Here is a 227,257-nt window from a genome sequence, read left to right on the forward strand (position 1 = left end):
GATCCGTCGGATTTCATATTAACTCACAAATTTTTCAAACATCCTAATTATGTATTGAAGCCCAACATCTCATTGTATTGCATAACAAAAGACGAGGCGTTGTTTGTTGAAGTGGCAGAGGATGTCAATCTATATAAGCAATTTGACAGCAAAGCGTTCTATATGAAACAGTTTGAAAGAGCCCACAGTGTTATAAGCATGCCTTTGGCATCATTTCATAAAATAGCTCAGGATATCGGCCGTCCAAAAGTCCCTATCATCTGGATGTCTTCCACCGGAAGCTGTGGTGCTACACTGCTTAGTCGAGTGTTTGGACAACTTCCGGGCATGGCAGTCATTAGTGACCCAGATGCCTTAACTAGCCTTGCATTTTTGAAAAAATCGAATAAATTCGGTAAAGGCGAATACGAACAACTACTCCCAAGTGCACTACGACTATTATGCAAACACGACGACCGCGCTGGGATATTCTTTGTGAAAACGAGGCCATGCAGTACGTGTCAAATGGCCGATGTGTACAAATGCTTCCCACAGATTTATCATCTATACATTTATCGCAATAGCTTTAAAACTGTCACTTCTCATCTCAATATATTTGCTAAGGAACCAATATCCATAGTAGGCAAGTACGTGATAGATAGTCAAGTCTTGTCGGCCATTTTGCCCTGCTTTCGAAAATCTCTGTACCACAATTATTGTTATGTGCTGGAAAGAACAGACGGCAATGACAATGGAAAGAACCTCACAACTGTGGGTATTTTTGCTACATCTTGGGCGGCCAATATAGTCCAGTGTCTAGATCACGTGGACGCTGGGGTTCCCGTCATTGCGATCATGTTCGAGGAAATGATGAAAAATCCCCAAAAAATTCTCTCTATTCTGTTTGACGTTTTGGAATTGAGACAGGAGTATTTATCTGATGCTATGGAGGGCTTCCGGATCGATCCGTGCAACAACAACGTGGCTAGTGGACTCGGCTTGAACGAAACCAGACGACCCATTTCCCACCAGGCCCGCGTTGAGGCTGACGCCATATTGAAGAAACATGGACTGCCAAAATTGGGAGAGAGATTTGAAATCCCTGGTCTTCTAGATTTCGATACAACAAAATTCAGAGGAATTAATACCGGCACCAAAGATAGATATTATTAACGATCACAGATATAGATTTTGAAATGCATCGAAATTTTGTTTGTTAACACTTGTACAATGCACTTAGAAGAAATTGCAATATTTTCCTTGAATCCCTGCTGTCACTTTTTACACATGTACTATTTATTCTCTGAATGGCTAGATACTGAATGTTTACTCCGTTTACCTGATCAAGATTTAAGGCTCACGGCGGTTGTGACTGGTCGACAGGGGATGATTACTCCTCCTAGGCACCTGATCCCACCTCTGGTATCTCCAGGGGTCCGTGTTTGCCCTACTCTTAATTTTGTATTCTTTAAAGGAATTATGAGATTGATCACTGTTCGTTATCTTCATCTTTTCATTTAAAATGTGTATTATGCACGTGTAATACATGTCCATACATGTTTGCAGTAACTTGTACCTTTTCATACCTTTGTTGCATCAATAAATCATAATTAAAGTAAAATATGACATAATATTATATATTCTTTTGAAAAAAAAGTGATAATATTTTGTTCTTTTGAAAACAAATGATAATCTTTCTCGAAAACAATATGTTTAAGCGATTTTGATTGTTTGATTGATTGATTGTATATTGTTTAATCCTTCTCGAGGGACGTTATACAAATTTTATAGAATTTTTCACTATAATGGAGACGTCACTTTTGCCGGTGAAGGGCTACAACATTTAGGCCTATGCTCGGCGCTTACGTCCTTTGAGCAGGGACGGATCTTTATCGTGCCACACCTGTTGTGACACGGGGCCTTGGTTTTTGTGGTCTCATCCGAAGGACCGCCCCATTTAGTAGCCTCTTACGACAAGCAAGGTGGGGGGGGGGGGGGGGGGTACTGAGGACCTCCCAAAGGGATAAAATGTTTCATGTGTTGCTGAAATCTTGTAATTTATGATTTTAGGCGTACGGTTGCAACGGGGATGTCCGGATTCGATTTGATCTCGGTGCCGCGTCAAACAAAACGTTTAACCTTTTTTTATTTCAAAGACTCCATGCAAAGCTGTATTTGAGACATCTAAAGTGTTCATTTTCAAAATGAGACACATTTACAAGTCACGTGACTTGATTTTCAAAGTGGTGCCAAAGTTGACTTATTCGGTGAAAAAGGTTTTACATCGAAAATTTCTGCTCTTTCTTATTTGTGCATGCTCCCAAAATTGATTTATCATTAGCTTATATTGCTTTACACATCCTTATTAGAAATCTTCGTGTTCTCACCTGCGCGCGTGGTTTCTTGTCAATGACAAGCGTGTTGACAAATTGGAAGCATATATATGTAAACACAGGGACTAAGCTCGTTTTGGGCCCGAACTCTGTGATACCATAAATATAGATATATTTATGATATCGCAGAGTTCGGGCCCAAAACGGGCTTAACCCCTGTGTATGTAAATACAAAGTATATTCCGTGTGTAATCCTCCTATTTATAAAAGATATAAATTTCAATTACAAAAATTAAATCAATGGAGGTCATGGTAATTGTACAGGCGTTAAAACCCTTACTTCTACTGTCCTGCGCACCAAGCAAAGATCAAAAATTGTGGCACTTCACCTAAAACTGGTGATATCTCTTCACAAGTTGAACATTTTCAAAAGTGATGTAAAACAATTAGATTAATCACGTTCGTTATCAATCTAATTAAAATCAGATCTTCTCTAACTGTTACATATATCTCTGCTGGTGATGTAGGTATGTTTACCTATTGAAATAATAGTCATTTCCTCATTAATGTATATTATATGATATATATATGATGTGTATAAATGATATATTTATGATGTGTATAAATGATATATATATGATGTGTATATATGATATATATATGATGTGTATATATGATATATATATGATGTGTATATATGATATATATATGTGTATATATGATATATATATGATGTGTATATGATATCACAAAATGTTCAACTCCTTTAATTTCTCCTGTAATGAACTAGTAAATGATTGTATGATTTGGAAAAATGTCTCCTTATAATACATATTTTATCCACTGTCCAACGAACTATATTTCCGAACAACTGCTCAAAATTGCCCCTGTGGATATGAATATAAACCCCGTACTAGATCTGTTGCAAAATTACAAATAATATAAACACGATCGACTTGTTTACTATTAATTATTCATGAGAACGAGCGAGTAGGAATGAATGGACCCACGGGTGATGGAGAGAGGAACGAAGCGTAATCAACCGTGGTTTTCCGACGATGACGTTGTCTACGCTGTTGAGTGTAACCTATGTGGTTTAAAATTAAAATTTATGTGGGGGAGAACTAAAAGTTCACTTATTAAAATAAAAGAATATCCGGACTTAAATTTCAAATAAATAATGGTGGTAACCAACTTCGCTATACACATTTTGATTCCCCTGACCACTCCATAGAGTCCATAAGGGTCAGGATTCTAGAGAAAAAAATTACCATCATACAAACAATCCAAATTTAAGTAACCCTTTTCGTAGACAACGAGAAGATCAATGGACAAGGACTCTAGATACCGCATAGCGGGTTTTTCCCCGCGGGTATAAAATTTGGCGATTTGTTGGATCAAAGGTAGGCTAATAATTTTAGTGGAATAAATTTTGGCAGACAAGGAAGAGTTATCTCTCTTGCAAATACCGAAGTCACAGTTGGGTGCATATTTGGCGAGTGAAATTTTGGTGGAAAGCTATCTAACCACTAAAATAAGCCACATTTATCACCCCGCGAAAAAAACCGCTATACGGTAGTATATTTCGAAGGGGTTTCAGCAGTCTCGTTTTAAAGTAAGCATTTCACAAATTCTATGGTCGTTATAATGATCTAGTTTGTCGAAACCTATCTTTGGGTAAAACGGTGTCCGACATGTTTCATAGTGATTGTTATTTCGTTCTTGGCACACATATATTGACTACGGATTACCCCGTTTACATGACAAGTTATACGGCTCACAGCGGGTGTGAATGGTCAACAGGGAATCCTTACTCCTCCTAGGCACCTGATCTTACCTCTAGTATATCCAGGGGTTCGTGTTTGCCCAACTCTCTATTTTGTATTGCTTAAGGAGGTATGCTACACCAGAAAAATTTGATGTAGATGAAAAGTGGAGGATATATACAACAATATCTTGAAGTTGAAAATTTTCAAATTTACTTTATTTTGTCAAAAAATAGTTTTAGTAGAAGGTAATCTAAAAAAAAAAAAAATTAAACCCCTGCTGGACTGGAACGGTCAGCAATCGGTATGCTAACCTACTGAGCTACTAGGGTAGGTATTTAAATTGAAAAGGAAAAGTCAAATATTGATGATATTGATTTTTTCATCCATGTTTTTAAAGGAAGTCAGCCATTATGACGATGTAGAGTTCGTCATCTTCACCTTTCATACAAATAAATAAATTACACGTGACCAACGGGAACCAGTTATTAATCACATGTGAATTCGGATCTTGTACTGCAAAATTTTCAAACTCATAACTTATTACATTGTATATGTAAGTGGATTTCAATATGAACTGTACTGTACCTAAAAGACTATAGTCGGCAAAATTTTCCCTACAGGCGGTTAATATTGTTGGTTTTCTGGTTCTCATTGTAAACATTTGTTGCATCCATGATAACATCAAACAATAAAGAAATGTTTACAAAATATGTTGATTAATAACTATAACACGGTTCAGTGAGTTGATCTGTTATTCTAGTAACACACAGCTCCAGCGTCTTCACTGTGTTGACAGTTATGATAGCCATAGGCACTCTGAGGACAAGAAAACAGTGAGTGTTCCGATCCATTGCACCCCACATTGTCCATCCAGATTTGACCAACGCCCTGTCCGAAAGCAGCATTCGATGGAGCCGATGACGCTCTAAAAATGAAAATGTCATTCAGGCAGTATTCTCATTAATCACAATGAATAATTATAAGATTACATTTCTTCAAAATTGTTGCTTTTAACAAAATATCTCTATGTCTGTTTTCCGAACTCGGAAAAAAAAAGACCCACAGGCACCAGAAGTGTTTATAACGTGTATTATGTAAATATCCCCTCTACCCAGTGAACAAATAAATATAGAACCTATAATTCATCCAAAATATGCGAGTTTCCAGCCGATCACTTTCATAAGTCGTTCTGAATATCATTTTCAACTCCCTATAAGCTTTTGAGATGACCACTTGTGAGATACTTTAGATATATGTACATACACATTTGTAGTATCTCACAAGTGGTCATCTCAAAAGCTTACAGAAAGTAGAATCTTGCTATACAGAGCGACTCATGAGGGTGATCGGTGGAGAAATCACACATGAATAAATTACTGGTTCTACTTTTATTGTACTCGGCTACACTTGTCATGTATATCTTGAAATCATTTTACACATCTTTACACATGTATTACCACTTCAAGTATGGTATATTTCCATTCGTTAAGAAAGTTAACCGGACCTATAAAACGAAACTATCCCTTTGCTTCCCAAGATCTAAACACGTTATCCAAACGTGTGATGCTTGGGGGATGGGGGTGGGGTGGGGGTGGGGGCTACCAGCACGCGGATCTAAAACCGGATATAAAAATTGTTACTCTGTCTATTACTGTGAATTCCCTATTTTACGCGAGTTTTTTTTTTTTTTTTTTATCGCGAAATGACTCATAAACGTCAAATCGCGAGAAAATAAATTCGCGAGTGCATTTAATCTTGTGATAGTTTTTAGAAAAAATCAAGTTTCCAACAAGACCCATTTACATGTTACTCTCTCCCATCGACTTCAATGAATGATAGTTTTATGTTGTTATTCTGAAATATATGAAGATTTTAACATGAAACATTCTACATATTCCGTTAGATTATACTCTATCATCGTTACTTGGACCGGATATTTATCAACTTTCGACATACTCCCGCTAAAACTACAAGGTTTCTGATCTTTTATTGGCTATAAAGCACTGTATGTATGGCTATGTTGCATTGGACTATGATTTTTCGTCTTTGTCCTCCAGATGTTTGTGTTTACTCACAATGTCTTGACTCTTTGTTCAGTATTTCATCTGAACTTAAAGTAGGGTTAACACCTTTTAAAAGAACAGCAACTTGTTTCTGTTATAGTTGTAAACCAGCATCACATTCTAGGCACTGTATCAACGAGTTCATTGGAGATTGGTATGAAGCACCAAATTGATATAAACTCAAATAATTGAAGACATCTTTGATTATTGAGGATGCCATCAATTAATTTGATGCGAGCAACGATTCAAATAAATATTTCTTCAATTAATTAAAGATATCTTCAAATATGAATTATTGCGCTCATCAATTGAAATGTTAATAGCATTAATTATTCTGCTGAATTGATACGCGCAATAATTAAATTGTGTCTCTCTTAAAATGAATTGATAATATCAACAATTGAATTGATGCACGCAATGATTTCATTGAAGAGAGCAATAATTCAATTACAGTGTACATAGAGTCAACTGATGCGCACATTGATTCAATTGATGCGCGCAATAATCAAATTACTGTTCTCTTCAATTAAAGTATTGCGCGCATCAATTCAATTAATGCGCGCAATAATTCTTTTAGAGAGAGAGAGAGAGAGAGAGAGAGAGAGAGAGAGAGAGAGAGAGAGCAATTATCTAGTAAGAGATATCTTCAATTCAACATATCCACAATTGAATCAATGATCTCTTTGATTAAATTTTTGCCAGCTTTAAAAGAATTTGTAAATAATTCAATTGAAAAGATCATCAAATTATTTATACAGAGCCCCAAATTAGATTTTACGGGCAATAATTTCACCAAATTGATGCATGCACTTTAACTGATGAGAACAATGATTAAATTTTGTGCATCAATTCTATTGATGGAAGCTAATAATCAATGGAGGTACCGCGCGCGATATTTGGAATCGATGCGCACATCAATTCAATTACTGGCCGTAATAATTCAATGGATGCGCACATCGATTTAATTGATGAAAACAATAATTGATTTTATTGGCGCATCAACTGAATTATTCCACGCAATAATTGAATTCATTATATTTTCTATATATGATATGCGGTTATGTTAATTTGACGCTCCACAGATTTGAGGGGTTAAAAATTAACATACACCATATAAAACGCCAAAGTCTCTGCATATATAAACAATATGTAATATTATAACAAACATATAATTAATAATATATATGTAATAAATAATATATAGAATGAATAATAAAATTTTTTTAAAAAAACTCTGAACACTTTCTACCAATATTTCGACCGTGTTACCGGTCTTCTTCAGTCGTGTTAATGAATAGTATGATTTACATCATAATAATGAATATTTGAATTCATTAAACCAATGTTGACTGCGCAATTTTAGAGAAAATCAATACTAAATTTTAAAAAACAAAAGTTTTAAAAATAGATTTGCTTTGATATATACAGTAATTATTTTTTTTTTAAATATTAATGTCTGATAAAGTTCAACTCCCATGAGCATATTCTGTACTTTGATGTTGAACACGCAATAAATGTTACTCTATAATCATCCAGTTAGAGCGACATCTCTGTCAGAGAGGGAAATTAGGTTCGTCATCGTTAAATGGGAATGAAATTCATAATTTAGGAGATTCTGTCATTTTCAAGAAGAGCCTGGTATCTATATAGACTGAAAATATATCAAATGAATGAGTATTTTGGTGGGGGGTTTTTTTTTTGGCCTTAAACGGCATGTTTTAGGTGTTTACCCGAAGTACCCCAGGGATCGGCAGGCCACGCGTGCGTCGTCCATGTCCCAATTGTCGTCACAGACCGTCCCCCACTGTCCCTCTATCAGAACCTCCAATCGCCCCTCCAACGGATTACTGCCATCAACAAGTCTAACATTGTTTCGATCTGAAATAACAAAAATGTAATGCAAAAAAGCTGCTATTAGAGACTCTTATATCGAGTGCACGTGTACTCATGTGTATCAAGTAATGATCGCAAAACTATTCTCAAATCAACAACATCAAAACATATTACTTTTCAACACTTTACACGACCATTACTCACTATAAATTAAAGACGAGACTTTTTGAAATCATAGACAGTTGTTTCTTCAACAAAAATGGAAAACGAAAATATTCATACATGTATCTAGTGATCAGTCATCCTAAAAATTACTTTGTTAAACACCACTTTGATTCCACGCACAAGCATTCTGAAGTTGAGAGAAAAAATATGCTAGAGTTTCTCATTGACAATATCTTTGTGGTCTTTGGTGATCAGGTCTTCCAACAGTCTGTCGGAATTCCCATGGGCACGAATTGTGCTCCTTTCTTAGCTGACCTGTTTTTATATTCATACGAAGCAGAATTTATTCAGAAACGTCTATGTGACAAGATAAAATCTCTGCTGTGGCCTTCAATTCGACATTTAGATATATCGACGACGTTTTATCTATTAACAATAATAACTTTCATTCATATGTCGATTCGATAAATCCCTGCGAGCTCGATAAAAAAAGACACCAGAGAGTCGTCCACATCTGCTTTATACTTAGATATTTATTGAAAGTAGATATCAACGGCAAACTAACAACTCAACTTTATGACAAACGGTATGATTTCAGTTTCTTCATAGTCAACTTATTTATGTAGCAATATTCCATTATCACCCATGGAGTTTATATCTCTCAACTGATTCGATACGCAAGAGCTTGTTCTACGTATGGTCAGTTTTTGAATCGAGGCTAGTTACTGACAAATAAGTTGATGGTACAGAGGTTTTAATAGTCTCGTTTAAAGTTAGCATTTCGCAACTTCTGTGGTCGTTATAACGACCTAGTTTGCCAAGACAACCTATCATTGGGTCAAATGCTGTCTGACGTGTTTCATATTGATTGTTAGACCGTTCGTGGCACACTGATTTTGACTACGGATAACTCCATTTACCTGATCAAGATATAGGGCTCACGGCGGGTGTAACCGGTCGACAAGGGATGCTTACTCCTCCTAGGCATCTGATCCCACCTCTGGTGTATCCAGGGGTCCGTGTTTGCCCAACTATCTAATTTGTATTGCTTATAGGAGTTATTAGATTGATCACTGTTCGTTGTCTTAATCTTTCACAACAATGCATGTAAGTACCCGTACAGTAATCCGGATTGACAACAATACGTACCCGTGCAGTAATCCGGATCGAGAACATTACGTACATGTATCCGTGCATTGATCCGGATTAGCATCAATACGTGCCCGTGCAGTAATCCGGATTGACAACAATGTGTATATGTGCAGTAATCCGGAATGACAACAAATACGTACCCTTGCAGTAATCCGGATTGCAAGAAAACTCCTCAAGAGGATTCCCATCGCAGCCATATCCATGTAGGTCAATATGAGGTGTGAGATTGTTACACTGACGTATGCGATTCTGGGTTCCGCCTTCACACACCTTTGTACAGTCTGTCCAGTCACTCCATTCAGTCCACACCCAGTGCACTACGTCACAGTGAATAAGGAACACAAAACACATCACACGTTAGATAAGAAACTCTCAGCAATTTTTCTCCAGAACTTACTGAAAGTTACGAGGTAATTGAATAAATCAAATGTTTTGTTTGACCTAACCACTTTTTTGTCGCGTTATATACGTCTAGATGTTCCATATGATCGTAAATTGTAGCCAAAAAATGATATGAAAATTTTGAATGAATTTGAATTTCAAAACTTCCAGATTTTGTTCTTGGTGAGAGAAATGAAAATTGATTTGATATACATGTAATTTATTTTCAGACTTTTCTTACCGCAAAGAGATGGATCGGAAACATCTTGACCTTACCTATTTTGATGCAAATTCTATTGTTGAGTTTTGTACGAACACATTTTGTACCGTGGCCACATGAAGCATCCCCGCACCTCTTTTCCGCATAGTTGTCCTTCGAAAAGATTTAAACTAAAGATTTTTACAACCGTTTCTGAGTTAATGCATGATCAGGATCGACGTATGCACATCAATTGACAGCACATTTTACCAGGTTTTATTCAGATAAGAAGTTTGAGAAGCAATTAACTTCTACAGAATCAATCTTTCTGGTAGTCTTCATCCAAAAACTGTGCTCAACAATGCCATTTTCTTTTACTACACTGTGCTCCCAAGCACAAATTGTAGGAAATTTGACCTTAATGTTAATATCATCGACACATATCTAGCTTGGGCTTGGCCTTTCAGTTCAACAAGTAGTAAGTGTCTGTATTGGTATGGTCAAACCTTTCGAGTAATATTAAAATTTGGGGATAAGACAGATAAAACTAACAAGAGGCCCATGGGTCACAACGCTCACCTGAGTCACCTTGGTCCTGAAGAAAACTTTTTGAATATTTCTTCCTCTCTTTATTACGACGGATTTTCAAAAAGAATTCTAAAGACCTTTTAAATTTTTTAAAACTTTTCTTAAATCAACATCAAAACGTAGTACTTTCTAACACTTTACACAGCCATTTCTCACGATGAATTAAAGACTAGACTTTTTGACATTATAGACAGTTGCTTCTTCAACAAAACGGAAACATTCATATCTAGTGATCACTCATTCAAAAGCTTACTTTGTTAAACACCACTCTGATTCTACGCATACGTACTCTGAAGTTGATATTTTAAAGATAATGGAGTTCCTCATCGACAATATTTTCATAGTTGTTGGTGATCTTCCCAAGAAACAAAAATTATCTAAAAGCCATTAGTTGAGAAGAAAAGAAATCTCGTGCTGCGGCCTTCAACTCGACATATAGATATATCGACGACGTTTTATATATAAAAATAACCATTTTCATTCATATGTTGATTAGATAAATCCCAGTGAACTAAAAATAAAAGGCACCACAGAGTCTTCCACATCTGCTTCTTGCTACATATTTCATTGAACATACATGCAAATGTTAAAAGGGACTGGTTCACGATTTTTGATATACATATTTTTCTTTTTTTTTTTATGGTAAACATTAAAAATATAACTCATTTAATGTTGACAACCAAAATTTTTACCTTCTGAATGCAAGAATAAAAGCAATATTTTAGCCTTAAATATGCGTTATGTAAACAAAGACTCGAGTCTTTTTATGCATTCCAAAAAACAAGTGAAATATTGATTTTGTAATATAAAGCATCTTATTTTTGCGTACTCACAAATTCTAACTTTTAGATGACACATTTTACCCCAAAAATACTTGAAATGTGAAAGATATAATAAACTTTGTTCGATATCCATTTCTGTTGAAAATTTCGTAAACAATAACATACCGCAATCTTTGTTTACAAAACAAATAATTAACTCTCTAAAATGAGCTTCTGTGATAATGTATAACCTTAATTTTTATGTGAACCCTTGTAAGCACATTAGACAGTAGATTTTGATCATTAAAAGTGATGAAGAAAAATTTGGGGAAAATCGTGAATCAGTCCCCAAACTAACAACTTTATAACAAACGGGATGACTTGAGCTTACATGTATATATTCATATGTGAAACTTTGATCCCCTTTTGTGGTCCCTACCTATCCCCTGGGGTCATCAACTGAATAATTTAGAATTGAAACCATGCTACAAAGGTTTTATCTTTTCTAGCTTGTTACCTTTCTAGTTCTTGAGAAAAAGAATTAAGAAATAATGACCTCGTTTTCGTGTATTTTGCAGGATGACCTCTTTGATCTCGAAACGTTGTTTTGAAATATAAAAGCCATGCGTTATCCGAGACTTTCATATTTCAAACATTTCGAGACCAAGGAGATCACCCTGCAACATACACGAACACCAGAACTTTAAAAACGACAGTGAATATAGATGTAAAAACAACAGTGAATATAGGTGCAAAAAAAACGACAGTGAATATAGATGTAAAAAAAAACAACGAAAATGGTTATAGGTGTAAAAACAACAGTGAATATAGGTGTAGAAAAAACGACAGTGAATATAAGTGTAAAAACGACAGTGGTTATAGATGTAAAAAAAAAAAAAAAAACCCGACAGTGGTTATAGGTGTAAAAACGACACTGACTATAGGTGTAAAAAACGACAGTGAATATAGGTGTAAAAACGACAGTGGTTATAGGTGTAAAAAACGACACTGACTATAGGTGTAAAAACGACACTGATTTTAGGTGTAATCAAAGTACTTAAAGTACTCGTGGGAGTTGAACATTGTGGAAATTCAGTTAGAAAAGATAGTACTGGAAGGGTAGGGGGATAAATGACTGAATATTATCATGATTTTAGATACAAATCAACTGTTGTTGTTTTTCAAAGCGTTACAACAGCAAACATGGATAATGGAAGGCCCATGGGCCACAACGCTCCTCGAGTAACTGAAGTCGTGTTGTTGTTTTCTAGAATTTCACCCCTTTATATTCTCATGAAAAATGTGACCACATATTATGGCCCAAACTTTCAAATCAATATGGTTATCAATGCCTTGCAGTTATGAAGAAGTTTTTCCCCTGTATATATACATTCAAGTTTAATCCTAGTTATAGTTAATTCTAAGGATTCATTACTTGAAAAGGTAGTCCAATATGCTAAACTGTCACCTGAGTATACTACAGTCCTGTAGAGGATCAATGGAATGGTAAATAATTGTATAATAACTCAAAATAAATGAAATGCAAAAAAATTAAAAATTGTCGGGCATCGGAAATGCACAAGCCGAGTTGCGCAAGGAATGGGCATAGAGGGAACCGGCAGAAAAGTTTTCAAGAATTATCAAGCAGGGAGCAAAATTTTGCGTACATAAATTTCAGCCGACTTAAATCCTTTGTGACCTTGACCTTTAACCCTTGACCAAAATCAATAGGCTTCTTTGTCTCATCAAGGGCGATAATCCATCTAAGTTTAATTGAGATCCTATAATTTGTTAAAAAATTATAGTGCAGAAAACAAAATTTTCTCCAAATTTCAGTCTATTTATAGCCACTGTGACTTTGACCTTGTGACCCCGGAATCGATAGGCTTCTTGTCTTACTTAATCGATCTAAGTTTGATTGAGATCCTATAATTCGTTCAAGAGCTATGGTGCGGAAAACAAAATTTTCTCCAAATTTCAGTCTATTTATAGCCAGTGACCTTGACCTTTGACCTAGTGACCCCAGAATTGATAGGCTTTCTCATCTTACTGAGGGTGACAATCCATCTAAGTTTGAATGAGATCCTATAATTTGCTCAAGAGCTATGGTGCGGAAATGAAATGTTGATGCGTGCCCGCCTGCCCGCCCAATGGCACTTCATCAGATCATAAGCCGAGTTCGACTTCTCGCAACTCCGCTAAAAATGAAACACTAGTCAAATAATGTTATTTATTGCCAAGGTATTTGGGATATTATACTGTGGCTCAAACAGGGGGTGAATGAACCTGACAGTATGGAAACCATATAGGGGAATCAGACTTGTGATGCTGGAAATCTATAGTGATTAATAAACTATACATGTACAAGATCCATAACTATTTTTTTTCTTCAGTTTGTGAGGGAGAATCCTCATGTCTCTTTCATCTGTAGACAAATAAACAATGTGTTTTGACCAGAACAATTTCCAATCCTTTTTGCAGCATAAATTCAACATTGTGGCAACTGGGTTAAACTTTGATAGTGAAGTAATACATGGCAGCACCTTATCCCATGCTCTTAAAATTTCTGTTTGACACACACTCATGACATCCACTCAAACATTACAGAGTGCACCAAAATCCCATTGTAATAGGGGATTCAAAATGGATAACTGGTACAAAATATGGTACATACTATTCAAAAAGGATAATGAATTTGACATATTGATGTCTTGGAAAAGGAAATTCTGACATCGGGGCTCTAAGCGTTTTCAAACATTGTCATTTGATAAAAGTGTTCTACATTTTTAAAAATAGAGATTAATATGTCTTTACATACATAGGTGAGAAAGTTTCCATTATTGCTAGCCGAGACATACCATGTATGCGCGAAAAATTCATAAACAAATATCACACTACTCACGTAGAAAATGTGGACCTTACCGTCATCAAGCGCAGCGAAACACGCCATTTCGAGATTATAGTCGACGAAAGCTCGGTAACAGTAATGAATAAGGTGCACTCATTTTGTATCTATTTTGTGACTTTCTTTATTAAAAGGAACAGTTCTCTAATGTGTAACGTGCAATTACTACGTAATTCAATAACTTGAAGCATGAAGCAGTTTCACTTTGCCACCGGATATAAGAAATTTTATTTCGTATTCCGATCCCAATCGAAAGTTGTTGACTGGGAATGACGTGTTTTAATGCAATCTACATGTAACATCAAGCATTTTTTATATCACATTAAAAAAAACAACAAATATATACACATACACAATGTTGTAGAGTTATTTCTTGTAAATTTTCTGAGGTTTCGCACCATATTCGATATTTCGCGCCACGGTGTCAATAGGGCTTGTGTGCAGTTGTCGTTCGTTTCCCTATCAATGTTTATAGGTGACGCTGCGCTGCAAAGGACAATTTTCAACCTTATCTTTTATTTTTCTATGTCTATCAGTATCAATTTGATCGAAATCTTGTATTCAAATTGATTTGAATACAATATCATTGCATTTATTTACATGTCAATTATCAAAATTAGATTAATTCAGAAAAGTTACATGGATTATTTAATGGCGGATGTTTATAAAAGTTTATGTTGATTTACCTAGGAGTAAATCAGCTGACACAGAACCCCCACTGACGACCACTATACAAATCAATACAAATTACTGCGCAGAAAAGTGCGTGATGACCCAGGGAGATTGAACATAGTTCAACTCCCAAAAACGACAGTGGTTATAGGTGTAAAAAAACAACACTGACTATAGGTGTAAAAAACGACAGTGAATATAGGTGTAAAAACGACACTGATTATAGATGTAAAAACGACAATGGTTATAGATGTAAAAACGACAGTGATTATAGGTGTAAAAAACGACACTGACTATAGGTGTAAAAACGACACTGATTTTAGGTGTAAAAAGCAACAGTGATTATAGGTGTAAAAACAACAGTGGTTATAGATGTAAAAACGACAGTGGTTATAGGTGTAATAACAACACTGACTATAGGTGTAAAAACGACAGTGATGATAGGTGTAAAAAACGACACTGACTATAGGTGTAAAAACGACACTGATTTTAGGTGTAAAAACGACAGTGGTTATAGGTGTAAAAAAACAACACTGACTATAGGTGTAAAAAACGACAGTGAATATAGGTGTAAAAACGGCAGTGATTATAGGTGTAAAAACGACAGTGATTATAGGTGTAATCAAAGTACTTAAAGTACTCGTGGGAGTTGAACATTGTGGAAATTCAGTTAGAAAAGATAGTACTGGAAGGGTAGGGGGATAAATGACTGAATATTATCATGATTTTAGATACAAATCAACTGTTGTTGTTTTTCAAAGCGTTACAACAGCAAACATGGATAATGGAAGGCCCATGGGCCACAACGCTCCTCGAGTAACTGAAGTCGTGTTGTTGTTTTCTAGAATTTCACCCCTTTATATTCTCATGAAAAATGTGACCACATATTATGGCCCAAACTTTCAAATCAATATGGTTATCAATGCCTTGCAGTTATGAAGAAGTTTTTCCCCTGTATATATACATTCAAGTTTAATCCTAGTTATAGTTAATTCTAAGGATTCATTATTTGAAAAGGTAGTCCAATATGCTAAACTGTCACCTGAGTATACTACAGTCCTGTAGAGGATCAATGGAATGGTAAATAATTGTATAATAACTCAAAATAAATGAAATGCAAAAAAATTAAAAATTGTCGGGCATCGGAAATGCACAAGCCGAGTTGCGCAAGGAATGGGCATAGAGGGAACCGGCAGAAAAGTTTTCAAGAATTATCAAGCAGGGAGCAAAATTTTGCGTACATAAATTTCAGCCGACTTAAATCCTTTGTGACCTTGACCTTTAACCCTTGACCAAAATCAATAGGCTTCTTTGTCTCATCAAGGGCGATAATCCATCTAAGTTTAATTGAGATCCTATAATTTGTTAAAAAATTATAGTGCAGAAAACAAAATTTTCTCCAAATTTCAGTCTATTTATAGCCACTGTGACTTTGACCTTGTGACCCCGGAATCGATAGGCTTCTTGTCTTACTTAATCGATCTAAGTTTGATTGAGATCCTATAATTCGTTCAAGAGCTATGGTGCGGAAAACAAAATTTTCTCCAAATTTCAGTCTATTTATAGCCAGTGACCTTGACCTTTGACCTAGTGACCCCAGAATTGATAGGCTTCCTCATCTTACTGAGGGTGACAATCCATCTAAGTTTGAATGAGATCCTATAATTTGCTCAAGAGCTATGGTGCGGAAATGAAATGTTGATGCGTGCCCGCCTGCCCGCCCAATGGCACTTCATCAGATCATAAGCCGAGTTCGACTTCTCGCAACTCCGCTAAAAATGAAACACTAGTCAAATAATGTTATTTATTGCCAAGGTATTTGGGATATTATACTGTGGCTCAAACAGGGGGTGAATGAACCTGACAGTATGGAAACCATATAGGGGAATCAGACTTGTGATGCTGGAAATCTATAGTGATTAATAAACTATACATGTACAAGATCCATAACTATTTTTTTTCTTCAGTTTGTGAGGGAGAATCCTCATGTCTCTTTCATCTGTAGACAAATAAACAATGTGTTTTGACCAGAACAATTTCCAATCCTTTTTGCAGCATAAATTCAACATTGTGGCAACTGGGTTAAACTTTGATAGTGAAGTAATACATGGCAGCACCTTATCCCATGCTCTTAAAATTTCTGTTTGACACACACTCATGACATCCACTCAAACATTACAGAGTGCACCAAAATCCCATTGTAATAGGGGATTCAAAATGGATAACTGGTACAAAATATGGTACATACTATTCAAAAAGGATAATGAATTTGACATATTGATGTCTTGGAAAAGGAAATTCTGACATCGGGGCTCTAAGCGTTTTCAAACATTGTCATTTGATAAAAGTGTTCTACATTTTTAAAAATAGAGATTAATATGTCTTTACATACATAGGTGAGAAAGTTTCCATTATTGCTAGCCGAGACATACCATGTATGCGCGAAAAATTCATAAACAAATATCACACTACTCACGTAGAAAATGTGGACCTTACCGTCATCAAGCGCAGCGAAACACGCCATTTCGAGATTATAGTCGACGAAAGCTCGGTAACAGTAATGAATAAGGTGCACTCATTTTGTATCTATTTTGTGACTTTCTTTATTAAAAGGAACAGTTCTCTAATGTGTAACGTGCAATTACTACGTAATTCAATAACTTGAAGCATGAAGCAGTTTCACTTTGCCACCGGATATAAGAAATTTTATTTCGTATTCCGATCCCAATCGAAAGTTGTTGACTGGGAATGACGTGTTTTAATGCAATCTACATGTAACATCAAGCATTTTTTATATCACATTAAAAAAAACAACAAATATATACACATACACAATGTTGTAGAGTTATTTCTTGTAAATTTTCTGAGGTTTCGCACCATATTCGATATTTCGCGCCACGGTGTCAATAGGGCTTGTGTGCAGTTGTCGTTCGTTTCCCTATCAATGTTTATAGGTGACGCTGCGCTGCAAAGGACAATTTTCAACCTTATCTTTTATTTTTCTATGTCTATCAGTATCAATTTGATCGAAATCTTGTATTCAAATTGATTTGAATACAATATCATTGCATTTATTTACATGTCAATTATCAAAATTAGATTAATTCAGAAAAGTTACATGGATTATTTAATGGCGGATGTTTATAAAAGTTTATGTTGATTTACCTAGGAGTAAATCAGCTGACACAGAACCCCCACTGACGACCACTATACAAATCAATACAAATTACTGCGCAGAAAAGTGCGTGATGACCCAGGGAGATTGAACATAGTTCAACTCCCAAAAACGACAGTGGTTATAGGTGTAAAAAAACAACACTGACTATAGGTGTAAAAAACGACAGTGAATATAGGTGTAAAAACGACACTGATTATAGATGTAAAAACGACAATGGTTATAGATGTAAAAACGACAGTGATTATAGGTGTAAAAAACGACACTGACTATAGGTGTAAAAACGACACTGATTTTAGGTGTAAAAAGCAACAGTGATTATAGGTGTAAAAACAACAGTGGTTATAGATGTAAAAACGACAGTGGTTATAGGTGTAATAACAACACTGACTATAGGTGTAAAAACGACAGTGATGATAGGTGTAAAAAACGACACTGACTATAGGTGTAAAAACGACACTGATTTTAGGTGTAAAAACGACAGTGGTTATAGGTGTAAAAAAACAACACTGACTATAGGTGTAAAAAACGACAGTGAATATAGGTGTAAAAACGGCAGTGATTATAGGTGTAAAAACGACAGTGATTATAGGTGTAATCAAAGTACTTAAAGTACTCGTGGGAGTTGAACATTGTGGAAATTCAGTTAGAAAAGATAGTACTGGAAGGGTAGGGGGATAAATGACTGAATATTATCATGATTTTAGATACAAATCAACTGTTGTTGTTTTTCAAAGCGTTACAACAGCAAACATGGATAATGGAAGGCCCATGGGCCACAACGCTCCTCGAGTAACTGAAGTCGTGTTGTTGTTTTCTAGAATTTCACCCCTTTATATTCTCATGAAAAATGTGACCACATATTATGGCCCAAACTTTCAAATCAATATGGTTATCAATGCCTTGCAGTTATGAAGAAGTTTTTCCCCTGTATATATACATTCAAGTTTAATCCTAGTTATAGTTAATTCTAAGGATTCATTACTTGAAAAGGTAGTCCAATATGCTAAACTGTCACCTGAGTATACTACAGTCCTGTAGAGGATCAATGGAATGGTAAATAATTGTATAATAACTCAAAATAAATGAAATGCAAAAAAATTAAAAATTGTCGGGCATCGGAAATGCACAAGCCGAGTTGCGCAAGGAATGGGCATAGAGGGAACCGGCAGAAAAGTTTTCAAGAATTATCAAGCAGGGAGCAAAATTTTGCGTACATAAATTTCAGCCGACTTAAATCCTTTGTGACCTTGACCTTTAACCCTTGACCAAAATCAATAGGCTTCTTTGTCTCATCAAGGGCGATAATCCATCTAAGTTTAATTGAGATCCTATAATTTGTTAAAAAATTATAGTGCAGAAAACAAAATTTTCTCCAAATTTCAGTCTATTTATAGCCACTGTGACTTTGACCTTGTGACCCCGGAATCGATAGGCTTCTTGTCTTACTTAATCGATCTAAGTTTGATTGAGATCCTATAATTCGTTCAAGAGCTATGGTCCGAAAAAAAAAATTCTCCAAATTTCAGTCTATTTATAGCCCTTGACCTTTGACCTAGTGATCCCAGAATCGATAGGCTTCCTCATCTTACTGAGGGTGACAATTCATCTAAGTTTGAATGAGATCCTATAATTTGCTCAAGAGCTATGGTGCGGAAATGAAATGTTGATGCGTGCCCGCCTGCCCGCCCAATGGCACTTCATCAGATCATAAGCCGAGTTCGACTTCATTGCAACTCCGCTAAAAATGAAACACTAGTCAAATAATGTTATTTATTGCCAAGGTATTTGGGATATTATACTGTGGCTCAAACAGGGGGTGAATGAACCTGACAGTATGGAAACCATATAGGGGAATCAGACTTGTGATGCTGGAAATCTATAGTGATTAATAAACTATACATGTACAAGATCCATAACTATTTTTTTTCCAGTTTGTGAGGGAGAATCCTCATGTCTCTTTCATCTGTAGACAAATAAACAATGTGTTTTGGCCAGAGCAATTTCCAATCCTTTTTGCAGCATAAATTCAACATTGTGGCAACTGGGTTAAACTTTGATAGTGAAGTAATACATGGCAGCACCTTATCCCATGCTCTTAAAATTTCTGTTTGACACACTCTCATGACATCCACTCAAACATTACAGAGTGCACCAAAATCCCATTGTAATAGGGGATTCAAAATGGATAACTGGTACAAAATATGGTACATACTATTCAAAAAGGATAATGAATTTGACATATTGATGTCTTGGAAAAGGAAATTCTGACATCGGGGCTCTAAGCGTTTTCAAACATTGTCATTTGATAAAAGTGTTCTACATTTTTAAAAATAGAGATTAATATGTCTTTACATACATAGGTGAGAAAGTTTCCATTATTCCTAGCCGAGATATACCATGTATGCGCAAAAAATTCATAAACAAATATCACACTACTCACGTAGAAAATGTGGACCTTACCGTCATCAAGCGCAGCGAAACACGCCATTTCGAGATTATAGTCGACGAAAGCTCGTTAACAGTAATGAATAAGGTGCACTCATTTTGTATCTATTTTGTGACTTTCTTTATTAAAAGGAACAGTTCTCTAATGTGTAACGTGCAATTACTACGTAATTCAATAACTTGAAGCATGAAGCAGTTTCACTTTGCCACCGGATATAAGAAATTTTATTTCGTATTCCGATCCTAATCGAAAGTTGTTGACTGGGAATGACGTGTTTTAATTCAATCTACATGTAACATGTAAGCATTTTTTATATCACATTAAAAAAAAACCAAATATATACACATACACAATGTTGTAGAGTTATTTCTTGTAAATTTTCTGAGGTTTCGCACCATATTCGATATTTCGCGCCACGGTGTCAATAGGGCTTGTGTGCAGTTGTCGTTCGTTTCCCTATCAATGTTTATAGGTGACGCTGCGCTACAAACGACAATTTTCAACCTTATCTTTTATTTTTCTATGTCTATCAGTATCAATTTGATCGAAATCTTGTATTCAAATTGATTTGAATACAATATCATTGCATTTATTTACATATCAATTATCAAAATTAGATTAATTCAGAAAAGTTACATGGATTATTTAATGGCGGATGTTTATAAAAGTTTATGTTGATTTACCTAGGAGTAAATCAACTGACACAGAACCCCCGCTGACGACCACTATACAAATCAATACAAATTACTGCGCAGAAAAGTGCGTGATGACCCAGGGAGATTGAACATAGTTCAACTCCCAAAAAGCAACAGTGATTATAGGTGTAAAAACAACAGTGGTTATAGATGTAAAAAACTAATCTATTCATTCGCCATCTTTAATTTGCATGATTTATAGCTTCCAATATCATTCGTAAGTTTCCTTCCGGTTGGTGAGTAAAAAGTTTTACTTATATGTATAACTAAGGTTTTATCGTGCATGTTTACAAATATGTAAACAGTTTCGTATGTTTATAAGTATGAAAACCACTAAGCTTCATTATTCTAATGTTAAATTTTTATATGTTTACTAATATAGAAACAACTACATGTGTTATACTTATATAAACATCTAAGCATATAATTCGGGTTTTCTATCGTGTATAACTATATGTTTATTAGTATGTAAACAATTACATATATAAGTATCGTAGCATATTAATATTAGGAATATAAACTTTGCGTTTTTATCGTTTTAGTTTATATAAACATGTAGTTAAAATATAGATGCAGCTATACATCAAATCCCGGTATATTATATGTATATGTATATGCAAATATACATAAAATCCAGGTATGTTATTATACGTATGTATTTTGTAAACTTCTTTTTATGACGAACATTTAGATGCAATGTCGCAGTTTGTATGTATGCAGGCCTGCTGCATACTATTATATTTAATATATGTAAGCTTGTTGGATGTGTGCGATTTGTGATTTTACATCTATTCTGTATTTTCATTATTTAATCAAATCTATATGTTATGTAATTAAGTATACCACTTCTTATGGTTGGTATTTTATCTATCATACAATTTTATCATAAGTACTAACTCACCACTTACTACATTATACATCTTCAGTTTTATACACATAATACATACTATCGAATAAGAATTATGGAGCCATGTCGTGCTACGAGCTGGATCCAGTTACAGAAACATGGTACAGGGTCTGAGGTGTAGCACCTGACGACGACCTCAAAATTCTTGCCTGATGACGATCTCAAAATTGTTGTCTGGCATAATTTTATAATTTATGATTAACAAAGTAATAACTAGTGGCACTCTATTATCAAAATTTTCTTTGGCGACCCTACCCTAATTCTTTTCTGTATATATTTTAGTTATTTCACATGTATATACATACCTACATCCATATTACTATCACCTGTTACTAATATTAATAATGATGTAATAGTTATGGTATATTTATTTCGATGTATCTTGAATTGGACGAAGGACGGAGACTCGTGCGATTACTAATTATTATTAACTTCTATTAGAATCCAAATAAATAACAAATATTTTAAATATTTAATTTTATATTTACTTATTATATTTTTTAAATTTTAATATACTTAAGAAATAAATTAAATAAAAATCATTATTAAAATTATTATATAAATAAAAATTATAATTTATTTCATTAATTTTTACTTTTTATTTAGTTTTTATAAATATAAGTTACTTCTTTATTTCATTATAATTTATGACATACGACCATCACATGTATGTGTCCGGCCATCAAAAGACAGTACCGCAGTCATCAGACGTGTTGGTACACGATGGTCCTTATTTATTTATATTTATTTATTTTTAAACCATGGGACAACCCATACGTCCCATACGGAACATATGGAATGTTACTACAACACACTTCAACTTCACTATGTTGGTGCATTTGGGAGGTGTTGGAGGGTGAGGCTGGATCGCAATGAGATGGATAGTATTATGGCAGATAATACAGTCACCAATCGGTTAACGATATATAGTTAACCAATCCTACGAATATCAAACAAACAACAGTGGTTATAGATGTAAAAACGACAGTGAATATAAATGTAAAAAAAACGAAAATGGTTATTGGTGTAAAAACAACATTGAATATAGGTGTAAAGAAAACCCAGTGAATATAGGTGTGAAAAAAACGACAGTGAATATAGATGTAAAAAAAACGACAGTGGTTATAGGTGTAAAAACAACCAACAACAGTGGTTATAGGTGTAAAAACAACCAACAACAGTGGTTATAGGTGTAAAAAACAACACTGACTATAGGTGTAAAAAACGACAGTGAATATAAATGTAGAAACAACAGTGAATATAGGTGTAAAAAACAACACTGAATATAGGTGTAAAAAACGACAGTGAATATAAATGTAGAAACAACAGTGAATATAGGTGTAAAAAACAACAATGACTATAGGTGTAAAAAACGACACAGTGACTGATTATAGGTGTAAAAAACAACAGTGGTTATAGGTGTAAAAAACGACACTGACTATAGGTGTAAAAAACGACAGTGATTATAGGTGTAAAAACCACAGTGAATATAGATGTAAAACGACAGTGGTTATAGGTGTAAAAAACGACAGTGATTATAGGTGTAAAAACGACAGTGATTATAGGTGTAAAATCGACAGTGATTATAGGTGTAAAAACAACACTGACTATAGGTGTAAAAACGACAGTGAATATAGGTGTAAAAACGACAGTGATTATAGATGTAAAAAAAAAAAAAAAAAAGACAGTGAATATAGATGTAAAAAAAAAATGACATTGATTATAGGTGTAAAAAGCAACAGTGATTATAGGTGTAAAAAAGACAGTGATTATAGGTGTAAAAACAACACTGACTACAGGTGTAAAAATGACAGTGGTTATAGGTGTAAAAAACAACAGTGATTATAGGTGTAAAAAACGACACTAACTATAGGTGTAAAAACGACAGTGATTATAGGTGTAAATATAGGTAAAAAAAACGACAGTTATTATAGGTGTTAAAAAAATCGACAGTCACAGTGATTTCAATTTTCAGATCATTTCAGTTTTTAAAATTTGAAAATAGATTATGCAGTCCTGGACTTACCAAATCCGGAATCTCCCTATAAATGATGTCACCGGCATCTACTAGGGCATGAAGCTCACTTTCCTTGAATTCATTAAGTCCGCATGTATAGTGTATACGATTGAAATTGACAGACAGGCAATTGGCATAAGCTTCACATTCCTTAAAGCATGACTGAAATCCAATTTTGTTCAAAACGAGAAAAGTTGATATGGGTAATTTTTTCCCAATTTGAATATCAGGATCTTTGATTGGTGCGACACATGTGATGTTGCTTGTGGAAATTTTTTGACAGAGAGCTAAGAATATTATACACTTTACAAGGCAGTGCAGCTGATTGGCAGCGAAAAACGAAATCATGATGTGACTATTATCAAACTCTAGTGCACGAACGCAATTCTCCAGAAAAATGGTGACATGTGTATGTGTCATGGTGTCTCTATCGCCAGTATGGTATATTTATTTAATGAGAATGTACACAGAGGATTCAAGATTTAATTATTTATTCTGTTTTACGCTGTTAAGGCTTCTGTGGTCTATTTGCAGCATGATAGAACAAAGCAAAGCAACATCACAAAGTACATTCAGTATTACGTATCTAGAAAACACCGTGCCGAACGTTCGACGAAGGATATCGTATACTTTGATTTCGCTTTGATATACGTTCTGACTGTCCTTGATTAATACATAAAATAACATGGAATTATTGCAATATTTAGTGAATATAAGCAAACGGATGAAAGACTAAGTTACCAATGTATGTTCCTCGATCAAGTCTCGTGATTTTTTTTATTTGTACCTTGATTATCTATAATTGATAGAATCATTTCCACACCTGAGGTATCTTAGGAGGCCTTTAAAAGGACACACATAGTGATAATGGTGATGTTTTATTCTCTCAAACTGTTGCAAAACTACTGGATACAGAGCACTATAGATTTCTGAGTCTACGCGAGGACTTTATTATGGCGCAATTTATCGAGAAACAACATTCGCGAAATAATATTCCTTTGTTAAACATAATATAATTACATATTGATTAATTGCAAAAAAAACCCACCGAAAGCATGATGTTACTCGTATGACCGCCACACTCACTCCCTCACACGTAGAAGAAAACCTTTATACAGGTAACAGGAAGGGAGAAAATGCAATTAAGCAGACCTGGATTTCAACCCGGGCCCCATGAATCTTTAGTCAGGTGCTCCACCAACTGGGTTATCTGGCCATCCTTTGGACAAGACCGCAAAAACCGATCCACCGTGTCACGGCAAATAAAAGCAGGTATGACACGATAAAGATCCCTCCATGCTCAAAGAAGGCCGTAAGTACTGAGCATAGGCCTAAATTTTGCAGCCCTTCACTGGCAATGCATGGTGACGTCTCCATATGAGTGAAAAATTCAATATACAACCAATCCTTGCCTCCAAATAATTAGATGATGTGCAGTGTTGTGGTGTGGCGGATCCTTAAACATACTGAATTCTTTGCATGTGTTTTTGTTCAGGTTTAATGACTTATGAATTTTTTTTAAAAGGGGGGGGGGGGTGGGGTGGGGTGGAAGCAGTCATAATCATTAATCTTTGCTCAAATTTTTAAGCGGTTAATCAGTCAAAACAAATACCATTATTAATGTAAATGTAATTACTAAATTTTGACCGATTCGGATTGTCATTTCTAAAATATACGCTGCTGTATTCTAAACCTCTATCTACATGTAGATGACATGGAATTCAGGTTATTGATTAATTGCTTTTAAGACTTAATTAAGCATAAATGTATATCTCCTCATAAGTTTAGTAAAGGAAATCGAAAATGTACCGATTTCTTATTAAAAGTATAGTAATGTGCAGGTGATTAACTCTTTTTAAGCTTAATAATCATTATCTATCAGAATTACAGTAAGACGATGCCTGGGGCATCGTGAAGCGAGGAATTCTGAAGACGATTGTTTCACTTACACTTAGGAAAGTCTTCGGACATACCTAAAGTACGTCCGTAGAGTTGTCTAAGGACATGTGTAAAGAAACTAAACTCACCAGTGTAACTGTGAGATGCATTCTAATCTCTTCGTTCAGAGTTAACTTTCAAGTTAAATGTTATCGTGTTGAAATAGAAAAGTCAGGGCCGTAAATCCTCCTCCAACTTTTGAGCCAAAAAAAAATTAAAATTTAAAGTTCATTAGAATTTATGTTGTTTCCAATAACTAAGAACATGATACCTCCCTTAAAAAGCATTCCAAATCTTTCTTTTAGAATGAGTTAGTCAAGTAACATCTTAGAAGGCCCTAGAATCAAGGATTTTGCACGAAACGTGTTCAGTGTGCACAAAATGTGCTCAGCGTCTGGGGGCCTGGGCGGCCCCCAGACCCCCGCCTAATTTCCTGCCTCCTCCAAATTGAAGGTTAATTTACGGCCCTGAAAGTGGGCGAGGGTCAGTAAAGGTGATAGCATGGTCAAGAAGCGGCCGCGACGTCAACCGCCACTTATTTAAAAATATCAATGTACAACATTTATGAAAAAGTCACTTAATTGAAAATATCAATTTACAACATTTATTGAAAATATATTAATGCGACAGTCACGTGTAACAAACTTGGTAGAAACAGTATTTTATGATTGTCTATCAAACTCCAATTCGAAATTATTCCAGTTAATCCTTTTCGCACATGTCTTTATCCTTTATAAATTTTCATTAAAATGGATGCAGTATTTTTAATTTCAAAAACGTTAATGAGGCCAGGAATTTTTATTATTAGGTTCTCACACAATACTAATGAAGTGAAGTTCCTCAGAAGAGAAAATTAGAATGATATTTTTCCCATTCAGGTCATGTCTCTCATTGAAAAGAAGAAAGGTCTAAAAATCTTAAATTTTGAATTTCACTTCTTCTGAAAATCAAATATTCTGTTAGGGAGTTTTGAACCAAAAAATAAAAATTAGCTGACCTTGGTGAGCAGGTTGACGAATTAAAGCTACATTGAAAAACAAGAATATCAGTAAAACTGATGGCTGCTCCCCGAACTGCATCTAAACTACATCATATGACGAATGCCTCATACAATGATCAATAATTGTTGAAACATTGTTGAAATGAAGTCATCGCCCGAAACCACATCGGTCGCACTTCTTTTACCTCCCGTGTGACACAACGCCGATATTTTTAAATAACTCATTAAAATTCATGACCTTACGTGACCTATCGAGGACCAATGGTCGCCATAAGTATTCCCAAAAACTCTAAGCGTCAATGATAATGGCAAAGTACTATCAAAGAACTGCATTTAACCAATGGAATACTTTATATGACGAATGACTCGTACACTGATAAAAACTAGAAATATTTTTAAAATGAAGTGGGTTTTTTTCATCTATAAAGTATATGTTTTCAGTGATCGCGACCTTTATAAAATGACCTTGAGTTACTTATATCTGAAAGTCATTCGCAAAATGAATAATTGTTGAGTTCAGGGTTTTTTCCCGTATATAAGGTATATCTGCACACAACATCGTCTATGTGTTCCACTTAAAGATTTCGGGGAGAGAAAAAAATGGATTCGAAGCTTCATGATCAAGTAAGAAATTCTATACGGATTATCATCAGGGCTGACATATATGAAGATGTCTGAAATTTTCTGAACTACACAAAAATTTATCACCAGCATCATGTTTTTTAATTTGTGTTTCATTTCTGTGTCTTCGTTCAGAGACGGATTCTTGGCTGCATTTGATATGAACTATGGCTGTATCGAGTACGATGTCTGTGCTTTGATCATGTGGTCCTTCCAGATACAGAGGCGACTTCATGAGAACTTCCATTTGGTTAAAAAAAAACCTGATGATTTTGCAGTAAGTCATATTTGTCGTCTTTCCATTGGATAATTGAATATACATGTATTAGAATGCATAGTAGAATTTTTTACCATTTGATATATACAGTTTTTACATCGGCAAACTTGGCTACCCTATACTCAGAGTTCTATACCTTTACTTTTTAATAGAAATTTTAACCCAAGCGATATAATTGCCTGTGGGTTTAATGGATCTATCTCCATATGGATCTAGTTTACCGAATCCACAAAAACAAACAACAACAAACAAAAAAAGCAAAATAACATTTAAACAAAGTACAATTCAATCAAGTCGATTTGAGTTTTTCTTAAAGGAGTATCCATTTATCAAAAATGTCCACAGCCGATACATGGGAATTTACAAGAGGAAATACAAACAGTGACTATGGATGACGGTCCCCCAAAACCTGAAATTGTTTTCTAGAGTATGATCAGAGGTCCATGTGAATTTGTACGTATAGATTCTATGTATAACAATTTTACTGCTTGATTTTGGTATTGAAATGAAATTTCTTCAGGATTCCTAGTGGTTTATTTTGGTTAGCTTGGCTTTAACGCAAGTCACCCAGGCCATATTTGACCCATTTACCCTAGTAACCAAAGTTAAATTACCCTGATTCCATAAACATGGTTTTATCGTATTGAAAAGAGATAAATCTTATGAAGATTTACAAATTTGAAACACATATCCTTGGAATCACCAGAAGTAGAATCAGGTGCCTAGAAGGAGTATGCATGCCCGATTACACCCACCGTGAGTCATGTCTTTGTCAGGTAAATAGAGTTATCCGTAGTCAACATTGGCGTGTAAAGAGCGGCCTTACAATACGCAAGTTCCGAGTTACCCAAAAGTTATTTCCCTTTGTCGAACTCTTTCGCATTTTATGACGTATGGTGGGTACACAATGTATACATTATATCGTAGACTGGCATTGTACATAACAATTACGTACGATTAATGTAATAAAAGCGTAACTTTTGTTTATATCAATCACTGGTATGCATATTCTGGCCATATCAAGCATAATTTGTTTGAATAAGACCATCAAATTGGCTATTGAATCATTATTCGTTTCCTTTTCTACATGAGTGACGCTTTTATCAAAGAAAGATGGCAATTAACGATATTTGTTTGAGCCATTTTATTATCCAATACTCATAAAATCACTAAAGTTGCCTTTTCCCTGAGATAGGATGGTCTCAGAAACTCTGGATATCATCTTTTAAGAAATAATACAACGATAGTAATTAGCAAATGTACCCACTGTCATCATATTTTACGTCATAATTTACGGAAGAGTTCGACAAAGGGAAATAACTCTTGGGGAACTCGGAACTTCCGTATTGGTATGAAACACGCCAGACAGCATTTAACAAAATGATAAGCTAAATCTACAAATCAACAGGTTACGTGAAGTTTGGTCTCATTTGTTCTTAATTCAATGCGGGGAGGGCAGCTATGAGTGATCCCGATCTATGAATGCCAATACATATCATGGTAATATATTACTATTTAATAGCTGTCATAGTAACATATAAATAACAAAATTCATTATAATCATCTCCACAAGCTGGATGAAGGCTTAAATTTGATAACCAAATCGCCTTATTCCAGCTTTTGGATTCGTTGCTAAGGTAACCAATATGCTAATTAATCAAAGTTTTGTCACTATTTGTTTCTTGGGTATTACGGGTACTAGCTAAAATATCAATTTAATCGGAAAGAATGAGATTTTTTATTACATAAGCTGAAATTGATCAATTTCGGATTAATTTATTTATTTAATGGTTGAGGATGTGTTTCATTTTCAAAAACAAAGTTTTAGAAATAAATGGGATCTAGTGACCTTTCGCTCATGAAGAATTATCAGTGGTTATAATGTTTTTATCAATAATACAATCACATTAGATAAAGATTAGATATATTAATTGTTTAAATTGAAAGAAAATGTTTCAAATATAATTATGTAAATTGTTTTGTCTCTTATGAGCTTTGTCATTATTCTTCAATTTGTTAATATGAATCGAAAAGGTGAAGATAACGAACATTGATCAATCTCATAATTCTCACAAGGAATACAGAATTAAGAGTTGGGCAAACACGGATCTCTAGACATACAATTCGACATTTAGATATATCGACGACGTTTTATCTATTAACAATAATAACTTTCATTCATATGTCGATTCGATATATCCCTGTGAACTCGAAATAAAAGACACCACAGAGTCGTCCACTTCTGCTTCATACTTAGATATTTTATTGAAAGTAGATATTAACCGCAAACTGACAACTCAACTATAGGACAAACGGGATGATTTCAGTTTCTCCATCGTCAACTTCCCATATTTATGTAGCAATATTCCATTATCACCTACATAAGGTGTTTATATCTCTCAACTGATTTGACACACAAGAGCTTGTTCTGCGTACGGTCAGTTTTTAATACGAGGCAGGCTACTGACAAACAAGTTGATGGTACACGGGTTTCAACAGTCTCGAGTGAAGTCAGCATTTTGCAAAAATTCTATGGTCGTTATAATGATCTAGTTCGTCAATACAACCTATCATTGGGTCAAATGCTGTCTGGTCAACGTGTTTCATACCGATTGTTAGACCGTTCTTAGCACACTGATTTTGAGTACGAATAACTCCGTTTACCTGATCAGGATATAGGGCTAGCTCACGATGGGTTTGACCGGTCGACAGGGGATGCTTACTCCTTCTAGGCACCTGATCCCACCTCTGGTGTGTCAAGGGGTCCGTGTTTGCCCACCTATCGTAAGTATCCCTTGTCAACTGGTAACACCCGTCGTAAGTCCTATATCTTGATCAAGTAAACGGAGTAATTCGCAGTCAAAATCAGTGTGTAAAGAACGACCTAACAATTGGTGATATGAAGCACGTCAGACATCATTTTACCGAAGGACATGGCTGTAGTCTTAACTAGAACGTTATAACAACCATCTGTGAAACAAGACAAAACATTTTGTATATACAATATACGATGCTGAAAAAATATCTTTATGTGAAAAATGGTCCAGAAGAACAATGCCAGTTTAACTTTTTCGGAATTCTATGTTCAAATTAGTATCAATTTAGGTTCTTCACTGAGAGTTCATTGCACCTCATACTGAATTTAGACGACTGTATTTAAGGTCACTCCATACTCAAAGTTTTATCTGATACAAGTTTGAAAAGTGTATTTATTTCCATTCATTAAAGTTAAAACTAACAAATTATCAAATAAAATGCATAGGTCATCACACTTTTTAAGATGCGAGAATTACATAAACATGATCATATATCACAGTCAAATTTCATAAAAATTGGTTATGCCGATATAGTAGCATTCATAACAGTTTCATGAACCTGTATCTTAACAACAAAAAAATATACAAAATGTCTGTAAAAAAAATAAAGGAAGTCTATTGCATGATAGACTTGATAAAGAAATCAATAGAAACAGAGTTATTGTCCTTAGATTCAATATGTTGAAACGTATCATTGATTATTCATCTATAACGTAGATTTTTCACATAGTTTATTTTTAACAAGATTTTTTACAATAACTATCGGAAAATACTCCAACAAAATATATGTTCCTATCATGCATGAATCTAAATAAATAATTGATTTTGCAACATCTGATGACATCACAGGAGGGTGGAATTACTTTAAACTAGGACGATTCTCTTAAAACCAATCATAACACATCTTAGTTCTAGGATTACTTCAACTTTTCTTTATTCATGATTTACTGTTTTATCAGTGGGAAAATATCTAATCATTATTATTAGTAAGAATCATTCCAACTACTGATAATGCTTCATTAGTGTAAGGTCGCAAGATCTCATTTATTGAAACACATTCTCAATCACTGCATACTGAGTAGATAATACAAAATTGATCAACCTTATGTATTCGTAATCTCATGAAAGGCGAAGATAACGAGCAGTGATCAATCTCATAACTCCTATAAGCAATACAAAATAGAGAGTTGGGCAAATACGGACCCCTGGATATACCAGAGGTGGGATCAGGTGCCTAGGAGGAATAAGCAATGCTGCATCCTCTGTCGACCGGTCACACCCACCGTGAGTCCTATATCTTGATCAAGTAAACGGAGTTATCCGTAGTAAAAATCAGTGTGCCAAGAACGGCCTAACAATCGACATGAAACACGTCTGACAGCATTTGACCCAATGATAGGTTGTATTGGCAAACTAGGTCGTTATAACGACCATAGAATTTGCGAAATTCTGATTTTAAATGAGACTGTTGGTTTGTCAGTAGCCTGCTTCCATTTAAAAACTGATCATACGCAGAACAAGCTCTTGCGTGTCGAATCAGTCGAGAATGTAAACACCATGTGATTATGCAAAGCAAACACAAAAGCACATTACACCTGAAATAGTTGAACTCTTGGAATCATGACAAAATTTCATTTCAATACCAAAATCAAGCAGTAAAATTTTTATACATAGAATCTATACGTACAAATTCACATGGACCTCTGATCATACTCTAGAAAACAATTTCAGATTTTGGGGGACCGTCATCCATAGTCACTGTTTGTATTTCCTCTTGTAAATTCCCATGTATCGGCTGTGGACATTTTTGATAAATGGACTCTTTTAAGAAAAACTCAAATCGACTTGATCGAAGTGTACTTTGTTTAAATGTAATTTATCGTACACTTTCCAATCTTCGGTGAATTGCATTATGAGATGCTTTTGGTTTATTTTGAAGGAATCGCCAAACTAGATCCCTATGGTGATAGATCCATTAAACCTACACATTTAATTAATTACTTGTAGAGTTAAAATTACCTAGACATAATTATATTTAGTTGTAAGCTACTTTTGAGTAAGTTTATTTATCAAAACGGAATTATTTCCCGTTATGTTTCTCCATTTTATTTGCATGGATTCCGTTTTGCTAAAACGAAAAACTCATACATACTTTCCCTTAAGAATATAAAAGCAAGTTCAGTTTGTTGAAGAGGGCTTTAGGGCTTTTGTTTTCCAGTTGGAGACGAAGGTAAAATTTGCTATTTTATATATAAAAGATAACTCTTTGGATTTTAAAGTTACATGTACTATCATTAAGTTACATTTATCCTAGGTGAATTTAACGATCTTAATTACTTGGGGGAATTCAAACTACTCTAGATTTTTAAATAGGAAATATTCATAGACAACTACATTCCATTAATTTACTTGAGTTTACTAATTTACTAGAGTTAACTCATTTCTTTTACTTACGTCACGTCAGAGAATTTCTGATACTTTTTAGGTTCTTTAAATTTCGGGTTATTTGGATCGTTCTTTGTTATCATTGACCGGATATCACTTCATTGCTTCATTCAAAGTACCAAATAATTACGAGTGACTGTTGACAAAAAGAAGTCACACACTTGTTGGATGTATAGAAATGAACCCAAACCCTTTCTCTATCGACACTTTTTAGTGCTTTTGAAAGAGTAAATGGCATTTTGAAAAATTTACTTAAATCTATATGTGCCTGATTTGGGGTAGGCATATGACATATAATTTGACAGGGAACTTTTTTTTCTACAAATTTCCTTATGGTATCCTATGACTTCTAAGAGATCTACGGAGTCAAATGTCATATAAGTGCAGATTTTTAAAATCTTTTTTCTCTCTGAAGTAAATATGTTATAACCTCTCCCACTCCTTTCACTAAATCAGAGTCAAAATAGGAAATTCTAAATCGATATTTCAGCCGATGTGTCTCTCTTAAAATACTACAAAAACATCACACCTTATTGACAAAAATATATTTTATTGAAAGTAACAACACTCACAGTACAATTTTGACCATAATTTGCCTTTATGCATCCATTCGACACATTTTACACATAAATACATGGCATGGTGATTAGTAAATGTCCCATTATTTTAAAAATATAATCTTTGGACAGATCTTCATCATTTTAAAAGGGTTTTAACAAAATTATGATAGAGAGAATGAAGAGAATTAAGGTCAAATGTCATCAAGTGCAAAATTCGTACTTTATTTACATTTCCATCAGTTTTAACAATATGATGTTTTGTCGATATTAGTATATGTTCTACTGAATATGATAAACATTGCAACATCAAACAAATATCACTTACTATCCTGATAATATTATATATATATATATATATATATATATATATATATATATCAATCATATATTTATATATCAAAAACCATTTAGTTGCTGAGCAACAACACCAAAGCAATTTAAAAAAAAAAAAAGTACTACCCGTTTTTCTTCTCTTTGAATAATGTACGCGAACATTCAATCACTAAATCTAAATGTACTTGCATCATATTTAATAAAAATGTGCTTTTCATATTCAGCATCTTAAAACCTCTTGTGCTTGATTAGAGGGGCTGTTTATCATATTAATACAAAAATTTACACCCAATAAAATATAATTCAAGATATTGAAAATCATTTTTAAAAGAACTCCGGAGTTCGAGCATCCCAGGTTATAATTTTTGTGCAAGCACTTGGACGAAATAATCAGGTACCCTCCAATTAACATCTGCTAAAGCAAAATCACAAAAAGCACGGTATATTGAAGAGCTTGTCTAATTCGTGAAAAAGTAAAATAAGCACAATTTCACTGTTTTCATTTGTACATTATCAAATGAATAGAATTCAAATTCTACAGGAAAGAATTCACTGGCAATTTAAGCACTTTATCAAGATTGTGCTGTTTATGCATTTTCCTGCATTTTGAACTGATCTATAATGACAAATTACATATACATGTATATATATACATGTAAGTTACATCACATTTACGTGTCTTATTTATATAAATTATTATTCGGACGCAAATAATGCAAATCTTCAATTTATTATTCGGTAACAAATAATACAAAACTTCAATATCTGACAACCGAGCCCCCGTGGTCGTAAAATCTTTTCTAGCTTATAAACGAAGACTTATAAGCCATTACAATAATATATGACGTCACTACCAAACGTCATGTAAGATTATTGGATAAAACTAATCTTTACATTACATGGGGTGGTATAAAAATGTTCACTATTTCCTAAGTATTTACTTCACATTACATCTACATATAAGCCTTTGAAAAATCGTCCTAACCCACGTTCTAAACACCGTACTTAAACTAGCATAAATCAAAAGATCTATGGGTCTCCCTATCATGTATGATACTGACAACAGTACAATGAACATGCCTTGAGAGGAATCATGGTTAGAATTGAAAATCTGTAGATCATATCTCCCCCAAAATGGCAGCACAATGGATGCCAGTTCCTGTACAATGAAGGAGATTCCCAGAAATATGTTGACTTTCATGAGAATGATGAACTTGAGTTTTTTCGTCTTGTTAGGTCTTATATTTGATGTCAATATGGCCAATTTTTTAGTACTCTTTCTGTAAAGATACTGCAAAACGAAAATTTCACCAATCTGTGTCAAAAGTGGCAATATTTGAAAATAGGACAAGAAAAAATAATGTATCGGCAGAGAATATTCGTGGTTAGAATCCAGTGGAGAACAGCCGATGATTCGTTTCAGTGGACGTCCCGGTCTGTATTCCTGAATAATGGGAACCATTTCATAGCTCGGTATTCCATAATCCACCTGATTTAAAGCCACCATGATTAGATGTAGCACAGCGCAACCAAACCAGATTCTTTTGAAATTTATTTGTCTAATTTTGAACGGAAACGCGACAAGAATGACTTGATGCAAAATCATCAGGGTTTTTAACCAAATGGAAGTTCCATGAAGTAGCCTTTGTATCTGGAAGGACCACATGATCAAAGCACAGACATCGTACTCGATACAGCCATAGTTCATATCAAATGCAGCCAAGAGCCCGTCTCTGAACGAAGACACAGAAATGAAACACAAATTAAACAACAGGATGCTGATGATAAATTTCTGTGTCGTTCCAAATAGTTTACCCTGTTTGAAACTAATTAACATGACAATGGTCACTAAAGACGGGATCAGGAACGCTACTGGACTCACATAAGAGGTATATACAGCTTCCCAAGTTCCAAAGAGATCGGAGAATTTCAGACATCTTTGAGCATTTATGTCAGCCTTGATGATACTCCACACAAAATTTCTTGCTAGATCATGAAGTTTCGAATCCATTTTTTCCTCTCAGTGTAGATGGAATATTTCCATTTGGTGAAAATATCTGTTGCAGAGTCGGCGAATTGTGTTTACTTGTTTCCAGTGATTGTATTTATAAATAAATTTAATCAGACCAAGGCCAAGTTATTTTTATGTTTATAACCCCCGAACAGAATTTTTGATTTTCAGAGGAACAAAAATTTGAGATTTTAGCCCCCCTCCCTTCCCGATTTCAATGAGAGAGCGGACCATTACTATTTCTGAAAAATATATTTGATTTCCTCTTCCTGAGGAATTTAATTTCAATAGTATTGTGTGTGAACCTAATAATAAGAATTGCTGGCCTCATTGACGGTTTTTAAAAATTAATAATATTGTATTAGTTTTTATGAAAATAATAAAGAATAAGACGTGTGAAAAGGATTAAAGCATTCTTAAAATACTGTTTCTACAAAGTTTGTTACATGCGACTGTCGTATTACGGTAATATATTTTCAATAAATGCTGTAAATTGATATTTTCAATTAAGTAGCTTTTTCATAAATGTTGGAAATTAATATTTTCAATTAAGTGGCTATTGACGTCGCGGCCGCTCCTTGACCAAGCTATCGCATTTCCTTTTCATAGTGTCGAAGTTAATTCCGAATGAAGAGATTATTGTACATTCGTCTGTCAGTAAACTTTTCATATTTTCTATTTCTTTTACAAACCCACTTGGCCAATTTCAACCAAACTTGACAAAAAGCATCCCTGGGTAAAGGGGATTCAATTATGTTCAATTTAAGGGCAATATTCCTCTCAAAGGGGAGATAATAGCAAAAATAAACTGAGAATTTTTCAAAATCTTCTCCAGAACCAGCGTGCCATTTTCAACCAAACTTTGCACAATGCATCGCTAGGTAATGGGCACGACATGTCAAGCGTTGCAATATTGTATACATGTATTTTCCAATTGTGTTGTATAATTTCCATTTGTATTGTAAAAAATTCCATTTGTATTGTATATTTTCTATTCTTATTGTATAATTTTTTCATTTATATTCTATATTTTACTTTCTCGTGGGGATCTGGGCTAGAATAGATCCTCAGTACCCCTTGCTTGTCGTAAGAGGCGACTAATGGGGCGGTCTTTCGGATGAAACTGCAAAAACCGAGGTCCCGTGTCACAGCAGGTGTGGAACGATAAAGAACCCTCCTTGCTCAAAGGCCGTAGCGCTGAGCATAGGCCTAGATTTTGCAGCCCTTCACCGGTAATGGTGACGTCTCCATGTGAGTGAAAATATCTCGAGCGGGACGATCAATGAATCTATGAAATGGATAAAATAAATCGATGGGAATCATATATATTTGCCAAGTCTTTCCAAAGCCGCAAGAGAAGGTTGGAATTCACTGAAATAAGAGAGGTATCGCTAACACATGTTCTTCCGGTAACTAACATGGAATTAAGCAATTGATCGCCATCTGTTAGGAAAGATAAAAAGCGCAGGTTACTGGTGTCAAATGACGAATCACATCACAATCTTACACCAATATTAAGGTTATCAGGGATAAGGACTGGATTTTCTCGGTCGATTTCTAATACAAAGCAGACATGTCGAATGTCGAGTTCGTTGTATTGTCGAATAAGCGGTGAACATTTACAGTCATCTCCGCCAAGATACGTGGTATCTTTTGCATTACAGTGGAGTTAATCATATGTACTTATACTACCTTTACTATTATTACATGTAGAGTTGTTATGTACATGTATATATATATATATATATATATATATATATATATATATATATATTCCTGTGTGTATTTCTGACTGTTTTGCATTAGGATACACGGTGGTACTTACATATAATACAAATAAGTCTTATCATGTTCAAAATGTCTCATGTATGAACATTGCTCATACTAATAGTGCATATTTTACTCTTGTTTTGTTCTTTTCTTTTTATCGTCATTGCACATTGAAATGTTAACAATCATGTATGCTGTATGCCCGAGAGGGCCCTAATTTGGAAATAAATCATATTCTATTCTATTCATACATGTACATCTACATGTCGTTCATTCGGAGATATTTGCAGTATGTTCTTGAAATGTCCGTTTCTGACAAAGCTAGGGTGTCAGATGACCTGACGAAATCTCTGCAGAATATATTATGATTGATGAAAGATGGCTACTATTCGCCATTGCTCCATATCTAGTGTGCATTTGCAAGTCTTGAATCGATCAATTGTCACATTTCCATCATTACAAAATGTGACAATAAACAGGGATAATTATGTATAATCGGACATTACGCCCTCTTCCTCAACCTTCACTACAAAGTCATCCTATGTTGATAATGACTTGTGAGTATAAATTTGATCAACGAAAGACCAAACCATGTCGTATCTTGTCATGAGAAAGACGATTCTTCTCAAGAGTCCGCCTCAGAAAGTCCACCCTTGAAAAACGGATGATTTTCCTGCTTAGGATTGCCATTCCAAATCCAAACAATGTCGACATAGATGAGAAAGACGAACCCTTGCCAGAGGAATCGACTAGTAACAAACAGCCCCAGTCTCGGGATTGGACTTTGATGAAGTTGTCACTGGCAAAATGTCTCTTTCCTCTTTATCATCATCAGAAAAGGTAAAATTAGCAGAAACTACACTTGAAACAATAACATTGCAAAATTTCCCATCCAGATCTTTAGCTAAACAGCACATTGCGACAGTTAAAGATATGCGCACAAAAAATGGACGTTGAGTTTGAAAGTTGGTTTACGAACAGCAAAAAGATGGCTGATGAGTTGAAGATCGATGTAAAGGTCCCAAGATTGTGTAAGAGGCAAACACACATGCAGAGGCAATGCTGGCTCACTGATCCTTCTGATCATTTTAAGGCCGATATTGCAATCCCCTTTCTTTATTATTCATATCAAGAATTAAATTGTAGGTTCCAGAAAGGTGATGGTCCCTGTTATTCAGTATTACCACTGGTCCTAATCACGGCTGAGATTCGGCTTGGCTGAATATTTGGCAGCCGAGCCGAATCTCAACCGAGATTACACTGGTCCCTGATCGAATGGCTAAACTCGGCGATTGTGACGTTAGTCGCTTATAGCAAATGACCTGAGGGTACCTGTAAAGTGCGAAACGAAATCGAAACGAAATCTACCGAAACGAAACGAAACCCACCGAAACGAAACGAAACCCAACGAAACGAAACCTACCGAAACGAAACAGATTGTACAACCGAACTATTTTAATTATAGTAATTAAAAATGGTATTTTAGGCCCCTGTGAAAGTTACCACATACAAATAAAATTCGCCTCCCTTTTGATGTAGGCTTTGGGCTTGACTGATATAAAGTTTTAAAAATTGGAAGGGGGGGGGGGGTTGAGTAAGCAAAACGTACATATCCGAAGTTGATTAAACACCATGTGCAATTAGTTTCAGATCCATAAATTTCAGAACGGAGGGTTACAGTCTCACAGGTCAGAGGTCTTAACGAGGGGTGGGGTCGCCAGCGCTGGATCCGCGTTTGGGCATAAATACGTATTTCAGTGTTTTTTTGCTCTAAAGACAAATCTATGTATACATGTGGATATTGTGTATTTGTATGTAGTATATCAAACGGTGGATTCTGAGTATGTCCTCCCGTTCTCTTTGTAATATATGCTTCCCTTGTTCATAAGCCTTTTGATTTTACAAAATGCTGACCTCCTCCTGATATTATTGCATAAAACAATTTCCGTTTCCCGTCCCGTTTTCAATTCCCCGTCTTAGCAATACCCCAAATGTATAGAGTTATCTTTAGACTCACTACATATCAATAATAATTTTTAATAATACATGTATATATATCTTACCGAACTGCATTCATATAATATGGTATACTATTTAATTTATTTCATTATTGAAAGTACTCGCACCTCAGCAGTTAGAGATAAAATAAGAGGTTAAGAGCTCTTCCTGCTCTCAACTTTCTCAGACACCAGCTTCTTCAAACAATGTATCTATACCCAAAGGCGGATCCAACGCCGGTGACCCCCACCCCTCGTTTAGTGTGTTTCCCCAGACCTTTGAGACTGTAACCCTCCGTTCTGATCCGAAACTAATTTCATATGGTATTTAATCAACTTGGGATATGTAGTTTGTCCTTACTCACCCCCTTCCAACTTTTAAAACTTTGTATCAGTCAAGCCCAAAGCCTACATCAAAGGGGAGGCGAATTTTATTTATCTGTAGTAACTTTCACAGGGGCCTAAGATACCATTTTTAATTATTTTAATTTAAAAAGTTCGGTTATACAATCTGTTTCGTTTCGTTTCGGTAGGTTTCGTTTCGTTGGGTTTCGTTTCGTTCTGGTAGATTTCATTTCGTTTCGGTAGATTTCGTTTCGTTTCGATTTCGTTTACATGCAGGTACCCATGACCTGATGACTCGGAAAGTGTACATCCTGATGTTAGAGTGGAGATTGAATGGGTTGTGCAAATATGAAAGAAATGGACAGACCTGACAGTTTGCTGGCAACGTTTAGATTGATTGATTGTATCTTGCTCAACGTCTCGCTCGAGAATGTTTCACTCATATGGAGACGTCACCAAGACCGGTGAAGGGCTTCAAATTTAGGCCTATGCTCGGCGCTTACTAGCCTGGTTCCAGCCTACCCATAATGCTCCGCACAGTACTGTGCGGAGCATTATGGGTAGGCCGGAACCAGGCTAGGCGCCATTGAGCAGTGAGGGTTCTTTAGCCACACCTACTGTGACACGGGTCATCCGTTTTTAAGGCCATCTCCGAGGACCCGTGACATTCACACCTGATGCTGGAACTGTCACTACCTGTTTAAACGACTTAGGTCTGTCGCGGCCGGGATTCGAACCCCGGCCTTCCGCATGCGGGGCGAACGCTCTGACCTCTCGACCACCGCGGCGGTGGCAACGTTTTGAATTACAGACGAACATTAAAACACTTTAGGTTTAAGGCTGCACCTAACCAGTTACGTATGAATGAAGATCGGTTATGGACCCTGGCTCTTATGCGTATTAACCATTCCATGACGAGTGTAGCGGTCAGTCGAGTTCGATCTCCGGTGGCCAGATAGTTCAGTTCAGGTAGAGCACCTGAGTAGAGATTCAGGGGGTCCAGGTTCGAACGCCAGTCTGATCCGCTGCATTTTCTCACTTCCTGCTACATGAGCAATATGCGAAGAGTTCGCCAGGCAAATTAAGGGAATGTTGTTCATGTCTTGCTTAATTAAATTTAAAAATAAGAGAATCTCACTTAAAATAAAACCACACACGACAAAACAAAAACGGTTCTAAATGTTTTATAAAGTCCTCCTCGTGGCTGGAACGGGTAGTAAAAAAATTTTTTTTTTTAAAATCTGGATCCGCCCCTTACAAGTATTTTTATAGATTGATTTATTAAAGGTCTAATATCAGTGGCGGATTTAGGGAGGGGGGGGGGCAGCCGCCCCCCCCCCCTCCCGATCTAAAATTTTAAAATTCAAGGTAAATCGTGGTATCTTGTTTAGAAAAATGTACTAAACGATAAAAGAAGCAGTAATTTCTTCCACTCCCGGAGAAATAAATGACAAAATCTGTCGATTTCTTGAATTACTTTATTGGGAGAACTTAATTTTTTCAAAAACCCTTAAAATTTGCGTCATTTTACTAATTTCACCTTATTAAAAATGATAGAAAATAGTACAAACGACTTAGATAGGAGACACATTTCAAACCCTGTGAAATCTGTAAAATCCAGAAGCTTGCGGGGGCTTCGCCCCCTGGGCTTCGCCCTGTCAGACCTACTGGGCGGCCCCCAGAACCCCTGCCTCATTAAAGCGGCGCCACTGAATCTACTTTTGATCACGTACAATCTAATAAAATCAGACGTTAAATCTGCCCGCATACTCGCATACATGCTAGTATGCAAACAGATCTAATATAGTATATATTTAATTAGATGGAATTCGAACCCTGCAGGATATATCCCTTCATCAACAGAATTATAACCAATGGGCTAACTGTATTGGCAATTTGTAATTATACATAATTGATTATAATCATCGTTTCAGGTCATTGATTAAAATTTGTTAAAAAAAAAAAAAATCATATTGATGTGATATAAGTAATTATACAATGTATGGTAGTTTTGATATGCAAATATTTATAATGTGTGATTACAAATTAGGCCTAGTATATTTTATTTTATAAAAGTTTTTAGTACAAATTTAGAAGTTCATGTTTGCTTTAAACAGTCATGCGATATGTCAACAAAAATATAAACTTTACTCTACATAACAATATATAATCGCAGAAATGAGTCCACATGAAATTGTCCTCCAATCGGAACATCACTCTGGAATAGGCCGAGTGAGTTCCGATTGATAGTTCTCATGAAGTATATACTAAAGTAAAAAAAAAAAAAAAAAAAAAAAAGGGGGGGGGGGGGGGGGGGGGCGAAAGTGACGAGAAACACTTGCGAGATTACTCGAGAGTTAACGAAAGTGACCAATCAAAATTTCGCTTTTATTTGTACATCGTCGTCGACACCAACAGGTTGTAGAAACAATGAATTAGACACTTTAACAAAAATGCAGGTAAAGTTCTTTAGATGTATGTAATTACAAAACTGAGACTTGTATCGAGGTTAAACAAATATTGTCGGTATGTTTAAAAGGAATGCCACAGCCGAAGAAAGGTTGTTTTCACAACGCAACACCCCGTAACCGAGGACGCTCACCGACATGGTAGGCAGTTTATTATTAGCTGTAGCCGGGGATGTTTTATTCAGTGATAATCTATGAACAGCGGGGATACATAGAATGGAAAATAAAGTTATAGCATGTTTTATCATGTGTGCGGTTTTCTTTGAGTGTAATATGGAATTTCCCCATGTTTGATCCAGGAGAGGTAAGCTTGATTATAAAGTTATATCTCGTACACGTGTGTGTATAGCCGTGTTAGGTAATATCAGATTAAATCAAACAATGTGTCAACAAGATAATATTTCTGTTTGTCAACTCTTTTTTAAAATTTTCACCGTGAACTTAATACTCGTATTACAAAATTTTCAATTTATACATAATCTGTAGTTTAGTTCTTGCCTATATGATACAGTATGGATTAATTGCAAGCATAATCTAATTTGAGGTCTCACTAGATCAATATATATATATTTTATCTTTACAAGCAAAATCTATAATTTACACATTCATTATAGTATAACCAGACATCAGTGATGCAGAACTGAGGTTTTTACCCGAGTTAATATTCACGTGGGTGCAATATAATAGATTATATATATGTGGCGGTCAGAGAAATAGGTTCTTGAAATCGCTGGTGATACAGTTCAGATGGCTCAGTTGGAAGAGCACCTGGCTAGATATACAGTGGGCCCTGAGGTTCATATCCAAATCTGGTCCATTGTACTTTCTCCTTACTTGTTATATTTATAATTTAAGTGTGCAGTGTGATATCATATAATGGACTGTAATGATCATTATCTTAATTAAGAATGCATACATGTGTAGTGATACTGCAGACCAAAAACAGAAAAAATATAGATGCTTCAGTTTGCCATATACTAATTGGCATGGTAAGACAAATTATTTTGTTTCTATGAAAACTTCACCAATTAAAGCTCTGATTAACAGTATGTCTGGTACTTACAGAAAAATTAACAGCTTTTTCATGAACATTGCAAACATTTATGAATATAGCATATGGTAAAAATTTAAAGAAAAACCAAACTCTAACCTGTTAAGATTGTAAAACTCAGGTGTGTATATGGAATTTTCTCTCCTCCGTCACCATAGTTGATCTTCGCAAATGGACCAGTGGCTATAAACTGAATTGAGTAGAATAACAGAGAAAGTACTATATGTCTGTACATGTATTTTCAGGTACTATAGATAGTGTCATGTCAATCATGAGTACTATATATATGTATATACGTGTATTTTTAGGTGCTATAGATAGGTGCCATGTCGATCATGAACGCTGGGACCCCCCAGCCGGGGGAACAGACGGATGAAGCCCAGCTTCAGGCCAAAATGGAACGCATGGCTAGCACGTACTTTGAGAAATTCTCCACCCCTGCGTTCAGAATTCAGGAGTTGATTGGCTACCACAAAAATCACTGGTTGCTCTCAGATGACTTCAAAATGGCTTACGATCAACCAGTAGGCCTCATTAAAGGCAAGTCATACTATATGTCATTGTGGTCAAATAAATTTTCATGCCTTTGTGTAAAATGAAGACAATTGCTTTTTAAATGACTGATGCAATCATACATACAATGTACATGTATGTATAATTTTTGTAATGAATATCAAGAAATTTCACGTTTTGTATATATGAGATTTTTATTTGAATTTTATGATCATCCTTTTAAAATGTAGGTTTGAATCCCTTAAACTCCAACGCTTGTGTTCTTATGATACCAGAGGATCCAATTTTGGATGAAAATGATATGCACTTGGATTATCGTGAGGTGCACCAAGTAATCCGAGAGCTGACATATGGGATTTATGTGCTGAATCAGACCCCTAGTATATCGCTAGAGGCTCTGTACGACCAGGGCACGAGTTGCAATCTCCCCCCGGCATTCATGGATACACATATTGGTACGTATGTTCAGAATGTATGCAGTAGTAGTAATCGAGGTTGGATTAGGTTGTCTACAAAATATAAGAAGTTCTGATTTATATGTGGCCACTAGAATGTGTGTGTCCCTTGCCGTATGTGCCCACGGGCGCAACAAGGACTAGGAAGGAAGAAGAAGAATGTGTGTGTTAATGTGTTCATGCTTTAGGTCTTTGTCATTTTCATTCGCTTTTATCAGATGGATGATAGAATGTGATGTCTAATTAACCTCCAAATAAATAACAACAGGAATGCCAATTTGGAAAATGATTCGGATATTGACAATCATTAGATTATTTTATATAAATATTGCACGTAGTTTAGGGTAACATTGACAATTTTCACCCTGAGAAAACCTTTGTCAACCAAGGCCTATCTGAGTTGACAATGGTTTACCGAGGGGGGAAAATTTTCAATGTTTACCGTCAACTATATGCAATATTTGTTTTATTATACTGAATGTTGTGTAAACAACAAAGCAGAAAAACTCATGTCTGTTGACATTTGATCATCATCAATCACTGTTATGGGATATTTTGTATATCAATGCAGGTATTAGCGCTGATTACAAACTCATAAACGACGTCGTCTAACAATCTACGGCAAACCATACTCACATAAATTTGACACAATTAATATGGGACAATTGTTATATGACCCGTTGTCAAGTTTTGTTACCCTTTGCTAGATACTATCACCCTGGAGTGCGTGCTTTCTGTTCTCAGAGGGAAATATGTTGATGTTTTTCAAATGCTTCTCAACCAATCAGATTTGAGTATTATACACTAAAATATAATATCTCCAATGATATTTCCTCAGCTGTGAACCCTTTCTCTTTGTGTGCAGGTCAGCTGTTAATCAGCGTAGATTACATGATGAAATCCCTGTGGCACGGGGCGTACTTTCCCAAGGAAAAACGGACAAAATTCAACGACAAATGGAGGGAACACTTTCAAGTCTCAAAACAGAATGGAAAACCTGAAAAAGAAAAGTCATTTCTGTCGGACTTCACCAGTCACGGTATGCATGGTACACTTATCAAACACTAGTTATTAATTGATCAATTTATTTCCAAGATTATTTTGTGAACTTATACCGTTATTTACTGTTGCAGTAAATAAATTTCTACCATAGATTTGTGAAAGTGCATTGTGAGTTGTCATATGTTGTTTTTATGATGACAGAGAGTGCTTGCCTGATTGAAAAAGCAGGTATCCATCACAGAATTGTGCATAACCATGTTGATACTGTGTTTTCTAGGTATGATAGACATAGGAAAGGACCCCGACTACTGTGATGCCTATAACGACCTACAATTCGATAATGACGACGATCCAGATATGATCAAGGAGAGGATTCACTTCATGAAACACGTGGAAGACATCTGTATGCAAATGACTCTATTTCAAAAGAAAGTGATGCACGAGAAAGATATTTACATGATGGAGTCTGATATGACGATTTCTAGCATAGTTCGACTTCTAGACGATCGAATAAACCATGATGATTATGAACGTGTCAATACAAGACTTCAGATGCATGAAAATATGCTACGTGATAATATAACCAAGAAATTAGAAATTCGACGACAACTTTTTGTTCTGAAACTAGTGAGTTTTTTAACACCTTTCTTGATTGGAATGAGGAAGAGGATGAAAATCCCAGACCTGACCAGATTCCTTCCAGATCTCTCAGGTAATGGTGTTGATAAAGCAAGAAGTACCTTTCCTCTAAATGTCATCAAGAGTTTTGAAAGTAATTTTGTTATCATAAGATAGGCAGTATATGTGGGGTAGGGGTGGGAGATAGGCAGTGTGAGTGGGGTAGGGGTGGGAGATAGGTAGTGTGAGTGGGGTAGGGGTGGGAGATAGGTAGTGTGAGTGGGGTAGGGGTGGGAGATAGGTAGTGTGAGTGGGGTAGGGGTGGGAGATGGGTAGTGTGAGTGGGGTAGGGGTGGGAGATAAGCAGTATGAGTGGGGTAGGGGTGGGAGGTGGATGAACAACTGGTGGAAAGAAATGTACCAATAAAGGGCCCATAAGTACTGGATAATGGGAGAAAAGTGGAGGTGAGGAGTAAGGGAATGATGAGACACCCTCTGTTTCTATGGAGTGTGATAAAGCACCAGCTGTTTCTCTGTGGAGTGTTATGTATTTCTATTTAGAGTATGATTGAGTGTCATGTAAATGTTTGTCTGGCATTGTTTCGTGCCGGTTATTGGGCCGTTCTTGGTGCAATAATTTTGACTACTGATAACTCCATTTACCTGATCAAGATATAGGGCTCACAGCAGGTGTGACCGGTCAACGGGATGCTTACTCCTTCTAGGCACCTGATCTCACCTCTAGTATATCCAGGGGTCCGTGTTTGCCTAACTCTCTATTTTGTATTGCTTATAGGAGTTATGAGATTGATCAATGTTCGTTATCTTTGCCTTTCATGTGTGTATATAGGTGTATATTACATGTTTCTTACAAATTATATTAAGTGTTGAATATTGCTAAGTGAATAAATAAAACGTGGGAGAATCCATATTAAATTTGACTGGTCAAAAGGAGATCGATGTTTGTAAACTCCTTCTAGACACCTGATCCCACGTCTGCTGTGTGCATGGGACTGATTTATGAGATTATTCTGAATCATTGTTTGTTATCTTACTTTTTCATCGATTATATTAATTATCAATTAAGTTTATAATAACATTTTAGTTTAAGTCCCTTACAGTGTGAAAATTTTGTAATTCAAGTTTGAATAAAGTGAATATTAAGGTATAACATTTTATTGAATGGGGATAAAAACATCATACCTCTTGTCAGACACACTTAGCTTGGAATATAGTGTTACAAGCCCAGTAAACAAATATGTATTTAATGAAGGGTAAATACATTATATTTGTTGACAATACCAAATGCTCTTTAAAGAGACATATATCCCTTTGTCATATTGTTGATAGTTTAAACCACTAATCCACAAAGGTGCTGACAGATATACTTTGATTTGGATCTGCTAAGGGGGGATTTAAACAATTCGGTCACTAGTTAGCAAACATGTTAGATGCATGAAATGGTGTCAGATTTTTAGCTTGCCTTATCTTTATATGCATTGATTTATTTGGTATGTTAAAGATACTGAGTACCTGACATTTCCATTCAGGAAGTCGGCAGGTTGCTTGATATTTTTTCTTTGGGCTTTAATCATGTTGATTGTTGTTGATATATAGATATGAACAGGTTTTTGAAACATAAGAAATTTCAATGATAAAACTAAAAACTTTTAAAAGCTAGGAATCAATAGACACATATTGTATTAGCTGCAATAATGTAACCCTCTCCAATTTTTTTATTTTGACTTTTTCAAAAAATCCCCCCCCCCCCCCCCCAAAAAAAATTTGGGAGAGGTCTACATTATTGAAGCTAGTATTGTATGAAAGGTCCCATATATTATTCCATAGAACAGAAAACTGTTATTTCTAATGAGATACATTATGAATACTATTAGATAAAAACTTGAAGACAAGAGTGAAAATAGCAATTTCTCTGATTTATAAGTAATGCTGCGACTGATCAAGCATTGGCAGTGGTTGATGCTGGCCTATATATATCTAGAGACTATGCACCAAAAAGAAAGCATATAAGATCTGGAAATTATGTCAATGAACATAAGAATGTTTGATTAAATATGGCTGCAAGAGCTGGTATTATTTTAATCAACTTCATTCAGAAGCAATGTGACGTTAATGACGACGTATTACACAGCCTCAGCACTCAGAAATTGAATTGTTCGTTGACATCAAATGTTCTAAACAAAACCAGAACAAACTGACCCAATTTATTTTTAAAATGTAAAAAGAGAAAATTTATTAATACATGCAGTGCGTGTAGATGTTTTTTTTTAAATTTTGAAATGTGTATGATTCTGTTTATCACAGTTTTTGGCTTATAATCTCAAACTCGGGATGTATATTGAACATTTTTACGAGGTCCCCAGACATTCAATATGTGAAGAGTAAACTGTATAAATTCAGCAATGTAAACTTGTTAACAATTGTTTTAGAAATAGAATCAGGTAAGCAAAATAATAAAGATAGCATAGAGTATTCTTTATTGTATATTCATAGCTGCAAAAACAACTCTATTTCCTAAGGATGGGTACTCCTGGTGTGTAGATTTTTGAGGTGTAAATTATTCATAATTGGTGATTTGATTTAGAGGAATTGTTAATTACAAGAATTTCTATACAATATTGATATGTATATACAAATTTATCAGTAGAGAACTTACCAAACTTGTAAGATTAACATTCAATTATTATAATTACTAGTATACATTGTACACATATACATGTATGTACAATCATGTCTTTTCAGAAATTCTTTAATTTCAAAATTAATTATTACAGGTATCTTTATTTCATATTCAAAATTATTTTAATGTTTATATACTTATGTCTACTATTGCCATTTACAATGTGCACAATTTTATAATAAATGCAATCAATGATGCTATATGGTACACTAAATCAATGATTAAATTAATTAAGAAATAGATTTCATTATTGAAAATACACGCGGGTATACAAACTGCCATGTTTCATGCTGGCATACTTCAAGAAGCGCATTTATGCTGGCATGAAGCATTGCACTTCATACCCTCATGTATTTTCAAAAATGAAGTTCAACCTTCTACTTTTATTTCTGCCAGAATTCCCAGCCATTAAAATAGAGGCGCTATAATCATCAAGAATCAAGCACACATTGTTCACAACTGCAGTGCATTCATGAGGAAATAACTATCATTACAATTTGTATATATCAAAAGCAAAAACATTGGAAATGTAAATATATATTAGAAATAACTTGATAACAATGATATTACTTGCCACAAAATTGAAGATTCTGAGGCCATGCACTTACTAGTCATATATATATATATAACATATGTAGTTTTTGGCCTGCACAACTGTCTGTGGCAAAATAAAAATTTTTTTTCTTAATTAAGTGAATGGACTTCGATTTCTGCACAAAAGTTTTCAGGTTTGGTGTCCTTGTGATCTTGATCTTGATTTTTGACCTTTAAGCAAAAACATGAGGGTCACAACTTTTGAGCTAAAAATGAGACAGCTTTGAAATATATCCAATATAGACTTACATGTAGTCTAATGGATGTTAAAATCCTTGTGACATTAGGCATGCCCAACTGACTGGGTGGGTGGGGGGTAGGCATTCATGGTTTATTTTTCATTATTCCTTTTATTCCTTATTCATTTTGTTATATCCATCATTTGTATTTTCAGTTGTAAGACTGTCATTATTCAGAATTTAAATCAGAAGTTTGAAATTTTTATTTATTGATGTTTGCCAAACAAACAAACAAACAAAAAAATATATATATAATTTACCATTTGTAAAGATACTAGAATGTTTGATAATGAATTGCTTTACTAAGATAAAAGCTAATTATTTACAGAGGACCAGTGTAAAACAGAAGAGGAACTACCGCCCTTGATGTTGGGGGAGGACTTCAAATGCAAGAATTTTTACCCCGACAAAAACAAATACTTCCATCTGCATGGAGGTATGATTGCATTTGTACATTGCAAATTCTTTTTCTAAACAAAGGTTTATATCTTTGTTAACTTAAATAAAGTAAACAATAATTATACCCCACGTAACGAAGTTGTGGAGGGTATAATGTTTTCGACCCGTTCTTCAGTCTGTCAGTCCCTTTTTTGTCGGCGCAACTCCTCTGAGACCGCTCAACAGAATTTCATGAAATTTTGTAGTTGATAAGGACACACTGTGTAAATGTGCATATCCCCAAGAAATCCTGTTTTAATAATTTTTCTGAGAGTTATGCCCCTTTTGAACTTGAAATTTTGAGTCAGTTTGTCCTGTTCTTGTCAGCGCAACTCCTCTGAGACTGCTCAACAGAATTTTGTGAAACTTTGTAGTTAATAAGGACACACTGTGTAAATGTGCACATCTTTTAATAAGGACACACTGTGTAAATGTGCATATCTTCAAGAAATTCTGATTCAATAATTTTTCTGGGAGTTATGGCCCTTTTGAACTTAGAATTTCGAGCCCATCTGTCCTGTCCTTGTAGCAATGCATAGCATTACCATTCATTATGGTAATGACATTTCGGAAGGTCGGTGGTCTCTTCCCAGGTACATTGTATCTGCATGGATTCTCTCTAAATCCACCAATAAAAACTGGGCGCCACCAGATAACTGAAAAATTGTTGAGTGTGGTAGAAAACAGCAAAAAATTCAATCAACATGTATTTCACATGATGTTGATGATTTCAAATTCAGAATGCATAATGATTATATTGTAAATCTAAATCATATAACACAAAGGCAGAGATATTTTTCCCAAGTATTACTCTCTCTCTCTCTCTCTCTCTCTCTCTCTCTCTCTCTCTCTCTCTCTCTCTCTCTCTTAGCAAATGATGTGTACTACGTACTTGCGTTTAGGCAGCCAGCTACGCGTCTGCTGATATCTAGTATTTATCGTGACTTTATGGTACTCTGTAGATATCATTCTACAGTAAAAAATGTGATAAGGTGTGTTGATGTGATTTTTTGTTTATGACGCTGTGCTGTGTATGATATACATACGTGTATATATGTGTAGCTTGTATGTGAACACAAGAAATAGTATTTTCATTTACTGCACTAAATTTTTGACAGGCATCAACATAGATTTCGAAACAGATGACCCAGAATGTCCACCAAAAGAAGTTCTTCTCAAATACTCAGAGATCTTGACAATGGCAGAGAAAGGTTTTCTCAAGGTCATTTCCATGGAAACCATTAAAGAGCATTATGATGTGCCAAAGGTCGAAATCGGTGGAAAAGAGTAAGTCAGGGTTGTAAAGGAAAATCTGGCAGTTTTAAAAGAATCGGAACATTAAACCCTGAAGAAGTACATAGGTACAGCTATATAATCGCATTTCAGCCCAAAAACATCCAGGTGATGGTAGAAATTTCTAAAGGTGCTGTTTCAAAGTTAGTGCCATTAGGCTCATTTATGTTTTAATTATGATGACACTGATATCTCAATTGATATGCCATGATTTCATCAAACTTGGTATGTATGGTAGCTTCTTTCAATAGAAAAATATACAAAAAGACTTTTTTAAGTTATCAGTTTGGTGTTGTTTGCTGCATATATATTAAGGATTCTTTCTTAAAGCAAATTTGCTTTAAAATTGTTCTTTTCATTGGTTTATTTATTTTTTTTCGTATGGGGGGGGGGGGGGGGGGGGGGGGTGCTGAGTTATGACATCATGCACACATATGTATGTATTCATCGTTTTGGGATATTGTTCTATTGCACACTTTGCAATCTTTGTTCTTTAGTATGATGAGAAAAATATTAATTTTACTCCTTGCTAAATCTACTGGTATAGTTAATTTTACTGTTTGTGAGATGATTGAGAGACAGATATTAATTAGTATTATTTATCAATTTACTTTAACATGTAGAATTACTAAGATATTTATCTTGATTTTGATCCTTTTCTCTCTCTCTCTTTTACTCTGAGACTCTCCCTCTCTCTCTCTCTCATTCTCTTACTCTCTCTCTCTCTCTCACTTTCTCCACACATCTTAATGTTAAATCTTCAATTTCTTAAGCAGTTCTTCAGATTCCTTTTCCATTCGCAATTCTTTTCTCCCCCCCCCTCCCCCCCCACTTATTAACTTGTCAAAAATGTAAATAGGAAACTGTGCATCTTCGTGACATGTAAATATAAGGAAACATAACGCGCCCGCTGACTTCATCCTTTACTGTTACAGATACTACATGATCTTCATGGAGTTTGAGACGTTCTTTAATCCACAACAACCCCTCTGGATAAAATCCTTCAACCACAAGTTGACAGTGGACCTGGAAAGAAAGTACCTCCCCCTGCAGGACACGCCCATGTGGGATGTGTTTATAAAAAATTTTGGCAAGAAAAAGACAGGGAAATTAAAGGTATCAGTATATTAAGCATCCGGAACACCTTGGGCCTTTCATCGAAAAACACTGTTTTGAGGTGTTTCGGATGTATATTAAGCCCAGGTGATGCATTCAAAAAAAAAAATCAAATTCTTCAAATGTCAAGGATGCGTACAGTAGCGAAAGTGCAAATATATATTATCAACAATTACAACTTTGTATACAAAAGCCACCTGCACTAAATGATTTCCACGATATTAAAAATTGTCTATTGTTGGTGAATTATAAGTAATTTTCGTACAGTTTTGGATGGCTGAGTGAAATGTAAACAATGAATTCGTACCTAAGATCGTATCCGTTGTTCTGCATTTTATTTGTAGCTGTCAGTTCAATTCAGAGATGTTCAGTGTTGTTGAAGCAATAGTCTGCTGCAGCAGCATTTAAGGCATTTCAAAAGCAATCAAAATGGATAAGTTAATTTTTGTATCGATGCAGACAAATGAATTAATTAGATATGATCTACCTGATTGGACCCTCAGTTTTCAGGATTTTGATACGATCTACCTGATTGAACCCTCAGTTTTCAGGATTTTGATACGATCTACCTGATTGGACCCTCAGTTTTCAGGATTTTGATACGATCTACCTGATTGGACCCTCAGTTTTCAGGATTTTGATACGATCTACCTGATTGGACCCTCAGTTTTCAGGATTTTGAAGCTCAGTTTCGCTGATTCTTTTCAGAAATTTATCACATTGTATGCATTCATGTACTTCATTTTAAAAATATGGCTGGTTTTTTGAAAACATATCTATATATATATTTATTGCACACGTCTGAAGCCCATGAATTTGGTACTTATAGTACTGTAACATCAAATGACATCACTACAAGAATGACAGTATTGTTTGGGTATTTCAGGCTCAAATGACAGGTCCACGTGCTGCAGCCATTAGAGGTTTGGTCATCGTATTTGTCCACATGTGTCGTAAGACTCTGGGCCAGCAGATGTCACGGTTGACCAAACAGGATGAACATGGTCTGTCACTTCTTCATCATGCGGCCATGAACAATCGGCCCCAGATAATCGTCAGTTTATTACGACAGACAGTCGACATTAACTCGAGACGTAACAACATCCTTTCTACAGGTAAAATCTGAACTTATTTCATATAATTCTATTTGTTTTTTAAACTACTACATGTGTATAGATATAAATTATATTTCAGTATTTATCTCAATTATCTCGAGCTTTTAATTTTCTTTTTTGTTATTATTGCTTTTTTAAGAAGGAAAATAAATCTGTTTTCTTATAATGGTTGATGGGAACTTATATGCATATGATTTCTTTGATATTTAGAATGGGTTTCAGCATGCAATTATAGAATACATATTTACATAAGATTTTAACTTCAGTATCAACAAGTGGTTAATTTCCACAACAGCATTTGATTGCGGTGCACAATTGTCTCTTACCGCTTCAGGTTCTTGTGGACAATTAAAGCCAATTAAGATATGTAGAGTTATCCAAAAATTTTGTGAGATAAATTTCATCATTGATAATAAATCCCAAATTTGATGACATATTTCACACAAATTGATGATCTTTTTCCTAAACAGGAGTCCAAAGTTCAGGAAGCAGGAAGGGAGAGCCTAAACGCCCGGTTCTCCTTGATATTTGTAAAGTTTAATGTTTCTCCATCCAACCGACACTTAGAACATTTCTTTGATATATATTTTTGTTTCATCTCCAACTTTCCATTTATGTTACGTTTTTTTCATCTCTAACTTTTTTTCTCTTTTTTTTTCAATGTATACCAAGACTTTTGAGTCCACTGGCTGAAAGGGAACCAGTTTATTAACATTAAACTAATATCAAATTAATACACTATTTATAGGTTACTATATGATCATTTAAATGTTTAAATAGGAAAAGAAAAGTTATACTGTTTATACAGAAAATTTAATTTAATGCTGAAATGTCAGTTGTAATTGAGAAGGTTTACCTTTCTAGATGTGCTTACTGTATAGGGGAATAATTTCACAGGTTGTAATTTTCGCGTTTTTTTTTTCATTTTAGACACACTCGCGGGCTCATAAATTCATGGATTCGAATCACTATAAGCCCTCTTCCCTTTTTTTTAAAAACACATTGTGTATCAAAGAATGATAAAAATATTCACAGTTCCTAAATTCACGGATTTGTTTAGACCGTGAATATAGTGAAAATTTTTACCGCGATTTATTTCCCCTCTATACAGTAATTCATATTTATGTTGATTTATTCCAAGATTTCAATGCCATGATCATATGGTAACTGTGGGAACATGCATATTCTAAAAATATGCTAACTGATAAAGCAGCTAGATTCAAGCTTTTCTCTTCTGTTACAGAAGTTTCTTGGTATTTACTTTGTTGTACTGTACGAACATTCTATTCCAGTTTCTCCACTTTTCTACTTCTAGTGCTTCATCCCAAAGAAAATGTCTGTCCTTCCATTGATGGGCTTAATGTTGTCTTGAGAAACTCAAGCTTATAGTGCACAAGTGTGTCTGCAAATCCCAGCTTAGATATTAGTGTATCAGTATAAAACATAACCATCAAAGCTTTAAGCCAAATCATTTACCTGCAGTACATGAACATTACAATTCTCAATGGTGTGTGATTTTGAATTTTTCAAATATATCAAACATCCCTGGTCCCCTCATTTTGAATTGTGAAGACTCAACTTGAATACTTGATTTGAACTTAAATAGAAAATATCTAAAAACAAATCGACATTCAATCACAGCTTCTTTGACAATCAGCTACCCACCTGTATTAGTTCCTGAAGCAGAACATGACAATGGTTTCTTCATCATGCATAATTGTTTCCTTGATTTTTACTCAGTGGTAAAGAAAGGCAGCATGTACCAAGGTAACAGCAGTTGATTTGCGTTCTTGTCATTTTGTCCACTCTTGACCATTGGTCTTGCAGTCCACAAACAGATATCCCACAGGACTTCAGTGTTTTTACTCCACTTTTTTAGTCCACAAATGATCAGTTTTATTGATGTTTTTGATAGAGTTTGTGGAGTGAACTCACTATAAACTGTCTTTATCAGAATGAGTGTATTTGCTGAAAGGGGTAGGTGTATTTGACATCCCAAAATCTACCAATGAAGTTCCATCTAGCTTTTAGCTAATCCGAGTCATGTAGGCTCCAATGAAGTTCCATCTAGCTTTTAGCTAATCCGAGTCGTGTAGGCTCCAATGAAGTTCCATCTAGCTTTTAGCTAATCCGAGTCATGTAGGCTCCAATGAAGTTCCATCTAGCTTTTAGCTAATCCGAGTCATGTAGGCTCCAATGAAGTTCCATCTCGCTTTTAGCTAATCTGAGTCATGTAGGCTGGGGTTACTATATTCTCCTTACACATCAAAATTTGTCAGTCATCCGTATTTATGCACTGTGTTTATGTCATTTTTTAAAAACTTTTTTTTATTTTATCCAGTATACAATCACACCAGCCACAAACTATATATCCCCAGATGACCTTCGAATCATGTCTCCGTCCAAGAAGGCATATAATTAAGAAATATAGTGAAAAATAGGGTAGGGTGTACAAAAAATTGTATTTTCAAGAACCACTGTAGCAGAAAAGCTAAAATTTGCTTAAAAGTTTCCTTTTATACTGCAGATTTAAGTTTGTTCAAACCCCTTTTCCCATTACGGGGAAATTATAAGGGCAATGTCTCAATAGGGATTCAGATTTCTACATACATTGTAGGGCCCTGCATGTTAAGAAAATTCTTTAAAAATCTTCCTCTCATTAAAACTGCAAGGTTATTGTCAAAAAATCTTTGGGTACTTTAAATTCAATTTTGATCACACATACATTATGACCCTTACAGCTAGATGAGGGCCCAGATAGAGGTTTAATATTTTATATATAGAAATATGAAAAAAAAAAAAAAAAATTCTCAAGAACTACAATTTTGGCACAGTCTGTGAAAGTGAAATGCTAACTTCCTGATACAGAGTATATTAAGGTTATATACTAGCTCCCACCTTGTACTACTGTGGTGAGGACAGGGCCCTGAAAGACACTTTAAACTTTTATGTAGGCTAGTACCTCACAGTACATGATACACATCCTGATATAAATATGCGATATACAGCACTCGGAATCATTCCAGGTTTTGAAAAATTTAACTTACAACTGTATCACGGTATCGTACTGACGACACGATACTCGTATCATGCAGACTTGGAATGTATGTAAGGATCGATATATTGCGTATTGTTACACCTTTAAATCAGTAATTATTTCTCATTCTAATCAGGGGAGAGGGAAAGTAGCAGAAAAGCCACAGGTATTATCATGTTCTTTGGTGTAAAATCCGGGCATGCTCAGTCACATTTCCCAGCATGCATTTCTTCAATTCAGCATGAATATATCACAAATCTAAGATGGATATACATGCAGTAATTACATTTTATGACTTTAAATACCATGTGCATCAGCATGAATATCTGACCAGTATTTATGATGATCCACCATTTTTTATTTCAATTGTGCATGTTACAAAATGGATATATGTGAATAAAGACATAAACCCCTCTGTCCAACAAATGTTTATATATACATTAATTGATATGCATGAGATTCAGGTCTCCCTTACATTATTATATAATATATAGCATGACTTCATTTTGGTGACCGATAAAACTATTGTACATGTACTGACTTTTTTTTTTTTTTTTTTACATACTGTTACATGTAATTGAATATTTCATTGCATGCCATATACGACCTGTGTTAATTAACTATATACTTTTAGATTTTGCTGGAAAAGGATCTTTAATTAATGATGGAGATTATTGATAATGTTCCTTTAAATGTCCTTTAGCTAAGGACTATATGGTTTTTACAAATTGATTTCAGACTCAGACCCTAGCTGAACATTTGATTCATGCAATTGAAATTTCATTTGAAAAACTGAATTGAGGATTTATATTTTTCTAATTCCTAGCTAATCCAGAATATGATGTACTTCATATAATTGTGATATTTTACCCTTTCTTTGAAAATCTGAGAATCTAAAATATTTTGAATAGAAATCATAGGCCACAGGCTTTGACCAAAGCTATTTTCTTGTATTTTGTACAATAGTATTTATAAAGGACATAAAAAATAACATTTTAAAATTGAATTGTGGTTAATATATGTGGTCCACTGAGTTCGATCCTTATGCGGTTAACAGTTTATAGAGAAATAGTGATTTTGGACCATTGTGGGCAATGGATGCAGTACTCAATGTGATGTTATATACAGCAAATTCTTGATTACTACAGAATTATATTTAGTTTTGTATATATCTCACCTGTTAAACAACTGTTTTATGTAAACACTTTTGTTATTGATGTAATTATAAATTTCATCAGACTTAGGACCATATTAGACTCTTTACAACAAACAGTGAGTATTTATTCCTGATATGTAAGAGGACTGAGATGATGTCAGTGATGATGTGATGGTCTGACATTACAGCATTTAGTTCCATATCTGAAGGCTACAGGGATCCAGACATGGACTTGTTTAGGGCAGAGGAAAAAACCGTGGAGATTTATCTTCCCGTGAAACTGGGACCAGGTCTGTCATGTATATCTAGCACAGGATCTAGTACAGTTGTGTATTTGGTACAGGATCTGGTGCAGTTGTGTATTTGGTACAGGGTTTGGTACAGTTGTGTATTTGGTACAGGGTTTGATACAGTTGTGTATTTGGTACAGGATCTAGTACAGTTGTGTATTTGGTACAGGGTTTGGTACAGTTGTGTATTTGGTACAGGGTTTGATACAGTTGTGTATTTGGTACAGGATCTGGTACAGCTGTGTATTTGGTACAGTTGTGTATTTGGTACAGGGTTTGGTACAGTTGTGTATTTGGTACAGGGTTTGGTACAGTTATGTGTCTGGTACAGGATCTGGTACAGTTGTGTATTTGGTACAGTTGTGTATTTGGTACAGGGTTTGGTACAGTTGTGTATTTGGTACAGGGTTTGGTACAGTTGTGTATTTGGTACAGGGTTTGGTACAGTTGTGTGTCTGGTACAGTTGTGTATTTGGTACAGGGTTTGGTACAGTTGTGTATTTGGTACAGGGTCTGGTACAGTTGTGTATCTGGTACAGGGTTTGGTGTAGTCTCGTGTAACCAGACGCTCTGCTTTCTCTGTAAATATCCGACGAGCAGAGAGTCTGGTAAAGACACGCGATAACGTTTGTAACGTCAGAACGAGGTTTACCAAAATATCGGTATTTAATTTGATTGGTTGATTCAACACACCTCCAAAATAACGACTACCGAAGAAATTTGTCATAGATTGAATGTGCCGTTTAAGCTTAAGGATTTACAACTAGAGTGTTTATAAAAACTTCTGTGAAAGGAAAGGTTTTATTTGCTGTTCTACCCACGGGAAATGGTAAAACCGTTTTTTCAAAATTACTTTAGGAGGCAAAAATGAAAGTGCAATTTCCAGCTGTCAAAGACCGTATTTTTTCTTTCTATTGTATTTGTAGTAATGATTTTCCAATTAGTATCTGATGAAGGATCAACTAATTAACATCAAATCTCGGAATGGACTGTTTATGTCAGAGAGAATCCAACGGAAACTAAATTAGTGCTCCCCAGCGGTAACAGTTATTATCGCGTGTCTTTACCAGACTATCTGCTCGTCGGAGATTTGTGGAGACAGCCGAGTGTCTGGTTGAACGAGACTAGGTTTGGTGCTGTTGTGTATACCTGGTGCAGGGTTCGGTACAGTTGTGTATCTGGTACAGGATCTGGTACAGTTGTGTATCTGGTACAGGATCTGGTACAGTTGTGTATCTGGTACAGGGTTTGGTACAGTTGTGTATTTGGTACAGGGTTTGGTACAGTTGTGTATCTGGTACAGGATCTGTTACAGTTGTGTATCTGGTACAGTTGTGTATTTGGTACAGGATCTGGTACAGTTGTGTTTCTGGTACAGTTGTGTATCTGGTTCAGGGTTTGGTACAGTTGTGTATCTGGTACAGTTGTGTATCTGGTACAATTGTGTATCTGGTACAGGGTTAGGTACAGTTGTGTATCTGATACAGGATTTGGTACAGTTGTGTATCTGATACAGTTGTGTATCTGGTACAGGGTTTGGTGAAGTTGTGTATCTGGTACAGGGTTTGGTGCAGTTGTGTATCTGATACAGGATCTGGTACAGTTGTGTATCTGGTACAACATCTGGTACAGTTGTGTATCAGGTACAGTTGTGTATCTGGTACAGTTGTGTGTCTGGTACAGGGTTTGGTGCAGTTGTGTATCTGGTACAGGGTTTGGTGCAGTTGTGTATCTGATACAGGATCTGGTACAGTTGTGTATCTGGTACAGTTGTGTATCTGGTAAGGGTTTGGTGCAGTTGTATATCTGGTACAGTTGTGTATTTGGTACAGGGTTTGGTGCTGTTGTGTATCTGATACAGGATCTGGTACAGTTGTGTATTTGGTACAGGGTTTGGTGCGGTTGTGTATCTGGTGCAGGGTTTAGTACAGTTGTGTATCTGGTACAGGGTTTAGTAAAGTTGTGTATCTGGTACAGGGTTTAGTACAGTTGTGTATCTGGTACAGGATCTAGTGCAGTTGTGTATCTGGTACAGGGTTTGGTGCAGTTGTGTATCTGGTACAGGGTTTGGTGCAGTTGTATATCTGGTACAGGATCTAGTGAAGTTGTGTATCTGGTATAGGATCTGGTGCAGTTGTGTATTTGGTACAAGATCTGGTACTGTAACAGTTGTGTATTTGGTACAGGGTTTGGTGCAGTTGTGTATTTGGTACAGTTGAATATATGTCAAGCACAGAATCTTGTTCAAAATTTAACCTTTATTTTACAAAGATGAAAAAACCAGTTCTGCAACTTTTTAAAACATCTCTCATTGGTTCGGATATCGGCAATAGGGGTCATTTGGCAAGAGAGGAAACTGGATTACTTGGAGGACACTCACGTATCAGAGTGGCCAAACACCATACTCTCACATACATCCATTCCCGATCACAAGATCTGGTTGTAGGTGGCACTGTGACAGTGAGTGTGTGTGGTACAGTTGGTTAATCTAGCATAAATTCTGGTGCAGTTGTGATTCCGGTGCAGGGTTGTTATGTAGTAATTTAAGGTTTGTTAGGATTTGATGGTTAAAGGTCGTGCAGTATTTGGATATTATCGAAGGAATAGAAAGCATGTGTGCTTTTTATCAAGCGCTATATAAATTATACACTTTATACAAATTATGGAATTTAATTCGATTGGATTAAAACATAATCAAGCTAATTAATTCCCTGTTTAGTTATTTCTTCTCCAAGTCAGAGTTTTAGAAATATTCATGATCATGACAATGTGATGTCACAAGCTGAATTTAGAAATTACATGGTGACGGGAAGGCGCAGATGGTCTGTAGGCTGTTAGCAGGACACAAATAGCGATAAAAGACTAACGGGAAACAGGGTAGAGAAAACCACCTATTTGGGCAATGAAGGGGACTTTTAATTTTGTTTAGCATAAAATTATTCTTATGTGACCACATACTGTTAACAAAAATACTTATCCTGTGCATCCGTTATATACATCACCCCTTCATAGATATGTATTAGAAAACCAGAATTGTTTTAAATAGCAAAAATTATGTCTCTTTTGCAAAATCAATATTTTTCTTTTTATTAGATAAAGATTTGTGACATTGGAGTTACAGCATTCATGCTTTAATTAAGTACTCATGAATTGACTCTGAATGGAAATATTTTACCAAATTCAGTATTTCTTATTTCTGAGTAATACAAGGACATCTATTGTATTTAACATTTTAAAGTCAAGGTCATATATTAAGTTCAAAGGTAAGATTTGTAATCTTATTGAACCTGCCCATACATTTTCTGGTAAACTATATAATAATGCTCTAAAAGCTTATTATCTTGTTATACTTTTAACCTTATAGTTATAGATATCCCATTGAGGAAAGTAGCTGCAGAACTGTAGCTCTCCGAAAAAAATTATGTTGACAGACCGGTCTGTCAACATATTTTTTTTCGGAGAGCTACAGTTCTGCAGCTATGAAGAAAGTAGTCAAAATACTGGAAAAAAATTGGTCGTCAATGCAGAAAAATTACACTTGTTATGTACTGTCTTGCACATTGACAGGCGGTAGACTTTGACCTTCATTGAATGTTATTTGATCACTGTGCATGCAGATGGTTTGTCAACACAAGGGAATCATGGGAAATGCACAAGGGAATCATGGGAAAATACTTTGAACTATGTGTGTGTGTTAGTAGCACTAACATGTCTAACCTGGCTGTATATTGTAGTAAAAAGAAATAACAGATTGAAGTTCGAAGTATGCATTTTTAAAAGAGACTTGCTTATGGTTTAACATTCTAATTAAAACAATTTAACATCAAATGAACTTGGTATGTCTATGCAAATCAGCATCATGATTAATGAATGTTACTAATTCTAAGATTATTTGATGCAGTCACAAGAGCAGAAAGTATATTCACCCCAAAATATGTAGAAATATAATAGTAGTACTTGTGAGCTTTAGCTTGCATACAAAATTTAGATATAAAGTGCATGTTAACTATAGCCAAAAATACTCTTGTTTCTGCAATATGCTATGCTTTTATAGACTTGCCATATTTGTTACAAGGAAAATTTTTCATGTTGTATTGACAAAGAGTTACTCCCCATTTTTAAGGTCCCACCGGCCTGCACATTGCTGCCCGCTGTGGAGCATTGGATGCTGCAGCATGCTTGCTGGCATGCTGCGCTGGACAGACATTGTACGATCAGGATGGCTGGGCTCCAATTCACCATGCTGCGTTCTTTGATCATGAGTCTATCATCAAGCTGATGGCGAGAAGGAACAACCCCGTGATCGAGCTCCTGACCAGGAACGAGTAAGAAAACATTCTAAATACAGGGCTCGAAATTAACATATGCCCGTCAGTCTGTGACTGGTTAAAAGTCTGACGGACTGACATACATTTGTTTTAGTCAGTCCGATGGAACTGGTTAATTTTCTAACGCATCATTTGGAAAATATACTTATGAAATTTTATACACACATTTGGCATGCTTCGATCTGTAAATATTAGACGAGTCTGGTTCGTAAATATAAATATAAATCCCACATTTAAGTTTTACAATATTGTCTGAGGCATATTGAGTTAAATTTCATTTTAATAACATTAACGAAATATGTTTAATTATTTCTGGAAAACTGTTGGACTGGTAAATTTTTCCGCGGACGGGTTGAAATTATACCCTATCAGTCCGGCTGGACTGGTGACATAAAAAGTTAGCTTCAAGCCCTGAAATATCGGGCTCTCTATGTACCAGCTGATTGTTGCCCCAGTTCATTTGTAGCCCATTTTGCCAATATATTTCATGGTCAAACTTTAAAACTGTGCAAATTTCAAATGAGAATTAATTGTACAGGGGGAAAATAAATCGCAGTGGAAATTTTCGCTATATTAGCGGTCTAGACAAATTTAAGAAACCGTGAATATTTTCATTTTTATTATTCTTTAAAGGACACATCTCATGTTTTTAAAGTTTTTAATTTTTTCAGCAAAATTAATTCATTCCATGCCTAAAACTACTTTACATGTGTTTTAAATGAAACAGTTTGCGTAGTTTTCGAATTTGAAAGCGATGAAATTCAAATCTTGCGATATGCATATTTTCTTCGATATTTTACGCGCTATTATCTGTGACGTCATATGCGACCTCGAGCGAGAAGATTTGAAAACAGTTGATAGCCATTTCATAAACAGATTAGATTTAATTGACAAACAAACAATTATCACATTAACAGCTTGTAAATAACACTGCATTAGGGTGTTTTGTGCCGTTTAAGCGTGTACTTGCTGTCAGTAGAGAGGATTTGGACTGTGTTTTTTTAAATTTTCGAAGGAAGGTATGAGGGACAAGCCGTGAATATTTTTTGTCGGCACAACGACTTTGCCATAAAAACTCCCAGTAGAATTTGTCCCTGTACTTTTCCAAACAAGCACTTGGACAAAGACGTAGATAAACTGCAAGAAAATTGTTCTATCGAAGCTACGCACTGTTACATATAGGCCTACGGCATATGCTTTCCGTTCTGCTCGATCTCGAATTCAATACACACTCGCACCAACTGACCTTCACCTTGTAACAACATATAGGCAGAACGTCTACCAACTGGTAGTTTTAAAAAAGAAATTTAAAGATAAAAGATAATTGAACTTTCAATTATAAATTAAAAAAAAAAAAATATTTCCCGACTTTTGAATTGAATTATAATTAATGCTTTCATTTTGTTTTTAAAGAAACGCGTACGTGTTTACAACAACAGCACGCCGCGCTCCCACTTCGTAAGTAACAACGTGTTGATAATAAAAAATAATTATTAGGCCTAATAAAATTGCTTTAATAAAATAATTTAAAAGTATTGTGATTTTCACAATAAGTTTGATCATTATTATTTTCCCCCCCGAAATGCACCCGTGACAGTAGGCCTAGTTGTCAATGATACATAATCGTATCATAATTTAGGCCTATCTAACTTCTCCAAAAATAAATTTAATAATTATTGCACTGTTTATTTTAGAAAAGCAACAACGCTAATTACAGTTGTTTACAGAAATGGCATTACCAAATTGTGTTTAGACAGTGATCCCATGTAAACATTATTTACTCGCAAATTTATGCAGATTTCATACTCGCTTTTCTCGCACTGGTGGCTAAAAGATATAAGACTCGGGAAATTTGTCAACATCGAAATAAATGTTGTCCATGGTAAATAAATTAGGCCCCTAAAACCCGAGTTTTTAAAAATATCTAACACTACTTTTACAACAAGTTGATCGACGAAGGTCGCATATGACGTCACTGTACCACGTGACTACCTATCTAATTAACTAGGCTTTTTGAAATCGGGGCTTAGATTTAAGTCCGTATTGTGGCTAATTATCGCAATACTTCAGCGAACGAACTATTACAATTAATTTCTATAAGCATAAGGAAGACAAAATGCATATAATTCTGTATACTTTGAAAACACGAGATGTGTCCTTTAATACTCAATGTGTTTTAAAAAAAGGGAGGGGGGGTATAGTGATTCGAATCTGCGAATGTACATGTATGAGCCCGCGAATGTGTCTAAAATGAAAAAACTGCAAAAATTACAACTCTTGAAATTATTCCCCTGTACAGTAATTATTCTACAGTGACAACAGCTATTAACAATACAAAATAAGAAAACAACACCCCAAAAATGACTTATACATGAATTCATTATAGGGTGATATATTTTTTCTGAGTTTGGAAAAAAAAATAATGGGGAGAGGGGGGAGGGACTTGTCAATACTTGTGTAAAATAACATAGAGTGAACATTTCCCTGTCAATGATGTATAAAAACATTGGGGGGGGGGGGGGGGGGGGGGGCATTAAAAACATTGGGGGAGGACATTTCCCTGTTTACAGTGTAAGATAACGGAATGATAGGTTTTTCTTGTAATCATTAAGTGTTACACTGCATGAAAGGGAAAATATTATCATACACGTAAAAAATGTCAGAAATTAAATTGCTGTTCATTCAGGAAATTTGTTAACAATCATAGAAAATGGTCAAAAGAGGAAAATGGAGCTGTTCTCCCCATGCCCTTTACTACATCATAGGGATCAAAGATTCATGTATTTGTCTTTCAGCATACTGTAAATGTAGTATGTTTACTGTGCATAACATTGGCAGCAATTAAGTTTTAAATTAATTAGCATGGATTTGATTTAGCGCATACAGCAACTAGACTTTACATTTACATTGTAAGGATTTAGCGATGTACTTGATTAAGCAGACGACCTCTGCCACCAAAGGCGTTAAAAAGAATACACCACCAAATGTATTATGTTTACAGTAACCCCAGACTCGAATCATCCAATTTCATTTTCTAGAATTCTCCTTGAAAGTTGTCATTGATACGTGTATGTATAAAATAGATAAAGGTACAAATAATGATCGGTAGATTTGTTTTGATGATTATTTAATGGTGAGAGCTTTATTGGTATTTTGTTGAATGTATTTTCAGTACGAGATCCACCCCTCTGTTGAATGTATTATTTTTCAGTAAGAGATCCACCCCTCTGTTGAATGTATTTTCAGTACGAGATCCACCCCTCTGTTGAATGTATTTTCAGTACGAGATCCACACCTCTGTTGAATGTATTTTCAGTACGAGATCCACACCTCTGTTGAATGTATTTTCAGTACGAGATCCACCCCTCTGTTGCTAGCTGCAAGTTCTGGAGGTCTCTCCGCAGTGAAGTGCTTGATCAATCTAGGAGCAGACATTTCTCGTGTGGATGCAGAGGGAAATGGAATGGTGAATTTAGCTGCCATGAGATTCCACACCAATGTCTTGGAGCATCTGATTGAATGGAGTCATGAAAAGGCTCCTGTCTGGAAAATTCTTGTCAGTAAGTATTTTGATCTTGAGCAGGATATCTGTGAAGTATATATTCATTTGAAAGATTTTGTAAATGGGGGGGGGGGGGGGGGGGGGGCCTCCGTGGCCGAGTGGTTAGAGCATCACGCTCAAAATTACACGGCCACCATATAAGTGAAATATTGTTGAGTGTGGCGGAAAACATCAATCAATCATAATGAAGTGGCAGGATATCCCCTGTTTTGTGAGGGTTGGTAGAACATAATTATGATTTCCTTTCACAAGGAATAGCAATTCCACAAATTATTCCAGATGTAAATTATTGCTACGATACATAATTAATGTATAATAAACTCTATACATGTATTAAGCTTATGGCAAAGAACCCTTTAGATTCCTTTTTACACCTATAAAAAAAACCTTGCTTTCCATTAAATCCATTAATTGATTCAGCCATATTCTGACCTCTATGAAGTTAAACTCACTGGACTAAATTACTTTTAACCTTGTAGAAAAAAGGAGACCATGTTTCATATTGATAAAAGATACATTCATGTATTGCACTAGATTGAAAATTCCTTTTGTAACATCTACTGAACTCGTGATTTTTCCTTTTGTAACATCTACTGAACTCGTGATTTTTCCTTTTGTAACATCTACTGAACTCGTGATTTTTCCTTTTGTATCATCTACTGAACTCGTGATTTTTGACAGAGATGCTGGCTGATCCGGATCGGGACAAAAGAGACAGCGCTGTTAAATGCCTGGAGGTTCTCTCTACATCTAAACCAGAGCACTGGAAATCCATACTGGAAGCAGGTATTGTATCAAGGATTCAAATTGTGAGCGAAAGTCTCGGTTCATGTGTTTGTGGTACGTTGCATTGTTGTTACCATGGCTGCTTAGCATCATCAGGAAGGGGGGGGGGGGGGGGGGGGCGTGTGTGACTCACAACATTGGTTTGCGATGATGGGTTGCAGCCTGGTACCATTCAGAAAAACACTAGAGACTGATTCAGTGGAGTTTAATCATAATGCGATTAAGAATTGTCTAAAATATGCAGAGAATTTTCTACATGAGCGATAATGCAGATTATAAAATTATCATATGGACCTCTCGCTTAATTTGTGTTTGCATGATTTGCATAATATCATTCTTGAGGAGATAGTGCCCTTTCTTTTCATCACAACAAAAATGAATTTGAATAGAATTGTCTGCAAATAACCCTAAGGCTTTTGATCAAAATTGTCTACAAATAAACATAAATTAACCCTTTTTTATACCCCCCGCAACAAGTTGTGGGGGGGTATACTGGAATCGGGTTGTCCGTCTGTCTGTCCGTCCGTCCGTCCGTCTGTAGACGCAATGGTTTCCGGGCTCTAAAGCATTATCCTTTCCACCTACCATCACCATATCATATATATGGACTACCCATGGGATGGAGATGTTCCCTATCGATTTTGGGGTCAAAAGGTCAAAGGTCAAGTGCACTGGACATCGAAGTAGCAATATGGTTTCCATTTAAATTCTTTAATGGCTTTTTTCATCGCATGGAGATGCTGTGTTCCTAAATACCTTTTGGATCATAATACTGAAGTTTTACCTATTACCAACACCCTTTGGGAGATTGGGGTAAGCGGGGGGTATTCTTAGTGAGCATTGCTCACAGTACCTCTTGTTTTGTAGATGGAATCCCCGCGTTGGTAAAGTTACTGAGCTCAGAGAATGAAGTACTGCAGTCTGTGGCTGCCTCCGTTGTCGTGAATATCTCAGAGCACCAGGAGATTCGCAAAGCCTTGACCAAGGCCAAAGCAGCTCCAATCCTCATCCAGCTGTTGAACTCTCCTGACGACAACATTCAGTCACGCGTGGCTATCATTTTGTCAGACATTGCCAGCATCCAAGGGAACCAGTCGTTGATTGCTGATGAGGGGGGAATTCCCCCGCTGATCAATCTGATGGACTCCGAGTTGGAGGAAGTGCTGATAAACACAGTAAATGCAGTCAGGGTGCTATGTGCAGGAAATCCATTGAATCAGGACGCTGTGGCGGAAAATGGAGGAATCACGTTTCTTCGAGAGTTCCTCACTCTTGATTCAGGTAAACTACCACAATTTTATCAATATATCTTAAACCAAGTTCTTGTGGAAATGACAAACAATCAATCTGGGATGTTTTCCTTTCCAATTATTTTTGCCTTTCTGCCCACCTTTTCTCCTCTCAAATATTAGAATGGGGGTTAATATCAAACGATAAATGCAAATTTAAAATTCCTGAAAACAGAATTGGGAGATTTCAAAACTAGATAAAAGTGTATTTCAGAAGAAGTGCAAGTTTTTAGCACTTGGTATGTTTGTCTGAATTACGGCAATTGCCAATTTATTACTTTTTTTTCCCAGAGAAGCTGAAGGCGGCCACTGCGGCTTGTACGGCAGCAGTTTCCGCGGGAAATAAAAACAACCAGGATGCTCTGCTAGAGGCGGGAGCATTAGAGTAAGAATTCATTGCACATCATAGTTACATGTAGTAAATTAATTGTCCTTAGCAGTGGCAAGGATTTGTATTTTAACACATACTGCGAAAGGCAGTACTAGAGTGCTGATTTTAGAACTGAGAGGCTATTTAGAAGTACAACATTGATTCTAGTAAATGTCCCCACAAATACAAATGATGAATTTTAAACAAGAACTGTGGAGCCTCAAAAATCTTACGAGAGTGTTCATTGGAAAATATCTACGAAAACAATCTTAAATCTGCTTCCATATACTTCAGAGGAAAACTAGTATTTTATGATGTCTTGATATTTATAGGCCTCTTGTTGACATAATTAATGGCACTACGAACGAGACAGTGCGTGTGAAGTGTGCTAATGCGATCGAAGCTTTAGCCCAGGATAACCCAGCCTGTCAGCAGACATTCCTAAGGATCAAAGCCCCCACTGCTCTCAAAAAGCTGCTCAAGGTAAGAGCCCCACTGCTCTCAAAAAGCTGCTCAAGGTAAGAGCCCCACTGCTCTCAAAAAGCTGCTCAAGGTAAGAGCCCCACTGCTCTCAAAAAGCTGCTCAACGTATGAGCCCCACTGCTCTTAAAACGCTGCTCAAGGTAAGGGCCCCACTGTTCTCAAAAAGCTGCTCAAGGTAAGAGCCCCTCTGCTCTCAAAAAGCTTCTCAAGGTAAGAGCCCCAATGCTCTCAAAAAGCTGCTCAAGGCAAGAGCCCCACTTCTCTCAAAACGCTGCTCAAGGTAAGAGCCCCACTGCTCTCAAAAAGCTGCTCAAGGTAAGAGCCCCACTGCTCTCAAAAAGCTGCTCAAAGTAAGAGCCCCATTGCTTTCAAAAAGCTGCTCAAGGTAAGAGGCATTCCAATGAGGATATTTCTGTCTAGCCCTGGGAATCATTTTCACTGTTTGTCAGATGCTTATTGAAAAAAAAAAATCACTGTGTAAATCCATTAATCTGGTGATATGATTTGGAAAACTCTATTCTATCTTTGGCTGTTTGTCCACTATCTGTACATATTTCGATGGCTTGTGATATTGGGTTTTTTATATTTATGATATTTATTGACCTACCTTAGGTTTGGAAAGTAAAAATTAAAGAATAAACACATTTTTGTTCTGCTTGACAGCTACATAGAGAACATTAACTACAAATGTAAAGCTTATTAATATGTTACAATAATTCCAAGTCCGAAATGTAAACCTTATACTATGTTACAATTATTCAAAGTCTGAAATGTAGACCTTATACTATGTTACAATAATTCCAAGTCTGAAATGTAGAACTTAATAATATGTTACCATAATTCCAAGTCTGAAATGCACTTAATTTTTGATTGCACTGAGTTATTTTCATGTTTATAAGTATCTATATATTTGCTTAAAATGATGATTTAAAAAAATCACCACAAGGCTTTCACATTGTGGATATAAGTTTTACAGTAGGATGATATTAGTTCCCCTCTTGTATGTGCCAAAGATTTGTTGTTGTAATTTAATGAAGCAGTATTGAAATATTTCAAATCCACAGAATTTCAATGTATCAGTAAAAGAACATGGAGCCAAAGCATTGTGGGCATTGGCCGGGAGCACCACCACCCAACAGAAGTACATAGCTGAGAAAACTAGCATACCAGATATCTGTAGCATGCTGCTGGAAGACACAGAGAAACTGCTGCAAGTCGGTTAGTTAGTGTGACAAGTCACGGGCTGTAAGTCAATAAGATAAGTTAGTGTGACAAGTCACGGGCTGTAAGTCAATAAGATAGGTTAGTGTGACAGGCTGTAAGTCAATAAGATAGGTTAGTGTGACAAGTCACGGGCTGTAAGTCAATAAGATAGGTTAGTGTAACAGGCTGTAAGTCAGTAAGATAGGTTAGTGTGACAAGTCACAGACTGTAAGTCAATAAGGTAGGTTAGTGTGACAAGTCACGGGCTGTAAGTCAATAAGATAGGTTAGTGTGACAAGTCACAGGCTGTAAGTCAGTAAAATAGATAGAACTAGTCAGAATGTAAGTAAGACAAGTTTCAGATTGTAGGTCATGCATAGAAAACATTCATAACCCACAACTCAGTGAAGAATCATTTCAAATTGTGTGATGGGGCAATTCACATCTCACAGATGTAACAGTATCTGAAAGAATGGAAAATTAAGCATATGTTCGATTTTATATTCTTTAACGTCCCTCTCGAGAATTTTCCACTCCTATGGAGACATCACCATTGCCAGTGAAGGGCTGCAAAATTTAGGCCATAATGCTCGGTGCTCATGGCCTTTGAGCAGGGAGGGATCTTTATCGTGCCATACCTGCTTTGACATGGGACCTCAGTTTTTTATGGCCTCATCTAAAGGACCGCCCCATTTAGTCACCTCTTATGACAAGTGAGGGGTACTGAGGACCTGTTGTAGCCCGGGTTGCCATGGGATTGATATATTTGATGAGGTCCTCCTCATTTCACTGATCTTCATGAAGAATTTGTTCAGTGTCATGTATTTCTTGTAGGGTGTATGATGTCAATAGCACTTGGCAGAGAAAACATAGAAAACCAGATTAAACTGGCTCATACTGAGGCATTTAATCAGCTGGTCCGTTTGCTGAGAACACACAAAGATTCACCACAAGTCATACTCATGGTCATTCAGGTGCTTGGAATTCTCTGTGTCGGTGAGTACATTTCTTCACTTGCTACATGATGTGCAAGCTCAGAATATTTTTTGAATTATTAGTATATTTAATTTTTAAAAAAGAATAATTATGTATAATTGTAATGCCAGTAAGATAGTTATTTTTCCCCAAATTATGTGTTTTATATATTATGTTCTGTATAATTATGGAAAATTTAAACCTGTCATGTCATATATCAATTGATTTTTAGAAACAATATTAGAAGAAAATGTACGTATTATTATATGTCTGTATGAATTGGTAGTAACCACCTTAATGAAATCAGCATGTTCAACTGCTTTGGTACATTCATATTCTCATGAAATTTACCCTAAATATATTTCTAGGTGTTGCCTACTGCAACAACAAAGTGACACAAAGAAAAATAGCTGAAGAAGGGGCGATCCCTACTCTAGTCACATACCTCAACCAGCCTCCGTCTGAGGAGGTCCAAGTGGAGGTTGCCATAGCTCTGGGCTGCATCGTCCTTAGCAATACACGTAACCAGGAATTACTGCAGGAGGAACCTGGCTTTAATTTTGATGTTCTCCTCGATTTGTTGAAATCTAAGAGTGAGGTGAGTTAAGGAGGAATAACACACTCGTCCAGAGAAAATGGACGAAAGGTGGAGAATATGTACAATAATAATTTGAAATTGAAAACTTTCAAATTTACGTTAATTTAGTCAAAAATGCAGTTTTTGTAGAAAGTAATGGGGAAAAAAAATCTAAAACCCCTGTTGGACTTAAACACACGATCTACAGATCAGCAGTCGACAGGTTAACTGACTGAGCTACTCAGCTTGGCGATCAAAAACAGGAATATACAAATATTGCTGATATTTATATTTTCTTTCATGTCTTAAAAGGAAGTCAGCCATTATGATGATGTAGTATATACCTCCTTAAAAGGAATGACAAATTCTATTCTTTAAGCACTGACAGTGTTGACCTTTAAGCACTGACAGTCAGTCTGTTGACCTTTAAGCACTGGCAGTCATTCGGTTAACCTGACAGTCTGTTGACCTTTCTGTGTTGATGTAGTTCTTGATTTCTTCTTTTAATGGATTATGAACTCTGCAGTTTGTTTTTTGGGTTAATGACTTTGATCCAGATTATCGGGTAACCAAGATATATCCATTGTACAGATATGAAGTAGTTATCTATCAAAGACAGAAAAATACTCAGGGTGTAATGTTGAACCAATATATCCAGACATATGGAGCACCAATTAACATAAATTCAAATAACTGATCAGATTAAGATATCATGAATTATTTGAAGATATATTGTGTGCAATAATTCAATTCATGCATGCATTAAATCAATTGTTGCATTTTAATTGATGTGTGCATCAATTGAATCATTGAAACATGCATTAATTACATACATTAATTGAATTATTGCACTCAATTTTTGAATTGATGCACACATCAAATTGATTATTGCTCTCATCAATTGAATTGATGCCCGCATCAATGTGGTGGAATTGTTGCTCACAAAATATAATTTGGAGGTCAGTATAAATGATTTGATTCTCTCTTTAATTCAATTAAAGATATCTTTAATTATTTATATGATTTGGTATAAGGAATTAATACATGCATCAGTTTTATTTTAGAGAGAGCAACAATTCAATTAAAGAAATCATTAATTCAATATTATAGGGTTATTGAACTTATATTGGTGAATATTGGCACGAGTTGGCTGTCAAAATGCACGAGCTTGCGAGTGCATTTTGACAGCCAACGATTGCCAATATTGACCTATATAAGTTCAATAACCCTTTTATTATATAGCTAAAGTATTAGTTGTTAAATTATATCCCTTTTCACTCAAACTACTCCAAAATAGACGAGAATTCATCAATATTGGCAGTGTGCAATAACAGCATGCATTTCTTAACTGTTCAATATTTAACCCGTCATTAATGCATGAAGCAAACTGATTTTGTAAATGGGGACATCATAATTTATGTACAGTAAAACATTTTGCTTAAGTAAATATCAAATACCGGCTCTGTCAGATTCGGAGGACCGTCGTTTGACATTTTGGCTTGTTTACATTGTTACGGTAACGTCAATATTGAATGCTCATACTTGGAATGTTTCGGGCGCACACAATTTACGCAATGCAAAGTTAGCGTTCAATAAATTCTCAGGATATTGAACGCTAACATTCTCTAGATTTTACACAGATTTTATATTAGACTATTTATAAGCTTTATAATAATGTGGATACATGTATATTGAATTGAAGATATCTCTTAATAATAATAATTGCTCTTTCTAAAAGAATTATTGTTAACATCAATTTAATTAATGATCATAAATTCAATTGAAGGGGTCTGGAATTCAATTATTGCACATTAATTGAATTGTTGCATGCATGAGTCTAATTTATTTGTGCAATAATGTAATTGAAGAGAATAATGATTCAATTATTGTGCACAATAATTGAATTTTTGCTCTCTTCAATTGATTGATAGTAAATGTGTTCTACATTAATTCAATTCTTGATATCATTCTTTTGAAGAGAGCAACAGTTGAATCAAAGTGTGCATTAATTTAGCAGAAAGATTAATGCTATCAACAATTCAATTAATGTGTGTCATAATTTAGATTTGAAGTTGTAATTATCAGAAGAGATCTTTAATTGAAATGTAGCACACATCAAACAAATTTATGTGATCTTCAAACAATTAGAGATATATTGAATTCAATTACTTGAGTTTATGTTGATTTGGTGCTCCATACAAATCATAAACACATAAAATGCATATACCATTTTGATTTTGTGTATGTATAATCTTGTGCTGGGGGATCTTTTGAATACAAAATTGAATTAAGTACCGAGTACTATAAATGATGTTAATACATGACACCACACATTTTATTTTAAGCAGTGGGAATTCCAAAAACTTAATTTGTGTGTCAATTTCATTCTGTTATATATGTTACTTTCTATTTTGACAGGCAATAAGATTACGGGCAGGAATGGCTCTGACAATTTTTGCCTTCAATAACACCCCTCAACAGTACGCCATCAGGGAGGCAGGGGGCATCAAATACTCTGTGTTCGAACCTTTCCTCAATTCGATCGGGGAATATGATATCTGCTATGCAGCTTTTCAGGTACAAATTGATTTCTGATAAGCCTAAGATTGAACGAAACTGTTGGGTGTTTTTGTATAGATACTGTATACAGGGCTATTTTCGCCTTGTGTTATTTTTGCGTCTTGTTATTTTCGCCCTCGTGTTATTTTCGCCTTTCTACACTTGCAGAGTTTCGCCCAGTATTAAATTTGCCCAGACATAATTGTGTTAAGAGAGATATGAGAGAAAACAGTTTCACCCATTCTTAAATTCGCCCAGTGACGATCGAGGGCAAAAGGAACGAAAATAAAACAGGGGCGAATTTTCCCTGTATACAGTTACCGTACATACGTATTTGGGGTTTATATCTTAATTTCTGATAACTCTAAGATTGAACTGCATTGTTGGAAGTAATAGTAAAGTTATTTTGATATTGATTTCAGATCGTGGTACTTGCACGAGTGATTGTTGATCAAGATCAGGTGATGTTAACAGCTCGAGGTGTTACACTCCTTGTTGAGCGGCTTCAATCTAAAGAAGACAATGTTATTGTTTTAGCTGCTAGTCTCCTATCCAGCCTCGCCCACACGCGTGCCGGCATCCCTGATGCCATGGTTACCTCAGGAGCCATTGATATACTAGTTGATAAACTCTCCTCCCCTAATGACCAAGTTCGAGGAGCTTGTGCTGTTGCCCTTGGTTACCTGACGTTTAACAGGACCGCAGCAAGGATTTTGTTTAGTGCTTGTAGAAATACACCAGGCTTGTACAAGAAACTTGAGGAGAACATTGGGAAAAATGCCAAAATTAGTCAGGAATTTGTGCAGGATTTCAAACGTGCAAAGATTGTGGGATTACCTTCACAATGGTATGTACAGTGCTAGCATACTGTGGCAATATCACAGTAAAGATGCAGAGGTTTCTTTTCTAGAAAACTTCGATGAAGTAATTTTTTTCATGCACAGAACCTCAGGGAGTTTAAGATATATTTGGACTAGCTTGCACAAAAAATGTGCTTTGAACGTTCTTATTGACTGCAACATAAAAGGCAAGGAATTAATTAATAACCATGATAATATTTACCTATATGTAACCTGAGAGTGATGACTGGAGCTACTGTTATCAGAATTTTTCAAAGAACTATCTGTCAATCCCATTTTTAAATGCTTTACAATTAAATTCAACACAGCTAGGGTATAACATGCTCGATATATATGAGAAATTTTTGCCCATGTAATGTCCTATATATATTATTACCACAGTAACTTGATCCGAAGAGTCGGATCGATCACGTCGAGCTGACAGGCGCGGATCATCAGATCATACGAGACGTGAAGCATCAAGTTTGATTTGATGATCCGCATCCGTCAATGAGACGTACGTGATCCAACTCTTTGAATGAAGTTACTGTAGTAATGATAAATTTATTATGTATCCCTTTATGTATTTTTAAATCTACATTTATAAGATAATAAATGTAACCCAAATTATCAAAAACACAGACATACAGTGAAATTATATTTTGTGTACGCAGTTTTGTTTTTGACACAGTCAATATTTTCCACAAAAAAACGTTACATTGATGCATTGTGACGTCATCAGTTTCAGAGGATACTGATACGGAATCAGAAAACCATAGTGTAGTGATCCAGAAAACCGGATCACAGGCTGTGAAATCCACAGTACCAAAGAACAATACATTGATGGGTATATAACAAAATATTTTGTTTTACCCTTGTAAAATTTACCATGCAGAGCTCTTTCTTTGCTATATGGTCAAATTGTACATCAAAATCGCCCAGTTTTTAAATTCACCAACAATCTAAGATGTGGGTGAGAATATTAAGATGTGGGTGAGAATAAAACTGTCAAAATTTTTTCAGTGTACAATATTGAAATACATCACATAAAGAATATTAGTATATTGTACTAAGTCTTGCACTCAGGGTAGATTCTTTGCTGCACTATTTAATAGTTTAATGCTAATTACCCAGAACACTTAATTGTCGATCATTCCCAATGCATATCTTGGCAGAAATAACATTCTATAGCAAATTAATGATAATTAACGATTTTGCTCGACCTTTTATACCACAAAGTGGTTAAGTTTATAAAAGAGTGTAAACTGTCCCCACTTACTTTATTTCATATATATAATGAAAAATTACATTCATTCCTTAGAATTTGATTTAGAAAAATGAGTTTTATGTAATTTGATAAATATAATTACAAATACAAATAAAAAAAAATGCGTATTTTTATGATGCAGTGCAATAATGTCATAGCAACAAAATGGAAACAGAGGAGCCAATGAAAAATCATAGTGTGATCATGTTCCACGTACGACACAACGACAACTCTGTTTCTATACATGCTGTTGATTTAAAGAAGGTTGATCAGATACCAAGTAAAACGAACCAATCAAATTGCGTTTTACTTGTAAAATTTTGGTAAATTATACAGTTTGATTTTCAAAATGGGAGAAAAATGTCATTTGATTACCATATAATGCGTATTTTCTACGATCGTCCATGTTTTAGAGAATTTTGCAGATTAGAAAAATCTTCAAAAATTAAAATCGATGTATATGTGCGTGTGTACTGTATTTAGGTAATTATATAATAATGTAGCGGTCAGCCGGGTTCGATCGCCGGTGGCCAGATAGCTCAGTTGGTAGAGCACCTGACTAGAGATTCAGGGGGCCCGGGTTCGAATCCCGGTCTGGTCAGTTGCATTTTCTCCCTTCCTGTTACAATGCTACTGCAGAAATGTGAAATAAAATGAAATTGTTATCTTTCAGAGATGAAATCGAAAAAAATGTCCTCCCATTATACAGTATTTACCTACTTTACCTGATGACTTGTTTGATATGATGAAGACATGTATAATTCGTGTAATCTCTCGCTATAATCCTCATTATATGAACGTGTGTGCTGAGTATATTGTAATCCCTTCCTCTATTTGCTCATTTGTCCTTTGTCGTTGAGATCATTGTTTGATTAACATGTGATGTGTTTGACCTCTGAACTCTGTTGTAGTCTTGAGATTAATGGTGGACCTCCTGTAATCCCACCCAGTAGAAGCAGTAAGTAACTCACTTTTTTTTAATATTCGCATATAACATTACAGCTATTCATATATATATAGAGAGAGATCCACTCTCCTTATAAAATATCTTAAACACTGAATGACACAGCGACTGTGTGAGATTGCATCAGTGTGTATAAGTAGCGCTTTAGGAGCATAACAAAACTTCCTTTATTAGGGAAGTCGTTGTGGCCGAGTGGACTTACGCACTGGTTTGACAATCTTGCTAGGCGGTGGGTGCCGTACGTCGCTGGTTCGACCCCGGGCTGGGGCGAAAATTTTCAGTACCTACATGTAGTTGTGATTATTTAGTGCTTTATATGTATATATATATATATATATATATATATATATGTGTATGTATATATATATATATATATATATATATATATATGGTACAGTCAAACATATATTATTTGGAGAATTGAAAAAAGTCGCATATGACAGTTGGTCTCTTAAGACAGGTTGCTCATTTTCTGCAGTGAAGACTGACATTTAATTAGCAAATAATTACACAATTGAGAAAAAAACTGCACATGTATTTGGAATTCAATTTAAGATATCAAGTATGGTTTATCAGTTGTACAATAAAATTAATAATACATGTAATTACATATGTATGGAACATATTTTTTTTAGTGTGAATTCTTATTATTCTTCTTCCTCTGCTTCTTATATACAAATTTTGTCCGGGCCATAACATTTTTTGACATAGGCCTTTGATATATATGTCATAATGTGGTACATCAATCTGACTAAAGTACAGACCTATATTATTTTATAATCAATCTGACTAAAGTACAGACCTATAGGTACATGCATGTGGGTATATCATAAGACGATGTGTCGTGTACCATTTTTAATGACCTTTGATGTTTTATGTAAATGCCAAATAATATAATTTTTTGGGCATTTTTTTGTCTTGACCATACCTTTTTAGCTTACCTGAGCTGAAAGCTCAAGTGAGCTTTTCTGATCACCCGTTGTCCGTCCGTCTGTCTGTAAACTTCTCATCCATTCGACTTCTTCTCCAGAACCACAGGGCCAATTTGAATAAAACTTGGTACATATCAGCCTTAGGTGAAGATGATTCAAGTTTGTTCACCTGAAGGATGCCTCCCCTTCAAAGGGGAGATAATTACAAAAATGCAAGAATAGGGTGGAGTCATTTAAAAATCTTCTTCTCAAGAACCACTGAGCCAGAAAAGGTGAAATTTACATGAAAGCTTCTTGACATAGTGAAGATTCAAGTTTACTAAAATCATGACCCCCGGGGTAGGGTGAGGCCACAATAGGGGATCATTTTTTTTTTTTACATGCAAATATTTATGTCTTCTTCTCAAGAACTACTGGGCCATAAGACTGGAGATTTACCTGAAAGCTCCTGGTATTTATAAAGTAGATTAAAGTTTGTTAAGAATATGGGATCAAAGTTTTACATGCTGATAAATAGGAAAATCATCTTCTCCAGAACTAATAGGCCAATTTCAACCAAACGTGGTACAAATCATCCTTGGGTGAAGGGGATTCAAATTTGTTCAAATGAAGGGCCATTCCACCTTCAAAGGGGAGATAATCACAAAAATGCAAAAATATAATAATCTTCTTCCCAAGAACGATGGGCTAGAAAAGCTAAAATTTACATGAAAGCTTCTTAACATAGTGGAGATTCAAGTTTGTAAAAATCATGACCCCCCAGGGGTTGGGTGGGGCCAAAATAGGGGATGAAAGTTTTACATGCGACTGTATAGGGAAAATCTTTAAAGTCTTCTCAAGAACCTCTGGGCCATAAGAGTGGAGATTTACCTGAAAGCTTCCTGGTATAAAGTAGAGTCAAGCTTGTTCAGATCATTGCCCCTGGGTAGGATGGGGCCACAATGGGGGATCAAAGTTTTACATAGAAATATATAGGGGAAAATCTTTAAAAATCTTCTTCTCAAGAAGCACCAAGCCAGAAAAGTTTACATGTACATGAAAGCTTCCTGACATAGTGCAGATTCAAGTTTGTTAAAATCATGACCCCCCAGGGGTATATATAGGGAAAATCTTTAAAAACCTTCTCAAGAACCATTGGGGCAGAGAAGTTTATATTTACATAAAATCTTCCTGACATAATGCAGATTCAAGTTTGTAAAAATCATATCTCCCGGGGGTAGGTTGGGGCCACAATAAGGATCAAAGTTTTACATGCGAATTAGTAGGCGAAATCTTTAAATATGGGCCAAGGTCAGGTGACTCAGGTGAGTGATGTGGCCCATGGGCCTCATGTTTGTCTTTTGACATAAGCCTTAAGTTTGATATTTGGTATGTTGGTAAGTTTAATTTACTATGATAATCGTATGTTCACAACACTGTTCCTTGGTTGAAGCACATTATACGTATAATTATGCGACTTTGATGTACCGTAACTTATAATTTTGCTCTTTATAGATGATCCCTTAAAAATGTTTTTAAAAACTAAGGAAAATGGAAGGGGGTTAAATGTTTATATTTCTCAGAATAGTTTTCTGGGTTTTTTTATTATTCAAACTGAATGTCCCTAATTTTCGGTGGGGGGGGGGGGGGGGGGGGGGGGGGGTTCTATAAACCAACAAAGTAAAAATCTATTGCCTCATTTAAATGCAATTGGTAAACTTGGGAATATATATATGGTATCATATGGCATTCATAGTCCTTTGATCACTTCTACAGTTTTATATAATTCAGGAGATATTCATGATAGTACACTTGTATATATTGTAAATCAGTTTATAAAGATTACAATGGCAAATTTCCCTTTATCTTGAAAACAATTTTGAATATTTTAATTTTTTCTTGACACATGTATTCTTATTCCTTTAGGTACCAGACCAATGACGGGGTCGATGAGCCGAGCTACGACTGCCCAAGCTACCAATCGGGTCAAATCCGCCCCGGGACAGCGGGGGAAAAGGTCTCCTCACCCTAGTGTAGTTGTAAGTACCCCCAACAACAGCCGCCCATCTACTGCCACCACTGTTCGGATCCACCCCACTTCTCTGCTCAGACCATCTAGTGCTACCACCCCCAACAGGAAGGGGGCTCGCTCCCCGGACTCCACATTTAAAACTCGGTTATCTTCATGGAAGGAGGAAATTTAAAAGTTTCAGATATTAATACATGCATCCGAGCTCATGTTAACTGTCTCATAATTATTTTGTGATTATTTTGAATCATGATAACCTTTGACATCTCAGTTTTATATATACCTTTGGGTGCAGTATCATACTGAATATAGAGTCATTTTTTTTTATATTGTTGATTTAAACATAACAATATTTTCATAGGAAATAATATTGATTTGTTCACAAAATGTACGTAGGCTAATGTACAATCATTAAATCTCGTTATGGAAGATAATTGTGCTGTAAGCGTTCAGGGTTTGCTTGATTCATGAATTTTATCTTTTCTTCTTTTTTCATCATGTTATTTTCTGTTCTATTTTCAGAGTTTTAATGTTCAAGAGAAAAGCTTGAAATTATAAGTAAGCAATCAACAATGGCATAAAGTTTGATAGTTAAATAGCTTTCACTTCTCTTTGAAAGCATTTTCTAAGGTTATATTTTAGCCAAAAATAAAAAAAACTTGGGAGTTTTACGTTACTCCATGTCGATGTAAGAAATTTTATGCCATACCAAAATATTTTATATGCATCATTTTTAAGCCAGACACTTAAGTTTGATATAATTTATGCATTCTTGCATGCACAATTACTAGAGTTTTTGATACTTTTCATATTTCAGAATAATTTCTTTCAAAGGAGGATTTTGAAATATTCAAAGATTTTAAACAATTTTCTTAAGAGCATAATCACAGCTTATCAATCACAATTTCAGCTTGAATCTAGCTAATATTCACTGTCTGGAGCAAAAGAAAAGAAAAATAAATAAAACTGTAATAAGTCAATTTGAAATTCATTCACTTTTTTTTTTTTTTTTGCTGAACTGAGTATATTGCTAGCATTTATGTTAGCTTGCAATTGCAGCCTTTCACGTATAATGCTAAATGACTTTGTCGCACATTGTGAAAAATATTTGAATTCATGTATAGAGCATATTTAATTCACCTCATACAGAAAGCATGCTAATGCAGGACTGCCTATATTGGGATGCTGTGAATGGATTTTCGTTGCACAATTAAAGAGTGTTAATTAATGCCAAGATTCATAAACATTAAGTTAATGAATTTTGTTCTATAAATTGTATGGGCAGAATGCCCCGTTAATCAAGTTTTAAAAATCTTTCTTATTTTATTTAATTTTTAATTAAATTTTGTATCATTGCAAGAGGTCATTTAAAAAATGGTAACTTTAGATACTAAGTGATAAATGTAGCGACAGGAACTGTGCTAATCTCAGAGAGTTTATGTGACACGATAAAATATCTGACTTGTCACAGGTTGTGGTCAGAGTTAGGGCTGAAACGATACACCCTCTTCTCGATACAATACATATTGCAATACTTATGTCACAATGCAATACTTTCAATACGATACAATTTACAGAAGAAAACCAATAATAACATTGAAGAAAAATTTAATTACCAAGATTCACAATCATAATTTAAAAGCAAAATGTTTCCAAATTGTAAGATGCCTGTTGGCTCTGTAGTTTAAACTGATAAAGTCCACTATTATTTTCGTAAGACTCGAGGCAAACAACAGTCTGAACATTATTTGACGCTATTTTGCCTCTTGTGCAGGTAAAAGTAATAAGTACTGGCCGAGCCTGATGTGTTTTACTGAACTAGATTGTAATAAACGCATCAAACCGAAAATCGAGGCAATGAATCGAACAATGATTCATGGTTTTATATTGAACAGTATTGATATTTCGGTGAATCATTTCAGCCCTAGTTAAAGTACAAGTACATGTTAACTCGCAGAATGAATTTACCAAACTGATTCTACGATCTCACAGAATACCGATTACAAGAAATTAACAGTATAATTTGATCAGAGTTTTATGATGGCCAGAACATATATCTGGAAAATTGACAATTGCAGTGTGTTAGGAAATCATTTCTGTATCAAATAAATTAATTCTACATAGGTGTGTGTAATATATATATGTGGGTATTATATATATGTGTGTGTGCGTAGTTTACCATATTGAAATTATACCAGTACATGTAATGAATGAATGCAGTTTGTTTTTGAGATCATAATGTACTATCAATTTAAGTAATCAGAGGACTATAAATGATAAGAGCCCACCAAAACATTGAAATGTTTTTGTTTGAAAAATAGGTGTGTTATGTTCAGAAATATTGTTGTAACTCCGTTGTTGATCTGAAGTTTATCAAAATGACTTAAAACTAAAATTATGACATCATAAAGGTGACATTTTTCAACAAATTTTGACACGAAATGGCTATTCTTCAAATATAGAAACCATGGAGCACAGGTTTGGACAAATTTATTCGGTACGTAACAATTTATGATTCATCTTTCTGATGAGTACACAGACATAGCACGTCATCGAAAAAAAAATTGTTCATCTAAAGTTATATGCTCTATATTTTCTAAAAAGAATGTTGAAATAAATTAGTCCTTCAATTGATTGAGAGAGTGTGCAAGGTTTGATGTTATGGACTTTACCAGGGAAAAAATGTGAAACTTTCTTGCACATCACAATTACTTTTATGAAAAAGAAGAAATAAAAAGATTTTACAGTATCTGTAAGGCTTTAAAATTTGGAGTTTTATAACGGCTGTTATCGTATATAGTCCTCTTCCTATTAAATTGTCCCGAAGGGTTTTAATTTATGTGGCGTCTAGTGCATGGTATGTCCGTAGAATTATGGTGTACCTAAAATTGCACAAATTAAGATGTTGAAAGTTCAATGTAAATATTTGTACATTGCACAAATAATTTCTGCTCTTGCAGGTTTTTATTTTAAGAAGTATATGAAATTCATTTTGTTCTTTAAAAAAATACAGAGAAAGTTACATATGAAAGATTTGACTGTAAGATTTGATTATAATTAAAGACTACACATCTGAGTGTTTATCGTTATACTGTAGTACTGTTTGTCGATCTACTTTAATTTTTAAGTTGCATGTGTGAGTAAAATTCCTATGTTTTGTAAAACTTTGTTAAAGCATATTGAGCTAGTCTATACGATTGTTTTATCATTCCCAAGATCATCAGTTTCTGGGATCTCTTGCATTCTGTGGCTTTATTTGCATGTATACATTTAAACAATTTAATCTTAGTACAATATTTATGTATATTTATTGAGTTCGACTGTGATACTATGAAGTACTGTTATATACATGTACCTTTATATTAATTTTCATTTTGAAATTTCATCGGTTTTTAATATTGTGCACATTATGTTTTCATCGCTGTTATTTTCTAAGTATTCAAGCTTATGATTAAATAAACTATGTGGTTTATCTGTCCAGAATGTAAAGAAATTGAAGACCGTATTTCATAATAAATGTAGAATGCAGACTAGTGCTAGTGTTAGATTTATTTACTGATTGGTCGATACAGAATTTTGGAACACGTGTGGTCAGGCATGGTGATAACAGAATGGAGAAACATACATGCATGAAAATTAATATACACGTACGTGTATCATGTACTGTATAAGAAATAAATTCCTTTTTGAAAATACACGAGGGTATGAACTCGGTGATGCATGACGTTAGCACAAAAGTATGTCAACATACATGAAGCATTGCAGTTGACATACCCTCAAGTATTTTCAACAAGAGGCCCACAGGCTTTATCGGTCACCTGAATACTAGTGAAAAAATATCACTACTCCCACGGGCTATGAAATCTAGAAAAAAAATATCTAAGCTAAATTCTAATGTTCAGCAACAGTATAAAACAAGAATGTGTTCTTAAAACTTCACTGCCCTCAAAAGTGCATACACTGATGAAAGGCTTTAAATAATAGGTGTATTAACATTAAAACATCTAAAGATATGACTAATTTGGACCCGTCCCAAAGTCATAACCCAGGGTTGTGAAATTCACCATTTTTTGTACATCCTTTTCTGCTTAATTAATAAGTATGCATTTTAATTTTATACAGTATCAGCAAACTTGCACATAAATACAATATACTAAGTTTGGCCCCACCCTGGGGTCAGAACCCCTACTCTGGGGATCATCAAATTGACAATTTTGGTAAAAGACTACCTGCTCTATCCATTTAAATTCAATTTAGTATCAATAGCACTAAAGAAGATGTTATTTAAGTGTTTTACACTTAAACACTATATACCCAGTTTGGCCCCGCCCTGGGGTCAGAACTCCTACCTCGGGGATCATGAAATTTACAATTTTGGTAGAGGCTTTCCTGTTCTACATCACTATGCATTTAGTTTTTCTTACACGTGTTTGGTTCTTGATTTTTGAAAATTGGTCAATTTTGGGCAGTTTTGGCCCCATCTTAATTCACAAGTCAAGGGTATGATTGACTCGTTACCTCACACTAACCCTTGACATCAGTCGCTAAATAAAAGTTGGGCTCATTAAACCATTACGCAATCCACTATAAATAAAACATCCAATGAAATCACTGCATCTTGTTATGGTGTACATGGATACAAATGACGCGATCTCGTACTGCTGTATTGATAAACACGCACAATTGTAATATTTACACCACTAATTACATTTATTGATCATAGTAGATTAAGTTGGGAAACAATATTGCTTAAACGATTGAAATAGCCATAACTGTAGGTATCAATACGCGTGTTTTTATTTGAATCTCTGGCTTTGCGTTGTTGTTATAAATAGAACTGCATTCTCATTGGTTACCACTCTGTTGTGGAAACAATCAGAACGAGCCCAACTTTTTGATAGTCACTGATGTCAAGGGTTAGTGCGAGGTAACGAATCAATAACCCTTGACTTGTGAAGATGCTAGGGCTCATGGGGTGCTGGGCACTTATTCACAAAATATCTTACGACCAAGATGAAAAAAAGAATTCTGTCTGATAATGAAATGCTGATCACAAGGTCACCAGTATGTATTCAACTTTTATAAACCATGAATGTACTTTACATATTAATTAAGAATGTCTACAAGAAATGTAAAATAAGGAAATTACAGTGTTTGTAAATTTTGATCTTAGTCGTAAGATATTTTGTGAATAGGTGCCCTGGAGTCCTGAAATTTACAATTTATCTCCCCCTTGTCCCAATGTTGCTTCATACCAAATTTGAAAAGAATTGGAATTATCAAGAAGAATTGAAATGGTCTATAATAAGTTATTAAGAAGAAGATAAAAATGTTCAATTGTTAACGGACGACAACCAATTGCAATAGGTCACCGGAATTTAATCTGAGCAAACTGGTATATAGTACATGTATACTAATAACATAACTATATATACTCAGTTTGCTCAGATTGTGTCAAAACCCTGTGGTCCTACATGCATCTAATAAATAAATTTTTAGAATTAATTAAGCCAGATTATATATATAATTACAAAACATTCAGTATATAGCTGTAAAAATTAAATAATTTACATCAATAATAATAATTCAGAAATAATTAACATGCATGTATAAGTTTTTGATAAAAATTAATTAAAAATTCTATATCTAGAAATCAAGGTGGATATTTATATATACATAAATTTGGTGAAAACTCTGACATTCACCTGAAATATGACTTTTACAAACTTGATATTAAAAAGTAGAAAAAAATAATTAAAAAATCATGTAAATTCATTAAACATTGCAAAAATTTGCCCTAGATGATACAGGTGAAAACCTCAAATCTACAAGGTCATCTTCATATCTCCTGAGAATGGTTTTATTACCACAGTCAACACTTGATGACTTTAGACCGGAATCACCTGTTAATCGACTGATGCCAATTAATAAGTCCACTGTCATTTGCTTTCAGTATTTAAAAATGAATAATGAGTAAATTGTCTGATACATGTTGACAGATTCCAGTCCACATTCCTGCATCCGCAGGAATATCAGAAAATATGAGTAATATGTCTGTTTCATTTCCCTAATGTACAAGAATCCACGGAACAAAGATTATCCTGCAGATCTGCATTGCGCAGATTTGGGAAAAACTCCACACCGGTTCTTCTTTGAACTTCCTTGAGTGACACTTGAAATTCGTGAAGAGAGTACTTGTTTTCTATTGGTTTGTTTGGCACAATGAAACATCCAATGGCTGAAGGGCTTCCATTGGACTCCACAAGGATGACCTTGTATAAATGAGTAGGCACAGAAACCTGATTTTTTCCAATCACCTACAAAACAAATAGTCACAAAAAACTGGGAAAACTATTTGACCTATTTTTACCCTTAAAGTAGGTCATGGTGCACCAATCCAGCTGAATTGCAAACTGAACTTATATTCCTCTGAGAGGATTGATTGATTGATTGAATATTGTTTAACGTCCCCCTTGAGAATATTTCACTCAGACATATGGAGACGTTCCTCTGAGAGGAAGCTAGTGACTAAAAATTTCAGGGCAATATCTATTCATAACGAAAACGAGTTCTTTCTATTAAGTGATCTATGACCTTTGACCTTGAGAAACAATTGGCATCCTCACCTTGTCATAAGGTGTATGTGTACTAAGTTTGACGGTCCTAAGCCCCCATGGTTCAATCTGTATCCTGCCTACAAAGTTTTCCTATTAAGTGATACTATGACCTTAATCTTTTAAAAACAAAATGTGTCCTCCACTTGGCATGAGGAGTATGTGTACCAAGTTTGATGGTCCTAGTCCCAATAGTTCAGTCTGTATACTGCCTACAAGGTTTTTCTACTAAGTGATACTATGACTTTGACCTTGAGAAACAATAGGCATCTTCCTCTCATCATGGTGATCAAATGCATCAAGTTGTAAGATCCTGGAGCTTACAGGTCATTTTTTATTTTGCCTACAAGGTTTGGACAAACTGTTGATGATAATCATAATACGTCCCTTATTTGACAGGCGTATAAAAACTAGATATTCATTTGTTTTCATGAAAAACAAATGTCTCCCCAGCTCCCCAAATTGGAAGGGCTCCAAATGACCCCCTCCCCCCCCCCCCCCTCAATGTACTGCATGGTATGGAGGAGAAAGCTTGAGCAGGAACATACTATTAGACATTATGAACGCCATATAGAAGTGTTCACAAACTATTTTAGCCCTCCACCCCTCAGATCCACTATAACTTTAAGGAAAACAATTGGATCCGTCCTGTCCCTACAATATGCACATTTGCAAATGGCATTGAAGTATTTTGAAAAAAAAAATTCAGTCTATTGGATACGCCAAATAGGTGAAGCATTCACAAGCTATTTTAACTTCCTCCACCTCTCTTAGATCTACTATAACTTTTAGGAAAATAATTGAATCCTTCTCCCGACAATATGCACATCTACAAATGGCATTTACGGCAATGAGGCATTGTAGTAAGTTTCAAATCTATCAAATAAGCCACAACTATAGAAGAAGTGATCACAAGCTATTTTACATCCTCCACCTCTCTTAGATCCACTATAACTTTTCAAAAAATATTTGGATCCTTTTGTCCCAACAAAAAGCCATATAGGAGGAGAAGCATTCACAAGATTTTGTGACAGATGGACGGACAGAAAGTACAAAAACAATATGTCTCCCCTTGGAAGAGGGGAGACATAATGATAGCATGTGACAGTCAAAAACTGGAATGATGTTTTATGCAAATGATTGCTTCTATAATAATTTTGGTTAAATAATCTTAATATCTTAATAAGGGGAGACAAGCAACTCCCTCTTCGGCTGTGGTAATGCTACAATTGCATGCATAAATTCCTAAATACCTTGCACAGGTTTCTAATTTATACAGAAATGCTAAACCTACAACATACAATACACGACATACAAACTATAATAAAAGATTTACAGGACACAACACCAGGATTACAGGATACAACACCAGACTTACTGGATATGATAATAGAATTACAGGATACAACACCAGAATTACAAAATACAACACCAGAATTACAGGATACAATGACAGAATTACAGGACACAACACCAGAATTACAGGATACAATGACAGAATTACAGGATACAAGGACAGAATTACAGGATACAATGACAGAATTACAGGACACAACACCAGAATTACAGGATACAATGACAGAATTACAGGACACAACACCAGAATTACAAAATACAACACCAGAATTACAGGATACAATGACAGAATTACAGGACACAACACCAGAATTACAGGATACAATGACAGAATTACAGAATACAATGACAGAATTACATGATACAACAACAATTACAGGATACAACACCAGAATTACAAAATACAACACCAGAATTACAGGATACAATGACAGAATTACAGGATACAATGACAGAATTACAGGATACAATGACAGAATTACAGGATACCAGAATTACAAAATACAACACCAGAATTACAGGATACAATGACAGAATTCCAGGATACAACACCAGAATTACAGGACACAACACCAGAATTACAGGATACAATCACAGAATTATAGGATATAATACCAGAATTACAGGATACAATGACAGAATTACAGGATACAATGGCAGAATTACAGGATACAATGCCAGAATTACAGGATACAATGACAGTATTACAGGACACAACACCAGAATTACAGGATACAATGACAGAATTACAGGATACAATGACAGTATTACAGGATACAATGACAGAATTACAGGATACAATGACAGAATTGCAGGATACAACACCATAATTACTGGATACAAGGACAGAATTACAGGATACAAGGACAGAATTACAGGATACAAGGACAGAATTACAGGATACAATGACAGAATTACAGGATAAATTACATGATACAAGGAGAAAATTACAGGATACAACAACAATTACAGGATACAATGACAGAATTACAGGATACAACACCAGAATTACAGGATACAATGACAGAATTACAGGAAAAACACCAGAATTACAGGATACCAGAATTACAGGATACAACACCAGAATTACAGGATACAATAACAAAATTACAGAGTACAACACCAGAATTACTGGATATGATAATAGACTTACAGGATACACAACAAGCTCTTGACCTTTCTCATCAGTTTCTGTTGGAAGAGTCAGTGGTCCACTGATGATTTGAACGCCGTCAAACTTTTTGGTCAACTCCCGACAGTACATCTCAAACCGGTTCCAAAAACCAGCATTATTCTTAATATCTTGTGGAACAATGTTGGAAAGGTAAAATGTATCATCCATAGCTCTCTGAAAAGAAATTTTCAGGATATTCACACTATCCCTTGTTCAGGATATTCACACTATCCCTTGTCCAGGATAGTCACACTATCCCTTGTCCAGGATATTCACACTATCCCTTGTTCAGGATATTCACACTATCCATTGTTCAGGATATTCGCACTATCCCTTGTTCAGGATATTCGCACTATCCCTTGTTCAGGATATTCACACTATCCCCTGTAAACATTCTTCCTAATTGTTGAATGAAACACATGATATGTTCTAAAGAGAACAGAACACTAGTGGAGATCTTCTGATTATCATTGTCCCATAGTATGTAAAATATCTGTGACTGGGCGGAATCTTTAAATTACTGCAAATGGTACATCATACAACTGTCAGACAGTGATGACAAACTTTCAGTGTAATATCTGTATCCATATTGAGAAAAAGTCCAGGAAATTATTTCACATACTTTTAGCCCTTAACTTGTATTCCTCCGAAAGGAATCTTGTGACTAAATTTCAGGGCAATATTTGTATCTGTAATGAAAAAAAGTATGGAAAACTGTTTGATCTACATTTAGCCCTAAAGTAGGTCATGGTGCATGCACCAATACAGTTGAAATGCAAACTGGTCTTGTTTTCCTCTGAGAGGAAACTTGTGACTAAATTTGAGGGCAATATCTGAATACATAACAAAAAAAGTCCGGAAAACTGCATGTAGTGCTGAAACAATACACCTCTTCACGATACGATACATATTGCAATGCTAAGCCTTATGCAGTGATTCAATACTTTCAATACGATACAATGTACAGAAGAATCCGATAATAACATTGAAGAAAAATTAATTACCAACATTCACTATGATCATTATTTTAAAAGCAAGATGTTTCCAAACTGCCAAACGGTAAGATGCCTGTTGGCTCACGATCTGTACTCTGTAGTTTAAACCGATAAAGTTCATTATCGTTTTCATCAGACTCAAGGCAAACAACAATCTGAACGTTATTGGACTCCATTTTGTCCCTCATGGTATGTTAGATAAAATTAAAGTACAGGTCAAGCCTGATTTATTTTACTGACTTCGTTTTTTGTAAACGTATTGAATCAAATATCAAGGCAATGAATCAAACATTGAATCGAGCGTTTATATTGAACAGTATCGATAATTCCGTGAATCGTTTCAGCCCAAGAAAACTGTTTGACCTACTTTTGGCAATAAAGTAAGTCATGGTGCACCAATCCAGTTGACATGCAAACTCTCTCTAGCTTGAACGCTTTTTGAGGGAGAAATTGTGGCCAAGTTTCAACTCTGTACATGTATCCGTTACCTAAAAAAGTCCGGGAAACATGACCCCAAATGGGCAAACGAACGGACGGACGGACAGACAGCGCCATAACATGATACGTCCCGTGTGGCGACTCGTGTAAAAAATATTACGTACTTTATGAAGTCTTATTTTCACTGCTGCGCAATGTTTTGCTAATGGTTCCATCTCTTTTTACAACTTGTTTGGACTTGACAATGGGACAGTAATGTTAAGAATATTAATTCAGAGACATGCCTAAGAAGTGTCGCTATTTGTTAGAATGTATGCTATGTGTAAAGCGATTGGAAATTGTGATGATTGTGCTTGGTATATAGTTAGGGACTGAGAAACTTTGTAATGTACAAGGCCTTGTAAATATGTACAATATGTACATGTACTTCAATCTTAACATGAGAAAACAAAAAATAAATACATAAACTTTAAAAGATCTTTTTATGTATGCAGGATAAAAATGTGTGTTGTTGAAATCAAGTCAATTACCTAAAAATGTGACTGACATGTCAAAACAATGCCATTCACTCCAGTTACTATAAAATCTGAACCATAATAGTCAGACCCTTGATTTACAGATTGGACTTGACTTTCGATCTCCCAATCACTCAAAGTATGAATTGAGGTCCCTTGAACTTCGACCTCTCAAAAGTACACTTCTTCGATAGGACTGAATGGGGACAATAAGTGTCAGAAATACCTGGTCATGCTTGTTATTGCCGGCAGGAGCCATGTGACCTCTGGACCATCCACTACCCAGGAAGTCTGCATTCTCAGTGCTGAATAAGGACTGGATCTGGGGGTCAGGCATAAATCTAGAATACTTTCTACTGGCACTCCCTGACAAATTTATAAAAGAACCTTATTAATTTATAAATTTGATTGAATGAAAAATATATAAATTCTGGAATTTTCTTTTATTAAAAATAAAAGTCAATCAGTCATCAGGTACCTTATTCTATACACATCTCACAACAGCAATACCATGGTAGAGGATATAGTTAGTATGTGCATGTCTGATGTCAGATATATATGAGGTTAGTTAGCCAGAAAGGCCCAAGGATCGAGTTGCAACGAATTAAAAAATTACTTTCAAACTTGACCCTTCTTATATACCAGCATCTTCGCAAGCCAAGCATTTTCGGTCCACTTCGCCCTGTGGGGAGCGAAGCGGACCGAAAACGCTTGGCTTGCGAAGATGATATACCAGTGAGTTTTCAAGGTCAACTCAAAATTATTCAAGCTACAATGTTTAACTTACTCCTGTAGTTCTCTGCAGATGACGGTAATATTTATTAACTATAATCTAGGCATTACTGTAACAGTGTACGTGATTATTAAGCAATTAACAAAATTAAGGCATGATCCTCGTTTTGATACAAAGTATAAATTTCCACTTTAAATAATCCTCAATTGATCAATTTCTGAATCAGATGAAGATCTACAATAACTATCTCCCCCTCCGGTTCTATAACAATATTAATTCATTGTGGATATATAAAGTAAAATCGTTCAAAAGGTTTAGTAAAATAAGTAAATACAGCATATAAAACTACATGTTCACCAAACTCAAAGTGAGCATATATCCCCTCTATGAATGCAAGCATTGTTCGTAAGATTCAACATGCATTTATAACATGTTTGCTTTATGTTCGCTTATTGCTGATATTGATTTTTTCCTCCATGTTTTTAAAGGAAGTCAGCCATTATGACGATGTAGAGTACCTCCTTAATGTTCGCTTTTATAAATGACCCACAATGGAATATTATTGACATACCCTGTATCTGTTCCTTGGTGATGCGCTCAGCGACCCAGACAGGTGTCTTTTTACTCTGATCATACGACAGCACGTGATTTGTGAACACCTTTGGTTCCTCTCCTTTGCTTGGTACCCCATACTTTAAAATCTTCCTCTTAACTTGCTCTACAATAGTGTGTTCAAATGAAGACATTTTTTGGATTTTGTGAGTTCTAGCATAACTGTATCTCCAGTTCAATTTGTAAAAAAAAGATACACCAAAGTGTGTAAGATATATTAGTCATGGATTTAGCTGCTTTATTATACCCCCCGCAACAAGTTGTGGGGGGGGGGGGGTATACTGGAATCGGGTTGTCCGTCTGTCTGTCCGTCCGTCTGTAGACGCAATGGTTTCCGGGCTCTAAAGCATTATCCTTTCCGCCTACCGTCACCATATCATATATATGGACTACCCATGGGATGAAGATGTTCCCTATCGATTTTGGGGTCAAAAGGTCAAAGGTCAAGCACACTGGACATCGAAGTAGCAATATGGTTTCCGGGCTCTAAAGCATTATCCTTTCCACCTACAGTCACCATATCATATATATGGACTACCCATGGGATGAAGATGTTCCCTATCGATTTTGGGGTCAAAAAGTCAAAGGTCGCGCGCACTGGACATCAAAGTAGCAATATGGTTTCCATTTAAATTCTTTAACGGCTTTTTTCATCGCATGGAGATGCTGTGTTACTAGATACCTTTTGGATCATAATACTGAAGTTTTACCTATTACCAACACCCTTTGGGAGATTGGGGTAAGCGGGGGGTATTCTTAGTGAGCATTGCTCACAGTACCTCTTGTTCCAACTATTATAATCCTATTATTCCAGATTTACCCTTTTTAAAATCCTGAGGATTCCTCTATTCTCTAGATATCATATATTATATATTGACGCACATTTACCCTCTAATCCTCTATTCTATAGTCCCATACTGTACTTCCTTAACCTACATTTATTCTCTAATCCTCTATTCTCTAGTCTCATGCTGTACTTCCTTCATTGACCTACATTCACCCTCTAATCCTCTATTCTCTAGTCTCATGCTGTACTTCCTTGACCTACATTTACTCTCTAATCCTCTATTCTCTAGTCTCATACTGTACTTCCTTCGTTGACCTACATTTACTCTCTAATCCTCTATTCTCTAGTCTCATGCTGTACTTCCTTCGTTGACCTACATTCACCCTCTAATCCTCTATTCTCTAGTCTCATGCTGTACTTCCTTGACCTACATTTACTCTCTAATCCTCTATTCTCTAGTCTCATGCTGTACTTCCTTCGTTGACCTACATTTACTCTCTAATCCTCTATTCTCTAGTCTCATACTGTTCTTTCTTGACCTACATTTACTCTCTAATCCTCTATTCTCTAGTCCCATAATGTACGTACTTCCTTCGTTGACCTACATTTAAGTTGGCAATTAAACAGAGTTTAAAATTGAACACATGTACATCATCATTTGGTACCCATAATTTGACACTGCTAATTCTGAAACAAACACATTAGCAAAGGTGTGCAACAGTTTCTTTTGATGCACTTAATGTTGTCGGTTCCTTTTTATTTCCATGCAGTATCACGGGTAGTGTCCACACTAGTGGGCTCCCTTCCAGGTATCTGGTTGGCTGCACGCATGGCAGATCTCACCTCAGATCTTCATTCTTTCCGGTCTTGAGGGTCGGCAGTTGAGAGCTTCCATTCTCTACAATCTTTCTCCGTCAGCTCTCTCCAAGATAGCATTGGCCGACCAACTCTACGTCTCCCAGGAACTTGTATATTTAGAGCGCACTTGACTGCACTGCTGGATCTGACAACGTGGCCATACCACATGTCCACATGGAAGATCATTCTATTCATGAAGGTCCAACACACTTCATGAAGCAAACTGGTCTGAAACATCGCAGCTCATACCCTCATGTATTTTCAAAACTGAATATTTATTACTTATGTAGCAGTCTGTGTCCAGACAGCTCAGTTGGTAGAGATTCAGGGGGTCCGGGTTCGAATCCCAGTTTGGTCGGTTGCATTTTTTCCCTTCCTGTTACACTTAATTAAGACGTAAAAAGACACTTCATACCCTACACCGGGTACACCCTAGGAACAACCTATCTTTAAAGAGTGAAGCCCTCTCAGATCCCTTAATCGGGCTGTGAGAGCAGAGCTCTCCCTATAGGTAACGCGTATATATAAATGTTTCAAAGGAAATTCAGAAATCTGATGAAAATTTAAAACAGTTGGGCAAAGAGGTGTTAGGATGCTTTGATAGAGCTCTGACACATGTTAAGTGCTAAACCTCGGGATATTTTTTGTCCTGTTTAATAGAGGGCGAAGCCCTCTCACGGCCCAAAGAGCGGAGCTTTCCCTATAGGTAACACGTATATACATGTTTAAAAGGGAAATATAGGAAAATAATGAAAAAATAAACCATACCTATGGAACTTGAAAAGTTTGGTACCAATGGCGTCGATTCGAATATTAGCGCATGGACATGTATTCCTCCATTTTGAATCTCGTCTACCCTAGTTCACGTCGTTCTGAGATGTTACATAAAATCCGTAAAGCATGTAAATATTATTTTCTTAATCATATATAATCACTCCACGATTAAAGCCATGTTTTTTGTTGTGGTTCAAACGCTATGTTTGTAAATTTGCTAAATAACGACACTGAACATGACGTCACAATTATGTACTGTTTACATCAATTGCGTTATATTTCCTGCCTTCAATATATAGGCGGATCAAATGTCCAAAATTAGGATGCTTTGATACAGTTCCGTCCACGTGCTAACTTCGGGTTGTTTTTGTCCTGTTTTGGATATAGATACTAATGCCAAAACTTTTTTGCTTCGCCCTCAAACACGGTCACGCCGTAAAACATATTATGGATATACATGTAGATACTAATGCCAATACTTAATATTGTTTCGCCCTCAAGCACGGTCATGACCTAAGACATATTATGATTATTCAGTTAAATGGGTACGACAGGTTGGGAACACTTCCACTATAGCAAGATATTTTTGCTAAAATGTAATTATCCCTCTTTAGCGAGAAAGTAAACATGACCATAAACAGATGTTTTGGTGTCTTCATTGAAAATAATGGCAAATTCCGTGCAATGCTGAATAAGTGTGACACACAATCAACATGATTCAATTTGTCTCTTAAAAAATTGACAACAGAGTCAAGAAATTTTATATCAATGTTGCTGCGTAAGAGGGAAGGGGGCTGAAATCCAAAGCACACCGTGAGTGTTTTTGTTTTGATTAATATATTTGCAGAAGTATCAGACATTTTAGCACTTTCTTCTTTTCACGTGAAGCATGAAGAGATGTACTCCATCAGTTGTATGGGATATATTTACTCTCGCTAGAGAGGGATAATCGCGTTTTTGCGATAAGATCTCACTATGGGGGAAGTGTTCCCAACCTGTACGAGGTCACTCTCCAAACTACGGTAGAGTGCAGTGGCTTCGTTAATATATAGTTTACTGCGAAACCTTTCAAATCCCCTGATAGCTGGCTCTCATGATGGTGTTGTATATGACGTTGAGAAATATTTACATATTGGTAAATCCCGACAGCAAATAATGTAGTGACAGTTCCTGCAAAATATCCACGTGTAAAAGACATTGTTTACATTGAAATGAAACCGAAAGTTAGCGGCTTTACCGGAAGTGACGGAATGGAAATTTTTTGATAAAATAATGCTACCTTTGAAAATTATTGATAAATGAGATAATAAAGTGATATTACATTCAATAATTTTTTAAAGAGTATAGATTTATAAATAAAGTAAGATTCTATATTATTTATATATTCTTTAAATAATTTTAACCAATGAAATGGTGAAGAAAGCGATTGTCGGTGACGTCATATCCACATGTGCGTTTCTCCCGCTTCCGTCACTTTGGACATTGTTGGAAGGAAATCTGTTGGTATAATATAAGAGAAAAGGTGATTGAAAGAAACAAGGTAAATTAGAAGTTATTGGTCATGTCGTTTTTTGACGTATTTTCGATTCAATGACTTCTGTTTCATTCATCGATCTTCTTGTACACATTCGATATTTGGTAACTATCGGGAATGTATGAATGTACATGTGCAACGAAGTTGATGAGACTTGTTAAGAATAGACTTATTAAATTATTGTTGTAATATAGCTCTTAGTATGTAAGCTTTTGTGTGTTTTCGAAAACTGTAAAAATAATAAATCAGGAATATCTTTATCTTTATGGATACGTCGGAGTTACCAATTCTGGCTTTTCTACGACGCGACTGTGATAGAGCTTGTGTCGTTCTTATTGACGCAGGCTGTCAATGGCGGTCTTGAATGCCTCGACAGTTTTTGCGCACACTATATGGTCTTCAAGCAGGTTCCATTTGATTATGGTGTCCACAATCAAATTTGTTTTGTGTTGGCTGTAGTTGTTTTTAAGCACTTGCTGTTGTTTTTAACTTGATTTGAAAGGATGTTGTGTTTACACAGCCTCCGAAAATTTTTAATTTAATTTGTTTTCTTGGTTTTGCTTTGTTTACAAAGTTTTGTGGTGGTATCCCCGGTACCAACCCCTCAACCACTTTATATAACATGACGAGTCGTGAGCTGCTTCTTCTGGTCTGGAGAGGTTGTAATTCCAGCTCCTTGGCCATTTTGTTTATGTATCCCTCTTCTCTAGGTCTGTAGTCAGATGGCTTTGTGTTGGACTCTTTCCAGTTTATCAATGTCTTGTTTCTGAGAAGGGTCCCAAATGATGGATCCGTATTCCAGAGTTGATCGAACTATGGAGATATATGAATGCTGTTTTTCTGCAGTTTTCTGTGCTATGTGCTAAGTTCTGTCTGAGGAAACCTAGCTTCGATTGAGCTTTTTTTATTATTTTAATTTATGTGGGTTGTCCACTTAAGATCGGATGATATTTATAGGCCTAAGTAGGGGTTGTCCTGAACTTGTTCTGGTTTCCAAGTGAGTAGAACTTGGTGGATTTTGGCCGGATAATAATATGTCTTATGGCGTCAGGTTTTTTTATGGTCTTGATTTCTGGGCCTGGGTCTTTCAAATTGGGAAAAATAGCGACATTTGCTTGAAATTGGGGAAAATGTTTCATACAAAGAAGTAGGGAGAAAACCAGTCCAGAGTGCACTTAGGTGTAATTGGACTCCTTCTGACGTTCAATTTGGTCAAAGCTTAATCATTCAACTAAGCAGAGGCCAAAAAATAAGGTTATTTAACAATTTTGAAGCAAAAATTGTAATCTGTGGGCCTGTGAAGAAGATTTATGAACAATTAGGTTACCCTGCTTGATTTGTTTTCATTGTTTGAAAATTTCAAAGCAAAAATTGGGGAAAATACCTGCTTTTTAGCATTTGGAATGGGACCTTATTTCGGCCCCCTACAGATCCTAAACATATCCCTGGGCGTGACCGTGTTTGAGGGGAAGCAAAAAGTATTGGCATTAGTATCTAGATCCAAAGTTAGCGCCTAATGTGTGAGGACATCTCAATCAAAGTATTCTAACTGGACATTTTTTATCCGCCTATTCATTTAAACTCTATGCAACTGATGTAAATAGTGCATTTTGACGTCATATTCATTATCGGTGTTTAGCCAATTCACAAAGGTACAATTGCGTAATCGAGGAGTGATTATATATGACTTGAAATTTATCAAATTCTGATTTGATTCCATACTAATTATCAAAGAACAGTAAAGTGAAACAACAAGAAATATAACTGTGTAGAAACGTAAGCTGTCATGTCAGAGAGTTAATTATATTAGATTTGATTAAATTAGGTTTTAACTTAATCATTAAGGTAGAAATGCTACCGAAGGTTTCCAAATTACAAATGTGTGACAAAATCGTGGAATAAAGAATAAGATTTGAAATTGTTTGTAAAATATGTATATATCAGGGGTGTGAGGTTTTCTCTGATTTCTTGCTTTGCATCGATCAGTATTGTCGTGCCCATGTAACACCAGCTTCAGAAGTACTATTACAGTAAATATGTTGTACTTTTGATTGATAAAAATCCGAAATTATTTTGCTTGCAGAGCTGCTGTTAAGATGCCATCTGATGCAAAGAAAAAACGTGAGCAAAAGAAGAAAGAAGCTGCCAAGAATAAAGGAAAGAAAAGGCCAGAAGATGCCCAGCAGAACGGACAAAACGGTGACACAGAAAATGGTGTCAGCAACGGCGTTGACATAAAAAAAGGTTTGACATAGATACATATTAAAACAGTGTCAAGTAAAAATGATGTGATGTTGTACAAGTTGTTATTTTTCTAGTCATAAGTTATGAGTCATTTGATTATTATTTGATCTGATATCTTTTTTGTTATTTGTTTTATTACAGTTACATATACAAAATAAAAGTTTAAAATGAATTGGCCATTTTTGCACATAAACACCAAAGCAGTAATGAAAATGACAACGAATTTGTGAAAAAATTTCATGACATTACGATACTAAATTTTTGGTGATACCCATCCCTACATGTAGGTGTAATGTATATAAAAGGATATGAAAAAAAGAACGATGTTGACTACACATACTGTACCCAGGGCAAGTAAAATCTTTTTACCTTTTTGCAGAGCTCAATGATATGGCCAAAGAACTAGAGGACATAGATATCAAGGCTCAGTATCGCTCTGTAACGGGAGTACTCCAGTCACATCCAGACAGCAGGGATGTTCATCTTGGCAATGTCACCTTGACCTTCCATGGAGCCGAACTTCTCACTGACACCAAAATTGAGCTAAACGTTGGACGCAGATACGGGCTCATTGGTTTCAATGGCTGTGGTAAGTGGACATTGGTACACACTCACAAGTTTGTTTCTTCTCTTGAGAGACATTTAACTTTAATGTGTTTACAATATGTAGCCAAATGGCTGTAGTAGTGGTATATGTATAATCATGATTGCTAGCCACGCTTACTGAGTCTGGGAGTACTTAACCTAAACTGGTTCCCCGCTGATTGGTGCTACACACAAACAACCGGTAAGCGGTACTTTGGTTAGCTCAAATGAGCCGATTTCATTGGTCAGTTGATTTTTATGTCTCACTAGAGAGATTCTGAATGGTAGAGTCATTGTAGCCTAGTTATGACGTCAAAGTCTACTGTACTACGTAAAGAAGTTTCGCGCTGCATAGGCCTACTTCACTGTATTTGTAACGTAGTGTAGTCGACTGTGACGTCAAAGTTAGCGTGGTTGTTTTGAAAGGAAATCTCATTATACGCGTGAGATACCGATACAGCCCAAATCCTGGCTGTCAAAAATTGTACATGAGAGAAGTGAGGTTAACAGGGTACCAGTTTATACTTAATCTACCTAAAAACGAAGGCTGTGTGATCAGTAAAACCTGTAAATTCTAATATTTATGAAATGATGCAATCATTTATTGACCAATCTCAGTCATGATGACACATTTTGATATTTTAAGGGCTGCACACACAGGTAAAAGTGTAGTGTTTGTTTACGAACAGTAACCAAAAGGATCACTCTTTTAGAAGCAAGTCGAGTATATAACTGTATATAGCCTTAACAAAAGAGGCTATGCTTGCAAATTCTGTATCAATAAACTTATTTTGATTGGCTAATGTGTCGGTTTTTCCATATCAGCAGTCTTTGGATTATTCTGCTATGAGCCACAAGGTGATCCAGTGGGTTCTTTTCAATCCCCAAAAAAAACTTAATGGAGTTCCCTGATTGGTTGATATATGAACATGGATATGCATCAAGTCAAGGGTTTCCACAGCTAAGACATACTGTGAACAAGACAATATGCATGGATTGAGACGATGTTTGACGTCCTTTTCTCGTTGTCTTAGGAATTCATTCACTTACATTAAACCATTGATTACATTGAATTATGATATTAGACTAATTACATTTGTGTCTTGATTGTAAACATTAGACTGTTAATTTCATTAGACTGATTACATTAGACCGTGATATTAGACTGATTACATTAGACTGTGATATTAGACTGATTACATTAGACTGTTTGTAGGTAAATCCTCGCTGTTGTGTGCTCTGGAGTGTAGAGAACTTCCTATACCAAACCACATTGACATTTACCACCTGCGGCGAGAGATCGAACCCAGCGATAAGACAGCGTTACAATGTGTGATAGAAGTAGACAAGGAAAAGCTGATACTGGAGAGAGAGGCAGAAATTCTGGCCACCAAAGAGGATCACGGTAAGTCTTACATGCTAGAGCAATGGAGATCAAACAAACCCATGGGTTGTGTTGGGATAGAATGAATGGGTGGGTTGTGTTGGGATAGAATGAATGGGTGGGTTGTGTTGGGATAGAATGAATGGGTGGGTTGTGTTGGGATAGAATGAATGGGTGGGTTGTGTTGGGATAGAATGAATCAGTGGGTTGTGTTGGGATAGAATAAACTGGTGGGTTGTGTTGGGATAGAATAAATCGGTGGGTTGTGTTGGGATAAAATAAACTGGTGGGTTGTGTTGGGATAAAATAAACCAGTGGGTTGAGTTGGGATTGAATAAATCGGTGAGTTGAGTTGGGATTGAATAAATCGGTGGGTTGAGTTGGGATTGAATAAATTGGTGGGTTGAGTTGGGATTGAATAAATCGGTGGGTTAATAACAATAATAATAGCTTTTATTTATCCAGGATAACACAAATTAGCATACAACTAGTTTCCATTGTGGTCCTGCATTAAAACATACACAAACATAAAATTAACATCTAAAATTAGTATCTAAACATGAATACGATATAAAAGGAAAAGGGGAAAGGGGTTGAGTTGGGACCGGTGGGTTGAATTGGGATTGAATAAATGGGTGGGTTGAGTTGCGATTGAATAAACCGGTGGGTTGATAATTTAGCTCTTTGATAATCCATATTTACTTAGCACCTCTGTTATGTAATATGTAGAGTTCTTAAACTCTAGTGAATTTAACTCTTTTATAATCCGTATTTTATATCAACAGAATCTCAGGAGCGGCTGATGGATATATATGACCGTCTAGACGACATGGATGCTGACCAGGCCGAGGCCCGGGCGGGCTATCTTCTTCACGGTCTGGGTTTCACCAAGGAAATGCAGAACACAGCGGCCAAACACTTCTCCGGTGGATGGAGGATGAGGATATCGTTGGCCCGGGCACTGTACATCAAGCCCTCCCTCTTGTTGCTGGATGAGCCGACAAATCACCTTGATCTCGATGCCTGTGTCTGGCTGGAAGAAGAACTCAAAACGTAAGTAGTGAGAAGGGGATGGACAGGGAATAAAGATTCAGTGATAGTTCGACACGGAGAATCAGCGTAGATGAGGTTAGCATTCAGAAACCATACCTAAAGTTTTGTTTTGCCTCAAACTAGAATGATGCTTTGTCATTAAATAAAACTTGTTGTGTGGTTGCCAAATTTAGCAAATTTTAGACAGCAATTTGGCATCTGGAAGGTATTTCTTAATGTATTTCTTTCTTATACATATTTACATGTACAAGACATCTTGATCCTCAACAAAACACATAATGGGTTTGCTACTGACCACCATGCGAATGATGGGATTTAACTTTGTTTATATGAATTATTTTACAGATACAAAAGGATATTAATGATGATCTCTCATTCACAAGATTTCATGAATGGAGTGTGTACAAACATCATCCACATGATGAACAGAAAGTTGAAGTACTATGGTGTAAGTAATTTAATGAGCTTGTGTGTCATCGTAATCAGTAGAGTGAGTGACCATGTTAACGTATTACGACTAAAACACAATCAGGGTGGGACTATTTTGTGTCACAATAAGTTGTCAAGTTTTACACTTATTTTCTTAAGGGGATACGATTGTGACGTTTTTGAAGTCACTGCGCAACTCGAAGTAACATGCATAGGTCATGATTGTCGTGACATATATTGATTATGACTTTGACTAAAGTCATATTTTCAAAATACAAAAGCATAAATCATGACAGCTGGGGCCTTATTTTGATTGAATAATTTTGTATGAATGCCGTTATGACGTGTTTTTAGGAAATATGAGGTAACGACATAAGCGCGTGAATTTTGACGCCATGTTTACGTTGTTTACGTTGACAACAGACAGAGTTTGACAGATGTCACGGTATCGCATGTTATTATATATTTCTAGACCTGTGTATTCTTTTCAAAATAGAATCAAAATAGAAATGAAAGACGGAGTCGCAACACGTCAAACAGAATATCTGCACAATTTTAAAAGCACATATACCCAAATTGAACGACAGTAAACTTAGGGCTGAAAAAATTCTACAAAATTTTTATCATGCTAGAGTAATAATAAATATTTCGTATTATATTCCGAGATTTCGTAAATAATAAAAATAATTGAAAAATATATTTACCCTAGGACTAAACATTTTGTCGGCACAAAGGTACATGTGGTACCGCTCACGTATATACCTCTACCAGTGTCTACCGGTACACGTATATACTGTGTCTGCGTCTTGTGAATTATTTAATGCAATTCATTGGTTCATCTATGATACATGTAACCTCATTTACCATAATAAGTAGAGATATACAAAGCAGGCTACAAATTATTTAGCACTGATTTCTGCATATGCATGGCGGAATTTAATTACCGATGGATTTATTCATCAGAGAAAATGAAGTGTGCATGCATGCATTTTTTGCAAACATAATTGAAATGTACGTAAGTTTAATTGCTCATTTGAATCAAAATTATATTGTTACTGTCTTGTCCAAACGATGTCTGTTGACCCACTAAGCTCATTAATGATTGGGAAAATAATTGATTTTAAAAAAGCATGAAAAAGAGCACTGCTTCATTATTTTTATTTTAGCTTGTAGGTTTTCATTTTAGCCTGTGGATTTTTTACCCACAGGCTAAAATTAGCCTGTGGTAGAAAAAGTTCATTTCGACCCCTGGTATATGTACTTGAAATCAAAATCACTGTTCCCTGTATTAGCACTGATTAAAGCCTCTATAGCAAATGAAACTGAGATTGTCAGTGTGTATATCAAAATATTTATTTTTTAACAAAGTTATGAAACAAAACAAACTAAAAAGATTTAAATTGCTCAAATTTGCATAAAAATTCTTGCATATTGTACAGTACAACTGCTTTAGAAATTAACCAGGATAAAGACCTGAGAATATTGTAATAGTTTTGCCAAAAATTATATCATAAAATACATAGAGTTTGATGGAAAAGATTAATAATTGTTATTCAAATTTGAGCAATTGTAAGGGAAAAAAATATTCTGAAGGAATAGGATAGTTTTAGAACAGATGTGTTGAAAAAAACAAAAACTTTAAGTTTACCTGATACAGACGGGTAATTTTAAGCAACATAATATGTAATGAAATGTTACTATCCTATTCCTTCTTAAGATTAGCAAAGTTCTCAAATGCCACTGATAATACAAACAAAAATGGTTGCATTGGAATCACTGATTGTCAATTAAAATTATCCCAAAACACAAGCAATCAAAACAAAATACGGCGAGTTTTTCTGTTTGTATGCAAAAATGAAAACATTGCTGTAAATGAAGTAACCATAGAAATGCTTTGTATTAGTTGCTTTAAAAAAGTAATGTGTCAATTTCATGAATTGCATTTTTCTTTTGTTCGTTTTGTCGATTTTTTTAAGATTGAAAATCTTGAAAAATTGTTAAGTCGTACGAAAATTAGAACACCAGAAAATGATCTTCCTTGCCTTGAAGAGCATTTCAACCAATGAAAGAATTGAAAATTTTCACTTCATGCACTTTCTACCAATGAAAAAAGAGAGGAAGTGCAAAGTCCGAAGACTGTAAAACACTTCAACTCTGTATACCGTCTTCCAAGGAAGACAGTAATAAAAAAAAATACCGACGTCGGCGATTTTCGATATTGAAAATGACAATCGATTATTCACCTCATTTCAGTTATAGCGACCGACAATCGAAAGTCAGCGACAATCGGTACATCACTAAGAGTAATTCTGTTATTGTAGGGTAATTCTGTTATTGTAGGGTAATTATGACACATATATACAAACAAGGATGGAACTGGAAGAAAACCAAATGAAGAGGTACAAGTGGGAACAGGATCAAATCTCACATATGAAGGTGAGGCTATGCCGATTTATATATACATGTAGAATAGGATCAAATCTCACATATGAAGGTGAGGCTATGCCGATTTATATATACATGTAGAATAGGATCAAATCTCACATATGAAGGTGAGGCTATGCCGATTTATATATACATGTAGAATAGGATCAAATCTCACATATGAAGGTGAGGCTATGCCGATTTATATATACATGTAGAATAGGATCAAATCTCACATATGAAGGTGAGGCTATGCCGATTTATATATACATGTAGAATAGGATCAAATCTCACATATGAAGGTGAGGCTATGCCGATTTATATATACATGTAGAATAGGATCAAATCTCACATATGAAGGTGAGGCTATGCCGATTTATATATACATGTAGAATAGGATCAAATCGCACATATGAAGGTGAGGCTATGCCGATTTATATATACATGTAGAATAGGATCAAATCGCGCATGTGAAGGTGAGGCTATGCCGATTTATATATACATGTAGAATAGGATCAAATCGCGCATGTGAAGGTGAGGCTATGCCGATTTATATATACATGTAGAATAGGATCAAATCTCACATATGAAGGTGAGGCTATGCCGATTTATATATACATGTAGAATAGGATCAAATCTCACATATGAAGGTGAGGCTATGCCGATTTATATATACATGTAGAATAGGATCAAATCGCGCATGTGAAGGTGAGGCTATGCCGATTTATATATACATGTAGAATAGGATCAAATCGCGCATGTGAAGGTGAGGCTATGCCGATTTATATATACATGTAGAATAGGATCAAATCTCACATATGAAGGTGAGGCTATGCCGATTTATATATACATGTAGAATAGGATCAAATCGCGCATGTGAAGGTGAGGCTATGCCGATTTATATATACATGTAGAATAGGATCAAATCGCGCATGTGAAGGTGAGGCTATGCCGATTTATATATACATGTAGAATAGGATCAAATCTCACATATGAAGGTGAGGCTATGCCGATTTATATATACATGTAGAATAGGATCAAATCTCACATATGAAGGTGAGGCTATGCCGATTTATATATACATGTAGAATAGGATCAAATCGCGCATGTGAAGGTGAGGCTATGCCGATTTATATATACATGTAGAATAGGATCAAATCTCACATATGAAGGTGAGGCTATGCCGATTTATATATACATGTAGAATAGGATCAAATCTCACATATGAAGGTGAGGCTATGCCGATTTATATATACATGTAGAATAGGATCAAATCGCGCATGTGAAGGTGAGGCTATGCCGATTTATATATACATGTAGAATAGGATCAAATCGCGCATGTGAAGGTGAGGCTATGCCGATTTATATATACATGTAGAATAGGATCAAATCTCACATATGAAGGTGAGGCTATGCCGATTTATATATACATGTAGAATAGGATCAAATCGCGCATGTGAAGGTGAGGCTATGCCGATTTATATATACATGTAGAATAGGATCAAATCTCACATATGAAGGTGAGGCTATGCCGATTTATATATACATGTAGAATAGGATCAAATCGCGCATGTGAAGGTGAGGCTATGCCGATTTATATATACATGTAGAATAGGATCAAATCGCGCATGTGAAGGTGAGGCTATGCCGATTTATATATACATGTAGAATAGGATCAAATCGCGCATGTGAAGGTGAGGCTATGCCGATTTATATATACATGTAGAATAGGATCAAATCGCGCATGTGAAGGTGAGGCTATGCCGATTTATATATACATGTAGAATAGGATCAAATCTCACATATGAAGGTGAGGCTATGCCGATTTATATATACATGTAGAATAGGATCAAATCGCGCATGTGAAGGTGAGGCTATGCCGATTTATATATACATGTAGAATAGGATCAAATCGCGCATGTGAAGGTGAGGCTATGCCGATTTATATATACATGTAGAATAGGATCAAATCTCACATATGAAGGTGAGGCTATGCCGATTTATATATACATGTAGAATAGGATCAAATCTCACATATGAAGGTGAGGCTATGCCGATTTATATATACATGTAGAATAGGATCAAATCTCACATATGAAGGTGAGGCTATGCCGATTTATATATACATGTAGAATAGGATCAAATCTCACATATGAAGGTGAGGCTATGCCGATTTATATATACATGTAGAATAGGATCAAATCGCGCATGTGAAGGTGAGGCTATGCCGATTTATATATACATGTAGAATAGGATCAAATCGCGCATGTGAAGGTGAGGCTATGCCGATTTATATATACATGTAGAATAGGATCAAATCTCACATATGAAGGTGAGGCTATGCCGATTTATATATACATGTAGAATAGGATCAAATCTCACATATGAAGGTGAGGCTATGCCGATTTATATATACATGTAGAATAGGATCAAATCGCGCATGTGAAGGTGAGGCTATGCCGATTTATATATACATGTAGAACAGGATCAAATCTCACATATGAAGGTGAGGCTATGCCGATTTATATATACATGTAGAATAGGATCAAATCTCACATGTGAAGGTGAGGCTATGCCGATTTATATATACATGTAGAATAGGATCAAATCTCACATATGAAGGTGAGGCTATGCCGATTTATATATACATATAGAATAGGATCAAATCTCACATATGAAGGTGAGGCTATGCCGATTTATATATACATGTAGAATAGGATCAAATCTCACATATGAAGGTGAGGCTATGCCGATTTATATATACATGTAGAATAGGATCAAATCGCGCATGTGAAGGTGAGGATCTGATATTTCTGTAAACTCTGACATCGGACTCCAGCCTTTCAGAAATACACTGCATTGCTACTGTTCAGACATGATGAAATGAAAGGCCGAGTTTTAGTGTTAGAACTCTTCTCTGTGAGAATTGTAGTTCAGCACGATGTTCAAAATCACCTGAAGCGAACATATTATCTGACTGAATTAACAGGAGCAATTTTCTTTTCTTTCACATGGTAACCGTAAACAGTTGTGAATTCTGCAAAAAAAAATTATATGCATTGAGTTTATATTACTAGATTCCTTGTGAAAATTATATTTTACCAAGAGTTATATTTGATACTGTACATATTTGTGTTCCTTGCATCAACGCCTCGCAATTCATTGTGAGCAGGGATGTAGTAATGGAACTGTTTGTGTGTAGGTGAGTGTGAGAGTGTGTGTATCACTGAGTTTGTGTGTAGGTGAGTGTGTAACACTGAGTTTGTGTGTAGGTGAGTGTGAGAGTGTGTGTAGGTGAGAGTGTGTAACACTGAGTTTGTGTGTAGGTGAGTGTGTAACACTGAGTTTGTGTGTAGGTGAGTGTGAGAGTGTGTGTAACACTGAGTTTGTGTGTAGGTGAGTGTGAGAGTGTGTGTAACACTGAGTTTGTGTGTAGGTGAGTGTGTAACACTGAGTTTGTGTGTAGGTGAGTGTGAGAGTGTGTGTAACACTTAGTTTGTGTGTAGGTGAGTGTGAGAGTGTGTGTAACACTGAGTTTGTGTGTAGGTGAGTGTGAGAGTGTGTGTAACACTGAGTTTGTGTGTAGGTGAGTTTGTAACACTGAGTTTGTGTGTAGGTGGGTGTATCACTGAGTTTGTGTGTAGGTGAGAGTGTGTAACACTGAGTTTGTGTGTAGGTGAGAGTGTGTAACAATGAGTTTGTGTGTAGGTGAGTGTGAGAGTGTGTGTAACACTGAGTTTGTGTGTAGGTGAGTGTGAGAGTGTGTGTAACACTGAGTTTGTGTGTAGGTGAGTGTGAGAGTGTGTGTAACACTGAGTTTGTGTGTAGGTGAGTTTGTAACACTGAGTTTGTGTGTAGGTGGGTGTATCACTGAGTTTGTGTGTAGGTGAGAGTGTGTAACAATGAGTTTGTGTGTAGGTGAGTGTGAGAGTGTGTAACACTGAGTTTGTGTGTAGGTGAGTGTGAGAGTGTGTGTAACACTGAGTTTGTGTGTAGGTGAGTGTGAGAGTGTGTAACACTGAGTTTGTGTGTAGGTGAGAGTGTGTAACAATGAGTTTGTGTGTAGGTGAGTGTGAGAGTGTGTGTAACACTGAGTTTGTGTGTAGGTGAGTTTGTAACACTGAGTTTGTGTGTAGGTGAGTGTGAGAGTGTGTAACACTGAGTTTGTGTGTAGGTGAGTGTGTAACACTGAGTTTGTGTGTAGGTGAGTGTGAGAGTGTGTGTAACACTGAGTTTGTGTGTAGGTGAGTTTGTAACACTGAGTTTGTGTGTAGGTGAGTGTGAGAGTGTGTGTAACACTGAGTTTGTGTGTAGGTGAGTGTGTAACACTGAGTTTGTGTGTAGGTGAGAGTGTGTGTAACACTGAGTTTGTGTGTAGGTGAGTGTATCACTGAGTTTGTGTGTAGGTGAGTGTGAGAGTGTGTGTAACACTGAGTTTGTGTGTAGGTGAGTGTGAGAGTGTGTGTAACACTGAGTTTGTGTGTAGGTGAGTGTGTAACACTGAGTTTGTGTGTAGGTGAGTGTGAGAGTGTGTATCACTGAGTTTGTGTGTAGGTGAGAGTGTGTAACACTGAGTTTGTGTGTAGGTGAGTGTGTGAGTGTGTAACAATGAGTTTGTGTGTAGGTGAGTGTGAGAGTGTGTAACACTGAGTTTGTGTGTAGGTGAGTGTGAGAGTGTGTGTAACACTGAGTTTGTGTGTAGGTGAGTGTGTAACAATGAGTTTGTGTGTAGGTGAGTGTGAGAGTGTGTGTAACACTGAGTTTGTGTGTAGGTGAGTGTGAGAGTGTGTGTAACACTGAGTTTGTGTGTAGGTGGGTGTATCACTGAGTTTGTGTGTAGGTGAGTGTGAGAGTGTGTAACACTGAGTTTGTGTGTAGGTGAGTGTGAGAGTGTGTAACACTGAGTTTGTGGACATTCTACAGGCCTCATTTATTTGCTCGACTGATTTGATACTTCACTGGTAGCTTTGTTATCAATAAAGGAAGAATTTTGATTTTGGAGTGTAAAGGTCATAGTTCAAGGTCACCATGGAACTTCACAGAAAAAGCTTGTAGACACACATGGTGAGGGGTTACACCCCCACCGTGTGGAGCTTTTGTTGTGTATAAAAAATAAAGTATGGTTTCATTTTACATGAAAGTTTCATTTTCCGTGCATGTTTTATAGAATTACATCGCTCGTTTTGGACATGGTAGTGCAAAGTTGGCTCGACAGGCTCAGAGTAAGGAAAAGACATTGAAGAAAATGGTGGACGGCGGCCTCACCGAGAGAGTTGGCAGTGATAAGGTATTCATCTACAGATCAAAACATGTAGAACAAAGCCACTTATGTAGATGGAATATTAACTTATTTAACTTACATTACGACTATACCCAGAGGCTTTATCATTACAACTATCATTCTTCAGTCTTCAAAAAAAAAAGTGGGGTTTGGTTTTAGGCCACAATAGGGGACTAAAGTTTTACATGGGGGTGTATAGGTAAAGTGTTTTCAAGAACAATAGGGTCATGATTAATTGTGTGAATGTGCAAGCAGCCTAAGTTCGTACAGATTCGAGTTTGTTCAAAATATGGCCCTCCAGAGGTAGGGTTGGCTGAAATTGGGGATCAAATGTTATTGGGAAATATTTTTTAAATCTTCTCAAGTCCAGCAGGGCCAAGATTAGGAAATTTTTGACCAAAATAATTTAGGAGTAGCAGGGCCACATGAAATCATATCCATGTGTAAATGTTCTGATTTCAGGTTATTTTTAATGGACTGTGGGGTGAGGCTGGGGCTAAAATTTGAGATAAGACTTTGCATAATTGACTCTGAACAGATGCTCTTGATTTGAATGTAGTCCTGTACAGCTATTAAGTTTTGTGAGGTTTCCTGTGTTTATTATACACTATATATGTCTTCTGATATTTTTGCAGACATTAACCTTTTACTTCCCGGATTGTGGCAAGTTACCTCCCCCTGTCATTATGGTACAACATGTCAGTTTCCAGTATGATGAGTCTAAGGTATGTTTGTAACCAGAATTATCGATTGTGGGAAGAAAAAAAGAAATCTGCAAATTCTTTAAATCTTGTTTGTAAAGTAATTAGTCTTTGAAAATTTCAGGATCACTAATAATAGAAATGTGGGTACACTGTCTCTATGTTTTAGGGGTGAATATTTCTATAAAAATGTCTATTTTCCTCAGCCCTTGATCTACAAGAATCTGGATTTTGGTATGGATTTAGATACTAGAGTGGCGTTAGTGGGTCCCAATGGAGCTGGCAAATCAACGCTGCTCAAGTTAATCGCCGGCGAGGTAAGCACAAGGCTGGGCACAGGAAGCACCTGGTTGTCCTGTTGAATGTTGTGAAATGTCGTATTTTGCTGGTCACGACAAGACTTGTAATTGTGCAAAATAAAGTACTCTGTGATACATTTCTAATGTGATGGAAGTTCACTTCTCGTAGATTTCATGCGGAATGTTTCTACCAAATTCCAATAGCCTTTTATTTTTGTTAAACAGAAACTGACGTAAACTAAATGACACCTTTGAAAATACAAGGTTTGAATGAAAAGATTTAACCATTTATTCCTATGTGAAAACAAACATGTTGAAATTATATAATGGTGTGCTGTTATTTTAGTTGATTCCATCAGATGGACTAATTAGGAGGCATTCCCATTTGAAGATTGGAAGATACCATCAGGTAGGACACACCCACATGTCTGTTAGGACACACCCACATGTCTGTTAGGGCACTCCCACATATCTGTTAGGACACTCCCACATATCTGGGTTCATTTAGAACTTTATATAGTTACTCAAGGACATTATTATAGCTTGTGTTCGGGTCATTTAGAACTAAATGTAGCCTCTTACACTCTGGGGGAATATTTAAGTTTGGGTGGGTCTTTTAGAACTAGTCTCTTACTCTGGGCTGGGGGGGGGGGGGGGGGGTTAAAGCTTGTGTCATTTAGAACTAGTCTCTTACATTATGGGGGAATATTTAATTTTGTGTTTGTCAATTCTCTTATACTCCATGGGGAATATTAATGCATGTGTTTGTCATTTAGATCAAGTCTCTTGCATTCTTGGGGGGGGGGGGGGGGGGGATTATACATGTAGCCCGTGTCTTTGTCGTGGTATCAGGGGTGGGAGATTATTATACATGTAGCCTGTGCTGTTGTCATGGCATCAGGGGGGGGGGGGTATTATACATGTAGTCGTTGTCATGATATCTGGAGGGGATATTATACATGTAGCCTGTGCCGTTGTCATGGTATCTGTTTTGAGAGTTTTTTAAACGGGATCATCTTTTTGTAGCATTTACAAGAACATTTGGACATGGACATGACTGCGCTAGAATGGATGATGAAGAGTTTTCCTGATATCAAGGAGAGAGAAGAGATGAGAAAGATTATAGGACGATACGGTCTCACAGGACAACAACAGGTAACAACAACAACAGGTGTCTGTAACATCAATAATGTAGTCACACTAAAAACAACAACAACAGGTGTCTGTAACATCAATAATGTAGTCACACTAAAAACAACAACAGGTGTCTGTAACATCAATAAAGTACTCACACTAAAAACAACAGGTGTCTGTAACATCAATAATGTAGTCACACTAAAAACAACAACAGGTGTCTGTAACAACAATAATGTAGTCACACTAAAAACAACAACAACAGGTGTCTGTAACATCAATAATGTAGTCACACTAAAAACAACAACAGGTGTCTGTAACATCAATAATGTAGTCACACTAAAAACAACAACAGGTGTCTGTAACATCAATAATGTAGTCACACTAAAAACAACAACAGGTGTCTGTAACATCAATAATGTAGTCACACTAAAAACAACAACAGGTGTCTGTAACATCAATAATGTAGTCACATTTAAAAAATTATCGTCATGGTTTTTGAAAGGGCATAGACATGATTTGGAGGGAAAATTACACACGATATTTGATTAATGATATAGTAGTTCATGTATTTGATTGTGAATGATTTCAATTTGTCAGAAATCATATCCCTTAAAGTCAGAATATGGTTGATAACTTGTTATGGAATCCATAGATTTCAATTATTTTCAGGGAATACCCATCAGTTTTACTGATTTCCTTCTTTAAAAGATGACCTGTGTATGTTTGTAGATAGTTCCAATGAAGAACTTGTCAGATGGACAGAGATGCCGTGTAATTTTTGCTTGGTTGGCGTGGCAGAATCCCCACATGTTACTGCTGGACGAACCCACCAATCATCTGGATTTAGAAACCATCGACTCCCTCGCTGATGCTATCAATGCCTTCGATGGAGGATTGGTGCTTGTCAGTCACGACTTCAGGCTTATATCACAGGTAAGGGGGGATGTATTGGAATTTGTTGTTACGATCTCGTGATAAACTTGCATATTAATCATTTCCCATCAGTTACTAAAATAGGTCGATACTTGTACTTAAAATTTGTACTTTGAATTAAGGCAAAAGAGTTTTTGTCAGCAGGGGTTGTATGCAGGGGATATCACGGTCGTCCACTCCGACTCGTCCCTCCCCCGTCAGAAAAAGACCCACACACACTAATAACCCCCTCAACAAGGATCTGTGCTAAAACCAGCAGAATTAGAACCCCATTTGAAATGAATTCTCCAAATGTCATGGGTTTTTCTAACATTTACCATTTAAGCGGAATGATTTTTAAGAAAAAAAATTTTGATTTAATTTTATTATGCCTCCCTTCAAAGAAGAGGGGCATATATATATTGGTTTTCACCTGTCAGTCGGTTGGTCGGTTAACCACGTGTTGTCCGCTCAGTATCTTAAGAACCTTTCACTTTATCGTAATGATATTTCATATAAGGGTTGGTTATGAGTAGAAGAGGACCCCTATTGTTTTTCAGGTCAAGGGTAAATCTACTCTGGACATATTAAGACACTGTCCGCTCAATATCTTGAGAACCCTAAGCTTGACGGACATCAAACTTGGTACACTAGTACATCCCAAAGAGTAGATGACCCCTATTGATTTTAAAGTCACTTGGTCAAAGGTCAAGGGTGGACATAGGAATGTACTGATCATTCAGTGTCTAGAGAACCCTTTGCTTGACAGACATCAAACTTTGCATCTTCAGGAGATGACCCCTATTGATTTTTAGGTTACATGGTCAAAGGTCAATGGTTAAACTGGACATAGTAATATATCGTCTCCTATATTTTAAGAATTATTTGCTTGATTGACACCCAAACCTGGTACACTGGTACAGCATAAGGAGTAGATGACCCTTATTGATTTTTAGGTCACTTGGTCTATCCACTTCTGACATTGGAAGATATTGTCTGCTCAATATTTTGAATTAGTGATACTACTATCAATCAAATTATGCATGTGTATATTCCTTTTCAATTTTGCACCATTGGGGGCATATATGTTTTACAAACATCTCTTGTTCTATATGTATTTTATTACTGTATCATAAAACTTGTGTATGTCCAGCTTAATAATTATTGCTTGTAAATTATGTTAAAGACTTGTACATACTTGTACATACTTGTACATTGCAAATACCAGTATTTCTTACACAGAAATAACATGTCAGAATTTGTCATTGTACATAGTGAATACCAGTATCTCTTACACAGAAATTACATATCAGAATTTGCCAGATTTCCTGAATTTTGTCTCATGCTACTCCTTGGTGTTTGTTTCCAGGTTGTGGATGAGATTTGGATCTGTGAGAAGCAGACGGTGACTAAATGGGAAGGTGACATTTTTGAATACAAGGAAACACTGGCCAAGAAAGTTCGCAAACAGATAGCCAAACTCAGGGACGGTTGACAACGTGCTTTGTTAGGGTCATTGTTTTTAAATTATTGCATACCGTTTTATTTTTTTGATTTTTTTTTTTTTTTTTTTGATCAAAATTACCTTTTAAAATTGATTCATGTCTTTCAAAGCTGTGCTGAACGTGCAAAACAGGGATATGGAAGTTCAGGTGTATATTCATTTAGAATAATGTGTGACACCAAATAAGATGAAAGACGTTGTATGTGCAGGAGAGAGTGGCATGATGGTGTAGTTTTTTCATGCCTTTTATATTCTGTACTTGAGTGTGGATCACAGCCACGGGTGCGAGCTTTTCCAGTTTTACTTAGCTTTCTTATTTACCAACCAATTAGGAGAAGCTTTGATCAAAAGCAGGCTCCGTACACACCGGTACCTGATACCGAATTGTTCTTTTGAGTATTTATTTTAATGAGGTGATGTAAGTAATCTTTGGAAATTTGTTTGTTAAATATTATGGCAACAACTTTAAAGATCCAGTAATGCAAAAAAAAAATTGAAATAAAAATTGGAAACTTGTAATGTTTTGTGGTAATTTTAGGTCGTCTGAGTTGCTGAAGTGACCCGTTGCTATCCGTGCTCGTCTGTCCTTGTTAAGTTTGTAACAGTTTTGACTTTTCAGAAACTGCATATCCAAGTTTCACCATTGCTGTAGAATATCTTTTCGGGTAGGGGAACAGAGATTGTGAATTTTACGGTACCTGTCTTTTTGGTTGACCTGAAACCTCCAGAAGTAATGCAATCTTTAAGATGTTCCCTACTTCTGAGCATGTGACATTAAGTGTACTGAGCATGGAAGCCAAAATTGTGAAATTCACAATGCCTGGATCATTTGTATAGGCTCTTAAGGTGTGGCTACATTGGTAATACACACTCCTGACCATCTAAGAAAATAATCTAGCAGGATATTTATATTGAAGCGGTCTGCCAAAACTGAGGCAGTAAAACCTCGAGTTCAGAGAATCCAACACAAGAACTGGATGCGCAGTGATTATAAGCTATCGACCGAAATTGTGGAGGAGCTCGTTAATGTGATGCTCTATACTGACGGGCTGTGGACTTGTCTTAAAAGTTGTAGTTTTCCAAACATCGTAAGCCCGTGGACTACTGCACGGATGACCCCTTTGCAAGCAAGGGGTACTGAGGACCTACGCACGGAAGATCTAGACATATTTATTTATCGCATGGCTGCCGTGGCAAATGTAAACTAGTTTTTATTAATTTGAATCCTATTTCAGGAATCAATGTTGAATCGGCGGCTTTTCCATTAAAATGGACCAGGAATCAAGCACTGGTTGTAGTCTTGGACTGACCATCTTGAACACCGGTTTATAAAAATTGTAGTTACAATATATGTACATAGCATGAGGCAGACTTTTGTGGTTTAGTCCCACAAAACAACGAAACCCCCACTTCCAGGATTATTATTATATTTATGCTTGAAAACGTATTTAAATCGACTTCACAATATTATAACATCCCATGGAAGTATTGGACTACATGTGGAGGATTAGAAAGGCTGGGCTTAAATTTCTTGCATATGGCATTTTATATTTTTATAATGATATATCCAAATTCTGTTTGAGCTATAGTTTATTTTAAAGATAATACATTAATAGTTGTGACTGTCACTAGTATATAAAACATTTCTTTAAAAACATTTTTAAAAATTTCAGTAATTTGCTGCATATATTGGAACACTTATAAGAGGCGACTAAATGGGCGGTCCTTCAGATGAGACCATAAAAATGGAGGTCATGTGCCACAGCAGGTGTTGACACAATAAAGAACCCTTCCTGATTAAAGGCCGTAAGCGCCGAGTATAGGCCTAAATTTTGCAGCCCTTTCAGGCACTCGCTCTATATGAGTGAAAAATTCTCGAGAGGGACGCAATCTGATTAAAATAGCAACATAACAATAACGGAGCGGATCAAAGATCTTATTTTAATCAGATTGGAGAGGGGCGTTAAACAAAATATATAATCAAACACATTTCCTTGTATAAAAACATCTCATTCGAAAAACGGTTTCACCTTCGAAAGAGTGATACAAGCTTTCAATTATTTTATTTTTTTGGCGATTTTTTTTTTACTGAATGATAAAAAGGTGTTTGTAAATAAGAGATTTCGCTATGATAGATGCATGATATGAATATCTAATGAAACATGCCCAAAAGACTCCGATAAACGTTCTAATATTTTTTTTTATTCCGGAGAGCTTGTATCGCTCTTTTGATGGCGAAATCATGCTTCATACATGTACAATGTGCTTACGCGAGGCATTAAATACAATTTTAGTGTAATGTGCCACCTTGATGAATATTTCCTTATAAAATGAGATTTTTAGGAAACGCAAGAATGAAACATTTCTTTTTTTTTTTATCTTGTAAGTGAACATAATCCATGTCTTTATTCGATCCTCTAATGTGAGAATGACTCATAATGGGGAACCCATCAAGTTGACGCATTTTGCAGCGACAAATTATGCTTTAAATATTTTGTTGGATTAAATCAGTAACTCGTTTTGATATGTGAAAAACACAACTTTTTAATTAAAACAACATTAAATAGAATAATGCTTGGTCATCCCTCAATGGTGTTGCACAATGCCATTATGAATAAATATCTAATTAAAGGAACATCTATAACCTATGGGGATCCGGGTTAGAATAGGTCCTCATTATCCTTTGCTTGTCGTAAGAGGCGACTAAATGCGACAATCCTTTGGATGAGACCGCAAAAACCAAGGTCCCGTTTCACAGCATGTGTGGCACGATAAAGATCCATCCCTGCTCAAAGGCTGTGAGCGCCGAGCATAGGCCTAAATTTTGCAGCCCTTCACCGGCAATGGTGACGTCTCCATATACGAGTGAAAAATTCTCGAGTGGGACGTTAAACAATATACAGTCAATCAAAAACCAACAGTGGAATAATAGTATCAGTCAAAAGGAAAAAGTTACAAAGCAATATTCTAATTGTATATCTCAATAATCTCACGAATGTTCTCAAATGATTCCAGAAGATTTCTCATTGATCTAATAGAATGTCAGAAATGTCTCATTATATATATATCATCTCAATCAAAATCAAGTCTATTTCTCGACCATGTCGAATATGTTCTCAAATGATTCGAAAGCTATTCTAAGTCATCTGATATTTTCTCGCAAGTATGCCAAATAGCATCTGGTCTCTTGAAATTCAACGTTCTTAAAACATGTTAAAGTTTACATTTCTTTTTCTCAAACAATTCTCGGTAAAAAAAAAACAAAAAACAAAAAAACTAGGCCTATAGTTTTTTACTGTAATAACAATTATACATAAAATATTATTTTATAATTTCTGTATAATAGATGACACCAGGCGAGGATTGAAGGAGGATTTTCACATCCACTGTACATTATGAATTTTTTTTTTAATATATGTGATATTGATATTTTGTAACAATAATAAAATTTCTATATACAACCTAGAAACCGACTACTTGAGGAATCCTAGCCTCTAGCAGTGTAGCGACGAACTCTTGTGTGTGGAATGAAATACCTAAAGCTAAACCATTGAAAGCAAATTTACAAATTGACAATACTGCTAATTATACAAGTACTATAAAACATTATTTACTATAATAATAATTAATACATGTATATAATTTTGTAATTACTGTACTATAAATATGCCCAACCCAGGGGCCCCTTGTACCCTAGGTGGGAATTAAAAGGTGGTCTCTTCGGAGATCTTACCCCCGACTTGTCAACCTGTTACTTGATAATAAGGACTTGCAAAACTAAAACATTAAGCCTAGATACCTCTGAATGTTTTTCAAATGATTCCAAAACAATATTGTGGTCCTCATTAATTATATCCCCTGCAACAAAGTTTTTTTTTGGGGGGGGGGGGGGGTTATACTGGAATCGGTTGTCTGTCTGTAGACGCAATGGCTTCCGGGCTCTAAAGTGTTATCATTTCCACCTACAGTCACCACATCATACATATGGACTACTCATGGGACGAAGATGTTCCCTATCGATTTTGAGGTCAAAAGGTCAAAGATAAAGCGCACTGGACATCAAAGTAGCATTATGGTTTCCGGGCTCTAAAGTGGTATCATTTCCACCTACAGTCACCATATCATACATATGGACTACCCATGGGATGAAGATGTTCCCTATTACTTTGGGGTCCAAAGGTCAAGCGCACTCCTAGATAAGAGACTACCGAAGGTTTTTGGGCATGCCCTTTCTTTTCTACACTCAGGAAAGAAGTAATTTTTACATATTAACACCTTTTTAGAGATTGGGGTAAGCGGGGTGTATTCTTAGCGAGCATTGTTCACAGTACCTCTTGTTTTTATATAAACTCGTTTCCTCTCAATTTACCAGAACAAAGGGAAGATATCTAATTTCTTACTGGTCTTGTAAGTTGTGTCAAAATTGCAACGTTAGCTCTAAATTAAAAGTTTGGGTCTGGATACGATTGCGTACTAATGATACAAGTCAAATTTCTACACCAGAACACACTAATGCAACAAATCGATAGTTCTCATCACGGTCAATACAATGAATACATGTACAGTACAATGTTAATGCGACAAATCAACAGACATAGATATCAAATACATAGTTCTCATCACGGTCAATACAATGAATGTATGTACAGTACAATGTTAATGCGACAAATCAACAGACATAGATATCAAATACATAGTTCTCATCACGGTCAATACAATGAATGTATGTACAGTACAATGTTAATGCGACAAATCAACAGACATAGATATCAAATACATAGTTCTCATCACGGTCAATACAATGAATACATGTACAGTACAATGTTAATGCGACAAATCAACAGACATAGATATCAAATACATATTCATCTTAAGTACAGTCAACACATAATACTGTTATCTTTAGTACTCCATTCATACAAATCATAAGTAGGTGACTCAGGTCCGGTGAGTTCTCCCGCCTCCTTGTTTACTCCAAGCCACGCCTTCCAACCCACATGATGTTTCAAAACATGTCAAATACATTTACTTGCTATCTTAACACGAGAATATTTTTGAAATGATAAGTATTTTAAGAAACTATTTGGTACTGCGTCGGTATTGTGACAGAAACGCAAATGCAAGGGTGCAAAGAAGCCTCTGCATGCCTATTACAGAACTCCATTTGATTGAAATACTTCATATTAAACCGACAGGGATCGAGTAATCGCTGGCGAATCTCAATCACCAAAGCACCGCAAACAAGAGTACACGATTCCACGAAGTGAATTACATGTAAGGAATATTTACTCCCAGCTTGTATTTTTTATACGAGACATAAGCACATCACAGACCTTACAACAAGTTTTACAAGTATGAACAGTTGCAAAACGTTAGAAAATGATAACCTAACATGGCCTTACGTCGAGTCGGTGATTTTGAGAGAGAGAGAGCGCTCGCAGAGAGAGAGAGAGAGAGAGAGAGAGAGAGAACAATATCTGAATTCAAAATTGTCCTACGCTAAACGAACCGTCATATATTCTCAGCTCTTGTTTATGATTTGACTTGTACATGTTCCGATATTTCCGATCGCTAAAGAAGTAAACAAAGGGATTGATGACAGCGTTCATGGCTACGATGTCGGTGGCGTAAGTATAAAACGCATCTTCTCGGATAGACATCCTCCGGAAGCTGGGGTCCGTTCTCTTGAAGGCCATGAACATATACAAAGTAAGAAACAGGAAATAGCACACCATGATTGTCACAGTCACGATCAGAATTGTAATGGTGTATGTGATACTTCTCGACAGAGCCACCTTCTCACCTTCGTCGTCTTTTGCATCCTTGGTGTCACTTGATACATGTATCTTGCCGTTTCCTCCGGAAGTTGGCAGTTTTAGCGTCTCGTTTTCGGGTGTCTTGTCTATGACGCTTGCTTCATCTCTATCTTGAATTACATTTGGATCTTCGATCGAGGGTTGGGATACCACTATCCTAGTTTTGTGTTCCGTGTTTTGTGTCGTCCGTTTGGATTCGTCGTTCATTTCTTGTTGACATTTTCTTGATTTTACGTCATCAGTCTCTTTTTCAATAGTGACCATACTCATATCTGTCTGATCTACATTGCAGGTTGTGATTTCGGTACGGTCCGCTGTATTCGGTAATGTAAGGTTTGATTGATATAACACTCTAATAATCTTGAAGTTACAAAATCCTATAATAAAGCAGCTTGCGAATGTCCAAACAAGTAAACAGCCGATATATACATTCGGGAGAAATTCGACCACTTGCTTTTCTGCGAACCAACATCTTCTGATTTGAAAACCTTCAACTTGGAATTGTTGAAGACCAACGATGAAAGGAACCGGTAGACACAGAACCACTGACAGGAGAGAGCAAAGGAATAGGTAAATGAATATGCGAGTGATAGTTGTTTGTGAAGTGTTGGACTTGTAAAGACGTTGATGCCTGTAAATAGCTAAAACTGAAACAAAAAATGAAGATGCAAGACCGGCGGAAAACCCAAAGTAGTGAGTAATTTTGCAAGCAATCTCTGACTTGACGTCCATCACATAACGTAGTCTTTCGTATTCCTTAGAGACAAACAGCAACATGGTCATCAAATCGCAAACGGCCAAGATTAAGATAATGGCTTCTGATGGCGTTTTCTTTCTCTGTATTCGCCGGAAGAAATGAATGACTAGACTGTTGCCTAGGATACCGATGAAGTACAGGACGAGGACTAGCACGCTATACGGAAGTCTGGCAAGTCGCTCGCTGTAGGTCAAGTCCAAAAAACCCGGATCTGTGGTATCTCGGGAGGTATTCATACTGCGAACTGTAAAATATGGAAATTGGTTGAAAGGCACTGTTTTAACTCTTGTGTATGATTAAGCCAACAAATAAAAAAAAGTGATTGACCAATATACTGACAAAAGAGTACATACATGTAGCATGTACGTGTTCCTGCGGTCTGTACTGAATATAAACAATCAACAGCTACATGTATATATGGTGGTGGATCTAAAAGGGTGTTACAGGGGCTGTACCCCCATTGTTTGAACATCTTAAACAAAAATTGTAGATTTTTTGTTTTGGTGTTTTCAACCCCCTCCCCATTCAGGCGGAAAAGGTGCAAACTTAGATCTTTGAATTTTTTCTGAATCCGCCTCTGTGCGAGTTGCCTAATAAAGACAATATCACGTATGCTATGAAAGAAACGTTTACCACAGATGCTGTTCATCACTTTCAAGGATGAAGAAATAGGCTAGCAATTCATTTTAAAAAATATTCTAGAATTGGATTCGTTTGTTGGACGCGTTTGGATGGGATATTTGTATGCAGCAGCTATAAAACTTATACATCCTTATGATATATATAGAACAAGTTAGTATATGTCGTGTAAAACTTGTACATCCTTATGATATATATAGAACAAGTTAGTAGATGTCGTATAAAACTTACAGCCTTATGATATATATAGAACAAGTTAGTATATGTCGTATAAAACTTATACATCCTTATGATATATATAGAACAAGTTAGTATATGTCGTGTAAAACTTGTACATCCTTATGATATATATAGAACAAGTTAGTAGATGTCGTATTAAACTTGTACATCAAGTGGGTGTCGTGGTTCCTTGTTTTCGTGTCAAGGTTGTTCATGGTTACAATCCAGGGACCCGTTTATGAAAGAGGTGTAGATTTTGGCGTAAAAGTTTACCCCACTAACGCTAGTATGCCCAAAAAAGCAATCGCACATTTGCGGACCTTTCCGGCAAACAGTAAAACGAAAACGCTTTTCCCGAGTTTGTCGTAAAAACCCGAGAAGTTGCGATTGACACTGGAAGCATGCGCATTACATTATCATATTTCTGTTTACTACGATAACATGAGACAGATCAGTAATCTCTCGTTAAAAAATATAAACATTACAAAAATACATCTAGACCAGGGTTTGACAGGGCAGAGATTTAGGGCTATCTTGAGGCCCCTAATGAATCCAGGACAAGCCGAGGTGGAAATCTCATGTAAACTGGTGAATTTTCAGCATATTTAGTTTTCAGAATGGGAAACTTGCAAAAAATGTATTTAGATTTTTTAAAATCTTATGTTTTCATTTTAAATTCAGTCAAGTAAAGGGATTTGAAACGTAAGGAAAGTATATAGAAGTTTGAAGCCACCCCGGACTGAAAAATGTCGGGATATTTGGAGTCATTTTAAAAGACACATAAAATTCCCATTCTGTGTACTTGTTCTGTGCTTGTTCGTTCTGTTGATGGTTTACTGCTGGTTTTGAAAAATGTTTCGTTTAACATTTTTTTTCCAAACTGGATATTAGAACCAATCGACGGAACACATAAAAATAAGGAAGTTTGCGAATGATATCTGTAAATAGTATAATTTTTATTTTTATATTTTATCAATTGAAGGTATCACACTTACATGTATTTCATTTACATTTCCACGGATATATATTTTTTGGTGATATCTTTTGTAATAGCATCTTTTGATTTCTGCGTCAATTAAAGGCCAAGTTCTTGATTTCTATTTGGAATATGACGTCACCAAGTTATAAGTTCCTTGCAAATGTATAGACTACCACATTTGGACCGGGCACAATTTCATGCTCGAACTGCAACATTCTTCGCAGCCACTTAACGTATTTTAATCATGTATGGCGCCTACACTTTGTGAAGCTTAGAAAAAAGCGAATTTTGGCCAATTGAAAAAAGAAGAAGACAGGAATAACAAATTGGAGATTCAAAGCTAAAATAAATCACAGTTTTGTTAGCGCTTCATGAAATATGATGGCGTGAAGCATTGCAGTTGATACCCTTTTACAATTCATACCCTCATATATAATCACTTCACATGTCATTCATATTTGAAATTGGATAAAATTAATGGTTAGAGAACCTCTAGTTGTAATTTTTGCTTTTAACATAATCATCTTTATTTTTGCATTTCTTGTGATGGATAGGGACAACTAGGGATTTCTTTCTGCCTCACTTGTCCTTCTATCCGCCCGCCTATCATACCATAGACGGGTTAGAATAGGTCCTCAGTACCCCTTGCTTGTCGTAAGAGGCGACTAAATGGGGCGGTCCTTCGGATGAGACTGCAAAAAAAAAAAAAAAAAAAACGAGGACCCGCGTGTCACAGCAGGTGTGGCACGATAAAGTTTCCTCCTTGCTCAATGGCCGTGAGAGCCGAGCATAGGCCTAAAATTTGCAGCCCTTCACCGGGGATATTGACGTCTCCATATTAGTGAAAAAATTTCGAGCGGTACGTTAAACAATATCCAACCAACCAACATACCACAGCATTTTTTGTAACAATGAGATACAATTTGTTGTACATATACCCTTAGTTTTGGGGCTGTACATCCATTTTCAAATGCTAGATCATGGAATTACTGTGACCGAATAAAAGATTACAAGGGGAATTCTGCTACAACATACAAGTCATTCTATACTGTTTTCTTACCTTGTAGATCAGACAGTTGTTTCATAAATCCAATAGAACGATACGAAGACGATCTGCTTTTATAGCGTTTTTTCAAGATCGCTCAGCGACCTTAAGAGGGTTGGGTTTTACATCAATGGTACTTTTGATGAAAACCTCTCACGAGACATTGTATGTTTCATACGTCATGCCAGGTGAATGCTTTGTAAATAAAGAGCAACACAAAGGGCTATGTGGATGTTGTCCATCAATAACATAGGTATGAATGGTCGTGAAATGAGTTTTACCGTATAATAAATACCGATATCATGTGACATTGTATACTTGATATTTACAGAACTACACGATTACCCGGATAAAACCAATTTAATATTCTTTTTACGGAGAAACTGCTTATTGAGGTTTTCAAAGCCAAAGAGAAAATGCGAAATCAATCCAGCGGGAAATGTTCGCGCAGACGCGGAGGATCACCTGTTGTCATAGCATGGTTCATGTCTATCACTTCCTGTTTTCTCCATTAAAGTTCTATAGAATTTTTCGTTTTTGCAAATTAAGTCTAAATTTTTGCATTATACACGATCTGATATAGATAATATTCGGTATCAATAAACCCATCAAAATGTTTATTTAATTGTGTATTTTATGATTTCCGTCTTGACGTTCAGAGATCCTCTTTCTATTGAAGCCTAAGTTTATGTATTGTTGGATTTTTCTTTGATGACAATTGTAAAGATGAAGCCAACGTTGGATGGCCCAAATGGTGTGCTTTATTTCATTTTCAATTAAACAACATCAAAGTAGTGTATTAAAGTAAAATACTTATGATATACACCTAGTAAATATCTCACAAGTGTGTATTACGAAATCTTAGCATAATAAATGGGTATATATATATATATATATATATATATATATATATATATATATTAATAATTTTTTTATTTACGAAATTTTCACTTCACACATATATCACTGTTGCATACATATGAGAAATAGGTTACATGAGTATTTTCACACAACATATTCACTTTGAAATATGAACTCAATAACATAAGGTATACTGTCTGCATTTCATATTTATCTTATTCTTTTATGTACGTATATGTATGATGTAAAAATCTTTTTCAGGGGGGAGAGAGAGGGGGGAGAGAGAGAGAGGGGGGAGTGAGAGAGAGAGGAGAGAGAGAGGTACATAAGTATTATTTTCTTGGTAACAGATTTTGATAACTATAATAGATCTAGATATGATATATCTATTGATCAAACCACACAAAAAAGAAATACAAACCTAATGGTTGAAAAAGTACCTATAGACCTACATGTATGTACTAATCATAAGTTTTCACATATTCTCTGCCAGTGAGTTTCATATTCATCATATCTACAGTTTCTTAGCAGCAAGTACTTCTCAACCATAATTCTGTACGTAACTGTTTTTTAATCGCAGATATATGTACTTGCGGACTATTTTGATATTTACAAGAAAAATATATTGATTTTTCTACAAGCAAATTCAAATTTTGAAATTTATACATATGTCTATTACAGTATTTACCAAATAGTACAATGAGCTTGTCAAAAACGGATATGAAACAGTTCTAAAATCCATTGTTCAACACCACACCATATTTCCTTTATTTGTATACAATCAAAAAAATAGATGTTCTAATGTTTCAATATCAACACCACAAAAGCTGCACATTGGAGAGTCTTTAATTTTCAGTTTTGATGGTAAGGAGTATTCTATGAAGTATCTGAAATTGCAGCCAATGCAATTTTGACTCTTGTGCAACTTTGAAGGGGAGTTCAAAAATCATATTCCAATTAGTTTCAGCACAATTATACCCATTTTCTTTCCATTTCTTTTACAGAAGTAATGGGTAATACTTCATCTTTACAATTTATAAAACCATTCATACCAAGTCAGGCAAAAGTTGACCTTTTGACCTGTTATAATTTTAGGTTTCATTGTATGCTATAATTGGATCAGTGAGATACCTATTTATTACTGCCATCACAGTTCTGAAGGTCTAGCACCTGGTGTTTTTTGTTGTTGTTTTTTTTTTTTTTTTTTTTTTCTATAACTATGTGGTTTTGTCTGTTGTGATGAAGATGATTTTATTGTCATAAACCAGTATACAAAAGGTGTAGAGAATTACAAAAACCATCGTACAATACACAAAGTCAGTATGACGTACGGGTAGAATACACGGTTCTAAAGGTCTATCACCTACATGTGGTGTTTTAATAACTATTTTCTATGGTATGTGACTGCAGCTACTCCAGTGTCACACAGTTTCCATGATGAGGAGAACATGTAGGAGAGTTGTTTTGATATAGTCGGTTCTTACTTTAAATTACATGAGGGTGACTGACATTGGACTATTCACTGAATAAAGGAAAGGCGTATTAATACCTGCATGTATATGTTTCCATGATGAGGAAAACATGTAGGAGAGTTGTTTTGATATAGTCGGTTCTTACTTTAAATTACATGGGGGTGACTGACATTGGCCTATTCACTGAATAAAGGAAAGCAGTATTGATACCTGCATGTATATGTTTCCATGATGAGGAGAACATGTAGGAGAGTTGTTTTGATATAGTCGGTTCTTACTTTAAATTACATGGGGGTGACTGACATTGGCCTATTCACTGAATAAAGGAAAGCAGTATTGATACCTGTATATATATGTATACGTTGTGTGGTCAAATGTAAGCTTTTATACAACGACAGAGAAAGAGCTCGCCCATGGAGATATTATTAGTGCTGGTTCTGTATGGCGATCTTGAAGGCCTATACAGAGTCGTCATGCACGATTTTATTTGGTAGGTAGTCCCACTTGATTTCAGTGTCCACAAAAATTCGTGTTTTGTCTTGTGGGTTCGCTTTGCAACTGTTGGTGTTATTGCACACACGTATTTCTGTAAAGGGTATAAGCCTCAAACTGTCCATTCTGTGAGAGAAAGAACTTATCGAGGCCCGTAGGGCCGAGATCAGTTCTTTCTCTCACAGAATGGACAGTTTGAGGCTTATATCCTACTTAAAACAATTTAAGTTTTGATGCGATATAATAATAGCCAATGGAATTAAAAAAAACTTGTGAATCTTAAAGTTGAAGCAGAGAATTCTACCAAGGGGAAATATCGTTTTAAGTGTTTCAGTGAGTTTTACTATATCTGTGTTGACTCCTCCACCAACTTTTACATAAGAATGAGCCTTAAACTGATTGTTCTTTCTTCCAAGATTTCGAGTTATGATTCTTGCCACATTTTCCTGATGGTTCCTATTTCTCTCGCCCTGGGTACAATCTTTTTTATGAATGGCCTTGATTCGCTTTGGATCTTCTCTAATTTATCGATATCACTTTGCTGGTGCGGGCTACAAATAGTTGCTCCGTGTTTTATGATCGATCTTACAAGTTATATATGTAAGCAATCGTTTTGCACATTTTTGGAATATTTTCCAGATTTCTTAACACTGAAATGATCTCAGCTATAATTCGCTTTCTTACTTTGGTTTTGTCAAACACGGATCACTGAATATAACAGAGGTTGAATCAGGTCTCTAGGAGTAAGCATCCCCAATCATCCGGTCACATCCGCTGTGAGGACTATATCTTGATCAGGTAAACGGAGCAATCCACAGTCAAAATTAATGTGTGAAAAACGACCTTCCAATTAATATGAAACACGTCAGACAGCATTTGACCCAATGATAGGTAGTATTGGCAAACCAGATCGTTATAACGACCATAGAATTTCCTAAATGCTGACTTTAAACGAGGCTATTGAAATCTCCGTAACGTCAACTTGTTTGTCAGTAGCTTGCCTCGATTTAAAAACTGATCATACGCAGAATAAGCTCTTGCATAATGAATCAGTTGAGAAACACAAACATCACGCAGGTGATATGTTACCTTGAATTTCATATTGATGGAGTTTATGTATCATGTGGAGACCCAGTCCAATGCATTGGAGAAGTCTACTAGTATTACTGCGTCTCATAATATTGATATTGACCTTTATTTAACTATTTCGTTTTTTAATTATGAATGTCAAACTGACAATAATTGCGTCCGTGTTGATATGCATTTGATTGCTGATTGAACAGGAATTAAGAAAATGTTTGATAATTGACATTCATAATACATAATCTCTGGCAAAATTGACCCAAACACATGTTACATACAACTTCTGAATATTCCGAGTACGATTATTGAAGACAATGATATAAACAACACAGTAATTATTACCGAAGACATGACTGCATTAAGTAACCTGGTACCCAAATTATGACCACATTTAACGATCCAGGTACAATATCTGAAGAACCAATGTTATTAACAGATTTTACAATTTGATAAAACAATGTGCAATTTTAGCAAAGAGGAGCTCATATTACGACTATATATTCCACGTACAAGATACGAGAGGGAAATAAACATTCTTAACAACAGAATAATTATTGCTATTCAAAGATGGAGAACAGCAGTTTTGGTAACTCGGGCAGGCATCTGGCTAATCAATCTTTGCATGTGATCATAACTTAATTTATATGTTAAACTAACCGGGGGCGGGGGGGGGTGTCAAAAGGGCGAAGGGGTAAGAGGGAGGAGGTATCTACCCACTCACCCTCCTATTTGTTGCTTCATGTACATGTATCATCGCAAGGAAAATAAATCTTTGCTCTTAGCAATGCCAGGACTCCATCAACATACTATATAAGATTAATGTATTACCCTAAATGCAGGGGACTTAATTCATATGATTATACCTATATCTGTGATATAATAATGTTTCAAGCAACACATAACTGCAAGGATAATATCTTCAAATAGGAACTAGCAACTAGATAGCATCCCCTGTTGACTGGACACACCAACCATGGGCTCTATATATTGATCAGGTAAATGGAGTAATCCGTTGTCATCACCAGTATGCATCTGAAACACGTCAGACAGCATTTCTTCCAGTGATAGCTTGATTTTGCAAATGAGATCATTACAACGTTTATAGAATTTGAGAAATGCTGACTTTTAACTAGACTGTTGAAACTCCTGTAACATCAACTTGTTTGTCAGTAGACTGCCTCTATTTAAAAACTGATCATACGCAGAACATGCTCTTGCGTATTGCGATGTGATAAAATCATTTTCAACATACAAAAGACAGATAGTAAAGAAAAAAGAAATTACGAGATTATTTATTGATTGTTAGGAGAAAAGGTCTAGAAATTAGCAGAAAAATATCGAAACCACGTGCATGTTAATTTTCTCGTTATTATGACAAAAGGTCTCGTAATTTCTAGATAATGTTATAAAATGACATATCAAATAATTACATCAAAATAATCAATCAACTGACAAATTGTAAACATGCATAGTATGATGTCATTGTTTCACTGCATGCATCAGCAAGGACAGACTAAATAAAATATATGCAAATGAAAAGACGCCAAATGAATAAACACAATGAGAATATAAGAATCAAGACATATCACAGAGTTCTGACATTCACCGGAAGTTGCGTATGATATATTCGGTGTTTACTCTCCCTCGTCATGTGACGTCATTTACACCGTTACATAGTGCTCTTCATTAACTACTGTCTGATCATCTGTGTCTCGTTGACTTGTTTGAATTTCGTCATAAATGTTGCCATGGTTTACATCTGAAAACACAGCCATTTGATACGGATTCTCAGGCTCTGATGGTGTTGTTGTTGGGATTTCGTACGTTTCATCGGTTTGCTTCCTCCGTCTTAACAGTAGGTAAATATCAATGATATATACATACATACATATATATATTAACAGTAGGTAAATATCAATGGTATATATATATGTCTTAACAGTAGGTAAATATCAATGATATATATATATGTCTTAACAGTAGGTAAATATCAATGATATATATATATATATATGTCTTAACAGTAGGTAAATATCAATGATATATATATATATATATATATATATATATATATATATACATGTATATATATCAGCATATATATATATATATATATATATATATATATATATATATATATCAGCGAGTGATTTCATCAGAGATAATGATTGATACTTAAATAATTCAGAAACATGTAGGAAGAGCACCCCACAAAACCCAATGATAACGTGATTAATTGTATTCTAAACGAGTTGGAATGGAAAATATGTTCTTATTCTTGAAATTTTAACTAAAGCCATCCACATCTGAGATCTATTTGGAACACCTGGCCTAGAGGTTATAAAACCGTACTCTGTGCCAGTATATTTGTTCATGCGCAGTCATACACTCGTTTTGAGTACGACGTTAAGCAAGGGCAGAAGCATGCTAAAAATCTAGAGCATGTACTCCATTTGAGTATGAGATTGATTTTATCAAAGTTTTATAACAATTTGAAGCAGGGGGTTGAGTTTGAGTACGAAAACGTGCTCATACAAGTTTTATAACCTCCAGACCAATGTTGTGCCCTAAGAATTGAATCGCAAAATAATTTTAAATCTTTAGCATTTCCATTAATTTTGACCAGTTTACATATAGGCATTTATCATGTACAAAAAACTGTGGGATTGAGAGTGGATCGAGAGTAGTTTTAAACGTTTAACTTCCAATGAAATCAATATTCGAGAATACCGCTCCAACTGGTAAAAAACTTATTTTTATATCATAATTATTTTAAGTAATTGCTTTTATAATTTGAAAATTATTGTCAACTTAATTTTTAATCATCAATCTATCTGACTGCATATTTGATTGGAACATACCTTTTGATATACCAAAGGATGATGATCATTATGATGATGATTGCCACTATTGGAATAATGAAGTACAACGTAGACCAAGCGTCACCTGAAACAAACCATGAATGTCGGTAAAAATGATTCTTCCCAAACTACATCCAAACAATAAACTACTTCATATGACAAATGACTTGCACAAGGATCAATAAGTGTGGCAATAGTGTTGAAATGAAGGTTTTTTTTCCAAATATAAGATAGATGTATATGTTGACTGACCTTGACCTTAACAAAGTAACATTGAATGACCTTTGTCTGAAAGTTAATTTCCTTTTATACTCATTTGTGTGATAAAAGATCAATACCTGTTCATAAACTGTGTCCTCATATAAGGTTTATATTCTAATTGACCATGATTTTTAGAAAAGATCAATAACTGTAGAAATATTGTTGAAATGATGGGTTGTTTTTTTTTTCATATAAAAGGCATATGTTCTGAGTGACCTTTACCTTTACAAAAATGACATCGAGTGAACTTTTTCTGAAAGTCATTTACCTGATACTTATTTGTGTGATAAATTATCAATGCCTGTTTAAAAAACAAGAATCTTTTTCATTACGTTAAGTAAATGATGAGTTATCTTGACCTTTCCAAATGACCTTTGTTTGACAGCCATTTACCTGTTACTTATTTGTGTAATAGATGATCAATACATGTACAAAAACTGTTAACTGTTGATATGAAGACATTTTTCATTATTTAAGGTATACATGCAAGGTGAAGATAACGAACAGTGATCAATCTCATAACTCCTATAAGCAATACAAAATAGATAGTTGGGCAAACACGGACCCCTGGACACACCAGAGGTGGGATCAGGTGCCTAGGAGGAGTAAGCATCCCCTGTTGACCGGTCACACCCGCCGTGAGCCCCATATCCTGATCAGGTAAACGGAGTTATCCGCAGTCAAAATCAGTGTGCCAAGAACGGCTTAACAATAGGTATGAAACACGTCAGACAGCATTTGACCCAATGCGAGGTTGTATTGACGAACTAGATCGTTATAACGACCATAGAATTTTCGAAATGCTGACTTCAATCGAGACTGTTGAAATCCCTGTACCATCAACTTGTTTGTCAGTAGCTTACCTCGATTTAAAAACTGACTATACCCAGAACAAGCTCTTGCATATCGAATCAGTTGAGATATATAAACACCATATGCAGGTGATAATGGAATATTGCTACATAAATGTGGGAAGTTGACGATGGAGAAGCTGAAATCATCCCGTTTGTCATACAGTTGAGTTGTTAGTTTGCCGTTAATGTCTACTTTCAATAAAATATCTAAGTATGAAGCAGAAGTGGACGACTCTGTGGTGTCCTTTATTTCGAGCTCACAAGGATATATCAAATCGACATATGAATGAAAGCTATCATTGTTAATAGACAAAACGTCATCGATATATCTAAAACTCGAATTGAAGGTCACAACGAGAGATTTTTTCTTCTCACGTAGAAGTTTTTGAATAAATTCTGCTTCATATGAATATAAAAACAGGTCAGCTAACAAAGGAGCACAAATCGTGCCCATGGGAATTCCAACAGAGTGTTGGAAGACCTGATCACCAAAGACCACGAAGATATTGTCAATGAGGAACTCTAGCATATTTTTTATTTCAACTTCAGAGTACTTGTGCGTGGAATCAGAGTGGTGTTTAACAAAGTAAGTTTTTGAATGACTGATCACTAGATATGAATATTTCCGTTTTCCGTTTTTGTTGAAGAAGCAACCGTCTATGATGTCAAAAAGTCTAGTCTTTAATTTATCGTGAGGAATGGTCGTGTATAGTGTTGAAAAGTCATAGGTTTTAATGCTATTGATTTGGGAAAAATTCTGTGATTTCAAGTTTACTAAAAGTTCTTTAGAATGTTTTAGAATCCACATTTGATTAACACCACTTCTGGCATATGTAGTCGCACAGTAAGTTTGAAGTTTCTTCTTCACAGCTGTTAACATTTTCGTGAGGAGCAAAGATAGGGGCTTGGTAGAGCACTTACTGGATCCAGCAATGTATTTTTCTTTGTAAGGGTTTTTATGTAGTTTAGAAATCCAGTATAGGTACGGTAACTCATATTCATTCGACCCATTGACTGGAATATTAAATGTGTCTAAAACTGAAGCATGGTTTTGAAGAATTTCGTCTTTTGAAAGGGCAGTTGGAGTATAAGTATGATTACCAAAAGTGGAATTAATGCCAAGTTCGTTTAAAATCCAGTTGTAATAATGAGCCTTACAAACAAAGACAATGTTGTTACTAGCTTTGTCAGCTAGAACCAAAACATATTCCTCATGTAACCTATCTAATTCTTTTATCACTTCTGGTTTACTAAACACAGAAGGATAGATGGTACGTACTTTTGTTTTCATGTGTCTAATGCGGGATTTTAATATCCCTCTTATGCTTTTAACCCATTCTGACATGTATGTTCTTAGTGAACTTTCCTTGTCCAAAATTACCTTGGTCCAATTGCTTCATGTGCAAAGGAATGTGTGTGATAATTTATGATCAATTTCTAAATAAAGGTTTATATGTGGGATATGGGTATTTTTATATTCAATAACTGTTGAAATAAGGAACTATTATATGTTCTGAGTGACCTTGACCCTTCCAAAATGATATTGAGAGGAGACCTTGGTCCAGAAGTCCTTGTCTCAAGGAACAATTGTGATCCATTATATCAATTTCTGATGAGATGTTTAGGAGATATGAGCTCGCAAGGAAGGACAGACACGACAGAGACTATACCCCCTCCGAAATTTTTCGGGGAGCGAACAATAATGAAAGCTCGGTTCATTACGTCCAGGAAATGGATGACATCTTATCTGTGTGTCGTACTATTAAACCACAATATGATAACATGTGTTGTTTGTCTATCTGTGTGTCGTACTATCAAACCACAATATGATCACATGTGTTATTTGTCTTCACAATATGATCGCATGTGTTGTTTGTCTATCTGTGTGTCGTAATATCAAATCACAATATGATCACGTGTGTTGTTTGTCTATCTGTGTGTCGTACTATCAAACCACAATATGATCACGTGTGTTGTTTGTCTATCTGTGTGTCGTAATATCAAACCACAATATGATCACAGGTGTTGTTTGTCTATCTGTGTGTCGTACTATCAAACCACAATATGATCACGTGTGTTGTTTGTCTATCTGTGTGTCGTACTATCAAATCACAATATGATCACGTGTGTTGTTTGTCTATCTGTGTGTCGTACTATCAAACCACAATATGATCACGTGTGTTGTGTGTCTATCTGTGTGTCGTACTATCAAACCACAATATGATCACGTGTGTTGTTTGTCTATCTGTGTGTCGTACTATCAAACCACAATATGATCACGTGTGTTGTTTGTCTATCTGTGTGTCGTAATATCAAATCACAATATGATCACGTGTGTTGTTTGTCTATCTGTGTGTCGTACTATCAAACCACAATATGACCACGTGTGTTGTTTGTCTATCTGTGTGTCATACTATCAAACCACAATATGATCACGTGTGTTGTGTGTCTATCTGTGTGTCGTACTATCAAATCACAATATGATCACGTGTGTTGTGTGTCTATCTGTGTGTCGTACTATCAAACCACAATATGATCACGTGTGTTGTTTGTCTATCTGTGTGTCGTACTATCAAACCACAATATGATCACGTGTGTTGTTTGTCTGTGTGTCGTACTATCAAATCACAATATGATCACGTGTGTTGTTTGTCTATCTGTGTGTCGTAATATCAAATCACAATATGACCACGTGTGTTGTTTGTCTATCTGTGTGTCGTAATATCAAACCACAATATGATCACAGGTGTTGTTTGTCTGTGTGTCGTACTATCAAATCACAATATGATCACGTGTGTTGTTTGTCTATCTGTGTGTCGTACTATTAAATCACAATATGATCACGTGTGTTGTTTGTCTATCTGTGTGTCGTACTATTAAATCACAATATGATCACGTGTGTTGTTTGTCTATCTGTGTGTCGTACTATTAAATCACAATATGATCACGTGTGTTGTTTGTCTATCTGTGTGTCGTAATATCAAACCACAATATGATCACGTGTGTTGTTTGTCTTCAATATACCGTCGATAGAAGTTTCTTGTTTCTTCGGTTTAGTGGAACACGTCTTGGTATCTGAAAATGATGTTTCAAGGGTTAAGCTAAAGTCACTTACTGCTGATCTAAACGGTACAAACGTTTAAGATAAAAAATGAAAATAACGAATGGTTAATTTTAAAAAGAATACAGAATTGGGAGTAGGGCAAACACGCAGCCCTAAAAACACTAGAGGTGGAATTAGGTTCATAGGAGGAGTAAACATCCGCTATTGACCGGTTACATCTATTGTGAGCCTTACATCGTGATCAGGTACAGGGAGTAATCAGTTTACAAAGAAATTATAAATATGAAAATAACGAAAAGTAATCAATTACTTAACTCCTATATAGGGAATACAAAATAGAAAGTGGACGATATATGAAATAATATTTTATTCAAAATTTACCTTTAGCTTGAAATGCAATTTTAGTAAAAAGTAATCTGGGGAAAAAAAACCTTAAAATCCTTGCTAGACTTGAACCAACAGTCGACACGTAAATTACTGAGCTACCCAGCTAAGCTATTAGATTTAAATGGAATATACATGTATTAACGATATGTATATTTTCATTCAAGTTTCAAAACGGAAGTAAGCTATTCTGATGATAAAACTACATGTAACAGAGCAGATAATGCAATAGATCATAAACACAACAGCAAACTCGCTTACCGAAACAGTATCTCTCTTCACATCGTCTGAGCGGTGTTAAGCAGTAAGCCGTAAATAGACTGCAGTTGACAACTTTGATTTCAAATTTCTCTGCACAACACTCGTTTGGAGCAACTTTACATGCTTGACGAGTAACGATACCATCCGTTACCGCTGGTTCTGATCCTAGTATACACAGATGTAAAAAAAACAAAACAACAACAACAAAAACGAGCAAAAAAACAACCAAAAAAAAAACAAACAAACAAAAAAAAAAAAACAAAAAAAAAAAAAAAAAGAAAACAAACAAACAAACAGCAAAAAAACTTCCAACATCAAAATCTAAAGGTATAAATCAGCAAGATAGAAGAATGATATTGGAATTTTCTGATTCCTCACATTTTTCTCAAGATTCAATTAAATCCTAATTTTGTGATAATTATGCAAAAGATCCCTTTTCTCATACACTGGCTCATATGACTATTTTGGATCCACCTTAGAGTCAGAACCCAAGGGTTTCGAAATTCACAATTCTAGTACAACCCTTTCTGCTTTTTTAAAATATGAATTTAGTTTTTATACTGTAGTACTATCAGCAAAAGGAAGGAGGAAGTTTTACAATAACCACTATGATCATTTCTGACAATTTTTGTCCCGCGCCTGAAGCCCCCGGGGTGCAGGAGTCCTGAATTTACAATGTATGTCATCCTTGTTCTAATGATGCTTCATACTAAGTCTGAAAAGATTTCGAAAATCAGTTATCAAGAAGTTAAGAATGTTCAATACTGTCAGCACATATTTAATAAGGTCCCGGGGTACAGGAGTCCGGAAATTTGCAATTTATGGAAGGGTCATTGAAAGTATGGTATATTACCAAGAAGTTTAAAATGTTCAATGTTAACGGACGACCAGGAACGCAAACAAATAGCGATAGGTCACCTGAGTCACTGTACCAATAAATTTGAAAATCGAAAGGGGTCTTCCATTTTGTGATCCAACCATTACCTTTAAATTCTATGAAAATCTACGGTACATGACATATCAAGTTATTGAGAGCCAAGTACTGATAATATCTTATTAATATAAATCAAAGTCCTGAAAGTACTAGAAGACTTATTAATATAAAAAAGTTCTAACTCCTATTATTTGGTAAAAAGTAAGTCATAAATGTAAAAATCGAAAAAGGGTCGTCCTTTGTCTAGTCCAAATATCAAATTTATGAAGACATTTCCAAAGAAACATAGGTTATTGCTTGTAATAGAAAATACTGACGGATGGACAGAGAGTGATTACTATTGGACAACCTCCACATGGCGGACCCCTAGATACATGTATAAATCTAAATTCTTACCATTCATCCACACAGGATACACAGCTCCACATCTTAGAAAATCAGGACATTTATTGAGCAAGTGAAACCCTGTGTACCAAACAGATTTTATCTCTAGATCACAGGGCCTCAGTGTTGAGTCATAAATACATTCGTTACTACGATTAACGAGATTTGGAATATTTTCCATGTATCTTGGATCACATGGATCTACAAAAAACAAATCCAAAAAATACCGTGATAAATAATGTTTATAGATATATCAGCTCCTGTATAAAAAGGCACTATCTCAGTTTTTAATAGGATTTTAAAACAATAAATTTGTGATTCATACATACCCTGTAAGCACTGTTCATTTAATGACGGAGTAGTTGTTAAGAATTTCGCTGCACTGCTTGTCCATTTACCGGAAGCACTTGAGCTTATTGAAATTTGAGTCGAGGTATTTGATTGGCCTCCTGTGCCGGTGATGGTTTGTGTCGAGATTATGGATTGGCCTGTGCTGATAGTGGAATATGTCGTGGTTGTTGACTTTTCTATTCTACTGGTGGGTTGTGTAGAGGTTGCTAATTGGCTGTTTGTGCTTATGGTAGGTTGTGTTTGTGTTGAGATTATTGATTGGCCTCCCGTGCTTGTAAATGGTTGTGTCGAGGTAGTTGCCTGGCTTGTGCCGGTGGAAGAATGGGTGGATGTTGTTGATTTATCTGTACCGATTGTAGATTGTGTCGAGGTTGTTGACTGGTCTGTATTGCTGATGGGTTGTGTCGAGGTTGTTGACTGATCTGTATTGCTTATGGATTGTGTCAAGGTTGTTGACTTGTCTGTGTTGCTGGTGAATTGTGTAGAGGTTGTTGATTGGACTCCTGTGCCGACAGTGGACTGTGTAGAGGTTGTTGACTGGTCTGTACTGCTGGGGAGTTGTGTAGAGGTTGCTGATTGGTCTGTACTGCTGGTGAATTGTGTAGAGGTTGCTGATTGGTCTCCTGTGCCGACGGTGGACTGTGTCGATGTTGTTGACTGGTCTGTACTGCTGGTGAGTTGTGTAGAGGTTGCTGATTGGCCTCCTGTGCCGACGGTGGGCTGTGTCGAGGTTGTTGATTGGCCTCCTGTGCTGAAGGTGGGTTGTGCTGATGTTGACTGGTTTGTACCGCTGGTGGGTTGTGTTGAGATTGTTGATTGACCTCTTGTGCTGGTGAGTGGCTGTGTTGATTGGCCTGTACTGGTGGAGGAATGTGTGGAGGTTGTGGATTTAATTGTACTGATTGTGGGTTGTTTTGAGGAGGTTGTTGACTGGTCTGTATTGCTGGTGAGTTGTGTTGAGGTTGTTGACTGGTCTGTATTACTGGCGGGTTGTGTTGAGGTTGTTGATTTATATGTACTGATTGTGGATTGTGTCGAGGTCGTTGACTGGTCTCTACTACTGGTGGGTTGTGTTGAGGATGCTGATTGTCCTTCTGTACTGAGGTTGGATTGTATCAAGCTTGTTGATTGGTCAGTATTTCTTGTCGTTTCACTTATTGAAAATTGCGGAAATGTTGTCCTTTGTGTTGATGTTTTTGTGAATTGAGACAAAGTAGTCGATTGTACAAAGGTTGTTGATGACACGCTTTCACTGGCAGCATTGCACTCTCCCGTTTCACCTTAATAAATCAACTTTGTCATTTTTGTTATAAAGGAAGGCATTTTTTATTTCTTTACTAAAGTACATGTAAGTATAGTACCATACCATTGGGTTTATTAATATCTTATATTATGATAACATAACCTACATTACTTACCGAAGCAATATCGCGTTGGACAAGAATCAAGGGCTGGAAGACAATACGCCATGTATAGTCCACAGTGGCGAATCTTGATTGTAACTTGACTGTCACAACAGCTACTAAATCCAACTTTGCAGGCAGTTCCGACTACTTCTGTGTTCACTGATGCTGGATGACTACCTATGAATAATGGTTTTCGTTGTTTTATTGAGTGATCAACAAATAGATAGGATCAAAGAGGAATAACATGAATTCGTAGCAATTAGATTAAATGCTGTCTGACGTGTTTCATACCGATTATTAAGCCGTTCTTGGCACACTGATTTTGACTGCGGATAACTCCGTTTACCTGATCAGGATATAGGGCTCACGGCGTGTGTGACCGGTCAACAGGGGATGCTTACTCCTCCTAGGCACCTGATCCCAACTCTGGTATTTTCAAGGGTCCGTGTTTGCCCAACTATTTATTTTGCATTGCTTATAGGAGTTATGAGATTGATTGCTGTTCGTTATCTTCACCTTGCATTGTCTACTTCTGCGTGCTGGTGTGTAAAACAAACACTAATCACAAATGAAATTATTCACCGCACGGGTAAATGATACCATGTATTCTAAACGTTTCACATATTTTCAATTGTTACATCATTTCTAAATATACATTCTAATATCACTCATCCATGTGATGACTCCACCAATTTGTTCCTCTATATCTTTGCTCACGGCATTTGGTATTGACAAATCATAAAAAACAGTGTGACCGGTCGACAGGGGATGCTTACTCCTCCTAGGCACCCAATTCCACCTCTGGTGTGTCTAGGGTCCGTGTTTGCCCAACTATCTATTTTGTATTGCTTGTAGGAGTTATGAGATTGATCACTGTTCGTTATCTTCACTTTTCTTTTACAAAGACGAAGTTAAACTTTTAAAAAGTATTGTGATAAGCGGTACAGTACAGATACGAATATGAACACACGGATAATTCCGGAAAGGGCCTAAACACAAATTACACAGGCGAATGAGCTTTACGTCAGTTTCATAATGATATGTAAATCATTTTTCACGTGAAGTTTTCGTGAATCTGACGGGCAAATCATATGAAGTTTACATGAAAGGTTATTCACATTAAAATATTCACACGAATTTCATAAGAAATAAGATTTACGCGAATTAAAGAAAATTCTTGTGAAATTCACACGAGAGAATGACATAATCTAAATTCATAGAGACCAATTTCCGTAGATTGTTGATATTTTACAGTTTTCATGGGGAAGTGACGTGATAATTCGTAGGCGTTGTTTCTCAACGTTGAAACATAGAAGTTGCGTATTTATTTGTGGTTGGAAATTTGTGGGATAGGGATACCTATACAATCCACGAAAATTGATCTCCTACAAAACATTAAGATTCCAGAGTAAGTTAACCATTAAATGCAAGTTAACATGCAAAATATCCAATGTGAAATGGAAATGTGGCGTCGGTGGCCTAGTGGTTAGGCCGTCAGACTCTCGACCGAAAGGTCGTGGGTTCGAGTCCTGGACGCGGCAGGGCTGACGTTGTGTCCTTGGGAAAGGCACTTTACATGAATTTCCTCACTCCACCCAAGTGTAAAAGGGGTACCTGGCTACAGACAGTGAAAGATATTGTTAGAATGTTAGTGCTCTAGCACTTGTAATGGCAGCTTGCACTGCATGCTTCCTAGGAGGCTGAGAAAGTTCTAGATTGATATAAGGTCTGCCGGGGTAATAATGTACATTGATTATTGTAAAGCGCTTTGAGCAGCATACGCTGGAGAAGGCGCTATATAAAACCAATCATTATTATTATTATTATAAATGTATATGTCTAAAGTTCTCAATTTAGTTCGGAAATTGTTCTTGTTCTGAATGTATAAACATTGGCAATCAGCATTTTAATTGTGTTTCTCCTTCCCAGATGGGGGCATATTATTTTAGTGTGAATTCTTCTTATGCAAATAGTTTGTCCGAGCCATAACTTTTGTCTTTTTAATTTACTATCATATGTTCACAACACTGTTCCTTGGTCGAAGCACATATACATATAGTGACCGTTACGTACTGTAACTCTTAATTTTCCACTTTAAAGATGATCCCTAAAATGTTTTTGAAAAACTATGGAAAATGGAAGGGGAGAGATCATTTTTAGTGTGCTAAAACAATTCTTCCTAGTTGTTTAATGTTTTTCAAAATTTTATTCGTGATAAATGTCATAGAGTTGCTGCAACCTATCATTGAATGAAATGAACTCAGGGTTATAATTATCAATCCAGTGTCTTGGCGAAAGGGTTTTTAATCAATAATATCAGAGTTGTAAAAAAAAAAAACAGCTGGTCTTTTAGTATATATGAAAATCATAAAAATAGACATACCCGCATCAATCACACATGCAATCGTATATGGAACCAATCAGAATGCAGTTAACAAGCCCCGATGTGGTAGATCACAAACTCTTGACTTAGAGGGATGTGACCGGGGTGGATCTGGGATGTGTCTCTGAATCACATGGGCTTTTAATCGTACACATCCTCATCATAAATCATGGTAATGCATCTAATGCAAGTTTTGCATTTTATACTGAATAATTAAAAGGGTGGGAGTCGAATAACATTATATGAATTTATGAAGCTAAAATGTAAACTTCAACAGTGGTGTTGTTCAGGTTTGCAAAAAAAGTACAGAATTTGCATTATATATATATATATATATATATATATATATATATATATATATATACATGTATATACCTTTTAACCAATACGGATATAGAGCACCACAATTGAGAATCTGAGGACATCGATCCAGCATGTTTGAATTGTATCTGTACCAACCAGGAGTGATGTAGCGGTCACAGAAAGACGAGTACGTGTTATAGTCACAATTCACAAACCGCGCCTCCGGCTCAAAAGGCTCCCGAGAGCTGGCAACTTCACAAGGATCTAAAAATACATTTGAATGAGATTGCATTGGATTGTGGGAAAGAGAACATTTGGAATCAATGAGGAAGATATACTCCAGGCAATGACAACGTAACCGCTCTCAAAATGGGATATTTATTAATATCTTTCTTGAATGTTAAAAAACATCAATCAAAATAGCATATGCACAACCTGATTATACCTATAAAATATACAAACAGTTTGAGTGAAGTTTGTTCACATACTGTAAATGTATTACATTTGGCTGTGTATTCTATTTAGCGCCTTTGGCGGAACGCAGCTTCCGCTAAATCAAGTACATCGCTAAATGCCATCCGTAAATCTAGATGTTTAAAGTAATTCAGGAATGCGCTAAATCAAATCTACGCTAACTTGTTGAAAAAACGATTTCCGCCAAATATCCTACACGCCAAAGATAATACGTTTACAGTATGTTAATGATATACTTGGGGCAAATTATGTCTACGGACGGACGGACAATATTTACAACAGCAATAACTTTGTATATAGAACACACTTGTGCTAAGGGATACTGGGTTCAAATCTAGGCCGCAAAAGACCGGCGTCATTCAAATTGGTAGTGCGAGTTTCATCCAGCATAAGCGTAAGTCTCGGGTCTATTTTCATGAGATTTTAGAAGCCGAGTTTCTGTGTCCCGGTAGGCGTCGCCACTATATAAAATCGCTCTACAAAATGACCTTGAGGATGAAGAGTAGGTCGAAATTGTACATAATAAACTATGTCACTGTATGAGTGCAACATTAGCGAGGAACTTCAAACAACCAACCGATGTCTTAATATTACTATTAATGGAGTTTTACGAAGAGGCTTACTTTTACAATTACAATTTAAAGGGGCCAACTCCAAATATGAAAAATTTAGGAGTGGTACTTGCAAAATTCAAAACTTTTACGGCATTCAGTTGTTGTATATTATTTAACGTCCCACTCGAGAAGTTTTCACTCGTATGGAAACATCACCATTTCCTGTGAAGGGCTGTAAAATTTAGGCCTATGCTCGGCGCTTATGGCCTTTTTGCAGAGAGGAATCTTTATCGTGCCACACCTGTTGTGACACGGGGCCTTGGTTTTTCAGGTATCGCCTATTCTAACCCGGACCCCCACAGGGTACGGCATTTAGGACAAGCACATGTCAGATGCTTATATCGATAATATACAGTATATACTAGTATACCAGGGAGTAATCGGTTTTGGTGGGGGCCAGTTTTCATGTTCTGAGCGATTTAAACCTGTATTTGTTTATCTGCTTCTTTGGCATACTTGATTTTAACGATCCGGCGCACCCGGGTTAATCGGCGATGACCGGCGACACACTTGATTGTGAACCGGAATTGTGCACGTATCCCGCCGGGTAAGCCGATTGAGTCGGAAATTTGTGATAGGCGAAGGCGGCTTCAAGCTCAGGCTGGCGTCCTTGGAGAAAGTAGTATCGAGAGTTGCTTATTCTAAGACAAAATGTTTTTAATTTTACTCTGGTAAAATAAACATGATTTGTAAATATGTTGGTCATTTCTATGCGGAATAATGTTTATATAATAGAAGGTCAACAATTTCATTACTGTACTGTAGCCGGGTCACTTGATTCTTAGCGCGACTCGCCGGGTATACCCGGCCTAGTTCGATTCGGCGGGATTTTTTCAGAATCAAGTATGCTATTTAAGTCAAGCTTTTCAAGGTATTTATGCGTTTACCTGATCAAAACATAGGGCTCACGGCCGGTATGACCGGTCGACAGGGCCTGCTTACTTTTCCTGACCACCTGATCCCACCTCTGGTATGCCCATGGGTCCAAGTTTGCCCAACTCTTTATTTTCCTTGTGGGAGTTGTGAGATTGATCACTGTTCCTCATCTTCACTATTCATGTGTGTGTGTTATTCAAACTTGGGGTGTCATAAATTTGTAGAAAAAAGGGAAAATCCTAAATCAAGGAAAACTGGGTTACCACAAATATCGTTGATTCTGCAGTGTATTTTGATATACATGTATACAATATACACATGACGTATTGATTGTCTTCACATTTAGACCTAGAGTTTCAACACGAAAGAGAGGTGTACAAAACATTACCTTGTGGGTTTTTTTTAATTAGGGGGAGCTATGACAACATATATCTCGACAAGCCTACCCCCTCAAATTTTGATTCTAGTATAGAGCTGCCGTCCAAAGGTATGTGTGGTTAGGTGGAGGTTGCTTTGTTCTTGGGAAAGCTAGAAACCCAAGATGTAATATATAGAGAACTTTTTCAAAAAGTTTAAAAGTTTTCAGAACTGCTGACACATTATTTAAAAATGTTAGGATAACTTGAGTTCGTCTGATTTCATTGAGTGCGCTGTGGTACGCTTATCATATACAATAATCTTTTCTTTTTATGACAATTTTCTGGGTCCCTTTATGCAGTTCTCAGCTTCTCATTCGCAGTTAACATTTAACTTAATTAAATGTCAAAACGAGTAATGCATTGCGAAAGTGTCGAACGAATGTAGAGAGAATATAAGAGTCACTAAACATAATTGTCGTTTTTTTTGTGTTTTTATGAAGCAGTTTATATACATGTATTTATTTCGGTCCAATTCCTGTAGTTGGAGATGATCCCTTTAAATTGTAAAAGCCAGCCGTCAATTGTAAAAGTCAACCTCTTCGTAAAACTCCATTGAGAAGGCGGAACTTTTTATGCGTCATTTGATGAATAACACACGTAAATCATTAAACATTAAAAGCTAATATTCTATGGAGAAGTTAAATGGACAGGGAGAAAAAAGGTTTATTGAAAGTTACTTACATCACTGAACAGACATTATTTGTCGAAATGTGCATCTGGTGCATCAAAATTGGTACCGTATAAGTTTTACATTACAATAGAACAGTGTATGATGAAGATAACTTACCTCTGCCATTTGTATTACAAAAATTAAGAGACTGAGAATCTGAAACAGAAAAACAAATTATACTATGAGACATATGCATTCTACTTGAAATAAATTCCAGAATTCATTCTTCACAAATCTAAACTCGAACTTTTAGTATTGAATGACATCCAGTTAACAGTACACAATTTTTAAAACTATACAGCCATTATCAAGGATCCTTTTGCGAACTTTCACGTGATTCATTAGGGACATTTTAGAAATCACAAGATGTCGCATATTTGATAACATAGGTACATTACTATTATCATAACTTACAATGAAGAGGCCCATGGGTCAGAATGTCCACCTGAGTCACCTTTGACCCTGCTGTATTGACAAAAGATCATTACCCTCCTTAATCCCATGATAAATTTTGACCGTATAGTATGATCCAAATATTGAACTACGAGGTTGTGACTTATCCTAATTTTAAAATCCACCTATGATGTCATTCTTTTGTTCGAACACTCCATTATTTTTCAGGAATGGAGCGTTCGGAAAGTAGGTCAACCTTTATACAAGTAGATATAAATGCATGCAACAAAAGAATGAAAAACGTAAGACATGATTAAAATGCACAAAGTTTAGTTTTTATTAAGGTGGATTTTAAGTGGGTCAATGTACTCGTATCACTCCATTCCTTAAAAGCAATGGACCTCGGTCCCTTCGGGGCCTCGGTCCATTTCTTTTAAGGAATGGAGCGATACTCGTACATTAACCCTTACTGAATGCACGCAAAATGGGGATGCCTCAATATTAATATGGCTACATTGTAAAATGGTCTTGCTGTTCTGGAAAAGAAATTTTTAAAGATTTTTCCACTGTATCCATGTATTATGCAAAATGTTATCCCTGAATTTAGCCCCAACTTCACCCCAAGGGTCCGTGAAACAAAATAAACCAAACCAAAAACCCCACTTGAATTCAAAACGTTTATGAATATGATTTAGTGTGGTGCTGCTACTTTTAAGAGTACTTTATGTTACATTTCTTATCAATACATTGTTATGAAAGCATTTGATTGCCTAATTAATTTTACACTGGTCAAATAGGAATCTGCATTTCATTGGAATGCTTGTGTATTATTTTATTTAATTAGTGGTTCTTGATGAAATTTATATAAAAAATGATAATATATTTCAATGTAACGCTATGGACCCTTATCATGGCTCCATTCTACCCCCTCCCCGGCCTATGATTTGTAGAAAATTGAATCTGCGTTACCTGTCGATGTTTGAGTATTGATGACGGCAAATCATAACCCTGCTGGTTTGGATAAGTTTTTGTTTTGGAGAAAAACCCCTTATATATTGCCATAAAATTTTATTTATCCCAAACTACGTCCAAGTCAATCCACCAGGGTCATGATTTTGATAAATTGAAACATGATAATGGTGGCATATTGATATGACTTACCCTGGTCATGTTGGTCGTTTGAAGATGTTTTAAATTTCCCCACATAAAATTTTGTTCCTTTATAATGGCCCTAGTTTACCACAGAGGCATGATTTCAACAAATTTAAATCTACACTACCCGTGAATGCTTCCATATCAATAAGAATTAATTACGGCATTGTTGTTTTTGAAAATGAAATTTTAAAACATTTTTCCTCGATATCCACATGTAAAACTGTTATCTAATTTTGTAGCTAAGTACTTCGTTACTAGCTTGAAAATACGGATGTATATTTAATTGCTGTTATAAAATTTAGAAATTCATTTCAAAATTAAGGATTATCTCCCTCATGCATAGCTCTTATCCTTGGACGAATTTGGCTCCACTTTTTTGGCACGCTGGTTTTGGCTATATTTAGCTCTAAAACTTCATAGTTATTTCGGATTTCAAACATTTCGGTTGAGCATCACTGAAGAGACATTATTTGTCGAAATGCGCATCTGGTGCATCAAAATTGGTACCGTATAAGTTTTACATCCTACATCTCGGTCCATAATTTGAAAACTTCAATCTGCACTACCTGTTATTACTTGCATATTCATATCATGATATGATTAATCAGGGCACTGTTGTTCTTGAAAAAAACGACTTTCAAAGTTTTTTCCTGTATATCACTATCAAAGAAACCTACCTCAGATGGCCGTACTTTGAACAAACTTCAATCTACACACTTGAAAATGCTTGCATGATGATACGGGTAACCTTGACCTTATTGTTCTTAAGAGGATTTTTAAAGGTTTTTCCTATACATCCTCTTGTAAAAGTTCGATTCCCTATTGTAGCTCGGCCCTACCTATGGATTCGTGAATTCAACAATTTTGAATCTCCACTCATCATGGTCAAATTTTCGCACATATTGTATTTCTTCTGCTTCAGTGGTTCTTGAGAAAAATTTTAAATGATGCCACAAAGTTTTCACTATTTCTTGATTATCTCCCCTATGAAAAGAGTGTGACCTTTCAATTAAATGATTTTGAATCTCCTTTATCCAAAGATACTTAAGGTAGCTCATTACATTAAATCTTTATTTTTTATTTATTTGTAAACCATTTTATGTGAAGGGAATGTAGATTTCTGATTACAATATTCCCTATGATTACCTTTTTATAATTCTGATCGGGCTTGGTTCAAATTTGAAAAATCGTAATATTTCTAAATTTTGACCATTTCATTTCAATTTCGTTTTAAAATATATTTCTCTGATATATCTTTTTTCTAACTGACATGTTGTTTCAAGATTTTATCCTTACATTTAAAAAATATTAGCAAATAACTTTTTAAATTTTTATAAATATTTTTTATTTAAAAAATCAGAACGTCTATCTGAGTCGTTTAGGCGTGTTTTCTTAGATTTCATATCACAGGGGATGCTTACTCCTCCTAGGCACGTGATCCCACCCCTGGTGTGTCCAGGGGTCCGTGTTTGCCCAACTATCTATTTTGTATTGCTTATAGGAGTAATGAGATTGATCACTGTTCGTTATCTTCACCTTGCATGCATCAAATCACAGCGAAATTTGGACTCTTAAATAGTATCTTATTTGCAAGCAAAGTACCTCTTTTATCATTCCGGAGTAAATCACAAAAAAATCATATTAAAAAAATTGAGAGCTTGTAACACTCTTTAAATTTTTATAAATATTTTGTATTAAAAAAATCAGAACGTCTATCTGAGTCATTTAGGCGTGTTTTCTTAGATTTCATATCAACAGGGGATGCTGACTTCATAAGAGTTGTTTTAAAGAGCCACTAAATAAAATTTTAGTGTAATGAGCTACCTTAATGGTATGTTTGGCTGAAAATTGCCCTTTGATTCTGGAGAAGTCGAAAATGTATGAAATTTATTGACAGACGGACATAAAGACAACAAATGATAAGAAAGACTCCCTTGAGTTGCATATTAATTGTATAATAATTTCTTGAGAAGATTTTTAAAAAAGATTTTGTCCATTATATTCCAATTTCAAACTTTAATCCCCTATTGTAGTTCTACCCTACCCCTGGAGCCTATGGTTTGTACAGGCTTAAATCTTCATTATGTTAGGAAACTACCTCATAAGTTTCATCTTTTCTGACCCAGAGATTCTTGACCAGATGATATTTAAGAAGTATTAAATCATTTATTTTAATTGACAAATTCTTAAAAATCATATAGACTTATACGAAATTTATATGTCCAGATCCGGACCATTTTGTTCTTCACATTCATGCATTTCGTCACTGCGAGCTGCTTGAAACGGGGTCATACATTTCTAAGTAATGTCAGTGACATAATATATTATCTTGGACGAGATCAAATGCTTGTTTGCTAATCAATGTGCTTTATCCTTGTGTATTGCTTGAAACGGGACCATACAATTCTGTTAAAATCTTAAGAGCGGGACTTTAATTTGCGTCTATTGAATTGTGTCTGTCTATACCTGGACGGGTTAGGTACATGAGTCCTCATTTATATGAAATTATCCTGGGCGATAAGATGTCTTAGATATGCTATAGTTTGTTGATAAGTTCTTTTGTTATTAGGTTACAGCCAGGATATCATATAACCAAAGAAGAGTTCTGTACTGGTCAAACCACAGTCCTCAAAACGAAAGCGCAACTCGGACTGTCCACGTCTGTGCCAAGAATCACATATACGGGTGCTATAACATAACATGTACCCACTATTTGTTTAAGATACTAAAGACCCCACACAATATTTTGTTACGATTTTTAAACAAGACTTGCAGGTTGTAGGTCCATTAAAAAGATATCAGACTTTCTATTGCAGCCTGTTCTACACAAATTGTTCTCTGCACCAAACCATATATTCACCCCAATTCTTGTAAATGGCAATTGCCGCGAAAGGACATGACCGTCTCTTACAGAAACACATGGATTTTCTCCAGCATTCCGATTTTCTACCAATGACTAAACCCGTCATGCAGTTATCTGTGCAGAAATCAGACTGAGAACTCTATTGAAAATATATCTATCAGGAGATGATGTCAACGGGTTAAATTCTTTGCATAATTGTTATATTTCCTGACAAGAAGTGTGACACACACAGGTTGTAAGTTTTGTACGTGTACATGGGGGGGGGGGGTTATATCACAATTATGTAACTATTGAAGATCTGTCTAAATATATCTGTAAATTAACTGAAAATCAATATTCACGTTATATGAACAAGTACATGTATAGTTATTCATTTGAAATACCCTTTAAGGTGATGCAAGGGCCTCTCAAGACATTTCCATGTACTTTTAAATGCGTTCATTTACCACGGCGGTTTTAAATTTTTGTTCAGAATTTTTCTTCTTTGTAAATCAGACATAAATAATAAATAATTAATCATGAATTTTTTTTTCTAAATATGAGTTTGAACCAACTAAACAATAAAATGATATCAAAAGTTGCAGTTTAGGAAAACCCAGTACATGTTCCTTTCCAGTATTATTTCCCTAACGGGATTCAAGTGATCGTAAGTAAAGAATTGGAACATTGTGTTGGGGGTAAAATAACATACCTATTCTTGTAACAGCCAAACAATTAAAAACCAAAAAGCACACTACACCAAAGACGGCCATGGACGGAGAACCGTCAATCCACAGCGCTAATAATAAATCTATGTCATCAAACCTACATTTAAAGCTTTGAATTGAACCGGGAAGTATAAAAGAACATATTATTTAACTCTCTTTTTATTCACAGTTGAAAAACTTTGATTCATTGTGCATATATCTATAAGTTGTATATCAGGTCCCGTCATATTTTCAATTTTCTCGGCGTTACCATGTAAAACTTATACGGTACCAATTTTGATGCACCAGATGCGCATTTCGACAAATAATGTCTCTTCAGTGATGCTCAACCGAAATGTTTGAAATCCGATGCCCCCTTCCCCAAACATATTCTCGTGACTCTTGGGTCAAGATATGCATGTATATATTTATACACTACCCACTAATACTGCAAAATCCATAGCCACAGTTGCAATAAAGTTCGCCTGTTTTCGTAAACGTGTTACAAGTACTATTTATGTTGCTACCTATAGTCAAATTACTTCTGTTGATTTCCATGGGTTCATGTGTTTCAAAACTACATATCAACTATTGTCCAGCTGGACATGTCATTACTGGTGATGTTGATATAGTTGAAAATGAGGACCTCAAATCACTTATTCTTTAAGGTCCTAAATACAGAGAACCTCGGTCTTTTAATTGGCGACAGAACTTCATCTCTATTATGAGTTCTGTCGAAGATTATGCCAGACGATGGGCTAAATATGAAAAAGAAGAACTTGATACATTGTCAGAATGGGTTAAAAGCATAAGAGGGATATTAAAATCTTCACCTTGCATCACTTGATATTTTCGAACAATATTCAGTTACTTTTAATATTAAAAAATTTAGGATGAAAGAAACTGATAGAAGAGAGACGGATGTGGGGGTTCCATCTCTTTTGTTTCGGTTGTTGCTATGGGAGACTTGATCATTCACAAATACTGCCTGATCATTATCAGGTCCCCGTTCCACTCCTGGATGAGGACAGCAACAGTAGGATACAGTCTTACATTTCTTAAGTTTGTAAAATATTAGATAAAAGAGAACATTGAAGTTTCCATCAACTGTCGACCGGAAAAATTAAAGGGTCTTTTTTGTTAATAAGAATATACCGGAAAATACCGTTAAACTTTTGCCAATCAAAAAAAGTTTTCAATTACATGTAGGTCTGTGTCAGGTCTAAAAAAAAAGTAGAAGGATGGTTAACGTTGGTTTTGCCAGTGACAACATGCTTCTTGGTGTTTTTTAAAATTATTATTATCAAACTTAATATTTTGAAAAAAGAAATCAATGAATTTGAATTATCAACTTCTTTTGGCCACCAATGTTCGTAACAGAGCATATCATACAGCTGTCAAAGCAATGACGATGTCAAGAGAATCGTTGTTCTTCGTTGTTATTGGCTGCCAGGAGGTGGGCGGTTACAACCTTCTTCCTTAAAAAACAGGTATATGACCATTTGAAGTTTTGTGTTACAAACTCCGGCTATAAAGTTTATTCCTTTGTGATTGGTAGATAAAAAGAGAATGTGATTTTTTTTATTGATATCTTCGTTTGAAATGCTGTGCAACGCAAGATGGTTTGCTGGTGGTTCACTTTACGTATGACTTGAAATGCTAGAATATTTTCAATCCTTAAAAAAAGACAGAAAAGAAAATTGCAATTAATGAAATTGGTATCTTTGTTTTTTATAGAAACTATCAGAAAGCATTATTATAACTCCGTAATTGACAGAAATGTTTTCCTCGGAAACCGCAAAATACGTTTTCCTCTACACAGCAAGACTAATGTCTTCAAAAAGCTGTTGCAGATATACAGAGCCGAGGATTACACAATACTGATACAACAAGTCTACAAAATTTAATTTATGAACTATTTCTAATTAACAAGCTGCAATCAGTTCTACATGTAATTCCAATTATTCTTATCATTTTCGTATATCCTTCTATGCTTTAGGAAATTTGACTAGTCCACAAGGAAATAACGTTAATATGATGGGACTCTTTCCCAATACCCAAAGACGAAAACGCAGTCACGGACATCGTTCATATAAAAGACCAAGTATAAATGATGTCACGTTTGATTCACTTTTGCCTCACGTCAACAGACAATTGGGTCCACATCATATTCGTACAAAACTTTACTCTATTCCATTGAGGGTTTTACATACGTTATTTGAAGAAGCTATGGCTAGTCTATACTTGGATTTTTCAACACCTGAATATAGACTTAACTCTATGATTATGGATGTTGCCTACCACAGGCTCTGTAAACCAGCACGGACCATGGATGATATTCCTTCCAAATCATGCCGTCAGTTCCTTAAGCTCAAATTTACAAAGGAATAGATGCCGTCAACATAAGTAACATTCTTCGTCATAAAAGGGTTCAGTCGTGTATTCCAACTTATTTCAAGTTCAAGTCTACACCCTGTATTTCCTACAGCTATACTTCTACTATTGCATCCAAACTTTTTAATTATAAACAAACTTTGCAGTGCTTAGATATAGACCATCTTATACGTAATCCACCAACATGTTCTTGTTTTTCATCTTCTTTCAACTACAGTCCAGCTGGACATGTCATTACTGGTGATGTTGATATAGTTGAAAATGAGGACCTCAAATCACTTATTCTTAAAGGTCCTAAATACAGAGAACCTCGGTCTTTTAATTGGCGACAGAACTTCATCTCTATTATGAGTTCTGTCGAAGATTATGCCAGACGATGGGCTAAATATGAAAAAGAAGAACTTGATACATTGTCAGAATGGGTTAAAAGCATAAGAGGGATATTAAAATCCCGCATTAGACACATGAAAACAAAAGTACGTACCATCTATCCTTCTGTGTTTAGTAAACCAGAAGTGATAAAAGAATTAGATAGGTTACATGAGGAATATGTTTTGGTTTCAGCTGACAAAGCTAGTAACAACATTGTCTTTGTTTGTAAGGCTCATTATTACAGCTGTATTTTAAACGAACTTGGCATTAATTCCACTTTTGGTAATCATACTTATACTCCAACTGCCCATTCAAAAGACGAAATTCTTCAAAACCATGCTTCAGTTTTAGACACATTTAATATTCCAGTCAATGGGTCGAATGAATATGAGTTACCGTACCTATACTGGATTCCTAAACTACATAAAAACCCTTACAAACAAAGATACATTGCTGGATCCAGTAAGTGCTCTACCAAGCCCCTATCTTTGCTCCTCACGAAAATGTTAACAGTTGTGAAGGAGAAACTTCAAACTTGCTGTGCGACTACATATGTCAGAAGTGGTGTTAATCAAATGTGGATTCTAAAACATTCTAAAGAACTTTTAGTAAACTTGAAATCACAGAATTTTTCCCAAATCAATAGCATTAAAACCTATGACTTTTCAACACTATACACGACCATTCCTCACGATAAATTAAAGACTAGACTTTTTGACATTATAGACAGTTGCTTCTTCAACAAAAACGGAAAACGGAAATATTCATATCTAGTGATCAGTCATTCAAAAACTTACTTTGTTAAACACCACTCTGATTCCACGCACAAGTACTCTGAAGTTGAAATAAAAAATATGCTAGAGTTCCTCATTAACAATATCTTCGTGGTCTTTGGTGATCAGGTCTTCCAACAGTCTGTTGGAATTCCCATGGGCACGAATTGTGCTCCTTTGTTAGCTGACCTGTTTTTATATTCATATGAAGCAGAATTTATTCAAAAACTTCTACGTGAGAAGAAAAAATCTCTCGCTGTGACCTTCAATTCGACTTTTAGATATATCGATGACGTTTTGTCTATTAACAATGATAGCTTTCATTCATATGTCGATTTGATATATCCCTGTGAGCTCGAAATAAGGGACACCACAGAGTCGTCCACTTCTGCTTCATACTTAGATATTTTATTGAAAGTAGACATCAACGGCAAACTAACAACTCAACTGTATGACAAACTGGATGATTTCAGCTTCTCCATCGTCAACTTCCCACATTTATGTAGCAATATTCCATTTTCACCTGCATATGGTGTTTATATATCTCAACTGATTCAATATGCAAGAGCGTGTTCTGGGTATAGTCAGTTTTTAAATCGAGGTAAGCTACTGACAAACAAGTTAATGGTACAGGGATTTCAACAGTCTCGATTGAAGTCAGCATTTCGCAAATTCTATGGTCGTTATAACGATCTAGTTCGTCAATACAATCTCGCATTGGATCAAATGCTGTCTGACGTGTTTCATACCGATTGTTAAGCCGTTATTGGCACACTGATTTTGACTGCGGATAACTCCGTTTACCTGATCAGGATATGGGGCTCACGGCGGGTGTGACGGTCAACAGGGGATGCTTACTCCTCCTAGGCACCTGATCCCACGTCTGGTGTGTCCAGGGGTCCGTGTTTGCCCAACTATCTATTTTGTATTGCTTGTAGGAATTATGAGATTGATCACTGTTCGTTATCTTCACCTTGCATGCTATTGAAAATTAATTTAACTAGTCCTATTCCTTCAGGATATTTCTATTTTCGTTGATTCAGAAGTGTTGATATTCTAATCAGAATACACCTGTTTAAACCCAGAATTATGAAATAATACATTTTATTGAAGATAGATGTCAATAGCAAACTATCAGCTGAACCTGATGACAAACGCAATTACCACAACGTCTCCATCGTCAACTTCCCATATTTATGTAGAAATTTTCCATTTTCGCCTTTATATACTTTTTATCTCTCAACTGATTCGATACGTAAGAACTTGTATTGCCAGTTTTAGAAATCGAGGCAGTGTACTGTCATTGGGTAAAATGCTGTTTAGCATGTGCGATACTAATTGCGACCATTCTTTCGGCACTGATTTTTAATACGAATTTCTTCAATTATCCGATCGACATTTAGGTCTCACGCAGGTGTGACCGGTTCACAGGGGATGCTTTCTACGCTCCTACCCTCACTTCTGGTATGTCCAGGGTCCGTGTTTGCTCAACACTTTGTTTTGTGTTCTTTATAAGAGTTATGCGATTGATCACTGTTCGTTGTCTTCACCTTTACATATGTACCGGGGTATCATTATTTTTATTGCTATGCATATCACTATATAATTAAACGTAGTAACCTGTCATCCAAAGTAGATTTAGTTCATTTTTAAAGTAATTATGGTGCAAATAACTTTTCTGAAAATTTGGACAATTCTTCAAAGCTCTTTTGTTCCTGTCGTTTCTTACAGAGTGAAATTAGATATTACACGTATAGAACGTCTGTTTTTCAGTGTTCTTGAGATTGAGGCATTTTTAATGTTGGGAAGAAACAATGCTTTTGATACTCAGTAGGAATACGCTGTCCACTTCAAGGTCATACGTGTAAAAAAAAAAAAGGGGGGGGGTGTTCACATATAGTAGTTTTAAAAACATTTTCTTCTTTGGGATTTATCACTTTAGTAAATTCAAATTATATGGTACATCAAAAAAGATACAGATCAGGTCTTCCAACAGTCTGTTGGAATTTCCATGGGCACGAATTGTGCTCCTTTGTTAGCTGACCTGTTTCTATATTCATATGAAGCAGAATTTATTCAAAAACTTTTACGCGAGAAGAAAAAATCTCTCGCTGTCGCCTTCAATTCGACTTTTAGATATATCGATGACGTTTTGTCTATTAACAATAATAGCTTTCATTCATATGTCGATTTGATATATTCCTGTGAGCTCGAAATAAAGGACACCACAGAGTCGTCCACCTCTGCTTCATACTTAGATATTTTATTGAAAGTAGACATTAAAGACAAACTGACAACTCAACTGTATGACAAACTGGATGATTTCAGCTTCTCCATCGTCAACTTCCCATATTGATGTAGCAATATTCCATTATCACCTGCATATGGTGTTTATATATCTCAACTGATTCGATATGCAAGAGCTTGTTCTGCGTATAGTCAGTTTTTAAATCGAGGTAAGTTACTGACAAACAAGTTGATGGTACAGGGGTTTCAACAGTCTTGATTGAAGTCAGCATTTCGCAAATTCTATGGTCGTTATAACGATCTAGTTCATCAATTCAACCTCACATTGTGTCAAATGCTGTCTGACGTGTTTCATGCCGATTGTTAAGCCGTTCTTGGCACACTGATTTTGACTGCGGATAACTCCGTTTACTTGATCAGGATATAGGGCTCATGGCGGGTGTGACCGGTCAACAGGGGATGCTTACTCCTCCTAGGCACCTGATCCCACCTCTGGTGTGTCCAGGGTTCCGTGTTTGCCCAACTATCTATTTTGTATTGCTTATAGGAGTTATAAGATTGATCACTGTTCGTTATCTTCACCTTGCATACAAGTACTTCAAGGGTGTGATAGAGTTATGTCAGTTTATTGTTTTTATAAGGTTGTTCCTACAGATGGCAAGCTTAGTGGAAAAGTACATGTACATAGACGTTATGATTTTAGAAAGACGACCATGATTAGCTTTCGACTTACAATATGAAAGTCGAAGATAGAGGACTGCGATCAATCTCATAACTTATATAAGCAATACAAAATAGAGATTTGGGCAAACAAGGACCCCTGGACACACCAGAGGTGGAATCAAGCATGTTTACGAGTGGTAAGTACTACTGTTTTACAGTTCTTCCTTTCAGCCTAGCTGGTACGCCATGTGCTTTTACAACATGTTTAAGGATACTGCAGAGCTAATGATGTAATAATCGTTTTGACGGTTTGGCCATGGCGCAGTCTCATACGGAATGCTAGAAAGTGTGATTTGAAAAATGCAGGCTGCTGTTTTTAAAAACCTACAGAAGGTCTGAAATTGTTAAAGATACGGTGATATTCAGCGAAATTCGCTATTTCTATATATTCCAGATGTGGAGAGCACCATTTCAAATTGTAAATGTATTTCTTAATGATGTTGATCAAGAAAGCATTTTGATATATTCAGTCACTAGCAATGAGGCGGCTGGAGCTTACACAATGGGTTTGATTTATTTCACCAAATATGGAATGAACATGAACTACCCAAAAGTTCAGCTTGGAGAGAAGTGAAAGCAATAGATCAGGAGTTGTTTTCTTTTGGGAATGTTTTGAATGATAGATTTCAAAACTTGTTTACAGATATTCAGAATTGCTTGAAAATTCTATAGTCGGGAAGTGTGAAATTTGAACTACATAAATTAGCAATTAGATTTTTTTTTCATTTTGTAAGCTTCATAACATTTATATCAATGTTCAGTGGATACCAAGAATAGAAAACGAAACGGCAAATTATTTCAGAAGACTTAGGATATGGTCATAGACTGTTGAAAACCTTGTAACATCAACTTATTTGTTAGTAACCTGTCCCGATTTTAAAAATAATTGATCATACGCAAAGCATACCTTTGTGTATCGGGATGTAATACCGATATAATCAACATTAACATAGAAAAGCCGATTAGTGTCGAGAGAGAAAAAAAATGTTCGAAATTACAAGATTATTTATTCATTTTTGAGGGAAAAGATGTCAAACTCGATATCGAAATCACGACTTAATTTTCTCGTTATTACAATAAGATATCTCATAATGCCTAGATGATGTTATAGAATGACAAATCAAATTATTACATCAAAATAATCAATCGACAAATTATAACCATACACAGTATGATGTTATCAGTTTTTCTGCAAGCATCAGAGGACAAATTGCATGAAAATATCATATGGAAGTGACAAGATGTCTAAATACAACAACATTTTAAGAAAATAAAAATAAGATTTTACAGTCAGAGTTCTGACATTCACCGGGTGTTGCGTATGATTTATTTAGTGTTTATTCTCACTCGTCATGTGACGTCATTTACATAGTGCTCTTCAACTGTCTGATAATCCTTGTCTTCTTGTCTTGATGGCAGTTCATCATAAACGTTGCCATGGTTTACATCTGAAATCACTGGCATTTCATACGGATTCTCAGGCTGCGCTGGTGCCGGTTTAGGGACTTCGTATGTTTCATCGGTTTGCTTCCTGCATATTAACAGTGAGCAAATATCAATGACAATGATTGGCAATTAGCACACAGTGACACTAAGGTGCATTAACACGCTATACCTTAGGTCAGATACAAGGATTATAAAAACACTAAAATGGCAAACCACATGAACAATTAGATTGTCAAAAACAGAAATGAAGAAAAGGATTTAAAACACATAACTCACCGATAACGTGATTAATTTCATGGGTTAGCATGGAAAATGTGTTCTTACAATTTTAACAACCGAAATAAAAATGGATTTTAACTCTCAAGCTTTTCCATTACTTTTGTCCAATTTACATGATTGATTGCATATTGTTTAACGTGTTTATCGTGAATCGTTCATGTATATTGAAACGTCGCCATTGCTGGTGAAGGGCTGTAGAATTTTAGGCCTATGCTCGAAGCATACGACCTTTGAGCAAGGAGGATTATTTATAGTGCCACACCTGCTGTGACAGAGACCTCGTCTAACAGCGGTCTCATCCGAAGGACCACCCCATTTTGTCGTCTCTTACGACAAGCGGTATTGAGAACATATTCTAAACGAATCCCCATGGGGAAAATTCAATTTACCTATAGGCATTTATCATGCGTAGTTTGTCATGGCTTAGTCGATTTCTTAAGAACCGTAGGATTGAGAGTGGATCGAGAGTAGAGTTACATGTTTAACTTCCAATGAAATGAATATTTGAGAATGCTACTCGAAATTGAGAAAACTCTGATTTGAAATTTGTCTATATCTGTTTCATCATTATTTTTAAGCGAGTATCTTTATGATTTGAAAAAGATTATAAACATCGTCATATTTAATTATTAATCAATTTGATTACATATGTTTTTGAAATATACCTTCTCATGTATCGGAAGAGGAGGAGGAAGATTGCAATGCTTATTATGATGATGACTGCCACGACTGCAAGAACGATGTACGTTGTAAACGAAGCATCCTCTGGAACTAAACAATAATGAAAAATTGGTTCATTACATCCAGTAAAGGAATGCTATTTTATTTTTGTATCGTACTATCAAACCACAATATGATCACGTGTGTTGTTTGTCTATCTGTGTGTCGTACTATTAAATCACAATATGATCACGTGTGTTGTTTGTCTATCTGTGTGTCGTAATATCAAATCACAATATGATCACGTGTGTTGTTTGTCTATCTGTGTGTCGTACTATCAAACCACAATATGATCACGTGTGTTGTTTGTCTATCTGTGTGTCGTACTATCAAACCACAATATGATCACAGGTGTTGTTTGTCTGTGTGTCGTACTATCAAACCACAATATGATCACGTGTGTTGTTTGTCTATCTGTGTGTCGTACTATCAAATCACAATATGATCACGTGTGTTGTTTGTCTATCTGTGTGTCGTACTATTAAATCACAATATGATCACGTGTGTTGTTTGTCTATCTGTGTGTCGTACTATCAAACCACAATATGATCACGTGTGTTGTTTGTCTATCTGTGTGTCGTACTATCAAACCACAATATGATCACGTGTGTTGTTTGTCTATCTGTGTGTCGTACTATCAAACCACAATATGATCACGTGTGTTGTTTGTCTATCTGTGTGTCGTACTATTAAATCACAATATGATCACGTGTGTTGTTTGTCTATCTGTGTGTCGTACTATCAAACCACAATATGATCACAGGTGTTGTTTGTCTGTGTGTCGTACTATCAAACCACAATATGATCACGTGTGTTGTTTGTCTATCTGTGTGTCGTACTATCAAATCACAATATGATCACGTGTGTTGTTTGTCTATCTGTGTGTCGTACTATTAAATCACAATATGATCACGTGTGTTGTTTGTCTATCTGTGTGTCGTACTATCAAACCACAATATGATCACGTGTGTTGTTTGTCTATCTGTGTGTCGTACTATCAAACCACAATATGATCACGTGTGTTGTTTGTCTATCTGTGTGTCGTACTATCAAACCACAATATGATCACGTGTGTTGTTTGTCTATCTGTGTGTCGTACTATCAAACCACAATATGATCACGTGTGTTGTGTGTCTATCTGTGTGTCGTACTATCAAACCACAATATGATCACGTGTGTTGTTTGTCTATCTGTGTGTCGTACTATCAAACCACAATATGATCACGTGTGTTGTTTGTCTATCTGTGTGTCGTACTATCAAACCACAATATGATCACGTGTGTTGTTTGTCTATCTGTGTGTCGTACTATCAAACCACAATATGATCACGTATGTTGGTTGTCTATCTGTGTGTCGTACTATCAAACCACAATATGATCACGTGTGTTGTTTGTCTTCAATATACCGTCGACAGAAGTTTCCTGTTTCTTCGGTTTAGTGGAACATGTCTTTGTATCTGAAAACGATGTTTCAAGGGTTAAACTTAAATCACTTAGTGCTGGCATAAATGAAGATAACGGTCAATGATCAATCTTATAAATATCATAAAAAATACAAAATTGATGTTAGGTTAATTATGGATCCCTTGAAATACCAGAAGTGGGATAAGGTGTCTAAGAGGACTAAGTATCCCCTGTTAATTAAGAATACCCAGCGTGAGCCCTATATCCTGTAAACGTAGTAATACGTCTTCAAAATCAGAGTGTAAACAACGGTCTAACAATTGGTATGAAACACAACATATGCCAGAAGTGGTGTAAATCAAACGTGGATTTAAAACATTCTAAAGAAATTTTAGTAAATTTGAAACCAGTAAGACTTTGTCAAATCAACAACATCAAAACGTATGACATTTCAACACCTTACACGACCATTCCGCACCAGAAATTTAAAACTAGCCTTTTTGACATCATTGACAGTTGCTTCTTCAACAAAAATGGAAAATGGAAATAATCAAATCTAGTGATCAGTTATCCTAAACATTAATGTGTTAATCACCACCGTGATTGCACGCACAAGTACTTTGAAGTTGAAATAAAAATTTGCTGGAGTTCCTCATTGACAATATCTTCCCAGTGTTTGGTGATCATGTCCTCTAACAGTCTGTTGGAATTCCCATGGGCACGAATTGTGTTACTTTGTTAGTTTTCCTGTTTTTATATTCTGATGAAGCAGAGTTTATTCAAAAGCTTCAACATGAAAAGAAATAAATAGCTTGCAGTGGCGTTCAGCTCAACATTTAGATACATCGACGACGTTCTGTCTATTAAAAGTAATTATTTTCATTCATATGTTGATTCGATATATCCCTGTGAACTCGAGATGAAAAATTACCACAGAGTTATCCACATCTGCTTCGTACTTTGACATATTTTACTGAAAATAGATATTATTGGCAAACTAGCAACTCAACTTCATGACAAATGGGACGATTTCAGCTTCTCCATCGTCAACTTCCCATACTTATGTAGTAATATTCCATTATCACCAAGAAATGGTGTTTATATCGCTCAACAAATTCGATACGCAAGAGCTTGTTCTATATATGATCAAATTTTAAATCGAGGCAGGCATGTTAAAGTTACAGGGGTTTCAACTGTCTCGTTTAAAGTAAGCATTTCGCAAATGTTATGGTCGTTATAATGATATAGTTTGACCATGTAAACTATCAATGGGACAATGCTGTCTGGCGTGTTTTATGCTGATTGTTGGGTCGTTCTAGCCACACTGATATTGACTACGGATTACTCCGTTTTCTGATTAAGACATAAAGCTGAAGGCGGGTGTGACCGGTCTACAGGGGATGCTTATTCCTCCTAGGCACCTGATTCTACCTCTAGTATGTCCAGGGTTCCGTGTTTGTCCAACTCTTTCGTTTGTATTCTTTATAGGGATTATCAGATTGACCACTGTTCGTTATCTTCATCTTTTATCATACGAAGTTCAGAAGGACTATGATTGAGATTGATAAGTTTTCAATGACTTTCAGGGAAGGTATCTCTTCCATGGCCTTAACGTCCCTCAATGACACGAACCCTTACATGATGTGGACAGATTGTATTGAGGGTCCCTATGTGAAAGTTTTACCAAGCAGGTGACAAATATCTTTTTCATGCAAGTGTCATATCAAAGTTTCTAAATCGAAAAATCCATCAGATCAAACTACATGTAACAGAGCAGATAATGCAATAGATCATAAACACAACAGCAAACTCGCTTACCGAAACAGTATCTCTCCTCACATCGTCTGAGCGGTGTTAAGCAGTAAGCCGTAAATAGACTGCAGTTGACAACTTTAATTTCAAATTTCTCTGCACAACACTCATTTGGAGCAACTTTACATGCTTGACGAGTAACGATACCGTCCTTTACTGTCGGTTCTGAGCCTATACACATGTATAAAAATATAAGAATGATGAATCAGGATTTGAAGACGAAATCCTCCTTAAAAACCGTTCTTAATTTTTTGCTATTAATTTAGCTGAGTTTTAAATCCAATTGTAATATATCAAAAATTCTTAATAAAATTAACGATTTCCTGTCAAATGCAGTTGTTGATTATGTGTATTGATATAAAACACATTAGAAAACTAACAACACTCGATGAATATTTTTTTTAAAAAAATGCTAAGTTCCAACACTTTGTAACGACAAAATCGATGATTCTGAAAATCGAAAGGGGACTTCCTCTTTGTTATCCCAGCATTCCTTTAAATTCTATGAAAATTTTCTCATGTAATATCAAGTTATTGAGAGCCATAGAAAGTGCAATTATCTTATCAGTACTACAACAATTTAAGTCTTACAAAGCTGAGGAATCTGAAAATCAAAAGGGATCTTCCTCTGCCTAGTCCAGATATTATATATGGAAGTTATGGAAATCTTCCCAAGAATAATTGTACTATAGAAAAATTCTGACAGACGGACAAAGTGATTACTAATAGGCATCCACCATATGGCGGGTTCCTCTCAAAATTTCGATAAATGTAAATCTGAATTCTTACCATTCATCCAGACAGGATACACGGCTCCACATCTTAGAAAATCAGGACATTTATTGAGCAAGTGAAACCCTGTGTACCAGACAGATTTTATCTCTAGATCACAGGGCCTCAGTGTTGAGTCATAAATACATTCGTTACTACGATTAACGAGATTTGGAATATTTTCAATGTATCTTGGATCACATGGATCTACAAAAAAAAAAAGAAAATCCGCGAAAAACTGTAATAGACAAAGAATGTAGATATATTAGCTTCTATATAAGAAGGGGCTATTTTAGGGTTTTTAATAAATGTGTGATTTAGACATACCGTGGATGCACTGTTCATTCAACGACGAAGTAGTTGTTGGGACATTTGAAGTTTGAGCAGCACTGCTTGTCCATTTACCAGGAGCACTTGCGCTTATTGAAAATTGCGTGGATGTAATTGATTGACCTCCTATTCTGATGGTGGATTGTGTTGAGGTTGTTGATTTATATGTAATGGTTGTGGGTTGTTTTGAGGTTGTTGACTTGTCTGTACTGCTGGTGGGTTGTGTCGAGGTTGTTGATTGGTCAGTATTTCTTGTCGATTGACTGACTGAAAATTGCGGTAATGTTGTCCTTTGTGTTGATGTTTTTGTGAATTGTGACGAAGTAGTCGATTGTACAAAGGTTGTTGATGACACGCTTTCACTGGTAGCATTGCACTCTCCCGTTTCACCTTAATAAATCAACTTTGTCATTTTTGTTATAAAGGAAGGCCTTTTTATTTCTTTACTAAAGTACATTTAAGTATAGTACCATGTCATTGGGTTTATTGATATCTTATATTATGATAACATAACCTTCAGACTTACCGAAGCAATATCGCTGTGAACAAGAATCAAGGGCTGGAAGACAATACGCCATGTATAGTCCACAGTGGCGAATCTTGATTGTAACTTGACTGGCACAACAGCTACTAAATCCAACTTTGCAGGCAGTTCTGACTACTTCTGTGTTCACTGATGCTGGGTGACTACCTATGAAGGAAAGGTGAAGATAACGAACAGAGATCAATCTCATAACTCCTATAAACAATACAAAATAAATAGTTGGGTAAACACAGATCCCTGGACACACCAGAGGTGGGATCAGGTGCCTAGGAGGAGTATGTATCCCCTGTCGACCGGTCACACCCGCCGTGAACCCTATATCTTGATCAGGTAAACAGAGTTATCTATAGTCAAAATCAGTGTGTCAAGAACGACCTAACAATCGGTATGAAACACATCAGACAGCATTTGACCCAATGATAGGTTGTATTGGCAAACTAGATCATTATAACTATCATAGAAGTTGCGAAATGCTGATTTTAAACGCGACTGTTGGAACCACTGCACATCAAGGTGTTTGTCAGTAGCCTGCCTCGATTAAAAAATATCAATGTATTTAAAAATATAAAGATTGTAATCATATAGATATACTCGGGTTCATTATTCAGAATTAAAATACTGCATTGAAGGGTAATTCAATATCACTCTTATAATGAACATAAAAAGACAACAAAATTATAGTTATTTTCGTAGGTATTAGAAGATCGTATATAGTTTGATATTTGTATTTAAGCACGAAAAACAAAACAAAATATGTATTTTACCATTTAACCAATTTGGATATAGAGCACCGCAGTTCAGAAGACTAGGACACCGGTCCAGCATGTTTGATTTATATCTGTACCAACCAGGAGTGATGTAGCGGTCACAGAGAGACGAATATGTGCTGTAGTCACAATTCACAAACCGCGCCTCCGGTTCAAAAGGCTCCCGGGAGTTGGCAACTTCACAAGGATCTAAAAAAAACATTTGAATGACATTGCTATATGATATTGCCAAGTAAAAACACAGTAAGGGCTAAAAGGAACTAGAACTGCCGTAACGGGGTTAATACTCCGTAGGGCACATTGGATGGCGAGAAAGAGAATATTTGTGCTCATTGAAGAAGATTTACTACGGGCAATGACAAATCTTCTCAAAATGGTAAAAAAATATTAATGTCTTCCTCTAATATTTAGAGAGAAAAAAACATGAATCAAAATAACAGGTACACACCTTCATTATTCATATAAACTATATAGTTTTAATCAAATATGTTCATGTGTGTTAAAGATATATTCTGGACAAATCATATATACAGACTGGCATGGTGATTTCAGTAGAATTCCCTACACTTGATTTGGGGAGGGGGAGGTATAATAATGATGATTTGAAGATATCAAAGAATGATGATATATATAATAATATGATATTACAAGGCTTTGTTTTAAAGTGTGAGGGTATGCGTTATTTCGCAAGATATATCCGTGTTTGCCCAACTCTCTATTTTGTATTGCTTATAGGAGGTATGAGATTGATCACTGTTCGTTATCTTCACCTTTCATGTTTATAACAAATATTCGACAGCGCTTTTGGATAAAATAGAAATACATTGCAAATGCTTCATACCATTACATGCATTTCTCTATTATTTTCAAGGCCTTTTACAAACTCGTTGATAGAATAAATGTTGCGAAACTATGATGAAAACAAGAGGTACTGTGAGCAATGCTCACTAAGAAAAACCCCCGCTTACCCCAATCTCCCAAAGGGTGTTGGTAATAGGTATAAACTACCTCTTTTCTGAGTGTAAAAAACAAATGGCATGACAAACCGAACCATATTGCTACTTTGATGTCCAGTGCGCGTGACCTTTGACCTTTTGACCCCAAAATCGATAGGGAACATCTTCATCCCATGGGTAGTCCATATGTATCATATGGTGACGGTAGGTGGAAAGGATAATGCTTTAGAGCCCGGAAACCATATTGCTACTTCGATGTCCAGTGCGCTTGACCTTTGACCTTTTGACCCCAAAATCGATAGGGAACATCTTCATCCCATGGGTAGTCCATATGTACGATATGGTGACTGTTGGTGGAAAGGATAACGCTTTAGAGCCCGGAAACCATATTGCTAATTCGATGTTCACTGCGCTCGACCTTTGATCTTTTGACCCCAAAATCGATAGGGAACATCTTCATCCCATAGATAGTCCATATGTATGATATGGTGACTGTAGGTGCAAAGGATAACGCTTTAGAGCCTGGAAACCATATTGCTACTTCGATGTCCAGTGCGCATGACCTTTGACCTTTTGACCCCAAAATCGATAGGGAACATCTTCATCCCATGGGTAGTCCATATGTATGATATGGTGACGGTAGGTGGAAAGGATAACGCTTTAGAGCCCGTAAACCATATTGCTACTTCGATGTCCAGTGCACTTGACCTTTGACCGTTTGACCCCAAAATCGATAGGGAACATCTTCATCCCATGGGTAGTCCATATATATGATATGGTGACGGTAGGTGGAAAGGATAATGCTTTAGAGCCCGGAAACCATTGCGTCTACAGACGGACGGACGGACGGACGGACAGACAGACGGACAACCCGATTCCAGTATACCCCCCACAACTTGTTGCGGGGGTATAATAATAGGAATACAAATGTGCTCTTATGAAATACAATTACGATTTCGGAAGAAAGACGATTATGCACAAAGGAATTACATTCAATCTTAATCTAAATAAGATCGTCAGTGTACACATTCTAATTATATCCCTGAATTTTTGTTTCTTGGACAAATATTCCATCCGCTATATAGTTCGGCTCCTAATGCAGGGTGAAGATAACGAACAGTGATCAATCTCATAACTCCTACAAGCAATACAAAATAGTTGGGCAAACACGGACCCCTGGACACACCAGAGGTGGGATCAGGTGCCTAGGAGGAGTAAACATCCCCTGTTGACCGGTCACACCCGCCGTGACAAACATGCAGTCTATTAAAAGTTGAAATTTTCATTCATATATCTTTTTAAATTATATTAGAAAGGAATAAGACGGTACGGAGTGAGAAAAATCACCAGCTTTGATATCTCTTTAATGTATCATTTGATGATTAACACACGTAATTACTAAACATTCAAAAGCTAATATTCGATGGCTAAGTAAAATGGAGAAGGAGGATAATGCTTACTGAAAGTTATTTATAGCACAACAGTCTGTAACTTTCAGATAACTTACCGATGCCATTTGTATTACAAAAATAGAGAGACTGAGAACCTGAAACGAGAAAAAAAAGAACAACTAATAAAACCATGATTAACACATGCATTCTACTTAAACTAAATCCTAAAAATCATTCTTCGCAAATCTAAATTCGAACTTTCACCATTAAAGCAACATCATCTAATACATTCACTATCAAGGATCCGACTGCGAAGATTCATGAAGAAGGGTAACTTTTTAAAATATGAATCACAGGATGTCACTTGTATGGCATAATAATAGCATTCCTATTATCAAAACTCACAAAAACATTACCCATGGGCTACAGGGTTCACCTGAATCACTCTTGACGCTGCGGTTCTTCTTCAGAAGATTAGCAAAAGACCATTCTCCTCTTTAACTACTTGACAAATTTTAGCCCTATGTTATGACCGAAGCATTGCCCCATGGGGTTGTGACTTATCTGAAATTGAACCCACACAACATTGTAACATGACCTCACTATTCTGGAAAAGTAATTTTCAAAAGATTTTAAAGATTTTCTCCTTTGTTTTCATATATTATGTAAGATGTTATCCCTGATTTTAGCCCCAACATCACCCCAGGGTTCATAGAAAGAAGTGAGTTTTATTTGCATAGATATGATCTAGTGTGGCACTACCACTCTTGAAAAAAACTTTTCATGAAGAAGAAAAAAAGATTCCCTATTTAAGTTTCCACTAGTCAGATATGAATATGCACTGCATTGGAATGCTTGCATGAAACAGTGAAGATAAGGAATAAAAGATAAGAGTTTGGTAAACACGGACCCCTGGATATACCAGAGGTCGGATCAAGTGACTAGGAGGAGTAAGCATTCCCTGTCGACTGGTAACACCCGCCGTGAACCCTATATCTTGATCAGGTAAACGGAGTAATCCATGGTCAAAATCAGTGAATAAAGATGTATATTACTAGTATTTTATCTAATTAGTGGTTTTTGATAAAAAAAAAATTCAAACATTATAATGTATTCCAATGTAAAGCTATAAACTAAGGCCCCATTCTTCCCTGTCACCGGCCCATGATTTGTAGAAAATTTAATATGCATTGCATGAAGATGTTTGCGTATTAATGATGACAACTCATGACCCTACTAGTCTTGAGAAGAGTCTTTTTTTTAAAATCCTCACACATTTCCTTATAAAAATTCTATACCCAACTCTAACCCACCCAATCTCCCAGGGCCATGATTTAGATAAACTGAAATCTGAGAATGGTGGCATATTGATATGACTAATCATGGCAATGTTGGTATTTTGGAGAAAATGTTTAAAGATTTTCCCTGTAAATTCCGATATAAAACTCTGTTCCCCTATTGTGGCCCCACTCTACCACTGGGTCATGGTTGAACAAATTTAAATCTCCACTACCTGATGATGCTTCCACATTAATACTAACTAATCATGGCATTATTCTTGAGAATACAATTTTAAAACATTATCCTTGATATCCCCATGTAAAACTGTTATCTCCTTTAGTAGTCACATCCTACATCTTGGGTCATGATTTGAAAAAAAAACCAACAACCTTCAATCTGCACTATCTGTTTATGTATAACAAATGATGGCACTTAATGTTTTCTTTCCTGTATATCACTATTGATAAAAAAAAAAAAAACTGCCCCAGGGGCCATAATTTGAAAAAAAAAAAAACACCACATAAATCTACACATCAGAGAAAGCTTGAATAAGAACATAACTATCCATGCCTGTGTTTTACTTGGGGAACTTTAAAGGATTTTTCTTAGAATCGCCATGTAAAACTTCGATCCCCTATTGTTACCCGGTCCTACTCCTGGGTCCATGATTTGAACACTTTAAATTTTCACTCCTTAAGAAAGCTTTCACGAACATTTTTGTCTGTTTTGGTTCGGTGGTTCTTGAGAATATATTTAAAAGATGCTACCAAATTTTCACTGTTTCTTGATTATCTTCACTTTGAAACGAGAGTGACCCTTCAATTGAATAATTTTGAATTCCTTTTACACTGGGATGCTTTATGGCAAGTATGAACTGTGATTCTGCAGAAATTGAAAACATGTAAAGTTTACGGACGGACGCTGTATAACAAATAATAAGAAAGACTCACTTGAGCTACAGATTAATGCATGTAGAACTAATGACCCTGCTGTTCTTGAGAAAAAGATTTTTTAAAAAGAGTGTTCCTATTATATTCCCATGTAAAACTTTAATCCCATATATTGTTGATCAACCCTGCCCCTGAAGCCTATGGTTTGGACAAACTTGAATCTCCACCGACAGACAAGTTTCCCCTTTACCTGCAACGTGGTTTTTTAACTGCGCGGGAATGTTAAGGCAGGTCATATTCCATATATGCATGTAAAATGCACAATCTTTAAAATCTGTCATAAACAAAGGGAGGGAGCTACTAACCTTCTACAAGTAATTGGGTTGTTACTACTTGTTTTCTTAAGAACAGTTTCTATCATAACATACGCTTCCGTATGACGTCATTACATGACTTTTAGAAGTAAATCACGCATGCGCCTTGTTAAAAGAAATGAAAATGTATAACACTACACAAGGGTTTGATTGTTGATCTACATGTAATACTAAACAGTCTACTAGAATCGTGCCGCTTTTTAGCAAGAAATGGATATTAAACATCTAAACACGGAACCATCTCAGCCTTGCACCATTTACTTTGATGTTCTAGAATTTTCTTTGACAGTTTTCGTAACAGACAATTCTAGCAGGAATTTCTATGTACTTTAGTCTATAGCATTTAACCCTGTATACATGTATAAAACTCTCAAACAGTATGTGTTGTAGTATTAAACTTTTGCAGTTTCATTTCAGACAGAGGAAAATCTTACGGCAGTGCTAAATGGAATCCTTTTCCGTTGAACGAAAAATGTCAATGAATGAAATCAACATGCAAACATAGGTAATAACAAGACATTTTCAGAGTTTCACATATATATTCAGTGGCATACATTTTAAGTACTCCATATTGTGTCGATATTTACATTATGCATGTATGTCTCAAAAAACATGAACTGTAATACAATTTTCAACCTATGTACATAAAAAAGCAACAACTTTGTAAAATTATACAGTGATGAAATCATAAGAAATACACATATGAATATATTAAGTATGATATGAGTCACCGTACCTATACTGGATTCCTAAACTACATAAAAACCCTTACAAACAAAGATACTTCGCTGGATCCAGTAAATGCTCTACCAAGCCCCTATCTTTGCTCCTAACGAAAATATTAACAGCTGTGAAGGAGAAACTTCAAACTTACTGTGCGACTACATGCCAGAAATGGTGTTAATCAAATGTGGATTCTATAACGTTCTAAAGAACGTTTAGTACCACTTTTCTCAAATTCACAGCATGAAAATGCATGACTTTTCAACAATTTACACGACCGTTTCTCAATATTAATTAAATACTAGACATTTTAGTGTGATTAATTTAAGCTTCTCCATCGTCAACTTCCCATATTTATGTAGCAATATTCAATTACCACGTGCATATGGTGTTTATCTCACTCAACTGGTTGGGTAGACACGGACCCCTGGATATACCAGGTGCGGTCAGTAGGTGGAGTAAACATCCCTTGTCGACCGGTCACACCCGCCATGATCCCCATATCTTGATCAGGTAAACGGAGTTATCAATAGTAGAAATCAGTGTTCCAAGAACGGCCTAACAATGGGTATGCAACATGTCAGACAACATTTGATCCAAAGGTAGGCTGTATTGGCAACTAGATCATTATTTTAACGACCATACAATTTGCAAAATACTGACTTTAAACAAGACTGTTGGAACCCCTGTAATATCAACTTGTTTGCCAGTAGCCTGCCTTGATTAAAAAACTTATCATACACAGAACAAGCTCTTGCATATCAATCAGTTAGGATATATAAACAACATATGCAGATGACACATAATACATACATGTATAATGTCGTTATTAATAGCATGTGCAGATATACAATGTGAAACTATTTGACACCATGTTTGTTAATTTGATTATTTAGCTTTTTGGCAACTTATTCATTATTTTTTAAGAAGTGGTTATATGTATCACTTTACTCTGCTTGTGGAATGCAGCTTCATACTAAATGCTTCAAAACGGTGTAACATTATCCTGAAATACAGCGATACAGATTTCCTTAGATACATGACCTGGATTGACATGTGTTAGTATAGCACTATTTATGGTTTTAATTTATAATAAATTCATATTTGTAGTAAATCTTTTAATCGTGTAAGTTTTTTGTTTAGTTGTCGTGTACGTCTCATTTGATATTCTTTTTACTGGTACGACAGTCACCCACAGGACACGTCAATATCCTCCGGGAATTCCGGCTTCCTACCAATCAATACATCCTTCATGTAGTCATCTGTACATATATCAGACTAAAAACCTTATTGAAAATACATCTATCGAGAAATCATGCTACACGTATTGGATTAATATTGCATAATTGTATGAGCACATTGTCACATTTAAAGTCCACACTGCTTTCCGTTTATTTATAACCAAATCTGTGTTCAGGTAAATAGACAATTTTATCCTAAAATTTCACCCATACGTATAAATCAGGACTAAGCAAGTTCTGTTTTTTATCACAGTATTCGAGCTGGTTTACGGTGTTTGCTTTGGTCAGTTTGGGCGTAGCAGGCACAGGTAACAGACGCCAAGTAGCTGGCAGTTTTTAATATTATAAGATATTCAATTTGTTATATTGCTTCAGACAGATTCCACTTTAGCGCTTCTGAGGTAAGCTTATCTACTTCATTATTGATATTAATTTCATTTCAGTTTATTTTTAAAAACTTCCAAATTTTTTCACTTGCAGTTCATTGTTGACTTTGTTGTGTAAAGTTGGTTCAAGGTCGCATGTTGTTAATTTTGCAAGTACTGTGTATAGTTTTTAGGTACAGAGTATGTGTAAAACTCTCATGAGTATATAAGTAAAGTGACGATTATTAGTAACAATGTAAAAGTAGACACTGTCAATTATCATCAGTATGTATATTGTGTAATAAGTAAAGTACATACAGAAGTATTGGTATTGAGTATATGGATTAATGAGTAGAGTAAAAGTACACTGTATCTATATGAGTACATGTATATGCATATGTACAGTGTATCATGGTTGTAGTACAAAACTGTACAGTGTAGTAGTGATGCATACGTATGCACACTATGTTGAGGTACATGTACAATGTAAGATAACAATATGTAAATCTGAAAATGTGCAAATTGATTTTATAGATCCCTTCAACAATTAGTTACAAAAGACACCAAGGAGAAGTGGAGAGGGGACCTGTGGGGACAGGGAGTCCGTCGTATTTTAAGTGAAGCCAAAATTTCAATTGGACCCAAAATGCACAACTACCATCCACATGATCCATAAGTGGTTGAAACAAACGCAGTGCCATTAAAGTGTCAATTGCCAATAAGATTGAGTTTGAAATTATATTTTATTGTATTCTTGTAATAATTAGAAAACAATGATGTAAAAATAATATGTAAAGTGTAACGTTATATCTCATATTTCCTGACATCGAAGTGTGACACACACAGGTTGTAAGGTTTGTAAACATGGGGGTGGGGGGGCATATAACAATTATGTAACTATTGAAGATATTTCTAAATATTTCTGTAAATTAACTGAAAATCAATATTCACGTTACATGTATATGAACAAGTACATGTATAGTTATTTATTTGAAATACCCTTTAAGGTGGCACAAGGGCCTCTCAAGACATTTCCATGTACTTTTAAATGCGTTCATTTACCACGGCGGTTTTAACTCTTTTTCTGATTGTTTTCCTTTGTAAATCTGGCATAAATGAATCATTATAAATAAACCTTAATATGAGTTTGAAATAACTAAACAACAAACTAATATTGAAAGCTGTATTTGGGAAAACCCCTTACATGTACTTGTTCAGGGTAATTTCCTTATCGGGATTTAATTGATTGTAAGTAAAGAAATGAAAACATTTCGTTAGAATGAAATAACATACCTGTTCTTGTAACAGCCAAACAATTAAAAACCAACAAGCACACTACATCAAGGATGTCCATTAACGGAGAGCCGCCTATCTACGGCACCTATAAAACTAAAGCCTTGAATTGAACCGGGAAGTATTAAAAAAAGGAGAGCAGACTCGTTCACAGTTGAATGAATTTGAATAGATATTTATATATCTTGTATATATATATATATATATATATCGCAGGTCCTGTCATACATTCTATTTCAGTTTTACCAGATGAAAGAATACTTCCTTCAACAAACATATTTCTCAAGGTTTTGAGTCAAGATTTACATACATCTTGTACCTTCAAATGTTTATGAATTATCCGCTGATGTTGCAAATTCCATAGACATAAAGATCGCCCACGTACGTATACCTGTTATAAGTACATTGTATGGTGCTAGTTATTGTTCAATTTGAATTTTGCTGATTTTGATATATATTCCTCATATGTTTCAAAACTACGCGTTGCTTGATATTTTCGAACAATGTCGAATCAGTTACTTTGGATATTAGATATTTTGGATGGAATAATTTTTTATTCGGTAATACTGATAGAATTAAGAGAGACGGCTGTGGGGGTTCCATCTCTTTTGTTTCGATTGTTGCTATGGGAGTCTTCACAATTTACAGATAACTGCCTGATCATCACCAGGTCCAAGCTCCACGCTTGGATGAGGACAGCAAGAGAAATGACAGGGCGTGGTCTTACATTTCTATGTAAAAGATTAGATAAAGAAAACATTTATGTTTCAATCGACCGTCGACCGGGGAAAGTAAAGGGACTGATTCACGATTTCCCCCCAAAATTTTCTTTTTTACTTTTTATGATCAAAATCTACTGTCTAATGTGTTTAAAAGACTTCACATAAAAATTAAAGTTATACATTATCACAGAAGCTCATTTTAGAGATTTTATTATTTGCGGTATATTATTATTTACGAAATTTTCAAAAGTAATGGATATCGATCTAAGTTTATTATATCTTTCACATTTCAGGCATTTTTGGTGTAAATGTGTCCATCTAAAGTTAAAGTTTGTGACTATGTAAAATCAAGATGCTTTATACTAAAAAATCAATATTTCACTTGTTTGTTTGTATACATAAAAAGACTCGAGTCTTTAATTGTTTACATAACACAGATTTAAGGCTAAAATATTGCTTTTATTCTTGCATTCAGAAGGTTAAATTTTTGGCTGTCAATATTGAATGAGATATATTATTAATGTTTACCATCAAAATTGAAATATATTTTTATAAAAAATCGTGAACCAGTCCCTTTAAAGTGTCTTCTTTATGTCAATAGGTATATCCTGAAAGATATCGTTAAATTTTTGCTGATAAAAAAAACACCTAACTTTTCAATTAGGTCTAAGTCAGGTTACACACACGTAGGAAAGTGGAAGAATGGTTAACACAGGTTTAGTTGATGACCAGATGCTTCTTTACTTTCTCTTGATTATCTCCTCTTGTGATTATCTCCTCTTGAGAAGGAAAGGTTTAAACCTTATATTTTGAAAATAAATCAATGAATTTGAATCATTAACTTTTTTTGGGGATATCAGTGTTTTATTTATTTCTGTGGTTGAAATGCTGTGCAACGCAAGAGGCATGATACCCTGGTGTTCTAATTTACTTACGGCTAAATCAAATTATAGGATTTTCAATCTTATATCAAAATAGAGAAAAAGAAGAAAAGAAAATTGCAATTAATGAAATTAAATCTTCGTTTTTAATAGAAACTATTAAAAATATTTCTATAACTCCATGATTAACATAATTTTATTTTGCATGCAAACTGTAAAATTTGTTTCATTATCATTCCATTTTTATTGTTATATTCTTCTATATGGCAAGACTGATGCTTTTGAAAAGCTGTACAGAGCCAAGGATTACATAAGAAAAATACGGCCTGTCTATATAATTGAATAACATGCAAGCTGCACTCAGTCTACAGATAATTTCGATTCTCCCAATTGTTTCCTTATACCTTTCAATGTTTTAAAATTGCATGTTACTGAAAATTGGTTAACGTCATCCTGTTCCTTCGGAATATTTCTATTTTCTTTGATTCAGAAGTGCTCACATTCTAATTAAAACATATTTTTATTTGCCACCATGTTGGGATGCCTGTTTAGACTCAGAATTATAAAAATAATACCTAGATATTTATTAAAGATAGATGTTAATAGCAAACTAGCAACTCAGCTGAGCTTTATAACAAACGGAATGACTTCAGCTTTTCCGTCGTCAATTTCCCATACTTAATCCGGAATCTCCGAAGTAATATTCCGTCTCCAATTTCGTCGCGATTTTAATATTTAGTTTATAGTTTAGTCTTTAATGAATATCCTGTTTTCTGCTTTAATTTCAGTAAATAAGCGCACTACATGTATCGGATATTCTGAGTTCAGGCACTAAGCGTAGTAAAATTTAGATCATCTGTTAAAAAATGATGTAAATACTTTAAGCGTATGATAGGTTTATGTCAGTGTACTGTTTTGGTAAGGTTGTTGAACAGGCCATACTTTGGTTTTAGATAGACGACCATGATTAACTGTGGGCTTAATTAAAGTATAAAATGATTCCTGTAATTGTTAATGTTTAAAGCCGTCATTATCATTTGATTATTTCCGTAAATCAAATTACGGAAGTTACGTATATTCAATCACGATTTTAATAAATACATGTAACATGAGCTATTTTTCTGCGAATCTAATTCTGTGGGGATTCGGGTTAAAATAGGTACTCAGTATCCCTTGCTTGTCGTAAGGAGCGAATAAATCGGGCGGTCCTTCGGATGAGCCCGGAAAACCGAGGAGGTGTGGCACGATCAATTAAGATCCCCCTACTCAAAGGCAGTAAGTGCCGATTGTATGATTGATTGTATCTTGCTTAACGTCTCACTCGAGAATTTTTCACTCATATGGAGACGTCACCAAGATCGGTGAAGGGCTTCAAATTTAGGCCTATGCTCGGCGCTTACGGCCATTGAGCAGTGAGGGTTCTTTAGCGGGGTGTTGCTAAAATTCGGAACGGAAAATGAAACGGAAGACGGAACGGAACGGAAAATCGTGTATGCAATAATATTATGAGGAAGTCAGCATTTTGCAAAATAAAAGGTTTATCATGAATAAGGGAAGCAGAAATTACAAAGAGAGCGGGAAGTCATCCACAGAATCCACCGTTTCATATACTTCATACCAATGCATATGTATTTTAAAATTAACTTGCCATAAAAAATATCAGTAAAGAAAAAAAATCATACTGACAAAGAATTTAATTTTCAAATTTTATATCCAATGAAGAATAACAACATAGTAAAAGATAAAATAATTTTTAAAACAATTTCCCCCAAACATAGCCTTCTTAAATCGAATTTGCTTTTATTCGTGATTAAGTTCTACACCTTGTATAATACATGTACATGTATTTATTTATTTATCACATTAAATTTTTAAGCGAACAAGTCCGGTGTATATAAAGGATATGGGATGGGTTTATTTGAAAGTTCGTACATTTACTGACATCCTGCGAATTAGTGTTAAACCCAAATAGATACAGCGGGAAAGAAAGATTGAAACAGAACCAATGAAAACTAGGGTGAAGTTTACAACCCATAGTATGAGAAATTAACAGATATGAAATAGGTAAAAGACTAACAGACAATTTATGCTTGAATTGAATTAAAATATCATCTCATTATTAATCTAAATGTTAAGATACAAGTATTTAGTTTAAAAAATAAACTGTTAGAAGTCCTTCCTATTTAGGATTGGATTGCTGCGGTCACAAAGTCTCTGTTACTTGCATTTTTTATTCTCATGTAGTCATTTTTCAGAAGAAAGGGTTATTTTATTCCAAATGATTGACAAATCATGTAAGAATTTTGTAAAGTTGGACAGTGATCAAAAGCTTATCTGGCTAATGACCAATGAAGATGAAAATATCCTCATCCAAATTAGTAAGATGATTTTAAACAGTGGGATATAATACTACAAATGTTACATTTCATTGCATTATGCACATTTTCTTTCTTCATCATATTCTACACCTGTAGGTTGTCTTGGCTACTGGGAGTACAAGACCAACAGTCTGGTACAACAATTTACTACCAGATTGTTAACAGGCACTGCCCCTTGGTGCTCCCTGTAATCAGGTCAACATATCGTGATTTTATTCTCTCATGTAACGCTATTCTCTTTTATATAAGTATTCTAACCTTCCTGCTTTAGACATAAAACATTCAGAATAACTGGATCCTACGTGTACATGTGTAATATACTTGCATGCTGTATTCAGTAAGATGATTTTGAACAGTGGAATGTGATACTACAAGTACATGTCTTTGCTTTGTACACATTTCCTTCACTTTACACTTGTAAGCTGTCTTGGTTACTGGGAGTACAAGATCAACAGTCTGGTACAATAAATTTATTACCAGATTGTTAACAGGCATTGTCCCTTGGTGCTCCCTGTAATCAGGTCAACATATTGTGTTTTTATTCTCTCATATAATGCTATTGTTCTCTTTTATATAAGTATTCTAATCTTCCTGCTTTAGACATAAAACGTTCAGAACTGGATCCTGCGTGTACATATGTAATATACTTACATGCTGTATTCAGTAAGATGATTTTGAACAGTGGAATGTGATACTACAAGTACATGTCTTTGCTTTGTACACATTTCCTTTGCTTTACACTTGTAAGCTGTCTTGGTTACTGGGAGTACAAGACCAACAGTCTGGTACAATAGATTTACTACCAGACTGTTAACAGGCACTGTCCCTTGGTGCCCCCTGTAATCAAGTAAACAATTCACGTCTTCTTTAACACTTCTACAATTGATCCTACATGTACATGTGTTTTATACTTGCATACTGTTCTTACTGAAATATAGTTATACCGATTTGACTACAATTGCAATTTTTTATTCACACAACAGTATCATTATCTGCTATCCCAGAAACTGATGTGTGAAGCAGTTGGGTTATTTTATTTATCATGTTGTTAATTTAAATCTTGTCTGTAATCAGTATTTCATATATAATTATAGATATGTGCAGTGCAGAAGTGTGAACTCTGTCAGTATTACCAGTAGTACTTCTAAATGATTGTTATTTATTTTCATTATTATAATTAATTGCCTGTTAACATGTACGTGCCCCCCGAGGGCCCTTGATTGGTGAATCAAACACAAGATGATTAACTTGCTGACTTAAATAAGATCATGAATTCTCGTTGTTTTATACATTCAATTGTAACAGGACTGTCAATTCTTGCATCCAAAGAATCATTATATTTAGAAACGGGTTGGGAACCATTATGTAAAAGACAGGAAATCACACAATTAATGATAATGTATAAAATTCACTTCAGTCTTGTACCACAATATTTAGGCGATATCAATGACAATTTTCGAAAGGATACATCGCGCTACAATACTCGTCATGAATATGACTATATACCTCCTAGAACTAAGCAAGGAATATATAATAAATCATTTTTTCCAGATGTCATTCGCAAATGGAATTCTTTAGTAAATGAAGCAAAGAAAACAACATCTATCTGTCAGTTCCGCCGAAACATTTCTAATGATGTCAATATTTCATTAGTGCCTTTAAGAAACATTTTCTTCTTGGCAAAAGAATGGTAAATATAATTCATACTAAATTAAGACATAACTGTTTGCTGAACTATGATTTACACCGAAAAAACATTGTCAATTCTCCTAACTGTTATTGTGGTATGAGAGAAGATGCATATCATTTTCTCTTTGTTTATAAAAAATTTTCAGTATTAAGAAATGTTATGTTTAACGAACTTTTTCAAATACAAGAATTATCTATTATTGATACACGGATTTTACTTTGGGGCAGTGACAATTTGGGGTATGAAACTAACAGCAAAAGTTTTAATGCTGTTCACAAATTTATACTTAATTCAGGCAGATTCTCATGATAGTAATTCACTTTATGCTATAAGTACATGCATTTATTTTGTCTATAAATATGTATAATGACAATTGTTATTAATTAATCTAAGGTGAGAGCCTCGTAAGTTGTAAGAACTTGTGTTCAAACCTGTTGTATTTTTATATATATGCAATAAAATATGTTCAAACCATATACCTACCACACCCTCTGTGTCATTGTGACATTGATTGATTGGCACTGCACAAAAACTCTCCAAATGTAGAAAAATGTGCTTCAAAGTAGGATATATTGTTTTAGATACTGTTAAAACGGTCAAACTTCTTGGTGTACAAATAGATGAATGTCTAACCTGGTCTGTACACATTGATTCTTTATGCAAGAAACTTTCACAAAAAATAGGCATTTTACGTAGTCTGCAAACTTTTATGTCAAATGCAGCATTATTGAAAATTTATAACACTGTTATATTTCCTCATTTTAATTATTGTTGCAGTTTGGTGCTCAGCCAAAAACAGGGTTTTTATTGATATACTTTTTTAATTACAGAAAAGGGCAGACAGGATTATATTGAAGGTAAAAGTACCGGTAACTTTGACTTCTACAGCTGATATTTTTAGTGTTCTTAAATGGATGCCTGTTCATGATCATTTTGTCTGGTGTGTCCAGGGGTCTGTGTTTGCCCAACTATCTATTTTGTATTGCTTGTAGGAGATATGAGATTGATCACTGTTCGTTATCTTCACCTTGCATGTAGAAAACTAGTGCTTGCTTTTAAGGTTCTTAATAACATGACACCAGAATATATGAACGTTTTTAGTTTTGTCAGCCAAGTTAGTTCCAGAACAACAAGTAACGATAATGGCATTTTATATTTACCGAAAGTTCGAACTGAATATTATAAACGGTCTTTTAAGGTATCCTCCACAATTTTATGGAATCAGTTGCCCGAGTCTTCAGAAGCTTTGGTTCTATTACATCTTTTAAATCAGCATATTTGCAGCATTATTACTCAAATAAGTGATATATAGATATGATGTATATGTTTATTTTTCCCCAATGATATCGTGTGTGTATTTTATGTATATATTTATGTTCCCCAAACAAAGTTTGGGAACATATTGTTTTTACTCTGTTTCTTATTATTATTATGTTCCCCAAACAAAGTTTGGGAACATATTGTTTTTACTCTGTTTCTTATTATTATTAGGGTCTTCCGTCTTCAGCGGAAGAACCTTCTATTATTCTATTGTTGATTTTTCACTTTTCTTCTTCTTCTTATTATTATTATTTTTATTCTTTTTTTCTTTCCTTACCGATTTTGTGCAGAGGATTTCTCAGAGATGGCTGGATCGATATACTTCAAAGTTTTAGGGTTGATGCATTGCTTTCTGAAGTTTATATCTTTTCTTGGATTTTTGAAAATTCACTTCCGGTTGGAAGTTATTCCCCTTTTATCGATTTTCAGATGACCATTTTGTCCGGCCAAAATCTCGAAAACGATAAAAGCTAGAGTGCTGAAATTTTCAGTGATGTTAGACGACATGTTGTAGTTGTACACATTGGTTTTAAAAAATTCCGGAAGTGCCTAGTATGGAAGCTCGGTAGGGGTCGAAAATGGAGTTTTAAAAAGTGTCCCATTTTTTTCCACGTTTTAAATCATAACTTTTTACTCGTAAATATTTTGCTTAGACATATATAACAAAAGTTATACAGTTTATTGAGATCTTTCGTGTCATGTCAAGAAATGGGCCCATAGGCCTCATGGCTCGCCTGAACCATTGAATTTCTGTTACAATGATTAACTTTTTTCTCACGAAAGTTTTGATAATACATGTAGAATAAAAGTTGTTCAGTTTTGCAAGATCTATCTAATGATATAAAACAATAGGCCTCAGGGCGTCATGGCTCGCCTGAGCAGTCGAATTTGTACCACAATTAATAACATTAATAACTTTTTTCTCGAGAAACTTTTGACAAGACATGTAGAACAAAAGTTGTTCAGTTTCGCAAGGGTTAACTAACGATGTTAAGAAATAGGCCTGCAGGTCTCATGGCTCACCTGAACAGTTGGTTTATTGTTGCAATCTATAACATTTTGGTCAAGAAACTTTTAATAAGACATCTAGAACAGAAGTTGTTCAGTTTTGCAAGATCTTTCGAACAACATCATGAAAAAGCGAACGGGCCTCATGGCTCGCCTGAACAGTTTGATTAGTGTCACAATCAATAACTTTTTTCTCGAAAAACTTTTGATAAGACATGTAGAACAAAAGTTGCTCAGTTTTGCAAGATTTTTCAAACGATATCAAGAAAAAGGCCCACGGGCCATATGACTCGCCTTAACAGTCTGATAAATGTCGCAATCAATAACTTTTTTTTCAAGAAAATTTTAATGGGACATGTAGAACAAAATTTGTTCAGTTTTGCGAGATATATCTAGAATGATATTTTAAAAAATAGCCCTCCGGGCGACATGACTCGCCTGATCAGTCTCGAATTTGTATCGCAGTAAATAACACTATTAACTTTTTTGTCGAAAAAAAGGCTGACCCCTTTAATTAGTGGCCGAGAGCGGCAGAGATTCTTTAATTTATAGCACTTAAATGATCAATATTTGTAAAACATTACCGAAGCTAAATTGTACGTCTAGACAATATATTTGTATCATTATTTATGAACGAAAATCTCGGTCAAATTCTTATCTCATCACATCTAAAATTGGACGGAAGACCCACTCGTTGCTCGCAACGAGATCGCATCTAGTTATTATTATGTTCCCCAAACAAAGTTTGGGAACATATTGTTTTTACTCTGTTTCTTATTATGTTCCCCAAACAAAGTTTGGGAACATATTGTTTTTACTCTGTTTCTTATTATTATTATGTTCCCCAAACAAAGTTTGGGAACATATTGGTTTTACTCTGTTTCTTCTTATTATTATTATTATTATTCTTTCTTTATTCTTGTCACCCTTTTTTGTCCACGAGTGTTCTCAGAAACTACTGAAGGGATGAAGACGAAACCTTTTTAGGATGATAGAATACTCTTTGTAGATGTGCGGAACGAACGTCATTTTGTCTGAAAATGCATGCACGTGCATGCACGTGCATTGGATTTTTTGTTTACAAACTTTGGAATGCGTCTAACTTTTTTATTTTTCAATGAAATCGTTTGATATTTATATTGCAGGTATAACTTGAGACCCTTAACCGTTTCACATCGTCAAAATTTCAATTCTGCACGTGCATGCATGTGTGCTTTAATTTGATTGGACAATACAAAACCATTTATAACTTATATGTAAATGAAGACAATTTGATGATATTTACAGGATAGGTAAACATTATAAATATCTACAAATCTATGTTTAAAAAATTTAAAACGCGCATGCGCACGCACGCGCATTGACATTTGAACGTTAAATTCTTTCAATGACCATAACTTTTTTGTTTTTTGTCAAAATCTTTTCAAACTTGTCTTGTACATGTATCTTGATATTCTTAACAAAAGTGTACAGTCATAATTACCATCCGGCACGTGCATGCACGTGTGCTAAATTCTGATTGGACGATTTTGAAATCGCCATAACTTTCTCATAAATGATGGAAACAATATGAAATTTATACTGTAAGTATATCTATCAAATGTCTATTGAATGACATCAACATTGATGCTGAGTCATACTCACGTGCCCGTGTATGCACGTGCATATCCTTTCTTTCATTTTTCGGGTACTAAAATGGTCATAACTATTGAATTAAAAACGGAAACGAATTCAAATTTACCCTGAGGATCTATGATATGAATGTCTATGAAATGGTGTCAACAAATTTTCCATTATCAAAATCGTGTGCGCGTGAATGCGCTTGCATTGTAATTTTTGACGTCTAAATTGAAGTATTCGTCTATAACATTTTGAGATTGCAATGAATAGGTTTGAAAATTAGGTTGCAGGTATGTTTTGGGCCTCTCAATTTATTAATAGTCTCAAAATCACTTCCCTGCACGCGCATGCACGTGAGCTTAATTCTGATTGGACGATTTTGAAATCCCAATAACTTTCTTATGAGTGAAAAAATCGATACCAAATTCATATAGTAAGTATATTGTTCAAATGTCTATTGAATAGCATCAACAAAATTGCTGTGTGGTACTCACGCGCACGTGTATGCACGTGCATTGATTTCGGTCTTTGTAGTTTTGAGTTGCCGTTAATTTCTCGTTTTTCATTGAACAGTTGTGAAACTTCTCTTGTACTCATATAGTAAGATTTCTAATGTATCGAGATGGTCGAATTATTTATATGCACGTGTATGCACGTACGTGCACGTGCACTAAACTCTCAGATCTTTCTAACTGATTTGAACTACATGTAGTATGAAATGGACTGAACGTTATAATATAGTTATATATTCACATGCTGAACAGTTTGCAATGGTCAAAACAACTTGTACTGAAATAAATGTCACCACTTACTAAATGGGGGAATGTTTGGGGAACATCTGTAACGGTCCCCGTTACAATAAGTACTAGTTATTATTAGGGTCTTCCGTCTTCAGCGGGAGACCCTTCTATTATTCTATTGTTGATTTTTCACTTTTCTTCTTCTTATTATTATTATTATTCTTTTTTTTTCTCCTTACCGATTTTTGTGCAGAAGATTTCTCGGAGATGGATGGATCAATTTGCTTCAAATTTTCAGGATTGATGCGTTGCCATTTGAAGTTTGTACCGCCGTTTCAATTTTTGAAAAATCACTTCCGGTTGGAAGTTATCCCCCTTTTATCGATTTTCAGATGACCATTTTGTCCAGACAAAAACTCAAAAACGATAAAAGCTAGAGTGCTGAAATTTTCAGTGATGTTAGACGACATGTTGTAGTTGTGCACCTGGGTTTTAAAAATTTCCGGAAGTGCCTAGTATGGAAGCTCGGTAGGGGTCGAAAATGGAGTTTTAAAAAGTGTCCCATTTTTCTCCACGTTTTAAATCATAACTTTTTACTCGTAAATATTTTGCTTAGACATATATAACAAAAGTTGTACAGTTTATTGAGATCTTTCGTGTCATATCAAGAAATGGGCCCATAGGCCTCATGGCTCGCCTGAACCATTGAGTTTCTGTTACAATGATTAACTTTTTTCTCACGAAACTTTTGATAAGACATGTAGAATAAAAGTTGTTCAGGTTTGCAAGATCTATCTAATAATATCAAAAAATAGGCCTCAGGGCGTCATGGCTCGCCTGAACAGTCGAATTTGTATCACAATTAATAACATTAATAACTTTTTTCTCGAGAAACTTTTGACAAGACATGTTGAACAAAAGTTGTTCAGTTTCGCAAGGGTTAACTAACAATGTTAATAAATAGGCCTGCGGGTCTCATGGCTCACCTGAACAGTTGGGTTATTGTTGCAATCTATAACATTTTTGTCAAGAAATTTTTAATAAGACATCTTGAACAAAAGTTGTTCAGTTTTGCAAGATCTTTCGAACAACATCATGAAAAAGGCCAACGGGCCTCATGGCTCGCCTGAACAGTTTCATCAGTGTCACAATTACTAACTTTTTTCTCGAGAATCTTTTGATAAGACATGTAGAACAAAAGTTGTTCAGTTTTGCAAGATCTTTCAAACGATATCAAGAAAAAGGCCCACGGGCCATATGACTCGCCTTAACAGTGATAAATGTCGCATAACGTTATACTCGTAAATATTTTGTTTAGACAGATATAACAAAAGTTGTACAGTTTATTGAGATCTTTCGTGCCGTATCAAGAAATGGGCCCATGGGCCTCATGGATCGCCTGAACCATTGAGTTTCTGTTACAATGATTAACTTTTTTCTCACGAAACTTTTGATAAGACATGTAGAATAAAAGTTGTTCAGGTTTGCAAGATCTATCTAATGATATCAAAAAATAGGCCTGCGGGCGTCATGGCTCGCCTGAACAGTCGAATTTGTATCACAATTAATAACATTAATAACTTTTTTCTCGAGAAACTTTTGATAAGACATGTAGAACAAAAGTTGTTCAGATTCGCAAGCGTTACTAACGATGTTAAGAATAAGGCCTGCGGGTCTCATGGCTCACCTGAACAGTTGGGTTATTGTTGTAATCTATAACATTTTAGTCAAGAAACTTTTAATGAGACATCTAGAGCAAAAGTTGTTCAGTTTTGCAAGATGTTTCAAACAACATCATGAAAAAGGCGAACAGGCCTCATGGCTCGCCTGAACAGTTTGATTAGTGTCACAATCAATAGCTTTTTTCTGGAGAAACTTTTGATAAAACATGTAGACCAAAAGTTGTTCAGGTTTGCAAGATCTTTCAAACGATATCAAGAAAAAGGCCCACGGGCCTTATGACTCGCCTTAACAGTCTGATAAATGTCGCAATCAATAACTTTTTTCTTAAGAAAATTTCCATAGGACATGTAGAAAAAAATTTGTTCAGTTTTGCGAGATATATCTAGAATGATATATAAAAAAAAAAATAGGCCTCCGGGCGGCATGACTCGCCTGATCAGTCGAATCTGTATCGCAGTAAATAAGATTATTAACTTTTTTCTCGAAAAAAAGCTGACCCCTTTAATTAGTTGCCGAGAGGTAGAGAGAGTCTTTAATTTATAACATTTAAATGATCAATATTTGTAAAACATTACCAAAGCTAAATTGTACGTCTAGACAATATATTTGTATCATTATTTATGAACGAAAATGTCAGTCAAATTCTTATCTAATCACATCTAAATTTGGACGGAAGACCCACTCGTTGCTCGCAACGAGATCGAATCTAGTTAAGGTCTTCCGTCTCCTGCGGAAGACCTTACTATTATTGTTCGCGTTCTTCTTCTTCATTATTATTATTATTATTTTCCTTGGTAGTACACGCGTTTTTCTCAGCCATTTCTCGATCGATTTTCACGAAATTTTCAGGAAAGATGTCTTTTGGTGACGAGACTTTGCTTGCAAAATTTCGTGCTTGACGTCACTTCCGGTCAGGAGTTATCTCTCTTTTAGTTACTTTTTGAAGGGCCTTGTTGTCCACACATCTCCTCCGTTAGTTTTGAAGCTAGAGTCTTGAAATTTCTACGCAAGATAGAGTAAACATTTTAGAAGATTTGTGGGGGATTCGATTTTACCGGAGGCGATTTGCCTAAACGCTCGCCTAGACCTGAAAAAATGGATGCCAAAATTTTTCGCCGATTTCGGCGATTGTTGACCTTTGATCTCCAATATCTTTTTTCTTGCAAATATTTTGTTAAGACATGTAGAACAAAAGTTGTGCACATTTACGAGATCTTTTCGAAAATATCAAGATTTAGGGGCTAGCCCCTTAAATTAGGGATCTAGAAGGGCTCAAAGTCTAGATCAAATATCTCAAAAATCGTTAATATTTTGGTATAAGTCAAAGAACAAAAAATGTTCATCTCAACAATCCAAATCTATTCATATAAAAATTTAGGTCATATGTTACGTAATAAGGGATTTTAAGGGCCAAAACCATAAATGTTTTACCCCTTGTATCTCGAAAACGACAAATATTTTGAAAAGCAATAAAGAACAAAAGTTGTTCAGAATGATGATCTGAACAATATGCATATTTCGTTTTTACCCTATGTGGCCCCGTTAGGGAGCTACAGTTTGGCCCCTAAAAATTACTTCTAGAAATAACTCGAGAACGGTAAAGAATTTCTAAATACTTGTTGAACAAAAAATGTTTGAAATGTCATGACCTTTCTTACGATATCAAACAAAAGGGGCTGACCCTTTAAATTAGGGGCCCAGAAGGGTCCAAAGGTTTATGAGAATATCTCAGAAACTATTAATATTTTGTAATAAGTTATTGAAGCGGAAATGTTCATCTAAACGAGCTTGTTCTTATCAAATCAAAAAGTAGGTCATATGTTACGTAATAAGGGATTTTAAGGGCCAAAATCATAAATAATTGACGCCTCATATCTTGAAAACGACAAATATTTTGAAAAGCATTATTGAACAAAAGTTGTTCAGAATGATAATCTAAACAATATGTACATTTCGTTTTTTCCCTATGTGGCCCCGTTAGGGAACTACAGTTTGGCCCCTAAATATTTCTTGTAGAGATAACTCGAGAACGGCAAAGAATTTCTAAATACTTGTTGAGCAAAAAATGTTTAAAATGACAAGGCCTTTCTTACGATATCAAGCAAAACGGGCTGGCCCTTTAAATTAGGGGTTCAGAAGGGTCCAAATGTTTTTGAGAATATCTCAGAAACTATTAATATTTTATAATAAGTTGTAGAAGCGGAAATGTTCATCTCAACGAGCTTGATCTTATCAAATCAAAAAGTAGGTCATATGTTACGTAATTAGAGATTTTAAGGGCCAAAATCGTCAATATTTGACGCCTCATATCTTGAGAACGACATATTTTTTGAAAAGCATTATTGAACAAAAGTTGTTCAATGTGTCATAACCTATCGATCAATATCAAAAAATGGGTCTGTGGGCCTCATGGCTCGCCTGTAGAGTCGATTTTTGTCGATATCAGTCGATTTCAAAAACTTGTAACTGGTAAATATTTTGTAAGGACATATTGAACAAAAGTTGTTCAGTTTATCGAGATCTATCGATTGATATCAAGAAATAGGCCTATGGTCCTAATGGCTCGCCTGTAGAGTCAATTTTTTGTCGATATCGGTCGATCTCAATAACTTTTTACAGGTAAATATTTTGTAAAGACATATAGAACTAAAGTTGTTGAGTCTATAGAGGGCTAACAAATGACATCAAGAAATAGGCCCGCGGGCCTTATGGCTCGCCTGGAGAGTCGAATTTCACCGCAACTTTGCTTCAGAAGCTTATGATATGAAAAATTGATTATATCTAAAGTGTCTTAAAGTCGGAAACTAAATTGGGACTCATTTGTCTTTTTTTTTTTTTTAACTCCGAGTGCATCAACAAATCGGACGGAAGACCTACTCGTTGCTCGCAACGAGATCGTGTCTAGTTATTATTCTTTTTCTCCGGTACTTTTTTGTCCGGTAGTGTTCTCAGAAACTACAAAAGGGATCAATATGAAACTTTCCAGGATGATAGTATAGCGTTTGTAGATGTGCATAGTGATAGTCATTTTGTTTGCACGTGCATGCACGCGCGCGCACGTGCATTGCAATTTTGGTACAAAAAATGGAAAATCAGAATATTGAAGGAAGCGATATAAAACCTAAATAGGATGATAGTATATCATTTGTACATATGAAAAATAATAGTTATTTTGCCAGCACGCGCACGCATGCGCGTGCACGTGCATTACAAAATTTGTACGCTAACTTTGGAATCAGTCTAACTTTTTTGTTGTTCATTGAAATGGCTTGAAATTCATATCATAGGTAGATATTGAGACCCTTAACTGATTTACATGGTCAAAATTACTTCATTTTGATTGGATAATGCTAAAACGTTTGTAACTATCTTATTTATGAAGCGAATGAGATGATATTCACAGCATATGTAGACAATATGTGTATCTATATGTTGGTGTAACAAAAAATGCCAACGCACACGCGCATGCGCGTGCAACGTTTTTTAAATGTTCAATTTTTAAAGGACGATAACGTTTTTGTTTTTCATCAAATTCTATTCATATTAGGGGTTTAGATGTATCTTGGTACTCCTTACAAATTGCTGTGGTTAGAATTACTGCTCAGCACGTGGATGCACGTGTGCTGATTTCTGATTGGACGATTTTAAAATCGCTATAACTTCCTTATATTTGGTGGAAACGTTATGAAATTCATACTGTGGGTATATGATACAAATGCCTGTTGAACGACATCAACAAAAATTCGGAATCATACACGCGTGCGCGTGTATGCACGTGCAACGCTTTCTTTCATTTCTTGGTACTGAAATGACCATATTGAACGTACTACATGTAATTAAAGGCTAAAATAAAATGATTTTTTCCTGTAGATTCACAAGGACATCACTTTTTAATTGGGGGAGGTTTGGGGAACATCTGTAACGGTCCCCGTTACAATTAGAACTAGTTTATATTATGTTATCTATTTTTCTATTCTCTCATGTATTTGTCTGTGAATATTTTTATACAGGACCACAATGTAAACTAGTCATTTGTACTAATTGTGCTATCCTGTGTAAATAAAGAATTTATTATTATTATTATTATAGATACACACATACACTGCATTATGTGTAAATTTACATGTGCGTTAATGACGTTTTGCCACCGGAGGGGCATATAAAGTACGTGTTTTTCCCCATTCTCTACCCATTGGTGTCGCTGCTCGCTAACACATCTGTCAATGCCAGTATTTCAAAATTCTTGTAAAACGCTTTGTGAATTTTTATACAGACGTATAACTTCGCTTTAAAAAAATCAATTTATGATGCAGAATTTTAAGATAAAATTATTTTAGCGCTTGTAAACAGATTCCCACAATTTAGATTCTAATCATAATAAGGTATTTTCTTCCGATTTTTGGTGTTATCTTAGCTACTTTAATTATTCTAATTTTTAAATTATGTTCCGTTTTCCGTTCCGCGTTTTAGCAACACCCTCTTTAGCGTACAACACCTACTGTGACACGGGACATCCGCTTTTAAGGTCATTTCTGAGGACCCGTGATATTCACAACGGATGCCGAAGCGTTTGGCGATGGAACTGTCATTACAAGTTTTAACGACTTAGGTCTGTCGCGGCCTGGATTCGAACCCCGGGCCTTCCGCATGAGGGGCGAACGCTCTCACCTCTCGGTCACCGCGTCATAGTCCTATATTGTGCAGCCCTTCACCTGTAATGGTGACGTCTCCATGAGTGAAATATTTCTTTTCGCTTTTCACAGAACCACTAAAATAGTCCTCTCTGCTTAACCACCTCTCGCTTCTTCTGAAATCAGGTTATCATGTCAATGTACCCTATCATTTTGTCTGTCAAATAAGAAAATATTTATGATGCATTTACATATTTTTCCATAATTCGTATGACAAATTGTCACGAAAGTATGTTGCAAGCCCTTTATATTTTCATACTTTCGAAAAAAATATATACATGTATGTAATCGGGTCAATCAGGACATTATACTATCAGAACACTATACCTCCCCGTGACAAGGCCTATACACTATGAACGCTGTCACACTTTTATATTTACTTTATTTGCATAAATGATCACTTATATTTGTTTTGAAACAATAAGTATCTCATTCATGCATCACTCTAGTTTAAGGACTTTGGTTTATCGGACTATCTCGCTACGTGCACGATGATAAAAATTTGTAAAGCGATTGCATGGGAAGTCAGGCGTGTCTTGTGATTCAGAATTCAGAGGTAATTAATTGTTATTATTGCGATTTGGAAGTTTGATTAAGTAGTTTAGATGCTTGTTTTATATGTACAAAGGTGTAATATTATTTGATGAATTAAATGCTGATGTATGGGTTCCGTCATCATATGGAAAAATACTGCTAATCAAAATACAAGTATATATCATGTTATGTGTAGTGGCATGACCCACAGGCATACAGCTAGCTTGATCTCATTTGCATTTTGTTTTATAAAAGGATGAATATATTATCTCTTTACTTCAGTCATTCATAGTACAAATTGGACTGGATGTTATTAAGGACTGAGTTACTGTATTGTACACAAAATAAAGTTTAAGATATCAACATTCACTTTCATCATAGCTAATCTTTCTGATAAATTAGCGATAATTTTCGGAATGTACCATGCAGGGACATTTCTCCCGTTACTTTTCAAAACAGGCAATAACAATTGAGGGCATTTGACCTGTAACTGGAGATTATATGAATGGAAAGTATACCTTACAACTTGTACATGAAAATACTGATTTGTTTACAAAGTACTATCCAAGTGTCCTCGACTGTTGACCTTACCAACAGGGACGTATCTTTGTGCAAGGTCACATATTAGTAGCATTGAAAAGGAATGTACCTTAAATCTTGTCCACTAAACAGGTTACACCTCGGACGTCTCCATTCGTATTTCAATATTCTGTATTTTTTTTTCAGTTTACCAATAGATTTTGCTACCACAATCCTATCATCTATCTTCTAATATTATTTTGGATTTTTAAAATATTTGTTTTGGTTTCTCGTCGTCTACTGAGAGAGCCAATGCTGTTATAGGATAATGTTAGGTCACCAAGCAAGGTACATTTATCTGGAAATGGAAGATTTTATTTCACCCAGTCCTTACGAATAGCACCTGTTGCTGTGCATCAGTTTGAAGTGTATGGATTCCATAATGCATGTAGCATGAAAAGGTGAAGAGAACGAGCAGTGATCAATCTCACTCCTGTAATGAACACAAAATAAAGAGTTGAGCAAATATGGACCCCATGGCATACCAGAGGTGGGATCAGGTGCCTAGGAGGAGCAAGTATCCCCTATCGACCGACCACTCCCACCGTCAGTCCTATATCTTGATCAGGTAAACAGGTATACAACGCCTATATAGTGTACGATCGTAGACGGACGAATAATGTTGTAGTGACGTAACCCGAGTGGATGCTGTTAGGTAGCAGAAAGGTTTAGTCAATATATCGTATTACGTGCTCTCATTTTTTTTCTTCTGAAATCGGTCCCATAATGCATTGCGTCTATGTATACGATACCACGTGTACATACGCCATTTTACCATTTTACTGGGTTCCGTGGTGAGAAAAATGCTCTGTGGCTGCTCATTGATGTGCCTATGGATGTAAACAGATATAATACCAGCTGTGGAATTGAAGTTTTTTTTCGAATACCTCAGTACCCTCACGAAATGGGTATCTGTGATTACGAGAGATGACTGCGTGCAATATCTACCCAGAGTTGTCGTTCCTTGCTCTCACTTACACCTCTGTTAACGTCTCAAAATAAGCAATGTTATTCCACATGTAAATCCACTTTTTTATGGCTAATAAAACTAAGAACTATTTTATAAAATATCGGGAAAATATAGGACAAGCAACTATTTGTAGATTTTTTTCCATTACTATAAATTCTTCATGTACCTATGTATAAGCCTGGTGCAATAGAACTACCCAATATCTACGTTTCAACCCAAATCAATGTTTCTTGTGTCACAAAAAGACTTGACATCTGCTCAATATTTATTTATTTACGTATATTTTTGTAACTGAAGTCAAAACCATACTTTATTTGAGCATATGTGCCATTTTACAAAAATCTTAAAAATCTTAAACTGCAATCACCCAGTGTGTAATTCAGCACTCGAGACTGACATTTCTCTACCCATCATGAGAAGTTTGGTTGTGACAAATCAGTACATTGAGAATGAAACACACTTCTGACAGAGAATATAGACAAAGGACCATCAATTACCAAAACCGCAAAGAAGATGACCGTAGAATGAAATTCTAAACTGGAATTTTAAACTTTAAAACTTTGTGAAAACTTTGAAAAAGGTGACGATAGTAAAGCCGAAGAAAACTAAGTTGCCATAAAGAAGACAAACTCTTGTTGACTCTTTTGATGGCAAGGCGAAGTCTGACTATGACAGGTTTGGCTTACAGATTCAATATCAGCCAGTCTTGAGTTACCAACATCTTACATGCTTGATTGGATGCACTGTGAAATACTTGTGACGTGGTCAGAAACGGAGGTTTGTCAAGAAACAGTAGCTTTCCAAACTAGAGTGTTCCGAAACATGAACTGTATATTTGACAGCATCGATCGCCTGACCAACCTCACAGCAAGAGCACAGACCTTTACCAACTACAAAAACACATCACAATCAGGAGTTAAGTAGAAATTAGTCCATCTGGATGTGTGACGTTTCTTTCACCATGAGTTAGCGACGAACAAATCACATATGACTGAATTTCTGGTTAAGTTGTTACCCAAAGATCTTGTATTAGCAGACTGAGGCTTTAGCATGTTTCAGGACTTTGCAATCAAAGGTGATAAACTGATGGTGTATACTTACACAAAAGGCAAGAGGCAACTTCCAAGAATGACACTGAACAGTTCCGAATGATGATTGTCCATCATTCTTATGGTCACGCAACCAGAAATGACTAGAGGAGGAATGGGACATTGTGGTATATCTCTTGGCACACTGATTTTGACTGCGGATAACTCCGTTTACCTGATCAGGATATAGGACTCACGGCGGGTGTGACCGGTCAACAGGGGATGCTTACTCCTCCTAGGCACCTGATCCCACCTCTGGTGTGTCCAGGGGTCCGTGTTTGCCCAACTATCTATTTTGTATTGCTTGTAGGAGTTATGAGATTGATCACTGTTCGTCATCTTCATCTTGCATAGACAGGTTTACCCATGGAAAGAATTCCGCTTGATATTTCAAATGAAATTCTTGCTTTGTTACTTCACATGGATGGGTGTTGATGATGTCCTTTTCCACAGTATGGACATTCAGTCACAACATCCAGGCAAGATTAACACCGAGACCACAGTGGCGTACAGGAAATCCAGAATGATGCTTCTGCGTTGATACTCAGCAAGTGCTCTCTTCTTTTTGGATTTTCCCCATTTGGTGGCTGGTGTTTGAACAATGGGTATATATTTATGCCCCCCCTCCCCCTCTTCAAAGAAGAGGGGCATATTGGTTTGCACCTGTCGGTCAGTCGGTAGACCATATGTTATCCGCTCAATATCTTGAGAACCATACACTTGATGATAATGATATTTCATATGTAGGTTGGTTATGAGTAGAAAAGTACCTCTATTGTTTTTCAGGTCAAAAGGTCAAAGGTCAAGGGTCAATCTACTCTGGACATAGGAATAGTATGTCCGCTCAATATCTTGAGAATCCTTTGCTTGAAAGACATCAATCTTGGCACACTGGTACATCCTAAGGAATAGATGACCTCTAATGATTTTGAAGTCATATGGTTAAAGGTCAAGGGTCAAACTGGGCATAGGAATATACTGACCATTCAATGTCTAGAGAACCCTTTGCTTGACAGACATCAAACTTGGTACACCAGTACGTCTCTAAGAGAAGATGACCCCTATTGATTTTGAGGTCACATGGTCAAAGGTCCAGGTCAAACTGAACATAGGAATATACTGTCCGTTCAATATCTTGAGAACCCTTTGCTTGACAGACATCAAACTTGGTACACTGGTACATCTTAAGGAGAAGATGATCCCTATTGATTTTCAGGTCACATGTTTAAAGGTCAAGGGTCAACCTGAACATTGGGATATACTGTCCGCTCAATATTTTGAAAATCCTTTGCTTGACAGACATCAAACTTAGTGCAGTGGTGTATATTCAGGAGAAGATGACTCCTATTGATTTTGAGGTCACATGGTCAAAGGTCAAGTGTCAAACTGGACATAGTAATATACTGTCCACTCAATATCTTGATAATCCTTTTGCTTGACAGACATCAAACTTACATGTAGTACACTGGTACATCTTCAGGAAAAGATGACCCATATTGATTTTGAGGTCAAAAGTCAATAGTTGAACTGGACATAGTAATATATTGTCTCCTATATTTTAAGAATTATTTGCTTGATTGTCACCAAACTTGGTACACTGGTACAGCATGAGGAGTAGATAACTCCTATTGATTTTTAGGTCACATGGTCAATTCACTGTTGGCATAGGAAGATATTGTCTGCTCAATATTTTGAATTGATGATACTACTATCAATTAAATGATGTGTGTGTATAACTCTATTCAATTTTGCACCGGGGGGATGTGTTTTACAAACATCTCTTGTTCAGTTCGCGACGATGCTGGCTCCCGGGTCATAAATTTTCGAAGAGCTCACTTTTGATCTCAGTTTCACTTTTATGAAAGAACCCTAGGGCAGATAGTTCAGAAACTATTTCACCGCTAGCGTTATCCAGAGGAAATAGCAAATTTGTTCACCTAACATTTATATTGCAAAACAGTCTGAGGTATGGTAAATTAAATCATTAGACCATGTAATTCATTATGGCCAGAAAAAAGGTTGTTAAGACTTCTCATTGCTTGATAACAACCAATGGAGGTTACTTGATCGAAATTGTCAAATGTTTTCCAGAGATGTGAATTCACGGTGCATTGCAATTGCTTTGATTCAATATTTCAATAAAAATTAATGGTGATTATAATATCAATAAAATTAATGATGATTATAATATAAGTGTGATTTTTTTCTCTTCTCTTTTCCTGTCCACTCACCCGTTATAACTTTGTAAAATTAGACATACAGTGAATATACATGTTCTATGTACTCCAATGAATTGTATAACCCAAGGACAATAAAACGCGCTGATGAATTGTATAACCCAAGGACAATAAAGCGCGCTGGTGAATTGTATAACGCAAGGACAATAAAGCGCGCTGATGAATTGTATAACGCAAGGACAATAAAGCGCGCTGGTGAATTGAATAATTCAAGGACAATAAAACGCGCTGATGAATTGTATAACCCAAGGACAATAAAGCGCGCTGGTGAATTGTATAACTCAAGGACAATAAAGCGCTGATCTCTACATATCAAAAACTTACGGAATAGAATTTCTGAATTTTAAGCTTGTTGATCGTTTATGGTCTCTGGATCTGGTCTTTAAGTTTCTTAAACTATAATCCAAACTTTTGAGGATGTACATCAATTCAAGTTGTACACAACATCCTTAAAACTACATATAATAATGTAAGATGTAGCTGTAGGTGTGTCTTACAATCAATATTAGATACAGGTAAAGATATGTGTCAAATCGCACAGGTATAACACTGATAGATAACATTTAATTGTGATGTTCACATTGTTTATCTGCAGCCTCAACAGGAATGTCTAATGTGGAGAAGACGCCGCTTCTTGGGGGAATCGGTAAAACCAAGTCTTTGTACAAGCAAGACAATGTATCTTTTGATGGACAGATGGAAGGTAAGTATTTATCTTCACCTACATTCGCGTAAGATGTGTACATGTATTCTTAACCAATCAGAAATCTTGGTAAATGTCAGATAATGAATGTTCGATGGACAAATGGAAGATAAATAAATTACAATATGTACATCTCTTTCGCCTACCTATGTACATCATGCATGTATATTCCTTCCTCATTAGAAATCATTTTATTTCTCTCCTGGATACAAAACATTGACAAATAATAGTTACATGATGACACGAGATGATGTATACAAAATATGTTTGAGTTATTGCACACGAGGAGGTTTAATGAAAAATGCCTACGCGTACGCGCATGTGCGGATGTGTCTTTGAAGGTTCAATATATATGAAGGACCATGTGACGTCTTTGTTTTTCTTCAGATTCTTCTGAAGTTGAGGTTTTAGGTATGTCTTGCTGCTCCTTAGAAATTGCTATGGTTCGAATTACTGGCCAGCACGTGCGTGCACGTGTGCTGAATTTTGATTGAACAATTTTAAAATCGACATAACTTACTTATAGATGATGCAAACATTATGAAATTCACACTGTAGGTATATGATACTAATGCCTGTAGAATGACATCAACAAATGTGCAGTCATACTCACGTGCGCGTGTATGCACATGCATTGCTTTCTTTCATTATTTGGTACTGAAATAATAATAATAATAAATAATAATAATACATTTATTTTGTAAAGCGTAAAATCCATATTGCTCTAAACACTATTTAAATAACAAAAATCAATATATGCACCCAGGGGTGCATGAGCCGAGTTGCATGGGATACATTGTAAAGTCAGGAATGATATGGCATATTTATAATTGTGAAGAACTAATTTCAGTTTAAACTTTTCGAGTTACTGTCCAGAAACCATATTTGTCTGATGTTTTCAATCTATTTTCGGTCACTGTGACCTTGACCTTTGACCTTTTTTCTCCAAAATCAATAGGGGTCTTGCTTTGCTGGTATCCAACAATATATCCAAGTTTCATTTGATTCAAGTTAAAAAAAAAATTGAATTATCCTCCGGAAACCAACATTTTTTGGAATTTTAAATCTATTTTTGGCCACTGTGACCTTGACATTTGACCTATTTCTCCAAAATCAATAGGGGTCTTTCTTACCTGGTACATAACCTTTAAGTATCAGTTGATTCGGATTTAAACTTTCTGAGTTATCATCCGGAAACCAAATATTTCTGAAATTTTCATTCTATTTTCGGTCACTGTGACGTTGACCTTTGACCTATTTTCTCCAAAATCAATAGGGGTCTTTCTTACCTGGTACATAACAATATCTTTAAGTATCATTTGATTCAGATGTAAACTTTCTGAGTTATCATCCGGAAACCAAATTTTTCTGAAATTTTCATTCTATTTTTGGTCAGTGACCTTGACCTTTGACCATTTTCCTCCAAAATCGATAGGGGTCTTCCTTACTTGGTACCCAGCAATATATCAAAGTTTCATTTGATTAGTTTGTAAACTTTTCGAGTTATCATCCGGAAACCAACTACCCGCCCGCCCGCATCACCAAACCAATAGCCGAGTTCAACTTCGTTGCAACTCGGCTAATAAAATAAGTTGTATAAGAACAAACGACTAATAGGTGAAGATAAGGAGTCCGTTATGATTGCACAACATAGTAATCGGATGAGACCGCAAAAACCGAAGTCCCGTGTCACAGTAGGTGTGGCACGATAAAGATCTCTCCCTGCTCAATGGCCATAAGCGCCGAGCATAGGCCTAAATTTTGCAGCCCTTCACCGGCAGTGGTGACGTCTCCATGAGTGAAATATTCTCGAGCGGGACGTTAAACAATATTCAATCAATAAATCATCTGCACAGACTAGTTGTAATGAATTGTAAACAGATGAGTCTTTAGTTCAGATTTAAAGATACAGAGACTTGCAGCAGTTCTAATATCATATGGCAGAGCATTCCACAGTTTAGGGCCAGCCGCACTAAAAGCTCGAGTTTGAATCACAGATAAGGTGGTAAATGGCACTTGTAGTAGGCTCTAATCACTCGACCGTAGAGTTCTGGAGGGAGCATAGGGTGTTATAAGTTCCTGTAGATAGGATGGAGCCATGATGTTGACTGTTTTGTACACTAACACCAATGTCTTGAAGAAGACTCTTTGTTGAACTGGCAACTAATGGGGGGAGCGTAGTATTGGTGTAATGCCGTCATATTTACGGGTACCTGGGATGATTCTGGCTGCAGCGTTTTTGATGGATTGGAGCCACTGGATCTGCTTTGATGGTAAGCCGTAGTAGAGAGAGTTACAGTTGCCCAGCTTTGTTGTGATGAAGGCATGGACAACACATTCCAGCGATTCCCTGTCCAGATATCTCCTCAGCTGGTTCAGGTTCTTAAGGTGGATGAAGGAACCTCTGCACACTGATGATATTTGCGGCTCCATGGTCATGTGACAGTCAATGGTTACACCAACACCCTTGACCTTAATAGCAGGAGTGATAGAGTCGTCTCCTACTTGCAGGTTTGAACTGACCTCAAGCAAGACTCCATTTAACTGACTACAAGAGCGGCCTGTTGGAATTTAAAGCTGATATACAGTTCATTATCGTCAGCATACATGTGGTAGAAGACATTGTTCTTTCTGATGCCCCACCCCCCCCCGGGATGCTGTATAGATGTTGAGCAGAACGGGCCCGAGGACCGATCCAGGGGGGACACCGCAGCCCAACTCAGTGGAACCAGACTTCGCTCCCTTCACTTTGACAATCTGGGTCCGATTGGTAAGATAGGAAGCGAACCACATGAACACAGTGTCCTTGAGTATTTGCAGCAAGCGTGAATAATCTACAGTGTCAAAGGCAGCCGATAGGTCCAAGTGCACTAGCAAGACAGTCTTCTGCTCTCCAATGGCTAAAACCACATCGTTGTGAACTTGCAGAAGTGCCGTCTCAGTACTATGCCCCTGACGGTAAGTACTTTAGAATGGTTCCAGTAGATTGTTTCCACTGAGGTAGGTTTGTATCTGTGCTGCTACAACATCTTCAATCAACTTCGATAGATTTGCAAGATTAGACACTGGCCGTATGTCAGGGTCAAGTGAAGCCTTTTTCAGAAGTGGTGTCACAATAGCTCCTTTGAAAGATATTGGGAAGAAACCACTCTCAAATGACTTATTTATAATAGAAGTGATGACGGGAACAAGAGCTGTGACTTCTTTCTTCACAAGGGATGTAGGCATAGGGTCCAGTTCACAGCTCTTGTTGACAGATGACCTAACTTTGTGACCTCATCCACAATAACATGTTGGAAATGGCTAATTTTAGTTTCATCGCCGAGTGCTGGTGGGTCAACAAGTAGATTGTGATTGTCACATGTAATGGAGCTACGAATTCGATTAATTTTCTGCACAAAAAAGTCACAGAACATGTCAGCCAGATCTGATGGTAATTTGTCGGCAGGCAATGGAGTGGTGGAGCTGTCACCTTTGTTATCAAGCACCAAAGTCCTGTAATGCTGGAGCTTAGCCGCATCAATGAGTATGTTCACCTCTTCCCTGTATTGAATGTAAATCTCTATGTGTACCACGAGTCCTGATTTGCGCCACAGTCTCTCAGCTTGTCTGCATCTTTCCTTCGCCTCTCTGATAGAGCTGTTGCACCACTCATATTCTGGTCTGATGGTGATCGTGCGAGTTATGAGTGGTGCGAGCGAGTCCATAATGGAAGAGTTCATTGCTGTAGAATTCTGTGAAGTCAGTGAGTGCCATCTCGGTTGCCGTCGATGTACACAGAGTGGAGCTGGTGACAGCTTGACTGAGAGCATTGGAGTCAATGGCCTTGACCTTGCGATAAGTCACTGACTGTTTAGGCACCTGGGATTTTGACATCGAGAGATTTACAAACACAGGGAAATGATCCGGGAAGCCATGGTCCTCAGCAAGGGTGGCAAGTACAAGAGAGTCCACTGACCTGGATAGAACAAGGTCCAGTGTGTGGCCGCCGCGATGGGTGCTCTGAGTGACATGTTGCTGGAAGCCAAAGGATGTCACCAGAGAGAGAAATGCAGCATCACTGGCATTCTCAATGTGGAAGTTGAAATTACCCACAATAAGTAGAAAGGTAGTGCTTGAAACCAATTGTTCATGGTAAGCAGAGAACTCACTGAAAAACTGCTTCACTGCACTGTGTAGTTGTTACCTCTAGAAAGGGTGAAATTACTTTAGATGGTGAATGATTGATGGCATTCACTTTCATGATCAGAGTTTGAATACAAAAAGTTCACGCTCTACAATATTTACGTTTCCCCTGCTTTTATATTCGATACTTTTACCGAATGAAATGATAGTCATTTCTTCACAAATGTGAAAAATATGCGAAAAAAATCTTCATAAATATAGTATTACTATTTCAAAGGCTGGGAATTCCAACAGAAACGAAAGTAAAAGTAAATATAAAACAATGAATTACGTTGAGGGGATGAACAGCAACGCTTCACGCCAGCATGCTTTTCATGAAGATGTTGGTGTAAAGTGTCACAGTAAATCCCCTCGCGTATTTTCAAAAATGAAATTTTTTTCTTAAACAAACGATTTTCTAATCCAACTTTGCCATTGTGTGTTACTCAGGTGATCCGCATTAAAGTTTACTGGCCTCTTTCTATTTATAAAAAAAAGATCAATACAAATATGAAATTCGCGTAGTTTATCTATATTTTCTTGATTTGAGATAAATTAGATTCGGGAGAGGTAATTGTCAGGGGTACCTCTATGTTTGAACAAGATATATTTTTATATGAGTGAAAATTTCTCGAGGGTCCGGGAACATTAAACAATTGTAATTGTAAATAAAAGATTTATATAGCGCCCAATCAACATTAATTCTCTAAAGCGCTTTACAAATGTGAGAGAAAAGATAATATAAAATCGATGTGCACAAACATGTGAATAATATATTCATAGCGTCAGAATTAAAATGCATTATTATTATTATATAGCGCCTAATGTAATGACATAATTACCCTAATAACATATAAAACAATTTAAAACAACCCTTAGGAATAATTAAATACATAGAAAGGACATAGGTATAATAACAAACTACAGTTTTTGTTTGTTTGGTGTTTTTTGGGTTGTTTTTTTTTTTTAATTTAATTTTTTTTAATGTAACAGCGCTTTAAGAGCTGTAATGTAAGAGCACTAAGTATGTAAAAAAAAAATGACAAATTAAAAGCTAATCTAAAAAGATGCGTTTGGAGGTCCGCTTTAAAACTAGACAGTGAAGTACATTGTCTGAGTTTAAAAGACAGAGAGTTCTAGAGACTCGATGTGCAAATATACAACCAATCAATCATTTGTCATAGGTGGAAGAACTTGTCTCAATCATATACATCACATTCATTGATGAAGTTACATATTATGAAATCATGATATATTATGAGGTCAAGGTGATGGATCTACGAAACACATTTATAGATGTTGTAGGAATAAATTAATAGAAAAAAAATATTTGGATTTTCCTGACTCTGTGCTTTATACTTCCCAATGCACAACATGACCTATTCAACATATCATGAGCATTCAATTTACTTTACCAGCACTAAACAAATATTGTATGTGTTGCTCTATTCATATGTAGGGATTTCAACATATTCACGAACCTTTGATAAATATACGATTTAGACAATGTTGCAAAATACTACAATGTAGGTTCATGACTCATAAAATAAACAAAGTAAAATACTAAGATACCAAAATACAGAATTTACAATATTTCAAAACTTGCCTGTATTCACGATATATATCAGATTATAAAATTAAAAAAATGTGTACGTGAGAATGAAAAAAAATTCTTAAAAGAAATCTGTAATACCGGCGTGTAATACCATTGCAGCAGTACTCTTTAATGGTCAAGTGATTCTAAAGCGCATGTCCAACAATACAAGGCCACACTGACCTGACTCAAATCACAATGCCAAACATTCTTTTTTGAATAGTTCATTCTATAAATATTCGTAAACATATAGTATAAACTACATCTATTACAAAGGAAAGGCAACAATTTAAAAAAAAAAAAAGATTTGAATTTATCGTTTAGATAAAATATCCGACAACTTTCCCCCTGCGTTTTATTGAACGCAAGCAAATCGATACCGAGTTCATTTTGTGTAACATACCCAGGTTGCATTCCTGGATTCGACAGGAATTTTTAAGGAGGGATAACACGCCAGAGAAATTAGTAATGCACCCAAAGCAAAGAGTATGTACATTCATATTTTGAAAATCAAAATTTCAAAAATTTACTTTATATGGTATAAAATGTACAGTTTTAATACTGTATAGTCGCTTCGAAAAATTACATGCGAGATTCGAGAGTATGACCTACATATCCACAACTGAATGCGTTAACCCGGAGTGAACCGGCTATGCAATATAAATTTTAAAAAAGACAACGAATACATCATTGTATCCACGATATCTAGCTAGTCTTCAATTTGTGTTTCGAAAGGAAGTCAGCCATTTTGACAGTGCGATATTCCTCCTTAAAGCACAGCAAACATCTCTGGAGCTAATTGCGCTGTCGTTTAAATTTATAGCACTTGAAAATCCGTAAAACTTACCGGTCCACCCTACGGTATATAAAAGTATCTATGGATTGTTCTTAATTTGGAGGACTTGTGATAAGTTGGAAGAATTAACGAGTAGCACATCTATTTGAAGTGAACTATAAACATGAATGGAACATTCACAAATCCGGGATTTTCAGTAGAAGGTATGGGAAGCTGCATGTGCATATAATTATCTATTATTTTCATCATGCATTTAATGATTTTAAGGAAAAACATACATAATTTACTTTGTTAAACCTTGCTGATTTGAATTCTATCATTGTTGCTATTTTACAAAATTCATACGTTGCCTTGCGCCTTATCAGTTTGTATATGTACTTGGTAGTCCGAAAATGACCTTGTGTTCTCATATCTACGGTGCGTGTAAACAGCAGGTGATAATATATTAAAGTCAATACAATAATCGAAACCGCTGTCTGCAGAAAATAGCCATGAAATACCCCACCCTCTACTCTCGCTGGGTGGTTACCACCTGATAGAGGGTAAGATTGGGAAAACGAAGTTCGAGGTCGAAAATTGCAGCACAGGTTAAAGTAACTGAATACAGATATAGACATTTTGGCAGAAGATTATGAAGTCGCCTTAAAAATTATAATGTATACAATTGAAACAGAGTATTATTATTCAGATTCTTGATTTGCATTATTTATTGGATTCGCAATATTTTATTTTCTCACCCAGAAGCAGGTATCGGGTTTATTTGAACTAATGTCATGAAGTAGTACCTATATGACTATATTGTTGTAAACGAAATTTAAAATTACATGTACGCTACAAATGTTTATGTATTGACCTGTTATTTTGATCATCTTAAAGCTTATTACATTATATGACACTAATTAACACGTTTTACTGCTTGATTTTAAATCTGAAATTAATTACTTAGTATAATTATTAAATTTCGATAAATAAATTACATTATGAATATATTATTAACTATCAATTCATCCGCGATATCATTTAGCACTACTTTCATCTCGTGCTTTGAATTTTACCTATTGATTTATGATAATCGTTTTGTGCCAGTTCTTATTGATAAAAAATAATCTAAATTTTGTACTTTTATTCAATTTTAATTTTGGAAGAGGTTAGAACCTGAGATTTCTAATACCGTCAATTCTTTTGGTAGTGTATTTTTAAATTCTACCTTAAATTATGGGGAATCTTGAAGGCAGACACAAAAAATACAGTCACAATGCTTATACTACTGAGTTGTTAAACTTGACCTTTTTGCCCTTAAAATCTACTTTTGATATATTTGTACATACAACTCTGTTGGTGTTAACACAATAAATACAACACAACCAACAACTACATTAAATAAATGCACACTCATGTATTCAAACAATATAGGCATTAGTATGAAGATGTTTGATACTTAAAATACGCAAACATTCATCATAGGAATTTTAGAGTTTAAAAGAACAGTCTAGGAGTATTAGCAGGTTTCAAAATATCACATAAATCGCAATAATTTGTTTAAAACTTTAAGATGGAATATGGAAAATGGGGAAATAAAAACTGGAGATTATAGATCATAAACCCGTGCATGATATTAGTCGTAAAATATTATGGATTTTAACATTCCCGTGCACGACAAACAACAAGGTATATAGTCTAACGCATTGACGGGTTACTGGGCGGTTCCAACAAATCCCATTTACGGTTAAAATCAGAAATGAATAGGATATTTGTTTTAATGTCCTAAAACTTGACCTCAGTAAGCTATCAACGTTCGATAATATTTGTGGAGAAATACTGACAAATCATTAAACATATTTTACGGGACTCCGAAGATGTGTGCATACAGGTAGCGTCACGGTTATACTGCAGTGAATGTATCTAAACAAATAGTGGTAATTACTGTACACTAGTGCATTAGTAACTATCGATCGACTGAACGAGACTATGAGTATCCATATCAAACTGTTATACTGTTACGTATTCATACCAGTGTCACGAAGATCGCTTTTACATGTCATAGAAGGCTATGATCGAAAATGACGGTATTACAAATCACAGGTTCTAACCTCTTCCAAAATAACGTTCATTTGAAACAAAATTGTCACCTTTTACAGTATTGGTCCGATGGAAACCTTAGAAAACTGTAAAATAAGAATTATGAATTTCTTGAAATTATAAAAAAGAAAACACACACACCTCTGAAATAAAATTCGAAAGTGAAAATAATGCAGAAATTTAATGAAATTTATCTTTTTAAAAAAAAAAAAAAAAACCCAATACTATTTCGACTATAATATAAGATAATTGGGAGACCCCTAGGTAAGATTGGCGAAATCGACTTATCACATGCAGTAATTAATTTATCAAAGTAGTATCGATCGCTGTAAATTCGTCTAAAATCGATACAACTTCAGTTTAGATAAGCTTTAGCGCGAGTCTTAGAAACACATCATTGACTGTTGAATAAAAATAATATGAACACCAATGAATATCAAATTATTTATACGATGAAAAGGTGAAGATAATGAAAGCAAAATAATCTCATATTAAATACCTATAACGAATACAAAGTTAAGAATAGGGCAATCACGAACCCTTGGACATACATGTACCAGAGATGGGATTAGATGCCTTGGAGGAGTAAACATCCCCTACCGACCTGTTACAATCGCCGTGAGCCCTATGTCTGGGTGTTCCGTTCGCTGTCGACTGCTTGTCAAGGATATAGCAGACATAAATTTTGAAGTTTAACAATTAATACATGACTGTATTGTAATCGTTAAAATGATTCTTACAATCAGACATTTTACATATACATATGTACCTGTATTTTTCTTTTAAAAATATCGTGGTTTTTTTTTACTTTTAGAAATAGCAGTTTATCTACTTGTAAATTTTATGACAAAAGAAGACAGAAACTTAGGGATAAATAATCCACGGAATTCTCTCTAAATTTTGGAAAGAGGGTGTTGCACAGAAGCAGTAACATTCCCTAATCGGAGCTTTGTGCCTGATATTTAAACACCAGTGACGTAGAACTTACTTCCATTCCTATTTAAACTCTTATTGCGTATTTGCTATTTACATACCTGTGGGATTCCCCAGTACTAAGGACAAGCCTAAGATATTTTATGTGCCCGTACATAGTCTATAAACATGTTTTTTGAAATCGTGAAAACTAAATTGTTTTAATTTTTCTGAGTATTAGACACGATTTATAGGGTTACGAGTGTATCAAATATTTTTAATATTCTATAATACTACAGTCTAAAAGCTCTTATACTCGTATGCATTATTTTCTACAACCATCTTTAGTTACTATACAGGACTCTGACCACAAAACAAAATACGAGAAGTTTAATACGCATTAATAAAGCTCAACAAACTTTCAAGTACATGTACCTGAAAACATTGATTACCATAGCAATTTTCTACTGGAATACATATTGTCATATTCGTTCAAACTGTTTAAAAGTTATTTGTCTTGTTTGACATTTTTCTTTCAAAGCTTAATACCACCTTCACACTCACGGATTTTTCTTACGAGTCCTTACGGATCTCCGACTCGTAGTCAATCGCAAACATTCGTAAATTACTCGTCGGTATCCGTGTCAAAATCGTAACAATCCGTGTACCTTTACGGATTTGTGGAATACGTAAGGATCCGTAAGAACAATCCGTGAATGTGAGGAATTCTCGTTGACAGCCTTGACTTTTAAAACATAGGTATCACATGCTGTGTTCGACTCCCATTCACAAACTAAACAGTGTCTAGGCTGGAATTTTATTTCAAACTCGGCATATTGTAAGTGTGTTTCAATTAAGAAAAAGATGTAGATGGGAAACGTAATATTGAGAAGAAAAAAATCTTACGTCCGTGAGGGATTCGAGCCCGGTCGTGAAAAAATATAACTGCTATGCATTGCAAACTCTACGACTTTATCCACTGGACCAAGCAGAAGTACTTATGTAACAATTGAAAATTAACGTACATGTGAAGTTGAAAATGATATCAGTGAAATAATTTAAATTTTTTTGAAATTTACCAAAAAAAATCTCCCCGTGAAACAAAATTTCAAAGCGACAGTTCTTTAGAGGAAAACTCGAAGAACATGGTCATGCTAAATTCATTTTGTTTCACGGAGGCAGTTTTTTTCTGAAATTCGGGGATACCCCTCCATTTTAACGCTAACAATCATATAAATCACTTATTGCTTGATTTAAACTCAAATTATTTTGGCTAATTCTTGTTCAATACACGTCTATTAAACTTATTTTCAAAAATGTTTGAATCAAGACATAAGTTCCAATTGGTTTTATCATATGTTTGAGTAAAGTTATCTTATCGATATCACACGCAACACCTTTAGGGAAATTAACATGAGACGTGCCACACCTTCTTTTCTAATAAATATAAATATATACATGTATGTATTCCATACTGGGATGTTATCGCATTTTATTTAGATCCAGAACTAGGATCGAAGAGGAGTCGAAAGAATAGCGGTTTGGACGAGGAATTGGAACCTGTGACCTTGACATGGAAAGACGTCAATGTATACGCATTGCCGAAAAAGGGCGGATGTTGTAATCGAGGGAATGTTTCATCCTCCCCAAAGCAGATCTTGTCCAATGGTAAGATAGTGTGTGCTTGTGTTTCTTTATATAAAGAAAAATTAAGTAGAGCAAAACATACATGAATTATCCCTCATTTGAAACCCACATTTGAAAATCAGTGTGGTCTTTTGACTTGAAAACCAATGGGGAGCTAAATACATGTAGAAGACGGATAGGGGATAAGCAATATGCCTATGAAATTTGATGACTGTTCACTTAAATTGTTCTTGAGTAGATCAATTATTGCTAAGCAAAGATTCATGTGACTTTTGACACCGAATAATCATTTGGGATCGTCTAGCAATGACCAATCTGCCAAGTATAATGTTTGATCACCACCAGACATAGTAGTATCTAGTTATTAACCTTAGACCTTTTGACCTGAAATTCAATAGGGGTAATCAAAGTTTGATGATATTTAGACAAAGGGTTCTGTAGTCATTGGCCGGACAACATTTGATGCATACATGCTAGGATCTTTCTATACGGGTCATCTACTACATGTAGTATGCAAGGTGAAGATAACGAACAGTGATCAATCTCATAACTCCTATAAGCAATACAAAATAGATAGTTGGGCAAACACGGACCCCTGGACACACCAGAGGTGGGAGTAGGTGCCTAGGAGGAGTAAGCATCCCCTGTTGACCGGTCACACCCGCCGTGAGCCCTATGGAGTTTGACTTCAATCAGAGTACGAGTTTTTTTTATCCATTGGTCATGGATTAACTACTGTTGTATCCTAAAATCAAAAGGAGCCATCTACTAGCCCTGTATATTGAGGCTGGTGTCTGTCAACCAGATGGTTTCAAGATATTGAGCGGTGTCGCATAATTTTGATTCCGGTTAATTTAAACGGAACGCCAAATACATGTACATGTGATTTTGTCTCCGGGTTATAATATAGGTTCTGACCCACGTAAGTCTGTTCCGGCCATACTCTTGGTTCCGTGCAAGCACTTATTCTTTAAAACTTTATACATACAGATACATCTATATCTGTGTTTCAAATGTCAAATATTGTCAGGACAACAGGAATTTATTTTTTTATCACTAACAGAGTGAAATTTAATCGTAGACACGACAGAAGTCCGGAGTTTCGCCAAATTTTTTATTATGGATACAGATAAACTCTTTACAAAAAAAATGATGGGAATTTATGTTTTCAAGGCATGTACCAATACATATAATTTCAAATATATGACAATAGGTTGGCTTTACATTGTTTAACGTCCCGCTCGAGAATCTTTCACTCCTACGGAGACGTCATCATTGCCGGTGAAGGGCTGCAAACCGCAGACCTCTGATCGGCGACCACAACCACTGAACAAGTAGGGATCTTTATCGTGCCACACCTGTTGTGATACGGGGCCTCGGTCCTTGCGGTCTCATCCGAAGGCCCACCCCATTTAGTCGCCTCCTACGACAAGCAAGGGGTACTGAGGACCTACTTCAACCCGGATCCTCATGGGGCTATGACAATAGGTCGTAACTGACAAAATTATCAAGATATTGTACATTTGTATCATTCTTGAACTTGCTGCCCCTCTGGGGTCATTAACCAGAGACAAAATGAGAAAATGATTTTCTCTTTATTATATGATCCGATATTTTTATTTTATGTTATCGTGAATCTAATTACACCAATGTTATCATATATAAGCTCTGTAGTAGAATTTGGCAGAGAGAAAAAGGATCAATGTTAAAAAATCTAGAATTATCAAATGAAATTCGGTGATAAGTTTAGTAATGAATCACAAGTATATACTATTTATATCAGCTGTATTGGAATTATTTGAAATGAGTGTGACATTGATATAACCTTGACAGAAAAATAAGAATAGCGATACCCACTCCCTGTATGTCACAATAATGTGTACATTTTATAGTTGTAGCAAACAAAATGAAATACCTCAACGTGTCCAATAAATAAAAGTATTCGCTTTTAAATAGAACCAAGTTACATGTATTACACCATGAATTTGTAACAAACACATATGAACATATTTATGTACATGTATAGACGTCATCACTTTAATCTAATACACTACATTGATGTTTTTGAAATTAGAATGAAATACAGAACACCATTTCTATCATCAACAACTTGGTATCATATTATTGTCATCAAAGTCTGGGGGAAAAGTTATGCATAATCTTTCAAATCGTCTTTTAGAAAGAATTATATATATATGTATGGTAGAATCTTTCTTTAAATAGTTTATAAACATGATTATGAATAAATAATATTTTGATGATGATACGCTTCTTTAAGAATGGGGGGAAAAAAAGGACAATTTCGCTGTTCAGACATTTGAAGCCATTGCCGGAACCAAAATGACTATAAAACCCGGAACCAAAATTATGATTCTAAGGTTCCGGCCAGTGGCGCGTGAATTATGCGACACCGACCACATCTGTCGTAATTACCTCAACACATTGTTAGGGAACATGGTCAGCTACCATTCGACCTAATGACGGCCTGTATCAATTTGCAAATAGGATTATTATAAAGAATATGATAGAATTTGCAAAATGCTAACTTTTTAATGGAGACTTGAAACTTTTGTATCATCAATTGTTTTTGGTCAGTATTCTTCCTCGGTTTAAAAACTTATCCTCCCCGCTTATCGAATCAGTCGACAGCATAGTGCACCATATGCACGTGATACTGGAATGTCATTATATGTGAAGATGATGATTTTTTTCCCCTATCTTTTCAGTGAGCGGCATGATAAAACCGGGGAAACTAATGGCTGTCATGGGAGCCAGGTATACTTAAATTTTTACAATTATAAAAAATATAATGTTTTAATATCATGATAATTAGACATCAAAATAATGTTTTAATTTCATGGAAGCCAGATATGATTATAAATCCGACTGTATTCAAGATGAAATAATTTGATTTTACCTTTGAAATGAAATTTGATTAGTTCATTTAATATTAACAAATTTAGCAACATTCTTTATTTTGTATAAACCGAGACGACGATAATTAACGCCATACAAAATTGAACTATATGAAATGAATGTAAAACCTACTTAGTTTATGTTTTAAGGATTATAAAGCTTTGACTGACCCAACGTACTAACTGAGGAAAATTTCGTTTTTATTCTTGAAATATTTCGATTTCACTTGTATAATGCAATACTATTGGTCCATTTGACCATCAACATTCTTGATATTGTGTAATTTGAGTGGACGTTAAGCCGTGCCATGTGCCGTTCTGAGAAGGATGTCGCAATACGTTTAGCTGCATTGTTCTTGTTGTAATACCGAATGCATTTTTGAAAATTAGATTATAAGAAACGAAAGTCATTTCTAATCATTTGATATGTTGTGTTGATGTAAATTGTGTAAATAAATAGAAGTCTTAGAGTTCTGGACACAGGTGGTGAGTTGTCCGTCATTTACCCGAGGATGTGCCGAATATTACGTTACTTTGGGGCTTTTAAAAAAATGAAACTAATTTGCATTTCTTGAACGTGTACTGACAATAAAACTTGTCTCAAATTTGATTTGCTGAGTGGTCGAGGAACAGCCGTGTAAGGGGTTTGGAATTACCAAACTTTGTTTCAGACGGACGATAAAAGATTTCAGACATTGTTCACGAACTAATGCTGAACTAGTTCGTATACGTCATATATCATTACAATAAGTTTGTAAAAATAATACTGTAAAATGTTTAATCAGGAAACAGAAATGTATTTCTGATGCTTAGTCACAACTTAGTGGGGGGGGGGGGGGGGGGTTTAGGAAAAGATAGAAAATTGAGCGACATATATAATTATACTATTATGACGGGTCGAGTCCCGGCTCGATCCGTTGCATTTTGTCCTTGTTACATTCGTATCGGTGACGAAGATCTGCCCCGGAACTGACAAGTGTAGAAATAGATTCCAGGTTGAGGTTTTGTAGAAGAAGGGAGGGATGTGGCGGTCAGACAAGTTCTACTGTAGGGGCCACATAGCTCAGTCGGTAGAGTACCTGACTAGAGATTCAGGGACCCGGGTTCGAACCACGGTCTGGTTCGTTGCATTTTCTCCTTTCCCGTCATACTTTTAGAAAACCTGTTTGTTTCATAAAAATGTGCCTTTCGTAAAAGTTTTACCTACTAAAGAATGAACAAATGAAATATGTGTAATATTATAGAATACGTGATTCCCCGCGTATAATTAGGAATTTACAGAGACACGTGATTCTAAATAGTTTGTAGAATACTAGTAACATTTAGACACGTTACAAGCTATTATATGTGATTCTTCAGTGGAGCCGGGAAGTCAACTCTGATGAACGTCCTGACCTACAGAAACAGGGGCTCCCTCATCTTACAGGGAGATATACGAGTGAACGGGGTGGTCGTGGACAAAACCAAAATAGCCAACATATCCGCATACGTACAACAGGACGACATGTTCATAGGGACGATGACAGTACGCGAGCATCTGACGTTCAGGGTACGTTACAATCTGTGTGTGTGAACTTCATATGAACACACAATAGGTACGATGACAGTAAGAGAACATCTGACGTTCAGGGTACGTTACAATCTGTGTGTGTGAACTTCATATGAACACACAATAGGTACGATGACAGTAAGAGAACATCTGACGTTCAGGGTATGTTACAGTCTGTGTGTGAACTTCGTATGAACACACAATAGGACTTCATTATCCTGTTTCAGACAAACCTGTGTCTTAGAAAGCTGATCATGTATAGTAAAATATTAATAGTTTGATTTGGTTTTTTGATAATTACGGAAAAAGTGTGCTATGTGAATGTAATTACACGTACATGTTGGATGTACCTGTTTTGAAGGCGTTACTGCGTATGGACAAAAGGAAAAATAAAGCGGAAAGACTGCAGACAGTGGAAGACATTATACATGAGGTGAGACTAATTAGATTTTACTCGTCTGCAGGAGAAAATAGAAAGAATTTACACTTACATATTTGCATGTTCGGATCTCTTAGTAGAGAACACATTAGGAATCCAAACCTACATGTTATAGGATTCATATTTCCTAATGTGTAGAAGCAGTATAGCTCAAATGAGCATCTTAACACATATTTGTTTATGGAACTATTCCGCGGAGATTATTGTATAGTATTGCATACTAAATGTGATGACTGGTCATGTAATTAGGACTGGAAATGTTAAAAGTAGCTGTTATCAGAACTCCCAGTCGCCACTTTGGATATTCAGTACAATTTTTCATTATTATTTGACTATATTTCGTTCAAAGTCGGTGACTATGTGACAATTTGCGTCGGACATGTACAATATACCAATTACGGACAAATTTCATTGATCTGACGAACGTTGTTAACGTCTTGTTGGTAGTATTAACGTACTTGTGTAATAACTGTTTTGCAGCTAGGCTTAACGAAGTGTGCAGATACGATAATAGGAGTACAGGGCCGTTTACGAGGCATTTCCGGTGGAGAAATGAAGAGGCTGTCGTTCGCATCAGAGGTATTAGTATTCATCACAATGGGAAATAAAGGTTTGGTTACTCGTGTTAACATCAGAGATATTAGTATTCATCACAATGGGAAATAAAGGTTTGGTTACTCGTGTTAACATCAGAGATATTAGTATTCATCACAATGGGAAATAAAGGTTTGGTTACTCGTGTTAACATCAGAAGTACTGGTACCGCCTACTCATCACAATGGGAAATAAAGGTTTGGTTACTCGTGTTAACATGTGTCCGGATATTTGAAAGATGTATCGTCAATCTATTTAGTTTTCAATCTAAAAAGAATTTTAGAGGTTCTTGTTAATATCTTACTTTCTGTTTGGAAATTTATTTTGCTTTTCTAATGGTCATGATAACTCAGTGGTTAGGGTGATCGCGTTGTAATCGGGAGGTCGGAAATTCGAGCACGCACTGGTGAGTGATCCTTCACAAACGCTCAACATTTAGAAGTGAGAGTCACCGGTCATTCTCATGAGACCTTGAAAAGCAGAGGTTCCGTGTCGCGACAGGCATCTTCACTAAGTAGAACTCTTCTTGTTTCGGCTCTGAAAATTGAATGCCACTAGTCTTTCGGATGTGACCTTAAAACCGTAGGTCACGTATCGGAGCAGGCGTTTGCTCGATAAATATCCTCATCGCTACGGTCCTGAAAAATGAAACATATATCTCTATTCACATTTTTCCTTTGAAATATTGCTGTTTGCTTGGTTTAAAATCTACAAACACCCTAGAAACCAATCTTTTATGCATTGTTGTGATGTGTTTTATTCCAGTTGCTGACCAATCCGCCCCTGATGTTTTGTGACGAGGCTACTTCCGGTCTAGACTCTTTCATGGCGTACAGTGTCATCCAAGCCTTGAAATCCATGGTCAGAAATGGCAGAACGATTCTATGCACTATACATCAACCGCCATCTGAGGTCTTCGAATTATTTGACGAGTAGGTCCAGAGATACATACAGTGTAAATTTAATTAAATTTAAGGAGATTGTATGCCCTTCAATCTAGGCCACAAACTGAAAGAATTTGTATGTAAAACTTATACGGTACTAATTTTTATGCACCTGATGCGCATTTCGACAAATAATGTCTCTTCAGTGATGCTCAACCGAAATGTTTGAAATCCGAAATAAATTTGAAGTTTTAGAGCTAAATATAGCCAAAAACAGCGTGCCAAAAAAAGTGGAGCCAAATTCGTCCAAGGATAAGAGCTATGCATGAGGGAGATAATCCTTAATTTTGAAATGAATTTCTAAATTTTATAACAGCAATTAAATATACATCCGTATTTTCAAGCTAATAACGAAGTACTTAGCTACTGGGTTGTAGAGACCCTCGGGGACTGTATCAGACTCGTTTGTAATTTGATTTATATTTTATATGTGTTGAAAAAAAGATGAATCCAGTGGTTTGTTTTCGCATTTTCTTCACTGTCTCATGTTACGATGTACTCACAATGTATTGCAGTAGTTCGGTTATTATCTTGTGTTATAAACACGCTGGGAATATTAATGCATTATTTTAGTTACAGTATATACATGTAGATACATGTGTATGTGCTATTCATCTTTTCAGACTCTACACTGAGAATTAATGCATTATTTTAGTTACAAAATTTAGAAATTCATTTCAAAATTAAGGATTATCTCCCTCATGCATAGCTCTTATCCTTGAACGAATTTGGCTCCACTTTTTTGGCACGCTGTTTTTGGCTATATTTAGCTCTAAAACTTCATAGTTATTTCGGATTTCAAACATTTCGGTTGAGCATCACTGAAGAGACATTATTTGTCGAAATGCGCACCTGGTGCATCAAAATTAGTACCGTATAAGTTTTACATTACAGTAAATACATGTAAATATGCACTATTCATCTTTTCAGACTATTCCTTTTAGCCGAGGGACGAGTAGCATTTTCAGGCCCAATTCCTGAAGCACTTGAATTTTTTAAAAGGTAAGAGAAAGGTCAGTTTGGACTTGTCGATGTGTGACCATTGTTCCACTCGTATGCTTCTGTAACATGCCTGTTGTAGTACTAGTACACCTTGTTACTTAGATCTACTAATCTGAAGGAGAATTTACGCAGCAATAAATCTGAAAACGCGATGAATTCATACGCGCCTGAAAACAAGTAACGTAGAGCGGGAAAACTATTCAATTTTTTGCAATATTTGATACATAGAACGAATTGGAATTATAAGAATCATTTAGAACATTTTTTTGAAGAATTTATCGATGTGTAAACTCTGGATATTTTCTCACAAACTTAGCATAAAAGTGCTTCACACTGAATGTGACTGTGTAGACATAGTTTCACGTACTATTACTTTTCTTAATATAGTATATTAAAAACTAATATCATAGAATATCTTAATGGTTTTAAATAGCAATGGTCACGCATGCCCCATGAATTACAACCCCGCAGATTACTTCATTCTGACTCTTGCCATTGTACCCGGGAAGGAAGCAGACTGCAGATCCAGAGTCAAGGTATATATATTCGTCCTACATGTATGTACTTATCTATAAATAGGAAACGATCCATATGCAATTTTGTTCCCTTTCAATGTGAAGGGAACTTCATAGTAGCTATATTTTATTGCAAATACCAACAGAAATTTTATAACACACGCTCTAACTCAACAGAATTCTGTTTGGACATTATTCGTGTATCTACTGATTATTCATAAAGCCTATTTAAATATTAATGTAAATTTCTACTCACATGGCTGACGGTTGATTTATTATCAAGGTTTCCATTACTACATTGGTATTTCGGTTCTGGTGCATGTATAGTATTACTAAAGTAAAGTAAACGTATTATATTTGGCGTGTACGATATTTGTCGGAAATCGTTTTTTCAACAAGTTAGCGTAGATTTGATTTAACGCATTCGTGAATTACTTTAAACATCTAGATTTACGGATGGCATTTAGCGATGTACTTGATTTAGCGGAAGCTGCGTTCCGCCAAAGGCGCTAAATAGAATACACAGTAACTGGATCCGAAAAATCGGATCATTTTGAGTTGGCAGGCGCTGATCATCAGATCACATGAGACGCAAAGCCTTTGTATTTTTAAGTCCACGTTTACAAGATAATAAATCAAAAACACAAACATACAGTGAAATTATTTTTATTTGTCACGCGGTCGATATTTTTCACGAAAAAACGTGGTGTTTATGCATTGTATCGTCATCAGTTTCAGTGGTGATCCGGAAAATCGGATCACACTCTGTGAAATCAACAGTATAAAAAACAACAACCCCAAAACAAAAAACAAACATCGAAGGAATAATAATAAAACATAAGATTATTCAAACTCCCTATGACTTTTATCTTTTGTGAATTGGCCATTTTTACCCACCAGGGGGTGTTAAATTTAGAAATCATTCTTCCATACTTTGTAGAATTTATGTGACGGTTTTGAAGCATCAGAACCATTTAGAAAAATGACAGAAGAAACGAACCATATTTCTGATCACCGAGAAGTGTCACAAAGATTTGTAAGTACTGGAATTTTATTGACTTGGTATCGCATTTATTATACCTACGTTACAACATATCATGGAATGAGCATTAAGTACAAACGTTATTCTAAGTAATAGAACTCTACCGTTCTCCATGTGAATATTTCGGAATTACTTGAGCTTTCTCCAATTAATATGAGCATCCTTCTTACGCCAGAGAAATGTAACCTTTTTTAAAGGAGGGTCTGAAAAGTTAATTGTTTCTTTTTCTTTTCTTTTTTGATTGGGCAATCTGAATTCAAATTCATAAAGTTTTTTTATTGATCCATTTTATCATTTTATTTTCAATGATGCAAAAAATAAAGCAAAAACAACCTTGAGTGAAAACAAATTGTTTCTTAGGAAATATTAGCATTGTTATCAAACTCTAGCTTGAATTTGAGAATTCTTTTTTTTCCCCTGATCAGATTAAAGACACCCTGAGCAATTCTTCGAGGTGAGTACGCGGGGATGTTATTCCAAACTGGACACTGAAAAGCCATAAGAACCCATATCGTTTTGAAAGTAGCAATCTTGTAAGTGTCTTTAACATACATGTATATTGGCAAAGTCTTGAACACTAGGGAGGGACAAAACACTCATAAAAGCATGAACAAGGTAGTGTGTTCTATATTCACACTGCATGTATGTAGCTGAAGACTAGTAACTATAATTAAGTGATATTCTGTAATATTTCTTTGAACAGGTACGAAGCCTCCTTCAGTCAACAAGCCAAATCCGTTTTCTGGAGGAGCTGGATATCAAGCATTCGTGATCCACTCATTGTTAGAATCAAATTTGTCCAAACCATAGTAAGAGATTATTTTTTCTAGCTTTTTTTGTGTGTGCTTAATATGTATGTTTTAGGTTTAACGAACCGTGATTCTTGTTCTAAATGTGTGTTTTCAAGTTCATTTGGTTTTATATTTTATTTCGAATTTGTATATATCGGTTAGACTTTAGGTAGACAACTTTAAATATGTTTAAATTTTAAGGCAGACTTGATGATTATATTCTAAATCATTGATAATTTCCGAGTTTATGATTCTTGTTCTAAATGTGTGTTTTCAAGTTCATTTGGTTTTATATTTTATTTCGAATTTGTATATATCGGTTAGACTTTAGGTAGACAACTTTAGATATGATTTAAATCTTAAGGCAGACTTGAGGATTATATTCTAAATCATTGATAATTTCCGAGTTTATCGCTGTATCATTTGTAAAGGAAATGTAAACATCCTGCTATAAAATAATGATTTCTAAATATATTTTAATATAGTTCCCATCATTTTACTTCATTTTTTTTTTTTTTTTTTTTTTTTTTTTTTTTTTTTGGTAAATTAATTCCCGTGATTCAATTATGTTGAAAGAAATAAGGACAAATACAGTTGAAAATTGCCGGTGCAAAGAGATCAAATTGTATGCTCCCTTCTTGCTTCACATGAAACACACTAACATCAGAATTTTTATGTGATTTTCTACTTTGTCATGTATATGAATATAATTTCAATGTTATTTATTACAATTGTTTTGATTGGATAAAAATAAGTCTAAACGAGAATTTACACATCAATAAATTCAAAAATGCTATGTATACATACCCGCCTGAAAACAAATAACATAGTGCGGGGAAACTATTCAAATTTTTGAAATTGATAATACTGGGAGCGAATCGGAATTATAAGAATCAAACATTCTTTTTGAAGAATTTATCGATGTGTAAACTCTGGACATTTTACTCACAAACTTAATATAAACGTGTTTCGCACTTTTATTCAGTTTGTGAGTAAAATGTCCAGAGTTTACATTTCGATAAATTCTTCAAAAAGAATGTTTAATCCTATAATAAAAATGCAATTCTTCAAATCCTTGATGCATTCATTCTCCTAATTGAACTAAAATACGTTGATTTGATTTCCATTCCTTTTATCTTTGACTTTTTGAATTTATTTTCTAGTTTTTTGCGGTGATACTAGGATTTTTTGAATTTATTTTCTAGTTTTTTGCGGTGATACTAGGACTGATTTACCTGAAAACAGACGATGATTACGACCAGGACGACATCATGAACATCAACGGGGTCATCTTCGTGATCATCACAAACCTAAGTTTTACCAACATTTTCTCCGTCCTCAATGTAAACAAATTCTACAGTTCTCTGAATTTTGAAATAAATATGCCAAACTTTTCCTCCACTCACACACATACTTTTTAAAAGTCCATTTAGTTTCATAAAAACAATTTATTAGGGAATGATTATCAAACAGTGATAATTTTATTTTAGGTCTTTCCTTTAGAAGTTCCCATTTTCTTGAGGGAGTATGGAACGGGGCTCTATGGGGTCGGTGTTTACTACCTCAGCAAAACATTTGTGGAGGTAAGAAATGGTAACATCATCAGCATATGTACCGACAATTCAAGTCCTCTGTCGTAGATGTCTCCTTGGCACCTGATATAGGCAACTAAGGAGCACATCCATTCTGGTGCGTCCCCCTCTAAATGAGATCAATTTAATTGTACATGCACATGAAGTGGTTCTGTTTTCTTTAACTCGACTGATATACAGGGAGCTAAACAGTGCGTCCCCCTTAAGATGAGATCAATGACATGTAGTTGTTTTATCATTTCACTCTGCTGATATAGGATATCATGGCTGAAAATCTGACAAATTACAGTTCCCTTTTAACAGAGACGTGAATTTACTCTTATTCCATAACTTTAAAATGTTCATACGCAATTGTACATCATCTCATTATGAAGTTAATTGTTAGTGCACAACATTGATATAGCGCCCATCGTCGGATAGCACGGTCGGTCGTTCTCCTTGGGTTTCCGACGATGTATAGCGCCTTATCTGATCATGACATGTACTTGTATTGTATAAGTATCCTGAGGCGCTTTACATGTAAAACGAAAGTAAAACAAAGTATACCAAATACATCAAAAGGTCATAATATGAAGACTGAAATATCACTTGCATTGAATTTCCGAATAAGGGCTACCTCCACTGCTTTGCATTTTAGCATTTAAGGGTGTATACAACTACCCACCATGTAGTCTAATCGTCAGACGTTTGCTTCGTGACTTTCATGAAGGTCAAGAATTCAACGTTCATCACTGATTGAGCCAGAACCTAGGTTTAGAACTATAGAACAATAGTCTGCAAAATAAAACAAGCCAGAACAGAAAATTCCTAACTCTGTCGATGGTTCTCTCACGACTGGTATCTACACGTTTGCTCCTCTGAGCGATGATGGGAATTTATTTTCCTATAAAGTATTTGCCGTGACCTTTTATAGACTGGATACTACATACATGTATTATGAATCATGTCAATATTTCATAGATACCTTTCCTGATTGCCATGCCTGTCATTTTTATGTCCATACTTTACTGGATGAGCGGTGAGTTTTCAAAAACTTTGCTTTTCATAAAAAATCAAGATAAATTCTGATGGTCATTCTCTGAATTTCACCAGAAGCATTTTCGTGGTTCAATATCATTCCTCTGACAATTCAACGGCATTTTCATTCTGTTCCAGGTTTAAATCACGATGGTTCTGTGTTTCTGATCGCCACAGGAATAGCCATCTTGGTATCCAACACAGCCGCCTCGTTTGGTATACATCTTTTCTGATAAAAGCAATAGATGTGATAAAAACGCATAGTTAGGTGGATATTATTTATGTATATTGTAAACTCCATTAGTCGTGCCTTCCTGACAGCTACATGTAAGCATGTTCTGATAATGTTCTCCCATTGAAGGTTATGTGGTGTCGACAGCTGGGCATGATCTAATAATGTTCTGTCTGTTTACGGTTATGTGGTGTCGACAGCTGGGCATGGTATAATAACGTTCTCCCATTGAAGGTTATGTGGTGTCGACAGCTGGGCATGATCTAATAATGTTCTGTCTGTTTACGGTTATGTGGTGTCGACAGCTGGGCATGTTCTAATAATGTTCTGTTTATTTAAGGTTATGTGGTGTCGACAGCTGGGCATGATCTAATAATGTTCTGTCTGTTTACGGTTATGTGGTGTCGACAGCTGGGCATGGTATAATAACGTTCTCCCATTGAAGGTTATGTGGTGTCGACAGCTGGGCATGATCTAATAATGTTCTGTCTGTTTACGGTTATGTGGTGTCGACAGCTGGGCATGGTATAATAATGTTCTGTTTATTTAAGGTTATGTGGTGTCGACAGCTGGGCATGATCTAATAATGTTCTGTCTGTTTACGGTTATGTGGTGTCGACAGCTGGGCATGGTATAATAACGTTCTCCCATTGAAGGTTATGTGGTGTCGACAGCTGGGCATGATCTAATAATGTTCTGTCTGTTTACGGTTATGTGGTGTCGACAGCTGGGCATGGTATAATAACGTTCTCCCATTGAAGGTTATGTGGTGTCGACAGCTGGTCATGGTCTAATAATGTTCTGTTTATTTAAGGTTATGTGATGTCGACAGCTGGACGTTCTAATAATGTTCTATTTAAGGTTATGTGGTGTCGATAGCTGGACATGGTCTAATAATATTCTGTTGAAGGTTATGTGATGTCGACAGCTGGGCATGATCTAATAATGTTCTGTTTATTTAAGGTTATGTGATGTCGACAGCTGGACGTTCTAATAATGTTCTATTTATGGTTATGTGGTGTCGATAGCTGGACATGGTCTAATAATGTTCTATTTAAGGTTATGTGATGTCGACAGCTGGGCATGGTCTAATAATGTTCTATTTAAGGTTATGTGGTGTCGACAGCTGGACATGTTCTAATAATGTTCTATTTAAGGTTATGTGATGTCGACAGCTAGATATGATCTAATAATGTTCTATTTAAGGTTATGTGGTGTCGACAGCTGGATATGATCTAATAATGTTCTGTCTGTTTAAGGTTATGTGGTGTCGACAGCTGGATATGATCTAATAATGTTCTGTCTGTTTAAGGTTATGTGGTGTCGACAGCGGCGCCTTCAGTGACAGCAGCACTAGCTATAGCCCCCGCTCTGATGATTCCATTTCTCTTATTTGGGGGATTTTTTCTTAACAGTGGGTAGGTATTACGAATAACTATATAAAATCAATCAGAGTCCTAAATAAAACAAGTTACAATATTTTGTAATTTCAAAGATCCCTTTCCTTTTTAGTTCACCTGAGCAGAAGGCTCAAGTGAGGTATTCTGATCAAATTGTCCGTTGTCGTAAGCAAGTTTGTTCAAACCATGACGACCTCGAGGAGTAGGAGGGGACCACGATAGGTGAACAAAGATTTGTATAGGAATATATACGTGAAAATCTTTTAAAATATTTTTCTAGAGCATTAGTGCCATGGTTACTAACATTAATATGCAAACATGCACAAGTAGTGCAGAGTCCAGTTTGTACAAATCATGTCCCTGGAGTTTAGGATTGGGCCTCGATAAGGCATCAACGTTTTCCATGCTGATGTATGGAAAAAACACCATCTTCTGACACCCAACAGGGTCATCATTAGTATGTAAGCATCATCAGGTAGTGTAGAGTCCAGTTTATTCAAATCATGGCCGTGGAGGGTTGGGTGGAGTCAAGAAAGGGGATTAAAGGTTTACATGGCAATACATGAGAACTTTTTAAAAAAAAAAAACAAGTATGTGATTAGTTATATCAATATGCAACTAAAGTACCCCCAGATTGAAGGTTCTTCAAAACACGGCCCAGGGAGATGTTACATGTAAGTGGTTCATTGAAATATATATAGTCGTTGAACATTTGCTGATCAAAACCCACTGGTCATGATTAATCATATTACATTTGTAATATGAAAGCATTCCAATGTAAGACAGATCCATATTTAACTAGGATTTGGCTTTGATAGAGATTCAAAGTTGTACATGTGATTACATAGGAAAAAGATAGGAACAGGGCCACACAATGCAAACACGTTAAAGTTGTGTGAAATAAATTTTGTCATGGATCCTGGGGGTTAAGTTTGGGGCTAAAATCGGGGATGATGTTTTACAACTTCCCATATTTATATAGAATATTCCATTATCAGCTACATATGAGGGTTGTGTTTCTCAACTGATTCGATGAGCATGTTCTGCGTATAACCACTTTTTAAATCGAGACAGTCTACTGACAAATGTGTTGATGTAACACGGTAACAGCGGTTTCAGCAGTCTCGTTTAAAGTCAGCATTTTGTAAATTCTATGGTCGTTAAAACAACATCATTAGGTCGAATGCCGTCTGATGTGTTTCATCCAAATGTTAGCCCGTTTTCTACACCCTACCATTGACTACAGATTGCTCCGTTTACCTGATCAAGATATACATGTTGGGCTCACTGAGGGTGTGATCGATCGACAGGGAATGTTCACTGCTCCTAGACGCCTGATCCTACCTCTGGTATGTCCAGGGGTCCGTGTTTGCCCCTACTCTTAATTTTGTATTCTTTGTGGGATTTAAGAGATGGATTACTGTTCATTATCTTCATTTTTTTCATGAATATAGGAGAAAAGCCATTTAGAATATTTGTTTGAAAAATATTTTCATGAACAGCAAGGTCATGCTAGTCATATTGATATTGAAGTTTGTGGCTAGATTGGAGTCATGATATGTGGTCAAAAATTGTCATGGAATTCCCTTATCTTAATTTTCTATTCTTTATAGGGTTTATTAGTTTGATCGCTGTTCGTTATCTTCACTTAATTATCAAAGAGGGTAAAATCTTCTGAAGAACAGCAGTGCTAAGGTCACTATGGTGAGCGTTGTGACCCATGGGTCTCTTGTTTGAGATTGAACTTTTTCTTTATATTTGAATGGCAGATCTACCCCGGTTTACCTTATATGGTTGAAGTATCTCTCATGGTTTTCGTATGGGAACGAGATGATGGTTCTTAATCAATGGGATGGCGTGACCAATATCAGTATGTACAGCACTTTTGTCATTCAGTTACCATGATCTCACCTAAGATTTACTCACTTATTTTGCCCATGTGTAATTCAGTTCATAATCTGTATCATATTATTCTTACTTACCAATGCTTTGGATTCAAATTTTATATATTATTTCATATATCGTATATTCATTTTATATGTCAAAATTATAATGATCCTGAATATTATATTATATTGTACATAAATGTTAAGGACACGCTAACAATTGAACTTTGTGACAAAGGGGTGACTTCGGCTTTTCCATTGTTAACTTCCCATATTTGTGTAACAATAATCGATCAAATGGTTCGACGCGCTGGAGCATGTTCTGCGTATGATCAGTTTTTAAATCGATACAGGCCAATCGGAACTCCTCGAATGTCTCGCGCACTCAACATAGATCTCGGATGTAATACGATGGCATCCATGAGCGAATTTGATGCATTGTCAATTGTGACGTCACAGCAATGCATCAAATTCGCTCATGGATGCCATCGCGAGACATTCGAGGAGTTCCGATTGCGATACAGGCCACTGAAAATAAGTTGTTGCTACCAGGGTGTGAAACGTTTCGTTTAAGGTAGCTCATTAAATTGAAACACTCTTTTTATGACACTATGTCACAAGATGGCGATGTAAATGTTTTTTTAAATTATTTGTATTGATCGATTTGTTTGTACATGTATATCATCGTAGCTTAGAGGATAAAGTACACAGATCCAGAGTTCAAATCCACGGACGTCTTCTGTTGGGTTTTTTTCTTTTCAAAATCATTTTTTTTTTTAAATGCATGTTTTCGCCCTTTTTGGCATGTGCTTACCCGTGCTACATATCATCATATCTTTCATATGAAATCATTTCATGCTGATTTGAGAAACTCTTTCATGGTGTAGTTAGTCACCTTAAACTTAGCATTTCACAAATTCTAGGGTAGTTATAATGACCTAATTTGTAAATACAATCTGTCGTTAGGTCATATGCTGTCAGATGTGTTTCATACCAATTGTTAAACCGTTCTTTACATATTTAATTTGACTTCGAACTACTCCATTTATCTGATTAAGATATACGGCTCATGACTTGTGTGACCGGTCAACAGGGTATACTTACTCTTTCTTGGCACCAGACCTCACCTTTGGTGTTTGCTGGGGTCCGTGTGTGCTTTACTTTCAATTTTGTATGTTTATAGAATTGATGAGATTGATCACTATTCCCTCTTTTTTCGTGTTTTAATTCATTATGATGTACAGGTCACTAAAATTCCAACTAGGTAATTACTGTATCTTTTTCAAATATGTGATGTTCATTTTCTGTTCCACAGCTTGTAGTTCCAACACAAGGTGCATTTCCCAAGGTGACACAGTCATTGACAGTTTAAGCTTCGACAAGGTATCACTATCTTAACTTGTTCTCGTGTTTATCAATCTGCATTCACAACTTTTCGAGATAACCTTTATTGGGCAACATTCATAACCACAGAATGCGGTCTGTATTCTGGGTTGGAAAATCCTAGGCTTCTTCAAATAACCTGTTAAAACTTTCCACGTTTAACCCCTGCAATATTCCTCTAAACAATCTTCTCTTAATTCGATGGAATATTGCATGGCGTTCTATGTTTCACATTGGTAAAGCTTTTCTAAATTTACAACGCACATTGCAAAAAATCATTAAGATAAATGTATTCTTTTATAATTTCACACATATTGCTGTCGTATATTGCTATGTAAAAAATTATCTGTATGTGCGTTTTAACTTTCTGGTTAACGATATAAGAATATGATAGTCAACAATTATATTAATTACGACGGTAGAGTGTGTTGTCACGTGAGGATCCCGTGGAGCGGATCAAAGTTACCAGTAGGGTGGAAGGATCTCTTTTTTCCCAGCTATATTTGTTTACACTATCTTGTTCTTTTTATTCTCGCGATTTGACTTGTAAGTAGTGGTAATTTCAATTATTTTTAACCCGTGTTTAATATTAAAATGTGTATATTTTCGTCTGCAGCTTTTATTCGATACCATTATATCGACATTTGCTCTTTATGTGTATTTTTCATCCACAGGACAACTTCTACTTAGATCTGGGCCTCATCTTTGCCCTGCTTGTGGGATTTAGGCTGATTTCATTCATAACTCTTTACATAAGAGCAAAAAGGTCATCATCTTGAGACTCTCATCTGTAAAATGTTGTGTGAATTTCTTCTCCCTGTGATATGGAACATAGACAACAGCATGCCGTAAACTTTGATTCTTAACAGATGGGCGTCACACGCCACGAGATAATATATACCTAAAAAAAATCATTGCCATACCTAAATTGATTAATATAATTAGAGAATTCGTCGCTTGTCATAGCTGACCGTGGCGCGATTGTGATATATACATTGTAGTTGCAGGTACATACATGACGTCATGTTCACTCCGAATACCCTGCCTCTGAAATTATTTTTCATTGCCTGAAATTACAATTCTCGTCGTTTACTACGCATGACAATGGTACCGTTGTTGCACCTGCCAACACAACATGCACCTTTAGATGTAAACGGGAGAAAAGCAACATAGAATATATGCAGTTACAATAGAAGAAACGTACTGTATACAGTGAATTTTGCTAGCCTATTATACTTCATTTTCATTTCCCGAAATATGGCATTCTTATCTATTAGGAGACAACTTAATTAATCAACACTTTAAAAAAAAACGAACATAAAAAAATGAACAAAATAAAATAAATGCCTGCTTTATGATGAAATCGTAGCTTGGTCTTGCGTGTTTATGGAAATATACCTGATATTTACATGTTTTGTATTGATCCACTATATGCGTGATATTTTGTACACATGGGTGGGCGTTGGTCGGTCATTTTAACACAAATACATGCCTATCAATCACAGGCACTTGTTTCATACATGAGTCTCCCCTCCTATTATTAAGGAGGGGGAACCATGTATGAAACAAGTGCCTGTGCTGTCAATCTACATATTGTGCTGATAATTATTTAAACATTAGATACTAATATATGTAAGGATGCACATAAATGTAAATTGGCCAAATAACCTATATAGTGTGTGGGCACTCATCGAATTTACTCTCTAGATTTAGTATGTCGTTATCTGCCTTGCTTTAATATAAAATAAAACGGCCAATGCCAACAAGAGTGTTGAACCCGCCAGACATTTATCATTATGATTTTTTTTTATTAATAGCAGCCAATTATATTACATGATATTATATGATCAAAGTAAAAATGAAGTTTGTATTGATTTTGTTGGTTTTTATGATAAACCACCCGTCTTGGCAGTTTAGTAGTACTCGCTTCGTAGCTGGGGGGTCGTGAATTCGAGCCCCGCTCGTGTCATGGCGGCATCAAACCTGAGACGTTCACACAGGTTGTGATTGCTCCTATCATTCACGAGTCTTTCGGATATGACATAACAACGAAGGTTCTATGTCGCAGCAGGCGTTGGCACGCTAAAAAAAAAATACCTCACTGTTTCACGGCCGTGAGCGCTAGGCATACATGTACAGTGTAGGTCAAAATTTGTGGTACTTCACCTACAGCTGCTCATGTAAAACAAACAATATGATAAAACAAAGATATAAACATCGCTTTTAAAAATGGATAATATTAAGAATGGTATTACTACTGTTATCTCGTTATTACGACTTTCTTAAGTTGGTTGAATAAGGAAGAGACATACCACACATACTTTTAAAAAATGGTCAGGAAGAAAAATGGTGGAGGAACATTCTTCGAGAAGGTCGTGGCTTTGAGAAGGAACCCATCACGATCTCAGTCACTGACTAAAAACCCTCAATCGCTGATGGGAACCAACAGTTTGACACAAATGTTGATTAGAGCCTGAAACCCAGAGAAAAAGACAGGGGGGAATTATCTAGTTTGTTTTTACTACCGGTATAAGGTACCTTTCCCCTTTGGCAACAAATGCACATTTCTCCTTCCACAGATAAAAAAAAAACCTTCATTTGTAGATACTTGACAAAATTGTATAAGAATTTTCAACAAAAATAATTTTTATATATTCTAAGTCATTTTCTATAATTGTCAGACTTACAATATAGATAAAATGTGTACTCAATCAATTTATATGGCTGTAATAATCTGTGTATATTATATTCCATGGATGTCCTCCACCCCCACCCCCTGGATGCTCATGAGTGCATTCTCAAAAATCCCCCTTAAATATGAAATGGGTAGTAACATCTAACTGCTGGATAAAACCCTGGACCGTTAACCATACTAGCAGGTATGTGTACTTCAGTAACAAATGGGGCACTTCAGCGGAGGAGTGTTAGGTTCGTAACCGGGGCCCGGGTTCAAATCCCGGTCCGGTCCGGTCCGTTGTATTTCCCCCCTTCCTGTTACATTTGGTGCCGAAGACCAGCCCCAGGACCTGACAGGTGAAAAATACCTGTCAGGGGATAAAGATCCTACGTTTCTATCTTCTATGTTTGGAGACGTTTAAGGAGGGAGGAATGTGGTGGTCAGATGGGTTTCGATCGCCGA

The 227,257-nt window shown here is 35.7% G+C and overlaps 7 protein-coding genes, 1 long non-coding RNA gene and 1 other non-coding gene across 21 annotated transcripts in view; 6 read left to right on the top strand and 3 right to left on the bottom strand.

The window, feature by feature from the left end:
- Nucleotides 1-1,600, top strand: part of LOC125667510 (uncharacterized) — a 10,671-nt gene extending 9,071 nt beyond the window's left edge. The window contains exon 2 of the mRNA XM_048901044.2: nt 1-1,600. This exon is cut by the window's left edge and continues 288 nt beyond it. Within this exon, the coding sequence (XP_048757001.2) occupies nt 1-1,152 (1,152 nt within the window). The 3' untranslated portion in view covers nt 1,153-1,600.
- A 40,914-nt stretch (nt 1,601-42,514) lies between these two features.
- On the top strand, nt 42,515-83,919 carry LOC125665187 (ankyrin and armadillo repeat-containing protein-like). 7 transcript variants are annotated; one of them, XM_056152097.1, is made up of 25 exons: nt 42,515-42,615; nt 43,984-44,215; nt 44,419-44,643; nt 45,509-45,682; nt 45,923-46,357; nt 50,126-50,233; nt 51,354-51,522; nt 52,464-52,644; nt 53,531-53,759; nt 56,933-56,962; nt 62,366-62,567; nt 65,922-66,130; nt 66,814-66,918; nt 67,786-68,199; nt 68,499-68,592; nt 68,910-69,060; nt 70,125-70,278; nt 71,098-71,259; nt 71,607-71,836; nt 74,234-74,392; nt 74,797-75,221; nt 77,392-77,438; nt 80,282-80,394; nt 80,907-80,942; nt 81,202-83,919. In XM_056152097.1, the coding sequence occupies exons 2-24, from the start codon at nt 44,002-44,004 to the stop codon at nt 80,940-80,942; spliced, it is 4,266 nt and encodes a 1,421-aa protein (XP_056008072.1). In that variant the 5' UTR covers nt 42,515-42,615; nt 43,984-44,001; the 3' UTR covers nt 81,202-83,919. The 7 variants fall into 7 exon arrangements, with proteins under 7 accessions (XP_056008072.1, XP_056008068.1, XP_056008073.1 ...); XM_056152093.1 differs by having other exon boundaries at nt 80,282-83,919; XM_056152098.1 differs by lacking the exon at nt 56,933-56,962 and having other exon boundaries at nt 80,907-83,919.
- Nucleotides 77,009-77,081, top strand: Trnas-aga (transfer RNA serine (anticodon AGA)). The gene has a single exon. It is a non-coding gene; the product is annotated as a tRNA-Ser (tRNA).
- On the bottom strand, nt 83,916-96,466 carry LOC125665191 (nuclease EXOG, mitochondrial-like). Its single transcript, XM_048897810.2, has 5 exons — nt 96,306-96,466; nt 92,781-92,927; nt 91,703-91,842; nt 89,508-89,702; nt 83,916-86,701 (listed from the first exon to the last, which is right to left on the bottom strand). Exons 1-5 carry the CDS (start codon nt 96,436-96,438, stop codon nt 86,444-86,446), a joined length of 873 nt encoding a protein of 290 aa, XP_048753767.2. The 5' UTR covers nt 96,439-96,466; the 3' UTR covers nt 83,916-86,443.
- Nucleotides 96,467-96,652: 186 nt separating this feature from the next.
- On the top strand, nt 96,653-115,246 carry LOC125667486 (ATP-binding cassette sub-family F member 2-like). The gene is made up of 14 exons (XM_048901012.2): nt 96,653-96,780; nt 98,858-99,018; nt 99,398-99,607; nt 100,820-101,008; nt 101,773-102,040; nt 102,386-102,488; nt 104,810-104,905; nt 110,061-110,180; nt 110,810-110,899; nt 111,082-111,192; nt 111,521-111,583; nt 112,201-112,329; nt 113,041-113,244; nt 114,593-115,246. Exons 2-14 carry the CDS (start codon nt 98,871-98,873, stop codon nt 114,716-114,718), a joined length of 1,857 nt encoding a protein of 618 aa, XP_048756969.1. The 5' UTR covers nt 96,653-96,780; nt 98,858-98,870; the 3' UTR covers nt 114,719-115,246.
- Nucleotides 115,247-118,004: 2,758 nt separating this feature from the next.
- LOC125666409 (opsin Rh3-like) lies at nt 118,005-122,428 on the bottom strand. The gene has a single exon (XM_048899579.2). It carries the CDS (start codon nt 121,534-121,536, stop codon nt 120,211-120,213), a length of 1,326 nt encoding a protein of 441 aa, XP_048755536.2. The 5' UTR covers nt 121,537-122,428; the 3' UTR covers nt 118,005-120,210.
- Nucleotides 122,429-128,204: 5,776 nt separating this feature from the next.
- LOC125665173 (mucin-2-like) lies at nt 128,205-189,751 on the bottom strand. 5 transcript variants are annotated; one of them, XM_056152111.1, is made up of 10 exons: nt 189,536-189,751; nt 166,731-166,769; nt 164,265-164,456; nt 138,863-139,027; nt 137,423-138,724; nt 137,106-137,294; nt 135,776-135,940; nt 135,091-135,141; nt 130,952-131,036; nt 128,205-129,938 (listed from the first exon to the last, which is right to left on the bottom strand). In XM_056152111.1, the coding sequence occupies exons 3-10, from the start codon at nt 164,323-164,325 to the stop codon at nt 129,752-129,754; spliced, it is 2,205 nt and encodes a 734-aa protein (XP_056008086.1). In that variant the 5' UTR covers nt 164,326-164,456; nt 166,731-166,769; nt 189,536-189,751; the 3' UTR covers nt 128,205-129,751. The 5 variants fall into 5 exon arrangements, with proteins under 5 accessions (XP_056008086.1, XP_048753743.2, XP_056008088.1 ...); XM_048897786.2 differs by lacking the exon at nt 189,536-189,751 and adding an exon at nt 172,782-172,939; XM_056152113.1 differs by lacking the exon at nt 189,536-189,751 and adding an exon at nt 167,051-167,178.
- On the top strand, nt 171,290-172,283 carry LOC130051012 (uncharacterized). The gene is made up of 2 exons (XR_008799384.1): nt 171,290-171,524; nt 172,023-172,283. It is a non-coding gene; the product is annotated as an uncharacterized LOC130051012 (long non-coding RNA).
- Nucleotides 173,056-225,986, top strand: LOC125665174 (protein white-like). 3 transcript variants are annotated; one of them, XM_048897789.2, is made up of 22 exons: nt 173,056-173,162; nt 179,283-179,309; nt 195,518-195,625; nt 206,671-206,838; nt 209,544-209,592; nt 211,092-211,281; nt 211,643-211,714; nt 212,201-212,299; nt 213,080-213,246; nt 214,189-214,260; nt 214,694-214,796; nt 215,716-215,811; nt 216,243-216,271; nt 216,521-216,626; nt 217,814-217,951; nt 218,099-218,191; nt 219,161-219,218; nt 219,356-219,433; nt 220,762-220,867; nt 222,619-222,719; nt 224,051-224,118; nt 224,793-225,986. In XM_048897789.2, the coding sequence occupies exons 3-22, from the start codon at nt 195,529-195,531 to the stop codon at nt 224,895-224,897; spliced, it is 1,995 nt and encodes a 664-aa protein (XP_048753746.2). In that variant the 5' UTR covers nt 173,056-173,162; nt 179,283-179,309; nt 195,518-195,528; the 3' UTR covers nt 224,898-225,986. The 3 variants fall into 3 exon arrangements, with proteins under 3 accessions (XP_048753746.2, XP_048753745.2, XP_048753747.2); XM_048897788.2 differs by lacking the exons at nt 173,056-173,162; nt 179,283-179,309 and adding an exon at nt 189,918-190,070; XM_048897790.2 differs by lacking the exons at nt 173,056-173,162; nt 179,283-179,309; nt 195,518-195,625 and adding an exon at nt 200,723-202,382.
- The last annotated feature ends 1,271 nt before the right edge of the window (nt 225,987-227,257 follow it).

Source organism: Ostrea edulis, chromosome 10, assembly GCF_947568905.1.
Source record: "Ostrea edulis chromosome 10, xbOstEdul1.1, whole genome shotgun sequence".
Taxonomy (NCBI): Eukaryota; Metazoa; Mollusca; class Bivalvia; order Ostreida; family Ostreidae; genus Ostrea; species Ostrea edulis.

Coding starts and splice junctions, on each gene's coding strand:
- LOC125666409 (XM_048899579.2), bottom strand. CDS start 121,536: ATGAATACCTCCCGAGATACCACAGATCCGGGTTTTTTGGACTTGACC.
- LOC125665174 (XM_048897789.2), top strand. CDS start 195,529: ATGTCTAATGTGGAGAAGACGCCGCTTCTTGGGGGAATCGGTAAAACC. Junction 206,839..209,543: donor AAAGCAGATCTTGTCCAATG/GTAAGATAGTGT, acceptor CTATCTTTTCAG/TGAGCGGCATGATAAAACCG. Junction 216,627..217,813: donor TCAAATTTGTCCAAACCATA/GTAAGAGATTAT, acceptor TTTATTTTCTAG/TTTTTTGCGGTGATACTAGG.
- LOC125665191 (XM_048897810.2), bottom strand. CDS start 96,438: ATGTCTTTTACACGTGGATATTTTGCAGGAACTGTCACTACATTATTT. Junction 89,703..91,702: donor GCAATAACAAGCATGACCAG/GTATTTCTGACA, acceptor ATTTCTTTTCAG/AGAGCTATGGATGATACATT. Junction 86,702..89,507: donor AAGAGCTTGTTGTGTATCCT/GTAAGTCTATTA, acceptor TTTGTTTTGTAG/GTGATTGGAAAAAATCAGGT.
- LOC125665173 (XM_048897786.2), bottom strand. CDS start 172,842: ATGGACATCCTTGATGTAGTGTGCTTGTTGGTTTTTAATTGTTTGGCT. Junction 135,142..135,775: donor TGAAGAGAGATACTGTTTCG/GTAAGCGAGTTT, acceptor CATCATTTTCAG/ATACCAAGACGTGTTCCACT. Junction 129,939..130,951: donor ATCCTTTGGTATATCAAAAG/GTATGTTCCAAT, acceptor CCTACTGTTAAG/ACGGAGGAAGCAAACCGATG.
- LOC125667486 (XM_048901012.2), top strand. CDS start 98,871: ATGCCATCTGATGCAAAGAAAAAACGTGAGCAAAAGAAGAAAGAAGCT. Junction 110,900..111,081: donor TCCAGTATGATGAGTCTAAG/GTATGTTTGTAA, acceptor TATTTTCCTCAG/CCCTTGATCTACAAGAATCT. Junction 111,584..112,200: donor AGATTGGAAGATACCATCAG/GTAGGACACACC, acceptor ATCTTTTTGTAG/CATTTACAAGAACATTTGGA.
- LOC125665187 (XM_056152093.1), top strand. CDS start 44,002: ATGTCGATCATGAACGCTGGGACCCCCCAGCCGGGGGAACAGACGGAT. Junction 56,963..62,365: donor AAGTAGCAGAAAAGCCACAG/GTATTATCATGT, acceptor CCCATTTTTAAG/GTCCCACCGGCCTGCACATT. Junction 68,200..68,498: donor GTTCCTCACTCTTGATTCAG/GTAAACTACCAC, acceptor TTTTTTTCCCAG/AGAAGCTGAAGGCGGCCACT.